Source organism: Ambystoma mexicanum, chromosome 1q (genome assembly GCF_040938575.1).
Source record: "Ambystoma mexicanum isolate Mex_15411 chromosome 1q, UKY_AmexF1_1, whole genome shotgun sequence".
NCBI lineage: Eukaryota > Metazoa > Chordata > Amphibia > Caudata > Ambystomatidae > Ambystoma > Ambystoma mexicanum.
The window spans coordinates 1,540,272,328-1,540,487,146 of NC_090922.1; the positions used below are offsets into that span (position 1 = coordinate 1,540,272,328).

At 48.0% G+C, this 214,819-nt stretch overlaps 1 protein-coding gene across 1 annotated transcript; it reads left to right on the plus strand.

Moving 5' to 3' along the window:
* The first annotated feature begins 249 nt into the window (after nucleotides 1-249).
* Nucleotides 250-193,314, plus strand: LOC138563368 (zinc finger protein 850-like). Its single transcript, XM_069642849.1, has 9 exons — nucleotides 250-462; nucleotides 2,832-2,895; nucleotides 4,356-4,418; nucleotides 6,544-6,607; nucleotides 88,746-90,647; nucleotides 105,379-105,446; nucleotides 105,648-105,702; nucleotides 187,914-187,977; nucleotides 190,600-193,314. Exons 5-9 carry the CDS (start codon nucleotides 89,341-89,343, stop codon nucleotides 192,112-192,114), a joined length of 3,009 nt encoding a protein of 1,002 aa, XP_069498950.1. The 5' UTR covers nucleotides 250-462; nucleotides 2,832-2,895; nucleotides 4,356-4,418; nucleotides 6,544-6,607; nucleotides 88,746-89,340; the 3' UTR covers nucleotides 192,115-193,314.
* The last annotated feature ends 21,505 nt before the right edge of the window (nucleotides 193,315-214,819 follow it).

The following is a 214,819-nucleotide window of genomic DNA, read 5'->3' on the forward strand; positions in this document are numbered from 1 at the left end:
AAACCTCCTTTCTACACAAACTCGGGTTGCGCGGCTTTCTGAAATGCGCATGCTCGCTCCAGTGACTTTTTCTGCGCATGCTTGGCTGATTGGTTATTATCAATGCGCGTGCTCCCGTGATCAGTGTCAATGCGCATGCTCTAGTGATAATTATGTATACAGTGCGCATGCTCAATGCATCCAAATTTGCAGGGCACATGCTTGGGGTATCAGTATCTCGGTACTGCGCATGCTCGTTGCTTTGCTGCTGAAGGCAGTAATTTGGGGTCTTCAGTAACATTACGAGGCTCTATTTGTATTTTATTTCTCTGAGCGGTGGGTGTGTCCCTGGGGTCCCCCAGTCTCCCCTCTTCCTTTCCCACAGCTCAGGATCTAGGGTGAAAACGCTGCAGAAGCGAGGAAGCAGTGATTATGCCATAATGTGCTGCAGATGAATGACAGCGGCCAGTCTACACCCCTGTGGTGAGAAGAGTCTATAACAGGCATCTGTGCTATGGGGGGGGGGGGGGGGGGGTAGTCTACACCCCTGGCCTGGGGTGAGAAGAGTCTATAGGAGGCATCTCTCGCCTTGCCTCTGCTTTCCCTTCTCAAGCCTTTCTCCTGTCTGTGCTATGGGGAGGGGGGGTAGTCTACACCCCTGGGGTGAGAAGAGTCTATAGGGGGCATCTCGCCTTGTCTCTGCTTTCCCTTCTCAGGCCTTTCTCCTGTCTGTGCTGGGGGGGAGGGGGGGTAGTCTACACCCCTGGGGTGAGAAGAGTCTATAGGGGGCATCTCTCGCCTTGCCTCTGCTTTCCCTTCTCAAGCCTTTCTCCTGTCTGTGCTATGGGGGGCTAGTCTACACCCTGTGGTGAGAAGAGCCTATAGGAGGCACCTTGCCTTGCCTCTGCTTTCCCTTCTCAAGCCTTTCTCCTGTCTGTGCTATGGGGGTGGGGGATAGTCTACACCCCTGTGGTGAGAAGAGTCTATAGGAGGCATCTTGCATTGTCTCTGCTTTCCCTTCTCAAGGCTTTCTCCTGTCTGTGTTATGGGGGGTAGTCTACACCCCTGGGGTGAGAAGAGTCTATAGGAGGCATCTCGCCTTGTCTCTGTGTCTCTGCTTTCCCTTCTCTAGCCTTTCTCCCGTCTGTGCTATGGGGGGTGATTCTACACCCCTGTGGTGAGAAGAGTCTATAGGAGGCATCTTGCTCTGTCTCCGCTTTCCCTTCTCAAGCCTTTCTCCTGTCTGTGCTATGGGGGGGGGTAGTCTACACCCCTGGGGTGAGAAGAGTCTATAGAAGGCATCTCGCCTTGTCTCTGCTTTTCCTTCACAATCCTTTCTCCTGTCTGTGCTATGGGGGTTGGTGGGTAGTCTACACCCCTGGGATGAGAAGAGTCTATAGGAGGCATCTTGCCTTGCCTCTGCTTTCCCTTCTAAGGCCTTTCTCCTGTATGTGCTATGGGGGGGAGGGGTAGTCTACACCCCTGTGGGGAGAATAATCTGTAGGAGGCATCTTGCCTTGCCTCTGCTTTCCCTTCTCAAGCCTTTCTCCTGTCTGTGCTATGGGGGGGTAGTCTACACCCCTGGGGTGAGAAGAGTCTATAGAAGGCATCTCGCCTTGTCTCTGCTTTTCCTTCACAATCCTTTCTCCTGTCTGTGCTATGGGGGTTGGTGGGTAGTCTACACCCCTGGGATGAGAAGAGTCTATAGGAGGCATCTTGCCTTGCCTCTGCTTTCCCTTCTAAGGCCTTTCTCCTGTATGTGCTATGGGGGGGAGGGGTAGTCTACACCCCTGTGGGGAGAATAGTCTGTAGGAGGCATCTTGCCTTGCCTCTGCTTTCCCTTCTCAAGTCTTTCTCCTGTCTGTGCTAGGGGGGGGTTAGTCTACACCCCTGTGGTGAGAAGAGTCTATAGGAGGCATCTTGCCTTGTCTCTGCTTTCCCTTCTCAAGCCTTTCTCCTGTCTGTGTTATGGGGGGGGGTAGTCTACACCCCTGGGGTGAGAAGAGTCTATAGGAGGCATCTCGCCTTGTCTCTGCTTTCCCTTCTCAAGCCTTTCTCCTGTCTGTGTTATGGGGGGGGTAGTCTACACCCCTGGGGTGATAAGAGTCTATAGGAGGCATCTCGCCTTGTCTCTGTGTTTCTGCTTTCCCTTCTCAAGCCTTTCTCCTGTCAGTGCTATGGGGGTGGGGGATAGTCTACACCCCTGTGGTGAGAAGAGTCTACAGGAGGCATCTTGCCCTGCCTCTGCTTTCCCTTCTCAAGCCTTTCTCCTGTCTGTGCTAGGTGGGGTCTACACCCCTGTGGTGAGAAGAGTCTATAGGAGGCATCTCGCCTTGTCTCTGCTTTCCCTTCTCAGGCCTTTCTCCTGTCTGTGCTATGGGGGTTGGGGGGGTAGTCTACACCCCTGTGGTGAGACGAATCTATAGGAGGCATCTTGCCTTGTCTCCGCTTTCCCTACTCAAGCCTTTGTCCTGTCTGTGCTATGGGGGGGGCGTAGTCTACACTCCTGTGGTGAGAAGAGTCTATAGGAGGCATCTTTCCTTGTCTTTGCTTTCCCTTCTCAAGCCTTTCTCCTGTCTGTGCTATGGGGGGGGGGGGAGTCTACACTCCTGTGGTGAGAAGAGTCTATAGGAGGCATCTTGCCTTGCCTCTGCTTTCCCATCTGAAGCCTTTCTCCAGTCTGGGCAATGGGGGTTCGGGTTTCCGAGGGTGGCAGTGTGGTGGGGCATGGGGGGATATAGGTAGCTCCCTCTTTGGATATTTCGATTATATATGTAAATGTTTGCAGTATTTACTTGAGATCATTCTTATTGTAGATGAATTAATCATATGATGATGTTTGCTTCCTCCAGACCTGAACACTCTACTGGTGTGACCTCGTGTTCATCAATAAGTAAGAAGCACAGACTACAAAAGGTAACTACTGTCTCTCTGCACACATTGTGCTTTTCTTATGAGGAGCTAGCCTCCTGCCCTGCCTACCTGTGCCCCTGCCCCCTTACTTCTTCAATTTTTCTACTCTTCTTCCTCCCCTGGGACCAAGTGCTGAACCAGAAGTGGCCCTGGAGAATGTTTTCAAAGTGGCCCAATGTTGCACTGAGGAGAGAGGCATAACAAGCAATCCCAACCCTCAACTGAGAGTTTGAATGGGGGCAAAAGGGTGCATTTCAATGCACATTATCTCTAAAAAGTGATACAAAATGTGTGTTTTAAACTTGTTAATCATAGAGCTGATGCAGACAAATTTGCTTTTCCACCCAAGCCAAAGGCCTATAGATATCCAGTAATCTTTGTTCCCCTGCCACCTTTGCCCCTTTCATAACTCATAGCTTAATAAGCTGACCTGGCAGCAATCAAAACCAGCTCTGTTGAAGTTCCCCTCCTCCCCCATCCTTCTGGACACAATAATGAATAACATCAGCATTCACAGTGATGGTATTTGTGTTCTAGCAAAGGCTCAAGGCCCGATCTAATAATAGCAGGCACGAGGCTTGTTTACTACCTTTATCATAGATGTAGGACACAGAGCAGGTACATCTACCCCAGGATAGGCACAGGGCCTGATCTAATAATAGCAGGCACGAGGCTGGCTTACTACCTTTATTATAGATGAAGGACACAGGGCAGGTGCATCTACCCCAGCATAGGCTCAAGGCCTGATCTAATAATAGCAGGCATGAGGCTGGCTTACTACCTTTATTGTAGATGCGGGACACAGGTACATCTACCCCAGCATAGGCTCAAGGCCGGATCTAATAATAGCAGGCATGAGGCTGGCTTACTACCTTTATTGTAGATGCGGGACACAGGTACATCTACCCCAGCATAGGCTCAAGGCCGGATCTAATAATAGTAGGCACGAGGCTGGCTTACTACCTTTATTATAGATGTAGGACACAGAGCAGGTACATCTACCCCAGGATAGGCACAGGGCCCCTTCTCAGCACTGAGTATGTCTGTTTACCAGCTCTGTAGTCCGGCTTTGCTGGTAAAGATGCAGCTCGGGTATCCTCAGTCACTCTGCGAAGTTCTGAGCAGTGGTTTTGTTCCTGAGACCTCTTGCCCTCTCTCTTGCTCATTTACACCACAAATGCTGTATGGTGAAAATGGAGCACAAATGAAGCAGTATGGCTAGTCCACACCCTTGTAGTGAAAAAGGAGAATTTTTTTTAGGCGACACGTTGACTTGTCTGTGCTTTTCCAATGCAACCCTTCCATTAAGCATTTCTCCTGTGTATTTGATGGAGGGTGGGTTATTAGGGTACAGGATGAGATATGTAGCTCTTTCTTTGGACATTTTGATTATATATTTTCTCCATTATATAAATGCTTGCAGTATGAAGATGAATTAATCGTATAATGTTTGCTTTCCACAGGGTTGAATACATTATTGGTGTGCTGTCGTGTTTAGCAAAAGTAAGAAGCACAGACTTCAAAAGGTAAATAACTGCTGTAATATTTGTATGTCTCTCTGCATACATTGCTCTTTGCTTATTAGACAGCTTGTCTCCTGCCCTGCTTGCCCGTGCTCTCCCTGTTACCTCTTCCATTTCTCTACTCTTCTTCCTCCCCTCGTGCTAAGCACTGGACTAAGAACCATAAGTAGCCCTGGAAAATGTTTTCAAAGTGGCCCCATGTCGCACCGAATATAGAAGCATAAGAAGCAATCCCAGCCCCTTAACAAGACTTTAAGTGGGGGTATAAATGTGTATTTCAAAGCACAATATCTATATACAATGATTAAAATGCAATCCCAGAATCACTGCCCCCCTTCGCCTCTGTCACAACCCATAACTTGATAGTTGACCTGGTTGCAATCAAAAACCATCTATCTAAGCACCCCTCATCTATGCTGGACACAAAATAATGAACAGATGGCTTTTCAAGCGCAACATAAGCATTTCACAATGAGAGTATTTGTGTTCTAGGATATGTACAGGATCCGTTCTATTGATAGGTACGCAGCAGGTGCACGGGCTGTAGTATTGATGTAGGTCTCGGAGCAGGTACATCTACCCCAGCATAGACACCAAACTCAGATTAGTAGCCTCATGGAATGTGTAAGTGCCCAAGCATGGAAACAGTATCCAGAGAGGAATCCAAATGCAAGATCCAAATGCCATAGCATAAATACAGGATATGGCAGCCACATGGAAGATGCACATACCATAGCCTAAGCAAGCGATATGGATTAGCAATTATCAGAAAGGTGGACTTTCCTGATAATAGATTGAGTGATAACTATGGCCCCCTTCTAAGTACAATCAGCTTTATTTTGGTAATCAATATACACACCACCTACAATCAATATACACATTAGAGGGCATTGGTTTTCAAGTGGTGTTGCCACGAGTGAGCCAAGACTTTGTGGTATGCAATATATGTGTGGTATTATATATGTAGCAACACTATTGCCAGTTTAACAACGAGTGATCATTTTTGAAGAACATAGCCTGACAACTAAATCATTCTTGGGGGCTGCATGTCCCTGGGCCATGGGTACCAACCCTAGGTGCTCTCTGCATAAAGAATAAGGTTGGTGTGGAGTTGTGCTGAGAGTAAAGGGAGGTATCAGGCTGGGGGTGGAAGGTAGGACACACACCTTACAGCTGGTATTAGGCAGAACATGTGCTAAGGTTTTGTTTTCAATAGTAGGTAAACTACCGCATGTGAGGAGATCCTCACACACTCTGCTCTACTGCTGATTCCGGTGCAACCACAGATCTCAGACCCAGCGGCATTCCTGCAGCTACATGATCTAGTTCCTTACTGTAGTAAGCAGTGGGCCTGTAATGGAAAATCCAAAGCAGACCCTTCTCATGGCAATAGAAAGTAAATCCCTTTCTGGAATCTGAAGTTCCAAAGCAGGAGGTTCAAGTAGACATGATTTTATCATCGGTAAGTCTTCCTCAGCCTTTGGAGTCCGTTTTCAGGGTAAACTATTTCCGCGGTTTGACTATTTCAGCATAACCTATAATCCACTACCGCCAGTAACCAACTATCCCCAAAAATGCTCCCATTTTGTTTTTCTTTATTATGATGGTACTTATTGGATGCAGACCTAGCTTCAGAAAGCAACAGAGCGTAGGTGAAAGAACATGGTGAGGGAATCAGAAAAACAAGTGTGCAGGGAGATAACACTTGAGGAGGGGAAGGAAGAACACAGTGAGGGAAGCAGAAAAACAAATGTGCCTTGAGAACACTAGAGGAGGGGAAGGAGAGAAATTCATCAGCAAAGTATTTACAACAACCTTGGGAAGATACAGTGGGGTGCATATCACCCAATCTCAGGTAGAGTGGCGAGCAGTCGGTGTGTCATCCTAGGTGTCAGGCAGGAGGCATTTCTTTCAGAGGAGGGTCTTTAGCTCCTTTGTGTGACAGTCTGAGGTTTAGGGATTTTATAAATGGCCTATTTTCGTGAGGGGGGATATGAAGCAATAACCTTTCATAATATGATTTCCTGGATAATGAACTCTCTCTGGACACAATTGTAACTTCTGTTTGGATGCTTTATGCCCTCTCTCAGCCAGGGAAGTCATTCGTACCTTTGTGTCTTGCTTACAGGCTACATATGATGGTGACACCATCAACAAGTCATCGACGTACTGGATTAACAGTGGCATGCCAGGTAATATTCTCATCTAAATCCTTCTTTAGCTGTTGTGAGAAGAGGGTGGGGGACTCTGTATATCCTTTGGGTGATCTTGCCCAGGTGTGTTGGGCTCCTGTTAGCCAAAATGACAATATTGACTCTCTTTATGTGTGGGGACAGAGAAGAATGCTGAACAAAGATCCAATGGGTGGAATCGGGGGGGGGGATGGGATGCATGGAAGAATGTGCAGGGTTTGGCGCCACTGGGCATGAAGGGATTGTGCATTAATGTCCCTCAAACCTTGAACAAAACCGTAGGTGACCCTCCCAGGCTTTTTCACATGGAGTATTGGGATATTACACGGGTTGCTAGTAGTGACTGACACTGAGGAATATGGGGGGAGTCTCTTGAATGGGTCGACTTTAATCCTAAGAGGTTCAGCTGTGTGAATGAGGTAACCTAAAGGAAACAGATATATGGAGTAATTCATGGAATAAATGTGCGCCGAAAAGGGGAGCGCAAGTGTGAAAACCACAGCGCACGCGTGCCAAAGCCGCGCACGCAGACGTTGATCGGTTCATGGAATGCGCTGCGTTAGTAAAAGCTGGCATGTGTGCCAAATCCGTGGTTGGGGCACGCGGGCGCACACTTAACTAAGCGGCTTGCGCTACGCGCAGAGGGAAAGCGTACATAGTGTAGCGCACACAAGAAAAGTGGGCGTAACACGGGGCATAACACGCAGAATTGGGAACAATGTGTGAAAATGTGGGCGTTATGGGTAAGTACAGGAGGTAAATGCTCGCAACGCCCACACGCGCGCTAACAACACGTATTCATGGAATAGAACAGGGGAAAGACGTGTGCCAAAAAAGACGCGCTAATCCGGAAACACGTACGCCAGCAGGAAGCAGGCGAAAGTGGCCACGCGCAGCATAAAAGTGCGTGCAAACAACAAACAAGCTCCGACGCTACGATGAATATACCATTCCTCACAGCAGTGGTCGTGTGACACCGCACGAGGAGGAGGATAGCCAGTCCCTGCATTTTTTCACCCGGGACCAGCCTTTTTGGGATCCCTGATGACAAGGTGTATGGGAGGTACAGGTTTCCACCACACATAATCCTAGACCTGGTGAGGGAGTGGGAGGATGACCTCACATCACCCACCCTGTGCTCGCAAGCACTGAGCCTCTTGGAAAAGGTGCTCAATGTACTGCACTTCTTGGCTACTGGTTCATTTCAGCGGACAAGTGCCATAGTGGGGGTTGTGTCACAGGCCACGCAGTCATGCTGCCTACACCAGGTGTTGGCCATCATGACTACACGCCCCTCAGTCCGCAGGCATATATACATGCCCAGAACACCCGCAGAAAGGCAGGCTGTTGTCCAGCAATTTTATGGGGTGGCACACTTCCCCAAAGTACTAGGTGCCATTGATTGCACCCATGTGGCTCTACGTCCACCAAGGGCCACTGAGCACATCTATCTGAACTGCATGCACTGTCATTCCATCAACGTGCAGATTGTATGTGATGCCAAGGGAATTATCACCTCATTATATGCCAACTATCCAGGGTCCACCCATGATAGTTTCATATTCAGAATGTCACCCCTACACCGGGACTTGGAAGCTGGCCGGCATGGCGACACATGGCTAATTGGTGAGTATAAATGCCTCTTTACATGCATGCATGTCAGAAACTGAGAAATGGGAAAACCCCACTAATGACAACCATTATCACCTCCCCAGGGGACAGTGCCTACCCTCTGAGCACCTACATGATGACGCCAATTCGGAACCCCACCACACCACCCGAGGTAAGATACAACACAACCCATATTGCAACCGGGGCATAGTGGAGCGCACATTCGGAGTGCTCAAGTCACGCTTTCGCTCCCTTGACCGCTCTTGTGGGCAGCTGCTATATGCGCCCCCAGTAGTGTGCAGGATCATAGTGGCAGCATGTGTCCTGCACAACGTTGCAACACGCAGGCGCGTGCCGGTGGACATGGTGGTGCCCCCCACATCCCTAACCACATGCACAGCCGCTGCGCATGGGAGGTGAAAGGGCACATGGTGAGGCAGCCCGTACCCAGCTTGTGGCAAATTACTTCACATAAAATCCCACCCCTGCGGAGTACATACAGGCCTGGCACATACCAGCTGACAATCAATGATGATGACAAAAGGGACAGTCAACTGTCACAACCATACGAGCCTGAGATTGTTCACCTGGAAATGTTACATTGTGTCCACCCCTACTTACTTAAAGACACCCAATGCTGTGTCACAAAAAGACACACATTCATGCAGCATGAATGACTACCCCCTTGCAAAATACCACATCAAAATAGTGGCATGTCACCCAACACCTCCCCAACACACCATGGCATGGCATGCAATGTGAAAAGCAACCAAATTAATGCACAACACATGACACGTGTCACCAAGTGCACTGTCCTAAATGTAAACACGCCACAGACAATTTGCTCTCAATAATGAATAAAAAAACACACATGAACAAATACCAGCAAGAGAAAACATCAGTACATGTTCAAACAGTGGCAATATATGAGAATTAAAAATCAAAGTTGTGCAAGTGTCACAACCTCACTAAGGCAGCACATCAACCCCTTCCAACTGCAGAGTGTTGGTGGTAGGCAACTGTTTCAGTGTACTGCATACAACATGAACTGCATCTGCAAAGTAGACGGGCTTGTTAAGACATGAAGAAGGTACATGTATATAAGAAAAAAGTCATGGATGTAGAAACATACATAAATCCACCATGCAGTGGAGATTTCTACAACAATACCCAATAGGGATGTATACACAGTTTTGACTACAGACTGTCCACACAACTTATGGGAGCCCAATGTCACTGTGTAAGTTATTGTCACTTGGTAACACCCTTTGCAAGCCCATGGAAAGGGGGAGCAGGAGGGGCGTGTGTGTCAGGAACCCAAGCATTTGACCCAAAGACAGGACAAACCTGCATGTGCCCAGCTGGAATACACAGTGGATGCCTACGGGAGCCACACAAAGCACCACACTGTTTAAAAAAAAAAGAAAATCAAAAATGCCCATGTGTGGACCGGGGAAGGGAGGCCACCCAGGAGGGGTGAGGTACAGGGTGCACCCCAACACCCACATGCGTGGATGTTGAGAAAAACAAAAATACCTCCATGGGCTCATGGCCTGCACGGCTATGTTACAGTGGGAGAACTGCCGTCGCTGTCCTCACCCTAAAGTGGTACATTAGAAGGTGGCCATGATATGGGAGGCAGACCACGCAAAGCCCTGGCATGCTCCTCCATGGCAGCAAGCATGCGGGTCTGAAAGGTTTGGTTCTGCAGGATGATGGTACGGAGATCCCCATGCAGCACCTCACGGGTAGTACGCATTTCTGCCTGCATGGGCTTGCGTGATGCCCGGATCTCCTGACGGATTGCCTGGAGCTCAGCTGAGAGTGTGCGTGTCAGCTGCTCCAGCTGCTGTTCTGACCTTGTACTCCGGGACTCCTCAAGTTCAACTGGCGTATTTCTGAGGGAGCTGTGTTCTAACCTCAGGGCTTCCCTGTGGGCCTGTGACTCTACAGATATGGCTGTGCGCAGAGTCTCCAGTCCAGCCCGTCGCTCCCTGTCGGATGCCAACATGTACTCCCTGTGTGAGTGGCAAATGGACTGTGTTGCCTGCTGCTGGAGCTCCATCTGCCTTTCAGGGGGGAGAATGGAAGTGGCCATTCTGTCCATTGCCTGAGCCATCATTTCACACAATGAATGGATGTGCTGCTATAGTGTACATGGAGTTCTCCCACACAGTATTGCCTGGTGGCGCACGGCCACCGCATTGGCGTGCACCACACCTGTTTGGGGCAAGGTGATGTGCACCTTGCTGTGTGTGCTGGCACTGCCTGAGGCTGCAGGACTGCATTCCTCCTTTGATCTGCTGGCCCAGGAACAGGAGCAAATATTGTGGAGTGTGACCCTGCATCCGTAACCACCACAGGCGGACTTTCCAACACTGAATGCCCCATATAGGGATCTACCCCGGTGCAGGTGGGTTGGACAGAACAGCATCCCTGCCAGAAACACTCACCTGCGACGGCACATATGTCTCAATGTCCGATTCAGCACCTGATTCATAGAGGTCTCCGGCGGTGTACCCAGAGACACCCGTTGACAGTATGGTCTGTAGGAGTAATGGGTTTTCACCCACCGCCACCCCACGTCCTCCACTGGTGCCCGGTTGTGGCTGTGAGTCCTCCTGGGTCTGCACCATCTCCTCCTCCTCAACAGCATCAAGTGCCTCATCTGCAAAAACATGAAAGATAACAAATGGAAGCAGGCATGAGCACCATAGCAGACACACATAGGCATGACGAGGCAGAGATCCAGTACATTAATGAGTTGGAAGGGGAGGCAAAAAGCACACACTGATGACTGCAAGATGGAAAACCAACACATGTGCTACATGCTGGATAGCACTGGCATCAAACATTAGCCTGTGAGTGGCATGGACAATCCACATACATGACACATGCCAGCACACAGACGGCACATACCATAGCCATGGCAGATTTGACAAGTACACCCAGATGGTAGCAAATCAGTACTGTCACCCATCCATGTGAGATGGACATCATGAAATTAAACATGTAAAAAAGAGTGAGAAAACACGCATGTGCCACACGTTGCAACAAAGCCAGTGTTCACTGATGCAGTGATGGCAGGCACATGGCTACATCAATGGTTGGTCACTTTGACATGAGAGGATACAATTGTCATGTTCAATATTCAAACAGGGCCCCACAATGATAGTGTAGGTGCACATTACTCAATCAGCCTGATCGTAGAAATCTTTCCCCTAATAAGTCAAGAAATGTGGGCCATTGTGTGGTGTAATCTCACCTGGCACTCAATCAGAACACATCACCCAAGCAACATACACATGATTGCACACACATGCATGTTCACTCACCGGACATTGCTTCAAGATCTGGTAGGTCTCCCACGCCTTGCATCTGATCCTCTGTGATGAATGCTCCAGCGACAGACTCCTGTTTAGTGAGTTGTTCCTCCTCTGGTGGAGACCCACCACCAGTCACCAGAGTAGAGGCATGATTTGAAGCCAGCTTGTTCTTTGCTCTACGTTTCAGGTAATTCCACCGCTTAGAGCAATCATCAGCTGTGCGCTTCACAAATCCAAGGGAACTAATGTGGTCCGCGATGGTCTGCCAGTGGGTCCTACGTTGAGCAGTCGTAGTCTTGCACCCTGCAGTCACCACCATTTTGTGGCCATGGGCCGACACATATCCCACAAGTGCATCTAGTTCTGCATCTTTGATACTAGGCTTCCTTGACGTGCCGGAGTGGGTAGCCGTGTCTGGGGTCCCAGTCTGTACTGCAAGAGCACCCTTCTTCCTCTTGGAAGGTGGTGGGACCTTGAGTGGCTTACGCTGCTTTGGTTGGTAGGGGCTGAAGCGCAGGTAGACTGGGCACTGGAAGTTGCCAAAGGCACGATGACCAAAGGTCTCACTGCAGGCATTGGCTGCTGGGTGATGTTGGCAGGACCAACCTCGGTGTGATGGACTTTGACCGACACTGTCCCGGCTGGGACACTCGGAGCTGGGGTGGATTGAGCTGCCTCTGCCCCTGCAGCCTCCTCACCCTGGCTACTTGGGGCAGCAGATGACATTGCTGCCCCAGATCCACGTGGCCTGGTGACAGCAACTTTCACCGCCACATGTGGCTTAGACTTGGTGACACGGAAGTCAGCCTGGTAGTCATCCTGTGCCGGTTCTGTTGACAATATGGGCCGGTTTAACAAAGGCTGAGCTGGGATGGTGTCCGCTACATCTCCCCGAACCATTGGGGGGGCATAGGTGTCCCTGATTTGTCCTCCACACACTGGCTTCTTGGGCCACCCTGTACATCCTTGCCACATCCCCTACCATGCCCACCTATTTGAGGTCGGCCACCTTTGCCTCCCTTACTGCTTGGTCGCCTCCCAACCATGGCACTGATGTTGTGCGTATGGGAGTTGCAGTAAACAATTTTCCTGGGCAATTGGGGTGAAAGGGGTAGGGTACTAGATGGAATTGGTACCCTAGTGCTCTAGCAAGGCTGTCTGTGACCCCTGGGGGAAGATGACGGGTCACGCAACGCACAGGCACCCCGAAAACAATATTTAATGTGCGCGCAACCCCTGGTAGACCACATGCGTGGCACCCAGAAACACAAAAATAAGCGTACGCATGGTACACGCAGCCTACAATGACCTCTGAATGGGTACGCGACACACGGGGGCAACCACAGTTGGAAAATATGTGCACGACTCACCGTCTGCCTGGAAAAAGAATGTGAACAAGACGCACTTTTGGCGGGTGTGTTGCGTTGGCAACACACCCGCCAAAAGAAGAATTGAACGCTGTCTGAGTAAACAGGGAGTACGGATTGGAACTGTTGTGAAGTTATCGCGTGTGAACCGACAAGAAGTACAAGAATCACCCGCTCGCCCTCCACAAAAAGCACGTACAAGAAAATGGCATCCTACACGTACCTTTTAAGCCAGCCCACATGTGCAACGTCACTTACTCGTGTACATGCTAAGGGCCTTTCCTCCAATTGCACGCAGTGACACCCAGACGTGCAGTTTTTGCACGTGTACAATCAACATGCACCCGTGTTGAGGGAAACGCCCTTGCGTGTCACGTCACAGACGCGCTTATGCGATAAGGACCTTTCCTTGAATTACATGCAGACGTTCAGTTTTTTCACCTGCCAAATCACTCTGTATCAAGCTGGCCACGCAACAACACACGGAAGACCACGCTCCTGCCCAGAAGGCCATTTTCCTGCCCCCCAGAGCCACGAGCATACTCCCACCTGCCATCTGCTGCTGCCTTCCTGCCTGCTGCCCACATGCCCTGCTGTTTGGTGCCTGCACGTCAGCCATCTGCAGGGGTGCAGTTGCTGTGACCACCCCTGCTGGAACAGAAGACTCCCGACTGGTATAAAATCGCTCCACAGCCCAGCCCCAGGACCCAGTTGCCCACCCACACCTGCCTCTGGGGTTGTCATGTCGGACACAACACCATCTGGCACCACTGGCAACCCCCAGCCAGAGAGGCAGAGGGCTAACAGCTTCAGTGCCAGTGATGTTGGTATCCTGGTGGAGCAAGTCCTGGGGCAGTATGATGCCCTCTTTGGAAGTTTGCGCGCCAACAATGAAGGACGGAAGAGGATCTGGATGGACATCGTGATTGCCATCAACGTGGAGGGGGTGGCAGTCTGCGACATTCAACATGTCCAGAAGCGCTGGGAGGACTTCAGGTCCAGGACCCTCAACAAGGCCCGGCGCCTCTTGAAGACAGCGGATGCCGAGGGGTGCTGGGTCCGCCTACCCAACAACCAGATGAGGGTCCTGGAACGTATACGCCCAGCACTCTACCTCCACGTCCTTGAGAGGCAGACCCGTCTGGAGTCGAGCGGTAAGTGTACATGCATACTGATTGGACGCTGTGCATGTTGAGGTGTGGGAGGAGTGTGCAGGTTGTACATATGTCTGTGTAGGGCCTTGTATGCATGTGTATGTACAGGGAAATGAGCCTGCCGCATGTGAGTCCTCTCATGTCTGAGACACATCGATGGTGTATGTGTTGGTAAGCATGCTGGCCAAATGCAGGTGTGGGTGCACACATTTTTACATTTCTGTGTATGGACAGTGGCATAGTTGTGGTGTCACACATGGATGGTGGTTCCACCTGCATGTATCTGCACTATGTACATGTGCATGTGTGTTTATTTGACAAGTGTGCAACTGTGATACACCATGGATGCATGTGACACTGACATGTAGGAGGCTGATTGCCAGATGTGACATGGATGGTGATGATATCACTGCGACAGGTGGTGGAGATGTACAGATGCATGTATGTCTGGTGGCGTGTGCGCATGTGTTCTGCACTCCCAGTGTTGCATGTGAGGGGAGGCTCACCTTCGGCTGCTCATGCTGTTGTTTGTGTATGGATGGTGCTGCCTGGTGCAACATTCCTGTTGATGTGCTCATGTGTGTGAGTTGAAATGATGTGTGTTGGGGAGTGTGATGCCATGTCTGAAGTTTGACACTGCCACTCATGTACCATCCAGGTTGGTGGGGGGTTTGGTTGAGTAGGAGGCCGTAGAAGGAACACACACGGGGTCTGGAGGGGGGATTCCACTGGTGCTGGTGGTGCAGTCGAGGGACAGGAACAGGAGGAAGCACAGGCTACCACGGAGGTGCCTGTGTGTAATCCTGTCCCCGATCCTGTGACTGCATCATCCCGCACCAGCAGGGATGCTTACGTCAAGACCCGTTCTCAGGGAGGGGATGAGCGCACAACAACTGTCCTTCCTCTCCCTGCGGACGTGGCAATCCGGGACCAAGTTGAGCCTGTCCTGGCTGGGGTGGCGTTGCGTCAACGGGGCATGCGGGGTGACCTGCAGTGTTTTCGTGAAGACACTGCACGTTATCTCGGATGCCTCTTTGACCGCGTCGACCTACTTTAACAGGTCACTCGCGCTGGATTCTTCCATCTGCTGGACCTTGTACCGACCCCCTTCATACCTGAACCCCCTATGCGCCAGTCGTCCTCCGTGCCATCTTCCAGCCCATGTATCACCTGGGCAAACTCTGGAGCTGCCTCTGACCCAGCGGCCAGGCTGGTGTAGGACACATCCCTGCCACAGTCGGGAGTCAGAGGTCCAGCAGGGTTGGCCACACCAACAACTGCACCCCAGCAGGAGGAGGACATGCAGGCATCAAGAGGCAGGGCACAGGTACAGCAGGGGCAGGCATCGGCCGGAGGACAGGAGGACTCTGGATTGGAAGTGTCTTCCGTGTGGCAGCGGTTGGGCCAGCACATGATGCAGAGCGGCGGCGGGCGGAAGAGGTACAGCTCACAATGGTCAGGGTGGAGAACTCCATGCGCAGGGTGCTGAGGCGTTCCGAGTGCCTCAAGGCAATTTGCAGGGAGTTGGAGTTGGACATGGCGTTATCCCTGCAAAACCTCAGGGCCATGGAACAGGCCCGCCTCCAGGACATAGAACAGGAGTTCGATGATGCCCTGGCCTGGGAAATCGGCAAGTGAGCCGTAGGACGTGCCCGCCGCCACTGTATATAGTTAGTTAGTGTTAGCTTTCATTTTTGTTTTTCTTTCATTTGGGGCGCTTGGACTATGCCCCACCGTTTTGTAGATAGTTCTTTATTAGGTCGTTTTTTTTGTAGGTTTGATTTCAATAGTTGGGCTCATGGACCCTGGATTTGTTATTTGTATAAAGTTGAACAGTGGATTTATCATTTTTTTTTTTCACCATGGAGCAATGGATTTTACTTATTTCTTTCCCTGTAGATTTGCTTTGTTGGACGGAGACTTTGGACACATTTTCATTTGGATTTATTTGGATTCTGATTTCATATTTTTTTCATTTTGGGACATGCTGCATTTTATTTCTTATTTCTATTATTGTGTGTTTTCATTTGATTCCCTTAATTTTGTGTTGAATACATTTTTGTATCATACTTCAATGTGTTGTATTCTCTCATTGGTTTCAGGCATGTCACGATGTGGGTTTTCACATTCACTGGCACCCATTGTGTGTGTGTGTGAGACAGATGTGTTGATGTACATACATGCCATTTGGGTAGTATCATGTGATGGGCATTTCAATGTGGGGTGGATGTAATACTTGGTTGGTTCTTTGGGCAGGGGTGGCGTGCGGTGGGATTTGGGTGGCCATGAGAGCCATGATTGTGGATCATGATGACGTGTTGGGGGGGACATGAGTCGGGGCCTGCTGGCAGGTGCCCCTCACTGCCGGGTGGGTGGAGATGAAGGGGCACATGAGTTGGGGCCTGCTGGCAGGTGACCCTCACTGCCGGGTGGGTGGGGGTAGAAGGGGACATGAGTGGGTGCTCACTGGTGCATGGTGACATGTGGGCTGGCTGTGGGGCAGGCCCAGGGTGGATGGGCTACCTGCGGGGCATGGCCTAGGTGGATGGGCTGCCTGCAGGGCCTTGGGAGGGGGGAGAGGGCACACCTGGGAGGACCCACACTTCCAATTTGCATGTGAAACTCCCCGCACACCCCCAGAAATACACGTACCCCGCTCGCCCAGAGAAATCGCATGTGCAACTCCACGTGCACCCCTCAGAATACACGTAACCCGCTCTCCCAGCAAAATCGCGTGTGAAACTCCCTGCGCACCCCCAGTAATACACGTATCCCGCTCGCACAAGGCCTATCGTGTGTTAAACTTCCTGCTCACCCCTGTTATACACGTACCCCGCTTGCCCAAGGCCTATCGTCTGTATTGCTTCCCGCGCACCCCCAAAATACATGTACCCCACTCGCCCAAGCCCTATCGCATGTGAAACTTACCGCGCACCCCTCAGAATACACGTACCCCGCTCGCCCAAGACCTATCACGTGTATTACTTCCCACGCACCTCCCAAATACACGTACCCCGCCTGCCCAAGCCCTGTCGCATGTGAACTTCCCGCTCACCCCTCCGAATACACGTACCCCGCTCGCACAAGGCCTACCGCGTGTATTACTTCCCGCGCACCCATAAAATACACATACCCCGCTCGCCCAAGCCCTATCGCGTGTGAAACTTCCCGCGCACCCCTAAGAATACACGTACCCCGCTCGCCCAAGCCCTATCGCATGTGAAACTTCCTGTGCACCCCCAAAATACACGTACCCCACTCGCCCAAGCCCTATCGCGTATGAAACTTCCCACGCTCCCCCGTTATACACTACCCCGCTCGTCCAAGGCCTATCGCTTGTATTACTTCCCGCGCACCCCCAAAATACACGTACCCCGCTCGCACAAGGCCTATTGCGTGTTAAACTTCCCATGCACCCCTGTTATACACGTACCCCACTCGCCCAAAGTCTATCACATGTGTAACTTCCCTCGTACCCCCAAAATACACATACCCCGCTCGCCCAAGGCCTATCGCGTGTGAAACTTCCCGCTCACCCCCCAAATGCACTGTACCGGCCCTGTGAACTGGTGCAGGGTTAGCGCGGCCCTTTGCACTGCTTTGGGGATTTCAATGCCTTATCCTTTCGCAAGGGGCGTTTTCAGGGGTGTAACTGGCGCTGCGGGTTGTTCTCTTCGCCAGTGCTCAAAATGGCTTTGATATTCCATGAATACGCGGTGCGCCAGAATGCTGTTTAGCACACATGGCTGGCGCACGCTGGTGCATGCTACCTCTCTGCGCTGCTCGCGTACGCTGCCTCTGCGCTGAAATCTATGAATTACCCTGATAGTGTCAATAAATACTTCAAGTCATCCAAGCCTCCCTCTTCCCTTCTTGCTAAGTTACGCCCATGCCTACCTGGAGGGAAGCGAGAACTGCTTTGGTATTTACAGAAGGCACTCTCAGGAACACTCCGTCGGGCGTACACTATATAGTACATCTACGTTTACATAACAGATCCCGACCTAACAGATTTACCTGTGCCAGCCTGCTTAAGAGAAATGCCTGCCTGTCAGTAATGCATCCAAAAGTGATTCTGAGGGGTTCTGCGGCTGGGTGTATGATACGAGTGTTGGATATACCGGCAGCCTTCACATTGGGCCTCGTTACGAGTTTGGAGGTAGCCAGGCACTTAATAAGGGCATGGCTACCCCCAAACTCGGGTCCGGCTCCGGTCCCGCGAAAGAGGAATTACTGGGCCATTCCGACCTTGGAGGGCCCGGTAATTTCCCTTTCGTGGGACCCAGAGCCAGTACATCCCCATTCCCATTTCAGCTCCCATAGGGATCAATGGGAATGGGGAGGATGGTAGCAGCGGTACCGTTCATTATGGTACATTTGCTACCGTCCTGTTCTGCTCGCGCGTACCGCTCTGCACGTCTGGTCTGACCAGGCATGCAGAGCGGCCCCCGCGAGCAGAACTCGTAATGTGGCGGTAGAGTGATAAGGGCGCTGGCAGCGCGGTTATCACTCTACCGCCAGGGTTGTAATGAGGCCCATTCTCTTTGGACACAGATGTCTGGAAGGGTGTATATTCCCAGGGTGCATCTCTTAGCCCCCATGTACTAAGCATGATACGGGCATTCCCTCTACATGCCACTGGGCCTATGGACCATCTTGAACTACTGGGATTAGAGGGCGTTCCAGGACATCCTTCTCTTCTGGTAGTCAGAAAGGGTCCTGACCAATCAGGGTAGTATTCAGTAGTCCATAGTGCAGGGGTACTAGTATTGGCATTTGGGTTGAGGAAAGGAGCTTGGGTTCCTAGTGAAGGGGGTCATTCTCCCTGGTGTGAGATCTTGGATGTCACCCTGTTATATGTTTCCTTGAAGATACCGTGTTTGTGGTCTATAGCGACACATGTTTTAAAGTCCCCTTTGCTTACAATAGTTACAAACTATGGGGCCTGGTGGGGGGCACCATGATCCCTGTAGATGTGGCCAGCTCCCTGCTCTACTGGACCCCACTGTCTCAGCTAAGATAGTGGACCTCCATGCCTCTGCTGATCTGATTGGCCCCACAGTTTCTGCTAAATTGCTTGTCTTGGGGGTAACCACCCATCAGCCTTCCGTATATAGCCTCTCCCATGGATGGCCCTTCTCTGCTCCCGTTCAGAGGCTTGCCTCCCCTCTATGCCAGTGCCTGCACATTCTGCCTGTGTCCATGCACCCATTCCTTTAAGCTCTGCATCTGTAAATAACTTGATTCTCAAACCCTTCTTTCCTCTATTCCTGACACACACCACAAGGATTCGCGACTGCCGCTAACTCTGCTAAAGGTTTAGCCTTCCATCCAATGCAAAAATGTTGAAGTTGCATCTGAACTTTAGGTAACAGACCGCTAACAAAAAAATTAGCTACATCTTCCTGTGCTGTCTGATATGGCTTGGTGATATTGGAATGCTGGGCGACCACCACTTCCAACCTATCCAAATAGTTGGCCATGGATACTTCTTATATTGTCTACAATTTTCTATTTAAGCCTAATCTATTTTCTGTGGACATATCTCTGGGATCGCAGTAATTCTCTAGCCTGAGCCAATGGGCCCCCTGTCCCCAGATCCTGAGTAGGTCAATTGGTGCATTCTTCAAGCCTCTGCCTATCTTCAGGTGGCATAATTATCCTCATGAGCTGGTGTATACTTGCTAAGAGGGGTTCTGTTAGAGGAGATTTCTTTCTTGTGTAAAATCTCCACTCTGTGAGTATCCCAGCACATTTTCATGGACAACTGAGCGGGTGAGAACCTTTAACCCCACTTTTACTTTGGTGTGGGGAACCTTTTTGACCTCTTTTTGGGATAGCTACTTGGAGTTATGCTTTCCTCCAAGTTTATGGCATCTACCTTTTCCAGAAGCAACACACAGCACCTTCTGTGCAAATGGATATTCCTCATTTGTGAACAGTATAGTGAGCAAAAAGTGATGGCTGTGGACCTTCAACGTGGGTAAAAACCACAGGTTATCATGCCATGTTCTTTCTAGAGAGGGGCACCTGCTAACCTTTTTGTACCTTCTGTTCAGTGTTCACAGAAGCTCCTAGAGCTTCTCCTTCACATGTCTTTTCTTTGCCTGATAAACTCTTGCAGTTACCAGGGCAGAGGGATACTTTGTAGTCCTCTGCATTTTATATTGTGAGATCAGCACACCCCACCTTATGTGGAGTGCTTGGAGGATACAGTGTATTCCTTTTCTCACCTCTCCAGTAACAGTTTGTTAGTTTGTTACTGTGACAAGCCTATCTGTCCATGCTGCTGGAAGTGCACTTTTTGCATGACACTTTCTGTACATTTATCACAGCCTGTCATCACAGCTGCGTTAAGGGAAACGGGGACACCATTTACCCAAAATGGGCGTCTTACCTTTTTAAGCCCTGAACAAGATAACTTGTCCTTGTTTGTATCAGGGGTCTCCTCGAAGCACTCACCAAAAGAATTACAAAAGTAGTTGAAAAGGAGTGTACGCTGGTGCAAGAAGTAACGCAATTTCTTGCAGGGCGCCAGACGCAGCTGCGACAGCAAATTCAAACAGAACATGGAACAGAACTGCATGAAAAGGCACTGTCCAAGAACCGCCCTTGAAGTTAAATCTTTTACGCACAGTAAAAGAATGAGCATCTATGATCGTGCGACATAGAAAAAATCTCCCCACACACAAATGATTGGCTGTTGCACTTTGGACTCCTATGGAAGTGTGTTCATTACGCAGGATCATTGCGACCATGAACCTTCCTAAACCGCCCTCAATTATGTGACATCACAATCCACCCCCAATTCCCAAAACACAAAATGATATGATTAAAACATTTGAGATGACCAGCAGAACCATATTACTCTGCCCTGGCCTCCTCTTCCTGTCTCCCATGAGAACAGCTACCCATCACATCATCATCAGACCCTTGACCCACGGATATATTTAAAGGATTGTTGCATATTGGGAACATTCTAACCCTTGAAGGTGGTCATTCCCCAAAATGCAGATCCAAACTCAGAATAAAGGGACACACCCCAATAGGGAATGAGACCAGGAGAAAGATTGCAAGTTAAGTAAAGTTTTATATCAAATAAGGTATGCACGCAGAGGACTCTGCTGCTCCGAGAGCGTTCTGCCAATAATGCAGAAACAACATATCTTTATACACAAATCTGGTCAGCGGTGACGAATTGTATAGGGGATGAATAGTGCAAGTCCATTGGTGCGCTGCAACAATACAGTATGGTCCATAGTGGGGTGGTGCAGCTTGATTGGTTGGTGCGGAGCAGTTGCTTCTCGTGGCTTGTGAGTCAGCTGGGCTCATCTGGGTGCGATGAAGGTCAAAAATAGTTTGATGGGTACCAGAATCTTCATTGCAGTGCCGAACCAGGATGGTACCCAGTGAAAAATTGTGTCGAACCAGTTACTTGATTGTACACCGCCCTCCTTCTTCATCCTTTCGCGAGGTTGTGGACCGCAGTTATCATGTGTAATAGTGTCCCATTGTCCGCATCTGCAGAAGGCACGAATGTGCAATATGCATGCCAGATTTTTCGGCAAACACCGCCTTCCATTGCTGTTAGGTGTCATGACCTACAGAACACGCCCCTTTTTGGACCTCCTGGTCCTTGTCTCAACGGGGCTTACACTCCCTGGTACTCCCAACATGGCCGTCAACTGTGAAACACCTTCCTCGCTCTACACGTTGGACGTAGCGTGTTCTATTAATAGACCACGCCTCCCGCGGCTCCGCGCGTCTCAATGCTATTGTGAAGTAGCGACCAGATGTGTGCTCCGGTATTGTTTTCCTTGGTTCTTTCCCAGCCAACCCCATTCCTAGTCCCTTACCTTCCTTCTTGATTCCTGGACTCGTGTGCTGAGTAGCGCACCCTGTAAATATCCCGTATTCCTGGATCTTTGCATCCGGGAACTTTGAACGCACGCTGGAGTCGGAAGAGACTTGTGTAGCCTTATTCAAGACCCGATCCATCCACAAGAAGGCATCGACCAAGAAATCCAGCAAAGATCGAACTCAGGTGAGAAGGGGGGATCTCCTTGACATTATGAGGTCTGGCATATAACGATTTTGCATGCTCATCAACCGCAGGGCTCTTGAGTGCCACTATGATGACGCTGAACCCTTCTTCAGTGCCGTTGGCTAGCTGGATCGGCTCCCAGCGCACGACCTGTAACCACTTGGCGTTTGCTTGTGCTTGGGTGCTTGGCATGAGTGATGCAAAAAAAATTCTCTGCCGAGTTGAAGAGTTTAAACTGGTCTGGTATCTGTGCCAAAAGTTCAGAAGAGTCTTTAGCAATGTAATTTGATGCCCTGCTTTTGCGTGGCACGCTGTCTTGCAGCTTATCCTCCGACAGCACGTCATATGTGGGGGGTTCTTCGGTTGTTGACTGGGTGCTCGAAGCATTCCGGCGTGCACCCTCTCCCCCTGGACAATACTCTCTGGAATCGCCATCAGGGCCGAATGAAGCGTGGCCAGGGCACAAGTACCTCGCCATGACGGTGGGTGGGACGGGGAGGATGAGGGTCTTGTTGCAATGTTTTTTTGCCCCCATGGGCACCTTCCCTTCTCTGTGGAAACAGAGTTCATATTGCACTTCACGTTGGATCTTGATTTGTTTTTCAAGAGCTGTTACCCATGTCAGTTTGGCAATGTGCTGAGACCAGACCTGAGTGCATGTTTTCTTGACCCATTGAAATTTTTCTTCTGACAGTTCCCGCAGTGCTTCTGCTTTGCACGTCACTTTTCCTCTTGCCATCTGTTTACTGTGAAAGGTGCCCCCTTTATAACAAAAAAGGGTTCCTTCACGCACAGGACTCTGGTTACGGTTGTGTGCCTGGAATAAGACATTGGGCATCCGCAATGGGGGTTTCCTAGGGTATTAAAACCTTAGGTGTTCCTGATGCGTGCGGTATCAAGGAACACACATAACAATTCTCATTAGTTGCTTGTTTACCCATGCTGCTCATTTCAGAGTACTTTATTGCACTGATCTGGATGGCGTGGGTCTTCCACTGCATCCAACCCCAGGCCATGATATGCATAATACCGTTTTTGCTCCACCCCCCTTTTCCTTCTATTCCTCCCCCCTAGACCCTTATGTAATTTCATTAGTGTTTGATAACGGATAGCAAAAATGCCTAAATGCATTTTTCCATTCTGGCCATAATCATATAGGCCATTCTGTGAGGTAGGATGGGTCCGTGGGGTGGGTGTTTGAGGTAGGGTTAAAGGTTGTCTGTGTGTAATCATTTGACAGCATTAATACATCAGAAATCAGATAGTTTTCATTCTTAGCATTTAGTATATTTCCATCAGTGTCCATGATTGAATGCTCAACCAGTGGGGCTATCATCGTGTGATTTTTGTGCAGGGAGGTAAGGTCCGAGGAGACATTGTGGGCCCAAATCAATCTCAACCCATCCCATACCAAGTGAGTTCCCTCTTTCACCAGTCTTGCCCTTCTTTTATGCTTAAAGTAAAAGAAATCGACCAATAGAGTCCTAAACACAATAAAATAGAAAAAAAGTTGGTCACGAAATAAAGGCCACAGTCGTAGTATTAGGCCATGGGTGCACAACATACGGCCCGCGGGCCAGTTGTGACCCGCCATGCTCTTTTGTCCGGCCCGCGAGGCACAAAGACTTTCCTAATGGAGGGCGGCCCGCGGCCGCCCTCCATTAGGAAAGTCTTTGTTGTCTTCCGGACAAAATACTGGCCCTCATTGGTTCAGCACACACACACGCACCACGTTGCTCCTACGAGCCACGTAATGCGTGTGTCCTGCACCAATGGAGGGCCAGCACTACGGCTGGCGTGGTCCATAAGGCTTGATGCCGGAAGGCATTTCAGCCTTGGACCACGCCAGCCGTAGTACGAATCCAGCGTTCCAGCTTACCTGCCTTCCAGCACGTCTCCGGTAAGTGCTCTGTTTGTGTTTGTGTGTCGGGTTTGTTTTGCTTTATGTTTGTGTGTGTATGTTGAGATGCGGGGGTGGGGGGTGTGTCGGATGTGTATGAATGTTTGTATTTGAATGTATTTTGTGTGTATGTTGAGATGCGGGGGTGGGAGGGGTGTGTCGGATGTGTATGAATATTTGTATTTGAATGTATTTTGTGTGTATGTTGAGATGCGGGGGTGGGGGTGTGTGTCGGATGTGTATGAATGTTTGTAATTTGAATGTATTTTGTGTGTATGTTGAGAAGCGGGGGTGGGAGGGGTGTGTCGGAATGTGTATGAATGTTTGTATTTGAATGTATATTGTGTGTATGTTGAGATGCGGGGGTGGGGGGGTGTGTCGGATGTGTATGAATGTTTGTATTTGAATGTATTTTGTGTGTATGTTGCGATGCGGGGGTGGGGGGGTGTGTCGGATGTGTATGAATGTTTGTATTTGAATGTATTTTGTGTGTATGTTGAGAAGCGGGGGTGGGAGGGGTGTGTCGGATGTGTATGAATGTTTGTATTTGAATGTATATTGTGTGTATGTTGAGATGCGGGGGTGGGGCTGTGTGTCGGATGTGTATGAATGTTTGTATTTGAATGTATTTTGTGTGTATGTTGAGAAGCGGGGGTGGGAGGGGTGTGTCGGATGTGTATGAATGTTTGTATTTGAATGTATATTGTGTGTATCTTGAGATGCGGGGGTGGGGCTGTGTGTCGGATGTGTATGAATGTTTGTATTTGAATGTATTTTGTGTGTATGTTGAGATGCGGGGGTGGGAGGGGTGTGTCGGATGTGTATGAATGTTTGTATTTGAATGTATATTGTGTGTATGTTGAGATGCGGGGGTGGGGGGGTGTGTCGGATGTGTATGAATGTTTGTATTTGAATGTATTTTGTGTGTATGTTGAGATGCGGGGGTGGGGGGTGTGTAGGATGTGTATGAATGTTTGTATTTGAATGTATTTTGTGTGTATGTTGAGATGCAGGGGTGGGGGGGTGTCGGATGTGTATGAATGTTTGTATTTGAATGTATATTGTGTGTATGTTGAGATGCGGGGGTGGGGCTGTGTGTCGGATGTGTATGAATGTTTGTATTTGAATGTATATTGTGTGTATGTTGAGATGCGGGGGTGGGGGGGGTGTCGGATGTGTATGAATGTTTGTATTTGAATGTATTTTGTGTGTATGTTGAGATGCGGGGGTGGGGGGTGTGTCGGATGTGTATGAATGTTTGTATTTGAATGTATTTTGTGTGTATGTTGAAATGCGGGGGTGGGGGGGTTGTCGGATGTGTATGAATGTTTTGATTTGAATGTTTTTTGTGTGCTGAGTTGGGGGGTGGGGGTTCGGGTCTGTATGGGTGCATGTTTGTGTGTGTGCTGAGTTGGGGGGTGGGGGTTTGGGTCTGTATGGGTGCTTGTTTGAGAGTGTGCTAATTTGGGGGGGTGGGGGGTTCGGGTCTTTATGGGTGCATGTTTGTGTGTGTGCTGAGTTGGGGGGTGGGGGGTTCGGGTCTTTATGGGTGCATGTTTGTGTGTGCTGTGTTGGGGGGGTGGGGGTTCGGGTCTGTATGGGTGCTTGTTTGAGAGTGTGCTGATTTGGGGGGGTGGGGGGTTCGGGTCTGTATGGGTGCATGGTTGTGTGTGTGCTGAGTTGGGTGGTGGGGGGTTCGGGTCTGTATGGGTGCATGCTTGAGAGTGTGTGCTGAGTTGGGGGTGGGGGGTTCGGGTCTTTATGGGTGCATGTTTGTGTGTGTGCCGAGTTGGGGGGTGGGGGTTCGGGTCTGTATGGGTGCTTGTTTGAGAGTGTGCTGATTTGGGGGGGTGGGGGCTTCGGGTCTGTATGGGTGCATGTTTGTGTGTGTGCTGAGTTGGGGGGTGGGGGTTCGGGTCTGTATGGGTGCATACTTGAGAGTGTGTGTGCTGAGTTGGGGGGGTGGGGTGTTCGGGTCTGTATGGGTGCATGCTTGAGAGTGTGCTGATTTGGGGGGGTGGGGGTTTCGGCTCTGTATGGGTGCATGTTTGTGTGTGGGCTGAGTTGGGGGGTGGGGGGTTCGGGTCTGTATGGGTGCATGCTTGAGAGTGTGTGTGCTGAGTTGGGGGGTGGGAGGTTTGGAGTCGGGGCGGTGTGGGGGGTTCGGGTCTTTATGGGTGCATGTTTGTGTGTGTGCTGAGTTGGGGGGGTGGGAGTTCGGGTCTGTATTGGTGCTGGTTTGTGTGTGCTGATTTGGGGGGTGGGGGTTTGGTTGGGGGTGAGGGGGCCATGGGGTGGGGGGTTTGTTTGGGGGTGAGGAGGCCATGTGGCATAGTGTTTGGTTGGGGGTGAGGGGGCCATGGGGCATAGTGTTTGGTTGGGGGTGAGGGACATGGGGCATAGTGTTTGGTTGGGGGTGAGGGGGCCATGGGGCATAGTGTTTGGTTGGGGGTGAGGGGGCCATAGGGCATTGTGTTTGGTTTGGGTGTAAGGGGACCATGGGGCATAGTGTTTGGTTGGGGGTGAGGGACATGGGGCATTGTGTTTGGTTGGGTGTACGGGGGCCATGGGGCATAGTGTTTGGTTGGGGGTGAGGGACATGGGGCATAGTGTTTGGTTGGGGGTGAGGGGGACATGGGGAATCGTGTTTGGTTGGGGGTGAGGGGGACATGGGGCATAGTGTTTGGGGGTGAGTGACATGGGGCATAGTGTTTGGTTGGGGGTGAGGAGGACATGGGGCATAGTGTTTGGTTGGGGGTGAGGGGGACATGGGGAATCGTGTTTGGTTGGGGGTGAGGGGGACATGGGGCATAGTGTTTGGGGGTGAGTGACATGGGGCATTGTGTTTGGTTGGGGTGAGGAGGACATGGGGCATAGTGTTTGGTTGGGGATAAGGGGGCCCTGGGGCATAGTGTTTGGTTGGGGGTGAGGGGGCCATGGGGCATAGTGTTGCACTCCAAGAGTGAACCCAATAATACAGCTAAAACAGGCACAGTTAGGAGATGTTCATCTTTGGCTTTTTGAGGAAACCTGACTCAACGAATGCCATACTCCTCTTGGGCAACCCAAATAGCAAACTGTAGCAGTCCAAAATAACGGCATGTCCAATCTAGGGTCAATAAAATATATATAAGTTAATTAAACAGGCGACATACAATAACTAAATAGAAATAAATTATAACAATGGAAAATGTGTAGTACAAAATGTAAGTTTGAAATGCAAATAAAAATCGTTACCCCTCAAAAACATTCTTTTTCCATGTGTTTAGTACAACTTGGGGGTTTAAAAAGCCTCCTGCCACGCCCCGCCTACTGCCCCGCCCACATTTACTTTTTGGCCCACTATAGCCGTCATATAAGGTACTTTCGGCCCTCTGTCAAAATCAGTTGTGCACGCCTGTATTAGGCTCTAGTAGCGCTAACATTTCCCCTATTGCTAAACATATTTTTTCGAGAGAGAGAGAGAGAGAGAGAGAGAGAGAGAGATTATATTCAAACAATCATTGTTTTGATTTTATCCATTTCATTAAATCACTCACTATACACATTTACACATTTGCATATTGCTGGTATTGTCTTGTTTTTCTCCTTTTACTCAGTTCCATCATGGTACAGCTGCCTCTCATTCATTTGGCTATTCCCCTTCTGGTACTACACTGTCATGTGCTTTTCTGACATCTGAGAGGTGTATCCAATATTTCAGGCCCTTAACCATCACCATACAAGGGGTACAGTACACCACCTCATAAGGGCATTAGTTGTGTGCTATCTGTTGCTGCAGTGTTTGTGTCAGTTTCGTTTTCCCTTGTGAAGGGTGGTGCAATCTGCTTGGCTACACTCCTTACCGCCCGTGTAAGCTGTGTTAGATATTCTTTGAATTCCATCCCCCAAAAATGTGGCAGTTCCATGAGCATCTGTTGCTCTCCTTATAGGGGATAATGGCGTCTGCATGCACCTTCGTGTTACTATTTCGTGCAGTGACAAGTGGTGATATTTGCTAGGTTGTGTTCGTAATTGAAACAACACTAGGGCCAAACAATACACCCAATTTGTTTTGAGTGTGTGGCATAGCTTTGACAATCTGCTTTTAAGGAGGCCATTGATTTTCTCGACCATTCCGTTCACTTGCAGGTGGTAAATAGAACATAACTTGTGTTTAATCCCTAACAGGGATGTTACTTCTTTAAAGAGGACATTTACAAAGTGGGTTCCGTTGTCGGAGCATATGACATCACAAATGCCCCAACGTGGAAACACTTCTCTCACCAAAAATGTTGCCGCTCATTTTGCATCTGGGTGGGCGCAGGGTCCTGCTTCCACCCAGCGGGAAAAGGGGCAGACCACCACTATTAAGTATCTTGCTCCGTTGCACCTTTCTCCCATGTCTGCATAATCAATGTGCAGTTCACCAAAAGGTCCGATGGGGCAGGGCAGCGTTCCTCGTAGCATCCTGAGGGTCATCCCAGAATTGTAAGTTTGACATGTTACAGACTCAACTGTAATTTTTGCAAGATACTCCTGTAATTTTGGGACAAACCAATATTCCTGTATTTCTGCAGCTATGTGTTGTTTTGCTGTGTGTGCTGGTGAAATGCAATTGCTGAAAGGTGAGTTGCAATAATTCTACAGGCATTACTACTTTACCTGTGTTCTTTTGCAGTCAAAGAAGATCAGTGGGTGACTGTGTGCATCCCCTCTTTGACCACGTCTCTTGTTCCTCAATTGGGGCCCCCTTTTGTAAGTCAATTATTTGTGTGAGGGGCAATGAGTTGTATCCCACTTCTTTTTCCTCATGTGTGCTACCTTTTAGTAAGCCTGGGGCGTTTGAAAATATGCAGCCTGTTTCGCAGTGGCGTCTGCTCCCGCGTTTCCTAAAGTGTAACGCTCACCTGATTCCCACGGAGGCGCTGACCCAAACTGGACTGCTACAGTTGCTTCTATGACTATGATGAGGCGTAGAACTCGGAAGACGATCTGGGCAGGACCTCCGAATATTGACTGTCTGGCTTGTAAGGTGAGTTTTCTGCAGGTGGAAGAAAAAGGGGTAATTACAAGCTGGTTGGGTAAGTTCTCCCACCAATCTTCTGCTTTTCCCACTTCTTGGTTCTCGACTGGTCTCCACGAACTCTCACCTTTGGTTTATAAAGCCGAGCTCTGCATCCTGCTTCTGGTGCAGGGGCGCGTGGAATCCAGTTACGTCACTGGATGATTTCAGTGTTTAGGCTCAGTGTCCTTTTGTGGCTTGTAATAGTCCTTCAGGTGCCGAGGAGCTGTTGGCGACACCACCACTGCTGTGCAAGAAGAGGCTCGTGAGTATAGAAGATCTGAGGCCGCTTCTGAAGGAGCACCCTTTTATAATGTCCTTTTCTGTCTTTCAGGTGCCGAGATGCTGTGGGCGATGCCGCCGCTGTTGCACGTGCGGTGGCACGTAAGTATAACTGAATTGTGGCCGTTTCCAAATGGGCGCCTCTGATAATGTCTTTTCCTTCCTTTCAGGTGCCGAAATGCTGAGGGCGATGCTGCCGCTGCTGCGCGTGAAGAAGCGCGTAAGTATAACTGAGTTGCGAACCCTTCGGCTCGGACACCACTAACAATGTCTTTTGTCTTCCAGGTGATGGGATGCTGCCGAAGCGAAGGCCGCGGTGAACTCCGGTGTGATCACGGATGGATAAGGTAAGCGAGCGCAGCTGCGAGCGTGTTGCCCGTTTTCTAACCTTATGTCTTTATTTGCAGGTTGTCGGAGACTGGACTCTTGTGGCTGAATTCTGGTGAGTAGATGTTCCTGTGCCTTTTCTTCATCCACAGGTTGCTGCTCGAGAAGCTGAGGGTGTGTCTGGACCTGGAATGCAGAAGCCGACTCGGTGAGCGTCCTGCTGCTGTTGCAGAATAACGCGAAGCACGTGAATTCTATCGGGCGTGGTTTAAATAGTGGAGAAGTGCTTTGTGCGTATTCTTCCTCCAGCCTCACCCAGGTAAGAAAAGAGTTCCAGTGTCAGAGGATTAGCATCAGCCCCATGGCGCCGGGACTGTGGTTCCTTATGAGCCTGGCGCCAGAGGCGCCAGGACATGGTCCAAAGGGCCCCTGTAGGGGTCTGCTGGAACCGGGGGTGTGGATAATGAGCCTGCTTCCGGGGACGCTGGGCCAGTCTTGGCTCCTCGGGAGTAGCGCTCATGACTGCATCCAACCCCCCCCCCCAAACACCCCCCCCCCCCTCAAGGCCCCTCCCAAACTGGTCCTCCCGGGGGGTTTTGGTTTATCGGGAAAGGTTTGGTAGAATTTCCTGACTAGACGAGGAGCATGGACGTAGTCATAGGGTTCCCAGGATCTTTCCTGGGGTCCGTAGCCTTTCCAGTCGATTAGGTAGAATAGTTTTGATTTGATGATCTTGGAGTCCAAAATGTTTTTAACTTCAAATTCGGGCTCTCCATTCACCTGAATGGGTTCTGGAGGTCTGGTCAGTCTGGTTCCAGGTTGCATGGGTTTCAAAAGAGATACGTGAAACACAGGATGTATTCACATATGGGTTGGCAAATCTAATTTAACGGCCACTGGATTAATTATGGCCATAATTGAATATGGTCTCAGGTATTTGGGGTTGAAGGTGCGAGGTCCTTTTAGCGATAAATGTTTGCTGGACAACCAGACTTGATCCCCAACCTGGTATTGAGGGGCATCGCTTCGGTGTTGGTCTGCTCCTTTTTTGTACCTTTCTTTAGCTTGTTGTAGATGTGCAGTCGCTTCCTTGAAAGCTTGGGTAATAACAGAGTGCAACTGATCTACGGCGGGTGTTCCAAGATCTTTAGGTGGGTCGAGGTTGGAGGTTCGAGGATGAATTCCATACAAGATGTAGATGGGACTCTTCCCGGTTCCCGAATGAACTGAATTGTTGTATGCATATTCAGCTGTCCAAAGGATGTCCTTCCAGTTGCTTTCAGACTGTTGTAGCATGCATCGTAAATATTGTTCGAGAGTCTGGTTTGTTCTCTCGGTTTGCCCGTCGGTCTGGGGGTGATGGCTGGTTGAAAGTCTTACATCGATTTGAGCTGACCGACAACAACTACGCCAAAAGTGAGAAATAAACTGGCTTCCTCTATCACAGATTAGTACCGACGGGAAGCCGTGTAACCGGACAATGTTTTCAAAGAATTCTCTGGCTAGTACTGAAGCTGAAGGTAAGCCTTTTAGCGGAATGAAGTGGGCCATTTTAGAAAACAAATCCACAATAACGAGAATAGTGTTGTACCCGGAACAAGAGGGTAAGTCTGTGATGAAGTCCATGGAAAGGGTATGCCAGGGACACGGTGGAATGTCTAACGGTTGCAGAAGACCAGCCGGCCTTTTCTTTTGACCCTTGTTTTGAGCGCACACACCACAGGACATCACAAATTCTTTTATGTCTTTTCTCCATGAAGGCCACCAGAAGTGTCTCTTCACTTTTTCTGTGGTTTTGGCGATGCCAGGGTGACCCTCCATTAATGAATCATGATAACAGGAGATTACCTGTTTTTGTAAATCGGCGTGTGGTAGGAATAATCGTCCTTGGAAATAAGGCAAGTCATTGTTTACGGTGAAGTTCTCTCCTCTTTGTAACCAGCTCTGTAAGTCTGATGGGGTCACAAGTTGTTTAGTTTTTGCCTCAATATCCTCGATGGATTGCGAAGAAATCAGAGCCAAGATCCTTTGTTCAGGAATTATTGGTACGGGTTCGGGATTTACAACGTTATCTCCCATTCCAATTCGGGAAAGAGCCTCCGCTTTGCCGTTCTTGTTGCCCGGGCGGTAAGTGATCACAAAGTCAAATTCAGCAAAGAATAGAGCCCAGCGAAGCTGTCTGGAGGATTGAGCTTTGGCGGTTTTCAGATACTGTAGATTTCGATGATCGGTGATCACCGTAACGGTGTGTTTGGCCCCGAGGAGATAATGCCGCCAGGCCTTAAAGGCAGATTTAATAGCTAAAAGCTCTTTGTCCTTGATGGTGTAATTAATCTCAGGCGCCGAGAACATTCGAGACCAAAACGCCACAGGATGCAGTTGGTTAGTCTCTGGATCCCTTTGTGATAGAACTGCTCCCATTGCTAACCTGTAGGCGTCGGTTTCAACGATGTAAGGGAGATCCGGGCGTGGGTGTTTCAGTATTGGCGCCGAGGTGAACTTGGCCTTTAGCTCTTGGAAGGCTTGTTCAGCTTCTGCAGACCATTCAAAGCGCTTATTTTTTCTTAAGAGGGATGTGATGGGTTGTACCACTCGTGAAAACTGTGGAATAAATCTGCGGTAAAAATTGGCAAAGCCTAGCATGCTTTGAACGCCTTTCACGGAAGTAGGAGATGGCCATTTGAGGATTGCGTCAACTGTTCTCGAGTCCATGTGGACTCCTTTGGGTGTCAGAATAAATCCCACAAATTCGACCTCGGTGACATGAAAGGCACATTTCTCGAGCTTGGCAAAGAGTTTATGTTGGTGAAGTTTTTCAAGGACCGCCCTAACATGTTTCGATGATCAGCTTCCGAAGATGAGTACACAAGAATGTTGTCTATGTAGACGACAACACAGACATCAATGAGCTCTCTGAGGACGTCATTCATGAAATATTGGAAGGCGGCCGGCGCATTGCATAGTCCGAAGGGCATCACTTGGTATTCAAATAGCCCATACTTAGTGCGAAATGCCGTCTTCCATTCATCACCTTCCTTGATCCGTACCAAATGATAAGCTCCCCGGAGATCAAGCTTGGTATAAATACAGGCGTTTTTCACCTGGTCGAGGAGTTCCAGGATCAGAGGTAAGGGGTATCTGTTTTTTACTGTTATCTGATTCAGAGCACGGTAATCAATACAGGTTCTGAGGTCACCTTCTTTTTTTGGTACGAAGAACAGAGCCGAGGATGCAGGAGACTTTGACGGACGGATAAAGCCATTGGCCAGATACTGGTCTAAATACTGTCGCAGATGAAGGTTCTCAGGCTCGGTGAGGGCGTAAATCCTATTGCAAGGGGGAGTTGCACCAGGTAGCAGATCTATCTGACAATCGTATGATCTGTGAGGTGGCAAGGTGTTAGCCTGTTCCTTTTGAAAAACGTCTTGGAACTCTCGATACTTTTGAGGTAATCGTGGACCGTCAGTCGTTGCTGACGCTAGGCCAATGCTGGGTCGTGGATAGCAGGTTGGTGCACACTCAGGGAACATTATCGTCTTTGCTCGCCAATCAATCTGAGGGTTGTGTTTCTCCAACCAAGGGATTCCTAGGATTACTTGGAATTGAGGAGCCTTGATCACGTCGAACACAATTACCTCCCGATGCCCGTCTTGGCCTAGTAACGTCACTTCAGCAGTGGTATGGGTTACCGGTCCGGAGGCGATTTCGGTCCCATTCACCGTGGTAATGACGTCTTTAACCGCCTTTGGACAAAGAGATAGGTTCATCCTGGAAGCCAATTCGCGGTCCACGTAATTTCCTATTGCTCCACTATCAATGTATGCCTTAATAGCATGCAAACGTTCTGGTTGCTTTGGGTTTACGAGGACCATAGGCATTATGAAGTGCGAGGTCAAAGAACTGGTTTTTAAGCTCGGCAAGCGGACCTCTACACTTGTCGGGCGAGGTCGTTTCCCGGCTCAGGCTTTTCAGAGTTCTTGTCAGAAGCTCCTACTGTCTTCTTAGGTGGTTTTACCGGGCAATCTCGAAGAAAATGTCCAGAGTTTCCACAAGAGAGGCACAATTGCATTTGTCGTCTTCTGTCACGCTCTTTCTGGGTTAAGGGACCCTTTACGGCCCCAATCTGCATAGGTTCAACGGTGTCGACCCCTTTGGCGTTGCTTTGTGTTTTCGTGAATACTCGGGTTTCAAACCTGGATCGGTCCGCCTTTCTGTTTTGAAGCCTATGATCCAATTGGACCACCAAATCAATATATTCCGAACAGTCCTGAGGAGGATTCACGACCTGGGCAAGGACGTCTTTAAGTTCACCACGCAGACCTCTGTGAAATAGCGTGATCCTTTTATCCTCGGGCCATCTAGTTTCCACGATTAACCTATTAAAAGAGGCAATGTAGGCTAAGAGATCCTGGTTGCCCTGTCGCAGGGAGAGGAGTTCGTTGTCCAGGGCCTGCCCTTGGGAATGTCTTGCAAAAAGTCTCTCCATACTTGCCTGGAAGGCTGAGAAGTTCTGAAGAATTGGGTCATCCTGTGTAACCAGAGGGATCGACCAATCAGCGGCGCTGCCGCTAAGATACGAAAGTACAAAGTCTACCTTGGTCTGGTCAGTTGGAAAGGCTGCGGGTTTACAAAGAAAGTGCAGTCGGCATTGATTTATAAACACTGCAAATTTTTTAGGGTCACCAGAAAAGCGTTCAGGTGGTGCCAATGGCATATTTCCAGGTAGGTTGATTTGAACGGGATTGGTTGAAGTAACTGGGGTATAATTCCCCCCTGAGTTAGGTAGAGGAGTTTGCCCCGCTTGACTCTGTAATAACTGTCTGGCGAGATCGTCAGTTCGTTCTTTTGACATTATCAATTCCCTCTTAAGGGCGTTCGTTTCCTGGCGAGCAGCATGGACTTCAGCTCTTAATTCCCCCAACAACTGGGCCAATTGGTCTGTGTCGGAAGTTTCCATAGCGCCTGTGTAGGAGATTATGGGTAGGCTTCGCGTTCTGTAACGCTCACCTGATTACCACGGAGGCGCTGACCCAAACTGGACTGCTACAGTTGCTTCTATGACTATGATGAGGCGTAGAACTCGGAAGACGCTCTGGGCAGGACCTCCGAATATTGACTGTCTGGCTTGTAAGGTGAGTTTTCTGCAGATGGAAGAAAAAGGGGTAATTACAAGCTGGTTGGATAAGTTCTCCCACCAATCTTCTGCTTTTCCCACTTCTTGGTTCTCGACTGGTCTCCACAAACTCTCACCTTTGGTTTAGTAAAGCCGAGCTCTCCATCCTGCTTCTGGTGCAGGGGCGCGTGGAATCCAGTTACGTCACTGGATGATTTCAGTGTTTAGGCTCAGTGTCCTTTTGTGGTTTGTAATAGTCCTTCAGGTGCCGAGGAGCTGTTGGCGACACCACCACTGCTGTGCAAGAAGAGGCTCGTGAGTATAGATGATCTGAGGCCGCTTCTGAAGGAGCACCCTTTTATAATGTCCTTTTCTGTCTTTCAGGTGCCGAGATGCTGTGGGCGATGCCGCCGCTGTTGCACGTGCGGTGGCACGTAAGTATAACTGAATTGTGACCGTTTCCAAATGGGCGCCTCTGATAATGGCCCTCATTACGACCCAGGCGGTAAGTTACCGCCTGGGCCGTGACTTTACCACCATGGCGTAAACTACGTTTACGCCATGGTGGTTGGCGGACTTACCGCCCCATTCCGACCTTGGCGGGGCGGTAAGTCCCCAATCCCCATTTACCCTTCCCCATTCCCATTTTTGCCCCATAGGGCATAATGGGAGTGGGGAAGGCGTTAATTACGCCACCGTAATTTACGGTGGCGTAATTAACTCCATGGTCCCTTAGCGCCATGGATTTTAACACCTGCTAAAAGCAGGTGTTAAATCCGCCATGGCGCTAAGGGACCTCGTACTCAGGCGGTAAGGGTCGGCGCTGTTTACGGCGCCGTAAACCCCTTACCGCCTGAGTTGTAATGAGGGCCAATGTCTTTTCCTTCCTTTCAGGTGCCGAAATGCTGAGGGCGATGCTGCCGCTGCTGCGCGTGAAGAAGCGCGTAAGTATAACTGAGTTGCGAACCCTTCAGCTCGGACACCACTAACAATGTCTTTTGTCTTCCAGGTGCTGGGATGCTGCCGAAGCGAAGGCCGCGGTGAACTCCGGTGTGATTACGGATAGATAAGGTAAGCGAGTGCAGCTGCGAGCGTGTTGCCCGTTTTCTAACCTTATGTCTTTATTTGCAGGTTATTTATTTATTTATTTATTTATTCGGATTTATTTAAAGCGCACGTCAGCCCGGGGGCATCGTGGCGCTGTTACATGAATACATACATAGTCTGGTTACAATGGAAGGAAGATGGTTACAAAGCAATTTTCATTACAGCAAGCATTTCGTGTCGAAAACTTTTCGTATCAGATGCGTGCGAGCTGAAGTGGGTGTAGGGAAGGAGGAGTTAGTTGAATAGCGTGGTTTTGAGGGATTTGCGAAAGAGATACAGCGATGGTTCTGCTCTGAGCGAGTTGGGGAGGGCATTCCAGAGCTTAGGTGCTATGTGAGGGAAGCCAATGCCGCCGGCTTTGGCTCTTTTTACAGTGGGTACTTGGAGTTGGTTGGCGTGATGACTTCTTCTGGGGCGGATGGAGGAGTTCTTGGTTATAGTTTCAGATAGGTAGGGGGGTGCTGTGTGATTGATGCATTTGTGTGTGAGGGTGAGGATTTTAAAGTTGATCCTTTCCTTGACTGGGAGCCAGTGGACGCGTCTTCTGGCCTGTGAGATATGGTCAGTTTTGGGAATGTGTAGTGCAGCACGGAGGGCATTGTTTTGCACTATTTGGAGCCTGTTTAGGTTTTTCGACGAAGTGCCTGCCAGGAGGGCGTTACAGTAGTCTAATCTGGCTCCTATCGTAGCTCTGGCTATGGAGAGGCAGTTGGGCGTGGTGAGGTAGGGTTTTATGGCGTAGATGAGTTTGGTAGTCAGAGCAGAAGCTGAGGCAATGGCGCTGGTTTGTCTTGTCATTGAGAGTGTCGCGTCAATGTAGACTCCTAAGGTCTTGACGGCAGAGGAGACAGGTATGCTAATACTGTCGATGTTCATGTGCGAATAATCGGGGCTGAGTTTGGTTAGCGTTTTGTTAGGGGCTAGGATGATGATTTCGGTTTTGTCTCCGTTTAGGCAGAGACCATTGATAGCCATCCATGTTTGGATAGTCGAGTAGATTTTGATGAGGGCTTCTGAGTCAAGGTCGTAGTCTCCAGAGAGGGGGAGGAGGACCTGCGTGTCATCAGCGTAGTTGGTATACGCTATGTTGAGGGAGTCCAGTAAGTCAAAGAGGGGTTTGGTGAATAGGTTGTAGAGGGTCGGTGCGGTGCAGGACCCTTGTGGGACTCCACAATTGATAGTGGTGGGGGGGGCGCTATCCTGGTCAGAGTACACTTTCATGGCCCTGCCTTCAAGGAAGGATGTGATCCACGTGGTAGCCTTGTGAGAGAAGTGTGCAGCAGTGGAGAGGTGCGATGTGAGAATGCTGTGGTCGACCAGATCGAATGCTGCTGAAAGGTCGAGTAGGAGGAGGAGGGCAGGTTTGCCTGTGTCCATTATTTTAGTAATTTGATTTTTTAAATCTAGAAGAGCAGATTCAGTCCCATGGCCTTTGCGGAAACCTGACTGTCTTTTTCCTAGGATGGTGTTGGTTTCCAGGTAGTGTTGGATTTGATTGTGTGCGGCTTTGTCTAGGATTTTAAGGAGAAAGGGGACGGTGGTGATGGGGCGATAGTTGTTAGGGGAGGAAGGATCGAGAGAGGGTTTTTTTAGGAGTGGGCGGACCCAGGCTTCTTTTAGGCATTGTGGTACACTTCCAGACGCGAAAGAGGCATTGATAAAAGCCGTGATGATGGGGGTGAGGTATTCTGCGCACTCTTTGATTACGGAGGGTGGGCAGATATCCCCTTTGCATGTGGAGGGTTTGATTTTTTTAAGGAGGTCCTTGACTTCCGTCTCTGAGACTTCTCTGAAGGCAAAGAGGGGTGTTTGTGAAGGAGAGTTGTAGGTGAGAGGTATGGGCGGGCAGGTGGGGGTGTTGAGAGCTTTGCGTTGGGAGGCTATTTTGTCTTGGAGTAATTTAACTTTGTTGAGGAGAGCAGCCTGGATGCCTGTACACCATGCTTCATCCTTGATGATTTCGTCTGGGCTGGAGGCTGGTGTGGTGAGTTCTTTGAATATGGAGAAAATTTCTCTTGATTTGGAACTGGCATTAGTGATTCTCTGGTTGTAGGATTCGGATTTAGCAAGGAATATGGCTTTTTTGTAGGTCAGAGAGATCTCTTTAAAGTCATTAAGCGAGGATTGGTTAGGCGCTGCTTGCCACCTGGATAGGGCTTTGCGTTTCTTAGTGCGTAGGACGGATAGTTCTTCAGTGAACCAGGAATTGCAGTGTATTGATTTTTTTCCTTTTTTTTCTTCTAGCGGGGCAATGAAATCGATGGCTTGAGTGAGTGTGCTGGAGTAGATGTTGGCTAGAGATGTGGGGTCAAGGGGGAAAGGATGCTTGAGTTGCGGGGTATCAAGGAGAGGGGCGAGGTTGGCAGTGAGTTTTTTGGAGCTTCTTACTTTAGCGGGTGGGGCATGAGTTAAGGTTTTATGAGTGGGCGTGGTAGGAATGGTGAATTGGATGAGGTGATGGTCCGTCCATGGAAGGGCTGAGATGGAGGTAATTGCAGATGAGCAGTTGTGATCAGCTAGCCAGTCAATGGATCTGCCTTTGCTGTGAGTGGGTGCAGTAATTTTGTGTTCGAACCCCATGTTAGATAATTCTTTGGCTAAATTTGCGGCTGCTTTGTCCTTCGGGTCAGCTAAGCCAAGATTAATGTCCCCTAGAAGGATGCTTTTGGTGGTGCTTTTGAGGTTGTTGCCTATGTTTTGGAGGAGCTGCTTTTGGTAGTCAAGGGGAGATCCTGGTGGTCTGTAGGTGATAAAGAAGTTTATGGTGCAATTAGGTGAAAGGGCTAGTTTGGCAGTGAGGAGATCGGCGTTATTGTCCCATTGTTGATTACACATTCTTATGGAGAGGGTGTCCTTAAAGATGAGGGCCACGCCGCCACCAATTTTTAAGTTTTTACGGTCCTGTTTAAGGATGGTATAGTTTTCAGGGAGAGCGAGGTGAATGGAAGGACTGGAGGCTTCATGGAGCCAGGTTTCGGAAATGGCAAGTATGTCGAGATTGTGGGTGGTGATAAGGTCATTGATTTCAATGGCATGGGCATGGACAGAGCGCGCGTTGATGAGAGCGCATCTTAAATTTGGATGTAGAGTGTGAGTGTTGGTGGTGCTGGGGGTGGGCGGTGTGAATTTGGGTGTGTGAGGCTTGGGCGTGGCACATGCAGCGTGATGAGAGCTAAGGTAGTGAGCGTGGTCAGGGAAGGAAGTCTGGGCGGCTGAAGTATGGGTGCGAGAGCTGAGTCTGTAGTTCCTAAGGAGTGTGGAGTGTGGAGTACTGCGGAGAGTAAGGAGGTGTTTGGTGCGAGTTCTTAGTCTACAGAGCCTGAGGTGGAGTGGGTGGTGTTCGACCTGATCGGTAAGGAAGTTGAGTGTGGGATGGAGTGCATATGGTGGTGTGTTGTGTATGAGATCAGATTGTGGGGTAGGGCAAAGGTGGGCATGTTGGTTTGGGTGCGCATGCAGCATGTTGCAGGTGGCCAAAAAGGAGAGGGATGTGAGAAAGATGGAAAAAGTGGAAGGGATGTGTGTAGGCGCATTTGGGTGTGGGCTAGGGGGCTGCATTGGTAAACAAGAGATGTACAGGTAGGTGGGCAAAAACGCTGTAGCTCAGATCACAAAGTAAATCAGGGCAGTTTGGGGCAGTCAGTATCACAAAAAAGCATTTTGACCAAGGGGCACACACTACTGAAGTGTGGTCTGTGGGCGACCATGGGGCACAATACAATTCAAAACTGGTCTGTGGGCGACTATAGGGCACAATACAATTCTAAACTGGTCTGTAGGCGACTATAGGGCACAATACAATTCTAAACTGGTCTGTAGGCGACCATGGGGCACAATTCACTTGTGGGTTACCGTGAGACACAACACCAGGCATAGCATGAACCATATAACTATCAAAAGCACAATATAGGACAATGGGTGTCTGATCCAGGGCATAGCACGTGACAGGGGTAACAGGGGAGCACTACTGTGGCTAGTTATAGCATAGCAGATTAACAGTAGCAGTACTCACATGGAATAATGTCCAGCATATATACGATCATCCGCGTTCAGTGCATTAAAAAATGTTTTTCCGTAATGCGGAGTTTGCCTTTGAACTTTGCGTGGGTCAGGGGACTAGCAGTAACAGTAGCTCCCCGGAGCGAACAGGGGCAAACAGGGCAGACGGCCTTATGTTGGCCTTGAGTGGCCGCCGGCTTCCGCCTGCCGGCGGATGTGTGGGCTTAAAAGCAGCCTACACACCGTTGCTAGGCAACGTGTAATGCTAAGCCTCGCTTTCGGGCCGCATCGCGCCCGACATCTTGTTTTTTGAACAAATGTCGGCGCGCGTGTTTCTATGGGCGCAGGAGGCGGTAGGGGCTTCTGTGCTGAGGTGCCCAGGGGGAGCAGATGGCCAGATGCAGGGGGGTGCCCAGGGGGGGCAGATGGCAGAATTCTTCTGCGGATCCTGTGAGGGGAACACGCCGCCTCCGTCGGGTCTCCGCTGCGATCCTGGACGTCCTGCGATCCTGGACGGTGGTGGGGGGCTCCTGCCCTCTCCACGTCGATGGGGGTCTGAGGGGGGCAAACAGGGCAGACGGCCTTATGTTGGCCTTGAGTGGCCGCCGGCTTCCGCCTGCCGGCGGATGTGTGGGCTTAAAAGCAGCCTACACACCGTTGCTAGGCAACGTGTAATGCTAAGCCTCGCTTTCGGGCCGCATCGCGCCCGACATCTTGTTTTTTGAAAAAATGTCGGCGCGCGTGTTTCTATGGGCGCAGGAGGCGGTAGGGGCTTCTGTGCTGAGGTGCCCAGGGGGAGCAGATGGCCAGATGCAGGGGGGTGCCCAGGGGGGGCAGATGGCAGAATTCTTCTGCGGATCCTGTGAGGGGAACACGCCGCCTCCGTCGGGTCTCCGCTGCGATCCTGGACGTCCTGCGATCCTGGACGGTGGTGGGGGGCTCCTGCCCTCTCCACGTCGATGGGGGTCTGAGGGGGGCAAACAGGGCAGACGGCCTTATGTTGGCCTTGAGTGGCCGCCGGCTTCCGCCTGCCGGCGGATGTGTGGGCTTAAAAGCAGCCTACACACCGTTGCTAGGCAACGTGTAATGCTAAGCCTCGCTTTCGGGCCGCATCGCGCCCGACATCTTGTTTTTTGAAAAAATGTCGGCGCGCGTGTTTCTATGGGCGCAGGAGGCGGTAGGGGCTTCTGTGCTGAGGTGCCCAGGGGGAGCAGATGGCCAGATGCAGGGGGGTGCCCAGGGGGGGCAGATGGCAGAATTCTTCTGCGGATCCTGTGAGGGGAACACGCCGCCTCCGTCGGGTCTCCGCTGCGATCCTGGACGTCCTGCGATCCTGGACGGTGGTGGGGGGCTCCTGCCCTCTCCACGTCGATGGGGGTCTGAGGGGGGCAAACAGGGCAGACGGCCTTATGTTGGCCTTGAGTGGCCGCCGGCTTCCGCCTGCCGGCGGATGTGTGGGCTTAAAAGCAGCCTACACACCGTTGCTAGGCAACGTGTAATGCTAAGCCTCGCTTTCGGGCCGCATCGCGCCCGACATCTTGTTTTTTGAAAAAATGTCGGCGCGCGTGTTTCTATGGGCGCAGGAGGCGGTAGGGGCTTCTGTGCTGAGGTGCCCAGGGGGAGCAGATGGCCAGATGCAGGGGGGTGCCCAGGGGGGGCAGATGGCAGAATTCTTCTGCGGATCCTGTGAGGGGAACACGCCGCCTCCGTCGGGTCTCCGCTGCGATCCTGGACGTCCTGCGATCCTGGACGGTGGTGGGGGGCTCCTGCCCTCTCCACGTCGATGGGGGTCTGAGGTTGTCGGAGACTGCACTCTTGTGGCTGAATTCTGGTGAGTAGATGTTCCTGTGCCTTTTCTTCATCCACAGGTTGCTGCTCGAGAAGCTGAGGGTGTGTCTGGACCTGGAATGCAGGAGCCGACTCGGTGAGCGTCCTGCTGCTGTTGCAGAATAACGCAAAGCACGTGAATTCTATCGGGCGTGGTTTAAATAGTGGAGAAGTGCTTTGGTGCGTATTCTTCCTCCAGCCTCACCCAGGTAAGAAAAGAGTTCCAGTGTCAGAGGATTAGCATCAGCCCCACCCAGGTAAGAAAAGAGTTCCTGTAACAGAGGATTGGTCCCTCCCAGCCAGTGGCTGGGACTTCACCCAGCTTGGATTGTTCTAGGTGAGTATGCAGCATGGTCTGCCACAGGTAAGTCCACCCAATCACTACTGCACACTTTAAGAATATGAGCCCGGCGCCCATGGCGCCGGAACTGTGGTTCCTTATGAGCCTGGCGCCAGAGGCGCCAGGACATGGTCCAAAGGGCCCCGGTAGGGGACTGCTGGAACCGGGGGTGTGGATGATGAGCCTGCTTCCGGGGACGCTGGGCCAGTCTTGGCTCCTCGGGAGTAGCGCTCATGACATAAAGAGACAACATCACTATTGTTGGTATGGGCTTGGCATTTTACCAAAGCCACTGCTGACGGTTCTGTTAGGGCTTCTATCAGCTCGTTCAAATGTTCTGCATGTTGTACTTGGGGACCCGTCCGCCCTCCTGAACCCTTTCCTTCTCCACCTGGGCAATCCAGCATGTACCATTGTGGTTACGTATGCCGAGTCTGAATAAATTGTTACTGCACACCCTTTTGCCACGTGCAATGCTTCAATTAATGCTACTAGCTCTGCAGCTTGTGCTGAATAATGCATGGGTAAACGTTTTTGCACAATGATCTTCCTCCATTCTCACTACTGCTGGACCTACATGCTTCTCGCCTGTCTCTGGCCAAATTGATGCTGATCCGTCCACTAAATACACCTCATTTCTTCTAAGGCATTTTCCTTTGCTTTGGGAATGTCGTCACTCTCCCTCTCATATGTGGCACAATCGTGCTTCTGCATGTCTTCTACTGTGCATGGCTCAGTGATGAATGTGGATGGATTCACAGTTTTGCAACGTACTATTAATATTTGAGCTCCAAAGTATTATTTCGTAAGCAGTTGCCCTTTGTGTGGTCAGTGTGGATTTGGATCGTTCGAGAATTGCAAACAAGGAATGTTCTACGATTAAGGTGACCGAACACCCCATCAGTATGGTGGCGCTTTTCCCAATTGCAAAGGCGGCTGCTGCAAATGCCTGTTCGCACGCAAATCTGCCTTGCACTACAGAGTCAAGAGTACTGCCGTAATAGGCCAATGGTTTGTGCCCTAATGCTGTTTGTCTGTGTTAGGACATCTGTCATGAGTGTTCCATTGCAGTGTGAAGTAGAATTCTCTATCGTAATCTGGGGTCACTAGAATGGGTACTCTGCAAATAAGTTCCCTCAGTGTATTGAAGGGAGTGTTAATCTCCTGTGTCCATGCAATAGCTGTGTTTTATGTTGGTGCTTCCTTTAGTGTTTGCAGGAGGAGCCTCATGTACGCTGCATAGTCAAGTATCCATGCTCAGCAATAGTTACATTGTTGCATGTCTTTCACTGTGTGGCGCATGATTGTCGCGCGCACTGCTGCTGTCTGTCTGGAAGTATGTGCTTGCCATCCTTTGATATTAGCTGTCCCAGATACAGTACTTCTGCTAAGCAGTACTGCAACTTTCCTTTGTCCACCTTGTATCCTTTGTGGGCCAACAAATTTAGTAATGCGATTGAGTCTGCTCTGCACTGTTCTTCCCTCTCACCACAAACCAAAAGGTTGTCTAGGTATTGTATCACAGTGCTTTTAACATCAATATTGACAGTATCCCTGAGGTAATCTGCAATGTACATATCTTTCCCCCCTATGGTAAATACATATCTTTCCCCCCTAGGTATTGTGAGCTTGGGTTGAGTGGTACATAGAAAAACACATTTTTCAAGTCTACCACTGTAAAGCATGTAGCTGATTTTGGCATGCTGCACAAAATGGATGCATGATTTGGGACAAGGGGAAACTCCTTCTGTATGACATCATTAAGTGGGCGTAGGTCCTGTATCATCCTCCAAGCCCCACCCTTCGCTTTCGCAATCGGATAAATCGTAGTATTGCAAGGTGAATTTGATGGTACAATGATACCCTGCTGTAGTAGTGCATGTATTGTTTCTTCTATTCCCTACTCTGCTTCCCTAGACAGGGGATATTGTTTTACTCGGGGCAGCACTGCACCAGGCTTGAGTTTTATCTTAACAGGTGTCACCTCTTGCAAAAGCCCTACATCGTAGGGGTTTGTGGTCCATACCGTTGTGGGCACCTGTTGCATGTCTTCATCAGAAAATGATGGTGGTGCATTGACAATGGTCATGAGAGGGTCTGTAACTCGTTTGTTTTGGATCATTATATCACTTGGTATGCATATTTCCATTATTATTAACCCATCATTGTCATTGTCAGTGAACAGCTCCTAATCAGTCAGGTCGTGCAGCGCTATATTGGGGTCTATGCATAACACTGACCGCCATTCGCATCCCTGCGTGTCCAAACCTATTACCACAATGTGTGCAGCCAATACCTGTACTCCCTGCAAATCTAGGGAGAGGATGGTACCTGGTATTATTTCAGGGGCAGCCACTGGGCGGAAGACAAAGTCAGAAGGTATTTTCAGTTCTTTTCGTGTGAGTTCGGGCACTACTCTGGCCAAGACCTGTATCCCATACACAGACATGACACAGACAGCTATTTCCTTTGCTATCGTGTTAATCAACAGCATTGCCCGGCCCTGGGGGGGGGGCATATTCCCAGGGTTGAGCACAATATGCCCCTTTCAGTAAAAGAAATAGTCATGTTGAGCTTACTAAGGAGGTCCCTCCCCAGCAGGTTTATTGGCGAGTCTTTGTGATATAAAGGGGTGCTCGCACAGACTTTCCCCCTACCGTTATATCCAAATATTTAGTATACGGAACCGTGACTACTGCCCCAGAGAATCCCTGCGTTTCCAAATTCTTGCCCAACAGCAGAAACCAGCCTTCCATCAAGCACGATTTTTCTGCTCCTGAGTCCTCCATGACGATGAACTGTCTGTTTCCTATCTCCGCCCCCACCAGTGGTTCCTCCTCTAGACATAGGATGGTTGATAGTACTGGACACGCAACTGCTCTCTGTGGGCTGTCCTAGTCTGGGTGGGTGTTTGTCCCTGGGAAAGAAAATTAATTTCCCCCACCATGGCTGTCCCTCTAAATGGTGCTGGTGCGCCGTTGGCGGTAGTGGCGAAAGGATTGCTGTTTGTGTTCCCCATTTGATTTTGACATGTCAATCGCTGCAGTGTCCCTTGCTGTGGTGCCCTGGACATCAGTTTCTTCTTCCTGACTGTAACCTCCCATGGGCAGACCGTAAGGGCTTCCTGGGTGTGGGCACCCATATTGCTGTTAATTATGAAACCGTTGGGAGTTCGGGTAGTGTGCCATGGGACGGGTGCGACATTCCCTTGTGTTAGGCAGAATCCTGGGCAGTTCCCTTGGGGAACACTGCAAAAAGATTAAAACCACAGGAATTAGCAATAAACCCAATTGGTAGCAGTCTGTACCACCCAGATTTACCTGGTAGCTGTGGCTGAGCAGTCAGACTTCTCTCAAGAAGAGTTAGGCAGTATGTAGAGTATACCCAATAGGGCTAAAAACACAGTAGGGCAAACAAACACTGACCAGAGCTTTGTATAAAAAGTATATAATTATTTATTTAAAACACACTTTAGGCAATATACTCTAAATCAAAAGCAAGTTAAAACAGAGTCAGGTAAAGTATACACACCTCCCTTGATAACTATTAGACAAGTCAGAGTTAAAACACCACAATTTGTTAAACAGATTGCAGCGCGTAACCTGATGGCACTCCAATAGTTCAGTTAAAGGGAGAGAAAAAGGCAGAGCATAGAAATAAAACAGGTCCCAACACTTTTAGGAGTTCTCAACAAGGGAAAAAAAGGCAGTATATACTGTAGAGCCAAAGTTCATAGGCCAGGCCCATTTTAAATGGAGCAAAGCGAAATGTGCCCAGGATCACACGGTTTAAAATGCACTAAAGGTCTTTGCAGAATGTTCAAAAGAGGTTGTGGTGATTCAAGAAGGTAAAGTTAGAAGGTCTGGGGCCATCCCAGTTGGAAAGCCAAGGATTTAAGGGTCACCTTGGGCAAACCGCAGAAAGGGAGGCCAGGCAGAACACAGTACCTTAAAGAGAGAGAAAGCTCCAGCGGTGGCAGTTGATCCTGGCAGTGGTTCCAGTTCGTTGTTTCGACCAGGGGAAGAGAGGATCTCGTCGAGGAGGAAACTTGGAGTCGATGCAATGCACAGGGATGAAACCAACCGCGGAGTTCGTCGGTTGAAAGGTGTGTTCCTGTTATTCGCGGTCAAAGCGGTGAAGCTTGGCTATCCGGCCGCTGGGGTGCTTGGCACGGGTGATTCGACCAAGAGACGTCTTTGGAAGGCGAAAGGGGCGAACTGGTTGATCCCACCAGCTCAAAGGAAGAAGACTCGTCCAGTAGAAGATCTTCTCTTGTCGCTGGGAAAGTGGTGAGTTTGTTGCAGCAGGGCTCCACCGGTGGTGTCGTCGTTGCAGATGCCTCAGCTTCTTCCTTCTTCGGATTCTTAGGTCCTGTGGCGACTTCTGAAGTTCCAGTCCCAAAGGCCCTGCTTTTATGCAGAAAAACACCCATTCAACAGCCTAGCTGTCACTCAAACATGCTAAGTGGTGAGCCGGGTGGCTCACCACTGGCCCAATCAGAACAGAGTGCGACTTGAGTTGCTAAGGCAACGCAGTCCAGGGTGCCAATTCCCCTCCCCACCCATCCTGTGGAACCCAGACACAGTGGCACCATTTGGAGGGCTTCTGTGGAAAAGCCCGCCAAAAAGTGGAACAAAGTGCTCGACCTTGGTCAGAGTTACAGAGACAGACACGAACGCCATTTTAGAAAAGAGTTCTGGCAAAAAGACCCGACCGTTGGTTTAATATTAAATAAATAAACCAGCGGTATCTTTAACATTGCACCAAAAAGTGGTGCGTTTAAAATCAATGAGAAACTCCCATAGAGAATATTCCGGTGGAATATTTCGCGTGGTAACCACTGCCACCAGCCAGAAACTCGACAAGGGGGGACTGGAAAGTGCCCCCTTGAAAACAGACCCAGGGGCAATATAATTAACCCCTTCCAGTACTTCCACAATATGATGGTTTGTACTGGTTCTGTTCACAATTTAGGACTAGTAAAGTTAATGGTGATTTTACATGCTCTGGGAGACAGTAGTCAGTCCCAGGGTATGGAGTCTATGTTTGGGGGTCACTATGACACCCCTGTGTTACTGCACTGAGGGTGCTGTGTAACACACACATAAGAAATAGATGATACCCTATGGAGTAAAAAGAAAACCCCATAGCCCACAAGCACACAAAGAGTCAAAGACATTCCTCAAATCATGCCTAAGAGTGGGAGGAAAAGAGTCTCACTCTTAGCAGAAGAAAAACACAAACCCCAAAAATCCAGCAAAGCTGCTGGGGGGGACTCACTAGGTTTGGGAAATTAGCCTTCTAAGAGAATTCTCCCTAACACCTTACAAAATGGCCCCATTTTCCACATGACCAAAATGCTCCTTGACCTCCATAACCCGCTCTCTATCCTCTGTACCCACCTCTTCCTCTTCCAGGTCTTCCTTGCCACTGTGGCCCTCCGTACTGCTCCTCTGCATCCCATTGTTCTGGGCCGTTTGCTGTCCAGGTGGCTGCCATTCTAGCCTGCAATACTATTGGCCGTGTTTCCCTGTCGTTCTGGGGGTAGGGCGACTGTTACTGCTGTGACCTTCAGCGGCTTATTTTGTACAAGTTTCACCTCATCTACCAACTTCTTCTGTGCTATTTCTTTCTCTTTTTTTGATCCTCCTACAATGGTGCACTATAATGCTTTGTATTTCTGGCCAACTCTTGGCTTCTATCCCAGGCATTTTATTTAAAGCCTTCTGTACCTCCTTCTGGAGGCCTCTCTTAATAATGAATTAAAAGAGGGAGGTTGACGGGTCCCAAGCAGTGCCCATCTTGGCCCTCCACATATCCTGCACTAGAAGAATGAACTGCGCAGCATCTTCCTTGTCGCCCATTGTGCATTGCATCACTGAGTGTAAATCGGGGGTGCCGTGGAAGGTTCTCCATGGTGCATCCCACACCTGTGCTCTCACGTTATTAAATGATTCCCCATCATGGCGGTCACAGTCTATTGTCACTCTCGGGAACCCCGCCTTCACCCACACTCTGCTTGATCGCCCACTGCGGACACTAATAAGCTCTTGATATCTCCGATTGCTAACAGAACCCCTGCAGTGTTTTCTCAAAAGCATATATCCATGTACTCGCACCCCCAGAGAGCGTCTTCATCAAGTTATATGTATCCATTAGTGCCCAAGGTACATAGTGAGGCCTCCCCGCCCCTTTATGGATGAGAGGCATCTGCAAATATTGACCTCTCCCTTCCTTTACTTACCTTTGTTCCTCTTTTCTTTGCCAGCGCTATTCTCCCCAACCTGTTTGTCAGCCTTCCCTGCCACCCTTCTTCCTCATCCTCTTCTCTCGGTGGCATCCGCCCTGGCAATTGCATACCCTTTGCCCTTGCTCCTTCCTCATACTCATGAAGGTCACGCCAACACTCTTCTTCCCTGTCAGATGTCACACTACCTTGTCCCGTACCTGCTCGTCTTCCCGCTCTACTTGTATTACCTTAACTGGCGCACTATCAACGCGGAAGACCAAGCCCCCTGACTTCCACTCATCCTCTGCTATACCTGAAGAGGTTTTCGATGGATGGCGGGGGTTGTGGTATCTGCATACCCCTGGGCAAAAGTTGGGTACTCTCACACAGTGTTCTTAGCCGAGATAAATCTGCCTGTGTCGTGGTCAGCCGTGTTTCTAAATCCCGGGTGAGGCGTCCTAAATTAACTGGGGGTGTGCTTGTCGGGCCGTACAAACCTTTAGGATCATAAGGGGGAGGGGAGCCACTGTCAGTGTTGTAGGTGCACTGGGTTGGGCAAGTCAATAGTGGGTGTAGCTTTTTTGGTTCTTCACCTTCCTTTTCTCCCCCTCCTCCCTCCTGGGTTGTGGTGGTGCCTCTTTTTCTTTGTTATTTACGGGAGGCGTTTCTTTAAACATCCTCCAGAGATCCAGTACCTCCCTTCTGTTTTAGAGCTGTTTTCCCCTGTATTTGGCTATTAAATATGTCACTACTAGGTCCAACACCCTTTTATCAAATGACCCTCCTTCTCACCTTATCTGAGATAACCCTTCCCTTTTAATCTCAGTCAGCCATTGTTCATGATGCTTTTTTATTTTCTCACTTTATAAGGGGAGGTTTGGAAAATATGCAAAAATTGTGTATCCGCCCTCATGATTACTTTCCACTGTGTGGTTGCGTGCATGTGTGGGTGTATGTGTCAGTTATCACTAGTAGTAATTCAAAAACCTTATATCTTCTAGAACAAAATTTTCAAAATTGCATTCACAAACATTTTACTTACACCTTACTTTGATTAGACCAATAGAAACAACAAAAAACCATTGAAACATAAATTATTGAACAGATAGACGTGACACACAGACGCACCTTACTGACAACGAAAAACCTTACTGACAACAGAGAACATAAAACATGCACTTTTAAGATAACATTTTGGGCTCCACTCCCTTTTCAAAAATACTAAATTCTCCCCTTCATTCACACCTCAGTCACTCCACCCTGGCCCCTTCTGGGCCGACCTCTAAAGAGTGTTCACCAGGCTAAAAAATAAAACGAATTACTAATATTCTCTGAGTCTACTCAATATGCAAGACTCCTAATTATTCCTCTTTTCCTCACTTATAAATCTGCACTGGTCGAGACAGTACTATGCGGTGCCGCCTTCAACCCCCTTTCGGAGCTAGGTTCCTGTACCTCTTCTTATTTCATCACCTTATATAAAAACCTATTAGCCATATGAAGAAAAAAGAAAACACCAACAATCACTCAATCTTACGCGCACCCAATCCTTCCCACAGGCCATTCCCCTGCTGTTTTAATCTAACTATTTTCCCATTAGTTTCCCCTCCTTTAGTTCTCCTTGCAATCAGTACTCATATGTTCGTGGTGATTCAAGAGCCTCCGTTCACGGGCTAACCACAATCGGGGTGGCGCCCCCACTCAAGAGCCGCAACCGGCTCCAGCGAGCAGTTGGGTATTTGCAAAGCCGGGACCTGCGGAACCTGCTTCAGAAGTGCATGCGTTTTAACTACTGGTCAGCTGTAGGTGGAGGCGGCCTTGATGGGGGTGCGTGTATACAAAAAGGGTAAGTCCCTATTTTTTGTTAAGGGGGATTGAGCTAACAACGGGACTGAATTCTGAGAAACAAAGTAGCAAAAGCTCAATTACCCCTCTTTTTGTCCGCCTTGCAACGGGATCAGGAACCAAGGGATTTTTTGATAGATATCTTTCTTATCTATCTAGGAGTCGCATAAAGATATATCATTGTCCAGAGAGCGTTCAGAATAAAAAACATAATATTTTAATAGGTTAGATTACACACTTCTATAAATGTCGGTGCTTTCCACAAGGCACCTCCAGACTTTTGAAACAAATTAGAACACATAGAATTAAAAAGTCCAGCAAAAAAACACCCACACATTCTATTCGTGGTGGCTGGGGTTAGTAAAGTGACAGTTCTTATGAAACACCTTTCCAAATCAATTGTTTAGATTTCTGATTCTGTTTGGGGAAACCAAAACATTAAATGCGCAGCAAGAGAATTTTAGCGCTGCAAAAAAGGCACATCTATTTTTGTGTCAGGATGTCTACATATGTTTCGGCAACAATTTGCATCAACACCATCCCTGGTGTTCTGCTGCTCTAGTTGTAGCCCTCTTCAGGAGAGGAAACTGTTTTTTAGGTTGATATAAATTCAGTGAACCCCAGGTATTCACTTTATTTTCCAATGCTGAAAAGAATGGAAATATGGAATTCGTGTTAGTGCTTGGTCTGAGATACAATATAAAAGCTCTTCTGGTAAGTGTTCATGAGAAATGGATACTCTATTTTCCACATTACCAATTGGCACTGACCTTTATATGCTTTTGTGGTCGGACTCAAGTTTTTGATTTTTGTTGTGAAACACACAGTGAAGTCACTCCTTATTTTCTGTGTGTCGTCGTGCAATAAATTCCTTCTTTATTATTTCGGCTTCAAACCAATGTTAGTCTTTTCGTCGAGATACTTCAAACTTTGGACCTAAAACAAGTTTCATGTATTGGTTTTTGATAGAACATTATTGACATGCCAATCTTCCAAGGTGCAGGCTTAACTGCATTGTTTACTGACCTGGTTATTTAAAATCCCAGTCCTCTAATTTCGGTTATGCGTTGGATCTTGTAATCGCTGCACGTTTGCGCTGTCAATGATTTTTCAAAGGTATCGTCTATTTCTTTTATTTAGTTGACCTGTGGAGACAGACCCAACGTTGTTTATCGCATGTACCACATATTGACTACAGTATCTTAATTTTCGCTTGCTCGCGGAATTCCGCAGTTATTTCTTCAAAATAGAGAGAGCAGCGGGTCGCGGGGTTGCAGTTCATTTACCTTTTGAGGAAATCCGCAGGTCAGTCTTCCTTATTCATCGTGCAGCTCCTCTCAGTATTCGCGTAGGGAACCGACTCGATCGAAGTTGGTACCGCGAGGGGCGAGATTGTGTTTTTCCGTGTTCGCGTGTCATGTGACTACCGCGTACGGATACTAGACGTCTATTCATTTTTGCTTAGTGACACTGGCGGCCATCTTGGAGTGTATGTCACCAAGCTTCTTTTTGTTTTGTTCTTGTTGGAGTACATTTGTACTCAGTTGATTGTAATCTGTAATCATAATTTAAATACTAAATTTCAAATGTAAATGCTACAGCACGCATTCTGGTATTTGGAGAGACCGTGTCTGACGACCTAAATGTGTTATTAAAAGCCCATTTTGGGCTATCACAGTGCAAGAAAAATTGTCTTTTTTTCATATGTGCAGTAATGCCACACAACCCTTATAGATATTCACACGGTGCCGACCCTGTACTTGTTGTAGTTTAAACCACTTCTTTGGAAAAACCTTTTTGCCTTGATCTGATCAGCTGGGAACCACTTTTGCACTCAAAAGAAAATACCCCACTCAACTGACAAATTTAAGCCATTTTTCACAGTGTCTAGATCAAAAATCCACTTTTGTTTGCATTTGTGCAAGGCCAGGTCGCGGTCTCCTCCTCTTTTCGAAATCTGGACTGTTTGAATGATGAACCAGAATATTTCGCATGGTTTATGTTTGAAATGGAGGTAATGGGCGACAAGGGGTTTATTAGGTGTTTGATTTCTTATATTGGTCCGATGTTCTCCAATACGTATTTTGATGTGTCTTTTTGTTTTTCCAATATACAGAAGTTGGCACGGGCATTTGATCGCATATACTACCCACTGGGAACTACAGTTTGTAAATGATTTAAAGTGCCAGATTCTTTCTTTTAATTTGACGCTCTTCATGTTTTTCGTGAGTGAACAGACAGAGCACATGCCACATTTGAAGTGTCCTGTTACAAATGGGAGGTCCCAAAGGGTTTTCTGTGGTTCTGCTTTTTTTACTCGAGGATATGTGTGGAGCAAGTTGTCCTTTAGGTTTTTCTGTCTTTTAAACGCAAATCTCGGGGGTGCTGGATTAAAATCTTCAGTTTTTATGATATGCCAGTTCTTTAGAATTAAATTGCGGAGTTTGTGACTGATAGGAGTGAAAGTTGTGACACATGTCATTTTTTCCACAGTTGTTTTGTTTGGCGGGTTCAGGCATGTTTCTCGATTTTTGTTTTTCGCATTTTTGTATGCCACATTCACCTGTTTTTGTGGGTATCCTCTTTGTTCCAGGCGTTTTTTAAGCTGTTTCCCATGGATCTTATACTCATCTATGTTTGTTTGTACAATTACGGCGTACTCTTGGAAATTGGCCTATCGGGAGGTTGGCCTTCAGACTGGCTGGATGATAGCTCTGATACTCCAGAAGTGTGTTTTTGTCTGTCTTTTTTCTGTATAGATTTGTGGTTAGGAAGCCGTCTGTCCCCATTTTGGGGGTGCACCAGATCTCGCCGCACAACACGGGGGTCATCTCGGAGCAATCACTTTGTCGGGGTCACCAAGTGAAGGTGGTCATTCCCCAAAATACAAATACAAACTCAGAATAAAGGGACACACCCAAGTAGGGAATGAGACCAGGAGAAAGATTGCAAGTTAAGTAAAGTTTTATATCAAATAAGGCATGCACGCAGAGGACTCTGCTGCTCCGAGAGTGCTCTGCCAATAATGCAGAAACAACGTATCTTTATACACAAATCTGGTCAGCGGTGACGAATTGTATAGGGGATGAATAGTGCGAGTCCATTGGTGCGTTGCAACGATACAGTATGGTCCATAGTGGGGTGGTGCAGCTTGATTGATTGGTTGATGCAGAGCTGTTGCTTCATGGGGCACGTGGGTCAGCTGGGCTCATCTGGGTGGGGTGAAGGTCAGGCTGGGTCCACAAGATGTGAATATCCTAACTAATTTAAACTACACATTAATCATCGGCATACTAAGATTCATGCAGGGCATAAAACTTATATCAGATTGGGGGGGTCGCCTGTAAATCGTGAGCAAACACAAACACATTCTTAACCTCGGCCTTCGTGGGGCAGAGGCGCAGTGGTCCTTTTTACCAGATGGCTTATCTGAGGGTTTCGATCAGAGATTTATTCGCCCTGGTACCTCATGGTTCAAATAAATTAATTGATAGGTGTCAACACATGGGGAATATATGATCACACAAGATTAGTTATATGGGGGAAATCTAGGGTGGTCAGTGGGGAAGGGTCTCACCAACTGCTACATGAAAGGAGAGTAGAGGGGCAAAAGGTTGAGCAGGCAATAATTCCTAAGAGTGGGGGTCGGAGGAGCAGGTTTGTAGATACGAATGAATACACAAGTCAAGATTCAGAGGAAGAGAAAGAATACAGTTTTCAGTTTGCAACAATTCGCGCCCAAGCTTCCGTGGGAACAGGACTGGCGCAGCTCAGACAGGGGCGGCGGTGGTCGGGGTGCCTGGGCTGGCTGTGCGCAGTGCTGGACAATGCGAGAGAAGGCTTCTTAGAGATCAATGTGTGGCCTGGCAAAAAGATGGAGTCTGATGTGGCAGATAATGGAGTCTGTCCCATGGCTTCCAGCCATTGTAGTCAGGGAAGGACAGAGGGGGGCATCTTCCCACAATGGGATGAGCAAATAGACTCCTTTCATGCTGAATGTACAGGGGGGCATAAAGAAACCTTCCTCCCTTAGACCCTCTTCCCAGGGAAAATGGCCTGTGGGCGATTTGAAACTGCTGTGGGGCTTGCCGGCCTCACTAGAAATGATTTTGAATTATAAAATGGTCATATATTCCTTTTTCACTGGCAAATCCTGTTCGCTCTAATCAGTTCACCTTGGAAATAATCTCTGTGTGCTTCTTAGTACACTTGGCGAGAGATCACATGCTATGTGCTAATGAACTGTCTGCGGTGGCCCTTGCCGTGAACACAATGCTTACATGTTAAAAACAAAAAGGCTTTTGGTGCTTATTTACTGCGCTTCATTCTGCCACTACGTTTTATTATACTTACCTGTGCCTCAGGATCTATGGATTATTTTTATTAAGCTTTTAGTTTCGCATATATGAGAGGGTCCCCTCCCCTTTTATAGCGCTACTCTCTCAGCTGATAAGTGCGTTCCTTCATACCGTGCTGGACTTCCATTTCTACTACATTATTCGCCCCTTTTATTAATAACTACATATTTTTGGGCCTCTCACTCTTTTTTTAGCCACTTCATCTTCATGGATCCATTGCTTTTCTAACCGGGTCATGTCGTCTCCAGTTTCTTCCCAGCCATTCAGGTCTTCTCCAACCCAGACACACCCTGTGCCATCTACCCTGTCTCATCTTTTTAGCACTGGGTCCAATACTGGTTATAGTTTTCAATATCAGCAGGCTGTGTAAACACCCATCCGTCAGGATCCTACCCTTAAATTCCCCCATTACTTTCTTCCTGCTTTGCATTTAAATGTTGTTTTTATCAGTAGTCAAGGGTAGGGCTTTGCAAGGTGACGAGGGCACACACTCCACTCCATTCTGGCGGAAGCTGGGCATATGCTCTGGATCCGCAGGCCTGCCACAGGTCCATGAGTGCAGCTGTCCCCCGTGCCAGCGCTGCATTCTGCAAAAATCTGGCACAGCAAGAATTGGCTCCCAGAAAAATTTACCCATTTGACCTGAAACACTAAGGGAATTGTGTAAAGCTCCTTATTTCAACTGCTTGATGTTTTTCATGTAACCAAGTTAAGGCATGAACATACTTTCCCAGATTACTCTAGAGTTTCCATTAACCTTGGCTACAACATTTTGCTCAAAACCCACCAGTCCTTCTGCACAACATTGCATTATTCACCTCCCAATTGTCCCCATACCACACTGCTCCCTCTGTCCGCATCAACGGTCTAGTATGACATCAGTGGACACGAGTTCCTTCTTTAGTTCTGCATTGTATTCTTATATGATCCTCTGCATTATTCACTTCCCAGGTGTCACCATACCACACTGCTCTCTCTATCCGCATCAGCGGTCCAGTATGACACCAGGGGACACTTTTTCCTTCTTTAGTTGTGTAATGTATTCTTTTATGATCCTCTATTTCCCCTTCTTTAGATTTTATAATGTTGTGCTTCGTATTCTGATTTTTTTAGCATTCGCATTAATTGTACATAATTATCCTCATAGAGATTTTCCCCTTCATCCACCCAGTGAACTGCTGCTTTGTTTCCCTGGCACAAACTTCGAGTTCTACAAAGAGACGGGTGTATCAGGCATCTGGCCCCTCATAGGACATAGCCTGGGGTAGAAGAAATGTGGACATCCCTACCACATGTGCCTTTTACTCTCTCCCTTCCCACACGCATCTTCTTGTCGTACCAGACATTGGGCCTCATTCAGACCCTGCCGGTCCGGAAATAAGTTTCTTGTGCAGCATATTACAGGTCTGCCTGCTGGAGCCGCCGTGCCTGACAGGTCTGACCCCGCTGGGCACAGCGGTGCCCAGCTAACTATTGTCCAATCTCCATGACTCCTTTCCTTTGCACACTCCTGGAAAAACTGGCCATCTCCCAGCTCAGTGGTCACACTGAATCTGTTGGTTGTCTCCATGACCATCAGTCTGGCTTCAGAGCAGCCAGCAGCACGGAAACTGCTCTCCTGAACATCTGTGGAGACCTGCTCTCCAACCTCGATTCCAACACCCCCTGTGTCCTCATCTTACTTGATCGCACCTCTGCCTTTGACACTGTCAACCATGCCATCCTGCTCAACCGTCTCCGTGATAACCTGGGTATCACTGATCAGGCCCTGTCTTGGCTGACCTCCTTCCTCTCTGATCGACCCTCCCAGGTCCAACTTGGATCCTTCCTCTCCTCTATCTCTACCTGTAGTGTTCCCCAGGGATCTAACCTCTCACCCTGGCTGTTCAACCAATACCTGGCACTTCTCGCCCACCGCATTGCCGCTCTCTGCCCCAACTTTCAGTGCTATGCAGATGACACTCAACTCATTTTCAGGCTCCCTTTCGCCACCTCTTCTCCTTCTCTCATCTCTGACTGTTTGTCCGCCATCCAGGAGTGGTGTGCCACCAATGATCTCTGCCTTAATGCCAGTAAGACTGAGATTTTCCTCATTGGCACACCTGCTCCCTCCTTTCCTGTCGCACTCCGGCTGGCCTCTCTTGGCCCTCTTCCTGTTCCCACCTGTGAGGCTAAAAACCTTGGGGTCATCTTCAACTCCACACCTTCCTTCTCTCCTCACATCTCTGACGTCTCTAAGAAGGCACACTACCAGCTGCACCTCCTCAGAGGTATGCTTCCTCTCTTCTCCTTCCCACAGAAGCTCACTGTCTCCAGAGCTCTGGTTCTCTCTAAACTGGACTATTGCAACAGCCTCTTCCTAAATCTGCCTGCCTCTACACTCCGCCCTCTGCAACTCATCCAAGACAGGACTGCGAGACTTGTCCTTGGCCTCAAGACCAGGGATCGTATCTCTCCAGGACTGAAATCTCTGCACTGGCTCCCAGTGGCGGCAAGGATTACATTCAAGACCCTCTGCATTGTACAAAGGGCCTTCTGGGGCCTGGGACCTCTATACCTTCAACTCTCTCTTCCTAAATATCTTCCTTCTCGAGCTCTTCGCTCATCCACCTCCAACTCCCTTAGGGTCAGTTGTTTCTCCAAGCAACAAGTTGGTGGTAGATCTCTTTCTTATGCATTGGCCTCCCTCTCGAACAGCCTCCCTGCCTCTCTGAAATTTGAGGAGAACCATCTCCAGTCTTGGAAGCACCTCAAGACCTTTCTTTTTTGCTTCTGCTTTCTCTCCTCCTCTCCCCTGCTGATATCCTGGCTGAATCTGAAACTGCACTGGTAACCTAGCTACCCTCTGATCTCTGTGCCAGGTCCCCTGCCTGCCAGTTGCACACCTGCACTGCCCCCCTGGCTACCCTTCAATTGGGGACTTTCTGTATCACTACAACCCCTACAAGCACTTGATACCTGATATCTGCACTTACCCTTGCACTTCCCATCAGCCCAGCCGGATGCACTATTATTTATTGTCTTTCTTTATTTATTTTACTGTTATCCTATGTACTGCACCCCCCCCCCCCACATCCCCTGCACTTGCACGATCTCAATATCTACTGGCCTAGTAGGATCGTTGTCTCTGTCTACCCTCTGTTCCCCCCGTGCCTCGTCACACCTTGAAACACTTGTGTATAGGCGCATTATAAATGCCATATCATATCATGTTGTGCTTCGGGAGACCGTCCCTTTTGTCTCTGCGAACACCTTTTATATGGACCCATCCGCTCCATCCCTCTAGCTTGACTGCTGTCGGTGTCGAGTAGACAATGTGAAACGCTCCTCTTTGCACTTCCATGTAGGGTTTTTGACAAGCACATGGTCTCCAGGAAAAAGAGCTTCTGCTTTACAAATTGTCTGTTCGCATCACTTGCTGGTTCGCATTGATTTTTAGGCCTTTTCTGTAATATGTTTTTAAGGGACTTGGTAAATTCTTTGAGATACTGATCAAATTTCCCTCTCAGAATAGGAGAAGCAGAAAGAGCATCAGAGAATGTACGCTATGGCAGATTTGGCGCAAGCGTTCTCCGCCCTGTAACAATCTCGTGAGGAGTCAAGTGATTGTATTGTATTGTTTATTTATTTATAGAGCGCGCCTGGCCGTTAAGCAACTGGGCGCTTGCAGAAAATAAATCTTGGGTTACAGGTACATGAGTACGTTACATTTCTTAAGTTACAGGATCATATATTACAATGCTCATATATCAAGCATTTCTTACTTACAGGAGAGATATGTTACATATATCAACATCTTTTTGTGTTGCAATATCGGATGACTTACAAAAGATAAGTAACAGTTACAAGTGTTTACAGTAAATATACATAGTATTTGGTACAGTTGGGGCATTTTAGCGGTCGTTAGTTTTAAGCCAGAGTTTAGCGTTGGCTTTGAACACATGGAAGGAGGGGGTGGCTCTAAGTGCATCTGGGATGGAGTTCTGCTAGAACCGGGAAGCTGGACCCAACCGTTCTTTTCAGTTTAAAGTTAGGGACTTTGATGCTATTTGAGAGGGCCTTTCTGATGGGACGTTCAGAGGTGTGCTTTGTGAATTTTTCTGTCAGGTATGCAGGAGCTTTGTTGTTCAGACAATTGTGTGTAATGTTCAGAGTTTTGAATTTGATACGGTCATTGATGGCCAACCAGTTGACAGCTCTTCTATGGGCAGATATGTGTTGTCCTTTGGGGATACCTAGGGCTGTTCTGAGGGCATTATTCTGCAGGGTTTGGAGTTTGTTAATGTTGTGTTTACTGGTGCCTAGGTACAGTGCATTGCAGTAGTCTAATTTAGAGAGGATGAGGGCTCGCGCTATGGTGGTGCAGCTATCTGTGGAAAGGTATGGTTTGCAGGCGTGGATGAGTTTGCAGGTGTAACTGGTTGCTGAGGCTGTAGCATTTACTTGCTTGTCGAGGGTGAGAGCTGAGTCTAAGTAAAAACCTAAGGTTTTAACTTCCTTAGCTACCTTGATTTTGATGCCATCGATCATGATGGAATTGTAAAGCTGGGGTAGTTTGTTCAGTTTATTGGTAGACCCAATGATTAGAGCTCAGTCTTATCGTCGTTAAGACATAGGCCATGTGTGGCCATCCAGGTTTGGATGATTTGGTAAATTTTGTTTGAGTCTGGTGTCTTTTTCATAATCGCCTTGGATTGGGATAAGGATCTGGGTATCATCGGCGTAGTTGGTATATGAGACCCCTAGTTTGTCCAATATATCAAAGAGAGGCTTTGTAAAAATATTGTATAACGTGGGGGAAACACATGACCCTTGAGGGACTCCGCAGGTGATGGGGACTGGATCCGCTGCTTATGAGGGTGAGAAGACTCTTATGGTTCTCTGGTCCAGGAATGAGTTTATCCATGCCGTGGCTTTTGTAGAGAAGTTGGCTGCCGATTTGAGGTGATTGCACAGTACCTTGTGATCTACCAGGTCGAAGGAAGCTGATAGGTCTAGGAGTAGGATAATAGAGACATTGCCTCTGTCTTTGCGCTCGTCTAGTTGGTTTTTAAGATCAAGGAGAGCCATTTCGGTCCCATGTCTTGGCCTAAATCCTGATTGTCTTGTCCCTAGTAGGTTGTTGCTCTCCAAATAATCTTGGATCTGAAGATATGCAGCTTTATCTAAAAAAGGAGGAACGGGACCGTTGTTATTGGCCTATAATTAGTTGGGACGTTGGGGTCCAGGTAACTTTTTTTAGTAGAGGTAGTATCCATGCGTCTTTAAGGTTTGTTGGCACAGAGCATGATTTAAATGAGGAGTTAATAAATGATGTGACAAAGGGGGCTAGTTCATGTGCAGCCTCTTTAATAATTGGGGCTGGACAGGTGTCCCCAAGGCATTGGGACGGTTTCAAGGACAAGATGATGTTCTTAGTTTCTGCAGTAGAGATGGCTCTAAAGATAAATTGGTTAGGGGGTTTAGTTTGGTTGGTGGCAAGTTCCTGGAGTATGGTTTCTTGCGTAGAGAGGGCGATGCTATATAGGGCGGATTTTTTGGCTAGTATTTTATCTTGTAGCATTGTGATTTTGTTGCATAGGGCTTTTTGAATGTTAGTGCACCAGGCTTTGTCTTTGGTCCAAGAGTCTATGGGTGCAATTGGGGATTCTAATTCTCTCAGAATGGAGAAGATTTCCCTGGTATTCGAATTCGCTTTTTTGATTCTGTCATTAAAGGTCTCTTTTTTTTAGCCTGAATGATTTGTTTTTTGTGTATATATAGCTGTTAGTGAGAGCAGTGAGAAGGTTTTTGTTGTGGGGAGAGGGTTTTTTTCTCCAACAGGCTTCTGCATGTCGTTTCTCTTTGCGTAGGACTTTTAGCGCGGGGGTGAACCAGGTGTTCAGATGGGCAATAGGTTTTGATTTAGTGGGTTTCAGCGGCGCAATGCCGTCGATCGCTGAGTTGATGGTGTTGTTGTACAGGTTGACTGGATCGTTGGGGTTAGAGAGCTGGCTAGAGTGATTAGTGATAGGTTGGAGTAGGGGGAGAAGATTTGCGAGTGTTATATTTTTTTTGCAGCAGGTGAGGGCAGGTGGAGCATGAGGTTTGGTAGATTTGGGTAGTGGAAGGTCCGAAATGGTCAGTGAGATCAGATAGTGATCTGTCCATATACAAGGTTAAATTGCCGTTATGAGGGCAACGCAATTGATGTCTGCGACCCAGTCCAATGTGCGGCCTTTAGAATGTGTAGGGCCGTTATTCCGAATAGTGAGGCCTGCTTCCTCAATAGTGTTAGCTATGGTGGAGGCATTGGAGTCTTTTGGGTCCGTGTAACCTAAGTTAAAATCGCCTAATAGGATGATTTGTGTTCCCGGTTTGGCATTTGTGTTTAATAAGGTGGTTAAGTCTTCTTCAAAGGTGCCTAGTGGACCAGGGGGTCGTACGTGTAGCAGAGATTTCTAGTTTTAGGGAAAGTAGTTCAGCTGACGGCATGGTGAGGCTGTCTATTTCTTTGATGGTGAGGTTGGCTCTGCAGATAAGAGCCAAGCCTCCTCCTTTGGAAGTTTCCGTCTTTTCTGAAAATGGTGAAGTTTGGGGGTATGGCCATCATGAGGGCAGGGCCAGCGGCTTTGTGTAGCCATGTTTCAGTGATTGCTAGGAAGTCAAGTTGGTTACAGGTGATGATGTCAGCAATTTCCGAGGCGTGAGCCATTAGGGATCTAGCGTTGATGAGACCTCCCTTGAGGTTTTGTGTTATTTTAGTGTTATTGCTAGTGTGGACCTTGTTGGGCCAAGTTTCAGAGGATTTGGTGCAAGGGGTTTGATTGCAGCTAGGTTTGCTTGTGTGCATGTTTCGGCTGGTGTGTTTGAGCTCATTCTTAGTGTGGCTAAGAGGTAGGTGTGTGCTTGGTGGTTTAGGAAGTCTGGTGCCAAGTCTGAGGTTCCTTAGTCCGGTGGGATAGGCTTGCCTCTGTAGGGTCTGGGCGAAGGGCGCAGGCTGTTTGGGTAGTCTAGTGCCTAGTCTAGAGTTCCTAAGTTCAGCACGATAAGCCTGACTCAGTTGGGTCTGGGATAGGGGAGCGAGCTGTTTGGGTAGTCTGGTACCTAGTCTAGAGTTCCTTAGTCCGGTGGGACAAGCCTGGCTCAGTTGGGTCTGGGATAGAGGAGCAAGCTGTTTGGGTAGTCTAGTACCTAGTCTTGAGTCCCTTAGTCTGGTAGGACAAGCCTGATTCAATTGGGTCCAGGTCGGGGGAGCAGTCTGTTTAAGTGGTGACTGTGTATACATCTTTCTGGTTGGTTCCCTCTCTGTAGTCCGAATGTGGCGAGGGGCTGCCGTAAAGGCTAAGGCAGAAAGTGTAGAGAGTATGGCTAGGTAGCCAATAGATGTGTTGGGCATGAAGTCTGGCATACCGGTGTTTGTTGGCAGGTTATCTTGTGGTAGTCAGATGTTTAGTAGTCTTGTACTCTAAGTGTGTAGAATGCAGATAGGTTCGTCTAGATTCAAGATTCACTATATGGACTAAAAATGCATGACTTAAGAGTTGTTAACCACATGCCTGGCAGGCGGCCAGAGGGTCTTGAATAGGTCACAGGGTACAATGGCAAGCGACCAGAAAGGGTCTCATATAGGTCACAGGGTGCAGTAACTGGCTACCAAAAGGGTCTAACTAGGTCACACAGTGCAGTATCAAACGACCAAAAGGGTCTAAGTAGGTCACACAGTGCAGTATCAAGCAACCAAAAGGGTCTAAATAGGTCACACAGTGCAATATCAAGCGACCAAAAGGGTCTAAGTAGGTCACACAGTGCAGTATCAAGCAACCAAAAGGGTCTAAATAGGTCACACAGTGCAGTATCAAGCGACCAAAAGGGTCTAAATAGGTTACACAGTGCAATGTCAAGCGACCAAAAGGGTCTAAATAGGTCACACGGTACAGTGGCAGGTGCCCAGTAGTAGTGCAATTGGGGGCAATACAAATCAGTAGTTTATCTAGATTCGAATTTTGACTAAAGAACCTTAAAATCCAGAAATACAGTGTGCAGATAGCAATAAAGTGCCTGAAGTCAATACATGGGCAGTGGATTACCTAATTTCGCAGTTTGCTATGTATGCTGCAGTGCAATACAGTCGGATGTAAACAGGTAGAGGCATGCAAAATGTCAGGCCGAGCCAGATTGTTGAAGTACATCTTCAAGTGGGTGCAGATCAATGTATTTGTGCCAATAAAGCATGCATTGCAATAGTGGGCGGGGTCAAGTGTAATTTAGGATAAGTCGAAATGACAACGCTAGTGGGTTTGATCCATCTTGATAGCATCACGCGGGATGAAGCAATGGTGGCACAAAACTGGAAAGAAGTTTCCATGCAGTAATCAGTATTGTACCTGTTGGGGCGTCTGCTGAGAGCTCCACAACTGCAGGCGGGAGGCAGGGTTTCTGTCCGACAATCACGCACAGCTGCAGCCTGGAGGTGCCTGTTTCGGGCTGTGGAACAGCTGATGGTGGCGAGCGGCTAGAAAGCGAAATATAGGGCTCGTTCAATAGCAACGGTGCTACCCTGAATTGCGGACATTGCGTTGCGGTCATCTGCCTTCCGATACGGAAGGGAAAGGGAACTGGCCCCACGAGCGCCACAGTTCGCAAACAGGGGCAAAACAGGTGCTTTTCTCTGCAGCGCTTCTCTTGTAGGCGCCAGCTTCCGCCTGCCGGCGGATGTGCCTGGTTAAAGTATGCTGCTGTTGCTAGGCAGCATGTAAACAACAAAGAAGAGCGGCCATTTTAGGCGGTGTGCGTCTGATTTCGTCGGACTGAAGATCGTAGGGAACACAAGGGAGCCTGTGGTCTGAGCGAGGGGCCAAGGTGCTCAATAGAGCATGGATGCAGGAAAAAAGGGGCTGTAGCACGAGCATCGTGCTCACGTGCTCACCTCTTCAGCTCCTACTGTTGTTGCTCTGGATGCTGGATTTCCAATGCGCGGTGGGGGACATCTGGGAGGGGCTACTGCCTGCTCCGAAGGTCTTGCTCTGATGGCAGGACATGGGCAAAACAGGCGCTTTTCTCTGCGGCGCTTCTCATTGCGGTGATGATCTCCAGGTGTATTCCGCAAGGCAAATAAAGCAAGCGGCAAGCAGTGCACCAACAATTTTTCAAGCATTTGTATAAGGTTTGCCAGTCACATTGTCAGCAGTTCATTCATCTTCTCTACCACACTGTTGGCTTGGGGAGGGTAAACCGTGCATGGTTTATGTCTGAACCCCAGGAGAGTTGTAATTTCCTTAATTCATTACCGAAGTGTTGACAGTTATCAGAGCCAATGTCATCTGGAATTCCAACACCTCCCTCACCAAGAATTGTACCTCTGAGCAGGCATCGTTATGGGTGCAAGGACCTGCCTCAAGCAAATGTGAGAATGGACACACTAATAGCAGGTACTTGTATCAAGTACACCGCTCTTGTGTATATATAGGTAATCAATTTGCAAGTGAAGGAAGGGGCCCTCCGGTCGCGGCAAATTTCCCTGCACAGCTCTTAATGTATGGCCTGGTAGGTACTTCTGGCATACCATACAATTACTCACATACTCAGAAACATTCATATAGATTTGGCACAAACCAGCCTTCACTTATCCCTGCAGCCACTTGCTCTTTCGATACGTGGTAAAGATAGTGCAGCAACAATTTTCTTGCCAAAACAACCTTTCCTTTGCTGTCATGTCTCTAAACCAGATCAGTCGGAGACGGTGAGCACGCTCTCCTCTTCCAGAGATCTTTTTCAGCGTCTGTTGCTTCCCCTTGCAGCTCAATTATTTGTAAGATTGGTATTGCATTAAAACTCTCTGGAAATGCATCTGTCTCTTTGCTCACTTTCAGGACTGCAATTGGGGTATCTTTTCTTTCTTGCCAGGGTACTGCACATTTGATCTCTCAGGCAGATACACTGCTTTGTTTGCTCCTTTGTCTACTCTTTAGTGTCCTAGTGAGATAAACTTGCCCTCCTGTATGGGCATAACACTTTATTAATGCTAATTCTACTGGACGTGATAACATTTACAATAGTTCTCTTAACAATGTTGCATGTTGAACAGGGTTGCTGTCACTTTTTTTAAACCCCCCACCTTTCCCATCTTGCTAGCCCTAAGTGTACTTTAGAGGTGACATAAGCTGAGTATGAGAAGATGTTCACTGCTTGGCCTTCGGACATGTTGAGTGCTTCAATTAGTGCCACTAATTCAGCTGCTTGGACAGAGTAATGATTTGGTAATCATGTTTGTGAGTACACTAACTCCTCCCCCTTTTGTACTCCTCTTCCATACCCCACTACTGTACACCCTAAGTGCTTTTGTCCCATGATTTGATCATTGCTGGAACTCTCATCAATGAATATCATTGCAGTGGAGAAAGAAAGCATTATTTAAGTCAACCACTGTGAAAAATTGTGTCTTTGCAGGAACGCTAAAAATAATTGTTGCAGGGTTTTGAACCAGTGAATATTCTTCCTCAATGTCATTCAGAGGCCGTAAATCCTGTATAAAACACCACGCCCTTTGCCTTCTTAATCGGATGTATAGCAGTGTTGCAAGGTGCTGAACTTACCTGCCGTAGGGCATGCAATGTCTCATATATTTGCACTCATCTACTTCTTGCGAAAAGGGGTATTGTTTTACTCGTGGCAATAGTGCTCCTTCTTTTACCTTAATGTTTACTACCCCTGTCCCTTTAAGTATTCCTACATCAGAGTCCTGTTGTCCACAAGCTCTTGGGCACTTTTTGCCAAATCACTGTCTTAATAGTGGGCTTTCTGTTTTGCTATCTGCATCATTTGGGGCACTGCTCTTTCTGTTATACAAACTGGGCAAGGTAGGCTAAGCTCAAACACTACTTCTTCTTAGTTTTCTTTTGTAGCAAACAACTATGTCACTTATTTCTGTCAGTGTAGGATCAATATATAATATTGATTGCCATTCCATGTTCTCATCAGTTGCAACCAATATAATCCTATCCTTCCTTACTAGTACATCCTCAAAGTAAGGTACAGTGTGTGTGCCCCTGAGGCTGTATGATTTGTTTTTTTTACATGCTTTTGGATACTGAACGGTTCTGTATAAAAATGAATCACATATCACCTCTATTACATTTTATCATTCGAGAGCCTCTACTCTGACAGCTATTGAGGTGCCTTTCCCAATAGATGGCACTTCAAAGTCCTAATAGTTACTATGTGAGTAATGAAGTAATGCACATCACTACTACTGAGAGTCAGGCATTGATAAGTGTGGGTGTACTCTACCCTTTACATAGCTGGCATAAACATGTCCTTTTCCTACGTAACATACATGGCCTCCTTAGAAGCCAAAATAGTGGTGAAACACAAGTCAAGGAATATTGAGGATAAGGACTTTTGAAAAACAAACAAAAAGTGGGTGAGGCTTATTAAAGACCAGACTAAAAAGAAAGAAACGGGGGTGCGCATGGATTTCTACACGTGATTGCCTGGTGCAAGCGGGGTATGCGTATTCCGGGGGTGCGCGTGGATTTTTACACGCGATTTCCCTGGCACGAGCGGGGTACGCGTATTCTGAGGGGTGCGCGGGGAGTCTTGCATGCAATTTCACTAGCGCGAGTGGGGTATGTGTATTCCGGGGTATCGGGTAATATTTTTGCCACCAAAAATATTTCCGTACATATGGTCATCAGGAACGGCCATATGCAATATTTTTGGTGTTGAAAATATTAGGCGCGGGGGTTGCGGGGGTGTCCCCCGCACATAAAATAATGATGCAGGCGTGTCCCCCGCAGGGTCCATGTGTTATTTTCGCCACAAAAATATGGCGACATTTTTGTATGGCGATATTTTTTGTGGCAAAAACATCACATGGGTGCACAGAGAGTTCGACACGTGATTTGGCAGTGTGGGCCCTCCCTGGTGTGTCACTCCTCCCCTTCCACAGGGAAGCACCCTACACCTCTGAGCATGACCTGCAGGCAGCCCATCCACCCTCCCCATGGCCCGCAGGCAGCCCATCACCCCAGACCATGCCCTGCAGGCAGCCCATCACCCCTGGGCATGCCCCGCAGGCAGCCTACATGGAACCATGCACTTGGGAGCCCTGACACATGTCCCCCCAACCCACCCCCAGTGACAGGCACCTGCTAGCAGGCCCTGACACATGTACCCCCACCCCACCCCCAGTGATGGGCATCTGCCAGCAGGTCCCGGCTCATGCCCCCCTTCCCAACCCCCAGTGACGGGCACCTGCCAGCAGGCCCCGACTCATGTCCCCCCACCCAACCCGTCATCACAATCCAGACCCGTGGCCCTTATGGCCACCCAAATCCCACCCCTGTCCAAACACCCAACCAAGCATTCCATCCACTACACATTGAATTCCCCATGTCATGATAGAAAACAAATAATCAGCATGCCCATAAATACATGTCCCCCAAACCCACACAATGGCGACACATGACTAAGAAAAACAACATTTTGACATGCACAAAACGAATGAGAGAAAACAACACAAGTAAAGTATAGAAATAAACTGTATTAAATTAAATACTAAATGAATAAAACAAAAGCACACAATTAAAAATAAAAAAGAATTCAAGTCCGGAAGTCCAAAAATGATTTTTTTAAAAATGAATGCTGTAACCAATAAAATCCAAAGTAGAATGGCTCCAATGGGTCCGTCCATCAAACAAAAATCTAAATATTCCACCATGGATCCATAAAAACGAAAACCAGGTCCATAACTATTTATAAATGAACATACAAGGGTCCATCAGCCCAACAATCCAAAGGAAACCTAACATAAATCCGACCTAATGAATAACTATATACAAAAAGGTGGGGCATAGTCCATGTGCCCCAAATAAAAAAAATAAAAAAGGAAACCTAATCCTAAATCACTATATACAAAGGCGGCCGGCTCACTCATTGATGTCCCGGGCCAGGGCATCATCGAACTCCACTTCAATGTCCCGGAGGCGGGCCTCTTCCCTGGCCCGTGGTCTCACAGGGATGCAGCCATGGACCCCTCCAACTCCCTGCGAGTTGCCTTGAGGCACTCAGCCCGCCGCAATGCCTGGCGCACGGAGTTCTCCTCCCTGACCATTGTGAGCCGCGCCCTCTCCGCCCAACCGCTTACACCCGGAAGACGCTCCCAATCCTGGGTCCTCCTGCCCGATGGCCGATGCCTACCTCTGTGATGTTCATGGCCCCGAGCCATTATCGCTCCCATCCTGAGCCTGCTGCTGCCGTGCATGTGCCCTGCCTGTTGATGCCTGCACTTCCTCCTCTTGCTGGGGTCCAGTTGGTGGGGTGGCCACCCCTGCTGGACCTCCGACTCCCGACTGTAGCAGGGATGTGTCCTCCACCAGCCTGGCCACTGGCTCAGGGGCAGCTCCACAGGGTGCCCATGTGATACATGGGCAGGAAGATGGCACGGAGGACGACTGGCACATAGGGGGCTCAGTTGAGGAGGGGGTTGCAAGAAGTTCCAGCACACGGATGAACCCAGTGCCGACGACCTGTCTTAGTACGTTGATGCGGCCAAAGAGGGATTTGAAATGACGTGCATTGTCCAGACGAGAACCCTGCAAGTCATCCCAAATCCGACATTGGTGCAACGCCACCCCAGCTAGGACAGGCTCAATCCGGTCACGGGCCCTCATTACGATACTGGCGCTAAACCATCATGGCGCTAATAGCACCACAGTTGGTGCCGGTATCGTAACGAGTCTGCCAATGTTCAATGGGGAATTACCACCCCATTCCATGGTTGGTGGGCGGTAAGTCCCCATTGAACATTAGCCCTTCCCCATTTCCAATTTTTGCCCCACAGGGCTCAATGGGACTGGGGAAGGCGCTAAGTACGGTCCCGCAAATTGCGGGACCGTACTTAGCACCAAGGTTCCTTTGTGTAAGAGGATTCAATTCAACACTACAGCTAAGTCAACGCCTAGTCTATAATACTGAATGAAAACCCTTATTGATATATCTTTATGTCCAGTTCATGCGTTCTGGATGACTACCCCTATATAACACCCCTCTCTTGGAATCCCCCTGACCCCACTGAGCCAAGAAGTAGTTCTGTTTTGCAAGTTTAAAAGGTTTATTTGATAAATTAAAATATATATATATATCACACTTTATAATAAATTAATAATTGAATATCACACTTAATCTGATATGATAATGATTAACAACGGAGAATCTGGCACTAGCACACTTCTTTATAATCACTAATGAGTTGACATGAAATGGATGAGATAGCACACTGGTAAATAGGAACAAAAGAAGAATAATGAGATAGAGAATGCTTTATAGAGTTCAAATGGATGGAATGTTGAATGAATGAAATGCAGTATAGAAAATACTCAATATGATTTCAACAAAACAATGTAATCACTTTTCTCTGGCAATCCCCTCCCCCCCTTGATGCAATGCAAGGAAATGGAAGGAAGCACACAGTTCTCAGAAATGCAATCAACTGTAATTCAGTTCACCCCAGCAAGCTTAGACTACATAAGTTTGAAAACACAGGCCCAAATTGCTTTGATATGTGCTGGCAATGAATTGAAAAATATGCTAAAATACTTTTAATTCCCTTTCAGAGGTTCAGGGTGAGTGGTATCTAGTTAATATTAGTCCAGGCTCACACTAGCAATGATTCAGGAATGATTAGCAGGTTAAACGAATTTCTGGCAAATGGAAGGCAAGCAGCAGCAATTTTTACACGTGAAGAAATTTGCAAATTGCGGCAAAATTCGCGGATGCGCCGAGCGCTATTACAGGGGAACCGCAAGGACTATCACAATCGTTTTGGGGTCCTAGGAAAGCCTAGGATCTCAGCTTCCAAATGAAAGTTACTGCAAGTCTCTAGCCCAAACGGTTACAGAGTTATGACCGATTTAATAGAGGTCGTTTTTGGTTTTGCAAATTTTAAACGCAGCACTTTTTCAGTTTTAAAATGATGGCAGGATAACACAATTTCTAAGCTACAGTTCTACTTAGGTTAAATAGATTGAATTAGATGAATTTAAACTAAGAGATTGGTTCTACACAGTTCTGCTGGGTACTCACACTATATTCTTGAATTAAATGGGCCTCGTCACGGATCTGGTCAGGGTTTTAGACTGGGCTCTGGTCTCTCTGGGTACAGCACTGCTTTCTCTCTGGGTACAGCACTGCTTTCTCTCTCTGGTCTGGTCTCTAGTTTGGCTTTCTGGAGGTTGATGAATTTGAAGTCTGGATCTCTGGATGTTGTATGGTCCGGCAGAGCGCGTTGCAGCAAATGGGATTGAAGGTCCCTATCTGTCCTGTCTGTCTGCTTTTATGTGTTTAGAATGTGGGTGTGTTCTAGCATCACTGACCCTACCTCTCTCTCAGCTTCTAATTGGTCAAACTTCCATTTATCATTTGATTGGGGAATGAACTGTGAGTCAGAGGGATGTCATTTTATGGCTTGCAGATAGGACACTCCTCTGTCAGATTGCACACATTCTATATTTGATAATAAAAGACATATTTCACAGTTACACAGTTGCTTGAAATTACATATACATGGTGTGGCTGAATTTAGCCATGTCTCTGTCCAAATCTGCTGTTTCTAAGAGCTTGCATTCAGAAATGGCACATAATTGACTTTTTAACTGATTTTTCAATTTCTGACATTGACCCAACTTTACATACATGTGCGCAGGGAGTATGGACATTAACTGATGAAGTTTCAGATTTTTAACATGCATACATTTAGAGTAATATCCACTTTTCCGCTAAAACCCCCCTGAACACGCCACCGGGTCGAAAAACCTCTTAAAATGTGGGCAGAAAAATCACAAGAATTATGGTATCATTTATAAAATTTTCACATGTCCGCTCTATGAATGATCCATCTTTTTAAAGTTATGTTCTGGCTCCAAAGGGGTGTGGTTTCCTCTCAGCACAAGGTAGAAATACTGGTTTATCCAGTTCTGCCAAGCCAGCTTGCTCTCACAGGCAGTGCTCCTCCCAGCTTCTGCCAAGAGGAAGCTACATTTTACGACTGCTGTAATAAAACCTTTGCCTGAGTCAGGAGAGGCTCATTGTTCAAGAGGAAGCCATTTATGATCCTCTCAATAAACCCTCTGCCTGGGTGAAGGGAGTTGCATTGTTCACTCTCCTGCAGAGCACAGGTAATTCAATTATCAGATAGATGGCATATCCTTAGTGTGAGCAGCAAAAGGGCAGCTAGGCCTGGGAACACAGCTGTGACTCAAGTTTCACTCCTGATGGGGGTAGTTGCCAGGCAAATTGGAATCTCTTTAAGCTGTCATTTCTGTTCCCCAGTTTCTGCATTCAAATAAAACTAAACATTTTCACATATGCAGCTAGAAGGCTGATTCTAAGTTTAAAACTATGACATTTAAACAATTGCAACCTATGTGACACTCAAAAGTAGGTCACTCAGTCAATTTAAACATTTAGATTTTTTTTAGTGTCTTTAAATCCAGTGCAACTTAAACTGCTGCAATCCACAGCTCAGCCAGTCCTGTTATAAACCTTCAAGTCACTTCAGAATATCACTTTACATTGTATCCACCTCTCAGTAAGTCTTTCTTTAGCCTGCTTTGGGGTTCATTCAGTTTTACACAAAAAAGTAAAATCTGGTGTGGTTTTAAAATGCCGGCTTTTGGATAGTGGTGAGTACTGGTACTGCACCCATTTTTGGGATTTAAGAAATGAATTACAATTCTAGGTTGCATTTGGCAATCAGCATTGCCATTCCCAATGGTTTCAGGCTACTGTGCGGGTAGTCCAATGGTGGTTTTAGGCAGTGTCCTTCTGTGCCCATAACATCGGCAAAAATGAGTGGCAGCCTATTCTTCAGGCATTTCCCTGTGCATTTTCTGGGAAGCTCTGGCCATCATGAGGTTTTCCATGTCAGTACTGCACAGTTTTGAGGTAGGGCTCGGATGCATGGGTAAATACATCCCACATTTGCGGTTCCCTTCTTTAACAGCTGGTCTAGACCAGCCGTTCCGGTCGGGTCCTGCAAAGGGACCTCGTAGTAAGGCGCTAATGGGTTAACGGCGCCGCAGCCTTTTACAGCGCTGTTAACCCATTAGCTCCAGGGTCGTAATGAGGCCCACGGATTGCAACGTCTGCAGGGAGAGGAAGGCCAGTTGTTGTATGCACATCCCCTCCCTGAAATCGGGTCTGGACGGAGGCATCCCTGCTGGTGCCGGATGATGCAGTGACAGGATCGGGGACAGGATTACACACAGGCACCTTCGTGGCGGCCTGTGCTGCCTCCTGTCCCTGCCCCTGGACTGCACCACTAACACCAGTGGAATCCCCCCTCTAAGCCCTGTGTGTGGCTCTTCCACGGCCTCCTCCTCAACCAAACCCCCCACCAACCTGGATGACTCCATGCCATCTTCCTCCATAGGCTCCTGTGGTGGCTCAGCTGCCCCTACTGCTGCCAAGGAGTCCACCTCCTGGACCTCCCCTCGGCAGCTGCGGCCGTGGATGTGGCACCAGACTCCTCACTCCTGGAAGAGATGACTACGTGGGAGGGGAGCTGGGCCTTGCATCTCCGGCTCGCGGTTGGATCCCTGCCGCTGTACTCCACAGCAGCGTCTCCGTCCTCTTTATCAGTCGATGCTGCAGACAGGGAGAGACAGAACACAGGCATCAGGGCACTGTACAATGGTCGGATACATACATGACAGTTGCACATGAGTGGCAGTGTCAAACTTCACAGTTGGCATCACACTCCCCAACACTCATATCATTAGAACCCACACACGTGCACAAATTAACAGGAATCGTGCAGCAGGCAGCAGCATCCATACACACACACACCAGCATGAACATCCAAAGGTTGGCCTGACGTCACAAGCAACATGGGGAGTGCCCAACACATCTGCACACGCCACCAGACAGATATGTATCTGTACATCTACACCACCTGTCACAGTGCAATCATCGGCAACTATGTCACATCTGCCTATCGGGTTCCTACATGTCTGTGTCACATGCATCCATGACTTATCACAGTCGCACACATGTCAAACACACACACGCACATGTATGCCATGCACGTACATGAAGGTGGAACCAGCATCCATGCACACCCCAACCATGCCATAGTACATACACAGAAATGCTAACATGTTTGCATCTCCACATGCAGTTGTGCTTCATGCTTTGGAACACATACACCATTGATGTGTATCACACATGACTGGACTCACATGCAGCACGGTCATGTACCTGCACATACACATCCATACATGGCCCTTTTCAAACATAGGTCCAAGCTGCACACTCCTGGCACACCTCAACATGCACTGTGTCCAATAAGTACGCATGGACACTTACCGCTCGATTCCGGACCAGTCTCCCTCTCGAGGACCTGGCGGTGAAGCACTGGGTTAATGCGTTCCAGGACCTCATGTCGTCGGTGGTAAGGTGGACCCGGAACCTCACTGCATCCACTGCTACAAGACGCGGCGGGCCTTCATGAGGGTCCTGGACCTGAAGTCCTCCCAGCGCTTACGGACATGTGGTAGGTCGAGGGTTGCCACCCCCTCTGCTTTGATGGCAACCACGATGTCCAGCCAGATCCTCTTCTGTCTATCCTTGTCGGCGCATCGTCTTCCGTAGAGGGCATCATTATGCACCAGGACTTGCTCCTCCAGGATGCCAACCTCTCCTGCTGTGAAGCTGGCAGCCCTCTGCCTCTCTGGCTGGGGGTTGCCAGTGGTCTCCGATGGTGTTTGCCCCGACATGGCAACCCCCGAGGCAGGTGTGGGTGGGCAACTGGGTCCTAGTGCTGGGCTGTGGAATGATGGAACTGCAGTCGGGAGTCTTCTGTTCCAGCAGGGGTGGTCTCAGCAACTGGACCCCTGCAGATGGCTGATGTGCAGGCACCAAATAGCAGGGCACGTGGCCAACAGGCAGGCAGGCAGCAGAAGATGGCTGGTGGGAGTCCGCTCGGGGCTCTGGGGGGCAGGAAAATGGCCTTCTGGGCAGGAGCGTGGTCTTCCGTGTGTTGTTACGTGGCCAGCTTGATATGGAGTGATTTGGCATGTGAAAAAACAGCACATCAGTGTGTAATTCGAGGAAAGGCCTCTAGCGCGTAAGTGACATGACGTGATGTGACACACGCAGGCGTTTCCCTTGGCACGGGTGCATAGTAAATCCGCACGTGCAAAAACAGCACGTCCGGGTGCTACTGCGTGTAATTTGAGGAAAGACCCTTAGCGCGTAAGCCCCTAAGTGACATGGCACGCATGGGCGTTTCTGTGGGAAGGGTTAAAAGGTACGCGTAGGATGCCATTTTCTTGTACGTGCTGTTTGTGGAGAGCGAGCGGGTGATTCTTGTACTTCTTGTCGGTTCACACGCGATTACTTCACAATGGTTGCAGTTCGTACTCCTTGTTTACTCAGACAGTGTTCAATTCTTCTTTTGGCAGGGGTGTTGCTAACGTGCCCACGCGCTTCTTTTTCACATTCTTTTTCCAGGCAGACGGTGAGTCGCGCACTTATTTTTCCACTGCGTTTGCCCTGTGTGTCGCGTACCCATTCAGAGGTCATTGTAGCCTGTGTGTACCAGGCGTATGCTTATTTTGTGTTTCTGGGTATCACAGCATAGTGCGGGTCTTTTATTCCACGCACGTGGGCTACCAGGGGTCACGTGCACGTTAAATTTTGTTTTCGGGGTGCTTGAGCATTGCGTTACCCATCATCTTCCCCCAGGGGTCACAGACAGCCTTGCTAGAGCACAGGGGTATATATTCCATCTAGTACCCAGCCCCCTTCACCCCAATTGCCCAGGACAATTGTTTACTGCACCTCCAATTCGCACAAGAATATCAGTGCCATGGTTGCGAGGCGACCAAGTGGTAAGGGAGGCAAAGGTGGCTGACCTCCAAGAGGTGTCCGCGGTAGGGGACGTGGCCAGGATGAGCAGGGTGGCACAAGAGGCCAGTGTGTGGAGGACCAATCGGGGACACCCATGATCCCCTCCCCCCCAATGCTTCGGGGAGATGCAGCTGACACCATCCCAGCTCAGTCCCTGTTAACCCGGCCCAGATTGGTCACAGAACTGGCACGGGATGACTCACAGGCCGACTTCCGTGTCACAAAGTCAAAGCCACGTGTGGTGGTGAAAGTTGCTGTCACCAGGCCACGTGGATCTGTGGCAGCAATGTCATCTGCTGCCCCAAGTAGCCAGGGTGAGGAGGCTGCAGGGGCAGCTGCAGCTCAATCCACCCCGGCTCTGAGTCACCCAGCTGGGACAGTGTTGGTCCCAGACCATCACACCAAGGCAGTTGTGCCGCTTGGTCCTGGCAACAGCACCCAGCAGCCAATGCCTGCAGTGAGACCTTTGGTCATCGTGCCATTGCCTGCTTCCAGTGCCCAGTCGACCTGCGCTTCAGCCCCTACCGACCAGAGCAGTGTAAGCCACTCAGGGTCCGCACCACCTCTCAAGAGGAAGAAGCGTGCTCTTGCGGAACAGGCTGGGACACCAGACACGGCTCGCCCCTCCAGCACGTCAAGGAATCTGAGTTTCAATGATGTGGAACTAGACACACTTGTGGGCTACGTGTCGGCCCATGACTGCAAAATGCTGGTGACTGCAGGGTGCAAGACTATGACTGCTCAACGTAGGGCCCACTTGCAGTGCATCGCAGACCAGATTAGTTCCCTTGGATTTGTGAAGCGCACAGCTGATGATTGCTCAAAGCGGTGGAATGACCTCAAACGCCAAGCAAAAAACAAGTGGCTTCCAATTATGCCTCTACTCTGGTGATTGGCAGTGGGTCTCCACCAGAGGAGGATGAACTCACAGAACATGAGGCAATCGCTGGAGGGTTCATCGCAGAGGATCAGATCCAAGGCGTGGGAGACCTACAAGATCTTGAGAAAATGTCTGGTGAGTGGCCATGCGTGTGTGTGCAAACAATGTGTATGTTGCTTGGGTGATGTGTTCTGATTGAGTGCCAGGTCAGTCTGTGTAGTCATGACAGCTATAGGTCACCCATGTGGTGCCTCCAACCATCCCCCGCCCTTGAGTTTGGGTTTCACAGTATCCCTACTGACTGCAGAAAACACTTTGCACCTGATGACTACACTTGCCCTTCAACTGCCATCATGCCAGAACATTGTTAACACTGTTTTTCTTTCCATTCTGCCTGACTGATAGAATCATTTGCATGATAAACACACATTTTTGTGCCATTCCGGCACAAATTCACTATACTTCAGACATAGATTTCACCCCACAATGCATTTGTTGAATTTTTATGGAAATGATTTTATCAATCAGGCTGATTGACATTTGTGCACCTACACATGCACTTCACACAATCACTTTAGAGCCCTGTTTGATTGTTCAACATGACAATTGACTTGTGTCATGTCCAAGTGCCCTACCGTTGATGTATACATGTGCCTACCATCACTGTATTAGTAAGCACTGGCGTAGTTGCAGCATGTGACACATGTGTGTTTAGTCACACGCTTTTGCATGTTCTATTTCATGATGTGGCACATGGATGGGGGACAGTACTGATTTACTACCATCTGGGTGTCCTTGTCAATTCTGCCATGGCTATGCTACATGCCATCTGCGTGCTGACATGTGTCATGTTTGTGGATGGTCCATGCCACTCACAGGCTAATGTGTGATGCAGGTGCTATGCACCATGCAGCACATGTGTTGCTTTTCCATTTTGGAGTCCTCAGTGTCTGCTTTTAGGGTCCCCTTCCACTTCATTGCCAGTGCATGCATGCCAGAGTTAGTGTCATGTGTGACATGTATCATTAATGTATTCAATGTGTAGATTATGATGCCTATGTGTGTCGGCTATGCTGTTCATGCCTGTCTTCATTACTTTTGTTTTATCTTTGTGCAGGTGATGAGGCACTAGATGCTGTTGAGGAGGAGGAGGAGGAGGAGGAGATGGCACAGGGGCAGGAGTACTCAGAGCCCTGACCAGGCACCAGTGTAGGACATGGGGTGCTGGTGCAGGAAAATCCAGTAGTCCTACAGACCATCCTGTCCACGGGTGTCTCTGGGTACACCTCCGATGACCTCTATGGCTCAGGTGCTGAATCTGACATTGAGACAAATGTCCCGTCGCAGGTGAGTGTTTCTGGCAGGGATGCTGTTCTGTCCAACCCACCTGCACTGGGGGTAGACCCCTCAATGTGGCATTCAGTGTTGGAATGTCTGCCTGTGACGGTTACGGATGCAGGGTCACACTCCACTATATTTGCTCCTGTTCCTGGGCCAGCAGATCAAAGGAGAAATGCAGTCCTACAGCCTCAGGCAGTGCTAGCACAGCAAAGTGCACATCACCTTGGCCCAAACAGGTGTGGTGCCCGCCAACGCGTTGGCCGTGTGCCACCAGGCAATACTATGTGGGAGAACTTCATGTATACTATTGCAGCACAACAGGGGGCATCGTGTGAGATGATGGCTCAGGCCGTGGAAAGGGTGGCCACTTCCATTATCCCTCCAGAAAGGCAGGTGGAGCTCCAGCAGCAGGCAACAGAGTCCACGTGCTGCTCACACAGGGAGGACATGTTGGCATCCAACAGGGACCGACGGGCTGAACTGGAGACTCTGCGCACAGCCATATCTGCAGAGTCACAGGCCCACAGGGATGCCCTGGGGTTAGAACACAGGTCCCTCAGAGATACTCTGGGTGCACTTGAGGTGTCCCAAAGTACAAGGTCAGAACAGCAGCTGGAGCAGCTAACACGTACAATTTCATCTGTGCTCCAGGCAACCCGTGAGGAGATCTGGGCATCACGTGAGGCCTTGCAGGCAGAAGTCTGTGCTAACCATGAGGTGCTGCATGGGGATCTCTGGAACATCATCCTGCAGAACCAAACCTTTCAGATCTGCATGCTTGCTGCCATGGAGGAGCATGCCAAGGCTTTGCATGGTCTGCCTCCCATACCACCAGTGGACACATGGACATTTTTTATTTTTATTTTTCATTTTGAGTTTTGATTTTTTTTCCATATTTGATTCTGATTTTTCATTTTAAATTATAATTTGATTTTTACATTTTCATTTTTTCTTTTGATTTTTTCAGTTTTTATTTTTTTTTATTTTTTGTTTTTTGTTTTTATAATCTAGAAGATTTTTTAACAAAGGTTTCAAGGTGGTAGCACTTAAAAGTTCCAGAGCGTCAGGGGCGTCTAGGAGCAGAAAAGGGAAATGTCCTGCGTATTTGGTGGTCATGTTGATGAAACTTGTCGTGAACCCTGCAGAGGAAGAAGCACGTTTAAAATGTAGGTCATAATGTTTATTGTTGCAAGCTGCCATGACTGTTTGTCACCGTCTATCAGTTTGTTCCAGCACGATTCTTCATCTTGCAGGGTGAAGTTTGTGAAAATTTCTTTCAGGTAAGTGCGGCGGATGTCCGTCGTTATCGGGCAAGTCAGAAGAAGGTGACGTATAGTTTCCTTTGCCGTGATGGATTTACAGAGCTGGCAGCTGCTGGTAGAAGATAAGTTTCTGATCGCTAAGATTTCGTTTGTTTCCAGAAGGTTAAGTCGAATTCTTAGGTAGTAGTTTCTCGCAGCCCTAGTTGGAAATAGTTTCAGGTATGGTTGGACAGAGTCAAGTTTCTTGCAAAAAGCAGGAAGATGGTTAGTGAGTTTATATCGGGTAGCAGAATCGGTGGTGGTAATCCAGTCCAGTTCCTTGATTTTTTTGGTGACTCTGACTGGGTTACAGATTAGGTCCTCCGTGCTGCAGGCAACTGAGTCTAAAATGGATAGGATTTTAGTTTCCCAGCGAATGAGCATTTGGCAGGTTCTGAGGCGAAGTTCTTCACTTATCAACTTGTAGGCGTATAAGGCGTCTTTCTGGATGCACTTCCGATAGAGCAAGACACTGTTGCAGTCAACAATTGATTTTAGTGATGAGAGAGTGAGTTCGCGTCTGATCAGTGTTATTGGCGTGGATTTAGGGAGACCTAGGACTGTTCTCCAAAAAGTTGCTTCCAGGTTTTGCCACAAGTCTTGGGAGAGGCTCGGCATTGCATCGACGCCGTATGTCAAGGATGGTATGACTTTCTTTTTATAGAAGTCTCGTACTGGTATGATCGAGAATCTGCCGAATTTGATGTCGATGGCTTTTCCTTGTATAGCTAGTTTTGTGGTTTTTCCCTGTAATGTCTCTTTCATTGCTTTGTCTCTTTGTGAACTGTCTAGGATGACCCCTAGATATTTGAAACTCAAAACTTTCTCGACAGTTGTTGAGCCTAGTTTTAGAGGTGGAGTGGGTTTCTTTTTCGTAGATTTCTCTATAACCATCATTTTGGTTTTTGCTTGGTTGATTTCCAGGTTGTTTACCACCATGTATTGTTGTAAGTTTGTGAGTTGGCGTTGTAGGCCTATTGGGGTATTGTCCAGAAGAATTAAATCGTCGGCGTATAGGAGATGACTGATCTGATCACCTCCGAGTTTAGGAGGGAAGGCTCGGATCTCTTTTTCTGTGTCTTGGCAGTCGCCTAAATAGGACCAAAACAGGGCTGGGGCCAGGGGGCAGCCCTGTTTGACCCCTCTGGCTGTTGTTATCTCTTCTGTTAACAGTCCTTGTTTGTTCAGGCGTACCCGCATAGAAGTGTTAGCATGTAGGGCTTTGATGGGGTTAAGTATGTCTGGGGGACATTTCCATTGGACCAGTTTCTTCCATAGTCTTTCCCGATCCACCTTGTCGAAAGCCTGAGTTAAATCAACAAAGGCAATGTATAGGCGTGGGCGTCCCTCCATGATTTTACTTTTCAAGGTACTCAGTATTAATATGTTGGCATTTGTACCCAGGTTTTTTTTAAAGCCGGTTTGTAAGTTGTCCTGACAGGGGGCTTCGTTCGCCCATGCTGTAAAATGGTTTAGCAGTAAGGACCCAAACAACTTTCCTATTGGATCGAGAAGAGCGATCGGCCGGTAGCTGGTAGGGTCTGACCTGTTTCCCTTCTTGAAGATGGGTACCACGTTTGCACATTTCCACGTTGGGGGAATAGATTTTGTGGTGGAGCAGCGTCTGAAGATTTGGCTCAACAAGGGCGCCCAGGTTTCCGGATGTGCTTTCAAATCAAAGTTCGTAATGCCGTCAGGGCCAGGAGCGCGTGATGGTTTTAGTTTTTTGATTGACGTTATGATGTCTTCAATATTGTCTAAGCAGATCCAAGGGGTGTCATTGTTTACCGTCATAGAAGCTATGGTCGGGGTGCTCTTAAAGAGAGTGCCAAAGTGCACTTCCCAGGCCGATTTGCCAATTCCGTTCAGCTGACATGGTCGCGCGCCTGGCGTTGTTGAGTGTAAGAGGGACCAGAAGTCTCTAGCGTGGTTTCCTGTAATGGCTTTCAGTATGTCTTCTGCGTCTTGCTGGTAAAGCTTGTGCCGATGTCCCTTTAGCCAAGATTTGTATTTTAGAATGGCTTCTTTAATAGTGGACGTAGCCAGTGGAAAGACAAGTTTTCGTGCTAATCTTTTTGTTTTCCTTAGCTCTCTTTTTTTTTCGGCAACCAGTTTGTCGTACTTATGTTTTTGGCCGGCTGCAATTGGTTTTTTATTCCTTTGTGGAACTCTACAAACGGTCAAAAAGGGTGTGTAGTCCACCGCCATCGAATGTGAGTGTTTGGTGCGGTCGTTGTAAAGCTGTGTAATAGTTGTTATGTCCTTTTCCGTGATCCTGAGTCTAGTCCCTTGGGCATTTAGGTCGAGGTCTACGCTCATTGTGTGGTTTTCCGGCGGATTAGTAGTCCAGGTGGTCTCGAGGAGATTGTGGTCACTTTCCCTTGTTTTGATCACCTTGAAAGAGTTGATGTGTGGTAATAAGGGACGTGATACCAGAATATAGTCAATTGTGGAATTAGATTTCGCTCCTTCCCATGTAGGTGGTCTATTTGGGTCAGCAAAGACTTGGTCCAAGTTGTCAAAGGATCTAGATTTCATGAGGTTTTGCCATTTGGTAGATCTCTGATCAGTTGGACGCTTTTTCGGTTTGGACTCTTTTGTCTTTTCGCAATACTGGCTCGGGATGTTTAGGTCTCCAGATAGGATAACATAGTCTGGATGGTGTGTGATTTGCGCCCAGTCCAAATCTTGTTCTATTGTTTTGATGAACTTCGCACAGTCGATAGTTGCAGGGTTCCAATAGATGGTGACGATTATTATTTTCTTCGTTATTGATTTGTTTGCTTTTTCATCTGTTGTAGTCCAGTTTAATTTGACCATCATCATAAAGTGGTTTTCTTTTATTTTTTGTGAATCTGTTAGGCCTCGTCCACTGCGGATTGCGATAAGCAGGCCCGCTGTTGGGCGGCCTAAAAGGCCCTTCTTGGCCTCCACTGTGTGGATCTCGTAGCCGTCAAGGACGGGGGGTTGAAGCAGCCATGTCTCCTGAAGACAAATGATATCATAGTCTGTTATGTTAGTGGATCCTGGGGATGTAAGGTGGAGAAAACCTCGGGTGTTCCACAAACACATTTTTATTTTGTCTTGGGCTTTTGGATTGTGGTGGTTGGAGAAGTTGCTGTGTGTCCTTTTCTTGGATGGCTATTTTTGTAGGTTTTGTTTGAGAACTTTTGGCAGCCAGGACCAAAAGGAATGAGGAGATGAGGTTTGTGGTGGAATTGCAGCTGCCTGGTGTGACTCATTTTGGACTGTCCTTTGAAGCTTTTGGTGTTCTGTCGGATGTTTTGTTCTTGCGGGTGTCTTAGGATTTTCAGTTTTCTTGGGCGTTGGAGTTGAGTTTTCCAAGCCTTTAGCGGGTCTAGTGTGGTCGTGTTTTTGGATCGCTTTTCTTATGGTTGGTTTTTGAACCCGCAGGATGGTGTTAAATGATTTGTTCCTAGGCAGAGGACGGGTTTGTCGTGGCGATCGATAGTGCTCGGTTTCTCTTTTAGGCTCTTGGGAATACTTGTTTTCTTGGTAATCGCTTGAGTTTATTTCTCTTGATGATTTCGTAAGGTCATAGCCCATGATTAAGAGGTCTTCGAGGGCTGACTTGAAGGCGTTGTTTGTAGTTTGTGACGCTATGTATAAATGTGAAATAGCCTTGCGGCCCTTGTGGCTTGGGTCAACAATCTGGAGATCGGCTGATTTAACTGAACTGAGTGTCGGAATGTAGCTGAACAGGTCCATAACTGCTCTTCTATTTAGTGTAACTTTGTCAGTGTTACCCGGAATCTGCTCTAGTTTCCATATCCATCGTGTTCGGGATTTTGGGTGATATTTGGCCGTTTTCGATTTGTAAGTTCTCCTCGTGGGTTCCTTGGCATGGGGTCTAGTTTGTGATCTCTGTGGCTCGTCTTTATGTCTGCAAGAGGAGTGGCTACTGCACGATCTTCCGGTTGATCTTGGTGGTTGTCGATGAGATTGTGCTTCGTGCTTGTCTCTTTCTGACTTATGGCGGTTGAAGTTTGGTTCAGTTACCAACTTTCCCAGTGTGTAATCTTTTAGGTTGTGGTTTGTCAGGGTCGACCGCTGTTTTCTTTCTTTGTGAGTGGAGGAAGGTGGTTCCATGATCTCTTGTTCTGTGTCGAGGTTTTCCTGTGTGGTTGGGCGTGTTGTAAGAGGGTCTGTTGTTCCTTGCTCCTCTTGGATTAGGGTAGAGGATTGATTTGAGAAGTGTTGGGTGATATTCATCAAATCCTCTTCGTTTAGGGGTGTTTCGACTGCTCTTGAACAGAGATTTTCTGTTTCGTGTTTGGCCTTATTTGCTTTCCGGGACACGTTGACTGTTCCTTTTTCTTTTAACTGGGTTGTTAAACCTTTTTGGGTAGGTAAGGCGTCTGAATTAGCTGAAACCAATTGTTGGAAGATTGGTTCAAATGCCACAGTTCCGGTTCTTTTAGGGTTTGCTTCTTTCCCTCTTTTTGGTAACTTGGTATTCTCTATCATGGTAGTAGGAGGTACCGTTAAGTCGATAAGTAGGTGGGTTTGCGTACCTTTGGATGTTTTTGGTGTCGTCTCTTGTGAAATGGGGCACGTGGGTTGAATCTGTTTTTGAGGTGGGAGCGTGAGAGTTTCTTGAGCTTGTTTTTTCTCTGTTGGCTGGATCTTTGCTTCTAGGGCCAAGATGTAACCTTCCAAGAAAGTTAATTTGTTTAGCATTGACGATTGTATCGCCGTATGATCTTTCATCGTATCTCCGATTGTTTCGTACAATTTGACGAATGGGTTTAGAGCTATCGATAGGGCTGACATCAGGGTACAGGTGTCAAGTTTTTTGGACTGAGGGTCGTTCGAGGGTGTGTGACTATGTGGAGCCGATCTGCTTCTAGAGGGCGATGGTGGTCGTATGACTGGCGTTGTGGCAGCTGAGATCCTTCTGGAGGGAAGGTCGAGAGAGTGTCTTCTTTGGTTGTTATAGCTGTCCAGGTTTGAGTAGAAGGAGTCTAAAGTTTTCTCAAACTGAAGTCTGTTTTTTGCTCTGACAGGATAGTTGCTTTCAGGGTCCCTTTCCTGAATCTGTTGCGTGGATTTGAGCGGCTCGTCTGAGGACGATGGCAAAGTCTCTGGCGGTTTTTCTTTGTTAGTATTGTTGTCGCTTTGTCGGGGTCCTGGAGCCTTATCGAGGACCAAATCTTGTGGAGCTGGTTGGGTGGTACTTGTCATGGGGGGGTCTGTTGGTTCCAAGGACGTCAAACTATGTGGGAGGGGTGTAGTCCCCTCCTCTCCCCGGGTCTCTAGGTTTGGAGGTTGAGGTTGGATCAGAGTTTCTTGGTTGGTGTTACTTTGACTGTGTAGAAGAGGTTGAGTAAGAACTGAGGTTGAGGCCGTTGTGTTGCTAACTGTAAGCGCAACTGATGTAACGATGGGTGCGGTTGGTGGGGTTACGATTGTAGCGTTTGTTCCCCCCTCGTTTTCAGACGTTATTTGTGGAATTGTTGGGGTAACTTGGCCTGAAAAGTGCATTTTTGTCAGTGTCCGGGCAGGTGCTGCTCTATTGTCTTCTTTTGTGAGAGGGTGGGGTAATTTTCGATTTGCTTGTGTCAGCCTCCGATGTTTGCGGGGGGGAGTAATTGCGTCTGCAGCCTCAAGGATTTCTGCATCGGTCAGTTCTTTACATTTCTCTTGGATGGCTTTAGAGTGTGTGTGGAAAAAGTCTGATAGTAACTTCAAGGGGCGTTGAGGTTTTTTGAGGCCCTTTCTTGGGACTTTAGGTGTCACCCGTAATGTTTTGGAGGTGGACGCCTGTTTTGATGCAGGTTTGGCCGAGTTCAAGGGTTTTCCTTGTTTAGTAGGTGGATCTTGGTTACTGTTTTTTTTGTTAGGGACATCCAAGAGCCGGGGTCTCTTTTTGTTATTGTCTAGGGGTGAGGCCCTCGTTTCGCTTGGTGATGGTGGGTCTAAAAGGATCCCCTCATTTTTGTCAGCGTTAGAGTAGACTGATGTCAAGTTGAGAGCGTTTACGCTGTGAGTTGATGGTGCTGTTAGGGCTCCAGCAGCAGGGGGCGCTGTTGTAGTCTCGCCTCCACTCATCAGCACCGGGAGCGCACCCTCCGCTCCCGGGCCGCTCGGACGCTGCGGCTTTTGGTCCTCACGCCGGCGCCCCCCAGGGAGGTCGGGAGCCAGAGCCCCGGACACCCCCCGTGGGGGGGAGGAGACGCCGCCCTCCGAGGCGGCGCCGTCTGATCTCGCCTGGTTCAGCAGGCTCACCGACGCTGGCTCACTCGACGCCGTCTCCCCTTCGGGGGACCATGGAGCCGCCTCCGCGGCCGAAGTCCGCCCCTCGAGCGTCGTTCGGTGTCCCACTGGTGTGAGCCCGTCCTCCGGAGCGGACCACTCTTCCGGGGGCTGCCGGCCACCGACTGCGGCCTGTCGCGCCGGCACGGCCTCCTGCGGCGAGCCGGTCAACATGGCCGGGAGACTCAACGCGGCCGCCCCTCCGGGCCGCCGCGGAGCTCCCGGCAGTGTCAGGCCAGTTCGCGGAGATGGAATGGAGGCCACGGGCAGCGTGGGCGATGGAGGTTCTGCGTCGTGGAAATCCGAGTTCGTGGCGTTTTCCCCAGGTAAGTCTGCTTCATTGAGGACTTGAAGTTGTTTGGTGTTGCGAACGCCTAGGGGCGTATCAGTTACTTTTTTGCCAGTACCTTTTCCCAAGGTCGTATGTCCTTTGCCAAGGTGCGCTGGTAATTTGAATCCGCGGCTCTGGGGTGATAAATGATCGTCTAATATTTCTCCCTGAGATGCAGGGGAATGGTTAGAGTTGACTGGGTGGGTAACAAGTGTGTTTTTGACCAGCAGTTTGGCATTACTTCTTAGAAGTCGGTTTGTCGAGTCTTCGGTGTCCTGGCCCGTCCTGCCTGACATGACTGCAGGACTGCCACTCTCCGCCACTCCGCGCCGCTCCGCGGTGTTTAGGTGTTTTATGATGTAGGGTGTAGCAGGAAACACACCCCCAGCAATAAAACTGAAGAAAAGACTGGGTGTTAGAGAGGATACTGCAGGACTGCCACTCTCCGCCACTCCGCGCCGCTCCGCGGTGTTTAGGTGTTTTATGATGTAGGGTGTAGCAGGAAACACACCCCCAGCAATAAAACTGAAGAAAAGACTGGGTGTTAGAGAGGATACTGCAGGACTGCCACTCTCCGCCACTCCACGCCGCTCCGCGGTGTTTAGGTGTTTTATGATGTAGGGTGTAGCAGGAAACACACCCCCAGCAATAAAACTGAAGAAAAGACTGGGTGTTAGAGAGGATACTGCAGGACTGCCACTCTCCGCCACTCCGCGCCGCTCCGCGGTGTTTAGGTGTTTTATGATGTAGGGTGTAGCAGGAAACACACCCCCAGCAATAAAACTGAAGAAAAGACTGGGTGTTAGAGAGGATACTGCAGGACTGCCACTCTCCGCCACTCCGCGCCGCTCCGCGGTGTTTAGGTGTTTTATGATGTAGGGTGTAGCAGGAAACACACCCCCAGCAATAAAACTGAAGAAAAGACTGGGTGTTAGAGAGGATACTGCAGGACTGCCACTCTCCGCCACTTTTTCATTTCAATTAGTAGTTTACATTTTTATTTTTTATTTGATTTTTCATTCATTTCAAGGTTGGCGGGGCGGTAATTCCCCATTGAATATTGGCCCTTCCCCATTCCCATTTTTGCCCCATAGGGCTCAATGGGACTGGGGAAGGTGCTAAGTATGGTACCGCAAATTGCGGTACTGTACTTAGCACCAAGGTCCCTTTGCGGGTCCCTACTTTAACGGCTGGACCTCGTAGTAAGGCGCTAATGGGTTAACGGCGCTGCAGCCTTTTACGGCACTGTTAACCCATTAGCGCCAGGGTCGTAATGAGGCCCACTTTTTTTTGTGTGGCTCCTGTAGGCATCCACTGTGGGTTCCATCTGGGCACATGCAGGCTTGTCCTCTGTTTGGGTTTGAAACTTGGATTCCTGACACATATGCCAGTCCTGCTTCCCCTTTCCATGGGCTTGCAAGGGTGTGACCAAGTAACAGTAACTTACACAGAGGCATTGGGCTACCATAAATTGAGTGGGCAGTCTATAGTCCAAACTGTGTATTGACCCCTAGTGGGGATTGGTGATGATTTCTCCACTGCATGGTTGGTTTGTATATTGTATTCCATACAGGCCATTTTGCATATTTGCATGTAGCTTCTTCATGTCTTAACTAGCCTGTCTTCATTGCAGATGCAGTTCATGTTGTTTGCAGTACACTGCCACATTTACCTACCAGCAACATACTGGAGATGGAAGGGGTCAATGTGCTGCCTTTGACAGGTTGTGACACTTGCACTACTTTCATTTTTTACTGTCATACGTTGCCACTGTTGGGTCCTGTATTAATGTTTTGTCTTGCTGGTAAGTATTTGTTCATGTGTGCTGTTTCTTTTTCATTAGTGAGAGGGAATTGTCTCTGGCCTGTTTCCATTTGGGACGGTGCATTTTGTGACACTTGTTTCATGTGTTGTGCATTCATTTGGTTGCTTTCACATTGCATGCCATGCCATGGTGTGTTGGGTAGCTGAGATGGGGTTAGGGAGGGGTTGGGTGACATGCCACTATTTGAGTGTACTATTTTGCAAGGGGGTAGTCCTTCATGCTGCATGAATGTGTGCCTTTTACTGACGCAGCATTGGGTCTGTTTAAGTAGCTAGGGATGCACACAATGTAGCACTTCCAGGAAAACAATCTCAGGGTGGTATGGCTGTGACAGTTGACAATCAATTGTCAGCTGGTATGTGCCAGGCCTGTGTGCACTCTGCAGGTGTGGGATTTTAGCTGAAGAAATTTGCCACAAGCTGGGTACGGGCTGCCTCACCACGTGCCCTTTCCCCTCCCATGCGCAGCGGATGTGCATGTGGTTGGGGATGTGGGGGCACCACCATATCCACCGGCACGCTCCGCCGGGTTGCAACATTGTGCAGAACACATGCTGCCACTATGATCCTGCACACTACTGGGGCACATTTTGGCAGCTGGTCACCAGAGCGGTCAAGGGAGCGAAAACGTGACTTGAGCACTCCGAATGTGCGCTCCACTATGCCCCGGGTTGCAATATGGACTGTGTTGTATCTCACCTCGGGTGGTGTGGTGGAGTTCCGTATTGGCGTCATCATGTAGGTGCTCAGATGGTAGGCACTGACCCCTGGGGAAGTGATAATGGTTGTCATTAGTTGGGTTTTCCCATTTCTCAGTGTCTGACATGCACGCATGTGCAGAGGCATTTGTACTCACCAATGAGCCATGTGTCGCCATGCCTCCCAGCTTCCAGGTCCCGGTTTAGGGTGACATTCTGAATATGAAACTATCATGGCTGGACCCTGGATAGTTGGCATATACTGAGGTGATGACTCCCTTGGCATCACATACAACCTGCATGTTGATGGAATGCCAGTGCTTGTGGTTTCAATAGATGTGCTCAGTTGCCCTGGGAGGACGTAGAGCCACATGGGGGCAATCAATGGCACCTAGCACATTGGGGAAGTGTGCCATCCCGTAAAAGTCCTGGACCACGGTCTGCCTTTCTGCAGGTATTCTGGGCATGTATATGTGCCTGCGGACTGAGGGGCGTGCAGTCATGATGGCCAACACCTGGTGTAGGCAGCGTGACTGCGTTGCCTGTGAGACGCCCCCAACTATGGCAGCTGAAATGACCCAGTAGCCAAGAAATGCCGTACATTGAGCATCTTTTCCAAGGGACTCGGTGCTTGGGAGCACAGGGTGGGTGATGTGTGGTCATCCTCCCACTCAGCAACCAGTTCTAAGATGATTTGGGGTAGAAACTTGTACCTCCCATAGACCTGGTCATCAGGCATCCCAAAAAGGCTGGTCCTGGGTAAAAAAATGCGGGGCCTGGCTATCCTCCTCCTGCAGTGTCCCACGACCACTGCTCCGAGGAACGGTATATTCATTGTAGCGTATGAGCTTGTTTGTTGTTTGCGTGCACAGGGCTGCTTAAGCCTGCTTCCTGCTGGCGTACGTGTTTCCGGATTAGCGTGTCTTTTGTGGCGCGCAGCTTTCCCCTGTTCGATTCCATGAATACGTGCTGTTAGCGCGCGTGTGTGGGCGTTGCGAGGATTTAATAGCGGTACTTCCCCCGTAACGCCATCAATTTCACGCGGTGTTCCCCATTCCGCGTGTTCCGCCCTCTGTTCCGCCCCCTTTTTGGTGTGTGTGCTACATGTTGTGCGCTTTTGCTGTGCGCGTCGGGATGTTGTAGTGACGTGTGCACCCGTGTGCGCCACCTGCAGATTTGGCACACATCCGGGGAAAACACACGCAGGGCATTCCATGAAAAGCATGCGTGCGCTTGCTTTAGCACACGTGTGCTGCGATTTTCACGCTTGCGCTCCCCTTTTCAGCGCACATTAATTCCTTAAATTACCCTGTTTATTTTTACTTGTAACTCTAATTTTAAGTTGTCAATGTATTTTGAGATATTAACTTTGATGTGATTGATTTAACATTTTTCTTCTGTGGTTTTTATTATCTGTATATAACAATTGGCTAAAGGTTTGTATTTAACCAAATGCTAATACAAATATAATGGTCATACGAGAATACCCATACTTATCAATTCCTAAATCACTACATGGAAATAAGATCAGTTTATTTCTAGTGGATTACTAAGCAGAAAAAGGCTAAAACAGGAAGCTAATAATGTTATATTTGTGTGCTTGAAGAATTATATAACTGCTGCTAAATATATTGTAACTACTGAGAACCAGTCGGCATGTTAGTGATGCCTGCGACTGTGAACATGCTGAAACTAATAATGTGTTTCTCCTTTTTCTTCAATAGGTGATTGATTTCCCAAAAACATAACAAGATTGATTGTTAAATTGTCTGGACTAATGCAGTGCCACACTTCATTGATACAATATGCAATTTCCTAACATCTTAGAAGCAGACGCGTTTGAGGTCCAAATGTCTTTTCAGATTATTCAAGGATTGAGAAGCCTATAGAATATATGATGAGTATCATCCATTCAACACGCGTGTGGTAGTATCCAGCAACACCGAGCTCCAATACATGTCCAGCATTACAGAGCAATGATAGCAGCAGTGCTTGATGTGCAGTAAGACTTTTTCTTGTGCCTATTTCTGAGGGAGAACACAAGAGAGTGCTATTTTATATACGTTCTGAATGTGAGACTAGTTTACAACATTTTGCAAAACACCTGTAAATGGTTGAACAGTATTCATGCACTGAATATTTTAAAATCTTCAGCCAGAAGAAACATCTTTCTGTCACTAGAAAAGACATACACATGGGAAAGCTCATCTGCCCTGTAAATCTGGGAAAAGGTTCAGTGGAACGAGTCAACCTGACAGAATAAACTGGCAAAACATTGGTCACAATCCTTACCAGTGAACTAAATTTGGGAATAAAGATATGCTTATTTCCCGCCAGAGGACACATTCAGGTGAGAAACCTCATGAGTGCAATGAATGTGGGAAATGGTTTGCTAGGAAGGGGCAACTTACCTGCCACCAGAGAACACATACAGGCGAGAAACCTTATCACTGCCCTGAATGTGGGAAATGGTTTGCTGAGAAGGGGCATCTTACTCTTCACCAAAGAACACATACTGGTGAGAAACCTTATCAATGCACTGAATGTGGGAAAGGATTTGCTAGTAAGGGACAGCTTAGCTGCCACCAGAGAACACATACAGGTGAGAAACCTTATCAATGCGCTGAATGTGAGAAAGCTTTCCGACAAAAGGGAGGTCTTATTTCCCATCAGTTCTCACATACAGGCGAGAAACCTCATGAGTGCACTGAATGTGGGAAAGCTTTCGGAAGCAAGAGAGGTCTTATTTACCATCAGTTCTCACATACAGGTGAGAAACCTCATCAGTGCACTGAATGTGATAAATGGTTTGGTCAGAAGGGACAGCTTATTTACCACCAGAGAACACATACAGGTGAGAAACCTCATAAGTGCACTGAATGCGAAAAGAGATTCATTAAGAAGACCGATCTTATTCGTCACCAGAGAACACATACAGGTGAGAAACCTTATCAATGCACTGAATGTGGGAACACTTTCAGAAACAAGGGAGGTCTTATTTACCATCACTTCTCACATACAGGTGAGAAACCTCATCAGTGTACTGAATGCGGGAAATGCTTTATTCAGAAGGGAGCTTTTATTTGTCACCAGAGAAAACATACAGGTGAGAAACCTTATGTGTGCACTGAATGTGGGGAAAGATTCTGTCGGCAGGAAGGTCTCATTTACCATCAGTTCTCACATACAGGCGAGAAACCTCATCAGTGCAGTGAATGTGGGAAATGGTTTGCTCAGAAGGGGCAGCTTACTCTGCACCAGAGAACACATACAGGTGTGAAACCTTATCAGTGCCCAGAATGTGGGAAATGGTTTGCTCAGAAGGGGCATCTTACTTTGCACCAGAGAACACATACAGGTGAGAAACCTTATGTGTGCACTGAATGTGGAGAAAGGTTCTGTCGGCAGGAAGGTCTCATTTACCATCAGTTGTCACACACAGGTGAGAAACCTCATAAGTGCACTGAATGTGGTAAGAGCTTTATTCAGAAGGGGGATCTTATTCGTCACCTGCGAATACACACAGGGGAGAAACCTCATGAGTGCACTGAATGTGGTAAGAGTTTCATTATGAAGGGGAGTCTCATTCGTCACCAAAGAACACATATAGGCGAGAAACCTGATCAGTGAGATCAATAACCTAAATGGGCACCAGACAAAACATGCATGCGAGGGTCCATTCCATGGTAGTGAATGTGGGAAATACTTACTGCGCAGGATGTTCTTATCTGCTGTTGGGCAAGCTTGTATGCAGTACCCTGTGGGAGACTGCACCAGCCTTGTCCTTGTGGCAATAGTTAACCCAACTTTTAGTATAAGCATGAACTACACACGTTGGTAGCGTAACTAAGCAGCCATACTTATTTCAAGAGGGGTCAGTGTGAGCTGTATGTTTGTAACACAGTTTCACAGTGACCGTTGTTCAAATACACACTTATACACAAGGTTTCTTGATTAAACAATTATTACTTTATCAGTCAGTTATATAAGCTTTCCTCAGAAGGGAGCAACACATGTAACACTTTAAAATAAACTTCAAAACACACTCTTAGTTTCTGAAAATCAGATGATACCCATTGGGGATGGCAACAGACACTTCCTACACCCTCAGGTGACTTAAATAGCTAGGGCACTGGACATTGATTTATCACTGGTACATTTAGAGCAATACTGAGTTTGGTGTAAAAGATTAGAAATGGGAATGAAACAACAGGTTCAAACGAATTCATAAACTGGTAAGTACTGTTTGAACCCCCAATGCAAAGTAAATTAACCCCTTCCTGGAGGAAAGGTAAAAGAACCAAGTCAGGGGTAAGAAGAGTCTCTCAGGGAGCCAGGGCAGCCAATGTTAGTTGGACAAAGTCTAGAAGAGCTGATGATCTTCTTGCAAGTCAGTAAAAGTCTTGCACAATGTTTTAGAAAAGTTTGTAGATATAAAATTACAGAAGGGCCACAAGCTGTTCAGGCTTGTGAGGGGCAGAGCTGCAAGCATCTCGGCAAAAGGGCAACCAAACCACGTCTCAACTGAGAACTGGTAAGGTTACACCACAAGAGTTAAGTCCCCTTTGGTTTTACAGTACCTTTGGTTTGAAGAACTGGATCCAGCCGGTTTAAGTTCCAGTGTAGGTCTGCAGGTCCTTTGTTCCTAGGCCTCAGTCATGGAGACAAGAGGGAGGACATCTGGGGACTTCAGCACTACGAATGGAAGGTCAGCGGCAGCAATGGCCAAACTTCAGATCAGTGACACTTCGCGGTTTCAACTCCTCGCATCTCTCGCAAATAGTACCACCATGGTGTATTGCGCACCTTGCTCCGGGGCATCTGGGCGCATGTCCCAGAGGCAGTTACAGGTTACAGCACATGGATACGTTATACATTGTACATTTTTTACATATATGTACAACATAGTTCAGTACATCGCATGGAAAGTAGAAGGAATGAGACTAAGTATATATACTAGCTATATGTTCTGTAGCACCAAGTATAGAATGATTATTTACTGCTAGGCAGCCCCTTGGTAATTAATTTGCAGAACAGTGCCCCCGTATATCCAATGAAGGTCTATAGTAATTGATTGATTCAACCACAGGGTCTTGAGGCTTTTTCAAAATGTTGGCGCCCATTAATTTCCCTCAGGTTCTCAGGCAAAGTGTTCCATTGAATGGGTATCTTAACACAGACGGTACCGTCTTCCTTCAGAATATTCCAGAAGGGACTCATTTGAAACAAATGATTCAACCAATCATAACCAGCCACTATTTGTGTGTCAAAGGAAACTGTAAACCGCTTTGGTGACAAGATCGCCACAGTTTTATTCAATAGACATGCTAACCTCAGCATCATTGAAGTGTTCTCTCCACTCTGAGGCTTCAATTGCAACCGAGATTTCTCCACATGCATGTGCTCTCTCATGGCAGATAAGAACATCCTGTGCAGTGAAGTATTTCCAACATTCACTACCCTGAAATGGACCCTCGCATGCATGTCTTCTCTTATGGCAGGTGTTAGGGAGAATTCTCATAAATGTGTTAATTTCCTTCTACCTTAGCGAGCCACCGCACCTTCGCTGGACTTTAGGACTCTAATTTGTTATCCTGGAGAGAGTGAGACCTTTTTCCCCACTCTCTCATGTATTTTTCTTTAATCTGATCTCTGTGTTTCTTTTGGTTTGGAGTCTGACACCATCTTTGCATTGTGTCACACAGCACCTTCAGTGCAGTGGCACAGGGAAGTCTTCCAGATTTCCCAAAGGTTTAAATACCTTCTATTGGTAAAACTACTGTTTCCAAGAGCAGTGAAGGGAAATTGACTTTACTTACATTTGTAACTTTCTAGACCCAGCACACACTATCTTACAATCGAGTGCTGAAGGGGTTACTTAGTATTCCCTTAGTCTAGTTTCTCATGTAACATGTGTGTTACCCTTTCTACAATTAATGGCTGGTGGCAGTGGTTTACATTTTACTACCATTGTGTGTTTTTACCGCGGGCTGCAGCAGCCCCAGTAAAGCGCCCATGGGTGCCCATTTTGTCAAAATGGTCCCGTATTCTTTTTTCGACATTTCATGTTGTGTGAGTGACAGCTAGGCTTAATCTCCTAGGTGACAGGAATGCACTCTTAGGTGATTGAGATCCAGGTGTGCAAAGAATAGAACAGTTTTAGTTGCAGTACTTTTCTAGTTAAGTTAACAAATGGGAATGAGTTACATTTTTTTACACGCTCACAAAGTAGTTTTAATGTCAACTTCAAAACATATGGAGTAACATTTTCCAAATTCAAATTATGTGGAGCCCTCTTTAATTCAATTGGAGAAAGATGTATTCTCACATGGCTGATTGAACTAAACTTGGCCCAATACACGTGGAAAGGTAATGTTCAGAAGGGGGAAACCTGGAATCTCCAACATTCCTCCGGACGTCAGAATCTGCAAGACATGCATGCCCCATCTGGAATGCTCTTCTAGCGGAACACTGCCTGGAATCTCCACCATTACTCCAGAAGGCATAATGTGCAAGACATGCATGCCCCACCTGGAATGCCCTTCTAGCGGAACACTGCCTGGAATCTCCACCATTACTCCAGAAGGCATAATGTGCAAGACATGCATGCCCCACCTGGAATGCCCTTCTAGATGAACACTGCCTGGAATCGCCAACATTACTCCGGGAAGTCAGAATGTGCAAGACATGCATGCCCCACCTGGATATCCTTCTAGCGGAACACTGCCTGGAATCTCCAACATTACTCCGGAAGTCAGAATGTAAAAGACATGCATGCCCCACCTGGAATACATATTGGGCCTCATCACGAGTCTGGCGGTAACCCTTAAATGTGGCGGTAGCGCTATTACTGCCGCATTTAAGGGTCTGCCAGATCATGGCTTCGGCGGATTTCCCCCCAGCTTTAAACTGGGGGGAAATCCGCGGCAATTTTGCCGATTTTCGGCGCGATTAACGCTGGCGGGATATCTGCCTGCGGTAATAGCACAAATTTTCCCCATTGGGCCCAATAGCTAATAGCGCCGGCGTTACTGCCCAACTCGTGATGAGGCCCTTTAGCAGAACACTGCAGTCTTTCTCCTTTTGCAGCAAATTGCAGGGTCTCCACTAGTGCCCAACACAATTGCCTGTCTTTATTACAACGCTTACGATTAGTATATTGTACCTCCATGTGCCAACCCTAGGCCAGGGGACTATTTCATAAAGGAGGATGTATGTCCATTTTTAAAGCACTACTTTTTAAAGAAATTGGCTTGGTGTGAAGGGCGCCTGGAGAGGATGTGAAGTGTTGCATTAAATGATATGGAAATCATTTTAAAAGTGACCTTTGTGTATAGAGTAGTAAGGGCAAATGAAATGGGGATCGTCACTGAGCTGTGAGGCAATATAATATGTGTAAATCTGAAAATGAAATGGCACATTTGTGCCTTAAATGAAAGGGTTTTAGACATAATGGGCCTAATTACAAGTCTGGCAGTAACCTGCCGGTGCCACCAGTGGGTTGCCGCCGTTCTGTAACACAGGTTCCGGCGCCTGATATCCCAGTGGCACCAGGACATTACATGTCATGGCAGGCAGAGGTGTCAGGCACCGGAAATTGGCCCCATTCCTGAATGGGGACTCGGAAGCACTGGTACTGTTAGTAACGTTAGTGGTGCTTCATGACAACTGTGCATCCCAGGGCCGTTGCGCCCGTCAGGTCAGACCTGCCTTTCGCAACGGCACAAGCAGGCACAGTTGTCGTCTGCCGGTTACAGAAAGGGTGCCGTTATGTTGCTACCACCATCCTTATTTGCGGAGCAGCAGACATGTAATGAGGGCCAACGATATCACAGCCGTTCTCTCTGAATTCCAAGAAGGAATAGTGAACAAAAATGTTAACTAAATGAAATTGATCCTGGATAAGCTGACATGTTGAAATTAAACTCTACTGACCTAAGTTCATAAACTGAATGAGAAGCTGATTATAAGAATGTTGAGCTGTAGACAAAATGTCATTATGTATTAAAAATAAATGGCTAATACCTCCCATTTGTATGTTAAATTGTGTTCTTTTTTTCTGGCTTCAATTTTGTGTAAACATGGTTCCTGGATCAGAGGCGATTCATTTGTTTTAATTAGTGGGGAGGCGTCTCCATTTCAGTTTTATTTAACATTGTATATATGGTTTATAAAAACCTTTTATATTTTCTTTATTGGATATTTGTAAGCCTATACAATAAATGGAGTTTCAAACATACACACATAATTTTATGTTTCCAGTTCTTGAAAGCTACTTCTCATAAAATCACATTGGAAAAGGAAAAACCCTTCGAAACCTTTATATACATTAAAATAGCTACACTAAAATCTCATCATCACATTAGAACCCTTAAGCAGCCTCGATCTCCCCAACAGCTTCAATATTCACATTTTTTGTTGGCCGGACCAATAGACCCAAGTAAACTTTAGTTATGCAAAAACAGTTAACACATAAAATACTCTACTACATAGTATATATACAATATGTTTCTTAATGCGACAAATGAGGAAAACACTGCCACAACCTATAAAGAGAAGGGTGAGTTAACACACTGGGAGCATTAAGCAATTCTTTGGAGTCGTTCCCTAACTTTCGAGTCCAGCCTAAGAAGTGGGGAGCCTTGTGCTTCACAGTACAGTTTGTGCGTGAAAGCGCACGAACATGCAGGTCAAGCAAAAAGCGGGTCTTCTTGGGGGGGCTGTAGCAAGTCAGGAAAGGGCTTGAGCTGATGAAGAATTTGTACTATTCGAGTAGGATCTGCCCTTGGCGGCTGATTAGTTTTCAAAAGGTGAGAATAACTAGGGAGCGCATGCTAACCCAGTCAAGAGCAAATACCGTTAGGGAATAATCATGTGTAAAAGAGATTGATTGGTTGTACCAGGGGGCCACCCATAAGTTATGCAAGTACTCACCAACCCTCGGCATAGTCCGGACCAAACTTTGCCAGTTTAGTCGAGGTCGCTAGTAGGTTTGAGACCTGCAGTTTTGCGGCACTCTGGCTCTCAGCGGCTGCGGGATAGAACGATCATGCAAGATTGGACAGTTGCCTTTTCTCAGCTTCCGAAGGAGGTATGAAGAAAATCCAGTGCAGCAGACGTCCGGGCACAGGAGAGCAGAACACCAACAGGTAGTGATGCGGAAAACATAGATGCGGGCAGCATTACACCCTCTCCTAATTCAGGACCTAGAGGAGCTAGGCCATTGAAATTTGGCAGGAGAGGGCACGGGACTCCAGGCAAGCGATGCCCCATGTCTCGGATTTCAACGCGAGATGACAGTGATTCTGTAAGGTACACGGAGGTAGAGCTGGACAATTCACTGGATGGCCCACAAACACTTCCGAAGGGGCTCGTTCGGTGAGTAAGCAGGAGATGCAGTGAGTAATTGTTCCCACTACTCCAAAGGGGCGAAGCGCCTTGGCATGCCTTCTTGATCAATGAAGGAAACAGGGGTCTGACGGGACAGCAAAGGATGAAGGGTGCCAAAACCTTCTAATGCACCTCCGGTGGTTTCACCAGTCCGTTTCTTCATGCAGGATACTTGGCTCCTTCTGTAGTTAGGGAAGAACTCAGGTGATTGACCTGGAATGGATGCAGAGCCCCTTCTCTAATCCAAGATTATCTTTGCAGCAAAATCAAGGACTTCCAATCTAAGATCTGCTCTCATGCAGGCATCCCAGTCTTGGCCCAGTCATGGTCCACGGGGGTCTCAGTCATGCAGGCACTCCAGACTTCCTGGCACCAGTAGTGTGGATTGGGACCAGACAGTCCCGACGCGCTTCCTGGGTACACGCACGTGACAAGCAGAAGCCAGTGAAAGGGATCGGTTTTCGCGGGATGCTGCATGCCCAAATAAAGGAAAACCTGGGTTACACGATCTGGGTGAAGGCAAGGGACAAAATGGCCATGGGACAGGACAAAAGACTTTGTGCCTCAGCCATTTTAGTACCTGACCAGTCTTTAACCATACGCAATAAAGATGAGTTGATTCTGTAAAAAGAAGTAAAAAATGATGATAAGTAGCTGCTGACACCATTTCGTCCTACGCACACTTGTACAATCACCAAAAAACTCCTTCAAGGGTGTCTAGGGCCATAAAACAAAAAGGACCTCAGTGCACAGTACTGGAAGGTGCATTGTTAAAAAGTTACCAAGAAATGGCAACATTTTCAAAGACTTAGGGAAACCTACTTTCCAAAAACTGACAGTCTGAAGGACGTGTTAGTTTCCCCATAACAAGTGAGCAAAAACCCAGGGGAGCACAGCTGAAGGCTGGACTCCACTGTGAAATGCCAGGATAAGATAGCCATACAAAAGCAAAAAGTTTGGGGGTTTGTGAAGACCTCATGGTGGCAACAGTAAAGACTGACACAAAGGAATGCGTTTCAAGGGTGTTTATTTTAATATTGTGCAGGATGGAAAAACGCCTAATCTAACCTAAATCCTAAAATGGGAGCAAGCTTCGACCATGAAATGAAAAATAAGGCAGTCTTTGTGACGTCTGGTCAAAATAAAATGGCCTATACTAAAAAAAAAACTATTGCCAGCCCTTACAACTAATATAGAAAGATTGTGGGATAAGAAATACAATAAAGAAAATAAGTGTTCTCAAATGATGGTCAGGATGTGCTCGCCAGGGGTCTCCCTTCCCCAGGTGTTGAGCACGGAATGAGGTGGCACTTCTGAGTACAGCACAGACAAGTGCTTTCTTTAGCACGAGTTGGCAGTTCTCTTTTCAAGCCATCAGGTTCTTCTGATGGTTGAGTCTCTTGCCACAAAAGTCTCTTTCTTTCACAGACCTGATGTAATGTACAAACTTAAAGTTCCTTTCAACAAATCTTTAGGGTGATAGTGGTTACCCCCTGGATTCCCCTTTTATGGGCTTAGACCCCTCTTGAATCTCAGCTCTCCCTCCGCCGGGTTCACTATGGCTTGGATTCAGAGATGTTTTTTTCTCGCTCGTATTCACATGTAGTTGGGGAGATGGCTTCTCACCCCCTGGATTCCCCCTCTACTGGGCTCAGACCCCTTCGTGACTTGTTTGCCTCCCTATGGCGTTACGCGAAGACACTGTTGCTTTTGCTACTTTGGCTGGTCCAAGTCTTTCAAATGTATAGAGGATTTTACAAGACCCCTATATGACCACTTTGACCCCTTTAGCTAGGGCCCTCCTTAAGCCTTCTGGTATCGGTAGTTTCACAAGAGCAGGATTTGTCAGAGTCTCTAGAGTGAGAACACACGTGGAGCTGGTCCCCTCTTGCAGCTGGTTTTCCCTTAACTGTACTTTGAACTCTCCTTCTTTAGCCACTTTACAACTTTCATTCAACACAGTTTGGTTTCTTATCGGCTCTCCTCTTGACTCACAGACTGTGATGAACTGCTTGGCATGTTTGGCTTCCAGAGTTAAGGACGGTAAATTTGTCAGATAGCACAGCGAGTAGAGTGCTCGCTTTGACATCCGTGCAGAGCCTGCCGTCACAGGTTCGAATCCCGGGAGGGCAAAACTCAGCCTTTCATCCTTCTGAGGCCAATAAATGAGCACCACACACCGCGGGCAAAAATAAACAGTGCTGAGATACCTGAGGGTTCGTAGCGCTATATAAATGTAAATTATTATTATTATGATTACCCCAGCGGCAGGCATCTCCCTCTGTCCTTATCTGTGTAGGCAGGCTCTGTGTACCGTTGACATCTGCACACGTTAGCTATTGTGAGTGGTTTTACAGTTCTTTGCCAGGAGGTTCTGCGGGTCTGGTTCAGAAGGGTAAGTTCGAGTCTCCCCTTGTCCCTCTTCCGTTCTCACCGCCTTTCTCCTCCTCTTGAATTGCAGTGCTTAGTTAGCTGTTTCATCATGCAGTCTGCCTTGCTCGTACTGTGCTCTCATGCTCCACGTTTTATCCCTTTGGGGAAGGCAAAGTGGCATCAGGTGTGTGTGGTTCTGGTCAAATGCCTGACTTTGCATGACCCTCGTGTTGGGAACATGTCAGGTAAACGTCTCTGGTGTTAGTCTGCTGTCTTCCGTGGTGTGTGAAAATGTTTGTGTCGGAAAAGGGGTAGTGTGTTATGTCCTACGTAGTAGGATGGTGAAAAGGTGTTAAATGAAGGGGGATAACTTGTCTCACCTGTCAGTGTCCCACTCCATGAGGAACCCCATCCAGGTGATCCTCTCTCACTGGTCCACCCCGGGAACTGGATCCAATAGCGATGGCCACCTGCATGACAGATACCCGGGGACTAGCTAGGGAGACACCTTCAGGTTTCTCACATGATCCGCAAATGGAGGGAAATTACACATAAAGGAAATCTTTCCTAACACAGGTCTGCCTTTCCTCGCATCTCAGCCACATGCTTGCAGCCTTTACTTGCGATATAATGTTGCTACTTCAAACTTTAAGACACACCAGTCTCTCGGGTTGCTTGCCCACTCACCGGCTGTGTGCGTCACTTTCTTGGTTTTGTTATATCCAATTCACTAGTCAAGGTTAGTACCACAGACTTGGCCTCACCTCCCCAACTCCTGGGGGGGTCGCTGGCATCCTTGAAACCCAACGCTGTCTTCATTTGTGGGATCTGGCCTTCTACACGTGTTTTCCGCAGCCTGTAATTGGCAACGACCTGGGGTAGGGAACTCTTGGGGTCCTCGACCTGCTGCTCTCGCCCCTTGGTCTGTCGCTCTGCCCCAGTAGGTCTCCCTCTCACTCTCCCTTTCTCTCTCTCTCTCTCTCTCTCTCTCTCTCTCTCTGTCTCTCTCTCTGTCTCTCTGTCACTCTCTCTCTCTTGCTCTCTTTCTCTCTACCTCTTTCTCTCTTGCTCTCTCTTTCTCTCTCATATCCCGTCTAAATCTCTATTTATGCCCACTGCGTTTTCTCCCTCTCTATAGATGCAACAATGCTGGAATTAACGCTGCTTAATGAAACCATTCAGATAGATAGCAGTAGAGATAATTTAGTGCTATATTGTTCACCATTTTTATGTTTATTTTGGGAATTTATTAGGGAGCATCTTTTATCTGGGGTTCCCATATAAAAGAAAAGAGGGCAGGGGGGAGTAAACCAAATATGGAACAGTAATATCGCATTGAATTTAATAACATTACATAAAAATGCAACAAAAGGGACCCCAAATGTTTTCTTATTTGCAAATAAAAAGTATATCTGATACACCAAATGATACGCTGCCACCCCTGCCATGTTTACAGTTCAGCAAACTACCTCACAACCTTTTCATTTGTACTTTATCTGCATGATTTACAATCACTATCCAAAAAGAAAACAAATAAAAACTACAAAGCAAACATAGCAAAGTTCGCATTTCTGATAGCAAAAGTTAGCTTGAATTCAATGGATGGCAGAGACTATTGGCTTCCAGTTATGTTGTGCCAAAAATGAATAATAGTGATTATCACGCTTTTATTGGCACCTGCCAAAATCTGGGCCCAGCGGTCCTGTGGTGTTCTGAGGGTCATAAGATGTGTGAGTCTTTCTCTAAATAGGTTTCTTTTTTCCTTAAGTTTAGGACACTCCATAATGATGTGGAATAGAGTCTCAACAGTGTCCTCTTGTTCACAAAAGTGGCAAAATGCCATTGTTTTCGGCATTCGTCTGGAAGTGGTGAGAGCTTCTTGTGTAGGCAAGAGATTCAGATGAAATCTGAGGAAACGATCTATATCTCGATCTGGGAAGATGGCTAAATATGGAGGGAGCTGGTTGATGGATCTAATGTCTATTTTGCAATTGATGTTCATTTTATATTTATTTTTAGAGGTGATAGTCTTTATCCAGTCGTTCTGTATCAATCGTTTTTTTGCTGATTGTGGACAATTGATAAGAGACTCCACAATTATTTCATTTTCCCTCATTAGCTGCTCTATGGCATTTTTCCATGTCTTTAGCACAGTATCTGCAGTCGAGTTCTCTCTGGGGCGGGGAATGTCAAGAGCCGGAATATCGTGGTTGTTTATGATTTTTCTGTATTGATCAAGTTTTTTCCAGGTGACGATGGAACTGAGAGATTGAGTGGCTATCTTGTGCCGGATTCTTACTGCAGGGAATTATTTAGGGAGTTTTCGAATTTTCCGCCAGAAGATTCCTTCTAGTGTATCCCAAATGGCTTGATCGATGTTAATCAAAGTTTCACTCCCATACGTGATAATGGCACTCACCTTTTGTCGGTAAAATGTTATAACTGGTTTCATCGAAAACTTCCCATATTTGAAGTGTATTGAGGAACCTTGCCGGGCAAGAGAGGCTGTCTTGATTTGAAGCTGTGCGATCCATTCTTTCTCTATTTCAGAATGATTCAATAGAATTCCCAAGTACTTGATTGAATTTTGCCACTGAAGCTTCTTGTTGTCCATGAAAAATGATGTAGTTTTCTGTTTGATTTGCCTGTTATTAGTCAGGGACATGATCTTGGTTTTGGTTGTATTGATCTCTAGATCATTCTGCTTCACATACTTCTCCATCTGGGTAAGGCTTCTTTGTAAGCCTACTGGGGTAAGGTCTAGGATGACAATGTCGTCTGCGTACAATAAATGTGGCACAGGTGTGGTATTACGTTTCGGTGGGTTGGCTGTAGGAAAGCGATCTTCCTCTGGGATATCTGAGGTGTATAGATTGAATAGAGTAGCTGCCAATGGGCAGCCTTGCTTCAAGCCATTGTTAACATAAATCGGCAGGGATAACGTTCCATCACGGAAGAGCCTAATTTTAATGGTGGTGTTAGTGTATAATTGTTTAATTGGCTCTATAATATCCGATGGACAGTTCCAAGAGCTCCATTTTTGCCAAAGTTTTTCTCTGTTAACCAAGTCAAAGGCTGCATGCAAATCGATAAAGGCGGCATAGATAGGCCTTTTTTTAGCAGAGCTTCATGTTTAAGGATGTTTAGTATCAAAAGATTGACATTGGTTCCTGTGTTTTTGATGAAGCCAATTTGGCGAATATCAAATCGCTTGTTATGTTTGCTCCAGGTATTAAGGTTTTTTAATAATAACGTGGCAAATATTTTACGGATTGGGTCCAATAAAGCAATTGGATGGTAATTTGTGGGTTTGTTTCTGACGCCATTTTTATATATTGGGATCAAGTTAGCAGACTTCCAGGAGTTCGGTATTTGTTTTCATTTTTCTATGTTGGCAAATATATGTGTGCATAGGTTTGCCCATTCAACCGGGTTCTGTTTAATGATGGCATTACAGAGGCCATCGGGCCGGGTGCTCCTGAGGCATTTAATTTCCTTATTAGTAAGGAATAGTTTCTGGTTTCCATGTAGCTGGCCATTTGATTTCCACTCGAGCTGCTGGTATAAGGTTATTATTGCTCGGCTTTCTTGTATAGATGGTTGAAAAATGGGAGAGCCAAGTATTTTCTGGAATAACTTGTCCATTTTTCTTATTGGCCCTTCTGTGCATTTAGTAGATTACATAGGCCTCTTGTGTTATGCGATTTAAGAAGGCTAAGTACAGATTCAGAATCTTTTTGAAGTAGCAGATCTTTGGCACTCTTTACCCAATTTCTGTGTCTTTGTTGGACCTTTTTCATCAGAATTGTACCATTGGGTAGTTTTGATTTTTTTAGACGCGCGAGTTATTTCCGTAATTCTCTTTTTTTCTCAACAATGCATGGATTGTAGGAGTGAGTGTGGGTTTTCCTGGATACATGAGTGTCATGGCCGCAGGCCCCAGAACACAAAAACCACATCATCTAGTGATGGGGGCAATGGGTCACTTGACTCACTTATGTCCCTTTGGGACCCATAAACACAGAGGCCCTGGCTGGACTCATATAGAGGTGTGAGCAGCAACACTTTATTTCAGTGCAGGAGTGCTTTTACTTTATTTCAGTGCAGGAGTGCTTTTATTTTACAAGAACTTGCCAGGAGCTGAAAGCCTTTATTCCAGAGAACATCCTCATGTGCTGACTCACCAGGTGTGGCTCCCTAGGTCTGGTCTTCATGTGCTGACTCATCGGGTGTGGCAGGGTGTGGCTGGTGGGCGTCGCTTCAGAAGCTCAGCTATATAAGCTGCTTCATCCTTAAGGCTGGTGCTTTGTGTTACTGTGTGCTCCGCATCCTGAACTTGGACCCTGTGAAGAAGAAGAAAGACAAGGTTAGAACATCCGTCCTAGGGCCGCGCCACATTTGAACCCCACGCACCCCCTAGTTAACAATTTACCAGCTACTGTACCTCTGCAGCTTCGTTCCTCTTTCCCCCCGGCTGCCGCCTCGAACTCCGCAGCTTCTGCCGGGCTGGCAACATCACCTGCACGGGAAGAAAGCAAAACAGCAAACATCAAAAGTGGAACAGACAGCAATACAAGATAACAAACTTTACAATCCAACAAAAACAGATGAGGAAAGACAAAGGCAAACAGGAACACTTACCTGAAGTATAGTGGCTTAGTCGCAGCAGGACTGGACTACCACGTGCAAGGGACCAGTGAAGGAAGTTGGTCCAGATCATACAAGCGCCCCTGCCAGAAGCAGCAGGACAGAGTGCTTGCCAAAACTAATCAACAGGTTAGCTTTACAGGGACAGCGCATCCCACGGGTACCACTGTTTGGGAGAAGGGGTCTGGAAGGAGATCAGGCGCACAAGCTGGCATACTCATGCCCCCTATTCTCCACGCACAAGCAGTTCTGAGCAGCATCACCTATTACCACCAGTCACCACATAAGCGCAGAGGGCAAAGTCAGACCCGAGCGACCTCACCCCCTGGGAGAGCTGCAACCGTGCCCCAATGCCTCCGCAGAGACCAGGTGAGCATAACAATATGTTTTGAAGAAATGGCCTGAGTATCCATTCATAATTTATTTTATTCAACATCTGCCGCTTGGAGCCGATATAGTTTTCCACAAGCTGATTAACTTGAGATGGGTTAATCTGCAATCTGGTCACCGATTTGTTTGTTTCTATCTGAATAGTTGGGAAGGTCTCTGTGCCGGCCCAGACGGTTTCCCAATCTATACTGATAATGTGATGATCACTATATGGGGATGTTACATTTCCAAAGTTTATTGTTCTCTTTTTAATTGCTTGTGATGTGTATATATATATATATATATATATATATATATATATATATATATATATATATATATATATAATATAGTCCAATGCAGCTGCGTGAGGCCGATCGACCAGGTTGGCTTAGTTGTTCTTTCTTGAGGTGACGGGTATTATAGAGCATTACATTTTGGATCTTCATCTCATTACACCAATTGTTATCTCGCGAAGAGAGAGTGCATTCCGGTAGCGGATTTTCTTTGTTGTCAAACAGATGTAAATTAAGATCCCCACAAATGATAAGTTGAATGTTATGATACGTGGACGAGACCTCATCAATAGCAGTGAACACTGTGTTGATGAAGACATCTGAGTTGATTGCTGTCGGGTTCCAGTATAGATTAAAGATCCCAAGAGTCTCTTTTTGGGCTGTTTTATCGTTTGTGTGGTCAATACATTGAGTAAACCTACTGTATTTGCATATGGTAAACTGCGCCCATGGATTCAGGTTTTTAGTTTCAACAATTTGCATGGCTGGAAGATTCTTAATCAAGGTGAGCTGGCCGGAAAAGGGACGGCCTTTCTTGCATTTTATGGCAGGATTGATCATGATGTTATAACCGTCACATCCGGGCAACAATGAGAGCCAACTTTCTTGGATGCATATGAAATGGTGAGTCAGAATAGTGTCCATCGAATTGTAGAATAAATGGTGGGACCCTCTCATATTCTATGAGCAGAGTGAAAGAATGTTGTTTTGTGGAGGTATTGATGGTTATCTTTATGAATTGATCGTAGAGTTACACAATGAGGCACTATAGTCTAGGTCTCTCCAGAAAACGTGTTTTGTGTAATTCGTTGTTACTTGTCACGCTCACCTGGTCTCCAAGGGGGCTTCACACGAAGCTGCACGAAGGACGTCTGCACGCGCATTGCACTAGGCTGAGTGATGATGCTTGCACACGTCTTCTACCTCACTAGCACTTTTCCAGGAAGCGTTTGCCTAAAATGTCTAAAGGAGATGTTAGCCAGCTCTGAGGAGCGGGTTTGGCTCCCACCTCCCGTAGATCCTAGTGCCACTCTCTGTTAATGCCTCACCTTGGGTCTTTGAATGGTGGGCTCTCCGTCCTGCAGTCTCTCTCAGGGGCACGGTATGTTCAGCCTTTTCCCTGAACTAAGTTGCTTCACTGATCCTGCGGGGCTGTAGAGGAGTCATGAATGGCTTGACTCAGCAGGTAAGTCTTTATGCCAATAGATGCTTGGTATAGTTTGCTTAATGTGCTGAATGTCCTTGTAGCCCAAGTTCTCACTAATGTTCTTATTTCTTTCAGGTGCGGCCTTGGGCGGTTTTCTGATGAAGGTTTGTCTCTTCCTATAATGCTGAGCAGATTTCCTGCGGGTGAGTATTAGCGCAAGTGCGTGGTGGTGAATGTCTTTAAATGGTTTATTTCCTGTGCGTGACTAACCTGCTGTTCTTTTGCAGTGCAGGTGCGGTGCGGCTCCGGAGCGGCGATTGGATGAACTGCTTCAATGGAATCCAAGATGAAAATAGTCTTCGGGTGAGTATTGCCTCTCCTTGCGAATGCCTTCTTTTCTGCAGGTACGGCGATCCGGGGAGTAGCTGTGGGCGCGGCCTTTCGGATGGACGGCTACGGGTAAGACCTCAATCGCTGTTCTAATCACTGTTCTTTTCCTTTCCTTCTTCACAGGTGCCGATGGATCGTGATCCCAGGACAGGCATGGCTGTTGAAGATCGGGTACAGGATCTGAGCAGACACGCTACTAACATAGGGTACTGCAACAGTGCAGGATTGGCTGGAAGGTGGAGGCACATATATCGTTGTAGGCGCTGCTTCTTCTGGATAGGTTACCCACATGGTGGGAGGGTGAGCGTCACAAGGTCCAGCTGCCTGTGTCCGGGAGAGGTGAGGGTTAGGTCATGGCGAGGTAGAGTTGACACTAACTAAGCTGGAACGAGAAACTACCACTATACATATAATAAACAACAATCATTAATATACCTTTGAATAAAACTTGAAAACATATAAATTGCATACATGTGGTTACAGCATCTTTCATTGGGACTTTTATGGGGTGCAGGGCTTAGAGGGCTTGTCCTCTGTGATAACCTGGGCGACTGGGCAGTTCTTAGCACATCAAGGCAAGTGGGGAGTGTAATGACATGTTAGTTTTAGGGCACAATATACTGCGACAGATGTCTGGGTTTAGTAGGGGCACTCTGGGGTGGGCTGCACAGCAGGGTCACACTTCTGGTACATCAAGAGAATACCTTAGGAGGGCACAGGGTTACATTGGCAGCAATTTTCCAACAGCAGGGGTAAGAGGGCATGAGCAGGTTTTGTGTAGATGGATGAGCTACAGGGCATGGTTCGAGCTGGTTCACACACAGGACAGTGATCAGAGGAAGAGTGAGATGATACAATATATTTATTTGTTTCAATTATCCCCGGTGTATCCGTGAGAAAGGGAATGGTGGAGCTTTTAGACAGGGAAGAAAAGGTGGGGGCTGTGAGCGCACTGTGCGCGGCTCTGCAGAGGGTAGAGAAGCCTTTTCGTACTATCGAAGTGCGGCCTAGTCCAAAGATGGAGTCGAGGGCGCACACAATGGAAGCCAAGTTTATCCCGCAATAGCCACACTTATGCTAATGTTAGCATATGGGCAATGGAGGCATACCCCGCTAATGCGTGAGCAAGTGGGTTATTTCGTGCTGAATGTGTGAGGGGGACCCAATGACCCCTAACTCCCACACATTCCCCCCTTTCTTTACATCTAAACTAACTAACGAATCCTTTTTACTATTTTCACTCTGATAGTACTCTGCTTCCTGCATTGCCTCGTCCCATGCGGGAGTCCCTTTTATTGGCATCCAAGCCCTGCAAACACCTCGTAAGCTTTGACATCTCCTCGCATACTCATCAGGTGTACAGGTCATGTATATTCCTCTGTCCCCATCCTGGTCCACCCACACCTCCCTGTACCATTGTAATTCCCGTGGCTCTTTTATGGTGGTGTGGTATAAGTTATCCACCCTGTCCCCACGCTGATGAAATACCGCTGTCAGCCGATACTTAGGGGGGGTTTGATTCCCCTGTTTGCATTTGAGCATCTTTCACATTTGCTACCATTGTCGATTTGCCCATTGTTACCATCATCATTGCACAACTAGGCATTGATTTTGCACAACATTGAATGCCCATCTGACACACACAGAAAAATAGCAAAAGAAAAACGATGACTGGGACGAAAATGTTCATCATCACACTGAACCAGGATGGTATCCAATTAAAAATGTTGTCGAACCAGTTGCCCGGCTCTATTCCTCCTTCCTTCCTCATTCTTCCCCCAAACTATGCACCGCCGAGATGACGTGGGAAAGGGTTCCATTGTCCGCATCTTCAGAAGCTACTAATGTACAGCAGGCACTCCCGATTTTTCGGCAAACACTGCCATCCATTGCTGTGAGAAGGTCCAGGACGTACCGGTTCTGCATCATCAATATGCGCAAGGAGCGAAGTTCCACCTTTATGACATTGAACCTTTCTTCAGTGTCGTTGGCCAGTTGGATCAGCTCCCAGCGCACGATCTGCAGCCATTTGGCGTTTTTTCGCGCCTGAAGTCCTGGTACCAGGAGGGAGGCCAAACATGTTTCAGCAGAGTTGAAGGCTTGCATTTATCTGGAATCTCAGCCAGGAGGTCTGATGACTTGCTGGAGATATAGTTGGATGACCGTCGTTTGCGAGACACCCTGTCTTGTAGTTCATTTTCAGACACGAATTCGAATGTGGAGGGTTCTGCTGTTGTTTGTTTGGGTGCTGCTGATATGTCAGCCGAATCTTTCCCCCCTTGGATCTGGCTTTCTGGAATCTCCATTAAGGCCGAATGCAGTGTGGCCATGGCACAGGCCCCTCTCCATGACGGTGGGAGATGCAGGTATGCTTGCTTGCCACATACCCAATAAACTTCCATGAGTGCTGCTGTACCCTTTTTCATATCTGGAATGATGATCGTTTTGTTGCATTGTCTGTTAGAACCCATCTGTACCTTCCCTTTGCCATGGAAACAAAGTTCATGTCTGATTTCTTTCTGTGTTTTAATGGGCTTCTCGAGAGCTGTAACCCATGTGAGTTTTGCGATGTGCTATGACCAGACTGGAGCGCATATCTCTTTGACCCACTGAAAGTTCTCTTCTGTTAGGCCTCACAATGCCTCAGGTTTGCACGTGATAGTCCCGTCATGCCACTTGTTTTCTCTGAAACGTGTCCCTCGGATAACAAAAAAGGGTTCTTTGATGCAAATCACTCCTTGTGGTTTACTTGTGCAGGTCTTTTCATTCTGCAGCATTTCTATTGTAACTGTGTGTGCCTGGAAGGTGCTTCGAATTCTACACAATACTAGATGAACTAAACATTGGGCATCCGACAAGGACACTTCTTGAGGTATAAGAACTTTGGGTGTGCCAGAGGCATGAGGAATGAGAGAGCAAAAGTAACAACTCTCGTTCGTTGCTTGTTTGGTGGTGGCGCTCATGTCTGAGTACCATTTGTTGGATTGGTCATGGGGCGGGGGTCTTCAATTTCATCTAATCGCAGGCCATGATATGCATCATAATTCTTCCCTCCCTCCCCCCTTTTCCATCTCCTACTCCCCCCTTGGTCATTATATAACATTTTTACTCTTTGATAGTTTATAGGAAAAATGTCCTATCATGTTGCATCATCTGGTTCATTATCATTTTGCCATGACTGTGATACCAAGCGGTCTTGGGTGGTTGGGGCATTTGGGCTAAAGTGCATATCAGTGCCATATGAGGTAGGTTCTGCGGTTACATGTGTGTTCGCGATTGTCTGGTCAGGCGTACCGAACAAGGAATAATCACCATCATGTTCGTTAATTTCATCATCATTATCAAACCCCATAGCAGCATAGGTAGAGACAGGGGTTTTGACAGTTCGGTTTTTATGAAATGTTGTAAGATTATCATTTAGGGAGGCATTATGTGTCCAAATGACCTTAACTCCAGTCCATATAAGGCTTGACCCTTCTCGTATGAGGTTTACCCCACTCCCCCCCTCTTTCATCTCCCCAATTATGAAAGACACACTCCAGTACAAGCCAAGACAAAATAGAATTACAGAAAACACTATCGCAGCAAAGTATAGGCCACATTCGTAACTGTAGTATGTATTAACTCTATTTTCTACCCTATCACTATCTGAATTAGAGTCCTTGTTAGTGAGGGCCCTCGGTTCCGTCATATTTCCACCTAAATGGGCGATATAAAATGGTTAAGTACATCATAAAATACTTCATATTTTTCTATACGCATTTGTTTTCCATAAAATAGCACATTCCCATTTACAAATCCACTCATAGGGCCTCATTACGACCCAGGCGTTAAGGGTTAACGCCGTCGTTAACCCTTAACGCCTATTCTGATTTTAACGGCTGCTTTTAGCAGCCGTTAAAATCCATGGCGCTAACCTGCCATGATGCTAATTACGCCACCGTAATTTACGGTGGCGTAATCAGCGCCTTCCCCACTCCCATTATGCCATATGGGGCAAAAATGGGAATGGGGAAGGGAAAATGGGAAATGGGGATTTACCGCCCCACTCAGCTTGGAATGGGGCGGTAAATCCGCCATCCACCATGGTGTAAACGTAGTTTACACCATGGTGGTAAAGTTGGCGCAATTAGCGCCTGGGTTGTAATGACCCCCATAATCTTTGTCTTATTTCGAGTAATCAAAAACTGTTTAGTAAGAAAATACCAAATTTTTCTAATTTTCACTTTGCTACGTTTATTTCGTTAACTTGTATTATAGTCCATAAAGGTGCTTAGAAAAGGTGAACTCAGTAGAAAGACATGAAGAAATAGCAAGCGACAGAAATATGGAGAGAGAGGGAGAGATATTTGCTGTAAACTTCTTTAACACAATTGTCTATACATTTTTCTTTATTGTTGCAATTTTCTTTGTTGCATGCTTGCTAAAATCCTGTTATTTTGTATTTCTTTTTTTTTTTTTTACGCAAATTGGTTTTTTACAAAAGATCTGTGTCGAAGTGTTTTCCGCCTTGTAGGCTGCTTGAGACACCACTCCAGGTCGAGTGTAGGTATTTTCAGAATTTCAGAACTTCTGGCGCCTCTGAAGCCTCTAGAATTTCTAGAACTTCTGGGGCGGCCGCGGATCCAAAGAAATAAGGAGCCGCGAAGGCTGGTCGCTTGACGCCAGATAGGAGGGGACAGCAGATGCACTGGCTCTTTTAAGGGCCAGGTCTAGAAATTTACCTGCGGTTCTTGACCATCTGGTGGAGTCGCCTGCAATCAGCCGAAACCATCTATTTTCTTTGTCTAATACTGACGGCTGTGTAATGAGTGGTGCCAAGTATGCCTGTCTTTCAAGTGTAAGTGCTGGACATGAGGTAAGAAGATGGCGCACTGTCTCAACTTGATCCACAACTCTGCACAAGCGGCAGTTAGATGTAGACAAGAGTGATCTGGTTGCCAGAACTTCCCTGGTGTGAAGCAAGTTTAGGCGAGCCCGCATATAGATTTTTCTCAGGTCTTTTTCATGAAATTTTTCACAGTACCTATTTTGTATTTCATATTTCATTCTTCTATTTTAACCACTTGCAACTTCTTGGCTCTGTTGTTGCTCACTCTGAGGTGTTGTGCTATCGTGTGCCCTTCTCACATGTGAGTGATGCACCCAATACTTCAACCCCTTCACTTTCACTGCAGTGGGCGTGCAGTAAATGACCTCGTATGGGCAATGAAATCATGGGGAGTTCCATCTCCGCACAAAACTATGCACATACACATTTTCTCCAGGCATTAACTGTCCTGTTGGGCTGTCTTGTGCTGGCGTTGTTGTATCTGTCTCACTTTTCTGTGTAAATGGCGGTGCTATTTTCCTTGCTTTACTCCGTACTGCACGTGTCAATTGGGTAAGGTATTCCTTAAATTCATCCCCCAGCACTGTGGCAGCTTTGTGAGCATCTGATGCTCTTCTTACTGGTGATAGTGGTGTATAAATGCACCGCCCCATTATTATTTTGTGCGGGCTCAAATGGTGGACCTTACTCGGTTGTGTTTTGAGTTGGAACAGTGCTCGAGGTAAGCAATACACCCAGTTCTTCTTAAGTGTGTTACACAACTTGGACAGTTTACTTTTGAGCAGGCTGTTGATTTTTTCTACCATTCTGTTTGCTTGCAGGTGATAAATCGAACATAATTTGTGCTTTACACCTAACAAAGTCGTCACCTCCTTGAAGATATTGTTCACAAAATGGGTGCCGTTGTCTGACCTGATCACAACGCATATACCCCACCTGGAGAAAACCTCTCGCACTAAAAACTTTGCTGTGCACTTCACGTCCGAGTGGGGACATGGCCCAGCTTCCACCCACCGTGAGAAGGGACAAACTATTACAATGAAAAACCTTGCTCCATTACATCTTTCTCCCATATCTGCATAGTCAATGTGGAGCCCTCTGAAAGGCCCCACAGGACGTAGCAGTGTTCCTCGTAGTGTTCTGAGAGTCATCCCTGAACTATATGTTTGGCATGTGGTGCATTCAATTGTTAATTTAGATAAATGTTCCTGCAAATTCGGGACAAACCATTCTTCCTGAATCTCAGCTGCAATGTGTTGTTTTGTTACATGTGTTGAAAAATGTAGTTGTTGGAATGCAAACAGTAATAATTCTACTGGCATCACTACCTTCCCTGTCAGTTCCTGTCACCATATTAAATCTGTTGGTGATTGTTTGCATCCTCTTTTTCCCCATAATTCCTGTTCTTCTAAAGGTGCTCTTGTTTGCAATGCTATTACTTGCATAATTGGTGTGCAGTTGTATTCTTCTTCCTGTGTCTCTGAACTGGTTGTTCTTGCAACACCCTCTAGTGGTTGGGGGACATCAAAGTATGCTGCTTCTTTTGCGCAGCATCTGCTGCTGTGTTCCCGAGTAAGATTGCGTCTGTGTTATTGGTGTGTGCTTGGCACTTTACTAATGCTACCACTGATGGTTCTGCTAGTGCTTCAATTAGGTCATTTAATAGTGCTGCATGCTGTACTTGTGAGCCATCGGCCCTCCTGAACCCTCTTTTTTGCCATTGTGACAACCCCGAATGTACCGTTGTTGTCACGTATGCCGAGTCAGAATATATGGTTACTGCACATCCTTTTGCTGTGTGTAATGCTTCAATTAGCGCTATTAGTTCTGCTGCCTGCGCTGAATAGTGTGAGAGGAGGCGCCTCTGCACAATTACGTCATACTCCTTCAATTCTTACCACTGCTGCCCCTACATGTTTTTCTCCTGTCTCACTGTCTATTGAGGCTGACCCATCTACGAAGTATATTTCCCCCTCCTCGAGGGCATTTTCACTTGTTTTTGGAATGTCGTCCTCTTCACCTTCATATGTGGCACAATCATGTGCCTGCATGTCTTCTACTGTGCATGGTTCAGTAATGAATGTTGCTGGGTTCACTGTCTTGCATCTGGCCACATGGACGTTTGGGCTTGATATTATGATCTCATATGCGGTTGCCCTTTGTGTTGTGAGAGTTGATTTGGACCTTTCTAAAATGGCAAACAGTGAGTGCTCCGCATACAATATCACGGAACAGCCCATCACAATGTTGGCGCTTTTTTCTATCGCGAAGGCCGCTGCTGCGAGAGCTGTTCGCACGCGAAGTGGCCCAGCATAACCGAATCTAACGTGCTGCTGTTGTAGGCCAATAGCTTGTGGCCTAATGATGTTTTTAGTGTTAGCACTGCTGTTATCAGTATCCCATTATAGTGTGAAAAGAGGTAGAACTCCCAGTCATAATCGGGGTTCGCAAAGACTGGTGCGTGTGAGATGAGGTCTTTCAGTTTGAAATATTGCGTCATCATTTCTTGTGACCATTTTATGGGGGTGCTGTTCTTTTGTGCTTCTTTTAACCCTTGCAATAGTGGGCATGTGTATGTTGCATAATCCAGTATCCATGCATGGCGATAATTACAAACGGCAAGACATTTCTGCATGTCCTTTACTGTCTTTACTGTATTATTGTGTGACGTATTGCTGCTGCTCTGTCAGGTATAATTATTTTACCATCTTTTGAAATCAACTGCCCTAAGTATAACACTTCTGCTAGGCAGTATTGGGTTTTCCCTTGTCCACCTTGTATCCATTTGTGGCCAGTACATTTAGTAATGAAATCGAAATGTCCCTGCACTGTTCTTCACTCTTACTGCATATGAGGAGATCATCCACGTACTGGATAATCGTGCTCTCTACATCCAAATTACCAAGGTCTTCATGCAAAATCCTATTAAAGATGCTTGGACTCTCACAATATCCTTGTGTGAATCTACAATGTTCATATCTGTTTTCCCCCAATGTAAATGCTGTAAGATACTGGCAACTGGGGTCCAGTGGTACTGAGAAAAAGGCGTTTTTCAAATCTACGACAGTGAAATAAGTGGCTTCTTTTTGTATGCTACATACAATGGATGCAGGATTAGGCACTAGAGGGAACTCTTTCTGTATGATGTCGTTAAGTGGGCGTAGGTCCTGTATCATCCTCCAAGCCCCAACCCTCGCTTTTTTGATCGGATAAATCGCCGTATTACAAGGTGAATTTGATGGCACTATTATACCTTGTTGCAACAATGTGTTAATAGTTTCTTTTATTCCTTCCTCTGCTTCGTTTGATAATGGGTACTGTTTTACTCTAGGCGGAATTGCACCTGGTTCAATTATGGGCGTAACCTCTTGCAATAGCCCTACCTCATGTGGGCCTGTAGTCCATAAATCTGGCAGTACCTTTTCCATATCTTCATCAAATATAGTGGGGGGTGCACTAACGCTAGCCATGAGAGGGTTGTGTATTTCTCGGTGCTGAATCATTATGTCACATGGTACACTTATTTCCATTATAATTTCCCCATCAGTGTCATTGTCAGTGAACAATTCCTCATCAGTTAAATCACGCAAAGCTATATTCTGGTCTGTACACAGCACTGTTCTCCATTCGCATCCATGCGTGTCCCGTCCTATTACCACAATACGTTTGCTTGAAACTTGTACCCCTTCCAAGTCAATAGACATTATTGTACCTGGCACAATATCTGAGTTTACAATTGGGCGGAAAACAAAATCAGATGGCACTCTCCACTCCTTGTGTGTTATCTCTGGCACTACTCTAGCGAGTACCCATATTCCATAAATGAACATGTCTATATTTATGGGCACCTATCTTACTACAATTTCATTTGTCATAGTGCTTATCATCAACATTGCTCTTACTGGGCATACCCCTGGAGTGGAGCACACTATCCCTCGTTCTGTAAAGGAAATTGTCATATTCAATTTACTCAGGAGGGTCCGTCCCAACAAATTTATTGGCGAGTCTTCATGATATAATAGGGGTGCTCACACTGTCTTTCCCCCCACTGTTATGTCTAGATCGCTGTGTAAGGAACGTTTAAAATATCCCCAGAGAACCTCTGCGTTTCCAAATTGTTTCCCGAGAGCGGGAACCGGCCTTCCATGAGGCATGATTTTTCAGCTCCTGAGTCCACCATAAAGATGAACTGTTTGTTGCCTATCTCTGCCCCCACCAGTGGTTCCTATGCTGTACGTAGGGTAGTTGATAGGACTGGACACGCAAGTGCTTTTTGTGGGCTGTCCTAGTCTGGGTATGTTTCTGTTCCTGGGACAGAAAAGACATTAATCCTACCGCTGCGCTGCGAAAAGGTGCCGGCGCGCCATTTGCATTGGTTGCAAAAATGTGTTTGCGTTTCCCATTGTGTTCTGACGTGCTACCTGTTGTTGCATACCTTGCTGCTGGTGTTGCTGTCTGGGTTGCATTTGCTGTGCTCTCTGCTGATGCTCATTATAGCATTGTTCATTCTGCCCATTCCCACCCATTGGTAACCTATATGGACTACCTGGATGTGGGAGACCACACTGCTGTTCTCTCCCCATGGGAGGGGGCCTTTGGTAATATCCCATTGGTCACATTCAGCATTCTCTAGAAAAATGTCCCCACCTCCCGCAATTCCAACACGACTCATGCGGTCCTCCCCCCTCATTCCTTGCCCTCCAAATCCTCTATTTCCCACTCCCCCAAAACCTCCCCTCTTGCAGGTCTGCCCTGCCATTGGGGGTCATCATATTGCTCCTCTCCCGCCCATTGCTCTTGTCCGTTTGCAGACCAAGTTGCTGCCATCCTCGCTGGTGTGTTTCCTGACCACTCCTCTCCTTCCCCCCAACCTGTCAGTGGGTAGTGCAGAATTCATTGCCGTGACCTTCACTCATTTATTCTGAGCTAACTTTGCTTTGTCTGCCTACCTTCTCTGTGCTATCTCTTTTTCTCTTTCTTTGATCCTCCTACAATGGTGTACTATTATGCTCTGAATCTCCGGCCAGCCCTTAGCTTCTATCCCAGCTATTTTATCCAAGGCCTTCTGTACCTCCTTCGAGAGCCCTTTTTTAATTATGAAGCGGTTGATTGATCCCACGCCGTGCCTGTTTCTGATCTCCACAGGTCTTGCACCCGAAGGATGAATTGCGTAGCCTCTTCCTCTTCTCCCATAGTACACTGCATTACTAAATGTAAGTCTGAAGTGTCTGGGAAAGTCCTCTGCAATGTATCCCATACTTGTACTCTTATGTTGTTGAAAGATGACCCATCATGGCGGTCACACTTGATTGTTACTCCCGGGAAACCGGCCTTCACTCACACCCCATCTGCTTGATCACCGACGGCGGACACTAATAAACTTTTCACATCCCTTATGGCCAATGGTACCGCTGCTGTGTCCTTTTCGAATGCATGTATCCACTTCCCCGACCCACCCGAAAGTGGAGGGAGGAGTTTCAACAGGTTATTTTTGTCCATCTGTGCCAACGGTATGTAGTGCGGTCTCCCTGCTCCCTTATGTATCAGAGGCATCTGTAGTTTAGCCTTACCTCCTCTTTTACTTACCGTTCCCTTCTTTGTTTTACTTACCAACATGTTTCCTACTCTCTGCCTCAACCTCTCTTGCCCCCTTGGGAGCCCTCCCCCATCCTCTGGGTCCATTCGTAATGGGTGTGAAAATCCTGCTGCTGCCGCCCCCTCCTCGTACTCGTCCAAATCGCTCCATACCTATTTCCTCTTCTGACTCTCTTTCTCCATGTCCCTCTTCTCCTTTGTCATCTGCGGCTTCTGCTCTTACTATTCTTATTGGCTTGCCGTTTAAATGGAAGAAAAACTCTCCTGATTGCCACTCATGTTCTGGTCCTATTGGCAGACTCCGCTCTGGCAGCAGAGATGGTGTAGAACCCCCCGCTACGCTGGGTGGGTGAAGGTGTTAAGTCACTCGCTACATTTAGTGGTACTTCTCCTCCCCCTTGCAGCATCTGTCCCCTATCACACAGTGCTCTTAGGTGGGTTATTTCCAGTTGAGTATTAGCAAGTTGTCTTTCTAAATCCCCAGTAAGCCATGCTAGGTCTACCGGAGGGGCGCTAGTGGGCCCATATAGTCCTCTTGTATCATAAGGTGGCGGTGCCGTGGCAGCTGGGGTTGTTGGGGCACTCGGCGCAGGCGCATATCTGGGCACACTGTACCCTACTGCGGGCCTCGTTAATAATGGGTAAAGCTTGGTGAGATCATTTCACCCCGTTTATACTGAACACTCCTCCACCGTTATTCCCTCCTCGTCCGTCGGGGCTGCCTGCCCTTCTGAGGGACTTTCCTTATTTGTGTCACTGCTTGGGGCTGCCTCCTCAAACATTCTGCACAAATCTAGTACTTCGCGTCTGTTTTGTAGTTGCTTACCTCGGTACTTTGCTAACAAATGGTTTGCTACAAGATCTAACACTCTTTTCTCAAAGGACCCACCTTCTGGCCATATTTTGGACGAGCCCTCTGTAGTATTAACGATTAGACATAGGTTTGTATCTTTACTTAGGGTTTATTATTATAATTAAGTAATCTGAATATGTATATAAGAGGGGATATGAAAGGAGTCTCTGAAGGGAGCTGTTTCGGTCTCTCCAACCGTCTTCTTAGTGTCCGCACTCCACCTCCATATTCTCCTTCCAGAATCCCTGTGGGTTCCACATCAGTGTAGCATAAGATGCACATTGCTACACATCCCCTTTCTTTCCAAACACATCTTCACTCTCCATAGTACATTAAGCGTTTCGGCTTTTTGTATCTTCTCCCGAACCTTGACATCGGAAGTTGAGTTACATTCGGTGCATGTATGAAGTTCATTGGTAAGGAAAATTCCTGTTTCTCTCTACTGTCACCAACATCACTTTTGTCTACACTTCTACCATCAAGCTTACCATTCACTTCCATAACTCTTCCATTATTCCATACCCTTCCATCACTTGTTCTTATGGCATGCTTGAACACCTCAATGACTTGTATGGGATCAGACCACTTAATACATCTCACTCTCAAGGCTTCCGGGAGCTTCACTCTTACAAAACACCCTACTTTAAGTGTTTCACTACACTTAAATCTTTTCTTGTCATACCCTGCTTTATTCCTGAATTGTCTCTGCTTAATCATATCTACAGCATTACTCGTTACAACTCCCATATTTATCACTTCACCCATCCATCCAGGGCAAAGCTTGGTGATTGCCTTTCTGCCCCTGCTCAATTCAAATGGTGATATACCTGTCGAACTGTGCGGAGTAAATCTGTGTGCCATAATGACATTCCTGACTGCTTCCTTCCAGCCCATTCCATTGGCCCATGCCCATCTAATGGCATCTTTAAGAATCCTGTTGTACCTTTCCACTATCCCATTGGTTTGTGGGTGATAAACCGCACTGGTCACATGCTTAATCGATCTCTTTTCTAAATAATCTTCCATTTCTTTCGAAACAAATTGAGGGCCATTATCAGATAGGATAACACCTGGATATCCTTCCCTACCACATACCTCTTCCATGAAATTGATAATGTTTTTAGTTGTGACACTAGGCATCATCTTTACTTCTGCCCATCTTGTTAAAATGTCAATCATAACCACACAAAATGTTTGACTGCCCTCACTCCATATAGGACCCATAATATCAATTCCAACTTTCAACCTTGGTCTGCTCGGCACATCAGTCATAACCATCGGGTACTCACTACTCACACAACCCTTATCAGACTTATTACAAAGGATACAGTTCCTTATGACCCTCTCGATTTCTGCATCACATCCTGGCCACCAGTATGTATTTCTTATCCTGGATTTGGTCTTGGAAATGCCTTGGTGGCCTTCATGACCTAGATTAATTATTTTCTTCCTTAAATCTTCAGGTGGAATTAATCTATCTCCTCTGAGCAAATATCCGTCTTGTACACTCAACTCATCCCTGACACTACACAGTCCTTGCACATCGACCTCCTTGATCTTATTGAGAGGAACATGTTTTCTGTTTATATTTGCCATCATAAACTGCAACTTTGCGTCTTTACTCATTCCCTCAAACCATTCTTCCTTAGCAACGGCTGTGTCCTGCAACACACATATAATTTCATGTTGATTCTCTTCACCATCACAACCATTGTCCTCTTGAGTACTCGTAAGTCTAGATAAACAGTCTGCAGCATAATTCTTCACTCCTGGAATATACTTGACCACTACATTGAACTCCTCCATTCTATGTACCCATCTCCGTATCCTTGCCGATACTTTGTCCAGTCCTTTGTTCATGAATAGTTCTACAAGTGGTTTGTGGTCTGTGTTTACCTCAAATTGCGTTCCCCAGACAAAACTCCTGAACTTGTCCACTGCCCAGACAATGGCTAGAGCCTCCTTTTCAATAGTCGCATATGACTTTTCTGCTCCTTTTAACAGCCTCGAGACAAATGCAATTATCTTCTCCTCTCCATTATGCAGTTGGGACAACACCGCACCTAGGCCCACATTACTGGCATCCGTTGTGATTATTGTTCGCTGTCCTCTTATAAAGTTCTTCAGTGCCGGTGCAGTTGTCAGAGCACTCTTTATGTAATTGAATTCCTTCTCACAACTTTCATTCCATACGTATTTGACATTCGTCCTGGTGAGATCCCTCAAAACAGCCGTGTGATCAGCAAACTTTCTGACATATTTAGAGCAATACTCAGCCATTCCCAGGAATGTTCTCAACTCTTCTTTGTTGCCAGGTTTAGCCATACCATTAATTGCAGACATCAAGTCCGGCTTGGGTGTAATTCCCTGCTCCGATATAACATGGCCTAAATATTCAATTTGCTTCCTGTAGATCTTTGATTGCTCTCTGCTCAATGTCATGCCCATTTTATGCAATTTCCTTAATGCTCCATCCAGAATCCTATCATGCTCTACTTGATCACTGGCAAATATGAGAATGTCATCTTGAAAAAATATAATTCCCTTATCACCATCAAAAATGTGATGCATGGTCTTCTGAAACACAGAAGCTGCTGATATAAGGTCAAACGGCATCCTCTTATATTGGTACAAACCCTCCGTGGTTATGAACGCTGTCAAATTTCTTGAGTCCCTGTGCAAACGAATCTGATGATATGCTAAAGTGAGGTCAAGAGTTGAAAACATTTTCGCTGGCCCCATAGTTGATAACAACTCATGAATGTTGGGAAGCGGATGTCTCTCTGGGATGATGCACTTGTTCAGTTCTCGGAGGTCGATACATACTCTCACCTTTCCAGAGCTCTTCCTCACCACAACTAACGGTGATACCCACTTCGAAGCATCAATCCTTTCGATTATACCCTGTTCTTCCAGTTTCTTCAATTCACTTTTGACCTCATCTCTCATTGCTAAAGGCACATTTCTAAGCTTCTGTGCAACTGGAGTACAATCCTTTCTGTGCTGTATTTTGTGCGTAATCCCTTTTGCACAGCCTATTTCATCCTTGAACACCTCCTTCTTCACTGCCTCTGTAGACATCTCATTGGATTCAATCACATAAACAGACTCCTCAGCACTAGCATCCAATCTAACTTTCAACGATGCCTGATGCGTCCAGCTGAGTAGAGGCGTTGCTCCTCTTCTTGATACATAAACTTTCCCTTTTGCAACTCTATCTTTGAAGGCCAGCTTCGCCTCAAACCATCCAACAATGTCTATCTTCACACCTCCATAAGCACTTGGATTAATGTCTGATTCTTTAAGCCATCTGGGACCAATTTTCCTCCAGATCTTTTCAGGCAACAACGTATATTTCGCTCCCGAATCAGTCATCATTCTCGCTGGCATATCATTTATCATTATGATAGTCTTTGGACTCTCCAGTTCCATGCCATTCACTGTGTCGCTAACAGCAAATACACATTCCTCCTCTTCAAATTCTTCTGCACTACCAATCCAGTTCCTGCTTGCCTTATTAATTCTACAGCATTTGGCCATGTGGCCCTTGCCATTACAGTTCTTGCATATGATATGGATAGCTGGACACTCAGGACTGTTAGCCCAGTGCATGGGACTGTCACACCTAAAGCACGTCCTGATTCTTCCTCTACCACTCTGACACATTTGAGGGCGTCTATTACTCGTGAAACGTCCTCTGTTGTAACTCCCATAATCACGTGCAAATCCTCTGCCTCTCATATCACTACTGTATTTGCACTTGCCCTGTATTCTAGGTTCCTCTTTCCGTCTCACCACAGCATTTTGATTATTTAAATTGTCACCTTTCGCCACTTGGATTGCATTAATAGGACTTTCAGACTTATTTTCAGGTTTTACAGTAGTGCTTTTCACCCTTTCTTCTAGTGTTTTGACACAATTCTCCAAATGCTCAACCTCTTTCGCTATGCGTAGTACCGTATCCAAATCAGGATCATCTTCGGCCCATAGTCTCTCCCTGATTTTAGTACTATTACACTCCAACATGAATTGATCCCTGAGTCTTTCATCCAATTATGGTCCAAATTTGCAATTCTTTGCTAGTTTCCTCAGGACAGTTATGAATTGCTCCACACTCTCTCCACTTTCTTGCGACCTCTTGCCAAACTTATACCTTTCCAGTATTGTACTCAGTTTCTTTTCATAATGGTTATTCAATTTTGCAATACACTTTTCGTATTCATTCATATCCCCCTCATCATCAGGCAAGTTCGGAAAGTCCTCATACTTTTCCTGTCCTGCTGGCCCTAAACAGTGAAGCAATAATGATTTCTTTCTCTCAACACTGTAGTTTGTTCCACAAACTTGAAGCATAGTGCTCAAACGACTTCAACCATCTTTTCCATGGTAAATTAGGCTCTCCAGCCTCCAGTAGAAACATAGCGGGAGGTGGAACTGTATGCATTGTCATGTTTCTAGCCGCAGGCTGATCACCTGCTCCTCTGTTGTCTATGGTCACTGCCGATACATCTGTATTGACAATTAACGATTCCTTTGTTTCTTTAGATCCAGAAACTTCTCCTGTATGGTAAAGCACTTTGCCTGTAGACTCTTTCCTTCTAAAAATGTCACCATATGTTCTACTGCAGCACCACTATCAGCTTTATTTGTCTTCCACTTTATTTTTATTCTTTTTTTTTAAAAGAGCCGGTACTGAGACGAGTAGGATGAGGAATGGGTCATCCTATCCTCATTCAATTCTAAAACTTTTTTTTTTCTTCACACTGTAATACGTGTACTAACACACACTGCCACTCGCTGCACTTTTCAATGCAGGAGCCCCTCAGTGGCGTTTGTATACATAAGTGTTGGATGACACTATCGAAACAGTGATGTCGATCGCCGTAACGTTTACTTTATTGTTACTACGGCTGCCCGATCCAAAATGGCCAGATGCACGCACTCGCGTCACTACATTGCGGGTGCTTTCCTCTTAAGTGAAGCGATCCGTTTATCCTCACACAGCAAGCTCGCGGTCAGTTTCGAACGTATTTACTTTCAATGCGCAGCTCGAGAGGATAACGCGCATTGCACACCGGAACAGTGAGTCACACAATAACAAAGGAATGTACGAGGCAAAAAATTTCCGTTCTTTTTTTTTGTTTCTTTTAAGCTATGCGCTTGCTCAGTTTTCATAAAAGATGCACAAACGAAAAATTGTTTCACGCTCAACTGCCACTTTTACTTCTTAGCACGATCAAGTGACTGCTGTTCAAGGCCATCAGTTCAGTTCCTTGTACATCCTCGTCGCCACATGTAGTATTAACGATTAGACATAGGTTGTATCTTTACTTAGGGTTTGTTATAATTAAGTAATCTGAATATGTATATAAGAGGGGATATGAAAGGAGTCTCTGATGGGAGCTGCTTCAGTCTCTCCAACCGTCTTCTTACTGTCCGCACTCCACCTCCACATTCTCCTTCCAGAACCCCTGTGAATTCCACATCAGTGTAGCATAAGATGCACATTGCTACACCCTCTCCTTTTATTTCAGCGAGCCATTGTTCATGATACTTCTGTATTTTTCACTTTACAAAGGGAGGTGTTGACAAATATGGGCTAGTGGCGTACTCCCTCCCATCATCTCTTTTCCCAATGTTCTTCCTTTTTCACCACTCTACTGTGTATGTGTTCTGACTTGAGTGTCGTGTAGACCGTTGATACCTCCGTCCCCAAGTGACGCACAGGGGAACCTAAAAGAACCCCGCTGTGCGACCTTTGGAGCCACAGGTGGGAGATGTAACTTCCCAGATCCACGGAACCTCAGGAACACCGATGCTGCTGCAGAAAGAACGGGGTTAAGTACCAGGTAAATACAATAGAATACAAGAATCACAGGGTCTGAATAATCTTACCTATCCGGTGGTTGGAAAACCCGGGAGACCTAGTGAAGGAGGTTCGAGACTCAGGTGAGAGGTAGTCCCCAGAACAATGGGGACTGGAGTCACACGTGGGTACAGGACAACCCACCTGAACCAAGGGCTGGAGTCATAGTGTGAGCCCTCAAAGGGCAATGGCGTAGTGAAGACAAACAAAGTTCAAAGGGATGATCCGAAGGCAAGTAAGGGACGGGCCGAGGTTCAGCGATGAGTCAACAGTTCCAAGCAAAGGTACAAAGGATAATCCGTGGGAGTCCAGGTGAGTGATCCAGAGTCAAGGTAAGGTAAACCAGCAAAACAAAGTCCAGACGTAGCGCCAAACCGAGTCGAAAGACAGCTGAGAAGCGGTGAGTGCTCCGTGCATCAAGCGTTATGTACTGGCCGCTTCCGGGTCACGTGACGCCCTCCGTCGTCACGTGGGAAACGCCGCTCTTAGTCACGTGAGCGGACGACTGTTCGATGCGGAAGCATTCTGCCGCCCCTTCTGATGTGTGCTCTCCATGGCAACTGCCAATGCAGGAAAGGCTGCAACCGGGCACGTACATTGTACCCGGTACGGGGCTTTCGGTCCTGTGGGGAGACCAAATCACATGAGTCTCGAAACCTGGGGGGAGTAGTGTGGGAACCCGGGGAAGGTGTTGTGGGGGTGCTAGCAGTGTTCTGATGTGCAGTGTTATGATGTGCAGAGGAGCGTCTAACAGTATGTTGTACAATGTAACTAAGACAACTCTTCCCTTTCTTTTATCAATACCTTCTCAATCGTACCACAGTAAATGTCAATACCCTTTTTTACACACTTTTTTCAGGAACCACAAAACCACAAAACACTTTTTATCAATACTTATTGCATAGACACCATAGACCCATATATGCTTTGTTGACAGACCAACACAAATTACTTCAACAACACTGAACATGAAACATATACTATCTTCTACTTTAGATCACCCCTTTATTTGTTCTAGTTCCTTACCCCTTATTCTTATTTTCTCATTCACTCCCCACCTCTGAGCCCCCTTAGGCTACTTCCTTACAGAATTCTGCTCACACGGAAAAAGAATATTCTAAATTACTACTCCGAGCCTACTAAATATATGAGGCTCCTACGTTTTTTTCTTACTTCCCCTTTTTATCCTGCACCGGTCAAGACAATGCTACGCGGCGCCGCCTTCAACCCCCCTTCGAAGCTGGGATCCTGTATTCCTTTTTATCTCTTGTTCCACAACAACCTAATGGCCATATAAAGGATAGATAAGAAAAGCCTCACAGTTTCACTCACACAGGCCCTAAACCCAACTTCCAATTCCCACTTTACCACTATTTCGTCACCCTTATCTTGTACACCATTATTTCTCAATTTTTCCTCTCCTTTGAGTATCTCGCAACTAGTACTCACGTGTTCGGCAGGGTGGTCTGAGAGCCTCCGTTCACGGTCTATCCACAATTGGGGCTGCACCCCAACCAAGCCGTCACCCGTCTCGGCGAGCAGTTGGGTATTTGCAAAGATGACAGGGACCCATGGAACCTTTCTTTTTGTGCGCACAGTGGTCAACCGTGGAGGTGATGGATTTGCTGGGGCGTCCCAGATCTCGCCGCACGGCACGGGGCCTCTCTCGGCGCGCCTTTCTCGATCACATTGCGGGGATCACCAAATGTAAAGGCTCACTCGCCATTTTACCAATACAGAATAATAAAATGCAACACACCCCAGTGGGGAATGAGACTAGGAGAGCAGGTTGCAAGATTAGTATGTTTATATAAAGTTGGCATCCAGAGAACTATGCTGCCTCGAGAGCTCTCTTGCAAACAATACAGTTACAAAGAATTATAAAGGAAAACAGCGTCATAAATGACGCAACTAACACAGTGTACTACAACAGTGCAGTATTGGCTGGAAGGTGGAGGCACATATATCGTTGTAGGTGCTGCTTCTTCTGGATAGCTTACTCAGATGGCGGGAGGGTGAGCGTCAGAAGCTACAGCTGCCTGTGTCCGGGAGGGGTGAGGGTTAGGTCACGGCGAGGTAGAGTTGACACTAACTAAGCTGGCATGAGAAACTACCACTAGACATATAATAAACAACAATCATTAATATACCTTTGAATAAATCTTGAAAACCTATAAATTGCATACATGTGGTTACAACATCTTTCATTGGGACTTTTATGGGGTACAGGGCTTAGAGGGCTTGTCATCTGTGATAACCTGGGAGACTGGGCAGTTCTTAGCACATCAGGGCAAGTGGGGAGTGTAATGACATATGTTAGTTTTAGGGCACAATATACTGCGACAGATGTCTGGGTTTAGTAGGGGCACTCTGGGGTGGGCTGCACAGCAGTGTCACACTTCTGGTACATGAAGAGAATACCTTAGGAGGGCACAGGGTTACATTGGCAGTAATTTTCCAACAGCGGGGGTAAGAGGGCATGAGCAGGTTTTGTGGAGATGGATGAGCATGGCATGGTGCGAGCCGGTTCACACAGAGGAGGAGTGAGATGATACATTATATTATTTGTTTCAATTATCCCCGGCGCATTCGTGAGAAAGGGATGGTGGAGCTTTCAGACAGGGAAGAAAAGGTGGGCGCTCTGAGCGGACTGCGCGCAGCACTGCAGAGGGGAGCGAAGCCTTTTCGTACTATCGAAGCGCAGCCTAGTCCAAAGATGGAGTTGAGGGCGCACAAAATGGAAGCCAAGTGTATCCCGCAATAGACCCACTTATGCTAATGTTAGCATACGGGTAATGGAGGCGTCCCCCGCTAATGCGTTAGCAAGTGGGTTATTTCGTGCTGAATGTGTGAGGGGGGCCCAAACGACCCCTCACTCCCACACAGAAGCTTTCGCTTCAGTCTTTCCTCGCAATTTTAAATAAGCGGGTTTGCCATTGGGCACTTGTTTCAACTTCTATGTGAGTCATTCGAGAATGGTGTTAACAAATGACTCGAGATAAATCTGTTTTGAGTGAATCAGTGCTAGCAGTGTTGCTTGGTCCTTTTGAGCTTCTACTGTCGCTCCCTGTAATTTCATGTATGGAATAAAGGCTTGGGACGTCACTGCTAAAAGTATATTTTGGAGGTCTACCATTGTGGTGGGTATGGGCTCTTCTTGTCGTCTCTCGGGGAGTCCTTTGTGACAATATCATTTTGACTGGAGCGACTCCACTTTCATGTTGGGGGGTGCATGCCAAGGCTCACATGGTGGGTTGGCTATCAAGTTAGGCTGCGATGTGAAAGGAAAAGAAGGGTGATTGGGTCTTGGGGTAGAAGCCTTCCATATGTCAGAGTGGATATGTTGATTAGAGGTGTAGAACACTTCATTTATTTTGTCTTGGCTGGTTAACAAGTCCTCTATCTCTGTGATGTCTAGAGATAGACGTTCTTTCCTTGCCTCAGTGGCATTTCGATTCGATGTGACTTCTTCGGTCGGTTTACGGGCCTGGGCGTATTTCTTTTCACATTTTATCTTGGCGATAGCGGCTTTCTCTTTTAGAGATACTGATGGGATTCTTCCCCTCAAGTTTGTTCCTTAGCACAAGTCAATATTGGAGGGGACTTGTTCAAATACCTTTGCAGAATGAAGAATCGAAATTGCATTGACTGACTGGATATCCGGGTGCCGTGCAGTATTGATTGGTTTGGATGTAGCATCCGTTCATTGTTTGCCTGGTTTCTTGGACAAATCCTCAAGGATGTTAGAAATGGGCAGGTTGAGCACATCAGTTATCTGTACAGATGCAGTAGGGGGTGCAATTTTCTTCTCTGCCACCAGATGGAGCTGCGGCCGCTGCAACTGCACTGCATGCGCAGGAGGCAGCTGTGGGACGCCCGCAACTCCCGGAGGAGGAAGAACGGCCGGCGCCACCGACTCCAATGATGCCGGGGGCAGGAGCGGGAGGGCCAGCAGGCAGCCAGCTCCTCAGGCATGCGGCCGGCCCAGCATCCTCCGCCATCCTAGATTGTGTAAGGCGGGGATCGAAGGTGAGTAGTGGAGGGGGCGAGGCGTGTAGCACCGGGGAAGGCTGAGGTTTGGAGGGCACTGTTAGGGTTTCAAATGAGGATAATGTTTGAGCAAGCACGTTGGAATCAGCCCCGTACAGCAGTCTCTCGCTCGGGGATGTGAAATCAAAGAGGACTTTCACACGATGATGGTCCGTACCCAGGAGGAAATTCCTTCTTTAGCAAAATGAGAGCTCATCTGTATAAAACGCAGAAGGCAGCAAGAGGCGGGTGGGATCAAAGGGCCTAGCCTGATAGTCGCCCCCTCGCTGGTTGGAGACACTGGGCCTCATTACGACCCTGGCGCTAAGTGAAAAACGATGGCGGTAAATGGTTACCGCCATCGTTTTCCGCCAGGTCCGATCATGACCCGTGACCGTTAACTACGATGCCATTAGCGGCATCGTAGTTAACGCTACCGCTAACTGCGCTAAGGGTGTGCGCATGCAGCCGGCCACACCGTACTTAGCGCCATGGCGGAAAGGTACGCAAATGCTGACCCAAGCGGACATGCACCTAACGCCATCACCCAGCCCGTTAAGTACCTTACCGCCATGGTGCTAAGTACGCCATCGCGAACCAACCGTAAAGGGCCATGTAAAGTGAATGCAGCTGCCACAGGTGCACAGAAACAGCACAGGTGAAGGCAATACAGACTCAGGAAGTACAAAAAGAGCACACCCCACCCCTTCCCACACCCAGTCACACTCCACAATGATACCAATACGACTAGCAATGTTGGGGCTGGAGAACCTGATAGCAATGCAAGTGCTACTACAACAACAACAACAACAACAACAACAACAACAACAACAACAACAACAACAGGCTGCACAGAGGAGACGCAGGAGGAGAAGGAGGGCAAGGCAGGCCCAGCAAGCCCCACCAGCACAGCCAGTGCCACCACGCAGGCAGCCCCCAATCCCACGCATCAGAGCCAATCCATTCAACCTCACTGCTGAGCAGATCCACACCCTGTACCGTATGGACCGGGACACCATCACCGCCATCGTACACATGATACACAACGACATCGTCAGCATGATAGAAACTCCAACCGCCATCCCACCCCTACTGAAGGTAGTGTCTGTACTCCACTTCCTGGCCACAGGCACCTACCAGCACACAGTGGGGCACTTGCATGGCATTTCACAACCATTATTCTCATGAACCCTCATCCAAGTGCTCGATGCCCTCCTCAAGCACACAGACGACCACATCTCATTACCACGGACTGCCCAGGACATTGCAAACACCAAAGTGGGTTTCCATGCACTAGCCGGCATACCCGGTTGCATTGGTGCCATCGACTGCACCCATGTGGAATTGGTGGTTCCACGTGCCATGGAGGTACCGTACCGCAACCGGAAACAGTTCCACTCAATCAACGTGCAAATGGTCTGTGACTCCAACAAGATCATCACACATTGTTGTGCCCGATTCCCCGGATCAACCCATGATTCTATGGTCCTGAGGAACTCCACAATACCACGCTACATGGAGCGACATGCAGGCCCAAGATCCTGGCTACTCGGTGAGTCCAATGTCATGGAAGTGGGCAGGTGAATGACGTACCGATGCATACTCCACCTGGCTGAAGGGGGGGGGAATGATGCATACTCCACCTGGCTGAAGGGGGGGGGGGAATGATGCATACTCCACCTGGCTGAAGGGGGGGGGGAATGATGCATACTCCACCTGGCTGAAGGGGGGGGGGAATGATGCATACTCCACCTGGCTGTGAGCAACACAGAGAACGGAGACAGAGGATGGGCACTCACAATGCACTCAACCCCTCTGCATACATTGGGTGATGGCATGCAAAACAGGCCAGGGGAGCCATGAGCATATACTGGTTGCATTGTGTGAATCAATTAGTGCATGTAGAAGTGAGCCAAAGTAACAGTTGGATGCAGGCCATGGTGGCACATCATGTTCTTGATCAGACGACATGACTGACACATACATTCTCGCCTACATACAGGTGATGCAGGCTATCCCCTGAAGAGGTGGCTCCTTACACCAGTCCGGAACCCGCAGAACCAGCACGAGGAGGACTTCAACCGTGCACATACACGTACTCGTGTGGTCATAGAGCAAACATTCGGCCTATTGAAGGCACGGTTCCGAAGCCTCAGCAAGTCTGGAGGGGCACTCCTGTACCACCATGAGAAGGTGGCAAAGATCGTCATGGCATGTGTCATGCTACACAATATGTGCGTCAGACGGAATGTGCCCCTGCCCCCTGACGCAGGACTGCAACCACCTGACGATGAGGATGAGGAGGGTGCAGATGGGGCACCACCCCATGGAGGAGGCGACGCACAGGAGGGGCGTGCAATGCGCCAAAGTATCATCGACCACTGCTTCTAGCACACACGGCTGGTGTGAATCACATGGAGACTGCACTTGGGGCACTGTGTGTCTCTGGGACATGCACACTGTGGACTGTACACCAATAAAGCACACATATGCAATGAAAATGTCCACACATTTCATTTTGTGAAAGAAAAATGTGTATTCAAACAATGAAACGTCGTGACACACCCCCTCCCCCCTCCCCCCTGAACACCCCAACACACCCCCTCCCCCCTGAACACCCCAACACACCCCCTCCCCCCTCCCCCCTGAACACCCCAACACACCCCCTCCCCCCTCCACCCTGAACACCCCAACACACCCCCTCCCCCCTCCCCCCTGAACACCCCAACACACCCCCTCCCCCCTCCACCCTGAACACCCCAACACACCCCCTCCCCCCTCCCCCCTGAACACCCCAACACCCCCCCTCCCCCCTCCACCCTGGAATCCCTACGAAGGTGCGGTAGTGTCTGTGCAGCAGGGTGTGCAGTAGTCCTGCTCGACTGTCAAGCCACTAATGTGATTCCCCTCCCCTGGCCCCCGGGGCACCCCTGCCCGTGCTGCGTAGATTGCGCCCTGATCTGCGGATGGGGCTGCTCTGTGCCGAGCTGGCTGATGAGGATGGTCCGGCCTGCACATCTGGACGCATGTCCCTGATGGTCTGGACAAGTTCTGTGAGGACATTGCGCACAGCCGCGAGTTCCGTGCATATGTCCTTTGTGGAGGACTCTATGGCAGCTGTGACTCGGTCTGCCAAACTCTCCATGCCATCCCTTGCCACCCCACACTGTGCAACATGTTCGTTGAGGAGGGCGGATAGCTGCTGCTGGCGGGTAACCATTTCCTCAAGTGTCTGCTGGTTCTGCTGGGCCATGCCAAGTGGCATTTGCATGTGCATTGGGCTGCTCACCTCAGGCTGGGGGGATGGGGTGGCCGGCCAATCCTCGGCCTCCGACTGCCCCTGTGTGGCATCCGCCTGCAGGGGGTTTAGGGATATGCAGGGGGAATGTGGCTGGGCAGTGGGCATTTCCTCATCGATGAGCTCGATGCTGCCTGCCTCACTGTCGGAGGTTGCCGCTATGGCAGCGATTTCTCCCAGGGTGCTGCTTGCAGCAGAGCCTGTCCCTTCAGTGGGCACGAGTAGTGACATGTGCGGTGCTGCTGCTGGGTCTGTGTCTGCTGTTGTGGGGGCTGGCATTTGCCTGTCCTCTTCCCCAGGCAGGGTTTGCGGCTGGTGGTGTGTTTCCTTTCGGATGGCTGGGGTGGATGCCTGTGGCCTGGCCCTCTTGGTGGATGTGGATGCAGTGTTGTCCTCTTCCTGGAGGTCTGTGTCAGATCCTGTGGTGGAGCAAAGGAGGGAAAGTGTTATTGATGGGTACGCGGACATTGGCCGTGCATTGTGAAGGAATACCATCTATACAGTGGGTACATGCAGCACATTTCAGGCAGGGTCATACAGGTTTTGTGCCTTTTGTGTGGAGGTAGCATGGTGGTATGTGTGTGCCAGCAGTTAGGTTGTGCATGCTGCATGTGTACAGGGTGGAGTCTGGATGTGTCTGTGGACATTCACCTGCCGATGTGTTGCATATGCGCTATGGGGCTACATGGTACTTCACATGATAGGACTTTGTTGAGTTTTGCATGGCTTGCTCTGGCCACCTACCTGCATCTCCTGAGGTCGGCGCTCCTCTCTCCATCCCTCCGACACCTTGGATGCTCTCCATCCCGATGGTGGATGCACATATTTCCTCCCATGCTTGCAGCTTAATGGGCGAATCCGATCCACCCCCAGTTGACGTGGCTAGGTTGCGGTTGGCTGAGAGGATGCTTCGGACACGGAGCCTCAAGTCGTCCCAGCGCTTTCTGCACTGCTGGGCTGTGCGGGGTACGGCCCCCACTGCACTCACACGCTGTGCCACTAGGGCCCATATGGCCTTTTTTTTTGCTATTGCCGGCCTTGTCATCTGCGCGGAGAATACAGATGCAGCATTTTCTTGCAGGGTCTCTGCGAGCATGGTTAGTTCCTCCCTTGAGAAACGGTCTTGGCGCTGCCGGTCACATGCTTTTTTAACAACTTTGGGCATTTTTACTTGGCTAATTGGGTGGGTGATGGGTGTGGATAGGTGTCAGGGTTGGATCAGGTATGGTTGTGGAGGATGGCAATGGATTGTGTTTTTCAAGATGGCCGTCGTGCAGTTTCCCGTTCCGCCGCGATGACGCTATTTCCGGTTCCGCCTATTTACGGTGACCGCTAATTACGGTGACCGCTAATTGCGGTCGCCGCTATGGTGTGTGTGGCGGTAGTGCTCCTTGCGCGGCGTGCGATGGCGGTAAGGGCCGTTTCTGGCCCTTTTACGCCATGCCGTACTTTACATTAACGCCATGGCGTAATGCACGTGCCCGATGGGTCGGAATATGCCGCACTTTACGCCATCGACCCACGGCGTAAACGTTGATTACGCCATGGCGGTAATGTTCGGTACTTACCGCCAGGGTCGTAATGAGGCCCACTGGGTTGCAATTTGGCGGGTCTTTTCACAAAGCAGAGTGTCTCTCAATTACAAGTAATGCACACAAGTGGACGGTGAAAGCAAAATGGGATCAAAGGGACTAGCCCGACAGTCTCCCGCTCGCGAGGTCGAAGGCGCTAGATTATAGTCAAAATTGATTTTTCAGACGACGAGGACTGCAAATAATCCCTCGACTGGAGATATCACACACAGTTCAATAGAAAGTGCAGAGCGGGATCAAAGGGAATGCCCCAGCAGTCTCCTGCTCGCAACACAGCAAACAAAGCTACAAAACACGTGGGTTATGCTTACCCTCCAGCCCTAGACTTATCCACAAAGTCTAACTCCCTGGCTTCACAAACATTTTGGAGAGCCTCTAAGCTCATCCTAGTCAATTTACCATTTACAGTAGACTCCATTGCTTGTAATGTAGTTATCTTGTACACAACTAAACCTCAGTTTAACAAAGTGTGGATATTTTATAAGTGGCAAGGTTAAACACTGATTCTTAAAACCATAAGCATCCCACCGCTGCCACCAGACTGGAGGGGGTATCTGTACTCCTGCCCGGGAACTGTGGTATCAATGAAGTCCTGAATGTGGGGGTCGGCATGTCAATATATTATCCCCTCTTCTCAAAGGACCCCCTTGCATATAACGTTCAGGTATCTGTCATTATTCATGAATTACCAGCTCCTATTGTTTAGCTTAGATTAGTTAGAAATGTTTCACCCACATGAACTGACCTTCACTGTGAAGATGAGCCCAGCTGACCCACGTGCACCAAGATCGACTGGGAAGCAGCAGCAAATTAGGGCCTGGCGTCCCATATAGAGCAGGCCTACCTATAGGTCCCCCACCAACCAGCAACATAACATCTACCTTAGTTTAAATCGTTATTGGTGATGCATTTGCCCTTTTTAATATGCTGCCCATGTAATTTTTGGCAGAGCACTCTCAGGCAGCAGAGTTCTTTGCTGGCATATTGATATAACATAAACTTTGTTTTACTTGCAACTTATCTCTTGGTATTATTCCCTGGTGGGGTGTGCAATTATTGGGACACATGTATGAGGTTGGTGCCTTCATTGTGTCCTGGCTACCTGGTTGACAGGTCCCCAAGTACTAGCGGTTCAGACACCCTTTGGTTTCTCACAGTACACCTGCCACTTATTAACACTACCTGTGAAGATAAAAGGTGGCGCCCACGCATGCACACTTTGAGCGAGGCAGGGTACGAGAAGGAAAAGCTCTTACGAGGCTGATGCGAACCAGGCTCTGGAAGTTGGAAGACCAACAGGCTGATCGGCAGTTGAGAGGATCAAGAGAAAGCCAGGAAAGCTGTCCATGCTTTCTGGAAGCCATGAGCTTTTGAAGAGCAAATCCGAGTGAGCGGAGGAAAGAAACCTTCTGGTTGCCAGAAAGTGGTACGTGATCCTCCCGGGTAAACGGCAGAGTTGGGTAGGAGCAGAGGAGGCAATGGTTTTGAGCTGCAGTAAAAAGATTAAAGAAATCCAATTCACACGACCGGTGAGTTATCGAAGGCAACAAAAGTCCGGTTGGCGTTAAAGGGAATGTGATTTTAATTTGAAAGTTGAAGATTGCGCATGTGCCGATAAAACACGAAAGAAGAGATTAATTGGTGAAGGGAAAAGATATAAAGTAACAGAGGGGTTTTGCAAGGTGAATTTGCACATTCAAAATTCTCTGTGAAAGGTTATGAATTTTGAAAGTATTACTGCAGTGATCAAAGGAAAGAAAGTAACTGTGATAGGGAAAGAAAGTTGAATAAGAGGAAAGTGAAATATGTGAACTATGAATATGCCAAGAGAGCAAAATATAAGAACTTTGGAAAAGGCCAAGAGGGCAATATAAATAGAATAAGAACTACAGGTACCACAAGGCATTGGTGGAAAAGAAATACCAAGAGGCATTGGTGTTGCACATGAACTTTTGAAAAGGCCAAGAGGGCAGACTAAGGGCCTCATTACGACCCAGGCGGTAAGGGGTTTACGGCAGCGTTAACAGCGCCGACCCTTACCGCCTGAGTACGAGGTCCCTTAGCGCCATGGAGGTTTTAACACCAGGTGTTAAAATCCATGGCGCTAAGGGACCATGGAGTTAATTACGCCACCGTAAATTACGGTGGCGTAATTAACGCCTTCCCCACTCCCATTATGCCCTATGGGGCAAAAATGGGAATGGGGAAGGGTAAATGGGGATTGGGGACTTACCGCCCCCGCCAACCTCGGAATGGGGCGGTAAGTCCGGCAACCACCATGGCGTAAATGTAGTTTACGCCATGGTGGTAAAGTCACGGCCCAGGCGGTAACTTACCGCCTGGGTCGTAATGAGGCCCTAAATAGAGTAAATACCATAAGTACCAAGAAGTATTGGTGCCACAAGATGAGTATTGATTGTGAGTTGAAGATTTGTTGAAAGAAAGGTCGAGATGGTCATGCAGAGGTCTATGTAAATTCCTTTAAATAGTGAAAAGATAACTTAGATAAAACATGGGGAAGGGAACGGGAAGCCTGTGCAGAACTGTGAGAAATTGAGAAAGTTAATGTGAACGGAGTATTGATGGCAAGACGGGCAAAGCCTAAAGAAGTGATTGAACTACCAGAAGTTGGAAGCCTAAGAGTGAACTGTTGAATTGTTCCAGTAAGCCAAAGTGTGCAAGGCTGATAGGACTGTGCCATCCACCTATCCTTTATTTTATTTTTTTCAACTTGAATTTTATTGGGTTTTTACATCAAAAGTGAACAGTCAGGTGAATACATAGCTGTGCAAACTTGGTTATATCACAAGATCATCGCGATCCACTTCAATAACAAACCGCTAGTAACATACATGTCCACTCTCGATGCATATGTAGTACGAACCCCCGCCCCCCCTTAATCCCCCATTTCCATTCTTTGACGATTTCCGGATGTCTGCGTTAGCTGAAATTGGGCCTCATTACAAACCAGGCGGAGGACCATGGTGCTAATAGCACCATGGTCCATGCCGGTAACTTACAGACTCCGCCATGATGGAGAAAGGGGGAATTACCACCCCATTACAAGGTTGGCGGGGCGGTAATTCCCCCTTCCTCCATGGCCCTTCCCCATTCCCATTTTTGCCCCATAGGGCTCAATGGGAATGGGGAAGGCGCTAAGTACAGTACCGCAAATTGCGTTACCGTACTTAGCACCAAGGTCCCTTTGCGGGTCCCTACTTTAACAGCTGGTAAAACCAGCCGTTAAGGTCGGGTCCCGCAAAGGGACCTCATAATCAGGCGCTAAGTGTTTAACGGCGCTGCAGCCTTTTACGGCGCTGTTAAACACTTAGCGCCAGGGTCGTAATGAGGCCCATTGTCTTAAGTGGCGTTGTGACGTTGATCTCTGTCGGTGTCATAGGTTCTATGTGAAGGTTGTGACAGGGATGGCTATTAGGCAGTACGTAGATCGCTATTCGTTTTCCGGGTATGGGCCGTTGAATGGCGTTATGGTTAGAGCTGTGAGTCGGTAACGGCTGTACTTGTGATATATTGTTCTGTGAAGTCCATCCAGGCTTCCTCCTGTCGGGCGGCCTTGTCATGGAGGGCCGCGGTTATTTTCTCCATTGTGTATATGTTCATGGCGATTTGCAGCCAGTCTTTTTTGTCAGGTAGGCGCGGGGAGTTCCATTTGATGACTAGGGCAGCTCTTGCCGCCAACAGGAGGGGGGATATCAACCCTTTTTACGCGTACCACTCTGTCTTCTTCTTCTTCAAGGCCAAATAAGATCAGTAGAGGGGATAGGACTCTTTCTATGCCATCTAATTGTTTAATCCATCCCAGGACCTCTTGCCAATAGATGCGTACCTTGGGGAACTTCCACCACATGTGCCAGTAATCAGCGTCCATGTCCCAGTGTCTCCAGCATTTTGGGCTAGATGTTTGGAACATTTTCGAGAGTCTGCAAGGATCATACTGCCATTGATGGAGCAGTTTCAGAGCATGTAATTTGTAATGGGTTGGTGATTGATACTTTAGCTGGTGTTTCGCAGATTTTGTCCCAGGCGTGTTGTTCAAATTCTCTATTAAAGTCCTTTTCCCATCGCTCTTTGAGGCGAAGACTTGGAGTTTGGTCTTTGGTGATCAGGGCTTTGTACATGCGTGCTATTAAACCTTTCGATGAGTTGGCCGTGTCCAGTATCGATTCGAACGGTGTCAGCTCTCGCCGTGTGGTTTCCTTCCATTCCTTCCTTGACATGACCCCTTTTAGTCATAGATACAAAAAGATTGGAATTGGATGGATTTGGAGGGCCTCCTCTAGTTCCGAGATCAAGATGAAGTTCCCGTTTCTCCACAGTTGGACTACTCTCTCCAGTCCGGCATCAAACCAGGCCTGGTATCTGGCGTGTTTGGGGATTTCCTCTCGAATCCCGGGGGACCAGAGATGACTTAGTGGAGAAGGCCATGTCGTGATTCCGGTCATCCCTTTCCCCTTCCTCCAAATGTTCCACATGGTGCCCAGTATTGGGTGGTCACATAAGCGTTTCGTGAGTTTTGCTCTGGGGACCCATAGCCACTAGTTGTACCCATTGGAAGTCCTTTCTATTGCGCAGGTGTGGGATCAGGATCCTGAGTTGGGTCGCCTGGTAATACCGTTCAATGTCCGGGAGGCCCACTCTGCCCATCTCCTTCGGGAGTATGAGGATATCATATGGTATCCGGGGTTTCTTTCCGTCCCACAGGAATTCCAATATGGCTTTCTTGGTCTGTTTGAAGAAGTGGTCCGGGATTGTGATGGGGAGGACCTGGAAGGGATATAGGAAGCGTGGGAGGGTAACCATCTTGATTGCTTTCAAACGCCCTATCCAGGAAATTGTGAGGGTTTTCCATTTCGCGAGATCCGTTTTGAGAGCGCTTAGAAGTTGCAGGAAGTTTGCCTCATAGAGGTGAGTTAGGTCTCTTGTTAAGTTGATTCCCAGGTATCGCATTGTGGGGCCTCCAACAATCAGGCCAGGCGTTCGAGGTCGTGCAGCAGCTCCGGGGATGAGTCATGGAGCGGGAAGACAGTGGATTTGGATCTATTTATCTTAAAACCGGAGAGTATCCCATATTCTTCAATGAGGCGTATCGCCCTTGGGATTGACGAGAGTGGGTTTACCACGTGGAGCAAGATGTCGTCTGCATACAGGGCCAATTTGTATTCTCTGCCATTCACCTGCATTCCTTCAATGGCAGTGTCCGCTCGGAGGGCTCGGGCCAGGGGTTCTAGTGAGAGCGCAAAGAGAATCACAGAAAGGGGACAGCCTTGTCTCGTTCCTCTCCTGAGAGGAAACCAGCGGGAGTACTGGGCGTTCACCGCTACAGCGGCTCTTGGGGCTGTATAGACTGCCTTGATTGCTCATCGAAGAATGGGTCCCAGGCCTATTTGTTTCAGCGTGGCCTCTAAGAAGTGCCATTCGACTCTGTCGAATGCTTTTTCCGCATCGATCGAAAACAGTGCTGGTGTGTTTGGCAGGTTTCTGGCCTTGTGTATGAGGTGGAGGGTCTTACGGGTGGAGTCTGCGCCTTGTCTACCTAGGATGAAGCCTACTTGGTCGTTGTGAATTATTATGGGCATGTGTGCCTCGAGCCTCGCGGTGAGAACACTCGTGTAAATCTTGCCATCGATATTCAGGAGCGATATAGGTCAGTAGGAGGCACATTGCTTGGGGTCCTTTCCTTCTTTGGGGATCACCGTTATTAGTGCTTCAGAAAAGGAGTTGGGTGCCACACCGGTGCTGAGAATATTGTTAAAGAGGACCACCAGAAACGGGAGGAGTGCATTCTGGAAAGTTTTGTAAAACTCTGCGGTGTATCCTTCGTTCCCCGGTGCTTTTCCCATTGGAAGTCTTTTAATTGCGTCCGTAATTTCTTCTCCCGTGATAGGGGTTTCTATGGCTTGCGTTGTTTCCGATGGGAGGGTCGGCATGGCTACTTTGGTCAGATAGTCTGTTATCGCTTCTGGGTGCTGTGTATCTTGTGAAGTGTAGAGTCTCTCATAAAAATTGGCGAAGGATTCGGGGATATTGGGGGGACGATGGTCTGGGGGTGCATCTGTATCGTGCACCGTTGGAACCCATCGTTCACGGCGTTGGCCTTGGAGTCTTGCAGCGAGTGACGCACCTGCTTTGTTCCCATGCTCGTAGTGTTTTTGCTTCAGGCATTGAAGCTTGTGAATAATGCTATTTGTTTCCAGCTGCCGTAGTTCTTCTCTTTTGGCGTTAGCTTGTTCGATCTTCTGCGGTCTTTCGGAGTCTGCCGATTGAGCTGCAAGATCAAGTTGGGCTATTTCATTTCGCAATTTGTTTTCTATGAGCAGGCGTTCTCGTTTTTTCGCTGCTCCCTCCCTAATGAGAAGTCCCCTCCATGTGGCCTTACCCGCCTCCCATACTATGGGCCTCATCGCGACTTTGGCGGTATCCCTTAAATCTGGCGGTAGCGCTATTACCGCCGGATTTAAGGGTCCGCCAAATCAGGACTTCGGCGGATTTTGCCCCAGCTCTGAGCTGGGGGGGAAATCCACCGAAAATTTGCGCTATTACCGCCGGCGGTAAGAGCACGAAAATTCCCCATTGATCCCAATGGGGAATGGGGCATTCCCGAATGGGCTCAATGGGGAATGGGGATTAACATTACCGCCGAACTCGTGATCCGGCGCCATTAGCGCCGGGAGTTCAGCGGTAGGGCTAATACCGCCGGTGGTAATACTGCCGGCGTTACCGCCAAAGTCGTGATCAGGCCCTATGTTGATGGGAGTTTCACCTACGTTGTTATGCTCGAAATATTGAGTAATGTCCAACTCCAGCTGCTCCCGAAAGACTGCGTCCTTAAAGTGTTTCGTTGTACCACCATTTGGGACTCACCCTAGGGAGAGCGATCTGATCTATAGTGACCACCACCATGTCATGGTCCGACCAGGTAATGTGCGATATAGTAGCTGCCGTCATTGCTGAGGCAATTGCTGTGGTTATGTAAACATAGTCAATTCTAGAGAATGTAGCGTGAGGCGTGGAGTAGAAGGTGAAGGCTGTTCGGGTTGGATTCATGCATCTCCAGGCATCCGTGAGATTGTAGGCGTCCATCATATCTACAATCCGGGAGTGTCCGGTGCCCTGTGAAGGGGTTGTGGACGGGGTGCCTGCTTGTCTATCCATATCCGGGTCCATCCACGTGTTGAGGTCACCTCCTATTATTACTTCTCCCTCCGCCTCGTTCATGACCTTGGGGATTGCTTGTTGAAGGAACTGGGACTGTCCAGTATTGGGCGCGTATATAGACTCGAGTGTGATGATGGTGTCCTGTATCTTGCCAACTAACACCAGCGTCCTACCGCTCACATCTGACCAGGACCTCAAGAGCTCAAATCGGATTGATTTACTGACGAGAACACCCACCCCGGCTTTTTTAAGCGGGCCGGAGCCCCAATGTTTAGTGCCCCATTTGGGGTACAGTACCCTCCTCTCCTCTCCTTTACTATATCGAGTTTCTTGCAGAAAGAGTATATCTAGATTGGCCCTCTTGAATTCTCGTGAAACTAGCAATCTTTTGGTAGGGGAATTTAGCCCCTTAACATTTAGCGTGCCAATTCTGAGTGTGCCATACCTGTCACCAGATTCGTCATGTCCACCAATGGGTGGTGAGTCTTGTGAGTTTGTTGGTCACACCGCCTGTGTACGTACCATAAATCACCGCAGTGGAAGTCTTTTGACGATAGTCCCACATCCAATGGGACTTCAGAAAATGTTGGATTCCCTCTCCCCTCCCCCGTTCCTGGGCATTGAACTCAATGCCCGTTGTCGGCAGTTCCAATTTGCCGCACAACATCTCCCCTAAAAGGAACTGAACCTTGGATTGATGGCGTCCGAGGCGAGCCAGGTGCTTGCAACCGGCCTACTATTAGACCGCCCGTGAGGGTCATAACCACGCGACCCCCAACACGAATATCATCTCACCAACAGTTTGAGCCCCCCATTCTTAAAATGTCAACTTGAATTACAACTTAACATACAACCACAACTATTATCACTGAGTAACAAATGTAGTGATACATGCGGTTTCCGGTTCTCTTGCGGCCAGTCAATCATCCGTCCTGGGTCTGGAGACAAATTTGTCACGGGCCGGCTCTGTTGGCTGTGATGTGCCGATCTCCAACGTGACGGAGGGACTCTGAGACCATAATTCCTGAACAGGCCTCGCCGGGTCAGAAGATACGTGCATGCCACTTCATTTGGCATTCTCCGGCGTGTTGTTGGGTCGTCTATATTTTCTAGCTCCTTTGACCTTCTTCCTTCTCGGGCCTCAGGGTCCCCGCTGCGCACCCTCTCGTGATGATTCGTCTTGTGAACCCTCTTTGTGGCCGGTGTCGAGGAGATCCGCGATGCAATCCCGAATCTCTTCTTCGGAGCGGAGTATTATCTTCCTGCTGCCATGTTCGAACGTTAGGGAGAAGGGATAACCCACCTATATCTCGTGCCCTGGTCTTTGAGCCATCTGGTTAGCGGGCCACACAGGCGACGGAGGGCTAAGGTGAGCGAAGATAGGTCCTGGAAGATGGTTATTTGGGCTCCACCAAGGGTGAGGGTGTCGCCTGACCTGGCTTTAGTGAGAATCCTCATTCCGTCTTGATATCTATGAAATCTGGCCAGGACCGATCTCGGACCCCCAGGTGGGCCTCCAGCTCTGTGTACTCTTTCTATTGTGGGTTCATCGATATTCTCATCCGCGGTTAGGATTCTAATGATGTCATGTATGGTGTGTTTAAGGTCCTCCTCTGTTTCCCCCTCCTGTTCTGGAATCCCAAAAAATCGCAGGTTGTTACGCCTCTCCCTGTTTTCTAAATTCAGTTCCGTGCAGACCTCAGGTTTGGTGCGGGTTCCGCAATGTGCCAGAGTGAATGCGGGTTGACTCGTGGACCTTGTTGGGTTTGCGTGGAGGGGGGGGCTCTGATCGGGTGCCTGGCTCCTAGGAGTGTCTCTTGGGAGGCGTACAGAGGAGGGCACACGCCCCACGAGTTGGGGCCCAACCCTCTGTGGCGGGGTTCAGTGTCGGAGTGAGATTTGTCCTGATGTCGGGAGCTTGGAGGATGAGTTAAATAGGGGAGGTATAGCTAGCGTCCAAATCCAGATTCAGTAGCCAGAGGCATTGGGTGCGATCCTCTTGGTCAGGGTGTGTGATACATGGCTTGCCCAGTCGACGAAATGGGGCTGGTGACACCGTACCGAGCCCGACGAGGGGTGAGGGATATTCTCCAGGAAATAGTGGGAGCAGCCTCCCCGGGCAGATAACTGGGGTTGCGCCGCACACTCTCTGTCGTAAGGGGCCACTGTGCATGGACGTGAGGTCTGGGTTGGGTAGGGCTCTCAGGGAGCAGGCACAACGTCCTTAATGGGCTAGTGCGTCGTTGGAGGGGGGGGCACTCACACTTATGCACGGTGGGCCACAGGCTGTACTAGGCGCAACGGAGTTGACGCGCAGATCACGGAACGGGAAGGGCCGCCTCCTCCTCTGCCGTCGAGGGTCTTCTCCGTCCACGGGGGCCCAGAGGCTTGTGCAGTGAGGCAGAAACTGCCTTGGGGGCCTGCTGGAAAGCTGAGGGCGGAGCCAGCAGTCCCAGGCTTTGCAGGTCTCAGTGCCCCGTTGTGAAGTCGCACTGAGGGCCTGGAGGGGGAGGCACAATCCCGGAGGCTGTACTTGGACTACAGAACTCTGATTTTCACTGGATTTTCACTCAGCATGTGGGGGTCCGGTTCCCCCGTCTCATGGATCCGTTGTTATGCGGTGGGGGGCCAAAAGTGGGGGCTCAAGCCACTATTGAGGGTCGCAGGTCGGAGTTCACACGGAGGAAGACCGCATCCATGCACCCTCTGGCGGCCAGTGTCTATCCTTTATTTTCTAAGAGACTCTCTAGAGCCCGTGGGGTTGATTCTGGGGAAGGGAGTTGGTACTGAAGACATTCTGACATTTCTTTTTGAGACACTATTTTTCTTTTGTATTGTCTTAACCATAGCTCTTAACCATTTGTGTCACAAAAGCGGGTGAAAACACCCGATTTTGTTTTTGACGGGAGAGAGCCCATTGAAATGAATGGGCGTGCAGGAGGCTTGGCGGGTGAGTCCGCTCTTTACAAGGCGGGTGACACCCGCCAAAAACATGTGAGTTGAGAGCTATGATTAACAAATTTGTCATTTTCAGAAGGAGGGGCAAGGTCTTGGTATATGCCTTTTTATTTTGACCAGACTGACTAGGGGCCTCATCATGACCTCGGCGGTAACCCTTAAATCTGGCTGTAGCGCTATTACCGCCGGATTTAAGGGTCTGCCAAATCAGGACTTCGGCGGATTTCGCCCCAGCTCTGAGCTGGGGGGAAATCCGCCGAAAATTCGCACTATTACCAGGCGGTAAGAGCCCGAATTTTCCCCATTGAGCCCAATGGGGAATGGGGCATTCCCAAATGGGCTCAATGGGGAATGGGGAATTACATTACCGCCAAACTCGTGATTCGGTGCTATTAGCGCCGGGGAGTTCGGCGATAGGGCTAATACCACCGGCGGTAATACCGCCGGCATTACCGCCAAAGTCATGATCAGGCCCACTATCTTTAGCATTTCTTCTTTTTCAGAAACCACACCATTTTGGACTTTATAGTTACGTCCACTCTCATCAATAGCAAAGGTTACATTCCTTTATTGAATGTACGTCTGTTCTTTAAAAAACGTTCCATGTGAGAAGTGTGTTTCCACTCGCCGCCAAACACTTCACAAAAGTTGTCAAGTGTAAGTACATGAACTTTTTTGTACCTTTCTGTAGAATGGCCTGGTGACCTTTACTAACAAAAACACAACAAGAGGTAGAGGGAGTGGGAAACCCACTAGTAACCAACCCTCAATCAGGTCAGCAACTTTTAGTACACAACATTAGGGTTAAGCAGGCATCAATCTTTCGATTTTCATAGAACTTTACTAACTACTTAAGTGTGTCCAACACAAAAATGATATATTTTCTTTTCCTATGAAAAGCTTTTCTAATTATTTCTTCTACTTTTTTTCTTTTCCAAAAAATGATTCACTACATACATAGATTTTGATTTCACACTTCTCCAAAGATTTGTAAAGGCTTGAGAGAAGAAGATTTTTCTATATTTGTCTTAATTTCTCTGTTTAGAAATGAAGGACATTTTGTTTGTTTTCTTGTAAAAAAACCTTTTGCTTCTTACTGACTACTAACAGAAATGATACATTAATCACTTCATCACTTTCACTTGAAATATGCTGGGTTCCATTAATTTGTTTATTTGGCATATCCCCTACCTGATTTCAGACATTTTCAAAACTATTATTAAAAGGCATGGGTGTATTGTCATTAAAAACAGTTTGTACAGAACTTGGACCATGACCATTAACAATTCTGCAAATCAGGGACGTCATTTAGGGGTCGCCAGAGGTCGCAAGGGTGACCGCTGCCAATTGGCCTTCGACCTCTGTCAATCTCTTGCAAACTCTGGCATAAGTAGCATTTCATCCAATCAGAGGAGGGGGCGTGCGTCATTCCGTGCTGCGTGCTTGGGCCTCCATTTCGCATTTCTCTTGAAGAAGACTTGCGCTCCTGAGCTGCCACCTGTGTCCAATGCCAACTTCACGGTGAGTAGCGTCTCAAGTCGGGGTGGCAGTGGATTTGTGTGAGTTTGTCTGAGGTCGGGGGGTGGGTGTGTGCATGGCGTCGGTGTGGTGGCCTTGCCTGGGCCTGTGGCGCTGCCGCAGGCGTCGGGTCGGGTGTGTGTGCTTCATACCACACAAATGTTACGGAATTCACCTGCGGCGGCTGCCACGGGCCCTGCCATGGACCAACCACGCGCCCGAGAATAGTGTGTGTCTCCCGTTAAGCATGTTCAATCAAAATCGAACTCTGCCATATTTTGAGCCTGCTCATTGCTCACTGGATCAGAGTTATCTGCTGTTTTAACTTTTAATGTGTTACGTTAGTGGACAAACTGTGCGCTTGCTTCTCTCAAGACTGTTCTGTCTCATCTTCTGCCCTGCTACAGCCCGTGCACTTAACGTTCAATTGGAAGTTAATAGAAATCCGAGAACGAATCCCAGGGCTATGATATGGTGAGTCTCGTTCTTTTGCTAATCGTTGTTTCGATAAGGGAATTCATGATTGTACTGGGTATTTGAAAAGATTACTTCTTATGCACCTTACATACTTTTAAATTGCGGTGGCTTTCCCACCTTTAGTTTTTGTAACTGAGTGCCATCTGTTTTTAGTATGGCTCTTTGTTTACATTTCAATGGTTCGATGTTAAAGTTTGAACCAACAAGACTATATATAAAACACGTTCAAATGATTTTCATTGCAATTGCTTTGACACAAATCTGGTTTGTTTCTATGCGGGATATAGCATTTGGGACTGAAAAGAAGTCGGCCAGCCACATCCATCTTTCCAGTTCTAGCAGCAACACACTGGAATGCCCTCCCTCCACACGCTAGGAATACTGTATTTCACCTGACATTCAGGAACCTAATCAAAGCCCTGCTGTTCACCTGACCCCTCCTTAGACCACCGGACTGATGCACTCCATTACCACAAGCTAGTGCACTCTCCTATACCAATTTCTCCACTTGTAACTAATGCAACATTGTTTATTAAGCTCTATGTAACCAAGAGCTAATTATCTCTGCGTAACTAAGCCAAATATGTGCATATAAGACAATGGGCCTCATTACACGGTAGGCGGTGAGCCATGGCGCTATTAGCGCCATGGCTCATGCCGGTAAAATACCGGCACCGCCTTGGCGGAAAGGGGATTTACCGCCCCATTCCAAGGTTGGAGGGGCGGTAAATCCCCTTTCCGCCATTGCCCTTCCCCATTCCCATTTCTGCCCCATAGGGCTCTATGGAAATGGGGAAGGCGCTAATTACGGCACCGCAATTTTGCGGTGCCGTAATTAGCTCCGAGGTCCCTTAGCGGGTTGGATTTTAACGCCTGCAAAAAGCAGGCGTTAAATCCTCCAACGCGCAAAGGGACCTCGTAGTACGGCGGTAAGGGTTAACGGTCACCGTTGCCATTAACGGTGACCGTTAACCCTTACCGCCGTCCGTGTAATGAGGCCCAATGGACCTCATTACGACCCGGCGGTAAGGGATTACCGGTACTGGTAAGGGCACCGGTGCCGGTAATCCCTTACCGCCCTATTCCGAGGTTCATTTGCGGGTCCTCTCTCAACGGCTGGTAAACCAGCCATTAAGGACGGGACCCGCAAAGGGACTTTAGAGGTAATAACGGTACCACAATTTGCAGTACCGTTATTACCGCCTTCCCCATTCCCATTGAGCCCTATGGGGGCTAAAATGGGAATGGGGAAGGGCCATGGTGAATGGGGAATTACCGCCCCCGCCAACCTTGGAATGGGGCGGTAATTGCTCCACTCACCATGGCAGAATCGGTCAGGTTTTGGAGGCAACGCTGGCGCTAATAGCACCATGGTTACCTCCTGGGTCGTAATGAGGCCCAATCTCTGCAACAGCGCTTCGATGCCTGCGGGCTGCTCATGCGCTTTACAAATACAAATAAATAAATAAATAACAATTTCATGTAATTTATCGATTTTGAATCTGACTGTTGTTTTAACGAAATGAGATATATTGATCATGTTATCCGAATTAACTACTGAGTAAAGCATAAGGGGTAATTCCAAAATGCAAAATGATACCGCAAATGCCATAATGGTAAGGTACGTTTTTTACAGCTACAAACTGTTCTAGCACTGAAATTCTTCGGTTTTAACAGCAGAACCGAGACGACTGTGGGGATTTGGGTTCATACACTTCCCATGGCAACATGGTCCTTGACACACTGCTACATATGATGATCCATTTGTGTATGAAATGTCACAATATACTGATATCGTAACCATATTTTACTTAGTGTACTGAGGGATAATGCTTTACGAAGCCACTTCTCACACGGGGGCACGGTCAAATGATATCACTTCCTGTGATGTCACTCTTGGGGGCGTGTCATTGTGATGTCACTTCCGCTACCCCTGGCATTTTGATGAAATGACGTCCCTGCTGCAAATGATCCTTCCTCCTGGCATCGTCTTCCTCCTCTTGGTCGGCATAATTCAGCAATGCTGTAAAGAAACAAATATAATTACTACATACATACCTAGTATTATAAAATAGAAAAACCCCATAATACGAAGATCAATTTACAATGAATACATAACAGAAGAAAAAATTAAGATAACATGGGTGCATTGAAACAAACATGATGGAAATATAGTGTGTACATGGCTGTAAAGAATATGGGTGTTTAGTGGGTATAAAAAGAATGGAGTAGGCTGGGTGGGCGAGGGAAAGGAGGGTGGTAATAGGATGTATGTGTACAAGTAGAAAAGGTGGTCATAGGTTGGGTGGGATTAAAAAGTAAGTGTAGGATACTAGAAGTAAGGCGAATGCAGATAGGATGCTTGTTGAGGATAACAACAGTAGAGGTCAAGTGGGTGGGTTGGTGGGTGTACAGAAAAGTAAAATACAGTGAATGAATAGAGATAAAGAGTAAGCTGCTAGGGTGGATACATAGGGGCACTGAGGTTGCAGGTAGAGTAACTGCACGTGAAGAGAGAATAGAGGTAAGTGGTATAGATAGGGAACAGAGGAATGAGGTAGAGTGGATAAGTGGATGGATGTAGAGGCAATGGGCCTCATTATAAGTCTGCCGCTCTGGAAACAGGTGCTGGTAAGCTCACCGGCACCCTTGTTTCCGGACCGTCAAACTACGTGTTTGCCTGCCGTGGCCGCTGCGCCCAACATGTCTGACCCTGCCGGGCGCAGCGGCCATGGTAGTCAGTGCCATCACGGAAGCAACGGTTCCAGCGCTTCTGTATCCCCACTTCCATAGAGTCCTATGGGACTCTATGGGAATGGGGACTTGGATTTTACCCACGCCTGACTTCACGGGTGCTAGACTTTTAATTTTCCTGGTGGCACTGGGAAGTCAGTAGCCGGTAAAATATTACGAGTCCGGCGGCAACCCGCCGCTAGCACCGGCAGGGTTACCGCCGGTCTCGTAATGAGGCCCAATTTAGCTAAAGTGGGTGCAAAGATAGAGCCTAGGGATAGAAAAGGTGGAGGTAGGATGAACAAAGGTAAATACGGTGGAGGTAGATGTTAGGCAGAAACCTGTGCAGTTCCCTTAGGGACCACTGCAAAAGATTTAGGACTACACCTATAGGTGGTTGGCAGTAAACCCAATCGGTAGCAGTCTGTACCACCCAGATTTACCTGGTAGCTGTGGCTGAGCAGTCAGACTTCTCTCAAGATGAGTCAGGCAGTATATAGAGTATACAAATTAGGTACAGAGATACAGTAGCACAAGCAAACACTGACCAGAGCTTTGGTGTAAAAGTATATAATTATTTATTTAAAGACACACTTGTAAATTGTACTAGCACAAAGAGGTAAGTAAATTCAACACATAGGGCCTCATTACACGGTAGGCGGTGAGCCATGGCGCTATTAGCGCCATGGCTCATGCCAGTAAAATACCGGCACCGCCTTGGTGGAAAGGGGATTTACCGCCCCATTCCAAGGTTGGAGGGGCGGTAAATCCCCCTTCCACCATTGCCCTTCCCCATTCCCATTTCTGCCCCATAGGGCTCTATGGGAATGGGGAAGGCGCTAATTATGGCACCGAAATTTTGCGGTGCCGTAATTAGCTCCGAGGTCCCTTAGCGGGTTGGATTTTAACACCTGCAAAAAGCAGGCGTTAAATCCCCCAACCCGCAAAGGGACCTCGTAGTAAGGTGGTAAGGATTTACCGGTACCGGTATATTACCGGTACCGGTAAATCCTAACCGCCATCCGTGTAATGAGGCCCACAGTCACTATTATATATATACAACCCTAATTACTTATTAGACAAGTCTTAATGAGAAACACCACTTATTTTCAGACAGAGGTGAGTGCTTAACATAAGATAGCACTCTAATAAGTTATTAAAAAAAAGGGAGGGAAAAAGGCAGAGTTATGAAAGCACACACATTTCAATACTTTTCAAAGAACCACAGTGAGGCAGGTTAGGTAAAGTCTATTGGAGAACAAGGAAGTTCAAATGCCAGGCCCACTCTTCGAGAGAGCAAGCAAAATGTGTCCAGGATCACACAGTGGGGTTATGCCCAAAGAGTCTTTGTAGAAAGTTCATAAAAGACTGAGATCAAGTCAGGAAAAGTTAGTTAACAGGTCCCAGGCTAACCCAGGTTAGAAAGTCGAGGATTTACTGTATCCCCGAACGATCTGTCGCAAGGGAAGCCAGGCGGGACACAGGACCTGAAAGTGGGAAGAAAGCTCCAGCGGGGGCAGTTGTTCCTTCAGCGGGTGCAAGTCAGTGTTTCGTCCAGAGGAAGAGGAGGTCTCGACGTGGAGGAAAGCTGAAGGTCGTTGCACTGCCAGGGAAGAAACCAGCCGCGGAGTTTCCTGGTTACAAGGTACTACCCTTTTCTTCGCGGTTGTGGGATGTATTTACCCATGCATCCGAGCCCTACCTCAAAACTGTGCAGTACTGACATGGAAAACATCATGATGGCCAGAGCTTCCCAGAAAATGCCCAGGGAAGTGCATGAAGAATAGGCGGCCACCCATTTTTGCCGATGTTATGGGCACAGAAGGACACTGCCTAAAACCACCATTGGACTACCCACACAGTAGTCTGAAGCCATTGGGAATGGCAATGCTGATTGCCAAAAGCAAACCCATAACTGTGGAGAATTCATTTTCTTAAATCCCAAAAAGGGGTGCAGTACCAGTACTCACCACTATCCAAAAGCCGGCGTTTTAAAACCACCAGATTTTGTAGAAAACTGAATAAATGAACCCAAAACAGGCCAAAGAAAGACTTACTGAGAGGTGGATACAATCTAAAGTCATATTCTGAAGTGACTTGAAGGTTTATAACAAGACTGGCTGAGCTGTGGATTTCAGCAATTTAAGTAAATTTGGACTGAAAGACACTACAAATCTAAATGTTTAAAAGAAATGAGTGACCTACTTTGAGTGTCACATAGGTTGCAATTGTTTAAATGTCATAGTTTTAAACTTAGAATCAGCATCCTAGCTGCATATGTAAAAAAATGTCTTGACTTAAACTGGGGAACATAAATGACATGTAGCTAAAAACTGGCTTAAAGAGATTCCAATTTTGCCTGGCAACTACCCCCCATCAGGAGTGAAACTTGAGTCACAGCTGTGTTCCCAGGCCTATCTGCCTTTTGCTGGCCACACTAAGGATATGCCATCTCTCTGATAATTGAATTAAGGGGAGCCCCACAGAATACAGGAGCTCTGAACAAAGCCCTCTCCTGACTCAGGCAGGTGGTTTATTGCAGATGTCGTAAAAGTAGCTTCCTCCTGAAGCAAAGGGGAGGGGCACTGCCTGTGAGAGCAAGCTGGCTTGGCAGAACTGGAAAAACCAGAAATTCAACCTTGTGCTGGAGGAAAACCACACCCCTTTGGGGCCAGAACATAACTCTAAAAAGATGAATAACTCATAGAGCGGACATGTGAAAATATTATAAATGATTCTTGTGATTTTTCTGCCCACATTTTAAGAGGTTTTTAGAACCGGTGGCATGTTCAGGGGGGTTTTAGCGGAAAAGAGGATATTACTCAAAATGTGTGCATGTGAAAAATCTGACACTTCATCAACTAATGTCCATACTCCTTGCGCACATGTGTGTAAATTTGGGGTAATGTCCGGTATTGCAAACCAGTTAAAAAGTGCAAAATATTGCCATTTCTGAATGCAAGCTCCCAGGAAGAGCAGAGTTTGAACAGGGTATACCTCCTGTAATGCATGATGGGTGCATATGGTTTTAAAACAACATGTACCTCTGCAAATATGTATTTGGTTCAAATCTAGATTTGTGTGTAAGTTGACAGGAGGAGTGGACTTTCTGCAGGCTGTAAAATGACATCCCTCTGACACAACTTAGCTCCCCCAATCAGGGGAGGAATGAAAGCTTGGCCAATGATAAGTGGAGAGGGGTAGGGGCTAGTGATGCTGCTCACACACACCCATTTTCAAAACACCTAAAAGCAGAGAGACAGGACAGATAGGGACTTTCAAATCCATTTGCAGCTGGAAGCTCTGCCGGGAAAATCCATACTTCAAATCCATCAACCTCCAGAGAGCTAACATAGAGACTTCAATCTATCAACCTTCAGAGACCCAGACCAGACCAGCAGAGTAGAGCTGACCTGTTAGCAGAACCAGAGAGAGCTGACCCAGATCACTGTGAAGTGCAGAGACCAGAGTCCAGTCCTAAACCTGACCAGATCCGTGGCAAGGCATATTTCTAAATATATTGTGAGTACATAGCAAAACTGTGCAGAACCAATCTCTTAGTTAAAATAATATAATTCAATCTATTTAATCTAAGTAGAACTGCCTCCTAATTGTCACCTGTCATTTGTAAAGCTGTCACTGTCATTTTCTAGTTGCTAGCTGCACTTGTCTTTTTGAACTTTAAAATTTCAAATCTGAAAAACGACCTTTATTTAATCGCTCATATCTCCGCGACCGTTTGTGCTAGAGACTTGCAGTAACTTTCATCTGGAAGCTGAGATCCTAGGCTTTCCTAGGACCCCAAAACGATAGTGATAGTCCTTGTAGTTCCTCTGTAATCGCGCTCGGCGCATTCGCAAATTTAGCCGCGATTTGACATTTTACCGCGATTTGCAAATTTCTCCACGTGTGAAAACAGAAGCTGCTTGCCTTCCATTTGCCAGAAATTCGTTTAACCTGCTAATTATCCCTGAATCATTGCTAGTGTGAGCCTGGACTAATAATAACTTGATTGCACTCACCCTGAACCTCCTAGAGGGAATTAAAAGCATTTTAGCATATTTTTTTCTACATTGCCAGCACATTTAAAAGCATTTGGGCCTGTGTTTTCAACTTCTGTAGTCTAAGCTTGCTGGGGTGAACTGAATTACATTTGAATTGCATTTTTGAGAATTGTGTGCCTTCCTTCCATTTCCTTGCATTGCATAAAAGGGGGGGGGGGTGAATTGTCCAAGAAAGTGATTGCATTGTCTTTTGCTGAAATCCTATCAAGTTATTTTCTTTACTGCATTTCATTCCACATTGCATCCATTTGAAACTATAAGAGTATTGTTGCTATCTTATCCATTTCATGTCAACTCCTTAGTGATTATCAAGAAGTGTGCTAGTGCCAGATTCTCCGTTGTTAATCTTTATCATACCAGATTAAGTGTGATATCCAATTATTAATTTATTATAAAGCGTGATATATATATATATATATTGTTTAATGTATCAAATAAATCTTTTAAATTTGCAAAACAGAACTACTTCTTGGCTCAGTGGGGCCAGGGGGATTCTGAGAGAGGGGTGTTATATAGGGGTAGTCATCCAGAACGCATGAACTGGACATAAAGATATATCAATAAGGGTTTTCATTCAGTATTATAGACTAGGCGTTGACTTAGCTGTAGTGTTGAATTGAATCCTCTTACAAACTGGAGGCTTGTGCCGGACGTTGGGGTTAGATCTACCATTTGTGCAGATTAATACAGCGTGCCAGCTGACCAGATACACATATCCGGTCGGAGCACACGCTGTGTTACGCTGTAAAGCACTCCTCATAGGAACGCTCTAAGAAAAAGGTCTGTTTTGCAAAAATAAAATACTAATTTCTGTAAGTCAGGACAGAGACCAATCTCTAGAATGACGACCTTAGTAGACATGAAAATAGCCAGAGAGCACCTCTTACATAAACTATTTGTGAGAGGTGAATGGACTGAACAGGGCCAGGATGCCTGGTTGCAGGCCATCACGCGACAGGTCACTGAAACAGGGTCAGACCTATGGAGAGATCAGGGTCCATTACATGTGGCCCTGAGTGAACTATATATGGCTCCTAAAGACAAAGATGAACACAATAAGATTGCCAGGGTAGCGGCATATTTATATTTACATATGGGAGCCATGCAGGACAAATGTGCTGAAGGCCAAGATCTGGCGAGTAGGCAACTGCTGGCATTACAGAAGGCCCAATCTGAGCTGGACTTTTCTGAGCAGAGGCTGCTCAGGAGCCAGGAGTCAGAAAATGATAGTAGGCAATATATCATTAAAATAAAAGAGGATATGGGCATCCTACAACAGGAAAGAGACACTTTAGGCCAGGAAGTCTGCCACTTAAAAAAGGAAATTGAAGAAAATCACCTGGCCCTCCAGGGGCTGGGTGACCTCCAAAAAGAAAACCAGAACTTGGTAGAGCACACCAGAAGGGTGGAAGATGCTCTGGCAAGAAAGGAGCAGGCCAGTAGGGATGGGACTCAGGAGGTAAACCTCCTGCAGCAAAGACTGGCCCAGTTCTCCAGGACCAACCAGGAAGCACAGAGGGAAAATGAGGCCCTCTATCAACACAATCATAGGCTCCAACAACAGGTAGCGATGCAGGAGAGACTGATAGAGTCCAGCAAGGCCTTAACTGAGGAACTGAAGGCACAAATGCAGGCTCTTGTATTGCAACAGGGAGCAGGGGCGGATAGAGATGAGGTTCGCTGGGAAAGGGAAACTCCGGAGCATAACCTCAGGAGCCCTAGTACCAGAGGCCCTCATACCTCTCAGTCCCTGGACTCTGCCACCCCCATGTTCCCCGGCGCACATGAGCACCGGGCCACCGGGATGGCAGACTACAATCCAGACAAAAGTATGGGGCTCATAGGCCAGTACCACCCAGGTATGGAGGGGCGGGCATCCGGGTATGGGCACCCAAGCGCAGTGCAATTTAGTGGGGAACCCCAGGAGAGTAGGCCCATTAAGGGCATCCTGAAAACCTCTGCCCAGTTAGGTCAGTGGAGGGGGTACCCATCAAATCCTGGCAGCAAGGAGGAATCTGAAGACTCCTCTGAACTGCGCAGGACACAGGAGACCAGGTCCCCACATTCTGCCAGCCATTCCCAGGCTCGCAGAATCCGGGAAAACCTGGAAGAGCAGACAGGAACCTCTGGGAGCAGTGCCTCTGAGTCAGAGGATGAATGGACAAGGGTTACCCGAACCAAAAAGGCCAATAAGGCAAAAAGGGCCTTGCTTAAGGACCCCTTAAAGCAGATTAAGGCGATCAGGAGCGTCATCACGCCTTACCATAAGAACGCTAAGTATTCTGTTTGGGAGCACTTACAGTTGTTTGAGCAAATGATGGAGACTTTCCATTTGAAGGACAGCCAAAGCTGTATTCAATATGTAAAGTGGACCTTCTCCCCGGAATACTCCAGTTTCTTTGCGGAGCTGGAGGACCAAAATCATTTAAGATGGTCCACCTATAAGGCGGCCATTTTGAAACATTTTTCCATTCATAGAAATCCTCAAGAGGCTCGCAAGGCAGCCTACAATTTGCAATGTGTGGAGGATCAGGCCCCACGAGAATTTGTGCAAGAACTGAAACGTGCTTTTGCGCAGACCACCATAAGGGAGCGCACAGACAGTAGAGAATTCATTAATACATTTTTTCATGCCTTGCCCAAATACATAATGACCCAGCTCGTGAGGGATTTTCACGAGAAAAGATCTTTAGACTGGGTCATTGAACAGGCTACCCGGATCTATGAGGTGCAGAAACCGGTAGATAGCAAAAGTAATGCCCAGAAAAACCCCAAAGCCAACAGCACCCCTGTTGCTGCAAAGGTGGCAGAGGTAAAGGTCACCCCCGTTTTAGAGTTGGAGATGGGGGGGCCTAAAAACCTACCTGCACATAATAATGCTAGGCCCAGAAGGTCCTCGGGCCAGTCACAGACAGGGAGCCAGGGAGGCAGCCCCACAAATGGGGTCCCTCGCTCTCCTGATTATCTAAGTCCCCGTTACAAGGGAAATCGACCCATCCTGGGTTATGTGTGGACCCCCCCAGCCCAAGGGGGGGGATCCAACCGAGCACCGAACCCAGGGAACTTCCCTCCAAACTTTCCACAGGAGGGCAGAAATTTACCAAACCCTGGGCAGAACTTTTTCCCAAGATATCCACCCGACTTTCAGCCCCAAAACCATCCATCCTTCTTTCCCCAATTCCCTGAGCCCAGACCACTGAATCCGGGAGAGGGGAGGCCAAGGGTGGAGGGGTACCCAAATCTTCCCAACCCGGGGTATTACCAGAGGAGGGACAGCTACCCTTCCCGGGATCAGCCCAGGGGAGAAAACAGGGCCCCGTATCAGCCTGAGCGAGTTTCCCAGTTAGAGCGCCAGGTTCAAAACATGGCGCGGGATCTGGGTCACATACTGAGGGCTCAGCAGAACCCTCAGATCGGCATGCCGGCGCAGAACGCACCCAACTCTGGACCTGGTGCCCCAGAACAATGACGGGGGCAGCACCCCGATAACTCACCGGTTCCCAGGGAGGAGGCACAAGGGGAAGGAGGGTGTAAAGCCTTGGAGGAAGCTTCCTTCCTCACTTGTAAACAGCCCCTGGAAACCCAGGAACCGGAAACAAAATCTCTTGCCCCTGAAAGTCTGCCTCCTAAGGAGCAGAGGGGGGGTAGGAGAAACAAAAGACCCAAACAGACTCAGTTTGAGGAGGAGGTACAGATCTTCCAATTTGAGGGAGAGGGATCCTCAGAGGATCCTGGGAAAAGGATCTTCTCCTTCAGAGAGGGGGGAACTCCTCCCAAAGAAAAATGGGTCCCTAGGGATGCAAATCCAGACTGGGGAGATGTGGAGACTGAGCTACCGCCGCCCACCATCTCATCCCAGAACCAACCGCAAGAAAATCCCCTGGTTCAAACCCATCCTGGTGACTGCCTCCAAAAAGCGGGGGGCGGCCCAGAACCGGAGCCAGGGGTACCCACAATGGCTCTGATCTCCAGTTGCCAACTCTTTCTTTCAGATTCCCAAGGCTCTCCACAGAATTCTGCCCAAATCTCTTCGCTAGCGAGGTCCAAAACCAGAAAGTTAGCCCACCAGTTGTCCAAAAATGTGCATTATCTGTGCCCCCTTGAGGAGAAGGAGGGAAGATACTATGCCCCGGTACAAGTACAGGGGCAGGGTACAATTTCAGCGCTGGTGGACACGGGATCTCAAGCTACCCTTCTGTCCAGAAGGGTCTTTGATGAACTGAATGCAGGAAGGGGAGAGAATTACCAAATTCCTCTCACCTCTCTTCCTGGACAACTGCAGAACTTTGACGGGAAGGAAATTGCCGTTGAGGGGACTGCAGACTTGGACATTAAGATCGGGCGACACAAGTTGAAACACCCGGTCATAGTAGTGACTCCAGAGGGCACCCCTTGTTTACTAGGGAAAGACCTCCTGAGAAGGTTGTCACCCCTAATAGATTGCGTAAACAAGGTCCTCTGGATCCAGACTAGCCGACCAATAAAATTAAAACAGAGTGTCAACCATGTTAGTTTAAACGGCACCTGCCACATGGTTGAACAAAAACCTGACCAAGTAGAATTTCACTTCCAGAATAACCAAATTCCAGACGTGACAGTAATAGCAGTAGGACAACAGACTGGTGATGGAGGGTCCTCTCTATTTCTGAAAATCAACCTTCCTTCCAGTCTAAAGTGGTACTCCACGCTGGAGGGAAACACTCTGAGATTCTATACTAATCCACAATCAGAAATTCCCACTCCTATAGTCCAGAAAGATGTGAAATCAGCTCAGAGCCTGGCTGATATTCAGCAAATTGGAGAGCAGTTGTTCATCCCTGTCCAATTAAATGATGGGAAGGACTCTGTTCTCGCTCGAGTGTGTGTGAACAACGGTAAGAGCTTCATCAGCGAAGCCATGTTCCGCCAACTCCCAAAAGATCCAGCCATTCCCACCTTCAAACTGATAGACAAATGGGAAATGGACCTGGAAGCACCTAATTCCAAACATCTCCTGCCAAGCAGGTGTATGCTCAAAATCTCCATTGGCAACAAGAGCATAGTCCACAATTGTTGGGTCGTGCGAGACGTCCCTGCCGCCTTTTACTTAGGCAGTGACATTCTCAATCGCTTTGCCATTAGTTTGGACCTAATAAACTTCAAAGCTTGGTCCCGATTAGCGGATAATCCCATGGGCTTTGATGATCCAGAAAAAGCATTTAGGTCAGCTCAATTGCTACCTTATGCAGTTGAAATTCAGATTGGAGAGGAAGTCACCATCCCAGAAAGGACCCGACAATTCTCCCTGGAAGTGAAAGTTAAAAGAGGACAACATTTGAAAAACCCTGATGCTTACATACATCTAAACGCTTCTCTCCAACAGCAAGGGTTGGGGGTAAACCCAACACCATTAGTCAACATAGAACATGACACCATTCCAATAGAGGTGGATAACAGCGACTTAAAGAGTATTATTCTAGCCGCAGGCACCATTATTGGAATGGCGGTTGATGACCGACATTTCTCCATTGATCTTGGAAATGAACTGTTAGGGCCAATCCCCAAGGACTGCTTTGACAGTGACAGTGATGACAATACAACACCAGACAGGATTTTTACCCGGCATGGGGGGAACTTCCTGGTGTACACTTCCTGCCCCTATGGTAAGGAAGATGTGACTTGTGACTTCAGGAGGGATGAGGTGATTTTCCATGTCCATGAGGGCTGCCTTTCCCACCTGAAGCCTCCAGTCCAAATCAGCACTCTGACCAGGGACTTCTCCACCCAGCTGGAGGAGGCCGCTGAGATAGCCAAACCAGAAGTCTTTCCAGGCTTCAGGCAGATGGTGGAAGAGAGAGTCAACCTAGCTGACGCCTGTGTGACTCTGGAACAAAAGCAAAAGTTGAAACAAGTTTTCTTGGATTTCCAAGATCTCTTTGCGGTAGACTCATATGACTGTGGTCGCACTGACATCCACACAACAACAATCCCCACGGACCCTGGCATGACTCCTGTGTTTGTGAAGCAATATCGCTTGCCTCTCGCATCCATGGAGTCCCTTACTGAGATAATTAAGAACCTTGAGTCCCGGGGAATAATCCGTCCAGTCCACAGCACCTTCAATAATCCGGTGCTGGGAATATTAAAGCCAAACGGCCAGTGGAGACTCTGTGCCGACCTCAGGGAGCTCAAAAAACGGGTCCATACTTCCCGATGGCCTCTGCCCTACATTGACCAAGGGCTGGCCCAGATCCAGGGGTCACAGGTATTCACTGCAATAGACCTGACCAATGGATACTGGACCGTGCCTGTCAGCAGGGAGGACCAATACAAGCTGGCTTTTACCTTTGGGGCCAGCAGTATACATGGACCCGGACTCCCTTCGGATACCTCAACTCCGGCAATGAATTCAACATTTTCCTACATAAGGCCATGCCCGACCTGGGTGCGAGGGGTAACCTGGCTTATGTAGATGATGTCCTCATCAAAAATTCATCTGTGGAGGAACACATAGCGGAGATCCGTTATGTTCTGACACAGTTGAGGGCCGCCGGAGCAAAACTTTCCTTTCAGAAAGCACAGTGGTGTAGAACCTGTGTTAATTTCTTGGGGCATGAGATTACTCCTCAGGGTCTCTGTCCCCAGGAAAAGAAAGTGGAAGCACTTCAGAAACTGAAAGACCCCACAACTCTGCGGGAACTAAGGAGCCTCCTTGGACTGACTAATTACAGCAGAAAGTTCATTGAGGGCTACGCAGAGATTACCAGACCCTGATTCATCTCCTGAAGGGGGGGGTCAAGTGGGAATGGGGTCCAGAACAAGCCGAGGCAGTAAGACAACTCAAAAGAAGCCTCTCACAAGCGCCTTGCCTAGCTTACCCTGTCAGAAACAAGGAGTTCTTCCTGGAGACGGGGTTCTCTAATACGTGCTTGACGGCGGTATTATACCAAAAGCATGACAAGGTCAATAAGTAATCTCCTATGCGAGCAAAACTTTATCCTCTGTGGAGGAAAAATTCAACGATTGTGAGAAGGCACTCCTGGCGACGGTGTGGGCATTGAAGAATTACCGCCCGTTTATCCAGGGGGAACACATCATAGTGGAGACTCCACACCAGCCTCTGCAATATCTCCAAAGTGACAGAATCCGGGCCGGAAATGTGAGTAATTCCCGAATTACTTCCTGGATTCTGTCAATGCAAGGCTTTCCTGTGGAGGTCAGATATGGCCAAAACAAGAAGAGTGCCCTCGCGCAAGGTCTGGCTGACTTGCATGATTGTGCCAGAGAAAACTGTCTCGAGGACGAAAGTCTAAAAATAAAGGACAACACGGAGGCATACCTTAATTCCCCACACAAAGTCTTTGAAGAGGACAAGTGTGAGGGAATGCCCACTGTCTATGTGGATGGATGCTCTTACCATGTTGACAACGACGGGGAGAAAGAACTGGTGGCCGGCGTAGGGAATGCATGGGTGAATGAGTCCCCAGAACCCTCTGCTGGATACAAAATTGGTCCCCGAAGTAGTCAGGTGGCAGAATTGATGGCTGTGCATCAAGCCATCCTCACTGCTGTCCAGCATCAACTCCACGAACTGGTCATAATCACAGATTCGGATTATGTACGGAACGGGTTCGTGGAGCACCTGGTTAATTGGAAAACCAGAGGCATGTTATGTGCTAACAACAAACCCTTGAAACATGGGAAGTTGATCCAAAACATTGATGATCTGGTCACCTCGAATGAGATGACCATCTATTGGAAAAAGATCAAGGGTCATTCCAAAGTAGAGGGACCAGACAAAACTGGAAATGACTTAGCTGATCAGCTGGCCAAAACCGGAGCCATCCAAGGGGATCTAATTGAGATTGAGTCCCTGTTGGGGGAAATCCAGGTCACTGCTATCACTAGGTCCCAGACAAATGCTCACAACGACCTTTCAATTGCACAATGGAGTAAGGAGACCCCTGATGCTGATTTGATTACAGCTCAGAAGGGGGATCCAATAATTGGTAAATTTTACCAGCACCTTGAGGACCCTGAGAACTTTCCCCTGACGGATACCGATTACATTGGGAAAGAGGACCTAAGAGTGTTGATGAAATGTCCAAAAATGTTCCGGATCCAAGACGGTTTGTTGGTAAGGAAATCCAAAGCTGGCCATGACCAGTGGGTGGTTCCTACCTCATTCCGAAGCCTGATGTTAAGTCACGCCCATGATGCGGCTACTGCCGGTCATAGGGGGTTTCACACAACATTGGAAATCTTAAGAGAGGTTGCATACTGGCCACACATGGGGCAGGACCTCGACCAATACTTGAAGGGGTGTCTTGTGTGTGCACAATTTCAGCCATCATCCCTCACACACCGTGCGCCTCTCCAAAAGCGGGGGATGACACTGCCATGGTCAGATTTACAAATCGACTTTGTAGGCCCCGTGATTCGCTCTGCTAGGGGGAATAAGTACATGTTGACCGTCACATGCTTGTTCACCAAGTGGGTGGAATGTCTCCCAGCCCCAAATTGCAAGGCAGAAACCGCAGCTGCCTTGATGATTAACCACATCTTTTCTCGTTTTGGTCTACCTCAAAGGATTGAGTTAGACAGGGGTAGCCACTTCACCAGTGAAGTAATGACAAAGATGTGGGAGATACTGGGGGTCAAAAGGAAGTTGCATATTGCTTACAGGCCAGCTTCTTCTGGGGCAGTAGAGAGATATAACCGGACAATTGTGAGCATATTAAAAAAGTTTGTGGCAGATTCTGGGCCAAGTTGGGATATCCGATTACCTCTGGTCCTAATGGCCATCAGATCTACCCCTTCATCTGCAACCAAAATGTCACCATTTGAGTTGATGACTGGGCGCAAGATGGTGCTTCCTCAGCATTTGCTCTACAGGACCCAAGAGCAGACACTGATAAATGCCTCCACAACTCATGAGTATGTGGAGAATTTAAGGAAACACCTTCAACATGCTTTTGCTTATGCTCAGCGGAATCTAGAAAGATCAGCTGAGAGCATGAAGACCCACTATGACCTGAAAACTTCCAGGAAGGAATATCAGGTGGGGGACCGGGTCTATCTATACAACTTCCAAAGGAACCAGGCAAAACAGCGAAAATTCTTGCCTACATGGAAGGGACCCTTTGAGATTATAGACAAAATCTCCCCTGTGGCCTACAAAATCCACATCCCCAAAGGTCCTTTGGCAGCGGGGGAAGACAAGTGGGTCCACATAAACCAGTTGAAATGTTGCCATCCCAGGCACACTCTGCAACAACTGGCGGAATCCTCTGGAATCCTAGCGGGTACTGTCTCAGACTAATTCAGTTCCAACCATAAAACATACCACATCTAGTCTCTAAAATATTGTGATTTGCATGAAACTGTCTCTTAGTTATACTGTTCTTTTTTCAAAATAAGAATGTAATGTTTCGTTATGATGAAATGCATATGCTGCCCCACTATCTCAACAGTGGTGGAAATGTCCATGAATAGGTATTGCCGCTCTTCCTTTGTCGTCCTAGGAGAAAGAAAACCTGGAGACGGGACAAGGACGACGATCCGGAGACCGGGAGCAGAGACGCGACGGGCCCAGAGTACCGCCCAATATTCCCATCAGGACCGGCGAGGAGAACCGATCGATCCGACCGGATGAAGGAAAAGATGCTGAACTGTGCCATCTATTGGAAGAAGATGAGGAAACATCCCAGATCTTGCGAGTCCCATCAGTGAAACCGAATGGCCATCGCAAGAGGGGGGCTTGTGGGATGTATTTACCCATGCATCCGAGCCCTACCTCAAAACTGTGCAGTACTGACATGGAAAACATCATGATGGCCAGAGCTTCCCAGAAAATGCCCAGGGAAGTGCATGAAGAATAGGCGGCCACCCATTTTTGCCGATGTTATGGGCACAGAAGGACACTGCCTAAAACCACCATTGGACTACCCACACAGTAGTCTGAAGCCATTGGGAATGGCAATGCTGATTGCCAAAAGCAAACCCATAACTGTGGAGAATTCATTTTCTTAAATCCCAAAAAGGGGTGCAGTACCAGTACTCACCACTATCCAAAAGCCGGCGTTTTAAAACCACCAGATTTTGTAGAAAACTGAATAAATGAACCCAAAACAGGCCAAAGAAAGACTTACTGAGAGGTGGATACAATCTAAAGTCATATTCTGAAGTGACTTGAAGGTTTATAACAAGACTGGCTGAGCTGTGGATTTCAGCAATTTTAAGTAAATTTGGACTGAAAGACACTACAAATCTAAATGTTTAAAAGAAATGAGTGACCTACTTTGAGTGTCACATAGGTTGCAATTGTTTAAATGTCATAGTTTTAAACTTAGAATCAGCATCCTAGCTGCATATGTAAAAAAATGTCTTGACTTAAACTGGGGAACAAAAATGACATGTAGCTAAAAACTGGCTTAAAGAGATTCCAATTTTGCCTGGCAACTATCCCCCATCAGGAGTGAAACTTGAGTCACAGCTGTGTTCCCAGGCCTATCTGCCTTTTGCTGGCCACACTAAGGATATGCCATCTCTCTGATAATTGAATTAAGGGGAGCCCCACAGAATACAGGAGCTCTGAACAAAGCCCTCTCCTGACTCAGGCAGATGGTTTATTGCAGATGTCGTAAAAGTAGCTTCCTCCTGAAGCAAAGGGGAGGGGCACTGCCTGTGAGAGCAAGCTGGCTTGGCAGAACTGGAAAAACCAGAAATTCAACCTTGTGCTGGAGGAAAACCACACCCCTTTGGGGCCAGAACATAACTCTAAAAAGATGAATAACTCATAGAGCAGACATGTGAAAATATTATAAATGATTCTTGTGATTTTTCTGCCCACATTTTAAGAGGTTTTTAGAACCGGTGGCATGTTCAGGGGGGTTTTAGCGGAAAAGAGGATATTACTCAAAATGTGTGCATGTGAAAAATCTGACACTTCATCAACTAATGTCCATACTCCTTGCGCACATGTGTGTAAATTTGGGGTAATGTCCGGTATTGCAAACCAGTTAAAAAGTGCAAAATATTGCCATTTCTGAATGCAAGCTCCCAGGAAGAGCAGAGTTTGAACAGGGTATACCTCCTGTAATGCATGATGGGTGCATATGATTTTAAAACAACATGTACCTCTGCAAATATGTATTTGGTTCAAATCTAGATTTGTGTGTAAGTTGACAGGAGGAGTGGACTTTCTGCAGGCTGTAAAATGACATCACTCTGACACAACTTAGCTCCCCCAATCAGGGGAGGAATGAAAGCTTGGCCAATGATAAGTGGAGAGGGGTAGGGGCTAGTGATGCTGCTCACACACACCCATTTTCAAAACACATAAAAGCAGAGAGACAGGACAGATAGGGACTTTCAAATCCATTTGTAGCTGGAAGCTCTGCCGGGAAAATCCATACTTCAAATCCATCAACCTCCAGAGAGCTAACATAGAGACTTCAATCTATCAACCTTCAGAGACCCAGACCAGCAGAGTAGAGCTGACCTGTTAGCAGAACCAGAGAGAGCTGACCCAGATCACTGTGAAGTGCAGAGACCAGAGTCCAGTCCTAAACCTGACCAGATCCGTGGCAAGGCATATTTCTAAATATATTGTGAGTACATAGCAAAACTGTGCAGAACCAATCTCTTAGTTAAAATAATATAATTCAATCTATTTAATCTAAGTAGAACTGCCTCCTAATTGTCACCTGTCATTTGTAAAGCTGTCACTGTCATTTTCTAGTTGCTAGCTGCACTTGTCTTTTTGAACTTTAAAATTTCAAATCTGAAAAACGACCTTTATTTAATCGCTCATATCTCCGCGACCATTTGTGCTAGAGACTTGCAGTAACTTTCATCTGGAAGCTGAGATCCTAGGCTTTCCTAGGACCCCAAAACGATAGTGATAGTCCTTGTAGTTCCTCTGTAATCGCGCTCGGCGCATTCGCAAATTTAGCCGCGATTTGACATTTTACCGCGATTTGCAAATTTCTCCACGTGTGAAAACAGAAGCTGCTTGCCTTCCATTTGCCAGAAATTCGTTTAACCTGCTAATTATCCCTGAATCATTGCTAGTGTGAGCCTGGACTAATAATAACTTGATTGCACTCACCCTGAACCTCCTAGAGGGAATTAAAAGCATTTAAGCATATTTTTTTCTACATTGCCAGCACATTTAAAAGCATTTGGGCCTGTGTTTTCAACTTCTGTAGTCTAAGCTTGCTGGGGTGAACTGAATTACATTTGAATTGCATTTTTGAGAATTGTGTGCCTTCCTTCCATTTCCTTGCATTGCATAAAAGGGGGGGGGGGGTGAATTGTCCAGGAAAGTGATTACATTGTCTTTTGCTGAAATCCTATCAAGTTATTTTCTTTACTGCATTTCATTCCACATTGCATCCATTTGAAACTATAAGAGTATTGTTGCTATCTTATCCATTTCATGTCAACTCCTTAGTGATTATCAAGAAGTGTGCTAGTGCCAGATTCTCCGTTGTTAATCTTTATCATACCAGATTAAGTGTGATATCCAATTATTAATTTATTATAAAGCGTGATATATATATATATATTGTTTAATTTATCAAATAAATCTTTTAAATTTGCAAAACAGAACTACTTCTTGGCTCAGTGGGGTCAGGGGGATTCTGAGAGAGGGGTGTTATATAGGGGTAGTCATCCAGAACGCATGAACTGGACATAAAGATATATCAATAAGGGTTTTCATTCAGTATTATAGACTAGGCGTTGACTTAGCTGTAGTGTTGAATTGAATCCTCTTACACGGTAGTGGTAACCCGTGGCATTCCGGTTGCCGGGGTGCTTAGCACGGGCAGGGCGGCTACGAGATGGTCCAGGAAGGCGAAAAGACGGGCAAACTGGTTATCCCCACCAGTCAAAGGAAGAAGACTCTCCGGACTGGAGATTTCCTCTGTCGTCGGGAAAAGTGGTGAGGCGGTTCCGCAGGGCTCCACCGGTGGTGTCGTCGTTGCAGGTCGGCTCGGCTTCTCCCTCCTCAGATTCTTTAGGTCCTGTGGCGACTTCTGAAGTTCCAGTCCCCAAAGCCCTGCTTTTATGCAGAAAACCCCCATTCATTCAGCCTAGCTGTCACTCAAACATGCTAAGTGGTGAGCAAAGAGTGCGACTTGAGTTGCTGAGGCAACTCAGTCCAGGGTGCCTAAACCCCCTCCCACACCCCCTGTGGTACCCAGACAGAGTGGCACCACTTTTGGAGGCTTCTGTGGAGAAGCCCGCCAAAAATGGGAACAAAGGGCTCGACTTGGGTTGGAGTCACAGAAGCAAACACAAATGCCATTTTGGAACCAAGTTTCGGCAAAAAATACCAACCGGTGAATTTATATTAATTTAATAAACCGGCGGTATGTTCGAGGCTATTTTTAAAAAAGTGGTAGCTTCGAACAATGGGAAAATCCCATAGGAATATATTTGTGGTTGAATATAAAAAGTAGTATCCACTGCGACCAGCCAAAACTCGGACGGGGGGAACTGGACAGTGTCCCCTCGAACAACAGACCCCGGGGCAATCGAATTGCCCCGACCACTACGTCCACAATAGGATGGTTTGTACTGGTTCTGTTCACAATTTGAGACTAGTAAAGCCAATGGTGACTTTACATGCCCTGGGAGACAGCAGTCAGACCCAGGGTATGGAGTCTATGTTTGGGGGTTGCTACGACACCCCTGGGTTACGGCACGGAGGGTGCTGTGTAACCCATATACCAAAACCACATGAAGCCCTATGGGGTAAAGGACCCCATAGCCCACAAAACACATACAAAGTCAAAGGAACACCTCAAATCATGTCTAAGAGTGGGAGGAAAAGAGTCTCACTCTTAGCAGGAGAAAACAATAAACCCCAAAAATCCAGCAAAGCTGCTGGGGGACTCACTAGGTTTGGGAAATTAGCCTTTACAGAGAATTCTCCCTAACAGTAGAGTGGGTGGGACTGCATTGGGAGGAGGTAGAGTTGGTGTATGAGGACATAGAGAAAGGAAGTAAAATAGGTGGGGATACAATGAATGTAAGACAAGTGGATAGTGGAAGTAATATTGTGTGTAGAATGAGTGTTCACACTGTCAAAGGGTATGCCTCTTCCCTTGGCCCTGTCCGATAGCACAGCGAGTAGAGCGCTCGCTTTGACATCTGTGCAAAGCCTGTTAATGCAGGTTCGAATCCTGGCAGCGCCAAACTCAGCCTTTCAACCTTCCGAGGTCGATAAATGAGCACCACACACCGTGGGTAATAATAAGCAGCGCTCAGATACCTGAGGGTTCATAGCGCTATGTAAATGCTACATTATTATTATTATAAAGTCACCAGTATCCCAAGAGGATGATTTTCTCCTCTTGGCCCCTCTAGGTTCTCACAGCTCTAGGGGGAATGACTCCCTTCCCCTGGTTTTCATAACACTGTTCACAGTTCCCAGACTCGCACTGCACCTGGTTTACTCTCCTGCTGGCTTTTACAAATGTATTCAGGCAACCACATGGGCATGTGTCCTTCCTTGGTTCCTTTCTGGCAACTTCACAAATTGGGGGCAGGTCCCAGACTCACACTTATCAGCAGGCATCAGCCTTCTCCATTCTTTCTGAATTACTTTTCTCATATACTAGGTTAGCGACCCTTTTCCATGCAGTTGCCTTTCTTCTTTAAACCTCCCTGGGTTTACAGCCCCCTTAATTATGACAGTAGGGGTGGATTGGGGACTAGACTTTGACCCGACTTGCGCAGCACTTGAGACTTTTCTAGGGTGCTAAGTGTTTAGTTGAGCTCTGAGAGGGTCGATAGTTGAGGTGTTGCCCACATCTTGTATAGTCTGAGTATTTATTTGGGATATTAAATTAAGTACATGTATATATGTATGGTGCCCCGAGTTGAGTGGTGTGCTTCCAGTACACGAGGTATCAAGGCAAGACAGGGCACAAGCTGCCCAAAGCTGGACAATGAACAGAAATGGTAAATTCTACTAGATGAAATCTGTTAGACAGTAGAAGTGACTGAATATCTATTATGTTATCACAATATAAACCATCAAGACTGTTACCCATACAGAAAACTTATGCACAAAATGTAAAACGACCCAAATACTATTGAAGAATGATGAGAAATGGGTCTCTTTCGCTTAGAAGCACTTGTGTCCTTTTTAGCCGTGCATATAATGCATTATTGTATTAACGTCTCTTCTCTTCGCTTGCACTTCCGGTCATTTTTTGGGTCGAGTAGATCACCACTGCGCATGCTTCAGGGAACTCTGCAGTGCGCATGCTCTCTTGTACCCGTAGGGGAACTCTGAAATGCGCATGCTCCATCTTGTCTCCTTTGTTGAAGTGCGATCTTTCTTGTGTCTCCATTGTGCGCATGCGCACGCTCTGCCCTCTCTCTCTCGCTCTCTCGCTCTCTCGCGCAGGCTCACTTTAGCATCTTTGATCTATGCATGCTCGGGTAATCCGTGATCTTCAGTCACTCTGCAAGGCTCTGAGCGGGGCGTGTGTCCCTGGGGTCCCCCAGTCCACCCTCCCCCCTCTTCCTCTCCTACAGCTCAGGATCTAGGATGAAAACGCGGCATCTGCGAGGAAGCAGTGATGATGCCATAATGTGCTGCAGATGAGTGATGGAGGCCAGTCTACACCCCTGGGGTGAGAAGAGGTCTATAGGAGGCATCTTGCCTTGTCTCTTCTTTCCCTTCTCAAGCCTTTCCCCTGTCAGTGCTATGGGGGGGGGGATAGTCTACATCCCTGGGGTGAGAAGAGTCTATAGGAGGCATCTCGCCTTGCCTCTGCTTTCCCTTCTCAGGCCTTTCTCCTCTCTGTGCTATTGGTGTGGGGGGTTAGTCTACACCCCTGTGGTGAGAAGAGTCTATAGGAGGCATCTCGCCTTGTCTCTGCTTTCCCTTCTCAGGCCTTTCTCCTGTCTGTGCTATGGAGGGGTAGTCTACACCCCTGGGGTGAGAATAGTCTCTAGGAGGCATCTCGCCTTGCCTCTGCTTTCCCTTCTCAAGCCTTTCTCCAGTCTGTGCTATGGGGGGGGGAGGGTAGTCTACACCCCTGTGGTGAGAAGAGTCTATAGGAGGCATCTCGCCTTGCCTCTGCTGTCCCTTCTCTAACCTTTCTCCTGTCTGTGCTATGCAGGGGGTTAGTCTACACCCCTGGGGTGAGAATAGTCTCTAGGAGGCATCTCGCCTTGCCTCTGCTTTCCCTTCTCAAGCCTTTCTCCAGTCTGTGCTATGGGGGGGGAGGGTAGTCTACACCCCTGTGGTGAGAAGAGTCTATAGGAGGCATCTCGCCTTGCCTCTGCTGTCCCTTCTCTAACCTTTCTCCTGTCTGTGCTATGCAGGGGGGGTAGTCTACACCCCTGTGGTGAGAAGAGTCTATAGGAGGCATCTTGCCTTGCCTCTGTTTTCCCTTCTCAAACCTTTCTCCTGTCTGTGCTATGATGGGGAGCGGGTAGTCTACACCCCTGTGGTGAGAAGAGTCTCTAGGAGACATCTCGTCTGCCTCTGCTTTCCCTTCTCAAGCCTTTCTCCAGTCTGTGCTATGGGGGGGGGGAGTATACGCCCCTGTGGTGAGAAGAGTCTCTAGGAGGCATCTTGCCTTGTCTCTGCTTTCCCTTCTCAGGCCTTTCTCCTGTCTGTGCTATGGGGGGGGGTAGGGGTAGTCTACACCCCTGGGGTGATAATAGTCTATAGGAGGCATCTTGCCTTGTCTCTTCTTTCTCTTCTCAGGCCTTTCTCCCGTCTGTGCTATGGGGGGATGGGTACTCTACACCCCTGGGGTGAGAAGAGTCTATAGGAGGCATCTTGCCTTGTCTCTTCTTTCTCTTCTCAAGCCTTTCTCCTGTCTGTGCTATGGGCAGGGTAGTCTACACCCCTGCGGTGAGAAGAGTCTATAGGAGGCATCTCTCGCCTTGCCTCTGCTTTCCCTTCTCAAGCATTTCTCCTGTCTGTGCTATGGGGGGATGGGTACTCTACACCCCTGGGGTGAGAAGAGTCTATAGGAGGCATCTTGTCTTGTCTCTCCTTTCCCTTCTCAAGCCTTTCTCCTGTCTGTGCTATGGGGGGCGTAGTCTACACCCCTGTGGTGAGAAGAGGCTATAGGAGGTATCTTGCCTTGCCTCTGCTGAGGGACGGAGGGTGATATACTGGGAGGAGGGGGATGATAGAATGGGTTTAAGGGGGGTGCCTCTGCTTTCCCTTCTGAATTCTTTCTCCTGTCTGTGCTATGGGGGGGTAGTCTACACCCCTGGGGTGAGAAGAGTCTATAGGAGGCATCTTGTCTTGACTCTGCTTTCCCTTCTCAGGCCTTTCTCCTGTCTGTGCTATGGGGGGGATGGGTACTCTACACCCCTGGGGTGAGAAGAGTCTATAGGAGGCATCTTGCCTTGAGTCTGCTTTCCCTTCTCAGGCCTTTCTCCTGTTTGTGATATGGGGGGAGTCTACACCCTTGCCTATCCTGATGGACCTGCACAACTAACATTTACCTTGGCTGCACTCCGCATTGCTAAGCCTTCCGATATTACATTCAAATTCAGCTTTGTTACACTATGCATTGTATTACCTTGTTGTGCCTCCACTCAAACTTAGGCGTGCTGCTTTGTGTACTGTTTTGCCCTGAGTGTGCCCACATTTGACTCTAGCCGTGCTGCATTGCACTGTATTACTCTGTGTGCCTTCCTCAAAGATAGCCGCGCTGCATTTTGTACTGCTTGCGCCCACATTTGAATCTAGCCGTGCTGCATTTGAAACTAGCCTTGCTGCATTTGAATCTAGCCGTGCTGCATTTGAATCTAGCCGTGCTGCATTTGAAACTAGCCTTGCTGCATTTGAAACTAGCCTTGCTGCATTTGAATCTAGCCGTGCTGCATTTTGCACTGTTTTACCCTGTTGTGCCCACATTCGAATCTAGCCTTGCTGCATTTGAATCTAGCCTGCTGCATTTTGCACTGTTCTACCCTGTTGTGCCCACATTCGAATCTAGCCTTTCTGCATTTTGCACTGTTTTACCCTGGTGTGCCCACATTCGAATCTAGCCTTGCTGCATTTTGCACTGTTTTACCCTGTTGTGCCCACATTCGAATCTAGCCTTGCTGCATTTTGCACTGTTCTACCCTGTTGTGCCCACATTCGAATCTAGCCTTGCTGCATTTTCACTGTTTTACCCTGTTGTGCCCACATTCAATTCTAGCCTTGCTGCTTTTTGCATTGTACTACTCTGTTGTGCCTTCCTCAAGCTTGCATTCTTCACTGTTCCTTAGCCTGTTGAGCTGTGCTCTTGTTTTTAGCCTTGCTATTGTGCACTGCTCTAGTATTCTGCATTGCTGAGCCTCTCAACTAACATCAACCTTGGTGCAGTCTGCATTGCTTCCTAGGCATATTCATAATTGATCCCAGCACTGGTGTACTCTACTCTGCCCGACACTAGTCTTGAGCGTTAGGCACTTTTGCACTGTGTAGCCTGTAGAGACCGTCTACTTTAGCCTTGTTGTATTTGCATATCTATCCAGTGACCGCTATATCGTAACATCGGTCTGGTGCCCTATCCACACTCTATTCTAGTATCATGTTGCCACACCTACCCATCCAAAACCCTCTCCTCCCACTATTACTTTTCGTACTGTGGGCCTCGACTTGCACGCTCCTTATACCATCCCCAACACAGTGACACCTACCACTCTGCACACTGCAACTATGGCCCCTACCTGCAGACCTGCTGACACCTGCCCTAGCACTGTCCCCTAGTACCCTAACATCTACCTCAATGCTCCGGCCTTATGGCTCGACCACTTCACTCAAAAACCTACACCTAATCAACCTTGCACTACAGCCCTAAGAAACCTAAGACTAGGCTCTAGACTTATGGGCAAGAAGGGTCACCCCATGTACCCTAGTGTATCTCTGAAAACCCTGAAGCCTAGCTTGTCCCTGCAAACCCCAACCACATTCATGCCCCAAAGCCTTCAGACCAACCTTGCCACCACAGACAACACCAGACTGATTAAGGCAAGGCAAACCCTGACCTCACCCGTGCCCCAAGGCCCTGAGACCTTCCTTGCCGCTTCTGGCAACACCAGTCTGATTAAGGCAAGGCCAAGCAACACTGGCCTGATCAAGGCCGCCATGATTAATGCACGGTCCCTTGCAGCTCATGCCCCGGACATTGCTGACCTCATCAAGACTCAGGAGCTTGACTTCATCGCCATTTCCGAGATCTGGCTGCACCCCGCTTCCGGCCCGGCGCTCTCACTGGCTATCCCACCAAACTATTCCATCACTAGATGCGACCGTACCTCCAGAGGTGGAGGTATCGCATTCATATACAAAAACTCACTAGGACTCAGAACCCTACCGAGCACTAAGATGGAATCCGCAGAGCTACTCTCTGCCAAACTCACATTATCGGCCAACCAAACGGCCACTATCCATTTAATATACAGACATCCAGGTCCCCCCACTTCCTTTGTGGATGACATCACCACTCTAGTACTAGACAAAGCAAAAACCAACTCGCAAACTATTATGTGATCTTAATTTAGGTCACCAAGATCCCAATGACCCTGCGGCCCTTGATCTTGCCAATACCTTAACAGATCTAGGTTTTTCTCACCACATACAAGCCCCCACTCACATCAAAGGACGAGCCTTAGACTGGCTCAGCGACACCAACTGCAACATCCGCTTACTCTCAAACGACCCTTGCACTTGGTCGGATCACCACATTATCACTTTCAGCATTGAAGCAGCCTTACCACCAACGCCGCCTGTCGCCCCAGCTACCCTCATCAGAAACAAAAAGAACATAACTGCTGAAAAGTTACTCCCCCTCATCCTCCCCACCCTCCACAATGCCACTGACTCCTGCTCGGACCCCACTATCTTAGCAAACATTTACAACCAGTCAGTTCTTACAGCCATAAACTCCATCGCCCCACTCAAACTTAGAACACCCAAACAACATGCGCACCTTAACGCGTGGTTCACACCACAGCTCAGAGTGCTTCGCAAAGAGAAATGTAGTGCGGAGGCACGCTAGAAAAGTCACCCTCTGACACCCATAAGGACAGTCTCCTATTAGCCACCCTTAACTATAAAGAAGCTCTACTCCAGGCCAAAAAAGATTCTTACAACAACCGCATCACGTCAGCACAATCAAATGCGAAGGAATTATTCAAAATTCTCAAGGAACTTGAGACTCCCGCAGCCCCCCCTGATTCCTGTCCTAAAGACAGCAACTGGTGCACGAATATTCAGACAGCACTCCTAGGCAAAATCGCCACTGTCCAAACCAAAATCAAAGATAAACAAAAGTCTTTACAGTCGAACCAGCCATTGCCCACTTCCACACATAGCACCCAACACCAAACCAACCCCGCCGTTAAACCATTCGCCTTCTCCCCTCTTACCATCCTTGAGTAGAAGGAATCATAAACAACCTCAAACCATCTAACTGCCAAGGTGACCCTTGCCCGGCTCCTATCATCAAGGAAGCCTCACACCACCTTGCCCCTTTCATCACATCCTTTATAAACGCCTCCTTCAAAACGGGTACAGTCCCTGACAACCTCAAGGAAGCGTGGGTAATCCCACTACTCAAAAAACCGTCCCTTGACCCCAACATCCCCACTAACTTCAGACCAATTACTACGGTCCCATTCCTGCTCAAGATTCTTGATCGCGCAGTTTACCTGCAGATCCAATACTACCTTGAGTCCAACAAACTCCTGGGGCCAAGACAATCGGGCTTCCGTCTTAAACACGGCACCGAATCAGCCCTGATTGATCTGAAAACCCAGATGGAGACATTAAAGGACAATGGGAAGCTAGCGCTACTCCTTCTCCTCGATCTCTCTGCGGCATTCGATTTGGTCAACCACCAAATACTCTGCCAACATCTCAAATCCGCTGCCTACTTCACTGACTCTGCCAATGCCTGGATCCACTCGTTCCTCAGTAACAGATCTATGCGGGTCTTCTCACCCTCAGCATCGGCAGACCCCTCTCCCATTCTATGCGGCGACCCTCATGGCTCTTGTGTATCACCTACATTGTACAATGTATTCACCAAGCCACTTTTCGATGTGCTTGACTATCTGGTATCTGGTAATTGTATCTTATACTAATTACGCGGATGACACCCAGATACTCATTCCCATAACTGGTGATTACATAGTCGATACCAAAGCCTTGAATGATGTCTACTTGGTCATCCAGGCCTGGATGGCGCAACACAAGCTTTGCCTCAATGACGATAAGACAGAGCTCTTACTACTAGGATCCACCTATCGTCTCAACAAACTTGACCAATCTTATAAGGCCTTCACCATTGACGGCAACGTCATCAAGGTCTCCAAAGACACCAAAACCTTAAGCGTTTATCTGGACTCCACCCTTTCCCTGAACAGACAAACAAATGCTGTTAGGTCAGCCTCAGCATATACATGCAAACTCATCACCGCCTGCAGTCCTTTCCTGAACCCTCCCAACTGCGCTACTTTGGCTAGAACACTCATCATGTCCAAAATAGATTACTGCAGTGCCCTCTACCTAGGGACCAGTCAGTTTAACCTCAATAAACTTCAAACCATTCAAAATAATGCCATAAGGGCAGCCCTCAATATCCCTAGACGGTCCCATATCTCCAACATCAGATCTGACTTACGCTGGCTCCCGGTAAAACAAAGAATTGCCCTGAAAACGTTAGCTTTGACTCACAAATGCCTAAACAACAATGCCCCTCCTTACCTCTCTTCACGCCTCACAGTTCATTGCTCTTCCTGTCCCACCAAATCAGCCCAAACTCATAGCCTATCCCTACCCAAATTTAAACTCCAAAAAGCGGGTGGTGTGAGCTTCCCTGTCCTAGCTTCCAAACTGTGGAACAGTCTGCCAACCCACTTAAGAATTGAACCTTCGTTCCTAACGTTCAAGAACAACGCCAAAGCTTGGCTGTTCACCCAGCAAGCATGAGGTTTCTTCACGCTAGCCTAGCTCTCTACTTGCAACATATCCGACTTGTGTACATATGCAACACTGTTTCGATCATAACTTTTAAATGCTGTATTTGTATATAACCTGTAAATTTGTACTTGTGTATAACTTGTAAATTTGTACTTGCGTATAACTTGTAAATTTTGTATTCTTGTATACTTTTGTTGTAACCTTTACCTACGATTATGCGCCCGGTTGTCCACGGGCCTGGTGCGCTTTACAAATAAACTAAACTTCAAACTTCAAAACTGTGGTGAGAAGAGTCCCTAGGAGGCATCTTGCTTTGACTCTGCTTTCCCTTCTCAAGCCTTTCTCCTGTCTGTGCTATGGGGGGAGGGGAGTAGTCTACACCCCTGGGGTGAGAAGAGTCTATAGGAGGCATTTCGCCTTGCCTCTGCTTTCCCTTCTCAAGCCTTTCTCCTGTCTGTGCTATGAGGGGGTGGGGGTAGTCTACACCCCTGGGGTGAGAGGAATCTATAGGAGGAATCTCTCGCCTTGCCTCTGCTTTCCCTTCTCAGGCCTTTCTCCTGTCTGTGCTATGGGGGGGAGGGGTAGTCTGCACCCCTGGTGTGAGAGGGGTGAGAAGAGTCTATAGGAGGCATCTCTCGCCTTACCTCTGCTTTCCCTTCTCAAGCCATTCTCCTGTCTGTGCTATGGGGGTATGGGGGTAGTCTACACCCTTGGGGTGAGAAGAGTCTATAGGAGGCATTTCGCCTTGCCTCTGCTTTCCCTTCTCAAGCCTTTCTCCTGTCTGTGCTATGGGGGGGAGGGGTAGTCTACACCCCTGGTGTGAGAGGGGTGAGAAGAGTCCATAGGAGGCATCTTGCCTTGACTCTGCTTTCCCTTCTCAAGCCTTTCTCCTGTCTGTGCTATGGGGGGAGGGGGTAGTCTACACCCCTGGGGTGAGAAGAGTCTATAGGAGGCATTTCGCCTTGCCTCTGCTTTCCCTTCTCAAGCCTTTCTCCTGTCTGTGCTATGAGGGGGTGGGGGTAGTGTACACCCCTGGGGTGAGAAGAGTATAGGAGGCATCTGTGCTATGGGTGGGGGGTAGTCTACACCCCTGTGGTGAGAGGAATCTATAGGAGGAATCTCTCGCCTTGCCTCTGCTTTCCCATCTCAGGCCTTTCTCCTGTCTGTGCTATGGGGGGGAGGGGTAGTCTACACCCCTGGTGTGAGAGGGGTGAGAAGAGTCTATAGGAGGCATCTTGCCTTGTCTCTGCTTTCCCTTCTCAAGCCTTTCTCCTGTCTGTGCTGGGGGGGTAGTCTGCCTCTGCTTTCCCTTCTCAAGCCTTTCTCCTGTCTGTGCTATGGGGGGTAGTCTACACCCCTGTGGTGAGAGGAATCTATAGGAGGCATCTTGCCTTGTCTCTGCTTTCCCTTCTCAGGCCTTTCTCCTGTCTGTGCTATGGGGTGGGGGGTAGTCTACATCCCTCGGGTGAGAAGAGTCTATTGGAGGCATCTTGCCTTGACTCTGCTTTCCCTTCTCAGGCCTTTCTCCTGTCTGTGCTATGGGGGGGAGGGGTAGTCTACACCCCTTGGGTGAGAGGGGTGAGAAGAGTCTATAGGAGGCATCTCTCGCCTTACCCCTGGGGTGAGAAGAGTCTATAGGAGGCATCTTGCCTTGTCTCTGCTTTTCCTTCTCAAGCCTTTCACCTGTCTGTGCTATGGGGGGGTGGTATTCTACACCCCTGGGGTGAGAAGAGTCTATAGGAGGCATCTCGCCTCTGCTTTCCCTTCTCAAGCCATTCTCATGTCTGTGCTATGGGAATATGGGGGTAGTCCACACCCCTGGGGTGAGAAGTCTATAGGAGGCATCATGCCTTGTCTCTGCTTTTCCTTCTCAAGCCTTTCACCTGTCTGTGCTATGGGGGGGTAGTCTACACCCTCCTCTATAGGAGGCATTTTGCCTTGCCTCTGCTTTCCCTTCTCAAGCCTTTCTCCTGTCTGTGCTATGGGGGGGGGGGTGGGTAGTCTACACCCCTGGGGTGAGAAGAGTCTATAAGAGGCATTTCGCCTTGCCTCTGCTTTCCATTCTCAAGCCTTCCTCCTGTATATGCTATGGGAGTGGAGGGGGGGGTTGTCTACACCCCTGGGGTGAGAAGTCTACAGGAGGCATCTTGCCTTGCCTCTGCTTTCCCTTCTCAAGCCTTTCTCCTGTCGGTGCTATGAGGGGGTGGGGGTAGTCTGCACCCCTGGGGTGAGAAGAGTATAGGAGGCATCTGTGCTATGGGTGGGGGGTAGTCTACACCCCTGTGGTGAGAGGAATCAATAGGAGGAATCTCTCGCCTTGCATCTGCTTTCCCTTCTCAGGCCTTTCTCCTGTCTGTGCTATGGGGGGGGGAGGGGTAGTCTACACCCCTGTGGTAAGAGGGGTGAGAAGAGTCTATAGGAGGCATCTCTCGCCTTACCTCTGCTTTCCCTTCTCAAGCCTTTCTCCTGTCTGTGCTGGGGGGGGGTAGTCTGCCTCTGCTTTCCCTTCTCAAGCCTTTCTCCTGTCTGTGCTATGGGGGGGTAGTCTACACCCCTGGGGTGAGAGGAATCTATAGGAGGCATCTCGCCTTGTCTCTGCTTTGCCTTCTCAGGCCTTTTTCCTGTCTGTGCTATGGGGGGGTAGTCTACACCCCTGGGGTGAGAAGAGTCTATAGGAGGCATCTTGCCTTGTCTCTGCTTTCCCTTCTCAAGCCTTTCTCCTGTCTCTGCTATGGGGGGTGGTCTACACCCCTGGGGCAAGCAGAGTCTATAGGAGGCATCTTGCCTTGTCTCTGCTTTCCCTTCTCAGGCCTTTCTTCTGTCTCTGCTATGGGTGGGGCAGGGGGTAGTCTACACCCCTGTGGTGAGAAGAGTCTATAGGAGGCATCTGTGCTATGGGGGGTAGTCTACACCCTTGGGGTGAGAAGAGTCTATAAGAGGCATTTTGCCTTGCCTCTGCTTTCCCTTCTCAAGCCTTTCTCCTGTCTGTGCTATGAGGGGGTGGGGGGTAGTCTGCACCCCTGTGTTGAGAAGAGTATAGGAGGCATCTGTGCTATGGGTGGGGGGTAGTCTACACCCCTGTGGTGAGAGGAATCTATAGGAGGAATCTCTCGCCTTGCCTCTGCTTTCCCTTCTCAGGCCTTTCTCCTGTCTGTGCTATGGGGGGAGGGGTAGTCTACACCCCTGGGGTAAGAGGGGTGAGAAGAGTCTATAGGAGGCATCTCTCGCCTTACCTCTGCTTTCCCTTCTCAAGCCTTTCTCCTGTCTGTAGCCTACACCCCTGGGGTGAGAATAGTCTATAGGAGGTATCTTGCACTGTCCCTGCTTTCCCTTCTCAAGCCTTTCTCCTGTCTGTGCTATGGGGGGATGGGTACTCTACACCCCTGTGGTGAGAAGAGTCTATAGGAGGCATCTTGCCTTGCCTCTGCTTCCCCTTCTAAAGCCTTTCTCCTGTCTGTGCTATGGAGGCATGGGGGGTAGGCTACACCCCTAGGGTGAGAAGAGTCTATAGTAGGCATCTCGCCTTGCCTCTGCTTCCCCTTCTCAAGCCTTTCTCCTGTCTGTGCTATAGGGGTGGGGGGGGGTAGTCTACACCCCCGTGGTGAGAAGAATCTATAGGCGGCATCTTGCCTTGTCTCTGCTTTCCCTTCTCAAGCCTTTCTCCTGTCTGTGCTCGGGGTGGGGATGTCTGCCTCTGCTTTCCCTTCTCAAGCCTTTCTCCTGTCTGTGCTATGGGGGGCTGGGGGAGTAGTCTACACCCCTCGGGTGAGAAGAGTCTATAGGAGGCATCTCGCCTTGCCTCTGCTTTCCCTTCTCAAGCCTTTCTCCTGTCTGTGCTATGGGTGGGGGGTAGTCTACACCCCTGGGGTGAGAAGAGTCTACAGGAGGCATCTTGCCTTGCTTCTGCTTTCCCTTCTCAAGCCTTTCTCCTGTTCCTGTCTGTGCTATGGGGGGGTAGTCTACACCCCTGGGGTGAGAAGAGTCTATCGGAGGCATATTGCCTTGCTTTTGCTTTCCCTTCTCAAGCCTTTCTCCTGTATATGCTATGGGGGGGGGGGGTTGTATACACCCCTGTGGTGAGAAGAGTCTATAGGAGGCATCTCGCCTTGTCTCTGCTCTCCCTTCTCAGGCCCCTCTCCTGTCTGTGCTGGGTGGGGGTAGTCTACACCCTTGGGGTGAGAAGAGTCTATAGGAGGCATATTGCCTTGCTTCTGCTTTCCCTTCTCAAGCCTTTCTCCTGTCTGTGCTATGGGGGGGTAGTCTACACCCCTGTGGTGAGAAGAATCTATAGGAGGCATCTTGCCTTGTCTCTGCTTTCCCTTCTCAAGCCTTTCTCCTGTCTGTGCTATGGGGGGGATGGGTACTCTACACCCCTGTGGTGAGAAGAGTCTATAGGAGGCATCTTGCCTTGCCTCTGCTTTCCCTTCTCAATACTTTCTCCTGTCTGTGCTATGGAGGGGACCTGAGGGGGTAGTCTACACCCCTGGGGTGAGAAAAGAGTCTATAGGAGGCATCTCGCCTTGCCTCTGCTTTCCCTTCTCAAGCCTTTCTCCTGTCTGTGATATGGGGGGGGTAGTCTACACCCCTGTGGTGAGAAGAATATATAGGAGGCATCTTGCCTTGTCTCTGCCTTCCCTTCTCAGGCCTTTCTCCTGTCTGTGCTATGGAGGGGGGGGTAGTCTACACCCCTGGGGTGAGAGGAGTCTATAGGAGGCATCTCACCTTGTCTCTGCTGTCCCTTTTCAAGCCTTTCTCCAGTCTGTGCTATGGGGGGTTGGGGGAGTAGTCTACACCCCTCGGGTGAGAAGAGTCTATAGGAGGCATCTTGCCTTGTCTCTGCTTTCCCTTCTCAAGCCTTTCTCCTGTCTGTGCTATGGGGGGGGTAGCCTACACCCCTGGGGTGAGAATAGTCTATAGAAGGTATCTTGCATTGTCCCTGCTTTCCCTTCTCAAGCCTTTCTCCTGTCTGTGCTATGGGGGGATGGGTACTCTACACCCCCGTGGTGAGAAGAATCTATAGGAGGCATCTTGCCTTGTCTCTGCTTTCCCTTCTCAAGCCTTTCTCCTGTCTGTGCTCGGGGTGGGGATGTCTGCCTCTGCTTTCCCTTCTCAAGCCTTTCTCCTGTCTGTGCTATGGGGGTCTGGGGGAGTAGTCTACACCCCTCGGGTGAGAAGAGTCTATAGGAGCCATCTTGCCTTGCCTCTGCTTTCCCTTCTCAAGCATTTCTCCTGTCTGTGCTATGGGGGAGGTAGTCTACACCCCTGGGGTGAGAAGAGTCTATAGGAGGCATCTCGCCTTGCCTCTGCTTTCCCTTCTCAAGCCTTTCTCCTGTCTGTGCTATGGGGGTCTGGGGGAGTAGTCTACACCCCTCGGGTGAGAAGAGTCTATAGGAGGCATCCCGCCTTGCCTCTGCTTTCCCTTCTCAAGCCTTTCTCCTGTCTGTGCTATGGGTGGGGGGTAATCTACACCCCTGGGGTGAGAAGAGTCTACAGGAGGCATCTTGCCTCGTCTCTGCTTTCCCTTCTCAGGCCTTTCTCCTGTTCCTGTCTGTGCTATGGGGGGGGGTAGTCTACACCCCTGGGGTGAGAAGAGTCTATAGGAGGCATATTGCCTTGCTTCTGCTTTCCCTTCTCAAGCCTTTCTCCTGTCTGTGCTATGTGGGGGGGGGGTAGCCTACACCCCTGGGGTGAGAATAGTGTATAGGAGGTATCTTGCACTGTCCCTGCTTTCCCTTCTAAAGCCTTTCTCCTGTCTGTGCTATGGGGGGGATGGGTACTCTACACCCCTGTGGTGAGAAGAGTCTATAGGAGGCATCTTGCCTTGCCTCTGCTTTCCCTTCTCAATACTTTCTCCTGTCTGTGCTATGGGGGGGGGGTAGCCTACACCCCTGTGGTGAGAAGAGTCTATAGGAGGCATCTTGCCTTGCCTCTGCTTTCCCTTCTCAATACTTTCTCCTGTATATGCTATGGGGGGGGGGGGGTAGTCTACACCCCTGTGGTGAGAAGAATCTATAGGAGGCATCTTGCCTTGTCTCTGCTTTCCCTTCTCAAGCCTTTCTCCTGTCTGTGCTATGGGGGGGTAGCCTACACCCCTGGGGTGAGAATAGTCTATAGGAGGTATCTTGCACTGTCCCTGCTTTCCCTTCTAAAGCCTTTCTCCTGTCAGTGCTATGGGGGGGATGGGCACTCTACACCCCTGTGGTGAGAAGAGTCTATAGGAGGCATCTTGCCTTGCCTCTGCTTTCCCTTCTCAATACTTTCTCCTGTCTGTGCTATGGAGGAGACCTGAGGGGGTAGTCTACACCCCTGGGGTGAGAAAAGAGTCTATAGGAGGCATCTCGCCTTGCCTCTGCTTTCCATTCTCAAGCCTTTCTCCTGACTGTGATATGGGGGGGGTAGTCTACACCCCTGTGGTGAGAAGAATCTATAGGAGGCATCTTGCCTTGTCTCTGCCTTCCCTTCTCAGGCCTTTCTCCTGTCTGTGCTATGGAGGGGGGTAGTCTACACCCATGGGGTGAGAAGAGTCTATAGGAGGCATCTCGCCTTGTCTCTGCTGTCCCTTTTCAAGCCTTTCTCCTGTCTGTGCTATGGGGGGTTGGGGGAGTAGTCTACACCCCTCGGGTGAGAAGAGTCTATAGGAGGCATCTTGCCTCGTCTCTGCTTTCCCTTCTCAAGCCTTTCTCCTGTCTGTGCTATGGGGGGGGGGTAGCCTACACCCCTGTGGTGAGAATAGTCTATAGGAGGTATCTTGCACTGTCCCTGCTTTCCCTTCTCAAGCCTTTCTCCTGTCTGTGCTATGGGGGGATGTGTACTCTACACCCCTGTGGTGAGAAGAGTATAGGAGGCATCTTGCCTTGTCTCTGCTGTCCCTTTTCAGGCCTTTCTCCTTTCTGTGCTATGGGGGGAGGTAGTTTACACCCCTAGGGTGAGAAGAATCTATAGGAGGCATCTTGCCTTGTCTCTGCTTTCCCTTCTCAGGCCTTTCCCCTGTCTGTGCTGGGGGGGGCGGGGGTTAGTATACACCCCTGGGGTGAGAAGAGTCTATACGAGGCATCTGTGCTACGGGGGGGGGGGTAGTCTACACCCCTGTGGTGAGAAGAGTCTATAGGAGGCATCTCTCGCCTTGCCTCTGCTTTCGCTTCTCAGGCCTTTCTCCTGTCTGTGCTATGAGGGTAGGGGTAGTATACATCCCTGGGGTGAGAAGAGTCTATGGGAGGCATCTTGCCTTGTCTCTGCTTTCCCTTCTCAGGCCTTTCTCCCGTCTGTGGTATGGGAGGAGGGAGGGGTAGTCTACACCCCTGGGGTGAGAAAAGAGTGTATAGGAGGCATATCGCCTTGCCTCTGGTTTCCCTTCTCAAGCCTTTCTCCTGTCTGTGCTATGGGTGGGGGGTAGTCTACACCCCTGGGGTGAGAAGAGTCCATAGGAGGCATCGTGCCTTGACTCTACTTTCCATTCTCAAGCCTTTCTCCTGTATATGCTATGGGGGGGTGGGGGGTAGTCTACACCCCTGTGGTGAGAAGAGTCCATAGGAGGCATCGTGCCTTGCCTCTGCTTTCCCTTCTCAAGCCTTTCTCCTGTCTGTGCTGGGGGGGGGGATTAGTCTACACCCCTGGGGAAGAGTCTATAGGGGGCATCTCTCGCCTTGGCTCTGCTTTCCCTTCTCAAGCCTTTCTTCTGTCTGTGCTAGGGGCGGGGGGGTAGTCTGCCTCTGCTTTCCCTTCTCAAGCCTTTCTCCTGTCTGTGCTTTGGGGGGCGGGGGGAGTAGTCTACACCCCTGGGGTGAGAATAGTCTATAGGAGGCATCTTGCCTGGTCTCTGCTTTCCCTTCTCAAGCCTTTCTCCTGTATATGCTATGGGGGGGTAGTCTACACCCCTGTGGTGAGAATAGTCCATAGGAGGCATCGTGCCTTGACTCTGCTTTCCCTTCTCAAGCCTTTCTCCTGTATATGCTATGGGGGGGGGGTTTGTCTACACCCCTGTGGTGAGAAGAGTCTATAGGAGGCATCTCGCCTTGCCTCTGCTTTCCCTTCTCAGGCCTCTCTCCTGTCTGTGCTGGGTGGGGGTAGTCTACACCCCTGGGGTGAGAAGAGTCTATAGGAGGCATATTGCCTTGCTTCTGCTTTCCCTTCTCAAGCCTTTCTCCTGTCTGTGCTATGGGGGGGATGGGTACTCTACACCCCTATGGTGAGAAGAGTCTATAGGAGGCATCTTGCCTTGCCTCTGCTTTCCCTTCTCAATACTTTCTCCTGTCTGTGCTATGGGGGGGACCTGAGGGGGTAGTCTACATCCCTGGGGTGAGAAAAGAGTCTATAGGAGGCATCTCGCCTTGCCTCTGCTTTCCCTTCTCAAGCCTTTCTCCTGTCTGTGATATGGGGGGGGTCGTCTACACCCCTGTGGTGAGAAGAATCTATAGGAGGCATCTTGCCTTGTCTCTGCCTTCCCTTCTCAGGCCTTTCTCCTGTCTGTGCTATGGAGGGGGGGTAGTCTACACCCCTGGGGTGAGAAGAGTCTATAGGAGGCATCTCTCGCCTTGCCTCTGCTTTCCCTTCTCAGGCCTTTCTCCTGTCTGTGCTATGGAGGGTAGGGGTAGTCTACATCCCTGGGGTGAGAAGAGTCTATGGGAGGCATCTCGCCTTGCCTCTGCTTTCCCTTCCCAAGCCTTTCTCCTGTCTGTGCTAGGGGGGGGGAGGGGTAGTCTGCCTCTGCTTTCCCTTCTCAAGCCTTTCTCCTGTCTGTGCTATGGGGGGCTGGGGGAGTAGTCTACACCCCTGGGGTGAGAATAGTCTATAGGAGGCATCTTGCCTTGTCTCTGCTTTCCCTTCTCAAGCCTTTCTCCTTTATATGCTATGGGGGGGGGGGTAGTCTACACCCCTGTGGTGAGAAGAGTCCATAGGAGGCATCGTGCCTTGACTCTGCTTTCCATTCTCAAGCCTTTATCCTGTATATGCTATGGGGGGGTAGGGGGTAGTCTACACCCCTGTGGTGAGAAGAGTCCATAGGAGGCATCTCGCCTTGCCTCTGCTTTCCCTTCTCAGGCCTCTCTCCTGTCTGTGCTGGGGGGGTGTAGTCTACACCCCTAGGGTGAGAAGAATCTATAGGAGGCATCTTGCCTTGTCTCTGCTTTTCCTTCTCAGGTCTTTATCCGGTCTGTGCTATGGGGTCGAGTAGTCTACACCCCTGGGGTGAGAATAGTCTGTAGGAGGCATCTCACCTGATCTCTGCTTTCCCTTCTCAAGCCGTTCTCCTGTCTGTGCTATGCGGGGGCTGGGGGAGTAGTCTACACCCCTGGGGTGAGAAGAGTCTACAGGAGGCATCTTGCCTTCTCTCTGCTGTCCCTTCTCAGGTCTTTCTCCTGTCTGTGCTATGGGGGGGGGTAGTCTACACCCATGGGGTGAGAAGAGTCTATAGGAGGCATCTCGCCTTGCCTCTGCTTTCCCTTCTCAGGCCTCTCTCCTGTCTGTGCTAGGGGGGGGTAGTCTACACCCCTGGGGTGAGAAGAGTCTATAGGAGGCATCTTGCCTTGCTTCTTCTTTCCCTTCTCAAGCCTTTCTCCTGTCTGTGCTATTGGGGGGGGTTAGTCTACACCCCTGGGGTGAGTCTATAGGAGGCATCTCTCGCCTTGCCTCTGTTTTCCCTTCTCAAGCCTTTCTCCTGTCTGTGCTGGGGGGAGGGGTAGTCTGCCTCTGCTTTCCCTTCTCAAGCCTTTCTCCTGTCTGTGCTGAGGGGGCGGGGGTTAGTATACACCCCTGGGGTGAGAAGAGTCTATACGAGGCATCTGTGCTACGGGGGGGGTAGTCTACACCCCTGTGGTGAGAAGAGTCTATAGGAGGCATCTCTCGCCTTGCCTCTGCTTTCCCTTCTCAGGCCTTTCTCCTGTCTGTGCTATGGAGGGTAGGGGTAGTCTACATCCCTGGGGTGAGAAAAGAGTCTATAGGAGGCATCTCGCCTTGCCTCTGCTTTCCCTTCTCAAGCCTTTCTCCTGTCTGTGCTATGGGTGGGGGTAGTCTACACCCTGGGGTGAGAAGAGTCCATTGGAGGCATCGTGCCTTGCCTCTGCTTTCCCTTCTCAAGCCTTTCTCCTGTCTGTGCTGGGGGGGGTTAGTCTACACCCCTGGGGAAGAGTCTATAGGGGGCATCTCTCGCCTTGGCTCTGCTCTCCCTTCTCAAGCCTTTCTCCTGTCTGTGCTGGGGGGGGTAGTCTGCCTCTGCTTTCCTTTCTCAAGCCTTTCTCCTGTCTGTGCTATGGGGGGCTGGGGGAGTAGTCTACACCCCTGGGGTGAGAATAGTCTATAGGAGGCATCTTGCCTTGTCTCTGCTTTCCCTTCTCAAGCCTTTCTCCTGTATATGCTATGGGGGGGGGTAGTCTGCGCCCCTGTGGTGAGAAGAGTCCATAGGAGGCATCGTGCCTTGACTCTTCTTTCCATTCTCAAGCCTTTATCCTGTATATGCTATGGGGGAGTAGGGGGTAGTCTACACCCCTGTGGTGTGAAGAGTCCATAGGAGGCATCTCGCCTTGCCTCTGCTTTCACTTCTCAAGCCTTTCTCCTGTCTGTGCTATAGGGGTGGGGGGGGGGTAGTCTACACCCCTCGGGTGAGAATAGTCTATAGGAGGCATCTTGCCTTGTCTCTGCTTTTCCTTCTCAGGTCTTTCTCCGGCCTGTGCTATGGGGGGGGGGTAGTCTACACCCCTGGGGTGAGAAGAGTCTATTGGAGGCATCTCGCCTTGCCTCTGCTTTCCCTTCTCAAGCCTTTCTCCTGTCTGTGCTCGGGGTGGGGATGTCTGCCTCTGCTTTCCCTTCTCAAGCCTATCTCCTGTCTGTGCTATGGGAATCTGGGGGAGTAGTCTACACCCCTCGGGTGAGAATAGTCTATAGGAGGCATCTTGCCTTGTCTCTGCTTTTCCTTCTCAGGTCTTTCTCCGGCCTGTGCTATGGGGGGGGGGTAGTCTACACCCCTGGGGTGAGAAGAGTCTATTGGAGGCATCTCGCCTTGCCTCTGCTTTCCCTTCTCAAGCCTTTCTCCTGTCTGTGCTATGGATGGGGGGTAGTCTACACCCCTGGGGTGAGAAGAGTCTACAGGAGGCATCTTGCCTCGTCTCTGATGTCCCTTCTCAGGCCTTTCTCCTGTTCCTGTCTGTGCTATGGGGGGGGGGGTAGTCTACACCCCTGGGGTGAGAAGAGTCTATAGGAGGCATATTGCCTTGCTTCTGCTTTCCCTTCTCAAGCCTTTCTCCTGTATATGCTATGGGGGGGGGGTTGTCTACACCCCTGTGGTGAGAAGAGTCTATAGGAGGCATCTCGCCTTGCCTCTGCTTTCCCTTCTCAGGCCTCTCTCCTGTCTGTGCTGGGTGGGGGTAGTCTACACCCTTGGGGTGAGAAGAGTCTATAGGAGGCATATTGCCTTGCTTCTGCTTTCCCTTCTCAAGCCTTTCTCCTGTCTGTGCTATGGGGGGGGGGTAGTCTACACCCCTGTGGTGAGAAGAATCTATAGGAGGCATCTTGCCTTGTCTCTGCTTTCCCTTCTCAAGCCTTTCTCCTGTCTGTGCTATGAGGGGGATGGGTATTGTACACCCCTGTGGTGAGAAGAGTCTATAGGAGGCATCTTGCCTTGCCTCTGCTTTCCCTTCTCAATACTTTCTCCTGTCTGTGCTATGGGAGGGGGTAGTCTACACCCCTGGGGTGAGAAGAGTCTACAGGAGGCATCTTGCCTCGTCTCTGCTGTCCCTTCTCAGGCCTTTCTCCTGTTCCTGTCTGTGCTATGGGGGGGGGTAGTCTACACCCCTGGGGTGAGAAGAGTCTATAGGAGGCATATTGCCTTGCTTCTGCTTTCCCTTCTCAAGCCTTTCTCCTGTATATGCTATGGGGGGGGTTGTCTACACCCCTATGGTGAGAAGAGTCTATAGGAGGCATCTCGCCTTGCCTCTGCTTTCCCTTCTCAGGCCTCTCTCCTGTCTGTGCTGGGTGGGGGTAGTCTACACCCTTGGGGTGAGAAGAGTCTATAGGAGGCATATTGCCTTGCTTCTTCTTTCCCTTCTCAAGCCTTTCTCCTGTCTGTGCTATGGCGGGGGGGTAGTCTACACCCCTGTGGTGAGAAGAATCTATTGGAGGCATCTTGCCTTGTCTCTGCTTTCCCTTCTCAAGCCTTTCTCCTGTCTGTGCTATGAGGGGGATGGGTACTGTACACCCCTGTGGTGAGAAGAGTCTATAGGAGGCCTCTTGCCTTGCCTCTGCTTTCCCTTCTCAATACTTTCTCCTGTCTGTGCTATGGGGGGGGGGCCTGATGGGGTAGTCTACACCCCTGGGGTGAGAAAAGAGTCTATAGGAGGCATCTCGCCTTGCCTCTGCTTTCCCTTCTCAAGCCTTTCTCCTGTCTGTGATATGGGGGGGGGGGTAGTCTACACCCCTGTGGTGAGAAAAATCTATAGGAGGCATCTTGCCTTGTCTCTGCCTTCCCTTCTCAGGCCTTTCTCCTGTCTGTGCTATGGAGGGGGGGTAGTCTACACCCCTGGGGTGAGAAGAGTCTATAAGAGGCATTTTGCCTTGCCTCTGCTTTCCCTTCTCAAGCCTTTCTCCTGTCTGTGCTATGAGGGGGTGGGGGGCAGTCTGCACCCCTGGGTTGAGAAGAGTATAGGAGTCATCTGTGCTATGGGTGGGGGGTAGTCTACACCCCTGTGGTGAGAGGGGTGAGAAGAGTCTATAGGAGGAATCTCTCGCCGTGCCTCTGCTTTCCCTTCTCAGGCCTTTCTCCTGTCTCTGCTATGGGGGGAGGGGTAGTCTACACCCCTGGGGTAAGAGGGGTGAGAAGAGTCTATAGGAGGCATCTCTCGCCTTACCTCTGCTTTCCCTTCTCAAGCCTTTCTCCTGTCTGTAGCCTACACCCCTGGGGTGAGAATAGTCTATAGGAGGTATCTTGCACTGTCCCTGCTTTCCCTTCTCAAGCCTTTCTCCAGTCTGTGCTATGGGGGGATGGGTACTCTACACCCCTGTGTTGAGAAGAGTCTATAGGAGGCATCTCGCCTTTTCTCTGCTGTCCCTTCTCAAGCCTTTCTACTGTCTGTGCTATGGCGGGCTGGGGGAGTAGTCTACAACCCTCGGGTGAGAAGAGTCTATAGGAGGCATCTCGTCTTGCTTCTGCATTCCCTTCTCAAGCCTTTCTCCTGCCTGTGCTATGGGGGGGGGTAGTCTACACCCCTGGGCTTAGAAGAGTCTATAGGAGGCATCTTGCCTTGCCTCTGCTTTCCCTTCTCAGGCCTTTCTCCTGTCTGTGTTATGGGGGGGTAGTCTACACCCCTGGGCTGGTAAGAGTCTATAGGAGGCATCTCACCTTGTCTCTGCTGTCCCTTCTCATGCCTTTCTCCTGTCTGTGCTATGGGGCCTGGGGGAGTAGTCTACACCCCTCGGGTGAGAAGAGTCTATAGGAGGCATCCTGCCTTGCCTCTGCTTTCCCTTCTCAGGCCTTTCTCCTGTCTGTGTTATGGGGGGTAGTCTACACCCCTGGGCTGAGAAGAGTCTATAGGAGGAATCTCACCTTGTCTCTGCTGTCCCTTCTCAAGCCTTTCTCCTGTCTGTGCTATGGGGGTTGGGGGAGTAGTCTACACCCCTCGGGTGAGAAGAGTCTATAGGAGGCATCTTGCCTTGTCTCTGCTTGCCTTTCTCCTGTCTGTGCTATGGGGGGGGGTAGCCTACACCCCTGGGGTGAGAATAGTCTATAGGAGGTATTTTGCACTGTCCTGCTTTCCCTTCTCAAGCCTTTCTCCTGTCTGTGTTATGGGGGAGGTAGGGTAGTAGTCTACACCCCTGGGGTGAGAAGAGTCTATAGGAAGCATCTCGCCTTGCCTCTGCTTTCCCTTCTCAAGCCTTTCTCCTGTCTGTGCTATGGGAGGGGGGGGTCTACAGCCCTGGGGTGAGAAGAGTCTATAGGAGGCATCTCACCTTGCCTCTACTTTCCATTCTCAAGCCTTTCTCCTGTCTGTGCTGGGGGGGAGGAGGGGTAGTCTACACCCCTGGGGAAGAGTCTATAGGAGGCATCTCTCACCTTGGCTCTGCTTTCCCTTCTCAAGGCTTTCTTCTGTCTGTGCTATGGGTGGGGGGTAGTCTACACGCCTAGGGTGAGAAGCCTTTTAAGAGGTCTTGCCTGGCCTCTGCTTTCCTTTCTCAAACCTTTCTCCTGTCTGTGCTATGGGGGGATGGGGGGGATAGTCTACACCCCTGGGGTGAGAAGAGTCTATAGGAGGCATCTTGCCTTGTCTCTTCTTTCCCTTCTCAAGCCTTTCTCCTGTCTGTGCTATGGGGGGGGTCTACACCCCTGGGGTGAGAAGAGTCTATAGGAGGCATATTGCCTTGCCTCTGCTTTCCCTTCTCAGGCCTTTCTCCTGTCTGTGCTATGGGGAGGTAGTCTACACCCCTGGGGTGAGAAGAGTCTATAGGAGGCATCTTGCCTTGCCTCAGCTTTCCCTTCTCAAGCCTTTCTCCTGTCTGTGCCATGGGGGGAGGGGTTGTAGTCTACACCTCTGGGGTCAGAAGAGTCTATAGGAAGCATCTTGCCTTGTCTCTGCTTTCCTTTCTCAAGCTTTCTCCAGTCTGTGCTATGGGGGGGATAGTCTCCACCCCTGGGGTGAGAAGCGTCTATAGGAGGCATCTCCCTGGCTTCTGCTTTCCCTTCTCAGGCCTTTCTCCTGTCTGTGCTATGGGGGGCGTAGTCTCCACCCCTGGGGTGAGAAGAGTCTATAGGAGGCATCTTGCCTTGTCTCTTCTTTCCCTTCTCAAGCCTTTCTCCTGTCTGTGCTATGGGCGGGGGGGGGGGAGTCTACACCCCTGGGGTGAGAAGAGTCTATAGGAGGCATCTTGCCTTGCTTCTTCTTTCCCTTCTCAAGCCTTTCTCCTGTCTGTGCTATGGGCGGGGGGGGGAGTCTACACCCCTGGGGTGAGAAGAGTCTATAGGAGGCATCTCCCTGGCTTCTGCTTTTCCTTCTCAAGCCTTTCTCCTGTCTATGCTATGGAAGGGGGGCCTGGGGGGAGGAGGGGGTGATATACTGGGAGGAGGGGGTGATATACTGGGAGGAGGGGGTGATATACTGGGAGGAAAGGGGTGATATACTGGGAGGAAAGGGGTGATATACTGGGAGGAAAGGGGTGATCTACTGGGAGGAAGGGGGTGATCTACTGGGAGGAAGGGGGTGATCTACTGGGAGGAAAGGGATGAGTTACTGGGTATACTCAGAGGAAGGGGGGTGATGTAGGACGCTCACTCTTCAATTAAATATGTAAATGTTTGCAGTATTTACTTGAGATCGTTCTTATTGTAGATGAATTAATCATATGATAATGTTTGCTTCCTCCAGACCTGAACACTCTACTGGTGTGACCTCGTGTTCATCAATAAGTAAGAAGCACAGACTACAAAAGGTAAGTAACTGCTGTGTCTCTGCACACATTGTGCTTTGCTTGTGAGGCAGCTTGCCTCCTGCCTCTCTGTGCCCCTCCCCCTGCCTTACCTCTTCCATTTCTCTACTCTTTTTCATCCCCTCGGACTAAGTGCTGAACCAAAAGTGGCCCTGGAGAATGTTTTCCAAGTGGCCCCATGTTGCACTGAGGAGAGAAGCATAACAAGCAACCCCAACCCTCAACGGAGAGTTTGAATGGGGGCAAAAGTGTGCATTTCAATGCACATTATATCCAAAACCTCTGTTCCCTGCCACCTTTGCCCCTTTCATAACTCATAGCTTGAAACGCTGAACTGGCAGTGATCAAAACCAGCTCCCTTGAAGTCTCTCCCATCCATGCTGGACACAGTCCTGAATTCTCCTCTGAACAAGAGTACCAACAGCATCCCCAGACACGCGTTTCGGACGTGGACCCCTTGCTCACTAGTCTTAGAGAGTCACAGCTATACCCTACTGATGAAGTACAACCAGACCAAAACACGTGCCTGGGGTTTCTGTTGGTACTCTTGTTCAGAGGAGAATTGCCTAGCATTTCGGTGCTGGACGGCCCGTGTGGGCGGGACAAAGACTGATATGTTTGGGATATTTCTTCTCTGTGAAAGATAGTGAGCTAAAGACTCTGGGTAAGTCTCTCGTAACCAGGACTAATGTCTGGCAGAGGGACTCCCAGGACCCCCCTTGTTAAGTTGGACTGTATCTGTACCCATACAGCCCCCCCCTTTTCTCTGTTTCTGCACTTGTCTGACTAACCCAGTCTGCTGCCATAAACACAGCACATGCTACTTGCTGGCTGCACTTTCTTTTTTTTTTTATTTATTATTTATCTTCTCTGCACTTCCACTCTTCCCCTCCATGCACTTTTCCCTTTCCCATGCACTTGCGCATTCTCAATGTCACTGGGCCTAGTAAGATCATTGTTGTTTTTTGTGTTCCCCCCTGTTCCCATCCCTTGCCTCGTCACGCTCTGACACACTTGTGTACGAGCGCGATACAAATAAAATATCATATCATATCATCCCTAATGACATAATAGGCTGGTCAAACGAGGTTGTGGAGTTGGTGATAAAACTGAGTACCTAGTGGGAGCTTTCATGTACATTACTGAAGAAATAAAATGGTAGAAAAATATATACATAGTCCTTGTGATTAAAATGTCCACATGAAATGTTTTCTTCACCTAGGGTGTTTGTTTTTTTTACCTTCTTTTGGATACTAAATGGTTCTATATAAAAATGATTCACATATCCCCTCTATTACATTATATTTGATCATTCGAGAACCACTATTCTGACAGCTATTAGAGTGCCTTTCCCCAATAGATGGCACTTCAACGTCTCAATAGTTACGATGTGAGTAATCAAGTAATGCACATACCTTCTACTGAGAGCCAGGCATTGTTAAGTGTGGGTGTAAGCCCCCTTTTACATAGCTGTGTAAAAATGTCCTTTTCCTACGTAACATACATCGCCTCCTTAGAAGCCAAATTAGTGGTGAAATGCATGTCAGGGATTATTGAGGATAAGAACTTTTGAAAAACAAATGTAAAGAGGATGAGGATTATTAAAGACTAAACTAAAAAGAAAGAAACCTTATTCTTTTGAAAAGAATATGTAAGAAGGACCAATTGTGGATTAAGAAATAAGCAACATTGATGCATTTGAAAACAAGAGGATGACTGTGAACATTGAATTTTATGTAAGCACTGCAATATTTGGAAATTGATACCATTTAATAAACAGTGGAAGTGATAACTAAACATCTGAAATTTACTGTTATTAAACAAAAGGGAATATTTGCACTAGAATACCCACACTTGTCAATGCCTAAATCACAATTTGGAAATGAGAGCAGTTTATTTTTAGTGGATTTCTAAGCAGAAACAGGCCAATACAGAAAGGTAATAATGTTCTATTTGTGTACTTCAAGTATTATATAACTGCTCCTTAGTATATTGTAACTGCTGGGAACCAGTCTGCCTGTTAGTGATGCCTGCGACTGTGAACATGCTGAAACTAATAATGTGTTTATCCTTTTTCTTCTATAGGTGATTCATGTAGCAAAAAACAAGATTGGTTGTTAAATTCTCTGGACTAATGATGTGCCAACCTTCATTGATACAATATGCAATTTCCTAACATCTTAGAAGCAGACACTTTTGTGGACCGAATTTCATTTCAGATTATTCAGGAATTGAGATTGAGAAGCTATAGAATACAGGATGGGTTTCATTCATTCAACACACTTGTAGCATCCAGCAGCACAGAGCTACAATACATATCTAGCATTACAGAGCAATGATAGCAACAGTAAGACTAGACTTTTTCTTGTGCCTATTCCCGAGAGAACACAAGTGAGTGCTATTTTATATACGTTCTGAATGTGATGCTAGTTTACGAGATTTTGACAAACACCTGTAAATGGTCGAACAGTATCCATGCACTGAATAGTTTAAAATCTTCAGCCAGAAGAAACATATTTCTGCTACTAGAAAAGACCTACACATGGGAAAGCTCATCTGCACTGAGAATCTGGGAAAAGGTTCAGTGGAACGAATCAACCTGACAGAATAAACTGGTGATTAACTTTACCAACGAACAGAATGTCTGACAAGGGGTCACCTAATGAATATACTCATTACCCACGTGAGAACATCGATGAAAAACCGTATCAGTGCACTGAATTTGGGAATACAGATATGCTTATTTCCTCCCAGAGGACACATACAAGTGAGAAACCTCATGAGTGCACTGAATGTGGGAAAGCTTTCAGTCACAAGGGAAGTCTTATTTATCATCAGTTCTCGCATACAGGAGAGAAACCTCATCAGTGCACTGACTGTGGTAAGCGTTTCATTAAGAAGGGAAGTCTTATTGGCCACCAGAGAACGCATACAGGCGAGAAACCTTATCACTGCCCAGAATGTGGGAAATGGTTTGCTCAGACGGGGCATCTTACTCGGCACAAGAGAACACATACTGGTGAGAAACCTTATCAATGCCCTGAATGTGGGAAATGGTTTGGTATGAAGGGGTATCTTACTCGGCACCAAAGAGCACATACAGGTGAGAATCCTCATGCGTGCACTGAATGTGGGAAAGGATTTGCTGAGAAGAGAGAGCTTACTATCCACCAGCGAACACATACAGGCGAGAAACCTCATGAGTGCACTGAATGTGGGAAATGGTTTGCTCAGAAGGTGCACCTTACTCGGCACCATAGAACACATTCAGGTGAGAAACCTCATGAGTGCACTGAATGTGGGAAATGGTTTGCTCAGAAGGGGCATCTTTCTCAGCACCAGAGTATGCATACAGGTCAGAAACCTCATGAGTGCACTGAATGTGGGAAAGGATTTGCCGAGAAGAGAGACCTTACTATCCACCGGCGAATACATACAGGTGAGAAACCTCATGAGTGCACTGAATGTGGGAAATGGTTTGCTCAGATGGGGCATCTTACTCAGCACCAGAGAACGCATACAGGTGAGAAACCTTTTCAATGCACTGAATGTAGGAAAGCTTTCAGAAACAAGGGAGATCTTATTTACCATCAGTCCTCTCATACAGGTGATAAACCTCATGAGTGTACTGAATGTAGGAAGAGCTTCTTTTTGAAGGGACATCTTACTCGCCACCAGAGGACGCATACAGGTGAGAAACCTTTTCAATGCACTGAATGTGGGAAAGCTTTTAGCCAAAAGGAAGGTCTTATTTACCATCAGTTCTCACATACAGGTGAGAAACCTCATCAGTGTACGGAATGCGGGAAGAGCTTTATCCTGAAGGGATCTCTTACTTGCCACCTGCGAATACACACAGAGGAGAAACCTCATGAGTGTACTGAATGTGGTAAGAGTTTCATTAAGAAGGAAAGTCTTATTCGTCACCAGAGAACACATACAGGCGAGAAACCTTATCAATGCACTGAATGTGGGAAAGCTTTCAGTCAAAAGGGAGGTCTTATTTCCCATCAGTTCTTGCATACAGGTGAGAAACCTCATAAGTGCACTGAATGTGGTAAGAGTTTCATTCTGAACAGGGACCTTATTCATCACCAAATAACACATACAGGTGGGAAACCTGATCAGTCAGATCAATAACCTAAATGGGCACCAGACAAAACATGCATGCGAGGATTTATTTCTGGGTAGTGAATGTGGGAACTACTTCACTGCGCAGGATCTTTCTGCCATGATAGAAGTTTTAATGTCAACTTCAAAACATATGGGGTAACATTTTCCAAATTCAAATGAGCTGGTGCCCTCCTTAATACAATTGGAGAAATATGTATTCTCACATGGCTAATTGGACTAAGCTTGGCACAATACACGTGGAAAGGCAATGTTCAGAAGGGGGAAACCTGGAATCTCCAACATTACTCCTGAAGTCAGAATGTGCAAGACATGCATGCCCCACCTGGATGCCCTTCTAGCCGAACACTGCCTGGAATCTCCAACATTAGTCCGGAAGTCAGAATGCGCACAACATGCATGGCCCACCTGGAATGCCCTTCTAGGGGAACACTGCAGTGTTTCTCCTTTTGCAGCAAATTGCAGGGTCCCAACTAGTGCCCAACACTATTGCCTGTCTTTATTACAGCGCTTAAGATTAGTGTATTGTACCTCCTTGTGCCGACCGAGGCCAGGGAACTATTTCATAAGGTAGGATGTATGTCCACTTTAAAAGAACTACTTTTTAAGAAATTGGATTGGTGTGAAGGTTGCGTGGAGAAGGTGTGAAGTGTTGCATTAAATGATATGGAAATTATTTTCAAACGTGACCTTTGTGTATAGAGTAGTAAGCGCAAATGAAGTAGAAATCTTCGCTGAGCTGGGAGTCAATATAATGTGTAAATATGAAAATGAAATGGAAAATTTGTGCCTTAAATGAAAGGCTTTTAGACAAACTGGGCCTCATTACAAGTCTGGCGGTAACCTGCCGGTGCTACCAGTGGATTTATTTCGGACCAACACTGGTTCCAGCACCTGATATCGGATACTACAACTGTGCCTGCCGGTGCCATGCGCAACGGCACCGGCAGGCACAGTAGTCTGCCAGTCTGGACCGGCAGACATGTAACTAGGCCTATCAATATCATAGCCATTCTCTCTAAATTCCAAGAAGGAATAGTGAACAAAAAGGTTAACCAAATGAAATTGATCCTGGATAAGCTGACATATCAAAATTAAACTGTACCGAACTAAGTTCATAAACTGAATGAGAAGCTGATTATAAGAATGTTGAGCTGTAGACAAATTGTCATTATGTATTACAATTAAAAATAAATGCTAGTACCTCCATTTGTATGTTAAATTGCTTTATTTGTTCTGGCTTCACTTTTGTATAAACTGGTTCCTGGATCTGAGGTGATTTATTTGTTTTAATTAGTGGGGAGACCATATCCATTTCAGTTTTATTTAATGTATTATTGTGTATATGGTTCATAAAAAACCTTTATTTTATTTATTGGATTTTTGTAAGGACTATAAAACAAATTGAGTTTCAAACATACACATTATTATTTTATGTTTCAAGGTCTTGACATCTACTTCACATAAAATCACAGTGGAACATTACAAAACCTTATATACATTAAAATAGCAAAACTAAAATCTCACCATCACATTAGAACCCTTAAGCAGCCTCAATCTCCCCAATAACTTTAATATTCACAAATACGACTTACCCAAAAGTCCAGCTCGACCCATTGCTCATATATTCATTTAATAAAGTCCACTAGTGCAAAAATTAATTTTTGCTAATTGTCTATTACCAACCATTTTCAAAATTCATTTGACATCACAAATTCATTCACCATCACCAGGACATATTCTAAAACAAAACATGAGAAAAATGTGTAAACCAAATTTCTTGTATAGTCACACTCTGTTATTACATGTTTCCAAGATGCCTTGGATATTACAGAAGCAACACCATTCTCTTAAACCTTTTTTCGGCCCCAAAATTACGTTGTATGCAATTGATTGACTCTGAATCTCATGAATATAAACCGATACTTGTGATTCGGGAAATGTTTGAAATATTCCAGCAAAGTATTGTATTTCCTTACTGTACCTAATGTATTCAAGGAAGTAGGTGTTTAATTTTCTTGCACTGTTTAACCAAGTCAGAGTTACGTACATTTTGCTTAACTCTGGGATTTTCATTCATTTCTAAAACTAATAAACCATAGGGTTCTCTTTAGAGAATATCTTTTAGGGATACATAAAGGGAACCCGTTGGTAGGTCTAGTATTTCATTATGCAGCGTCACCTTCCTAGTACATACGAGTGATATGACTGCAGCCCCAATTCCAAAAGAATGACCCTTCCTATAGAGACCTTCCAAAATATCGAGATCCTTATCATTTAGTGTAGCTACTCTCACTATCCCATAGAGTAAGGAGGGTAACACTTTTTGTTTGCCTATAAAACTGTACAAATGGAATCAGGGTGAACATGAAAAACCTAGAATTTTTTTTTTCTTTGTTTTTGATTTGTTTAAACCTTTACACAATCTTACTAACATATCAATAAAACATCTTTAAATACAATAAACACAGTTTATACAACTTCTTAAAACTAAGTTCATTATCCTTAAATCATTAGTGCAAAGGCTACTTTAAATCTATGTACAATCAATTTATATTCTGTTCAATATTAAAACATTTGTTTCAAACAATTACTTCAGTCATTTGCATCAATCCCATTAATCTAAAGTAAAGTACAGATATTTTAAAAAAAATTCATTCACTCTTATTTTCAGTGCAACAGAATTTCCATGGAGCATTTCATTCCATAATTTATTATTGTTAACATATGAAATATCGTTAACAAATTGCGAAAAATATTCGATTCTTTGCAGCATCTAATTCGGGCATTTCAATAACAGATGAAGCAATGACTCATTCACTCCAGGTATTCGACAATACCGACAATATTTTAGGCCATCAGAGTCTTGTGCTCGGATATTTATAATCTCCTGCGTGTTTAATACATTAAATCTAAATCTCATAGTACCATTCCTAAAGAGCTGTGATGCATATTTGACTATGTATTTTTCCGGGATTGGAATCCACTTCCAGAACGAGATGATTTGAGAATGCAATTTAGAATTTAAAATGACTGCATTATTTTCTACCCAATCAAAAGCTTTTGCAAGTTCTTTTACCTTTGCCGGGTTTTTAATAAGAATATCTGTTGAGAGCCCCAAGTTCCTTAATATTTCTGCTTCCTTTTTGAGCGAGCTCATAAATTGCCCTTTTTTTCATTACCTAATTGATAATACATGGAATACGATTCACTTAATATACATTTTCTCAGCAAGAATAGCTTTTTACAATACATACAGCTTTTTAGTGATTGCAGTCCAAGTTCATAACGGATCGCTTCAATAGGAATGCATTTGGGAAGAAAAAACAAAACACTTCACCAGACTGTTGCTTCAATGGACTTCAAATATGGTGATAAAACTTCAGGAAAGAACTCTAGGCCATGAGAGAGTCGAGGAATAACCTTCATACGATAGTATTGAATGCAAGGAACCAACGTGAATCTTCCATATTTCCTTTCAATCACTTTGATTAGATGCCTCAATAGCTTTCATCCTTAAGCTCTTTTTAATAAAGGTGAGCGATCGAGAGCTTGTGAATGTGTAGCCTAGGTAACGTAGACCTTGTTGATTTTTGATGGTCAACCCACCACAACACAAGGTGTGCTTTGATATTCTATTGGTACTAGCACCTGTATGAAATACTGTTTTTAGAGGTTTTATTAACTGTTTCCTCTCAACAATAAAGTTCTCAAAGGTGGTAATGAGTCTTTGAAGACCGATCTTGGTACAATCAAAAAGCAAAAAGTTGGCGGCATATGCGACCCACTTTATCTTCTTTCCACAAAACCTCAGGGCAATTAGTCCACTCTTATTTAAAGTTTTACCTGCTAGTGATACATACAGATTAAAAAAGGTAGCCACAAGTGTGCACCCTTGCTTGAGTCCATTGTAAGTTAGAATTTCATTAGACATTGAACCCTTATTATTTAGTCTGACTCGCAACACAGTATCTGAGTACAGATGTATTAAGAGTTCGAGTAGACCTTTGTCTATCCCAAGTTGGTATAGTGTTCTCCATAGGGTAGGTCTATCAGCTTTGTCAAACGCCATCGTAAGGTCCATCGAAGCAATGTAAAGAGGCGGTTCATCTTTTACCTTGGAGATACTCTGTAATTGTGTCACCAGTAGCCTACCTACATCTGTTCCCATCTCCTTCCCGAATCCAATCTGTCTGTAATCTAAAATGCTTATCCCCTCGATCCAGGTATTCAAGTTTTCTAATAGTATTGCAGCAAAGGTCGTTGCCCTTTTTAAAAATTAGCAGAAAAATAGGACATCCTCCATGATGGTGGAATACTCTTTGTGGAAAGAAAATGTAATAACCATGACCACATAAATGAGTTCTGTTTCTGAGTTAGAAATGATAGATTATTTGGCCCCAGAGTAGTTGTTGATTTAGCCTTTCTAATATGACTTATGATATTACTTACAGAAATATCCAATTGCCATGACAAATTCTACCCTGGTTTGGCATCCGTTTCTAAACTAGGTCTCATATAACTTCTCAAAATACTCTGTCCACACTTTAGCATCTATAGGGTTCGTGGTTAGTTGGATTTGGGAGATTTCTTAACTGTTTATTGTAGTCCAAAAATGACGAGAGTTATGGCCTTTCATGGCATTTAGCATCCCTTGCCCATCTTTGTGTTGCAAAGCAGATTGATGCATGATAAACCAATGTTTGTCTGTGTGCCTTCAATGTTTGACTTTAGTTCTTATTACACATTCTTCCTCATTTCATTTTTTCATAACACAAATTTCTTTATAAAGCTGAGCTTTTCGTAGTTTGATCTCTAAATCAAATACATGTTTATAACTTTTTTCCTGACATAGTTGAAATGAATTTGAAATGAAACAAAAATCTAGCAAATGCTGCAAATAAACAAAACGCATCCCATCCTCACCTGGACTAGAATCCCGTCGCCCCCTAAGTGTAGCCCACAGCTCAATCAAAGTGAACGAGATGGCCATACAGGGGGCCTCATTACGAGTTGGCGGTAAGAGATTACTGGCACTGGTAAGGGCACCGGTGCTGGTAATCCCTTACCGCTCTACTACGAGTTCCCTTTGCGGGTCCTCCCTTAATGCCTGGTTTTTCCAGGCGTTAAGGGCAGGACCCGCAAAGGGACTCTAGAGCTAATAACGGTACCGCAATTTGCGGTACCATTATTAGCGCCTTCCCCATTCTCATTGAGCCCTATGGGGGCTCAAATGGGAATGGGGAAGGGCCTTGGTGAATGGGGAATAACCGGCCCCGCCAACCTTGGAATGGATCGGTAATTGCTCCATTCACCTGGGCGGAGTCGGTAAGGTTTTGGAGGCAGCCATGGTGCTAATAGCGCCATGGTTACCTCCAACCTCGTAATGAGGCCCAGGGCGTTCAATTGTCCACGGCATTCAGCACACCCTGATTAACAGCCACAAATTCGGATATTGTTGTCTGGACACCAGAGAATAATTTTATATGCTGTGCACACCTGCTAAATACACACCCAGTGCCTCCGCTTTACCACCATCATCCACCATATCACACCCCATAACAGTAATCACTGGAATCCGAGATCCACCCCTTGCCTATCCGGACATACACCAAAACCTCGCCCACACCCACGACAAACAAGTGTCACCAGAGAAAGTACCACAACCATTCCCCCAAGAAATCCGCTTATGTTGCTGAATAACCCTCTGCACCAGTGCCTTACCCTTTTCACAAACTATAATGTCTGCACCACTTTAGAACGCATGGCCTTCCGCCGCTCTCTCTTCCTATCCAGAACAGCCACTGTACAGTCCGATGACCACCACTGGACCTCAGGTTTCCGGAAGAGCTTACTTCGAGCAGGGGCTATGATCTGCCACTACACTCTGAAAGATGCCTACTATAGCCAAATCCAACTCATCCACAGTAGTCGGCACCTCCACCACCTGGGCACCACCCACCCCCATCACTCCCATCAACCTGCTACACCCCTCCCCCTACTTCACCCAATCCAAATTACAGAGTTTAAAACCCCTCGGGGCAGGACTCGCCAACTTCAGCAACCTGACATCTACTTCCACAGATATAGACACATGATCAATCCCCATCTCCCCATCCTTCCTCAATTTCCACACACACTTAGAGACCAAAGAAGCTGATACCCTTGTCAAATACTGGCAAGACCCATACCCATATGAACATCAGTCCTAGTATGCCCTGGCAAGCTAAATAAAACAAGCCCGCAATCATGAGCCAGCACCTCAAGACTAGCCCCATTTACATCTGTCGCAGGACTATTCCACAGCATATTGTGACAATTAAAGTCACCACAAAAAATATATCTGCCACTCTGCACCAAGGCACGCTGCAGTGCCCCCACATCAAGAGGCCTACACAGATTATAAAAATTCAAAACAACCAACATACCATCACCCACAAACAACCTCACACCAATCATCTCCAACTCCCCACCAAACTCAAGGACAGAACATTGAATACCAGTCTTCATAACAATGCAGAACCCTCCCCCACGACCCGCCATTCTATCCTTCCTAAACAACTCATACCCCGGAATGCGGAAATTAGTACCCTCTCTCAACCACATCTCCTGAACACACACATCAACATTAGCCACCCTCAACAACTCCTTCAACTCCTGCCCATTTGCCAACAGACTCTTTGCATGCCATTGCTACAACCTCAGACCCCTGAGCCCCAAATGCACAAGCTGTGGCCCCTCAAACCCCCTAAACCAAATAGCCACAGTCGTAGAAGTAATGCCCCCATCAGGGACTTTCCTACCCAAATGCCACACCTCCAAAACCCCCAACTCCTGCAAAGAACTCACAATATCCTCATCAGGCACACAGAGAGATACCCCATAAATCACCACCTTACACACAGCATCACCCTGTTCTGACACAGAACAGGGTGTCTCCCAAGACTACCCAAATCCAGTGTCTTGTTCGTGGTCACCTCATCCACACCAACAATCGCCCCCCACTGATCACCTGGACAGACTGCACAGCTCCAATCCCTTTACGGACCCACTCTGACACCACAAAAGGGCTACCTCCACCAAGATCCTGATCTGGCTTTGCTGACTTTATAGCCAACCCAACTCTGCCTCCATGGCTCAACCCCAGACTCACACCCACCCACCCACACACTGCTGCCCACCACCAAACCCCCCACCGCCCTCAACCCGCCGATCCACAGGGGATCTACTACGGAGCAGCTCCACACTGTCATCACCATGTAACCCCCTTCCTTCCCCCACCATCAACACCATCTCCTGCCAAACCCTCTGCCAGAGACTGGCAATCACCATCCGCACCCAATTTCCCTTTCCCATCATCACCCTTGTAACCTTTGTTCCCACTTCTCCCCCTCCAGTCCTTAGGGCTCCCTTGTCGGGCACACCACCACCAACTACTGCCGCCCCAAAGGTACCCTTGCTGCTCAAAGCATCATCCCGCCCAGGAGCGGGCCTAACACCCACTGGCACCCCCACCCCCGTACCGCAGCCAACAGCTGCCTTCTCCAGAGCATTCCCCTTCCCACTCATACCGGCGGGCAAGGAAAACCACCACATAGGTATCGAAAAACCAACTGCTGTGTCACTTTCAACCCTCCGGCGCCAAACCCATGCAGCCCTCACCAGCATCAAGTCAGTCAATGCTGTGACTACAGTAAAGACAACTTCCTACTCTATCGATAGTGTTTCCTCGGGCTCAACTCCAAAAAGTCTATGGGCCTCATTACGACCCAGGCATTAAGGGGTTAACGGCACCGTAAAAGGTTGCGGCACTGTTAACCCCTTAACGTCTTACTATGAGGTCCCTTTGCGGCTCCCGACCTTAACGGCTGGTCTGTACCAGCCATTAAGGTAGCGACCCACAAAGGGACCTTGAAGGTAATTATGGTACCGCAATTTGCGGTACCGTAATTAGCGCCTTCCCCATTTCCATTGAGCCCTATGGGGCGAAAATGGGAATGGGGAAGGGCCAATGGTAAATGGGGAATTACAACCACGCCAACCTTGGAATGGGGTGGTAATTCCGCATTTCAGCATGGCGGATTCGGTAAGTTACCGGTGTTAACCATGGCGCTAATAGCGCCATTGGTTAACGCCAGGGTCGTAATGAGGCCCTATGTCCGCAAAACGGTACCTTTCCAGACCTCAAAGCATGTAGACATCCTACGTGCAAATGTCACCTTTTTTTTGTTTGTCCCCCACTTTCCATTTTATGGGAGCGGGGGACACCCCCTGCAATCCCCAAGGCCCATAATGTCGATCAAGAGGAGCGGGTGACACCCCTGTGACTCCCACTCCCTTGGTTCGATTTATTTTTTGATTTTTTTTTTCGTTTTTTTTTCCTCACACCGTTTTTGGCGGGTTCTCACTTTCAGATTTTTTTTCTCTAATATTTGTACAGATTCCACTGATAATGACTAGCGAATCAATAAACAAAGATTTTAATGAATGTTTCTTTTCCAAAATCATACAAGGGTGTGCATATTTTGAAAGCTTCATTTTCCTGAGCGAACTGTGTCAACCGGCGTTAATAAAGCTGTTGCTTTAATTGCATTTGGCGTACTTCATTTTTTTAAATCATCCCTTTTTTATTTTCCATTCGATTTCCTTTTTTTTTAATTAATTGGCTGAAAACTGAGGGTGATGTGATGCTGCCCCTTTAAGGATTTCAGCATGCGGCGGAGTGACGTTGCACTCCTTCAGCGTGCTTTTAAATAAAGGGGGCGTTTCCCGGCCGGCAGAGCGACCGGGGAGCCCGCATGATACAGACGTGTCTGGAGTGAGTCTGTGGAGGGAGGGGGCTCACAGAACATCGCAGGCCTCAGTTCCCCACAACAGTGGCGACGAGACCGGAGCCACGCCCGGGGCCCGGCTGTGATGTTGAAAATAATTTTTCACTTCGAACAAGATGTTGGAACATCTCGTTCTATGCCACGGAGAGGGTGTGGAACACGTGGCTGGTGGCCATTTTGATGATTAAGGGCTAGGAAGGTCGAGGCACTCCAGGAGGGTTCCTACAGGCCATCCAGTCCTAATTATTCGAAATATTAACAGCGGACAGCTGTTGCTGCAGACAGAGCAAATCAAATGTGGACATTTTCGATTTTGATGGGCATTTTCGTCGAGTCGAGTTGAGGTGAGGCGCTGGGGGTGGCCTGCTCTTTCTCTGTTGGTCCCCTAGGCCTCCCTAGCTCAATTTTTGGACACTTCCTATTTTTGCCTGTGATCTCTACTGCTTCATACTGGCTGTGTGTTTGGGACTGGTATATGGGCTTACCCTGAACTATGTTTGGACTGGTGGTGAATTAGAAGATCAAGATGCTTACAACTATTTTTCATCTGGTGACAGACTGTCTGGGTGAGTTGCGGGTCCATAATCATCCAAGGTGGGGTGCTTGTGCGCTTGACCCCTGAGTAATCAGCCTGATCAAGCCAGGGTCCAGCCGGTTGCCCAGCCACTGCCCCAGGTCAAGACTACACCTGTGCCCCTACCTGTGCCTCAAGCTATGGCCCAGATGAGACCACCGGGGGTGCTGCAGCCAATCCCTGAGTTTGATGTGTCAGGTCCCCTGTCTAGCCTAGGGCCTAGGTGGAAGCAGTGGATTGATCGCCTCGACATGTACTTCAGGGCCACCATGGAGACCAATGAGGACAGCAAACTGACGACCCTACTGTACTCTGCGGGGCCTGCGGTCCATGACATTTTTGAGTCTCTTCAACCAACAGATGGTTCCTACGGAGCAGCGAAAATGGCTCTTCATGACTACTTCCTGCCTTTGGCGAATGCAAACTATGAACGCTTTGTGATGCTTTCCACCCGTCAGAAAGACGATGAAACGCTTGACACCTTCTATGGCCATCTCCGGCGGCTGTCGGTGGCATTTGCCTGGGACAATACCGATGCAATGGTCAGAAATCAGCTGATCCAAGGATGCTCGTCAGGGACGCTGCGCAGACAGGTGCTGCGTGAGCCTGGGATCACCTTGCCTCTTATCCTTGAACTGGGTCGGGGCCGAGAGGTGTCTGAGGTGCGAACGTCCAAGATGGAGACAGGAGTGCGCCCAGCCAAGGCGCAAGAGGTCTGTGCTGTGGGCCAGGGTGGCAGGGGTGCCAGGAGACCGGCAGGCAATTGTCGTGACAGGGGCGGAAAGCCAGGGGAGGTGTGCCTAAAGTGCGGGTATGACCTGCCCCACCCTGCTGAGTGCCCTGCGGCGGTAAGCGTGTGGTCGATGTAGTCTAGCTGACCACTACGCCTGAATGTGCAGGGCATGCCCACCGGTGATAGTGCCGAGGGGTCCTGTTCGGTCTGGCTATTTCCGGCAATCACGCCCGCTCAATGTCGCCCAGGTCAACCATGGTGATGAAGGTGCACAACTAGAAGAGTAGGAAGAGGATAACATTTTCTTTGTATCCAGAGTTGAGGCCCTCAAATCGAAGAACAGACAGCAATCATGGTGCATTGTCACAGTGAACGAATCAGCGGTCCCGGTGCTAGTGGACACTGGGGCCTCTGTCAACGTGATGGCTAGAGGACACTACGATGCCATGGAGTGCCCTCCACTACTGGCTGCTCCCAAAGCCAGCATCTTCACATTTGGGGGATCCCAGCTAATTCCCCTGGATGGTGCTTTTGTGGCAGACGTCGGGTATGGTGATTCAAAAATTAGGGCCTGCTTCTATGTGAAACCTGAAAGCACCAACACGTAGTTGAGCTGCGCAACGGCTGAAGCCATAGGGATTGTGAGTTTTGCGTACTCATTGTACGTGGAAGATATTCAAACATTGCTGGAAAAATACTCCCGTTTATTCCAAGGGATTGGGCAGATAGCAGGAGATCCGTTGACACTGCATATTGACGAATCAGTGCAACCCATCACTCTCAAACACCGCCAGGTGCCTTTCCACTTGCGGGAGTTGGTGGATAAAGAACTGGACAATCTCGTCAACCTTGTTATCATCGAGAAGGTTGAAGGCCCTACCCCGTGGGTGTCCCCCATTGTCGTGGCAAGAAAGCCGAAACAACTAGACTCTGTGAGGATCTGTGCTGACATGCGGCTCCCCAACAAGGCTATTAAGAGAGCAGCATTTAACACCTACCATAGATGACATTATCACTGAGCTGCAGGGAGCCCGGTTCTTTTCAAAATTGGACCTCAAGGTCAGATACCATCATGACCTTGAGGTATTACACCCGGAACCTTGATACATCACAACCTTCACCACTCACCAAGTGCTGTATCGATACAAGCGACTGAGTTGCAGGGTGTCCTCTGCAGCGGAGGTGTTTCACAACAATTTTCGTGGTGCCCTGGAAGACCTAGATGGCGTTTGGAACATAACCAACGACATCCTGGTGTTTGCAAAATCAGAACCAGAACATCTGCACAAGCTCGCCAAAACTTTTGAACGATTTCATTCCCTTGGCCTGATGCTACACCGTGAAAAATGTGAATTCCTGAAGCCTGCAATCGAATTCTTCGGGTTCATGTTCAAGGAGGGAGGTGTGTCACCTGACCCCTGCAAGGTCAAAAATATCAAGGAGGCTCGCCCACCACAGAAAGGGTCACAGGTGCAGAGTTTCTTGTGCATGGTGACGTACTGTGGTGGCTTCATATAGAACTTGGCCTCTCAGTCGGAGCCTTTGCGAGCCCTCACGAAGGAGACTGCGTGGCAGTGAGGGACGCTACAACAAGCCGCCTTTGAGGACATCAAAAGCGCCCTTGCAGCAGAGGACACCATGGCGTTCTTCGATCCCGCCCTCCTGTCAGAGATCGTAGTGGACGCCAGCCCTTTTGGTCCAGGGGCTGTGTTGACACAGGTCGGTGCAGATTCAAGTGTCAGGCCAGTGGCCTATGCCAGCAAGGTGCTGTCTGAGACTGAGCAAAGATACTCCCAGATTGTGCGAGAGGCCTTGGCTGTTCTATGGGGTTGCAGGCCCTTTCAACTGTATATTCTGGGTAGACCTGTGATGGTGGTGACTGACCACAAGCCTTTGCGGCCCATCTTGGCAGGCTCATCCTCAAAACCACCGGCGAGGAATGAACGGTGGATGCTGGCGCTTCTCGATTATGGTGTCTCGCTAGTCCAGGCACCAACAATGCGGCTGACTATCTGTCTCGCCACCCCAGAGGGGACCCTGAGGTCTGGGCGGTTGGCTGTGCAGAGGAAGCGGACACTCATCTTCGGTTGGTGGTGGAGGCGGCAAGCCCCAAATCCCTGCCCTTGGAGGACCTGGAGGTGTCTGCGGCCCAGGACAAGTGCTTTCGCGTCCTGAAATCAGCGATGCAGCAGGGATCCTGGAAGACGGTGCTGGAGTCCCTGGCAATGCGAACGCAGGAGGCGAAGGTTACACTCAAACAATTATGGAAGGTGAGGGATGAACTGTCATTTTCCGGGTCTGGACTCATACTCAGGGGTGACTGGATCGTAGTCCCTCAGGTGAAGGTCGAGGAGGTGCTTGTGTTGGCTCACCAAGGTCATCAAGGGGCTGCCAAGACGAAAGCCCGTCTGTGCCTGAAAGTGTGGTTCCCCGAGCTGGAGAAATGCGTGGAGGAGTTTGTGGCGTCGTGTGTATGGTGCCAGGTGGCGTCTCCCGCGCAGAGGGAGCCTACCATCGAAGCAATGCCCCGAGGCACGCAACCATGGGAAGTGGTATATGCAGACTTTGGCCCTACGACACAGGGCACCCACTGTCTAGTGGTGGTAGATGAATGGTCCAGGTACCCGGAGGTCGAATTCATTGAGTCAGTGGCCTTTGAGAGTGTGGTGGTGGCCATAGAAAAGATCTTTGCGGCTCATGGACTCCCCAATATTCTGTGCTCGGACAATGGGGCGCCATTTCAGGGCGTAAGGTTTGCGGCTCTGATGAAGGACTATGGGGTTCAGCACAGGAAGGCCCAGGGCGAACGGGGAGGCAGAGAGGCTGATGCGAACCCTCAACAAAGTATTCTGCATCGCACAGGGGCAAGGCCGGAGCCTGGAAAGGGCGCTGTACCAGTTTCTCCTTGTTTACCAAACCAATCCACAGGAGTGGCCCCAGCGGAAGCCCTATTCAAACGATGCCCGAGAGGACTGATCAGAGGTCGGGGAGAAGGAGCCTGCAGTCATTGATGATCAGGTGGAACGTGACCGCAGGGTAAGGACTGAACAGGAAAACCTGAGGAGAGGTCTCCGACCCCAGCAACTCGTACCTGGCGATGAGGTGCTTATCAGAAACAGGCACCCACACAGGAAGCTATCACTAATTTACGAGCCTGAGCCCTTGGAATTAGTGGCCGTCAAAGGGTCCATGGTAAGGCATCTGTCACCAGAAACATAAGTTTCTTTAAAAGACTGGGGGAAAAGACACAGACATCATGTAGGTTCCAGAAGAGGGCGTGGGTGTGGGCCCTCTTCCCTGTTCTCAGCGGCAGTCACACTGACCAGAGGGATCCCCTCTCCTGGAGGCGAACAGGAGGTACCCCCTGAGGACAGGGCGAGAGAAACATGTTCGCCTCAGTGACTATGGGCCTCATTCCGAGATTGGAGGCAGTCATGGCGCTATTAGCACCATGACTGCCTCCAATAACGGTACCGAGTCCGCCCTGGTTCAATAGGGACTTAACAGTCTAGTCCAACCTTTCCGGGTCCAGTAAGTCCCCATTGACAATGCCATTCCGCATTCTCATTTGAGCCCCCATAGGGCTCAATGGGAAGGGGGAAGGCGCTTATAACGGTACCGCAAATTGCGGTACCGTTATTAGCTCTAAAGTCCCTTAACGTGACCCGTCCATAACACCTGGTAAAACCAGGCGTTCATGAAGGGACCCGCTAAGGGTACTTGGAATAGGGCGCAAAGGGATTATCGGCACCGGTGTCCTTACCGGTGCCCGGTATCCCTTTGCGCCCAACTCGTAATGAGGCCCTATGTGTTGAACCCGTGAATCCGAGTGGCCCCGGTGGGGCCGATAGTGGTAAGGGGACCCGGAGGTCTGTCATTAAAAGGGTCAACTTGGAATCTAGTTTTCTGTCGTTGTTGTGTTTAGTATTAACATTGTTATATTGTTCATTGTTTGTCCTCATGAAAAAGGAAGAGTGTGGTGCTGCCCTTTTAAGGATTTCAGCACGCGGCGGAGTGATGTTGCACTCCGCCGCATTAAATTATTTATGTTTTTGTAATTCATGTCTAGCTTCCCGTCCCAACCCTGTTGCCCTGTGTGCGCTCTGAAACAGTTTTTGTTAATTGTATAAGTGCCTAACAAATAACATAGCTCTCAACTCACCCGCTTTTGGCGGGTGTCACCAGCCTTGCAAAGGGCTGACTCACAGCCTCCTGCACGCCCATTCATTCCAATGGGCGTCTCGCCCGCCAAAAACAAAATCGGGTGATTTCACCCGCCTTTGCAAGACAAGTGGTTGAGAGCTATGCAAGTAAGCAATAAATAAATAAAATAAATATCTAGTATGTTATCACAATGTAAAACATCACGACTGAATGTAACCCATAATGTTAATGTTAAAGGACATTTATACCGCACATTATCACCACCAGAGTGGTCCCCTGGCGCTCTTAAAAATATGCACAAAATGTAAAACTACCTAAATAATCTTGAAGTATTTTCTTGCCAGCACTTGTTTTCTTTTTTACATTTTTGTATTAGTGTCTCTTCCCTTGCACTTTCTGTCATTTTTTGAGTTTAGAACCACTACGTATGTTTCTTCCCAATTTCTCGCTACTGCGCATGCTTCAGTAGCGTTGACTCTAAGATTCGGATGCTCTCTCTATTCCTGGTCCCACATCTCCACTGTGCGCATGCTTTGCGCAACACCGGATCACTGTGCTTGGTTTCTTTAGTCCCGCTTTTCTGCGCATGCTGAAGTGATCAGTGTCTCTGTGCTACACACGCTCACTCTAGTATCACCGAAGTGCGCATGCTTCAGTGATCAGTATCTCTGCACTGCACATGTTCTGAGGATCAGTAGCTCTGCGGTGCGCATGCTCTTTGCTCTTCTGCCGATTGCGATATCTTGGCCACCTTCAGTCACTCTGAGTGGTGGGTGTGTCCCTGGGGCCCCCAGCCCCCCCTTCTTCTTCCACAGCTCAGGATCTAGGGTGAAAACGCTGCAGCAGCGAGGAAGCAGTGATTATGGCATAAGTTACTGCAGATGAGTGATGGGGGCCAGTCTACACCCCTGAGGTGAGAAAAGAGTCTTTATAGGAGACATCCTGTCTGGCCTCTGCTGAGGGACGGAGGGTGATCTACTGGGAGGAAGGGGGTCATATACTGGGAGGAAGGGGATGATATACTGAGAGAAAGGGGGTGAAATACTGGGAGGAAGGGGGTGATATAGGCCACATTTGGATATATGGAAATGCTTGTAGAATTTACTTTAGATCATTCTTATTTTAGATGAATTAATCATATGATAATGTTTGCTTTCTACAGACCTGAAAACTATCTTGGTGTGACGTCGTGTTCATCAATAAGTAAGAAGCACAGACTACAAAAGGTAAATAACTACTGTCTCTCTGCACACATTGTGCTTTGCTTGTGAGGCAGCTAGCCTCCTGCCTCTCTGTGCCCCTCCCCCTTACTTCTTCCATTTCTCTACTCTTCTTCCTCCCCTGGGACCAAGTGCTGAACCAGAAGTGCCCCTGGAGAATGTTTTCAAAGTGGCCCCATGTTGCACTGAGGAGAGAGGCATAACAAGCAACCCCAACCCTCAACAGAGAGTTTGAATGGGGGCAAAAGTGTGCATTTCAATGCACATTATATCCAAAACCTCTTTTCCCCCCACCACCTTTGCCCCTTTCATAACTCGTAGCTTGATAAGCTGACTTGACAGCGATCAAAACCAGCTCTGTTGAAGACCCCCCCCCCCCGCCGCCCCCGCCCTCCACACACCCTGTCCATGCTGGACACAATAATGAATAGATGTCTTTTCAAGGGCAACATCAGCATTGCACAGTGATGGTATTTGTGTTCTAGAATAGGCGCAAGGCCTGATCTAATAATAGCAGGCACGAGGCTGGTTTACTACCTTTAGTACAGATGCAGAACACAGAGCAGGCAAATCTACCCCAGCATAGGCTCAAGGCCTGATCTAATAAAAGCAGGCAACAGGCGGGCTTACTACCTTTAGTACAGATGCAGGTACATAATAGCAGGCATGAGGCTGGTTTAGTACCTTTAGTATAGATGCAGGACACAGAGGCGGTACATCTACCCCAGCATAGTCTCAAGGCCTGATCTAATAATAGCAGGCACGAGGCTGGCTTACTACCTTTATTATAGATGCAGGACACAGAGGCGGTACATCTACCCCAGCATAGGCTCAAGGCCTGATCTAATAATAGCAGGCACGAGGCTGGTTTACTACCTTTAGTATAGATGCAGGGCACAGGCCAGGTACATCTACCCCAGCATAGGCTCATGGCCTGATCTAATAATAGCAGGCACGAGGCTGGTTTTCTACCTTTAGTATAGATGTAGGTCACAGAGCAGGTACATCTATCCCAGGATAGGCACAGGGCCCCTTCTCAGCACTGAGTATGTCTGTTTACCAGCTCTGTAGTCCGGCTTCGCTGGTGAAGATGCAGCTCGTGTATCTTCAGTCACTCTGCGAAGTTCTGAGTGGTGGTTGCGTTCCTGAGGCTTCTTGCCCTCTCTCTTACTCATTTACACCACAAATGCTGTATGGTGAATATGCAGCACAAATGAAGCAGTATGGCTAGTCCACACCCTTGTAGTGATAAGGGATTTTTCTTTAGACGAAAAATTGCCTTTCTCTGCTTTTCGTACGCAAACCTTCCATTATTCATTTCTCCTGTGTATGTGATGGAGGGTGGGTTATGAGTGTGCGGGATGAGATATGCCGCTCTTTCTTTGGACATTTTGATTATATATTTTCTCCATAATATAAATGCTTGCATATCTGGTTAATCCATTAACAATCAAAGCATCGTGAGCCATACCATCGAATTATATGCAACGAAATTACATTCCATCGAATAGCCATTTCATTGTATATAATTTAATGGATCCATCGAAATTAGTGGGGTTAGGGTTGGGGCTAGGGTTAGGTTAGGGTTAGGGTAGGGGCTAGGGTGGGTTAGATTAAGGATTACATTAGGGTTAGGTTTGGGGGGTTAGGGTTGGGGGCTAGGTTTAGATTAAGGGTTACATTGGGGTTGGGGTTGGGGCTAGGGTTAGGGTTGGGGCTAGGGTTATATTAAGGGTTACTTTAGGGTTAGGGTTGGGGGTGGACATGGGGTTTGGGGGATCTGGGGGTTCCCCCAAACATTAAAACGTTACAAGGAGCTGGCCAGTGCTGAAATTTCATCACTGGACAGCTCCATGTAACGTTTTAAAGTTACAAAAAAAGGATTGAAATGCTATCTTTTACATGTAAAAGTGCATTTCCATTGAAACCAGTCCATTTATATTTTCGATGAACTCGTTTAGATGGAAAGTCACTTTTACATGTAAAAGATAGCCTGTCCATGGTTTGGCATTCAATCCTTTTTATTAGATGCTTTGGTTTGTCATTGTTTTTTTTCTCAATGTAATCACTATAAACCATGCTTGCAGTATGTAGACAAATTTATCAAATGTTAATTTTTGCTCTCCACAGGGTTGAATACATTATTGGTGTGTTGTGTTTGGCAAAAGTAAGAAGCACAAACTATAAAAGGTAAATAGCTGCTGTGATATTTGTATGTCTCTCTTCACACATTACTCTTTGCTTATGAGGCAGCTTGTCTCCTGCCCTGCCTGCCCGTGCCCTCCCTGTTACCTCTTCCATTCATCTACTCTTCTTCCTCCCCTCGTGCCAATCGCTTTACTAAGAACCATTAATGGCCCTGAATTTTATTTTCAAAATGGCCCCATGTCGCACAGAATATAGAAGCATAAGAAGCAATCCAGCCGCTTAGCAAGACTTTAAATGGGGTTAAAAATGTGCACTTCAAAGCACATTATCCATATACAGTGATTAAAATGTAATTTTGAAAAAACATTTTTTAGAGCTGCTACAGACAAATGTGCCTTACCATCCAGGCCAAAGAAATATAGCTATCCAATAATCTCTGGCCCTCTTCGCCTCTGTCACAACCCATAGCTTGATCAGCTCACCTGGTTTTCTAATCAAAAACTAGCTCTCTCCAAGTCCCCCTCATCTATGCTGGACACAGAATAATATACAGATTACTTTTCAAGCACAATATAAGCATTGCACAATGAGAGTATTTGTGTTCTAGCATAGGTACCGGATCCGTTCTATTGATAGGTACGCAGCAGGTGTACGGCTTGTAGTATAGATGTAGGACTCGGAGCAGGTACATCTACCCCAGCATAGACATAGAACACAGATTAGTAGCCTCATGGAATGTGTAAGTGCCCAAGCATGGGTACAGTAGCCAGAGAGAGCAATCCACATGCAAGATCCAAATGCCATAGCATAAAAACAGGAAATGGCAGCAAAATGGGAGATACACATACCATAGCAAAAAATATGGTTAGCAATTATCATAAAGGTGGACATTCCTGAAAATAAATTGATTGAAAACCATGGCCCTTTTCTAAGTGCAACCAACCAGCTTTATTTTGGTCTCCCATTATACAGGACTCTCAGACCTAGGTGTGTTTATCTCCGGTATTTAAACTACATTGTGAAAGATGTTCTGTCTTTGGTTTTGCCTTCTTAGCAAAGCGTTCATCATTTTGTTCAATTGTCTACTATTGTCTCGTCTCTCCTTGTCTCGTCTGCATGCACCCTTCCCTGTGGCCTTCCCTAGTGTTCTCCAAACCCCCTTCCTCTTCTCTCCTCTCCCTACCGACTCTATGGTGCTCTCTGTCTCTCCTATCTTTTCTAACTGCTTCTCTATCGACTATCCTGCTCTACTCACTAAATCTGGTAGGAAGAAGTTTAAAAAGGACACCCTCGTCTCCAACCCAGGCCTCCCTATCACCGACGCCCAGTGCTTCCTCCAGGCAAACCCTCACTGACATCCTCTTTGTTGTTCCCTCGCCAGACCTATGGACTCTTCCTATGGTCTCTGTACTTTCTCCTTTCTCTTCTCCCATTAATGGTGGCACCTAGTGGGAGGCACTCCTGGCCTCCTTCCGCTCCTCTAAGGTCGTCATTAATATTTATCTGAATGGTACTGTCTTGGTCCAAGGTCCACAGGCCAACCTTCTCCTCTTTGATAGACGCTTGCCGTGCCTCATCAATTTCCTTTTTTCTCCTGCTGTCCCCTCCTTGGCTACTTTGCCCTCTCCTCCTTCCTCTTCTGCCCCCCCTCGGGCTTCTTCGACACCTCAGCAGGGTGTACCTCCTGATTTGTACCACTCCCCGGAAGTCTTACAAGGACGGCAACCTTCTCCACATTGCCACTCTAAACTCTCGCTCATCTGTCAAACACTCCTCTGCCATCTGCCGCCTCCTTGAAGAACTTGACCTTGATGTCCTTAGTCTCACCAAGACATGGTCCACGGCCATCTCTGTCACAAGCTTTGACACTCTCCTCCCTGACGGCTACAAGATCCTCTCCGTGCCCAGGACCAATCGTTCCGGAGGGGGTGTAGCCCTGATCGTCCCTGAGTATATTGCTGCCTGTGTCATTCCTACGCAGGCCTACTCCTCTTTCGAATGCCTCATCTGCAGGATCTTGCTATTTCCTAGCCATTCCCTTACTGTGGATCCCATCTATTGGCCACCTGGTCAGATCTCCTCCTTCCTCTCAGTGGGCGGACCTCTCCTCTTACCTCCTGGTCTCGACCATTCAACTCCTCCTTCTTGGAGACTTTAACATCCACCTGGATGCTTCCTGTCCTTCCTCTGGACTCTTTCAAGCCCTCTGCAACTCTCTCTCACTCTCTATTCTCCCCTCTGGCCTGACACACTCTGCAGGTCACACTCTGGATGTTCTGATCTCTACAGACCTTCCCCTTTCTATCCCTCTCACCACTCCTCTCTCCTTGAGTGATCACTTTCTCCTTTCCTCCCAGCTCAATCTCTCCACCCCTCCGGCCAAGCCAACTCCAGCACTGCTACCTACCTTCTCGGTTATCCGACCCATGAAGCATGTGTCAGTTTACGTTTTCGCCGTCACTTTCTCAACCCCATCCCCTTTGGCTGACTCACACCATGATACAGCCCTTTCTATGCTCCACTTTGCTATATCTGATACTCTCGATGTTCTTGCCCCTGTCATGAGGATCTGCTTGACGCCCAAAGCCAAGTGCAACTCCTGGTACGAATCAGACCTCATCAGCCTTAAACGCAAGTGCAGGGTGGCTGAGAGGAAATGGTGTGCTTCCTGTACAACCTCTGACAAACTGGCCTGCTGCCTGCTCCATAGGCAATAACCGGCTCTCTATCTGCATCAAGGAGAGAGCCCTCAACCAAGCCTGCGTCTATGCGGCATCCAACAACTCGGCCTAACTCTTTAAAATCTGCAAGGAGCTGGCAAATCCTGCTGCAGTCTCTACATCTTCTGTCCCCTCCCAGGCCCTCTGCACTTCCCTGGCTTCTCATTTGATCTCTAAAACTTAGGACATCCTGTCCTCTCTCTCTTCCTCTCCTCCTCCTCCCTCTACTTCCCACTTTTCCCCTGGCCCTTCTGTGGCCACCCCTCCTTCCTCCTTCTCTGCCTTTCCCCTGTTCTCCCCAGACAAGGTTTCTAGACAAGACTGACCTATGAAAGACATGTCAAAACAGGTTCTGCCCTGTTCCTCTAAAACCATCAAGGACCACATTAACACTCTGGCTCCTGCTTTAGCTGACTTCTGCAACCACTCCTTCGCCACGGAAGTCTTCCAATCCCCCCTGAATCACTCCCTTGGGCACTCGCTTCTTAAAAAACCCTCATCTGGCCCCTCCTGCCCTGCTAACTACAGCCCAATCTCCATCACTACTTTCCTGGGCAAACACCTGGAAAAGCTGGCCATCTCCCAGCTTAATCGTCACACTGAATCGGTTGGTTGTCTCCATGACCATCAGTCTGGCTTCAGAGCTGTCAGAAGCACAGAAACTACTCTCCTGAACATCCTTGAAGAACTGCTATTAAACCTTGACTCCAATATCCCCTGTGTCGTCATCTTACTTGATGTTTCTTCTGTCTTTGACACGGTCAACCATGCCATCCTGCTCAACCGTCTTTGATAACCTGGGTATCACCGATCAGGCCCTGGCTTGGCTGACCTCTTTCCTCTCTGATCGACTCTCCCAGGTCCAACTTGTTTCCTTCCTCTCCTCTAGCTCTACCATTGGTGTTCCCCAGGGGTCTAACCTCTCTCCCTGGCTGTTCAACCAATACCTGGCACTTCTTGCCCACCGCATTGCCGCTCTCTGCCCCAACTTTCAGTGCAATGCGGATGACACTCAGCTCATTTTCGGGCTCCCTTCTGCCACCTCTTCTCCTTCTCTCATCTTTGACTGTCTGTCCGCTATCCAGGTGTGGTGTGCCGCCATTAATATCTGCCTTAGTGCCATTAAGACTGAGATTCTCCAAATCGGCACACCTTCTCCGTCCTTTCCTATCGCTCTCTGGCCGGCCCCTCTTGGCCCTCTTCCTGTGTGGCTAAAAACCTCGGCGTCATCTTTGACTCCACACTCTCCTTCTCTCCTCACATCGCTGACGTTTCTAAGAAGTCACACTATCAGCTGCACCTCCTCAGAGGTATTCTTCCTTTCCTCTCCTTCCCCCAGAAGCTCACTATCTCCAGAGTTCTGGTTCTCTCTACTGAAATAGCCTCTTTCTAAATCTGCCTGCTTCTACTCTCCGCCCTCTGCAACTCATCCAGAACAGGACTGCAAAACTTGTCCTTGGCCTCAAGCCCAGGGATCGTATCTCTCCAGGACTGAAATCTCTGCTCTGGCTCCTAGTGGCTCGAGGATAAAGTTCAAAACCCTCTGCATTGTCCAAAGGCCTTCTGGGGCCTGGGGCCTCAATACCTTCAACTGTCTCTTCCTAAATATCTTCCTTCTCGAGTCCTTCGCTCATCCGCCTCTAACTCCCCCAGGGTCAGTCACTTCTCCAAGCAACGAGTTGGTGGTCGATCTTTCTTCGGCTAGGGCCTCCCTCTGGAACAGCCTCCCAGCCTCTCTGAAACTTGAGGAGTACCATCTCCGGTTCTCGAAGCACCTCAATACCTTCCTCTTTGCTTCTGCTTTCTCTCTTCCTCTCCCCTGCTGAACTCCTGGTTGAAAATGAAACTGCACCGATCACCTGGCTACCCTCTAATCTCGGGCCCAGGCCCCCACCCCCGCATTCTGCACACCTGCACTGCCTCCCAGGCAACCCCTGGACTTGGGGGCTGTTTCTGCATCCCTACCGTCCCCACCAGCTCTTGACACTTGATGTTTGCACTTAGCCCTGGACTTGCCACAAGCTGGCTGCACTTTTTACCTATTGTTTTTATTCATTCTATTTATTATTTATGTATTATTTTTGATCCTATGTACTACACTGCCCCTCCCCCCTCCCCCCTGCACTTTCCCTCTCTCCCTCCTCTCCCATGCACTTGCGCGATCTCAATTTCACCTGGCCTAGTAAGATCGTTGTCTCAGTCTTCCCTCTGTTCCCCCTCCCTTGCCTCATTGCGCCTTGCACCCCTTGTGTATAGGCGCGTTATGAATGCCATATCATATCATCAATATCATTAAACCACCTACAATCCATATACACATTAGA

Coding starts and splice junctions, on each gene's coding strand:
- LOC138563368 (XM_069642849.1), top strand. CDS start 89,341: ATGCTTATTTCCCGCCAGAGGACACATTCAGGTGAGAAACCTCATGAG. Junction 90,648..105,378: donor ATAGGCGAGAAACCTGATCA/GTGAGATCAATA, acceptor TATTTCTTTCAG/GTGCGGCCTTGGGCGGTTTT. Junction 187,978..190,599: donor AGAAGCACAGACTACAAAAG/GTAAGTAACTGC, acceptor TGGTGATTAACT/TTACCAACGAACAGAATGTC.